General features: G+C 40.9%; 1 protein-coding gene across 1 annotated transcript; it reads right to left on the bottom strand.

Annotated features, from left to right (window-relative positions):
- Nucleotides 1-50,285: 50,285 nt before the first annotated feature.
- On the bottom strand, nucleotides 50,286-284,993 carry LOC136883511 (neprilysin-11). Its single transcript, XM_067155866.2, has 21 exons — nucleotides 284,858-284,993; nucleotides 178,462-178,535; nucleotides 166,488-166,545; nucleotides 141,996-142,102; nucleotides 137,210-137,275; nucleotides 121,640-121,801; nucleotides 113,232-113,315; nucleotides 108,590-108,833; nucleotides 104,762-104,984; nucleotides 98,624-98,728; nucleotides 93,137-93,287; nucleotides 88,767-88,884; nucleotides 88,132-88,228; nucleotides 80,391-80,567; nucleotides 75,932-76,035; nucleotides 73,315-73,376; nucleotides 68,030-68,078; nucleotides 67,865-67,932; nucleotides 65,207-65,337; nucleotides 58,620-58,784; nucleotides 50,286-55,582 (listed from the first exon to the last, which is right to left on the bottom strand). Exons 2-21 carry the CDS (start codon nucleotides 178,481-178,483, stop codon nucleotides 55,406-55,408), a joined length of 2,370 nt encoding a protein of 789 aa, XP_067011967.2. The 5' UTR covers nucleotides 178,484-178,535; nucleotides 284,858-284,993; the 3' UTR covers nucleotides 50,286-55,405.
- Between the last annotated feature and the right edge of the window lie 3,365 nt (nucleotides 284,994-288,358).

Here is a 288,358-nt window from a genome sequence, read left to right as displayed (position 1 = left end):
AATCGAAACCCCCCTCTACTCGTTTGACCTCCGGAGGCTGAGTGGACCCCGTTCCAGCCCTCGTACCACTTTTCAAATTTTGTGGCAGAGCCGGGAATCGAACCCACGCCTCCGGGGGTGGAAGCTAATCACACTAACCACTACACCACAGAGGCGGACTCTGAATCTAGTACAAGTCATAAACGCCGCATTTTAACAACCACATCGTTGTTTCAACGCCTCCATAGAAAAAAAAGTCTCCACACGAGGTATCGAACCCACGACCACTGAATTACTAGTTCCAGCTCTTACCGCTACGCCCACTATTGCTCGATGTGCGCACTTGCGTAAGTGACTTATACGGTGCGAGAGCCGCGTCATTATTTTTATTTTTATTTTCGATATGCTTGACCATCTGGAGTTCCCACTTCGGGTACTTTCCTTTCTAGCCAAGCCCTGCATGTTCAATAAATTTGAGCGAAATCGCTGGTGACGAGTAGGGAATGCCCCCTTGTCGGTTTCATAGACTAACTAGTTGTGGAGTCGTGAAGGACATTTGGCGGTGGCTCAGAGTAGCGTTCAACAGGTTGACGGTATCTAGAAACCCGAACGACGTGTATCGTGCAGTATTGACTTTGGACATTAGCATAGACATAGACATGCTCTGACTTGGCTTAATATGGGGTATCTGTTTTACACTCAAACCAACGACAAGGTATCCTTGACTTCCTTCAGAAGTTACTTCCAAGAATGTAAACGGAAAATAGCAAGATACGGTAGTCCTGCCGCCAGTCTACTCAAATAAAAAGAACTCCAAATTATACTGTGATATTTTCAAGTTTGTTGTCTCACCGTGTCTAGACTTTCCACCGATAAGTCGTGTCCCCTGTCACAAAGGTGCTGGAAAGCGATGCGAGTGTCAGCGACGCGCAGTGTTACAGTGAAGATCAAGGCTACCGACAAGTAGCATTGCATAAACTGTGTTCCTTAGTGAATTGCATGTATTATGTTGAGTAATGTATTTTAATGTAAGTGCATAGGCGTGAGAGGATAAGCACAAGACAATAAGGTGCAAGAAAACTGCTAAAGATGATAGATGACGATATAACGTTTCTTTATCAATATACCATGTCCCTTGTTAAGTGTTTATGTGAATAGTGTAAATTAATGTGTAAGCGTATAATTTAAAAAATATAAAGAACTAAAAAACTGAGAAAAGAGGGAATAATTGTCTAACTATATTTCCTCTTTGAACGATCGGTACTTCTAAGGAATAAGCCGCTTATCTCCGAACCATAATTCGAGGTACGGCTTGCGGAGACAATATTGATCCGCCGCAGCAACTTCATTGGTAAATGAATGCACTTAGTGCTGAAATAGATTACAATCTCGTTTGTACGTTGTTAGAAAATGACAGTTAATGTAAATGAAATGGGAGGCACTACAACACATTTTGCAATTAGACATTGGAGTGGATGATTATCTTAAGTATTTCAAATGCGCAGGCATTTTGGAATAGTGGATTCCATTATCTGCAATGCTATGCAACATTGGAAGTGGTAGGTAATGGGAGAGGTCAAGGACGGTCTAGTACTCCACAGTGCATAAACTCCCAGAGTTTAATGTCTATCCTAACACATGGTTTTCCGTGGTTTCCCATTTTCACACCAGGAAATGCTGGGGCTGTACCTTAATTAAGGCCACGACCGCTTCCTTCCCACTCCTAGCCCTTTTCTATCCCATCGTCGCCATAAGACCTATCTATGTCGGTGCGATGTAAAACAACTAGCAAAAAAAGATAGCTATCCTAACACTGTTGCAGACGTCCAGTAATTACCATAATGCTGAAATGATACATAAACTGCGAAAATTGTGAAAGAGAACGAGAAATATGCAATGCAGAAGTTTGATACCTTACGTTACTTGTACTGTATGCTCAGTTCCTACGTATCTATTTGAAATACTGTACATTATGTTCAGTAAAATATGAAAAAAAAAAAAAAAAAACGGCTTCGATCTCGCATTAGGGACGAATGAACCACTTTCTGAGATTTTCAAACCGTTTTACTGAGGAAGCTTTTTAAGTCATATATTTCTTCGAGTTATTCTTCTAAACGTCATCCTGCACTGGCGAAGGATCGCCAATATGCACCGCTTACGTGAGTCTTCAGATCTAAAGCCAGCGAATTTCAAGTCAGTATTTGGGGGTGTCTTTCCAGCGTTGTGGTGATCTTCAGCAAGAATGCCGATCATTGACTATGAGCTATCCGACTCGTTGGTTGAACGGTCAGCGTACTGGCCTTCGGTTCAGAGGGTCCCGGGTTCGATTCCCGGCCGGGTCGGGGAATTTAACCTTAATTGGTTAATTCCCACGGCACTGGTGCTGGGTATATGTGTTTTCTTCATCATCATTTCCTCCTCATCACGACGGGAGTCAAATGGAAGGATCTGCATCTGGCGAGCCGAACCCGTCCTGGGATATCCCGGCACTAAAAAACATACGACATTTCATTGACTATGAGGTGATGGAGGATGCTGATGGTAGTGATCTGTGTAATACGAACAACAATGGCCGAACCACTGAAGTCTTCCTTCACGCATTTTCATGCTAATAGACTCCATGCCCATCCGCCGTCGTATTGTGTCATTAGATATATGATTGACCCCTAGAAACCAGCGAGTACACGAGTATGGACTTCTAACCATATTTTGACAATTCTTGATATAGATTTCATGTCTCCCTAGAATGTCCGGTACTGTTTCCTAGAGTTTATGTGTCACATACACGAAGTGTATTAATGAAGTATTAAACAATATTTAGTTTCTTGAGAAGATGAAAATATGATGATGATTTTTTGTATGACTTCATATATGAGCAGCACTTTCTCATTTAAACCTGAAACGGCATGGAGTTCACCTTTCACTAGTATTTAATAATATAATTTCATTCCATTCTTACCTGTGGACACGCATGTCTCTGAAGAACATATCATGGAATCTTCCTGTAACTTTTTATCTGGAACAGAATGAACAGTAAATTAGATTGCGTATTAAAGTAAATTATGTTGAAATTTTACTTCTTCAGTTTCTTGCCCATTCTTATCAATTTCATGTAGGGTTATCACATAATAGATTCTTACCAACATTCATTGCATACATTATCGCAATCTAGTTTTCTCCTTTTCAATGTTTTAAAATACTTCGTCTAGTATTGACCCTTGGTGTTCATAGCTCACATGGAATGGTGTGAAATGACTGAGAGGGATTCATTCGCTTGGAAATGTTTAAAATATTTCGATCTCTGCCGACGACTGAATGTTAATGCTAGCCTGTTGAACGCCATATATTTCCATAACTAACCAGTTCGCCGACTCCAACGTTGTGAAACTGCGATCACAATTTTTTCGTGATGGAAAAATATGACTTGATGGTGGAGGGGGACACTGCACGTAAATAAAATGTATATTTGGATTATTATTCTTACATTACCTGATATGGAGATGATAGTTGATTATCCAACAATTAGGAGGAGGCCGTGTCACGTTAAGTACCGGTTTAGGTTAATGTAATATAATTTACTTCTAGAGAAAAATATGGTTGTGTTAAAGCGTAACATAATCACAACTTTTTTGAAACATTAGGTAATCTCGTCGATAAGGAGAGTTTAACACTAAAATATAAAGTGAAATTAGGGTAATATCTCACAGTTACTAGACTAGATTTACCATTAATGAGTAATATTCATAACAGTCCTTCAAATTCCAGAACTCTAGTGTACCCTACAAACTTAAGCGGGCATTAACCGGAAAGCATTTTTCAGTTTTCACATAATTTTATTTCGAAGGGTTTAATGCACCTCTGTGTGAAATTTCAGATGTATTTTTTCATTTTATTCCGAGCATTTGAATCTGCACATGGAATACATCAGCGTATCGACTGTGTTAGTGTACTTACTGTGCAAGTTAATTTTTAAAATATATTTCTCACAAAGTAGTTCCTCTCAAATACAGTGCACGTTTTCTGTGAAACCATTTGCTCTGTTAACTTCAATTTTTTTCTGAACGTACTTTGCCCTGTAAAGCAAGTTCAATATTTGAAGATGTCCAGGAGTTGTTTACTTATTGTATAAAATCGTTTTAATACCAGAATTTGATGAAAATAATAAACATAAATTCAAACATTATTGACAAGAAGTATGGTAATTTGAAAAGTAATTTATTCTGATTGTTAAAGCACCTTACAAGAAACCACAGAAGCACAGGACACTGAGTTTGTTGGTTTACTTGAAAAAGTACATTGTTTTTAGTGAAGTGATACAATATATTATATAACAAATCATTGAGAGTTATTTGCAACATATGATGTAAAGTACACTAGTTTCGCACACATTTTAAAGAAATTGATTGTTTATGTCTAAATGTTTGCGTAGATTGAATAATAAATACATTTTTCTCTTTTATATCTAGTTACCGACCCCTTGGAATATTACCCTGAATGACTATGCACACGCGAGATGTGGAAATTAGATAATTTAGATGATGACAATGCTAAATTAAAACTCAAAAATATTGGTATTTGTATTTCCATAATAATTTTAAGTGCAACCATATTATTTTGTTTTACATTCACTTATTAGTGATCCAAAACACTTTAAATATGTTTCCATTACGACAAATGGCGTGCCGGAAGGCCTAACTTTTCTGCAATTTCCAGGCACACTAGTTAGTTATATTGGCAATATTAGAAAGCCGTGTGTTTAAATATTATCTAATATCTTCGAATTTGAAAATAAATTCAACGAGTATGGTCTGCAAATTATTACTTCCAAGATTTAAATGTTACCACTTGAGGAGAGACTGAATTTACAAATTGGGACTAGATTTTTTGGCCCCAAGGACCACGACAAAGTAGGGAAATGTGTTGAAGAACCTAATCTATGCCATACCCGAAGTCATTTTCCTTTGTTTACGTTTTAATCTCCACGGACATTTCGGCATGGAATCTAAATTATTAGTTGTAACCGTGTTAGCGCATAAAGAGTGATGTAGGGATTGTTCTAACATTATGGTGCGACCATAGGTCCATGGAACGGGCGGGGTGAATGTGAGTGTACAGGAACAATCTGGGCTGCAGGTAACTCTGATAGCAGCAGTTCTACTGGTAATAATGGGGTACAGAGGTGAATCCTTTTCTAAGACAAGTGGGATCAATTGCTTAGGAAGAGATATACAACTGCAAGCAAATAGTGGGAGAGGCTTGTCAGGCTCAGCAAACTGGAGAGCTCATCCGGGAACAATACAACAAAATGAAAGAGATAAAATGAGTGTGTTACAGAGGAGCTGAAAATCATAACAGAGAATGCTGGTTAGAATGGTGATGAAATGGAAATTGAGAAGGCCGAACTGGAGGGATTGGATGAAAAGTTATGACAGCTAAAGTGGTAAGAAAAAGCGATGAACCAAGAAGCAAGAAGATAACATATGTTTACAATATAGTAGATGATCAACATGAAGATTCATATGACTTCGTGAATATGTTGGACGTGATAAAAGAGAAACTTACGAAGATACGCTACAGTGAAGCGGAAATTGATAACATGCACAGAATATTGTGATCAAAGAAGAAGCCAGTTAAAGTTAACTTGATATCAGCTCGGTTGGCAAATAAAGTTATGATGACTGTTGAGAATTTAAAAGTTGCAAAGATATGAGCCAAAATAAGCATGGACAAATAAATCATCACAGAACAGAGAATTCCGTGCATTTATTTAGGAATGGAATGAATTCTGGACTTCATGGGTACATTAGAAGGAAATGATATATAGTCGCTTCCTTGCAAATTCTGACCTTACATTCAAGTGCATAGTGTTATTAGTGAGTATTATTTCGCTGATCTGTATCTTCCTCAAACTCATGAGTAACGCCCGGATTTTCATGCCGTAACAGGGTAGATTGCAAACTAAATTTGATTAATAGGAAGTGTCGGCCACCCAGTAGCAGGAGTAACAAATTATAGTAGTTCTGATGGGTCGTACCCCTAAAGTTTATGCAAACCCCGTAGCATAGTCGTTGTGGAGGTAGCCTATACTTGCTGCTCGCTTCAGAACTTTGCATTCTAACGTATTAGGCTAATGCATAAAAATCAGAAAAAACTTCTCTTCGTATTATATGTAATATTTAACAGTATTCCATCCATTTACTTACATCGCTGTGAGACCACGGCCAGTAGAATGATAACGATGATGAGGAGGAGGATCAGAATGGCTAGGATGATGACTAGTTTCCTTTCTCGTTTCGTTCTCCTCTTGAAACTGCGGTACAGAAAGGAAGAAGCATCAATACACCAACAATATTTGAGAAATGTTAACGGATAAAAAAACAGAATATTGTATTTTTATTGCATAACAATTGTGAGCAATCCATTTAAATGTATCATTACAGGCATGAAGAACAAAAATATTATACCCTCATTTAGAAAAGCACATCCAAAAATATTCACAGCGAGTTTTCATTATTTTCTCAGCCGTATTACTTGGCATACTTCAAAGGATCTACTGCCACTCACATGACACAGCTCCGCAATTGAAGCTTTTGGGGGGAAACCAGGTGTAATCATAGCCCATAGCCGGCTGAAACGAGTACAATAATAATAATATTTAAACGGGTTCAGTCGCAGTCCATTAGAAGTGGAACCACTTAGACAGGCTTTCACACAATTTGGACACTCAGATCGTGCCACACCCTGTGGGTGAGGAACACAGATGAAGAATACATCCACGGTCGTAAGAGGCGACTAAAACGGGCGACCAAGGAATGATGAAATGAGTACCATGAGACTACTTGTGAATAGTACCATTATACGAGGAACACCATGGGTCGACGCTACTTGCGATCAGTACCACCATGGTGCTACGTTAGCTAGGAGAAGTACAATTACGTGCGGCAAACCGCGGATCTGGGTGTTGCCTGTGATTAGTACCGTTGTGTGCAATCCTCTGTGGTGGGAAAGCCGGTGCTCTGTTGCATAGACTAGCGTCTAGCGAGAGTAGGCACCGAGCACTCCGCTCAAATGCGTTGGTTCCACTGTGTTCAGAATGGGTCTTCGTTACCCATGAGTAGTACCACTATATGAGGAACACCATAGATCTACGTTGCCGGCCCCGTAGTGTAGGGGTAGTGTGCCTGCCTCTTACCAGAGGCCCCGGGTTCGATTCCCGGCCAGGTCAGGGATTTTTACCTGGACCTGAGGGCTGGTTCGAGGTCCACTCAGCCTACGTCATTAGAATTTAGGAGCTAACTGACGGTGAGATAGTGGCCCCGGTCTAGAAAGCCACGAACAACGGCCGAGAGGATTCGTCGTGCTGACCACACAACACCTCGTAATCTGTAGGCCTTCGGGCTGAGCAGCGGTCGCTTGGCAGGCTAAGGCCCTTCAAGGGCTGTAGTGCCATGGGGTTTGGTATAGGTCTACGTTGCCTGAGAGTAGTACACTTATGTGAGGAACACCATGGCTCTGTGTTACCTGTGAGTTGTCTTTGTGTTTTTTTTTTTTTTTTGCTTGGGGCTTTACGTCGCACCGACACAGTTAGGTCTTATGGCGACGATGGGATAGGAAATGCCTAGGAGTTGGAAGGAAGCGGCCGTGGCCTTAATTAAGGTACAGCCCCAGCATTTGCCTGGTGTGAAAATGGGAAACCACGGAAAGCGATCTTCAGGGCTGCCGATAGTGGGATTCGAACCTACAATCTCCCGGATGCAAGCTCACAGCCGCGCGCCTCTACGCGCACGGCCAACTCGCCCGGTGTCATTATGTGTGACACATCATGGGTCTACATTACCTGTGATTAGTAGCACCATGTGAGAAAGACCATGAGTCTACGTTACCTGTGATTAGCACAACTATAGGAGGAACACCATGGTTTTGCTTTACAAATGGTTACTACCGTAATGAGGGGTTTATTTATTTATTTATTTATTTATTTGTTTATTTGTTTATTTGTTTATTTATTTATTTATTTATTTATTTATTTATTTATTTATTTATTTATTTATTTATTTATTTATTTATTTATTATCCATGAAAAATCCCTACTTTGTCTAACATATTAGGGCTGTAGGTTATAACTAGTTACCTTAAATACTACCAACATATAATACAAAATTTTTGAAGTGAGTGATTGCACACATAAATTAACTAAACTGGGAGAAAAGGAAAACTATACTTAATTTTTTTCTAAAATAAACTGCATGAACTTTAAAAAAATCATTCAAACAACAGATCTTGTGAAATATCCTAAAAGTGGTTTGACTGACATTACTGTACAACAATTTAAATGTTGTTCCAAAATATACCTAGCTCTTCTTAAGAATGGACAACAAAAAATAAGGTGAGTTGCAGTTTCTTCGTCCCCACAAACACAACTGTTGTTACTACTAATTTTGAATTCATATAAATAAAATTTAAATTTTCCGTGACCCGAAAGTAACTGAGTGCTGGTGAAGTTTGGTTTCAATAAACTGCAGTCCAAACGGTCCTGTACCGTGGGGAAAAGTGATTGTTCTTGTAACTTCACCCTTATTACCTGTGTTCCACTGATTGTGAATTTATATAATTCACTTTTCACTTTTGATATAGGGGCTCTTTTGTATACAGTTCCATTGTCACTAAATGCTGCAAGTTTAGCAAGCTCATCTGCTCTTTCATTACCTAATAGACCTTCATGCCCTATAACTCACTTAAAACAGATATGTCTTCCATAGTGTGAGAGATCTGTTCTAATGCAACATGCCAAAGAATTTAAATTATATTTATTACTTGTAGGTTTCAGTGCTGCTTTCGAGTCACTATGTATACATGCATTAAACTTTCTTTTTTCCACTGAACTGCATATTTTATAGCAAGAAGTTCTGCTTGAAAAATGGAACACTGGGAGGGAAGTTTCATAATGAGGGGTCGGAGACCCGGAATTTGGACCCCTTTAGTTTATAAGAATCATCCCAGTAACTATGGATTTGTAAATTAGATACATTGATTGTTTACGTTTCGCGATCATTTTGTCATCATTATTCGTTTTAGATCCCAGTCATTGGATAGTTTGAAGTTTTAATATTTATTTTGTTGCACCTTGTACCATTAGGTGCCGATGACCTAGCTGTTAGGTCCCTTTAAACAACAAACATCATCATGGGATTGTGCTGGCGTCTAGCAACGAATGCAGAATGTTACGGGATTGGTCCTATGGCTCATTTAATTTACTTCTGTCACGGAGACTGAGTGTGGCAATACAACAACATGCTAACTGCCATGACACTGAATGGTAATAATTTTTACCACCTTCGGGGCTTGAACCCATGAATTGAAAAAAGAGTTGGACACACACATTTCTTATATTACAGTGCAAAACAATATTTGTGTATTTCTAGTGTTTCTTCATTCCTTATATATTAGTTTGTCAGTCGAACCAGATTTTTCATCACAATGTCCTGATGATATTGATGCAAACATTTAGATCTGTTTTATATTTCAGTCGTATCCTTAATTTTTGTGCATTGGTGTATTTTTTTAATTTTTAGATATAATGTTCTAAACATAATAAATATTTTACTTACAACGCTGCTCTTGATTTAATACCGACTAAGCCTTCATCGCTGAGTGTGCCGGATATTGTAGACGCCACTGCAACAGAAACGCCATCAAAGAGTTTATCATTCTATCATAGTATGAGAGGCAATTAAACATTCATTAGGTGTAAAAGTGCATGGTCTTAATATACACATGTTCCTGATTGATACCGATATTATCCGGGCAGAGAAATTTAAAAAAAAAAATTTATTCTTCCTCAAACGACTTAGGTTGTCAAACACAAAATATGGAACTTAAAAACTTTTTAGTCCGTCGAACACACTAGTTCAATACAAATATTATACTGTAACATACAGGTGCATTATTAAACAACGAATAAGAATACGCACCATTAAACAAAAAATGACATGTTTCCTTCTTAAAAACATCATCAGATTCTATCAAGTTACACTCAAATATTTAGAAATATGTGTCTATATTTCGGCCCAAACACCAATGAATTTGAAATTTGGAACTTTTCTTAATGAATGCCTGCAAATTCGTAGGTGTTTGCACAGAAATAATCATAAGGAGGCGCCCTAAGATGCGTGAAGATGTGGACATAGCGGTTTAAGAATTACATTTTCTGTCCCCTGACATCTGCATTTATTCATACATAGCAAAAGAATACATGTCCCGCCGAGAGGCCGCCGTTCTGCGGACTACAAGGTGATTCTACACCGTATTCGCTAAGTGATAATAATTTAACGGCTCGTTAGTGATGTACTCTCCAATTGGTAAAGATGTCTATTTCGTTAGCAATATTAAGGTTGTAAATTTTTCCGAGATTTTTATAAAATGTGAAAGCTACTTTAATTTGGAATTACTTAAACATTTTGGAACTTGTAACAATTTATTTTAGAAAATATATGAAATTTGTGTAATGTTTATTTTTGTATCTTTCCTGAGTATAATTTTATCTACATAACCCTGTTTTGTTTCGGCCTTATCCATGACTGTGAAGAGGATTCAATAAAATTTGTGACTCGTAACGGATTTAATTATTTATAAAGAATAATTTTATTAATCTTTTCAAGATCGTGTGCATTTGCTTGTGCTATTTTTTTATTACTTCAGTTTCTCTGACCCTTGTTCTTTGTTCACAAGAATATTTAATGTAATAATAAAATTATGTGTTACCGAGCTCGATAGCTGCAGTCGCTTAAGTGCGGCCAGTATCCAGTATTCGGGAGATAGTAGGTTCGAACCCCACTGTCGGCAGCCCTGAAGATGGTTTTCCGTGGTTTCCCATTTTCACACCAGGCAAATGCCACGGCCGCTTCCTTCCCACTCCTATCCCTTCCCTGTCCCTTCGTCGTGATAAGACCTATCTGTGTCGGTGCGACGTAAAGCAACTATCAAAAAAATAAGAAATTATGTGTTCTTAGTTAATAGCTTGTTGGATGATTGGAAAAGTTATTGTGTTGATGGATTGTGTAGGTCTCCGGAATATGTTAAATGACGACAAAAGGAACAAAAGGGGACAAGTCAATTTTTCCATGAGAGATAATTTAAAGTTCAAAACGAATGTATTCATGAACTCTGTGACAAATGAAAAATACTACCATACATATTTTAATTTTGACAAGGAAAAGTCTAAGATATTTCCATTCTGAATTTGACATTATCAAGTGAATTTAAGTGGCCAAGAAATGCTTCGGGAATATTAAGGTCACGATTTAAAATATTGCCGTATAATCAACATATAGAACTCGTAGTCTCACTTCTTGTGATAGACGTTTAAAAGGTATTTTCCTCGTTCAATGTTTTTTGTTTTTGCTAATGACTTTACGTCGCACCGACACAGACAGGTCTTATGGCGACGGTCGTTCAAGAAAAAAAGTCTACTAAAATATTTACGGAGGCTCTCAAATTAGCAATCCTGTACTTTTCTGATAATATTTTCCATTAATTTCCAAAATTTCTGTGTTAAATCCAGAAAAATTATAATTTCACTAACAGATTTACACGTGCTACGCTACGAAATCTACATTGTGTACAGAATTCTAGGTTAGGTAGCGTACCTACACAATGTGAGTAAAATTGTATTAAATCGCATAGCTATTAATGTTACCCGACGAACACAACGGGAAGGTCACTATACGTCTTTTTCTATGTGAAGACTGGGTTAGGGAATTTTTCTGATAATGGCAGGCACTTTTGCTCACTATCAGTCACAATCAAGATGAGGAATTTTCGTTATAATGACGGACACTCACTCTCCACCCGCCTTTTTAGATCTTCGGAAGGAGTGTCTTACTGGTTTTCCCAACTGAAATCAACATAGGTCATTACAATGACATCAGTATGAATGCCGCGATTAGAAGCAATGTTATCATATGAAATACTCGTTCAGATGAACTTACGCGACGGTTTTCTGTCCCCGTCTCCCATGTTCTGGTGCTTATTATCTCCACTGCACGATTGACGTTGAAGAAGTCATTCCCTGAAAGAAAATGATATGCGAAAAATGTTAGAATTATTAAGTGTACTGTATCGTTAGATTCATACATTACTTGGATATAAACTTGTGGCACATGAATGTAAATCTTGACCTGGTTTGGGGCACCAGTGCTCATAGAGAGTAAGTACATGGAAACGTGGCCTATATTTACTATTAAAATACTTATCAATTATACTATTATCTATTATCTATAGAAATAAAATTGTATGGGGTTCGATGTCTGCAATTTCGTTTGTTTTGCCGAATTCCTCAGATTTATCAGTATTACGTCGACTCAAGACCGTATCAGTGGTTTTTATTCTTCGTGTCTATTGTGTGTTTGTTCCACAATCAGGCCCAAACGGCTGGATAGATCTCGATCAAACTTCATATTTAAAGTATACTCATCCCGGGGAATGGTCTAATATGCACATATTTAAAAATCTCCAAATAGACGGAGTTTTATAAGAAAACCTGAACAGTTATCTTCCATTTTCTCTTATACTATTGATTTCCTGCAAAATCCGTGGCCTATATGAGAAACGTCCCTTCATTATAAACAACTTTTGTTACGTACTTTATAGATAATTTTGCTTACTCTTCAAATGGCGGAGGAAATTACTATATTCTGCGGATCTCATGGTCTGCATAGACTGCCCGGCAACAAACGTATAGGTTACTGCTGCAACGTCTCTGACTGCTTGTCAGCAGGGAATTGACGTATTGCCATTTTCGTCATCATCCTGTAAACTAGTGGTTGTTCCTTGGGCAGAATGCAAGAGAGGCGTCAACGGCCTTTCTGCGGGATATTGGCGGAATACAGTTGGAGGTTACAATCGTCTTCGAATAGCACTAAGGGGCGTTGTTAATATTTGAACAGTACCGCAGAGTGTAGCACATTATTTCAAACCGTAAGGTGTTTTCTCGCATTTGCTGTAACATTAACTGTATTTATATTCTACCTCTGTTTTCCGCTTTAATTTCTTGCCTCTGCCATGCCTCTTTAGGCTTAAGTAAAAACACCATATGTCATCTTATGTTTACCTAAAAATCCTTGCGGCTAATTTATTTTTTTTTTTTATTTTTTTTATTTTTTTGCTTTTTGCTTTACGTCGCACCGACACAGATATGTCTTATGGCGATGATGGGATGGGAAAGCCCTAGGAATGGGAAGGAAGCGGCGTGGCCTTAATTAAGGTACAGCCCCAGCATTTGCCTGGTGTGAAAATGGGAAACCACGGAAAAACATCTTCAGGACTACCGACAGTGGGGTTCGAACCCACAACCACTTAAGCAACTGCAGCTATCGAGCTCGGTGCGCCTAAATTTACCCTCTGTTACCGCCTTCTCATATCCGTAACTCATACCATCACAATTTATTGAAGGGCATTAAATTTTCCAATACGTCCACTTGGTATTTATTTGCCCTATACGGCTGTCCTCAGTTATAATCATGTTTTCTATTAATTTCAACCTCCTTGACTGTATTGCTTTCTTCCTTAATTACTCCGTATTTATACGAGTGCTAATCCCGAAACCTGGGCATTCCTTGAAGAAGTATTCCAAGCTGTTGAAATGTATAACTTTTGACCCTGGAAAGTATAGAAATATGAATGCTATTTTAATGGCGCTGCAGATCTTCGTTTCGATATGATGGGTGGCTAAACGGTAGGTCGCATCCGAAAACTGATAGCATAATCGCTTTTCAATTTGGAAAAATTCTGTAACATTGGTCCTACGACTTTCTTCCGTATTCCAATCCCTTATAGTTTAAATAGAGCTGTATTTCTTGACTTCAAGTTAATTTTGTACTTTTTACACGTACAGGGTGAATCCACTGCGCCCGAAGTTTCTCCTTTCAGACATCCCAGAAAACGTCAGTGGGGTGATGGTCGATTTTCCTTTGCTCTATACCAAGCTAAAGTCGCCTTTAAAGCATTTACTGCGTCATCACTGCACGACTTCAGGAAAGCATGTATGCGACAGGTATTTACATAATACATCAAACTGTCATACGGGTATGTAAAATGTATGTGCCACTTATAAGCTTTCGATTGGTTATGAAATTCTTGCTAAAAGCGATGGCATACTGATAGAAAAAGTGTGTGAGTTTGTGACGCAGGACGTAGTTTTAAATCAAGTACGCTTTCTGATTATGTGGATGCAGCAGTCACCGTGGTGTGGTGGACTAACCACAGACGTGTTGACGCATGTTGCGTTGGTAGGTTGGTTCGAATCCCACGAGCGTTAAATACACTGACTGACAGAGCAAATGCAACACCAAGAAGGAGTGGTCAGAACTTTATGCCAATTGCAGGGTAGACTGACGTCACTGAGGTATGCTCATGATGTGAAATGCGCCGCTGTGCTGCGCACGTAGCGAACGATAAATGGGACACGGCGTTGGCGAATGGCCCACTTCGTACCGTGATTTCTCAGCCGACAGTCATTGTAGAACGTGTTGTCGTGTGCCACAGGACACGCGTATAGCTAAGAATGCCAGGCCGCCGTCAACGGAGGCATTTCCAGCAGACAGACGACTTTACGAGGGGTATGGTGATCGGGCTGAGAAGGGCAGGTTGGTCGCTTCGTCAAATCGCAGCCGATACCCATAGGGATGTGTCCACGGTGCAGCGCCTGTGGCGAAGATGGTTGGCGCAGGGACATGTGGCACGTGCGAGGGGTCCAGGCGCAGCCCGAGTGACGTCAGCACGCGAGGATCGGTGCATCCGCCGCCAAGCGGTGGCAGCTCCGCACGCCACGTCAACCGCCATTCTTCAGCATGTGCAAGACACCCTGACTGTTCCAATATCGACCAGAACAATTTCCCGTCGATTGGTTGAAGGAGGCCTGCACTCCCGGCGTCCGCTCAGAAGACTACCATTGACTCCACAGCATAGACGTGCACGCCTGGCATGGTGCCGGGCTAGAGCGACTTGGATGAGGGAATGGCGGAACGTCGTGTTCTCCGATGAGTCACGCTTCTGTTCTGTCAGTGATAGTCACCGCAGACGAGTGTAGCGTCGGCGTGGAGAAAGGTCAAATCCGGCAGTAACTGTGGACCGCCCTACCGCTAGACAACGCGGCATCATGGTTTGGGGCGCTACTGCGTATGATTCCACGTCACCGCTAGTGCGTATTCAAGGCACGTTAAATGCCCACCGCTACGTGCAGCATGTGCTGCGGCCGGTGGCACTCCCGTACCTTCAGGGGCTGCCCGATGCTCTGTTTCAGCAGGATAATGCCCGCCCACACACTGCTCGCATCTCCCAACAGGCTCTACGAGGTGTACAGATGCTTCCGTGGCCAGCGTACTCTCCGGATCTCTCACCAATCGAACACGTGTGGGATCTCATTGGACGCCGTTTGCAAACTCTGCCCCAGCCTCGTACGGACGACCAACTGTGGCAAATGGTTGACAGAGAATGGAGAACCATCCCTCAGGACACCATCCGCACTCTTATTGACTCTGTACCTCGACGTGTTTCTGCGTGCATCGCCGCTCGCGGTGGTCCTACATCCTACTGAGTCGATGCCGTGCGCATTGTGTAACCTGCATATCGGTTTGAAATAAACATCAATTATTCGTCCGTGCCGTCTCTGTTTTTTCCCCAACTTTCATCCCTTTCGAACCACTCCTTCTTGGTGTTGCATTTGCTCTGTCAGTCAGTGTATTTTTATTCACATTTTAAATTCTGAGGATCAAATAAGAAGCCATTCATACCACATTCGACCAATAGCATACATGTTGAATGTGTAGTGGCCTGACACTTGGTGTAGCCTAGCAGTCCTGGTCATTTTTTCGCTATGTATTCAACAGATGAGTTGACATACTCCTCATCTATGATGAAGCAAGACAGAACACTCAGCAAGCACAGCGCCTGCACCAGGAAAGATATCCACACAGACAACAATCAAACGCAATTAGGTTTAGGAGTGTGGAGTGACGTTTGCGTACAACTTCGCCACTTTCCTGAACAGGTCCTGTTAGAGGGGCATCAGTTTCTTCCGCTGAAACTGCTGAGATATTTTTGGACATTTTCCGGGGGAATCCTCACACGAGTAACAGGCCAACATCAGCCATGCGTCCGTTGTAAGGGTATTGAATTCCAGTTTTTTCGTCCATGTCATCTGCAACTACGTCAAGAACTCCACGGAAGAGATTTCGAAACTGGTGTTGATTTCTGTGAGTGGATACTGACGGAAGTGGTAAATGGTCCAGCGTTCGTATCTCACATTTTATTTCTGGATGAGGCACGATTTCATAATAATGCCTCTGTGAATCGTCATAATATGCACTACTGGAGTGTTGAAAATCCCCACTGCAAAAGCAGGCTTCATTTCAGGCACGATGGGGAGTAATGTCTGGTGTGGTATACTGGGTGGTCACTTAATTGGACCATACTTCTTTGAGGACCATTTGACAGGAGCCCGCTACCTACTGTTTCTTCAAGGTCAACTACCATTGCTGCTAGAGAATGTGTCCCTGGGTGAGCCTGTAACCACGTGGTATGAACACGACGGAGCTCCCACCCACATGTCAACAGATGTTCACAACTACCATGATTGTTTCGCATCCCGGTCGATGGATAGGAAGGGGAGGTCCCGTCACCTCGCCTGCTAGATCGCCCGATTTGACGCCACTGGACTTCATCCTATGAAGCTATTTGAAGGATGTAGTGTACGTTCAGCAGCCGGAAAATCCTGAAAACCTTCGAAACCTTATTACGGAAGCCTGCGAATCCGTATCATCTACAATGCTAGAAAGATCCCGAATGGCATTTCAACGTCGTGCTGAGACGTGCATTACTGCTGAAGACCATCTATTCGAGCAATTATTGCGCTAACAAGCTGTTGTTTAGTGAAGTGGATTCAAACCCCCAACCATTCAATTCTCGTCCAGCCCTGCCTATGAAACATCCACATACGCAGCCTTTATAGCCTATAACAGTGCAAAAATAAATAAATAAGCTAATAAATACATTTAATGAATGAATTAACCCACGACGTGAGGGCATTCGGATACATTGGCTCTGTGGATGATTCTCGAAGTACAAAATGCGAATAAAATTTACAAGCTCATGTGGAATTCGAGCCCACGGACAGAACGCAGCTGTATTAACAACAAGACACTTAACCTATGACACCACGGCGACACCAGCCAGTAGGTTTCCACAAAGCCTACTAGATGGACTACCACTTCCGCTTCACAAATGCATAAACGTTTTCTATCAGAATGCCATCGCTTTTAGCAATAATTTCATAACCAATCGAAAGCTTATAATTGGCACCTACTTTTTACATAACATGACAGTTTGATGAATTTTTTAAATGCATGGTCCCATACGGTACACGTCTTTGCAAAGGTAATAGTGCATTGAGTGATTAAAGGCGATTGTTGCTTGGTAGACGGCAAAGGAGAATAGACCATAACGACACCAGTGACGTGCGGTGGGATGCCTAACAGCATAAATTGTCAGGCGTGGCTGACTCACCCGGTTATGTTATTGTTATGCACACTTATTTGAATAATAGAATCATAACATCCTGCACGCACATTGACATGACCAGTGGCCATATGTTAGCTAAATTTTATGATTCCAGCTGAGTATCCAAAGCATAAATATAGTCTTACTCACTGCCTTTACAGTAATTTAAGGACAAATCCTTATACATTGTATAACAGTAGCGAAGCACTGGTATATTTGCTAGTATTTTCTAATTTCAGATGAAGTGCAAAAGTCGTGTTCCGGGGAGTTACAATAACTTTATTAATAGAAAACTGCACAGTCCTCACTTATCACCAAAATACTTGCCTTATTAGGCTTTAAAACCGGTTTAAAAATCACATATAAGGTCGACGCCAGTAACTGGAGAGAGGTTTGTAAAGAGGAGTAAGTCCGAGCGAACTGATTTTGCGGTTAAGGTAGCATAGCTGTGAGCTTGCGTTCGGGAGATGGTGGGGTCCAATCCTACCGTCATGAGCCGTAGAGATGGTTTTCCATGGCTTCCTACTTTCATCACCAAGCAAATGCTGGGAATATACCTTAATTGAGGCCAGGGCAGCATCTTTCCTAAGCCTAGCCCTTCCTTATCCTTGCGTCGCCGGAAACCTTAAATGTGTTATTGGGACGTTAAACCACCACATAATAATAATAATAATAATAATAATAATAATAATAATAATATTCGATTTCATTAGAACCGGCATGAGCCATAGTTCGTATTAGTCACATTGCCTCAACCGTGGTGAAACATACATTTTAGGTCTTCTGCTGAGCCGTACCCCTAAGGTTTATGCAAAACTCTTAACATAGCCGTTGTGTAGGTTAGGCCATACTTGTTACCCGCTTCAATATATTTGCTTTCTAACTTATTACTGCCTTATTACTTATTACTCGTGAGAGCTGAGGGCCATTTGTTTTTACTAATTTGTGCGAATTTGCAGATCGCTATCGGTTACGGCCGTATTCAGTGTTCCCTACACACACATAGCATATATTAACTCGTCCGTTGTCCGAACAAAACATGTGATGGACAACGAAACTACAGTGTCACCTTAAACTCGGAAGTGGAGAAGAGTGCATTGCTTGAAATCCGAGTTGCCTCGTGTTTGGGACAGTGGGAGACATGTTGACGTCTGGGTTAACTCGGGCGTGCAATGAGAACGGTTACTAAAAATGCCCGCCAACTTCTCCTGCCCCTCCACCCTTACCTTTAAAAGAACTGTAACATTTACCCCTACAACACGTCCATTTTTCAGCACCGTAAGTTGCAAATTTTTGGAATCTGAATTTCAGTTACGTAGGGATATTTATCACGTTCACCCCCTGTGAGTGGGGCACGCAGACGAAGAATACATTGCTATCATCTGCATGTCGTAAGAGGTGACTAAAAGGGGCGACCAAGGGATGACAAAAAATAGAACGACGAGACTACTTGTAATTAGTACCATCACGCAGGGAACACCATGGGTCGCTTTTACTTGCGCGTAGTGCCACTATGTTAGGTACACAATAGGTTTGTAAATAGTACCTAAGAGTGTGTTGCCGGCTTTTACAGTAACTGTGATTCGTAGCCCTGTCTGAGCAACACGATGGGATAAGCGACAACATGGTTCTGCCTTGCCTTGCCTATGCTAAGTGCCCGCTATGTGAGGAATACCACGGGATAGTGCTGGTCCCTGTGGTTAGTCCACTTATGTGAGGTACGTTATAGATTTGCGTTGCCTGTAAATAGAGCCTCAGTGTGCGAAACACCCTAGGTCTGTGTTACATGTGCGAATTTCATCCCTGTGAGTAGTACCGTTAATGTGTGGAATACCGCTAGTCTGCGCTGCTTTTGATTAGTACCGCAACATGACAAATAGCATAGTTCTATTTTCCTAGCGATAAGTACCATTATGAGGGGCCGATGCCCTGGATTTTGGACCCGTTTCGACTACAAGCCGCCTCCGATTCAGTATTGTGTTTTTCTGCTAGTTGCTTTACGTCGCACCGACACAGATAGGTCTTATGGCGACGATGGGAGAGGAAAAGGCTAGGAGTGGGAAGGAAGAGGCCGTGGCCTTAATTCAGGTACAGCCCCAGCATTTGCCTGGTGTGAAAAATGGGAAACCACGGAAAAACATTTTCATGGCTGCCGGCAGTGGGGTTCGAACCTACTATCTCCCGAATACTGGATACTGGCCGCACTTAAGCGACTGCAGCTATCGAGCTCGGTGTATTGTTTCAGAAGCAGTCCCTTCGTCAGTAATACTATCGTTTAACGCTAGTTTCTGGGAATATGGGGCATTGCGGATCGGATCCAATGATTATTTCAAATTCATATCCATTCATTCATTCTTCGCCCTCACGTTTGCAAATTCTGCTCAGTGGAGGATTATGAATTTTTAAATTGCCGTAACATTTCGTCTCACTTCATACCATTAGGGGACGATGACCTAGATGTTAGGCTCCTTTAAACAACAAGCATCATCATCATCATCATCATCATCATCATCATCATCTATCACGTTCACTAAACATCACATTCTCATTCTACCACAGGGTTAATTCTTCTGTTGATACCACTCTCTCACTCAATGTGTACTGTACTGCGTCATGACTCAAGAAGGTTTTCGGGTAACAGCTGTTACGAGCGCTAGCCCAGGACGCTATCAGATAGCGCAAGTCTGGAGGGGTGTATATTACACGTGTATAACTACGATACTCCGTGCAATACAGCATCGATTAGATTCTAGCATCGATTCGATTCTTTATTTATTCTTTCTCCAGATCTACATGATATGTATATGATCCATTAATGGGGAGATCAAATAACAATTCTGACCTAAACCAGCTCACAAAAAAAGTAAAATAATGCCACCAGATAGACAGACACATGAACAAAACCATAAGTAATAATAATAATAATAATAATAATAATAATAATAATAATAATAATAATAATAATAACATGGCAATGAGGCAGGATAAACAATGTTGCCTGGCCCAAGATCAACCCTTATTGGTGGTCTGTTGGCATTGCCATAAGGCAGTATGTCAGTATGATAATAAGAAACTAAAATAATAACATATTACTGTGTAGAGTACAGTTGTGTCAGCAGATGGAGGAAGAGATGATGAAGCAGAAGGCAGAAATAGGAGACGGTAGCCAAGTACGCAGGAAGAAATGGAGTGCCGGAAGAAAAAGGAGAGGACAAAGTGCTGACAGTCTACAAAGTTGTGGAAGTCATCCAAAAAATGATGAAAATTAACTTTAGTTAAGCTGATATTGACGATGTGGAAACGATAGGTAATGCACGGGGTAATAGGCCGATAAAAGTGAAGTTGTTCTCCACCCTGACGGCGGAAATAATAATAAGAGGCACGGATAATATACGGAGAACAAAAATTTGAATTAAAAGAGACATGGGAAGAGAGGGGATTAAGAATATGAACACTCTGAAGAAACATTTGGCCAGGACTAGATTTCAAGGGTTAAGAGCCTACATTAAGGATCAGTGGTAACCAATGGTCAATGGACCAGATTTTGGACAGTGACGAAATTACGGGAAATGGAAGAGAACATGAAGAACGAAGTGGTAATGGGGAAGAGGGCGGAAGAAATGCAAGTTAGAGACAGTAAAGTTGGTGATGACGGGCATGGGTGTAAAGAAAAAAATAAAGAAAAGGGGGCATTGGAACAGAGCTTGCAGCAAGAAGAAATTAGCAGGACATAGAAGGACTCGCATGCTATCTTCGAATCAATCATAGAAGAAGCTAGGTAAGCAGGAATTGCGATGAGGAGACAGTCCAGGACAATAGTTAAGGAGATGAGGATGGAGGCGAGGGTGAGAGAAGAAAGGATGATATAGGGAGTGAATGTGGGAGGGAAGCACAAGATGTGATAAGTGCACATAAGCAAAATGAAAATACGGCTTGGAGGGAGAAAGCAGAATCAAGAGGTGCCTTGGTAAAAGGGAGAAGCTTGTGGAGTAAGACGAGTAATTTGGACGTAGGCGTAGTGACAAGAAGTAAAAAAAAAAACAAGCAGCAGCAGTAAGTAAATTGTTTAAACACATGAGAAAAGTTGATGGTTAGTAAGCAAGGAACAGAGTGATTGTAAGCATGTGTGGTGACTTAGTAAATAAGCACGTGGTTTCGTGATTAAGTTAACGTGTGGAGATGGATGGTATAAGGTAGTAGAGTGGATGTAAAATTTGCGATGAGGTAAGGCTGGCGGTTGAATAGGGGGATAGTGATGTTTGGTTTGTAATGTATGGAATGGCTAGCGAGATGGTCTTATTTAATGTGGAGAGTTGCCTAAAATTTTAAAAAGAAAATAAGTGTAGCAAGATAATGGAGTTTAACAGTGGACAGTAATAATGAAACGTAAGGAGAATAATTGCACCCCGACACGACAGTGGAGGTAACACTCCGTACAATACATATATACATTCTTTAATATCACGACATACATAATTAAAGGTATTCAAAATAGCGTTTCAATAAAATGCGCGACCGAATTCGTGTAATAATAAAAAATGGCATCTTCTGTGTTAATAGCATTGTTTTCTATTTCACATTCCAGGGTACTTCATAGTGTTTCGGGGTTGTGCTGCCTGGAACAAAACAAAATGCTGGAAAACTCTTCTTCGCGAAAGCCACACTACGTTTTCTATATTTTCATTAATTACTTTACATCTCACCGAAACATATATCTTATAGCGGTGATGGTATAAGAAATGTCTAGGAGTCTGAATGAGGTGGCCGTAGTCTTAAGGTACAGCCAGGTGTGAAAAAATGGGAAAAGACGGAAAACCATCTTCAGAGCTGCCGACACTGGGGTTCGAACCCACTATCTCCCGAATGCAAGCTCTCAGCCGCGCGCTCATAACCGCAAGGCCAACTCGCGCAGTACCTCAATTCCTTTCCTTGATAGTAAACCAGACTCTTATGGTATAGCTGAATGGTTTGAATCAAATATATTCGTTGTTCTTTTAATGGAAAGAACTCTGGTTCTGTCGGAAGGCTCCGGGTTCGATTGCTGACTTATACTTCTGAACTGAGTGCTGGAAAGTTTTATCTCGGCCTAGTGAGACGAGTTGCGGGGCTGACTGGTTGGAAAGGCAGTGAACCTAGTCGCGAAAATCAAGCGCTGTGGCTGAGGAAGTCCTTACATTGACAGTGCAACCCACCAACCTGGCTACGCAGCATTCTTCATATCCCTGCGTATGCCGGGAATCGAACCGAGGTCTCGCGGTGAAAAGCAGACACACAGACATAACAATGGGGCTGTATTCTAATTATACCTTTGTTGTCGATGATGAATATGAAGATGATGACTACTAGCAGGTGTACACATTGCAACCAGTAGTGAATTTTAGTTTCGAAATGTTTGGTTTCCGTTTCCGATTACGTCTTACACATCTACTACATTTCCCTCATTGAATAATCAATTGCTTTACCCAGAACGATTTAACAGAAGACTCTGTTCTGGAAGTGAAGGCATCCTTACCAATTCCCTTAAGACTTCCGGTCATCAATCACATTAAATTGACAGGGACTCTGACATTAACGAGTAAACAAACAGCGCTTTCATTATGTAAAAGGGCAGGTTTTCTTCCCTGCTCATTTATTATATCGCAGATTATTGGACAAACATTTCTCGGCTCTAACTGAACGCTTCCTGCTTCTCAACTGTCACATGTGACAAACTGATAACTAGAGTCTGGATTTTTCGGCAGGAATGGATTAAAATGTAGACTTACAGAAGTGAGTAATATGCATACAATAGCCTGTTCAACGGTTATGCTACAAGATTTGCATAAACATTAGGGGTACGGCCCACAAGAACTCCTAGAATTTGTCACTCTTGCTACATAATGGAAGAAAACATTAGACGACACTCCCTAATAACGAAATTAGTTTGAATTCTAACCTATTACTGCCTAAAATACCGAAGTATACTGATAACTGAAGAAGTAATGGGAGGAGTGCGATCGTGTCAATTCAGAATGTATCAAACCATTCACACCCAATTCAACGCCCTTTTGTTTTCCTCAGCCAGACATTCACACAGTGGTCCATGGTTTCAGCACATTTCACATATAACGATTAGTGGCGTGAAAGCCACCTGCGAAGAGAGGGCTAATTCTAAACAATGCACAGAGAATTACAATTTTACTTCAAAAGTACAAATCCGACCACTTAACTCGAATAGAGTAGGCTTGTATAAAGAAACCATGAAAATTTAACGGGCCGATGTGCATCTAAGATAAAATTATGACAGATTAAATGGCTTTTGGATAACTTTTATACCGGACGAGTTGACCGTGTTGTGAGCTCGCATCCGGGAGATAGTTGGTTCGAACCCCACTGTCGGCAGCCCTGAATATGGTTTTTCGTGGTTTTCCATTTTCACACCAGGCAAGTGCTGGGGCTGTACCTTAATTAAGGCCACGGCCACTTCCTTCCCATTCCCAGGCCTTCCTTGTCCCATCGTCGCCATAAGATCTATCTGTGTCGGTGCGACATAAAGCAACTAGAAAAATAGATCTTTTTGTGACGAGTTTCTAGAACGTAAAATTATCTATATCACATATGTATCTAGATAATAATTTATTCCATATAATTCTGCGTCGAATTTTATATGTTTATTTGCTGGGTAGACACAACGTCCTCCCCCCCTTCCCAACAACCACCACCGCAACTAAAGGTATGAAAAATACTAACTACGCAAACTTAGTATACACGGTAACTGTAAATATATACAATCTAAATTAAGCTTCAATTCCATGGACATCTGTTGCTGCTAGCTTTAATGTTTAAAATAACGGAATGCAACCCTTCATGCTCATAACACAAAATTGTACGCCGCGAGGTTGTGGGGGACAATCTTATCATTTGAAGCCGTGGATCGCCTCCATTGCCAGCTCCACATGACTGGCCACCTCGAAGCCCTAACCCAGGGCCTCTCAGAGTGCATGCGCCGGTGCATTGCGCGGCGCAAGTTGCAAAACCCGACTTGGTTAGGTTGACTGGGGTGCAGACCACGTACTCCTCGATTTTGAGCAATAGCGCTGTCTCTCTCTTTCCCTACGACTGTCTCACTCGCTCAGCCTATCTCCCCTTCCTCACCTGCTCTGCAGTGTTTCACCACCCCAACAGATTTGAGCCGAGCTTAGCCGAGTTGCCCCGACACAAAACGCTGAACCGTACCGAGCCGAGTCAGACCGATGCACAATGCACAGCACCTGTGCGCTCCGGCTTCCACGCGTGCGATTTTGTGCGTTTGAGAGGCCTAGCCCTAATCTAACATGTGACAATTCCCTCCGGGATAAATCAAGAGCATTCCTGCAGAGCAACATTGCTTTCGGACGGGTTAAAAAAGCAGTGTTGAGAAGAATGTTCTACACAATCTGGCGACGTGCTATTTTACTTTCTGAACGCGATGGATTGCATACAGATCATTTAGACGTTAAGTCTCATACCGAGCGAGTTGTCCGCGCAGTTCGGGGAGTAATTCGAACTGAAGAAAAAGAAGACGACATGGGAGCAGTGTGATCGCGTATTGATAAAAAACTAGATTTTTAGCTTTTATGAAAAATTATTTGCAGTTTCCTGTTTAAATGGATACATGTTTCATTGAATTCGGATGGCTGCGAGTATTAAAATTAAAATAAATTTTACTGCACACGCCATGTTTTCAGATTTCGTGAGCACTTGTTCAGTTAAGACAAGATGTCTCGTGAATTATTTGCTCCAATGCAGTAATTTATGTTGATTTACAATAAACATCCTGTTGCATAAGTTGGCCACGTTGGTTGCCATAATATCACTGCCTATCTGCTTTTCATATGCCAGGAAGTATGGTAGCATCCACGTTTCGTAAATAGCATTATGCTTTCATTTATGATTTCTGAAAAACTACTTTCTTTTGCGAATGTTTCCCATTTTTCACTCCGCGAGTGGTTTGACCTGGATGCAACACACCTGAGCAGCTTTGTGGACTAACTTTCGAACCGAATCCAGGCAGTTATCATGCCCAGAGGCGGAGTTACACGGTACTAAATGATGCTTGGAATGATTTCTCAAAGAGTGACTATTCTTATGCCAGGTGATCTTATAAACATGAATAGTGTTGTGTGTGTCCTCCGCATCGCAAGCTCTGCGCCTACAAGCTCCACAACCCGCCGCAGCACCGAATTTTCTAGCAGCTACGAGGTGTCTTCACTGCGCCTGGCACGCTCACCGATGACGTCAGCCAGCAACATATAAGGAGCTTCGTTCCGATCCTCTCCAGGACTACCCCAATGTTCGACGACCAGACCACACCGCAAGTCAGACACGTAGGCATTCCTCTTAAAAACGTGTTTTGAACAAGTGGACAAATTGCTGGCCGTGAGGTGTCACCTCTGAACATTGCCTCATTATCCTGATCCCCGTAGCCACGTCGATCCCCGAGTATAGCATTCTGCTACTCCCTTTAGTCCTCGCCAGTGCTCCGACGTCCACCTTAGCATTCTGCTATTTGAACAAATTAATGCAAGTTCCTTGCAAGTATAAACTTAGTACCAGCATTCTGCCCCTCTCTACAAGTTACGCTTGTTATTTCACAGAAGATAGTTTTCGACTATCAGGACAACTTATTAGTGAAACAGACTATCTCCTCAAGATAGAACTAAGTGTATATAGAACTCTCGTACTGTATAATTGTACATATGCAACAGACATTTAATTTAAGATTTCAACATTAACTGCGTGCATTCAAACAAGTTTCAAGAAGAATTCAGTTTTATTTCTTATATATATTGTATCAGATCATTGAAACAATAAACTTTATGTTGTGTCACTGTATACCAAGTTCCTTGTATACAACAAATAGAGTAAGTGAATTCCTAAACACACCAATTGTTCGCCACTTTTGCGTGTGTTGACACCATGAATAACATATCGTCGCTGCGGTCCCAAAACCGTGTGTGTGACAATGCTATTCCTATCTATTATTTCCTTTGAGAATTTTCACGCCTGCCAGCCACATATTTATATGCTGTCCATTAGAACAATTTTCATTAAGTTCATTTTCCTATGTATGCAGGACATATTTTCTGCTCTTAGAGTATGAGGTATTTAAGGTTCATTTTCCTTTGCACACGCACATGAGAAAATGAGATCAACGAAAATTGTTCTGATGAACTGCATATCAATATGTGGCTGGGAGATGTGCCCTTTCTTAAAGGAAATAATCTAAAGGAGGAGCATTGTCACATTCGCGGTTTTTGGACAGCAGCGACAATATCTGAGCGACAGCCTCTGCCTCCAATAATTACCAATGGTTGATTTTTTGAATAATTTGTTTTACGTCGCACATAAACAGATAGTTCGTATGACGACGAGGAAATAAGAAAGGCCTAGGTGTGGGAAGGAAGCGGGCATGGCCTTAAGCAAGTTATATCTGCAGCATTTACTTGGTTTGAAAGTAGGAAACCACGAAGAAGTATCTCCAAGGCTGTCGACTGTTGGATTCGAACCCACTATCTTCCGGATGCAACTCACAGCTGCGCACACCTGACCGCACAGCCAACTCGCCCGGTGAATATTTTCTAAAGAGTATGTTGGCTAGTGTAAACATCTTAAGAAGCAATCTCAAATTCGAACGTCACTCACTGATAAATGAGAACGAGCTAGCAGTAGACCATTCATCATATCAAGTCCAATAAACACACCGGTAATAGACAGACAGCCCTTATCGAACGCGAACGCTCTCCATCTTTCATCTGTCACTCAGGATATACCTGACCTCGATTCTCTTTGTTGAGTCCTTTCCCGCCGCTAATCGATGCCTACATTTATGTTGTCCTCCGTATTGAGTCTTGAACACCACATTATTTATGAGGCATACACATTTTTAAAAAACAAGTACAGCACTTCGATATACGGAGTGTTCTCTGCGACTTTCCAAAGGAGGGAAATTGCCATTGGCTGCAATAAATCATTATGAAAGGAGGAAAATTGCCTAATAGCGTAGCGAGGCATTTTTCTAAAAGTTGTTTTATTATTTATTTATTGCGCACCAGAATATTTCTTATTCCAGTTACGATGAAAATTGTTTACATGTGTTTATTTGTCAGTGAGTTTCAACTTAGTCTAATAACAAGGGATTAGACGTTGAATACCTATAAATTGCCTGAAAAAATCTATAAAATACCTAAAATATATAAAAAGACCTAAAATGGCGTAGAGGACATAAAAATGCGATACAAAGACATTCCAAATTTTAGTTTTATTTACGTACTTTTAAGGAATATAATGTTTAAAAACGAAAGAATGTTGTGGTATGCAACAGAGTGCAAAAATGTAACAATGAAATACTACTTCGTTCAGAAATTATATATTTCAGACTAGCAAGATACCCGTGCTTCGCTATGGTATTATACAGAAATTTATAACTGATTGCTTAACATTTTATATATAATCCGCCAAAATTCGCGATCTGACGGCAAATTTCCTCCCATTTTTTCAATATTTCTTTCCAGCAATCGATTTCGTACTTCCAGGGCTAGCCCCAGGTATTCCGTCGGATCAGTTCGGTCCCTGAATCTTTGCCATCTTTTCTTATAAGCATTTTTAATACGGATCAAATCCTTGAGGAGATCCGGCGTGGTGTCGTCTTGGGTGCCATGGCGGCACTGAAGACGCGGCCGGACTGCATTCGTAGTCATTACCCAGCCAGGACCCGTTCCCAGCGCGGTCCGCACCCGCAGCAAGAGGCAAGTCTGCTACTTGGAGGTAATTAAATCTGCTGCCATTGTCATTGCTGTCAATGTGACCAGCACCATTGTCACGCGTAGGCAAGTGCGCGAGATCTCTGGCGATACGAATGATATACTTCCGTGCATTATTGACATTATTATAGAGGTGAACAAATGCAGGGTCATTATCATTCCTATCGTTTATTTCAAGTGTGTTTAAAGTTTCACTTATATGCCAGGAGAATCTGCTGTAATCTAACTTTAAGTTCTCCAAAGAAAAGATGGCTTTTTAAAACGAACCCAGGAAAGATAAAAAACGATCGGTTTATGATCAAAATCAAGTACATTATGAACAGTAAAATCAATTTGTTTCAACTCTTTTTCACCCCACCGCCGTTAAGGTGATTCCCTCCTCGTTCCCCTCCCCCCAAAGAAAAGAAGGCGTGTTTCTTTATGTTTAAAGGTCCGAATACCAGTGTTCACGTCTGTTACCTTCGGTTTTGAGATATAAGTATCCCCATAAAAAGAACCGACATTTTTCACTTCCTTTCACACTCCCGCCCCCGCTAAGTGAATTTTCCGAAAAATTACTTGTTTCTTTATTAGTAAAGGATCTTCTAAATACCATTATCACGACTGTAACATCTTTCGTTTTTGAGATAATAGTATCTTCATATAAATAATTCAACTAATTTTTCAATTTCCCCCCCCCCCTTTCAGGTGGATTTCCGAAAAAAACTATTTTTTTATTTTTGAAGGAGATTCCAAATACCAAATTTCATGTCTGTAACATATTCAGTTTTTGAGATATCAGTATCCTAATAAAAAGAGTTCAACCACATTTTCAATCATGTTACCCCTCACGCAAGTAGTTTCTTCCGAAAACAAAAAAAATACATGTTTTTAATAAAGATAAAACATACCATTTTCACTTCTGTAACATGTTAAGTTTTTGAGATATACTGTAGACATGCTCATTTTAACATTTCAGCCCCTTGTTTTCACGTTAAGCGAAGTTTCCGAAAACAAACCACCTACGTTTCTTTACTTTTACAGGAGATTCCAAATACCAATTTTTACGTCTGTAACATTTTACGTTTCTGAGATATACTTCTAAAAATTCACCCCATTTGCCACTTGCGTTTCACCCCCATTAATTGGATTTTACCAAAATAAAAAATACTTGTTCTTTATTTAAAAGAACCAAACCAAACCCCATGGCACTACAGCCCTTGAAGGGCCTTGGCCTACGAAGCGACCGCTGCTCAGCCCGAAGGCTTGCAGATTACGAGGTGTCGTGTGGTCAGCACGACGAATCCTCTCGGCCGTTATTCTTGGCTTTCTAGACCGGGGCCTCTATCTCACCGTAAGATATCTCCTCAATTCTAATCACGTAGGCTGAGTGGACCTCGAACCAGCCCTCAGGTCCAGGTAAAAATCCCTGAACTGGCCGGGAATCGAACCCGGATCCTCCAGGTAAGAGGCAGGCAAACTACTCCTACACCACGGGGTCGGCCTTTATGTTTAAAGGATATTCCAAATACCAATTCTCAGGTCTGTAATATCTTCAGTTTCTGAGATACAATTATCCTCATTAAATGCATTCAAGCCACGAACCAACTACGCTGGCGTAGCAGGGGGAGAGGTGATACTCCCACGTGGCGCGTCCCAGGTGGCGGATAGGGGTTTCCTAACCGGCTTGCCGGCTGACTTGAGGGAAATAAAATACAGCTCGCAGACTAAACACACAACCCCATGTGGGTGGGAGACGCAGACGAAGAATTCATCCACAATATCCCCTGCCTGTCGTATGAGGCGACTAAAAGGGGCGACCAAGGGCTGATCAAATTAGAACCATGAAACTACTTGTGATTAGTACTAACATGCGGGGAACACCATGGGTCGCTTTTACATGCGCGTAGTACCACTATGTTGGATACCAAATAGGTTTGTGATTAGTAGCATCCGTGAGCGCGACGGCTTCTACAGTATCTGTGATTGGTAACACTATATGAGCGACAACATGGGAAGAGGGAACTCATGGTTCTGGCTTGCCTATGATTAGTACCCACTATACGAGGACCACCAAAGGATAGTAAGAGTCCCTGTGGTTAGTACACTTAGGTGATGAACACCCTAGGTTTGCGTCGCCTCTAAATGGCGCCGCAATGTGCGATACAGGGTAGGTCTGTAATACATGTGAGAATTACGTTACCTGTGAGTAGTACCATAATGTGTGGAATACCGCGAGTCTACGCTACCCTTGATTAATACCGCAACATAACAAATTCCATAATTCTACTTTCCTGACGGTAAGTACAATTGTGAGGGACCGCTGACTTGGATGTTGGAACCCTTTCGACTACAAGTATCATCGATTCAGTATTGTTCTATAGAAGCAGTCCCTCGTCACTAATACTATTGTTTATACGTCAGCTTCTGTGCATGCGACGCACTTTGGGTGGGTTCCACTGATCGTATTAGATTCCCATCCCATCCCATCCCATCCCATCCCATCCCATCCCATCCCATCCCATCCCATCCATCCACGTTTTGAATTGTGGTCAGTGGATGTTTTTGGGCTTTTAATTTGTCATTTCATTTCGGCTCATTTCGTACCATTAGGGGCCGATGACCTAGATGTTAGGCGCTTTAAACAACAAGCATCATCATCAGAGGCATTCAACCACTTTTCACCCTTTTTCACCCCTGCTAGTGGGATTTTCCGAAAACAAAAAATGCGTGTTTATTTATTTTTAAAGGGGGTTCTAAATACCAATTTTTACATCAGTAAACTTCTAGTTTTGAGATATAGATACACTCAATTTAAAAATTCACCCCTTTTCATCATCTTATCGACGGAATATACAAAAATCCTCTCCTAACGAGCAGCTATATTGTAATCTAAATGTATCCTCAATATTTCATTTCTTTATGCCCATTAATTTTGGCTCGGCGATGATGAATGCGTCAGTCAGTCAGTCAGGACATGTTCTTTTATATATATATTAACACAATTTAAAAAAAAGGAATTACATGTTGGCAGAATTTAGAATGAACATTTTTTCCACCTAGAATGAATTCAGCGAGCCCATAATAGGCATCATGGAGAAAGAAATTGAAATTAGCGTAAGTGGAATCGTATTTGACTTAACCACACTAGGGCTACAGAAATTGGAATTGGGGAATCTTACCTCAGTTGGCTTTGCAGGATATCATAATAGTCATGTCCAGGTTCTTAAGTGTAAAGGATCATCGTTTCTCAGAGAGTTTGTTGCATAACATCAAGAAAATTATCTCCACATCAATGGATATTAAGGGTTCATACTTGAAGCAAGGGAGATCTTCCTCTTCAAAAACACCCACATCAAAATTTTCTCCTTTCAATATTTCATTTTTATTTCACATAATCTGATACCCCTGGTGTTTCACAAGCATTAATTTAATTTTTACATTTCAGATATGCTTCAAGTATAGGTATTTACTAGGCAAAAGATGTTCAAGATGTGATGGACGAGCTAATGATGATTCGAATTGAGAATGAGTGGTAAAAATGCAATCGAAAGAAGGTAACGTTCCAGAAAAATGTTAAGACCTAAAAAATAAAAAAAAGGATTTACAAGCCAAAAACGCCGAAAAAGGCAAAAAAGGACAAATAAGACCCACCATTTTCTGGTCTACAATGAATGTTGGGCTTCGTTTTCGGTCACTTCGGAGAAAAATGTTTTTTCCTCAACTTCCGAGCCCTTCTTATAACAAGAGCTCTGTGTGGATATACAAAATAATATCCGCGCCCGCATAATCGCGGATATTGTTAATACGTATTTAACTACAGTATATTACACCCAAGGTATTGTTTAGCACGTGGCATCTGAACCCCTACAGTCACAGGTTTATGAAGAATCTTTCCTCTTGCGACGACTACCGAAGTATTGACCTTTGTTTCTTCCTTCCATTAATTTCGGGGAGAAGCCAGTTCGGCCAACGTCAGATTTACGGATTTATGGTCTCAAGGCTCTTTATACCTTGTATATATCACTATTCTCCCATACGAATGTCAAGGATCACATAATCATAAGCAAAAGCAAGAGTATACCTGAGTGAAAATCAATAAACGTCATTATTTAGAAATGATCAGCAAAATTATCCACACTGCCATAAATTTTGTATCCGCAAGGCACTAACTTCCGTATCCGTGTAAGGCTCTACTAATAACGTAATATCTGAACTATTCTAATATTATATTTACAATGAGAACAAAACAGCATTTAACATCTAATCTCATTCAGTCTTTACATTGCAATAATTAGAAATGTATATTTTATTTTAAACTCAGAATTGCGGCTTTTGGCTCAGAGTTCCGGCTTCGATTCGGTGCCAAGTCGATGTCTCAACTCACACCTCTTCATCCACACCACTCTACCTAACACCGCAGAAATTTACGATAGTGAACACATTCCTTTACAAGAGATTCACCTCAGGAAGGTGATCCGACAGTAAAATAGAGCCAAGTCCACATCTAACACGATTCATAACAGCCATCTCATCAGGGTCTTGAAAAGATGACTGAAGACGACCATTTAGCCTCGCAGCTTACCGTCGCTTTTTTTTTTTTTTTTTTTTTTTTTTTTTTTTTTTTTTTTTTTTTGCTACTGATTTAACTTCCCTCTAATACATTGCAGGATTTTAGCGGCACAATTATTGGAAAAGCCTAGGATTGGCATAGAAGCGACCATGGTCTTAATTAAGATAAAATCCCAGAATTTGCCTGGTTTGAAAATGGGAAATCGTGAGAAATCATATTCAGGGCTTTGCCACATTATTATTATTATTATTGTTATTATTATTATTATTATTTTATTATTATTATTATTATTATTATTATTATTATTATTATTATTTCTCTCCTCCACCGAATTCCATGAGGTCATCACATTGTCCAAATTTAGCCCCCGGTCCAGAGGAATCAACCACACGCAGGTAAATCCTCGTCCCGGCCGAGAATCGAACCTCAAGAACCTTCTGAACTTGCAGCAACTAAAATGACCATTTAGCCAAGGAGCCAGCCTCACAACTTAATCTCTGTTTAATAATAATAATAATAATAATAATAATAATAATAATAATAATAATAATAATAATAATAATAATAATAATAATAATAATCGGGCGAAGTGGCTGTGCGTTTAGGGGTGCGCGGCTGTTAGCTTGCATCCGGGAGGTAGTGGGTTCGAATCTAACTGTCGGCAGCCCTGAAGATGGTTTTGCGTGGTTTCCTATTTTCACACCAGGCAAATGCTGGGGATGTACCTTAATTAAGGCCACGGCCGCTTCCTTCCAACTCCTAGGCCTATGCTAACCGATCGTCGCCATAAGACCTATCTGTGCCGGTGCGACGTAAAGCGACTAGCAAATAATAATAATAATAATGTTGACTGACCATTTACGATAAAAATAAATAAATAAATAAATAAATAAATAAATAAATAAATGCTCCATTTTTACGCTTTTAAAATATCACTTGATACTTTAATTATTCTTTAATTCTACAGTTACGAGAAATAATAACAATGAAAATAATAACATATTTACGTCCCACTGACTATTTTTACGGTTTTCGGAGACGCCAAGGTGCAGGAATTTAGCCCCGCAGGAGATATTTTTACGTGGCAGTAAATCCACCGACACGAGGCTGACGTATTTGCGCACCTTCAAGTAGCACCACACTGAGCCAGGATCGAACCTGCCACGTTGGGGTCAGAAGGCCAGCACCTCAACAGTCTGAGCCACTCAGCCCGGCAGTTACGAGAGAAGCAGAATAAAGGAATATATTCAAAATTAAGAAATTCGCTTTTCTGTTATTAGAAAATAAAACAGAACAACACACATACTTACGAACAACAGAAAACTTAGCTAGAATTCAATTTTCGCGGAGTTACAAAACCGATAGCAATAGACATTTTACCCTATTGTCATGAGACTTCAATGTTTATTCCTGTCATAAGAGATGAAAATCCACAGCCTGTTTCCAGTTTTTCGACCGGGTCAGGAATGGAATGAATGAAGCCCCCATCTAGCGGCGAGGATAGGAAATGTGCCGGCTGCCGAAGCCTGTCGCACTTCTCTGGGGCAATGATTAATGAATGATTAAGGAAATGAAATTATATTGTAGAGTGTTGCTGGAATGAAAGATGACAGGGAAAACCGGAGTACCCGGAGAAAAATCTGTCCTGCCTCCGCTTTGTTCAGCACAAATTTCACATGGAGTGACCGGGATTTAAACCACGGTATCCAGCGGTGAGAGGCCGGCGCGCTGTCGCCTGAGCCACGGAGGCTTCTCATAAGAGATAATTTCTTTAAAACTCCATTTACAAAAAAAGTCTGAGTTTAAAAGTGCCAACATTAGTATAAACTACATTAGTTACTAGGGACTGTCTGGCCGAGGCGGTAAAGACGTGTTCGGTTCGCCCGGGAAGACGTGGATTCGAATCCCCATTAGGAAGTCGGAAAATTTAAGAAATGAGGTTTCCACTTTCGGAGGTGCACATGGCCCTGGGTTTCACTCAGCCTACACCAAAAATGAGTACCAGGTTAATTCCTGGGAGCAAAGGCGACCGGACGTAGAGCTAACCACCCCACTCCACCAAATGCCGACGTTACGGAGAGTGGAAGCGTGTAGCCTTCACCCCTTCAACGGCCTTCATGGCCTGTACAGCCTGTACTTAATACAGGGTGGTCGGAAACAACGTGACCCGGGTATATGAGCGTTAGAGGGTTGGTCATACTGATGAATAATTTGAAAAAATAATTCCGTATCACGCGCCATTGTCATTTTATCTGCTGCTAAAGTTAGCCAATCAGATCGCTCCGGGGTAAAATACAGACCTCCGAGCAGATAGGATCGCGCCATAGCAAGTACGCGACGGAGACACTGACCGAAGCCCAGGATATTTTTGAATTTGATGCCGATTCCTCAGCCTGGCTCGCAAAACGGACTTACGCCACTTGTAAATTTAGCAACAGCGCCTCAGGAAGTCCGTTTAAATTCGCCCGCGAAGCGATCAGATTGGTTTACTTCATCAGCTGATAATATGACAACTGTGCAAGATATCGATTTCTTTAAAAATTATTTGTCAGTATGACCAACCCTCTAATGCTCATATACCCGATTTACGCTGCTTCCGATCATACACTATATGCAATAGAGAGTTTACTTTACAGTAAATATAAATGTCATTTATTTGATATAGAGTCTTGTTTAAAATACAGTATGTAAGATTGTATACCTTCTGTTATAAGTACCACCGGGCGAGTTGGCCGTGCGCGTTGAGGCGCGCGGCTGTGAGCTTGCATCCGGGAGATAGTAGGTTCGAATCCCACTATCGGCAGCCCTGAAGATGATTTTCCGTGGTTTCCCATTTTCACACCAGGCAAATGCTGGGGCTGTACCTTAATTAAGACCACGGCCGCTTCCTTCCAACTCCTAGGCCTTTCCTATCCCATCGTCGCCATAAGACCTATCTGTGTCGGAGCGACGTAAAGCCCCTAGCAAAAAAAAAGTTATAAGTACCGCAGAGGCTGTAGTTACTTGTACCATATTCTGATGACCTTAATTGCTAATAGCGAATACTTGTACACTGTGTGTACTCGAAATCTTTTAGTATCTCGTGGCGAGAAATATTCATTTCAAGCAAGAAATCAGTACAGCCCTCAGAACACGCATTACCTGCTTACACACTCTCTAAAATTGGTCACATCCATCGGACTCGTTAACACATGCACACCTCTGAAGGGTGAGGGGAGGTGGAGGATTCGGAAGTACGGGGATAACTAGCATGAATGAAACACACACGGTACTTGCTTCCCCGCCTGCTCATACGTCCTACTGGCTCGACAATGAAGGGAGAGAGGAATGTAGTCAGGAAACACACGCCTCCTTCAAGGCAACAGACGTAATATATATGTCAACTTAGAGGGTCAAATTCTCCACTTTCTTTGTAATTCTTGTGTGCGAGGTCTGGCTGAAATGTTAGCGGTCTCGACTAATGACTTCATTATCACATGGCATCGTGCTCAACCACTGTAAGAAAGAATGACCCTCATTTTCGTCAATATCGACCCTGTTAAATACTACTACTACTAATAATAATTGTTATCCTCAAAAATCGAAGTAAACGTAACCTGGCGTTAAATAAGTAGGACCGGGCGAGTTGGCCGTGCGTGTAGAGGCGCGCGGCTGTGAGCTTGCATCCGGGAGATAGTAGGTTCGAATCCCACTATCGGCAGCCCTGAAAATGGTTTTCCGTGGTTTCCCATTTTCACACCAGGCAAATGCTGGGGCTGTACCTTAATTAAGGCCACGGCCGCTTCCTTCCAACTCCTAGACCTTTCCTATCCCATCGTCGCCAAAAGACCTATCTGTGTCGGTGCGACGTAAAGCCCGTAGCAAAAAAAAAAAATGAGTAGGAGAGACGCAAGGGCGTTTGGAAAACCGTTCCTATGAAGTTATTGTTAGCGCTGATCGAACAATTAAATGAGATATATTGGGGTGGGATTACATCGTGCACACTTCATCGCAATTAAATTACAGTTAATTATTTTCCTTGATTGTTAAAAGCTAGTATGGCCATAATGTTTAACCACAGGCACATTTTAATCTATTCCCGAAAAAATGGAGTTGGGAGTGACCTCTGAGTGGCAACGTGGCAAACCACACCTCCTGGAAGACGAACACACGTGACTTAGTCTTGGTTACTTCTCTTTTATCCTCAGGGTTGGCCAAGATCTTCGCCCAAACGTTACCCGTTTCCTTTTCTACCCGGAATTCTTGTGATCGCGATTGTACATGATCGACGATTTAATAAATCATTGCTATGACTTGTAATACCTGAGAGGAAGGTTCTTGGTAAATGAAAGCGATGACCTGGGAAATTGATTGTTGTAATAGTACGTATAAACGATTTCGATGAAATGATTAACACGCGAAAAGTGTATTAACGCAAGCAGTAAAGCACGGAGAAATACAACGGGCTTCACTGAAAGTTTCTTGGCAATTTATCTAATGTTAATTCCTCTTTTTCATTATTCCATAATGTTTCCCCAATTATCTAGGTTGGCTCTACTATGGATTAAGCCTAGCTTTACGGCTTGATGTCCTACTTTTACCTTGGTGTTGGAACCGGACATTGTCCCTCAAATAAGCCTATTAATGGTGGAAAACAAGGTAGAATTAATTTTCCAGGTATCTGAAGAAAAGGTTTCAAACAATCCAGTGTCAGATAAACTACCTTAAATAATATGCATGAGATGAGAGGTAGCGTACATTGTTTACTGAGAAATGGGAGACTCGAAACAGATGCTTTTGAAGAAAAACAAATGTTGAAGTATAGCTTTCTACGTTGAATTTGCAGATAATATTCATTTAGCTTTCTGTTTCCTCTTAGTTTGTTAAGAGGGTCAGATATCGTTTTTCCCCCCATTAAAACCACGGAAAAAAAAACACCTTCACCTCTGCCTCCATTTTTCTGAAACGCCGAACAAATTCATCTATGGCGTTTATTCGTAATTTAACCGTAATTTAACAAATACATGAATAAATAAATAAACAAATAAATAAACATTTTGATTCAAGAGTGTTTTAATGTTATTGGCTTTACGTCCCACTAACTACTTGTTTTACGGTTTTCGGCACGCCAAGGTGCCAGAATTTAGTCCCACAGGAGCTCTTTTACGTGCCTGTGAATCTACCGACACCTTCAAATACCACCGGGCTGAGCCAGGATCGAACCTGCGAAGTTAGGGTCAGAAGGCCATCGCCTCAACCGTCTGAGCCACTCTGCCCGGCGATTGAAGAATGTTGCGCCTTTTAGCGTTCGGTCTATAGTTGCTTATGAATGAACTAAACGGCTCCAAAATCCTTTATTTACAATCAGTTCTGTGGCTTTATTAAGCTCCGCATATATTAAAAACTGAGTCGTCTTAGTCTCCCTCTGATTCTCTTACGATATATGGCAGAGTCCACTATTTTCGTAGGTTACAAATCCTCTTCGTATATTTATGTATATATAATTAAATAAATAAATGTCTGACTCATTGGCTGAATGGTCAGCATTGAGGCCTTCGGTTCAGAGGGTCCCGGGCTCGATTCCCAGCCAGGTCCTAGGTTTTAATTGCCTCTGATTAATTCTTCTGTGTGTTTGTGTTTGTCCTAAAACTTTCCTCTTCCAACACACTACACTACCAACCACCACAGGAACACGCAATAGTGATTACATCCCTCCGTACGGGGTTGGTGTAGGGAAGGGAATCCGGTAGTAAAACAGGGCCAAATCCACGTGTGCGATACAGCTCGCACCCGCGACCCAAAGGTATGGGAAAAGCAGTAGAAAAAGAAGATAAATACATAAATAACTGTATATATTAAATTAATAAATATATTTGTAGACTTGTCATTTAATATTTTGTTGTGTCAAAGAAACTGTAGGAATTACTTAAGTTTTGGGGATAATTTTCTCTGCATCCTCAGAAAAGAGACACACGTCCAACCACGAATACGACTTATCTAACAATCACTGATAGAACTTGGTAATCTCATGACAGTTTTTATACTGATTAAGTGATACTATCGTTCGTTACCAGATGGTCACTATGCGCTATCGTATTGTGAATACGAAATAATGTGGCCATCTTAGCTAAGAGTTTGAGTTTTCATATTCACATTTTAACTATGAGTTTCGGATTAGGCAACAAAGTCATCAAACTAACCAAATACGGAGTTGAGGGGTGGGGGAGAATGTTACAGAAAAGTCAATTCAAGTGCAACTGCAGAAACAAAGATTAAGAGAGAGCAGGAAATGAATAAAGATGATGAAAAGTAACTCAAAAACAGTCGGGGAGATGGACGGAGTGGGAGATAGAAACAAGAAGATTAAATACATAAGAGTAAAAAGAAGGAATTCACAGGAACACATAGATTATGCGACACGTTGACTAAACCATATAGTGATAAATAGATAATGTGAAATAAATAAAATGTAAACAAATTAGAATAATAAAAATGGATTTTAATTCAGGAATCACAATTCGTAATATCTTTAGTTTGCCGAAGACATGCGGGGGGGGGGCAATATTACCTAATTTAAAATATGTCTAACTATATATAGTGTAATTTCATTTAATCTTACATTATTATAGGCTTTAGTTTAAAATAAATTCTTCCAAAATATCCTCGTATTGTTGTCAAAATATCTCAATGGATACAGTGAATTCGTTCAAGAATATTATAATGATTGTGCTCACATCAAGTGCATTATTTTTCTCGAGATGCAAAGTTATACCTCGTAGTCTATAAAATGGGAATTTTGTTGGATCGATTTTCTCACCTTTGATTTTAAAATTTTAAGTCAATCGTGACATTCATGGGAATTCAGGAGGGAAGGAAACTCAGGGTTGTCAATGTGTGCATTTTCATGGAAAATTATCTCATTTTGCTCTCTCTTAGGTCTTCTAAACTGTCTGTATTCCTGAATTCAGCAGCAACTCGTAAGAAATCGTAATATGATGAAGACATTTTGCTTTAAAATGTAAACAATTGAGGAATTTCTTTTGCACCCTTTCAAGCTGAGACACATATAGTTTGAAACTAGGACTACGCCCTACGCTCGCGTTTTCTAGTTTTGTCCTTACCAGAGTGTTGCACGAATTAATACTTCTTTTATCTCTCTAATGGCATCACACATCTAATTGAAAATGAAAACCTACAACCTGTTTTCCAGTCATTGACCGGTTCAGGGATGGAATGAATGAAGTCCCATCTAGCGGCGAGGATAGGAATTGTGCCGGCTGCCGAGGGCTATCGCACTCTTCTGGGGCAATGATTAATGACTGGCAGATGAAACGAAATGATAATGGAGAGTGTTGCTGAAATGAAAAATGACAGGGAGAACCGGAATACCCGGAGAAAAACCTGTCCACCTCCGCTTTGTCCAGCACAAATCTCATATGGAGTGGCCGGGATTTGAACCATTGAACCCAGCGGTGAGAGGTCGACGAGCTGCCGTCTGACCTACGGAGGTTACTGTTACACTTCTGATTACATATTCGAAAGTTTCGTGTGCTTCAGCGATCACCTTGTTTACGCGAAGAGTGAAATTGTGCTCTCCACCTACTAATGGTTTCTGATAGGCTATTGCCACTGTATACGTGCTAGTAAGAGTTCGACCCTTCGGTTCTGAGGGTCCCGGGTTCGATTCCCGACCGGGTTGGGGATTTTAATCGCGTCAAATAGTTCTGGCACGCGGACTGTGTATTTGTGTTTGACCAAACACTATCGTCTCCATTTTCAGACAACACACCACACTAGCAACCATCACAGAAACATGAAATGCTGATTACATCCCTTCATAAATGGTTGGCGTCAGGAAGGTCATCCGGCCGTAAAACAGGGCAAATAAAAACTAAAAACAAAACCCACACACACACACACACATACAAACATACATACATATATATATATGTGTGTGTGTGTGTGTGTGTGTGTGTGTGTGTGTGTGTGTGTGTGTGATAGAGTTCGCACCCGCGACCCAGACGTGTGTGAAAAGCGGTAGAAAAAGACGTGTGCTAGTAAGAAATTAACACCATAATGAAAATCCACATCCTGGTTCCAGTCATTCGACCAGGTCAGGAATGGAATGAATGAAACCCCCATCTAGCAGCGAGGACAGGAATAGTGCCGGCTGCCGAAGTCTGTCGCACTCCTCGGAGGCAATGATTAATGAATGAAAAATGAAATTAAATGATATCGAAGAGTGTTGCTGGGGTGAATGATGACAGCACAAATCTCACATGGAGTGACCGGGATTTGAACCACGGAACCCAGTGGTGAGAAGCCGGCGCGCTGGAGTCTGAGACACGGGGGCTTAGTAACACCATAACATATTGGAAAATTTCAGAATTTTTTTTCTGTAATATACGCGTGTGTCTAAGAATTGTTGACTTAAAGGATTTTTTATATCTGAACATAATTTCTGGGTAATACAGATGGGTGAGGAATAGTTTTGAAAATTTGACAATATCAAATCGCTCTTCGTTAATGTTTATATCCGAAACTCACGACGTCAGATATTGACACTATCAACTTTTCTTTCTGATATGTTTGCAATAAACTATGAACTTAAAAATTATGACACAACTAAAATCATGTTTTATTATTAGTAATAATGATCGGCAATGGCGTAACCAAGCATGGTGGTGGGGGTGGGTGGTTACTGAGGGTTAGAATCCCCCCATCGAATTTATACAAAAGAAAATGAACAGAAAGTGACAATAAACAAGTGAAATTCGACTCAGTTGGTTAGTTCTTTTGAACATTCTCAGAGAGATAATTGTAAATCCAACAGTTCTCTTGAACCTGTTTTCCAAGAATCCTTGAAGGTTGTAGTTTAGATTGTGATCTAAACAAACCATTCGCCATAAAACTATTCACCTTGGTCATGTTGTTCTTGTTTTGAATTTTAATGTAAATTTTTGCAGTGTACTCCAATCTGAATCGACATGATTCACTTGTGTTAGTGTCCTTATAACAACACTCATGTATGCGCGCACATACATTATCTTGTAACTATAATTACAGCCCTGCATGGAGGCCGGTATTCGCGAAGTTGGTGTCTTGGCGGATGCAAACTGTATGGCAGTGCAGATAATTTTGCTGATAATTTCTAAATAATGAAGTTTATTGGTTTTCACTCAGGTATACTCTTATTGCTGCTTCTGGTTAGGCGATACTTGACATTCGTATGGGATAATGGTGAGATATAAAGAGCCTTCAGACTATAAATGCGTAAATCTGACCTTAGCTTAACTGGCTCCTGCCCGCAATTAGTGGAAGGAAGGAACAACGGTTCCGAAAGAGAACCGCTCCAAATGAGGCAGTTACACTGCTCCTGTTGCCTTACAAGGTTCCAGAAAGTGATATTCGCTCTCAGGTGATACATTTGGTTATGTCCCATTGGCATATGGAGTGGCAGGTCACTCCACTTCCAAATAAGTTGAGAGCGATAAATGGTACCCTTCGGGCTTCTCGGAGGGAAGCAGTGGTATTGTGTCGTCTTCGGATTGGCCACGGTATAGTAACGCACTCCTATATACTGAAAGGAGAACCCCCTCCGTTGTATACTTGCGGCCATCATCTTACCGTGGAACACATCCTTACGGAGTGCGTGGACCTCGTCGATCTGCGCCGTAGTCTAAAACTTCCGAGTACCATCTCCCTCGTCCTGCGAGATGACGAGCGGTCAGCAGACCTGGTCATCTGTTTTATGAGGGATAGTGGTTTGTTTTATTGCATATAAACGTAGTGTTTCGTATTAGTCTTTGTATTATTGTTCGGTACGTTTTATTAATTTGACTCTTTTTTAAGTTCGTGTTTGTGTATTTTAATGTTCTTAATAGTAATTTGCGTGATATATTATTGCATTTTAAGGCAATGTCTTTCGCTACCATAATCTATCCTCTATCATTTTACCTCTATCATTTTTTTTTTTTTTTTTTTTTTTTTTTGCTAGTTGCTTTACGTCGCACCGACACAGATAGGTCTTATGGCGACGATGGGACAGGGAAGGGCTAGGAGTGGGAAGGAAGCGGCCGTGGTCTTAATTAATGTACAGCCCAGCTCCAGCATTTTCCTGGTGTGAAAATGGGAAACCACGGAAAATCATCTTCTGGGCTGCCGACAGTCGGGTTCGAACCTACCATCTCCCGAATACTGGATACTGGCCGCACTTAAGCCACTGTAGCTATCGAGCTCGGTACATTGTGAATTAGAGCCACTGATTATTTTAAATTCACTAAATTCTAAATTCTAGTCAGTGGATACATTTTAAAATTTTAATTATCATATCATGTAGTCCATTTCGTACCATTAGGGGCCAATGACCTTATATGTTAGGCGCATTTAAACAAGCATCATCATCATCATCATCATCAGAGAACCGCTCAATACGTCGGTTGTTGTCGCAAGAGGAAATTCCTCAAAATCCTGTGACTGTAGGGGGTCTGGTGCCAGGTGTCAGGCGTGTTGTATAATGTTAACAGATCTATCCGTTTCAATACCTTGGGTGTAATACAGTTAAATATTTATAATTTCCGCGGATAACCATACGCGGATGCAGGTTGCGGATGAAGGAAGTGCGGATGCTGAGCGGATGTGGATAATATTTTGTATATACGCACAGGGCTTCAACTATAATTCCTCCCCCCCCCCTATCGGTCGATCCTGGCTACGCTACTGCAAGTCGGTAGTCATGTTTACAATGTATCCGTATGAAACTCAGTATACCACATCCAGAGAAAACAATAGCATTTCTCGATAATATATTTGGAGTCTTTTAGAAATTACTGGTTCCAATAATTGAAAAACATGAAACATTTGTAGACGATTTAGGTAATGTCTTCTGGAAATTATTAATTTAAGAACTTGACCGAACCAAATTTATTCCTCGTTAATCCTTTCTGTACTTACGAAATTCAGGATATAATATATTGACGAATTTTCAAACATTACTCATTAATTTACGCGTATTTCTAAGAAGTTATTTATCCCCAACTTTTGTCAGAACCCGTACCATTCTCGTGATTATATTTGCGTCTGTATGGAATTACTAATATCACATAATGAAGAAAATACTATACTTATCAGTAAATGAGAGAGTTAATATCATTTCTCGGTAATATACTACTGAGCATATACCGAACGGCTATGGAAAAAATCTTTGTATTCGGAAGAAGCACGAGTTTGAACCCCACCGTCGGCTGGACTATCTGAGAATGGTTTTCCATGGTTTCCCATTTAATTCCCAGGAAAATGCATGACAGCCGATTCCTTCCACCTCCTTACCCAACTTCATTCACCATTATTAATTTCAGCAGTTCCTCGACTGCGTCTGGAAACAGAAAGAGCATCCGCCCGTAAAAATACTTGTCATATAATTTCACCTCACCTGATCCCCGACCCCGCATCAAGAAATGGGACCAAGGTAAATGGGACAACAGTAAAAACATAACTTTTTCCGCAAATAATACTCATTCAAATACTTTTTTGCTAGGGGCTTTACATCGCACCGACACAGATAGGTCTTAGGCGACGATGGGATAGAAAGGCCTAGGAGTTGGAAGGAAGCGGCCGTGGCCTTAATTAAGGTACAGCCCCAGCATTTGCCTGGTGTGAAAATGGGAAACCACGGAAAACCATTTTCAGGGCTGCCGATAGTGGGATTCGAACCTACTATCTCCCGGATGCAAGCTCACAGCCGCGCGCCTCTACACGCACGGCCAACTCGCCCGGTCATTCAAATACTAACAACACCGAAAATATTTTGTGTGTGTCTAAGAAACATTCACTGCAAAAAAATGACAGAATCGGAATTCGTATTCCGGTAATAATGTGTACCATTTTAAAATGACTGATTTTGAAATAAATGACAGAACCAACATTACTTCTCGTAAATGTTTTTATCTTTTTGAAAACCACGGAATTATAAATTGAGAAATCTATGAATATGTGTGTGACGTAGAGAAGTGAGTTATTGACTTTAAGGTAAGTACAACAGAAAACACTTCTCTGTAACGAAACGTTTAAAAAAACAGATGATTTTTTTTTTTGCTAGGGGCTTTACGTCGCACCGACACAGATAGGTCTTATGGCGACGATGGGATAGGAAAGGCCTGGGAGTTGGAAGGAAGCGGCCGTGGCCTTAATTAAGGTACAGCCCCAGCATTTGCCTGGTGTGAAAATGGGAAACCACGGAAAACCATCTTCAGGGCTGCCGATATTGGGATTCGAACCTACTATCTCCCGGATGCAAGCTCACAGCCGCGCGCCTCTACGCGCACGGCCAACTTGCCCGGTAACAGATGATTTAAAAAGTGACAGAACTAAGAATGATTTATCAGTAAATGACTTATCAGTAATGTACGTGTGTACATAGGAAATTTGTGAGTTTAGGTAAGTTACTAACAGAACTAAAATAAATTTTCGTTACAAAGAACGGAGTTCCGCTCCATTTCGATAATGTCATACACTTACCAGCGACGCTCCCATAGTCGAGGTCCTTTCCGGTCGAGACCAATGTGATGTATGAGAAGCGACAAAACGAATATGCATATCGACCAGTCTAGGTTGCGTGCTAAATATCGACCTGTGTCTGCTGTGGAGGGGAATTCAGTAGAGTGTTTGTCCCCTTGGGATATGTTGCGCAGAGAGAATGCATGCCCATCAGGCCAGTAGCTCATCATTAATTATTGTCATTCTGGGTTTTCGTTCATTGATGTTGACAAGAGCTATGCACAGTTCTCTCAGGGTCGGGTCATGTAATTCTAAAAATAATGATGTTATTTATTTAGTGTCCCTTCAGCTCTCTCGTATCTTAACATACAGTGGAGTTCTCAACATGTTTACCTTCCTTAAGACGAGTTTGAAAGGCAAAAACGTGTTGTTTTTTTTTTACATTTTACAAAATATGTCTTGACAATATTATTGTTTACTAAGTAAAACGGTTTACGTCTGTGCCATCCGAAGTAGTATTCATTTTAAGATTTATAACATTACTTCCATATCTGTCAAACTACTTATTTTTCGACATGCATTCCTTATTTTTTAAATTGTTAAAATATATCCCTAAATTTGATTGCTTAATATTCAGAAGAAAAAATTCATTTTCTATAAAATATAAAGCCATGTCCTAGATAAGAAAAAACTTCATCCAGCTCTTTACCAGGTGTTAGTGCCCAAAGAATGGATCTGACATTCCCACGCTGTAGAGCTACGCTGACGCGCTGCATAAGGAAGAAAGTTGATCGGGTATCGCCAGAAATCCGAACAATTCCTTATTCGACTTCCTTGATAGAATTGAGGAGTCATTGTCCCTAAATACGGCTGGATTCAATGGCTACTGGCAGTAAGAAGAATTTGTCAACAAATTATTGTATTATCTTAGTTTATCTACTCGTGGCTGCACCTCCAGCACTCATTGACTGGACTGGGCTAAAGTGTTAGCACAGGTAAAATCCCACAGGAGAGATCCACCCCTTTTCCATGACACAACTTTCATCACGTCTGGCCTTTTACCGTCTGAATGGCTGCAGCCAGTGGGCTCTCATATACAAGCAACTATACAGAATGAAGCGTAATTCGCGCACTCGGGCGTCGCAGCGCGACTCCTCACATCCCAGCAATAAAAAAATGTCTCTAACAAAATTTCGTCTTGCGAGTATATTCGGCAGAAAAACGACGTTGAAGAGTAACAATCTGGCAACACTGTAACCACATGTAGGGTAACTACCTCTGTCAGAAGATGTTGGCCGTACTGTACAGTTGGTGCAGTGGATACAGTTTTGGGTTAGCATGCAGGAGGTCGAGTGGTCGATCCTGGGTTAAGGCGTATGTTTTTTATTTCGTAAATGTAGTCCAGGTGGTATGGTATCTGGCATCTTAATCGTCAACAGCGATTGCAGTGGGCCCTCTAGGAACCATTTGCACTTACATACCACCATCCTAGAAATGGACGAACAATCGTTTTCATTGGTCAGCTTGAAAGGCACCCTTTCCACGTCGTGGGCGTGAATTTATTCGCACCACCTTATCTACTAGATGTGAAACCTGTTTGTTTCAGCGTTACAAAATGTTGTAAATGTAGAATACATGTGACCTCAGAAACGGTGTCTTACTGTATTACAGTATGTAATGTCAGATGGAAATTAGCAAATAAAAAATGCGCCTCAACCCAGGATCGAACCATGGACCTCCTGCATGCCAACCAAAAGCTCTACCCACTGCACCAACTGTACAGCACGACGAGAACGTGCTGACAGCTGTAGTTACCCTACATATGGTTACAGTGTTGCCAGATTGCTACTCTTCAACGTCCGTTTTCTACCGGATATACTCGCAAGACGAAAATTTGTAAGATACATTTTTTTATTGCTGGCATGTGAGGAGTCGCGCTGCGACGCCCGAGTGCGCGAATTACGCTTCACCCTGTATAAGGCTATGGTTTTCGCCTATTTATTACCTCTTGAAACAATCACCACCACCACTTTTCGCCTGTTGATACAGCAGGCTGTCATGGAAGCCACCACGCAAATCTACAGGTGCCTAGACATCCCGATCTCAGAATCGAAATGAGTCGTTCAACTATATTATCTGAATTGAAGTGCTCAAGAATGTATTTGTGGTGTTTAAAACCTTTTAAATGGGGAGTTAATAATGTTGTGTTAACATTTAATGATGGGAACATAAGGAAAATAAAAGTTTTAACGCATCTGAACATGAACCCTGGCTATCATACTGTAAAGAGACTGTAACTTTTAGACAAATCAAGAATTTCCACAGCACAGCCGGGTTAAACACTAAAGAAGCAACGTCAGCTTGAAGGCAAATGTTTTTTAAGAAGTAGGGAGACAATGAAGAGGATCTTGACTGGGCTTCTGGGTAATTATGGATCTTCATTTTAAAATATTAATGAGGTTTATCATTTGAAATGTTAAACTTGATTTTCTCAAAATGACTTTCTTTACAATTAATGTTCCTATAACTAAAAAACTATCTTTCTTACAATTTTATTTACGTTGCGCACAGAGACAGCCTTTAGCTGGTATGAAAATGGGAAACCACGGAAATCCATCTCCAGGGCTGCCGACAGTGGGACTCGAACCCACTATCTCTCGGATGCAAGCTCACAGCTGCGCGCCTCTAACCGCACGGCCAGCTCGCTCGAATAAATAAAACTTTGTGAGTTACTACATTATTTCATACTACCCCTACTGAATTATATTATAGTATGGATTTGCATAAACATGAAGGCGTTTGCGTGTACAAATAATTTGTGCAAAATATTGCACCTTTTAAAAGAAGTAAGGCATTTGGTTATTTTGTTTATTTTTTCTTAATTCTGCTTCAGTCCACATAAAAAATACGGAAAAGTTATTTGTAAAATATTCAGTCTTATCTTCATTGCGCCGGGCTGAGTGGCTCAGACGGTTAAGGCGCTGGGCTTCTAACCCCAACTTGGCAGGTTCGATCCTGGTTCAGTCCGGTGGTATTTGCAGGTGCTCAAATACGACAGCCCCGTGTCGGTAGATTTACTGGCACGTAAAAGAACTCCCGCGGGACTAAATTCCGGCACCTCGGCGTCTCCGAAGACCTTAAAATGGCAGCTAGTGGGACGTAAAGCAAATAACATTTTATTATATTCATTGCTTCCAAAGGTTCAAGTACATACACTTGGCTTATTTAACACTGGCCGGATAGGTCATTCAAACTCCCCTTAACACGAGACAATGGTTGAGTAAGTGTCTGCTGACTGCTATCACATTATCCCATCCCTTTACCAGGCAAACTTCAACCACTCCAGCTGTGAAAACAACTAACAGTACACACACAGCCGAATAAACACGATAATATCACACTTGATGCACGGCAAGGATACTGATACTTTTAGTAATACAGTCCTCAGATCACCCAAATCAAGCTGAGAATATTCCATCTCCAGCAATTATCTGTATCCACGCTATTGCGTAGTATATTTACCGCCCAGCAATAATTTCACTTCCGTATGTCATTATTAATGTAATTGAAATTACGGTATATTTGTTTCCTCTGTTGATTTTCTTCTCAAGTTTTAGGATGTGTGCCTTCTCGTGTTCAAATCAAAGACAATAACAAGAGATGAAGGAGAAATAATAATAATTTAATCTGGATAATTACTCTGATTTGGGCACAGGATATTTGCGTTGATCAAATACACACAACACACTACACTACCAACCCCCAGAGAAACACGCAATAGTGAATATACACTTCTCCATGGGGTTACCGTCAGGAAGGTTACCCGATCGTAAAATAAGGCCACCCCCTGTGGGAGGGGGACTCAAAGAATACACCCACGGTATCCCCTGCCTGTCGTAAGAGGCGACTAAGGGATGATGAAATTATAATCATGAAACCACGTGTGATTACTACTGCCATGTGAGGAACACCCTGGGTCTATGTTACCTAGGAATAGTACCCTTATGTGAAGAACACCACGGGTCTGGGCAACTCGGCTGCGTGGACTAATGGTCATGCAAGAAAGTTGCCGTATGCTGCACTGGAATGTGTCGGTTCCCCTGTGTTCAGAATTGATCTGCGTTACCAATGAGTAATACCACAATCTGAAGAACACCACGGGTCAACGTTGCCTCTGATTACTACCACTATGTGAGTAAAACCATGGGTATTTTGCCTAAGAGTAGTACTATTATCTGAGGAACACCATGGAACTGCGTTGGCTATGGGTGGTACTATAATGTGTGATACGATGTGGGTTTGCATTGCCTATGGTTAGTACCACTAGGTGACTGGTACCAAGAGTATACGTGGACCGTAATTAGTCCCACAATGTGAGGAGCACTATGGATCTGGGTTGCTTGCGAGTGGTGCCCTGATGTGTGGAACACCATGGGTCTATGTTGCCTGCGAGTGGTGCCATTATGTGTGACATACGATGGGCCTGCATTACCTGTAATAAATACCATTTTAAGAGGAACACCATCGTTCTACTTTACCAGTGACTGTTACTACCTTGAGGGTCTGGTGACCTGCATCTTGGACCCCCTTCTATTACAAGGATCATGTTAGAAAAGAAGGCATTGTGAATTGGATCCACTGAGGTTTTGGGTTCAAGGTCGTAATTTCATAACCATTCGTTTCGTATTTTAGTCAGCGAATACATTTCGAATTTTAGTTATCGTTTCATTTCGTACCACCTCGTACCATTAGCGGCAGATAACCTAGCTGTTGGACCCCTTCAAACATCACCACCACGATCACATAGGCCAAAATCTGGAGTTCGCACCTGTGATACCACCAGAGTTCAGGGGAATAGATGGAAGAAGGGGGAGAAGAAGATGAAGGGGAGGAGGAGAAGGAGGGTTGCCGAGGAAATGGTTACTGTAGTAAATAGTGCACTGGAATCAAGCAAATATATATCATATATTTCAAAAAACTATATTACAAAATAATCATACGTCATGGATGATAAAACACACATCTATCTACTTTAACAAGTCTTCTTATTTACAGTACACACAATTAAACGTCCTTAAGCACAACGCCCTTATCTCAAATGTTCATGACCTATCTCAAACTTTGTTATATTATTCACATCTATACGTTCACGGGCTGCAAGTTATAACTACTCAGATTACTATAAAAATAGAACATTCTCTTTTGAAAAAATTTTCAGTAATTACATACATTATTATTATTAATTTATTACGTAAATATTTCAGGTGTTTTCTGAGCGCCGGAAGACTATTAAATCATAATGGTACCTGACTTTCAAAGGAGCAAGATCTATTCTCGTCTAGATCACTTCATGGTGTTCAGTTATCCGCAATAAAAGTCTAAGATTTGCATCTTTCTTTCATCATCCTGTAAAAAATGGAAGTTTAATCTAGTTTTATCAAAACAGAGCATGTCGTCGTTGATAAAACATCGTATGTGACGATGACCTTCCTATCCATTATGTTCTTAAGACTTGTCACGCCTCCCATGCCACGTATGGATATACAGTCCATCAGAAAAACCTCTGCGAAAGTGTAAAGAAAAATGAACCTCTAATAGGAAGGAGTAAATTCGCCGCGCAAACATACACTCCTACAAGTATGGTACGGTAACGTTAATTTTGCCTTCGTAAGCGTACGAAAATGAACACAAAAGTATTGTTCTGTTGGACTGCATTTCGACGTGTGGCTGGGAGACGAGACCATTTCTAAGTAAAATAATCGATAGGAAGAGCTATTTTACATTCCAGGGTTAGTTTCTTCAGCGACGATATACAATAAACCTCTTCTTTATAATTAGAGCACTGTCTTGAAGGTTTAATAAACACAACAGTTTAGTCCCAGAAAGGTGTAAGAAATAGGCTGAAATATACCATTAGGCCAGGTAGAACCATTAGTTATTTCCCATTGTTTCAGGGCGATGTAAATTTTTATCCCTAACGACATCACTTCTTCCTTGCTTCGTCGTAGATGAAATTTGCGTTGATAATTTTTAGATTATGGAACCGCTGCTACAGGTCCTTTACCGTAAGTGAAATGTAGTTACATTCTATTGTTAACAACTTTTACACTTTTAACGCCAAGGGGACCTAAACGTTTTTATTGTCTACTCTTCTTTGTTTGGCGAGTATTTGAAGGCAACTTCTCGTTTGGCTACATCGCTTTCGTCCTCTCACTAAAACTTAAAAACGACATTGAGCTACATTTTTGTCAAGTAGGCCTACTATAAAAGGTCAGGTATTTTGCTAGTTACTTGTTTGGTCGGTTTTGTCGACGATTTTGTTATCCTGTTCTCCACTGTAACTCTTGAAATTGAACGAGCCACGAGAAACCAATAATGTTCCAGCTACTTGATTGTTTATGCATTGGCATAGACTGTTCTATGTAAAAGAACTTCATGTAAGAATGAGGGAATTACTATGAGTGGGACGTGCGTTACGGTGGCTCGATGGCCGAATAGCAGAAGAAGCATCTGATTGGAACCTACCAGAAAGGAAGAAGATATGCAGCCCAGGATGACACGGTAGGTGACGGTATAATAAGATGGTGATATACAGGGAAAGAGCTGAGTTGAAATCAAAGACCTAGCTTACTAAAAACCGAATAAGGTGGCGCACTATACTATCCAAAAAGAGTCGAAAGCCAGTCAGTCAAGAAGAATGTATGAATTAATGTTCCGATATACTGAATTCACTTGAGCTTGCTGTGTGTTTGGAGGAACGTGAAGTTTCTGCAGATCAGAATTAAGGAGACTCGCAGTAATATATAAATATTTTAATACTGTAAATGTCTTCCCTTTTCTGTCCTATTTGTGGTCAATTCTCTCTTTTACGAGGGATAAGGCACACGCTTGTTCACAAAAACATAGTACATATTTACAAAGTGTTGCTATTTTAGATAATGTTAAAGTTCTATTCACAATCACGCAAGGTTTAATTATTTCAAGGTATGAAGCAACAAGTTTTGGTACGAATCCTCTTAAAAGTCATGTTTCTAAACCCAGATACAGAGCACACAAAATTTTTAAATGTTGCGTGAAGCTCCCTGATAGAGAAAAGCAATCTAATGAAGGGATTTGTGTGGCCTCACATATTCTCGGAACAACTGGACGTAGTCACATCAGGATGGATATGAATGCAGCTCATCTTGCAGTAGGATGCTCTTGATGTGTCCAGAATCCTTTGAACTAGAACTGGAATATTCTCAAAAATATCCAGAGAGTTTTACACAACTTTCTTTTGAACAAAAAAAAAGAAGAAAGGAATACATTTGTTGAGTATCAACATTGTGGGTTCTTTATCACCTGTACAATACAGTGCTGTCTTCAACACAATTAATTATAGTTACATTGATGTATTGATTTATTGCTAGATTTCGGATTTTTAGACAATAATAGGTTAGAATGCAAAGTAATTTGTTTTTTTTTAGGAAATATCGAGCAACCCATCCTTCCATAATGTAGCAAGGGAAACATAAATTATAGGAGTTTTGTAGGCCGTACCCCTAGTATGTATGCAAATCTCATAGCATAACAGTTGAACAGGGTAGCGTATACTTGTTACTCGCTCAGGTAAGTTTGCATATCAACCTTTTACTGCCTATGAATTCGGACTGTGTTTATTAACTACAGGTCAGACTTGCATTTCAGGAGTCATGTGCTTTTTCAGCAAAGGGTTAATTTTTTAAATAAATAGTTACTATTGTGGGCTAATTCTGGACTTCATTATTTAGAACGAAACATGACGTTATTTTAACATTTATTTGTTTAAACTGAGCGGAGTGGAGCTAACCTCTGTATTAAGGAGACGAGTGGGTTTGAACTCCACCGTCAACTGTCCTGAGAATTGTTTTATGTGGTTTCCCATTCGACCTTCTTACACAATTTAATTTGGAATTAATGATTAATTCTTCATTAGCTCCTAAACTGAGATTGGCAACAGGAAGAGCAACCGGCCGTAGAAACGAAACATCGTATCAGAAAACGAGACAAAGAAGTTGACATACAATTTTTTGTGATTTTATTTTATTTTATGCACTTTATTAAGGGTGTTAATTAATTCTGTCGTTGGCTGCATCAAACTTCTTCATATAATTACAAAAATAGATTTATTGGCACGTAAAAAAACTTCTGTAGGAGAAAATTCCGGTATCTAAGTTTTCAAATCCCTTTAAAAATTTAGTTATTAGGGCAGAAAACGAATAACATTTGAAAAAAAAAATTCGAAGCTATAAAGTCTAGCAAAACATAACTGAATTGAAAGAAGTAAGGTAGAAGGATTCTGCTCAACTAGCTTAAAAGATCAGGTGGCACATCCGCTATTTTGTGGCGAAATTTGACCATGCGGTACAATGATTATACTTCGATACCACGTACTGTGAATTGTCGATAGTTTTGCTTAAGAGAGATCAGTCGATATCTACGTATAATAATAGATCTAAGAAAGTAGAACAGGTGAATGAAAGGTTGTGAAATAGCTGTGAAATTTAACCGGTCGGTGTGGATCACGTACCTGTCAGTTTTCATTCCAGAAATAGTGGGGTCGAACCCAACTGTCGGCACGACGACTACAGTCTCAATCCTAACTCTTCCCTATCCCATCGCTGTCGTCGTTCCTATTTGTGTCGGTGCAGCGTAAAATGAATTGTAAGGCCAATTTTAAAACAATAAGGCACAGCTAAAATTTCAAAAAACCGGGAGAGTTGGCGTTGCGGTTACGAGCGCGCGGCTGTGAGCTTGTGGGAGATAGTGGGATCGAATCCCACTGTCGGCAGTCCTGAAAATGGTTTTCAGTGGTTTCCCGTTTTCACACCAGGCAAATGCTGGGGCTGTACCTTAATTAAGGCTACGGTCGCTTCTTTCCCGCTCCTAGCCCTCTCCTATCATCGCCTATTTATGTCGGTGCGACATGAAACAAATAGCCAAAAAAAATCAAGAAACGTTACTCATAGGTAGGATAAGAAAATGTTATATGGACATGGGTCGGGAAACGCTTATTTCCATGAGTTGTAGAAAATGAGTTCTTTTGTTTTTTGCTAGGGGCTTTACGTGGCACCGACACAGATGGGTCTTATGGCGACGATGGGATAGGAAAGGCCTAGGAGTTTGAAGGAAGCGGCCGTGGCCTTAATTAAGGTACAGCCCCAGCATTTGTCTGGTGTGAAAATGGGAAACCACGGAAAACCATCTTCAGGGCTGCCGATAGTGGGATTCGAACCTACTATCTCCCGGATGCAAGCTCACAGCCGCGCGCCTCTACGCCCACGGCCAACTCGCCCGGCGAAAATGAGTTCTAACGTGGAAATAAAGCGTTTCCGGACCCATATCCATATAACACATTTTTTTCTTCTACGTGTAAGGAATGAGTCCTGAAAGTTTGGCCATAAGTTATTTAACACCATGTATAATTGAACTCGCGGAGAAAAATTGAATGACCGAGCGAGTTGGTCGTCGGTGGTTTCCCATTTTTACACCAGATAAATGTTCTGGGTTTGCACCTTAATGAAGGCCATAAGACCGATCTGTGTTGGTGCGACGTAAAACTAATTGTAAAATAAAATAATTAAATGAGAGCTTACAAGACGTGGTACAACACCCGAGTCCAGAGATACACGTGGCAGAGTGATTTTATAACCTCAAGGTGTCGTCGATATTGCACAGTCCGATACTACCAAGGTTGGACTATAGTTGTAGATCTTTCTCTTTACAGTGTGCACTATGATTTCGCGAGTTGTCTAGAAGTTATTTCGGTTTTTAAAAGGCTCATGATTCTGCAAGGTTCTCCGGCCCAGGTTCTAATCCAACATCAAAGAGATATTTTCTTCAATTTTTGTTTAGCTACTATTTGTAGTCAGTATTGCTAAAGAATAATGCTTTGGAACTCATAAGGGTTAGAAGTTAAATCGATTTAAGTGACTGTATTGTGCAGATGACTGATATGAACCACAATGTTATTTCACAACTCATAGAATCGTATTCATACCCTGAACGACTTCAAATCGACGGAAACACTGATATTAACGTCCTGACATTACCACACAACACACTGTTCTTTATGAGGGTTCATGTGAGATCCCTTAGGACAGTTCCACACTCTGGAAAACTCTGGAGAGTTGACAAGGACTCCAGAAACTCGGAGAGGATTCGGAGAATGTTCATCTAAGTAACTGTTTCTCATCGACTGCTTGGTCCATTTCTCGCACCATACCTGGAATGGAAAGTGCATGGGTTAACAAGGCAATACACAGTAAATAGAGAGTTCAAAATAGTTCATATCATCTGGATACGAATGCAAATACTCGACGTCTTGGACTGAGTGAAATAGCAGTTACCGAAAATTCCTGAATCTCCCCAAACTAGCCAAGTTGAAAGGGGACCGAAATTGAGGCTCAAAGGCAAAATGACATGTGTAAATCCGTGGGGACATTTCTTGCAAATGGATGAGCTACACTTCTTAAAGTTCCAAATTATTTTTCAACATCGAACCCTGAGAAAGTATTGAAAGGAAATTTCTTAGGTAATAAAATGGTAAGGCTACATAATATTGATCAGTAAAGGAACTTCCATTAGAGTTATCCCGTTGATTGGCGGTAGACAAGGAGAGAGGCTGATACAAACACTGCATAAACTTCATTCATCTGGATTCATTGGAGGTCACTCTAGACGGAACAAATAAATGTCAGGATTAATTGGAAGTAACTAACTTGGATGCATTGTAAAAGGAATTTGAAACCAATGAGATTAAGTATAAAACTAGCGTATTGACAGTTTAAGTAATTTAAATACAAGGTGAGTCTGTAACCTTCACTTAAAATCTCATTTATGTGATGACCCCAATGAAGTTTCTCATATAAGAGACGATAAAAAAGTTTCCGTTCGACGACCGTACAGTCCTGAATTGGGATGCCACTCCGGCAAAATCACCGTCAGCTTTGAGTCAGTCATCCCATCGACGCACCAGGTTGAAGATCCCCGTCTGATGAAACACCTGCATGAAGAAGTCTGTAACAGCCTGCTGCACATTCTCGTCCGAGAGGAAGCGTCGATACTTCAAGGTTTTTTGAGGGGATCGAAGGCGTGATTATCGCATGGCGAGAGATCAGGACTATAGGCCTCATCCACCGCCCGCTTGTTGTCCGTAATGGATGGGGCTGACCTTCCAGATCGACAGACGTCTTGTGTAGAAACGACACCCGCGCGGAACTTGGTGCACCGTTCCACATCGGTAATTTTCGGCAGACATGTTGCTCCATACACAGTCTTCATTATCCGATGGATGTCCACCGGTGTTTTTCCTTCGGCAGTAGAATAAGAGCACGTTGGTCCTGTTTGGACGCATTTGGTAATAAGATCATAAGCTCACTATAGTTCACTTGGCCGCATTTAACTCATGAACCTCGGCACGACACGGCTGCCACACTAATCCCTTTACCTACATATCCGTACTTATATACCAACCCTCGCGTTACGTTGCATGTCCGCTGTAGCAACGCTCTCAAACGGAAACATTTTGACCACGCCTTTTTTTAACACTGAGGTACTTTCACCCTATCAACACAGTAATTAAAACTAACAGGACTTTTCAGCATGGTGAAACTTACCACTCTTCTTTTCAACCCGTTTACCATCATACCATTGCCTGCTGTCCATCTCACAACAATGTCGAGGTCCTTTTGCTCTCACTCACAATTCTGTAACTTATTTGTTGCTTCATAAATTATAACATCATCCGAGAAAGTCCTTTTAAGATATGTACTGGTGTTTCATGAATTTATATCTTGCTGTCAACATTCCGATATACTTAAAGGCTGCGCTAACCGAGGTTCCATGAAAATCATTCGTAAAAATTCTTCTTCTTGTTTCGTATAGGCCAGCTAAGGACCAAGACATTCAACTGTTACATTTTGGAATGGGCTTTGATGTTTGCCCAGTAGTTGTGCATCCTCAGGCTGTGTTGCTCCTTCCTCTCCTTTGTCCAAAGGGCGCCAGTCATCTTTGTTGGTAGTCTGTCCTGGAACTTCTTATGTTTAAGTATCTTCCTATTTTACCAGTAGCTGAGAATTCGGATGGTCAACCTGGTCGGATGCATCCTATAGACGTGCCCATAGAATGCTAGGCGTCTCTTCCTTGCTACATTCGTTATTCTTTCACAGTACTTGTAGAGCTCTTGGTTAGGCCGTCTTCTATAATGGTCACCTTCTTTGACTGGCCCCAGAATCTTCCTCATTATCTTTCTTTCTCGGATTTCAAGTTTTTCCATAAGTCCCTTCCTGTTGAGTGTTAAACATTCTGAAGCATATAAGGCTTCAGGGCGGATGACTGCCCGGTAGTACTTCATCTTAGTATTACGAGAGAGAAAAATTATTGTTATTATTATTATTATTATTATTATTATTACTTATTTAACTGATGTCATTGCCCTTTTCTTCTCCCAAAATCTCTTAATCTTCTCGTTGTATACTTTCTTGCGATCTTCTGACCAGGTTTCGGTGGTGGTAAACTTCGATGGTGTGTAAAGCGGTGGTTGTCGACAAATTTTCTGAAGTTAGATCAGTGTCACACAATGTCATCCGCAATGCCTATTTCCTGAAGATCTTTTTCAACGTAGAGCAGCCAATTGCCTTTTACTTTCATTAATAGGGCAAGGTTAAACATTTTTAGCTCAATCTCTGATTACTCATTCTGAGAATATGTCAGTAAAATTTCAAACTTATTTTCCTAGAGGTGTCTGAGATGATCTCTGAGTGTTTTGTACAGGTCATGGGATTTCCTTCTCACCCAGATTCTCCCCTTACAGATGGGTCCAAAAATTTCCCTTGAGAGTATTCTTTCTTGCATTGCAGATTCATATAGTATTTCAGGCTTGATTAAAGTGTTCTAATGTTGAGCATTCCTATCTTCATTACACTTTATCCAAATCTGTTATTTAGTTTAGTTATCTTTGATTTTGTATTATAATAGTATATTTCTTTGATGTATCTATTATTCTGTAATATACATGCTTAAGTGTAACAGACGCCCATGTGCCCGAACTTCACAACTGATAAAGTAAAATTTAAAAAATAAACGTTGCATAGTAGCATAATAATTTGTTTCAGATTTCATGTTGTTTTATTTATGTATTGGCTGGTTAATTGTAGGGCAGGGACACGTATCTCTAACTTTGTCCGTTAAAGTAAACCATCTATCTACCTGGATGAAAAGTGGTACGTAACATACCACCTACGCTCTAAACCAAGACTTACATTGGCAAAGGATAAGAAGAATAGCTGCTCGTCCGTGTACTTCTCCAGTCCTGGAAGTTTTTCTTCCTGGCCGTGACGCTCTCGGAATTTCCAGTACGCCCGAAGGGCTTCTCTCAAACCACCATTGTCAGCAATATTCTCTCCCAGAGTCTGTTCACCATCAACCTGCAATCAACATGTAAATAAATAAACAAATACAAGAAGGAACAATAACTACTGCCAAGACAAGGTAAAAAGTAGTTACAACACTTCAAGGCTCCTTAGCTTACATTCTAGTGACGACAATAATCATTAAGAGTGAAAATTGACCTCTGAAATTCCCTGTTACAAACAATGGACTACATTTTTCATATTCCTTAATGTCTGTCACGTTCCTCTTCTGCACATGGGAGCCCTTATCAATCTTTCATAATAATAATAATAATAATAATAATGTAAATCCAAAACGACCGAGCGATTTTGCCGTGCGGTTAGGAGCGCGCAGCTGTGAGCTTGCATTCGGGAGATAGTGGGCTCGAACCCCACTGACATCAGCTCTGAATATGATATTCCGTGTTTTCCCATTTTCACACCAAGTAGATGCTGGAGCTGTACCTTAATTAAGGCCATGGCCGCTTCCTTCCTTCTCCTATCCGTTTCCTCTCCTCTCGTCGCCATATGACCTATCTGTATCGGTGCGACGTAAACCCAATAACTGTAAAAAAATATCCAGAACAAAAGTAGTGGAGCGCAGTGTAACGAAGCCATGTAATTACTAGATTAGGAAACGATGTCTGACAGGAAGTAGATGAATATTGTTATTTGGGTAGTAGAATAACACTAGAAAGTTAGTCTAGTCAACCTTGTTTTTATCTCCCCTTACTTCTCTTACCTTCCATGACAGAGCCCATCACTATTCTCATAGGTAACCTATCATCATCCATTATTCCCGGCAAGGTCGGAAATTTTAACCATCATTGGTTAATTTCGCTGGCACGGGGGCTGGGCGTATGTGTCGTCTTCGTCATCATTTCATCCTCATCACGACGCGCAGGTCGCCTACGGGAGTCAAATCAAGAGACCTGCATCTGGCGAGCCGAACTTGGCCTTGGACAATCCCGGCACTAAAAGCCATACTCCATTTCATTTCATCAACCATTCACCTCACGAAATAATCAAAATATAATTTACTAACACAAAACATATGACAAATATTATTGGGATATGTCTTTGAATGGTGGACAACCTTGGCCTTCTGAAGTTATTATTTGGACTTTAACTTTTATAGTCAAATATACCTCTTGATACATATACTTGCTATATATTAACTACATGGATTTCGTCTATTTTCGTCTTATTTAGAGATCTTTCCTCTTATTCCTCTGATAAAATTTTACACTCTTCCTGTTCTTCCAGGTTTCATTCATCCTGTATTTAATAACTTAGAAAGTCCAAAACCTTCAGGTAAATTTTCACTTTAACCTAGCTCTTTCCCATCTACACAGGGTGAAGCGAAATTCACGCACTCGGGCGTCGCAGCGCAACTCCTCACATGCCAGTAATAAAAAAAGTCTCTCACAAAAGTTCGCACTTCGAGTATATCCGGCAGAAAAAGGACGTTTAGAGTGGCAATCTGGCAACACTGTAACCACATGTAGGGTAACTACCTCTGTCAGCGGATATTATTCGTGCTGTACAGTTAGTGCAGTGGGTAGAGTTTTGGGTTAGTATGCAGGAAGTTGAGGGGTCGATCCTGGGTGAAAGCGTATGTTTTTTATTTCGTAAATGTAGTCCAGGTGGTACGGTATCTGTCATCTTAATCGTCAACGGCGATTGTAGCGGGTCCTCTGGAAACCATTTGCACTTAAATACTACGATCCTAGAAATGGAAGAACAATCGTTTTCATTGGTCAGCTTTGAAAGACGCCCTTTCCACGTCGTGGGCGTGAATTATTCGCACCCCCAACTATTATTCTTGCCTCGTTCAGGTCCATTACATTTCGTTAGGGCCTTACGTTACCAGTAGGCCTAGCAAAGTATTTGTTGTATTCATCGTTACAAAATGTTGTAAATGTAGGATACATGTGACCTAAGGTACGGTGTCTTACTGTATTACAGTATGTAATGTCCGATGGAAATTAGCAAATAAAAAATGCGCCTCAACCCAGGATCGAACCCTCGACCTCCTGCATGCCAACCCAAAACTCTATCCACAGCACCAACTGTGCAGCACAGGTAATATTTGCTGACAGAGGTACTTACCGTACATGTGGTTACAGTGTTGCCAGATTGCCACTCTTAAACGTCCTTTTTCTGCATGATGTACTCGCAGGACGAACTTTTGTGAGAGACATTGTTTTATTGCTGGCATATGAGGAGTCGCGCTGCGACGCCCGAGTGCGCGAATTTCGCTTCAACCTGAATATTTGATTTTTCTCGTTTCTTTACAGTCCTTTAGGAGATGTGTCGCTTCCATAAATGAATTCCGTATGGTGCATTGATTTTAGTTTCCTCTTAATTTCTTGTATCCTCCAATCAACCACTGAAGTATCCCCCTCATTTCATTTTCTGTTAACTTTTGACTCCTTATTGCCATATTTTCACATATTTAAAAAAATTCTACAAGTGTTACCTTTCTATTTACATTCTGTCCTTATTCATTGTCTTTGTCAATTAATATATTACCGTGCAGTAATAAATGAAAGCAGTGTGAACACTAAAAGTAAATAACATTTGAAAATTACACGTCAATTTTCCGGAAACCAGTAACTGTGATGGGCATGTTTAAGCCGGATTCACAAACCCTTTATTCCCTATCTCGAAATGGTCAATAGAGCATATCCCCCATTTTACGTTTTACTTACTTGCACACTTTCATTGAAACACTTTGTATTAGTGTAATTTACTAAATTTTCCATCATTTTTTATTAAATATTCTGAGTCATTGCTAAAAGCTGTCCATTCATTTTTTTATCTACCAGCCTTGTCAGTTTAGCGACACATCTGGTTAATTTATGCGTCCTGAAAGTTGATGGAGATGACCTTAATTAGCTAAATGCGTGTTGTCTACTGCACGCCTCAACAAAAGTTTGAATTGCCAGCTTAATAATACATACTCGGTATACAACCGTGAACAGTGCTCACCCAAGCACCAGCAGTTCCACGAAGCTGGAGAAAACGACAGCGACAAAAAGGGTAGACAAATTATATCGACAATTTGCTAATAATACGTTGAGGAGAACTTTTCAGGAAAAGGGAGCAATTTTGAAGATGGCTAAATTTACGAAACGAGATAGGAAAGCTGCCCGTAATATTTCTCAGAGAAATCAGTTACAATGAAATGGTCTGAGGTAGAATTTAAGAAAGGTGACGAGTCCTGCTGTGATGATATACGACAAAAGGTTTATTGGTTTTTTATACCCGTAGCATTTTGACAGGCAGGGCTGGAGGGAGCAGCATTCACGTGCCATTGCACGGTTTTTCCACATTCATGCGTTTCTCCTTCTCCTCGCTTCCAGCTCACTTGTTCGTTCAGACCGCTGCGCTGTGTTGTAAATGAAATGGCGTATGGCTTTTAGTTTCACAAGGTATTCAAGGACTTCGAGTCGCAAGGTGCAGGTCCTTTGACTTGAATCCCGTAGGCGACCTACGCCTTGTGATGAGAATGAAATGACCATGAAGACGACACATACACCTACCCAGTCCCTGTGCCAGGGGAATTAACCAATTATGATTAAAATTTCTGATCCTGTCGGAAATCCAACCCGGGACCCCTGCGACCACAGGCCAGCCTGGTAACCATTTACCCATCGATTTGGACTGTTCTGTTGTACGTAACTCAGGAGAGAGGTCTGGCAACTCCAGGCAACAGGATCCGACCAGCAGGCTTATCTCTATGGCAACCGAAGTGAGTCCACCGTTTCCGTGGCAACCGTACCCCCTACTCTCTTCTTCCCACCCAGACAGCCAGTAAAGTGGGAAACTTGTTTAGTTATTAATTATTAACTGATTTAATTTATCATTGTGCGCAGAATTTTTCAGTACTATATAGAAAATGTAAATTTCACTTATCATATTCTGAAATTAAACTGCTTTTTTTGTTTCTGAAATTCAAGTTACTTTTACCGAAATTGTTTTCCCTTGGTTAAGTACGTAGGCAAGTCTGTAAATATCTGCAATTTTGCTCTAATTGTCTTTAGGTTGGCTCTATGGAGTTGTGTGCTCACCAGTCGCTAGATGGCACCGTTGTCTAGTTCTGTGGTAGGTTTCAGCGTTATCAGATCAGTACAGCTTGCGCTGTTGCGACGTAAAAATGGTCGCGCTACTCTCTGTTTGACCAAGGACGAACAGCGTTCTGTAATCCGTTTCTTGTGGCCTGAGGATGTACCTACCAGGGGAGGAAATTCGTAGAAGACTTTCAGCACAATACAATGCCACAGCGAAGTGGATTGAACAGTTCAAAAGTGGTCACGCGAACGTGAAGGATGAGGAAGGATCCGGGCTTCCATCTGCAGCCCTAACTGATGCCAATATTCGACAACTGCGTCATATTATCCTGAATAACAGACGAGTGACTGCTGATGATGTGGCAAACCATATGCACATTAGCGATGGGTTTTTCTTATACAGGGTGAAGCGTAATTCGCGCACTCGGGCGTCGCAGCGCGACTCCTCACATGCCAGCAATAAAAAAATGTCTCTTACAAAATTTCAACTTGCGAGTATATCCGGCAGAAAAACGACGTTGAAGATTAGCAATCTGGCAACACTGTAACCACATGTAAGGTAACTACCTCTGTCAGCAGACATTGCTCGTATTGTACAGTTGGTGCAATGGATAGAGTTTTGGGTTAGCATGCAGGAGGTCGAGTGGTCGATCCTGGGTTGAGGCGTATGTTTTTTATTTCCTAAATGTAGTCGAGGTGGTATGGTATCTGGCATCTTAATCGTCAACAGCGATTGCAGTGGCTCCTCTAGAAACCATTTGCACTTACATACTACGATCCTAGAAATGGACGAACAATCGTTTTCATTGGTCAGCTTTGAAAGGCGCCCTTTCCACGTCGTGGGCGTGAATTTATTCGCACCACTTCATCTACTAGATGTGAAACCTGTTTTCTTTGTACCCTCCTCCAGTGGTCCCATGGATTAGTACCAACTATTATTCTAGCCTCGTTCAGGTCCATTACATTTCGTTAGGGCCTTACGTTACCAGTAGGCCTAGCAACGTGCTCTGCGAATAATGTCCAAACTCGGTTACAATTTGTATGTGTTATCACCATGGTCCCAATAATTCTGCCTTTCAACATTGCGTGTTGCGCCTGGTAACCGCATGCTGTTTAGTACGTATCTCAATGTATTATTATTATTATTATTATTATTATTATTATTATTATTATTATTATTATTATTATTTATTATTATGTTGTAAATGTAGGATACATGTGACCTCAGAAACGGTGTCTTACTGTATCACAGTAGGTAATGTCAGATGGAAATGAGCAAATAAAAAAATGCGCCTCAACCCAGGATCAAACCATCGACCTCCTGCATGCCAACCAAAAACTCTACCCACTGCACCAACTGTACAGTAGGACTAACTTCTGCTGACAGCGGTAGTTACCCTACATACGGTTACAGTGTTGCCAGATTGCTATTCTTCAACGTCCGTTTTCTACCGGATATAGTCGCAAGACGAAATTTTGTAAGATACATTTTTTTATTGCTGGCATGTGAGGAGTCGCGCTGCGACGCCCGAGTGCGCGAATTACGCTTCACCTTCTATATGAAATCATGCATTACAGGTTTAACTTTCATGAAGTCTGTTCGAGGTGGGTTCCAAAAGAACTCAATCAAGAGCAGAAGCGCAATCGTGTGAGAATCCGTCAGCACCTACTGGACCGTCATGCTAACGAAGGTGAGACGTTTCTGAAACGGATCATCACTGGAGATGAGACATGAGTTCACCACTTCGAACCAGAGAGCAAACGTCAGAAGCATACGCTGTGGAAAAACATTGCCCCGTATTGTTCTGAAAGTCTTCTATGAATTTGCGCTCCTGGTACACCGTCAGACCACAAAGAAAGAGAAAGAAAAAATGGTGCAAACAGAGGGCGCGGCCATCTTTCCCTCGCAACAACACAAGCTGTACTGATCTGATAACGCTGAATCCTACCACAGAAGTAGAAAACGGTACCATCTAGCGGCTGGTGAGCACACAACGCCATAGAAGCAACCTAAACACAATTAGGGCGAAATTGCAGATATTTATTGACATGGCTACGTACGTCTGGGTTCTAACCTACTAGTACAAACAAAATTCCTTAGTGATTAATCATTGCCCCAGGAGACAAACTTCGGCACAGTTGCGATCCTCGCCGATAGATGAGGGCTTCATTCCATTCCTGACCCGACTGAGACTGGAATGCGGCTGTGGATTTTTTATTTCTTTCACATTTAAGAAAACATAAGTACGTAACCATGCAGGTATTTTGACTAGTTTTAATACTTGTATAAGTATTGCAGTGTACATAATTTGAACATTTTTAGCATATTTGCATCTTAGCCCTGATATTCAGTATCATAGAACATGTTTTAAGTGTACATACCGTCAAGTTAACCTCCGGCAGTTTATAGGAGCTGTATTGTTTTATGAAACAGTCAGTTCTGTTCACGTACTCTGCGATAGTCTTGTTACTCCACCACTGACGTAGGTTCCCGTCTTTGTCGTACTTTCGTCCTGAAAGAAAACAAAATGTGTTCAAGATAACATATTTCATAGGCGAAGTGCACAGTGTTCTTTAATATTCCGAATATAATATGTATGTCGAGACATCGGCCCGAAGGCTGGTTGTGTTCTCGACAGTTCCACCATCAGATGTCATAATTGGCTTACGGGTCACAGAAGGGACGTACAAGGTAATGATGAGTGAAATAGTTTCCCCGTTAGTTTCCTCAATATTTATGATACAATAAATCCTGTGGCGGTAACGGCCCCGAGGGACTTTGAAGTACCAAATTCAGGTAGAACCCACTGTGGGTGGGGGACGCACGCGAAGAATACACCCACGGTATCCCCTGCCTGCCGTAAGAGGCGACTAAAAGGGGCGACCAATGGATGATCGAATTAGAACCATGAAACTACTTGTAATTAGTACCATCACGCGGGGAACACCGTGGGTCACATTTATTTGTGAGTAGTAGCAGCAGAGAGCGGTTCACTGTGGGTTTTCAGCACCTGTGATTAATACCACTATATGCGGAACATCACGGGCTTACGTTGTCTGTGATTTGTACCACTATATGCACGACGCTGTTGGTCTGCTTTGCCTGTGATTTGTACCCACTATGTGAGGAACACCACGGGATAGTAAGTGTCCCTGTGGTTAGTACACCTATATGAGGCGTAGCATGGCTTTGCGTTGGCTACGAATGGTGTCATTATGTGAGAAACACCATAGGTCTGCGTTACGTGTGCGACGTACAATACTTGTGAGTAGTGCCATAATGGTTGGAACACTGTGAGTTTATGCTATCTTTGATTAGTACCTATACTTGAGAAATACCATGGTTCTAATTTACTAGCGGTAAGTACCATTATTTCCGGCCCCGTGGTGTAGGGGTAGCGTGCCTGCCCCTTACCCGGAGGCCCGGGTTCGATTTCCGGCCAAGTCAGGAATTTTTACCTGGACGTGATGGCTGGTTCGAGGTCCACTCAGCCTACGTGATTAGAATTGAGGAGCTATCTGACGGTAAGATGGTGGCCCCGGTCTAGAAAGCCAAGAATAACGGCCGAGAGGAATCGTCGTGCTGACCACACGACACCTCGTAATCTGCAGGCCTTCGGGCTGAGCAGCGGTCGCTTGGTAGGCCAAGGCCCTTCAAGGGCTGTAGTTCCATGGTTTTTTTTAAAAGTACCATTATTAGGGGCCATTGACCTGGATTTTAAACCCCTTTAGGCAACAAGCGTTAACTATTCTGGATTTTGCTTTGGAAGCAGTCCCTTGGTGAGTAAGATAGTTTCTGGGAAGGTTGGGCATTTCGGGTTGGACCCACTGATTGAATGGAAGAATATGAATTTGAACCATTCTTCAACATCACGTTCTGAATTCGGATCAGTAGATGAGTTTTTGACTTTTAAATTGGCATTGCATTTCGCCTCATTTCGTACCATTAGGGGTCGATGAACTAGATGTTAGGCCTTTTTATACAACAAGCATCATCATCATCATCAATTCACGTAGGCTGAGTGAACCTCGAACCAGCCCTGAGGTTCAGGTAAAGAAAACTTACCTGATCGGGAATCGAACCCGGAGCCTTGCCTTCAGCCAAGAGACAAGCATGCTCCCCCTATACTTAATCATTGGAATGTCACCAAATGACATTGCGTTCACTATTTATTTAGTTTTACCGGGCGAATTGGTCGTGCGGTTAGAGGTGCGCGGCTATGAGCTTGCATCCGGGAGATAGTGAGCTCGAACCCCACTGTCGGCAGCCCCAAAGATGTTCTTCCGTGGTTTCCCATTTTCACACCAGGCAAATGCTGCGGCTGTACCTTAATGAAGACCACGGCCGCTTCCTTCCCACTCCTAGGCCTTTCCTACCTAATCGTCGCCATAAGAACTATCTGTGTCGGTGCAACGTAAAATAAATAGAGAAAAAATTGTTTATTTACAATTTTAGTAGAAAATGTTCACTACGAAACTACTGTTACAATTCCATGAAGAATGCATTATAATATTAGACTTTAAAAACAATGTAATATTGGGAAATATGGAATCGAACCTAGATTATCCTTACATTGTTTCATAAGTGTGACTAACTTTAAATTGGAAATGCATAAATTATCTTGCGACATATTTCCTGATTGTTGGCAACATTTAATGTTTATACAGGGTGGTTGGAAACATGAACCGGGTATGTGAACGTTAGAGGGTTGGTCATACTGATAAATAATTGGTAAAATGTGTCATTTTATCAGCCAATCAGACAGCTTCGCGGGCAACTTCAGATGGGCTTTGCGAGGCGGTGTTGCTAAGTCTGTACGTCGCTTATGACCGGCTTGAGGGCGCCAGTAGATGAATTAAACTTCTCCAGGGGAGGAACTTGAACAAAGACCTCCCTGTTGATAGCCTTGGCCCATAGCAACGGTGGAAATCCTCATCCAGTATACTACAACTCTAATTTTTTTTTTGCTACTCATAGAACTAAAAAATGTATTTTAATTTCCTAGCTTTACGATAATTCTTACATGACCGCTGTCTTACCTTGATCATCAAATCCGTGAGTGAGTTCATGTCCCAGAATGGATCCTATTGCTCCATAATTCAATGCTCTGTGTAAAGAGAAAGACATCATGTAGTTATTTCCTAAAAAACAACTCATTATAATTGAACATTAGGCTTTTTTAATATAGATAATATCAAACGTACTCCAGTCCTAGACGGTAGAACGGAAATTGAAGAATTCCGGCCTGGACCACTGAAACACAGAAGAGAAGGTTCATCAGAAACATGCCGGTAAAATACTATAAACTATTTTTACCAAACTGTGGATATAGCCTAATATGATAAATAACACAGGAGTGCAATTGTATGCGAGAGTGTGGTTTAGTTTACGACATTTTTAAAGATTCTTATAAAAGGAAGAGTTTCTTCTGTACTAAAATTTGCTGTGATTGGGTTGGTTTTTAAGTTTCGGCAATTATTTTATTTATGATACATAGCATATATACACGGTTTTAAGTTTCATAGGTCTTCGATATAGTCACCAGAGTTGCGTACAACGTGTTTTCAGCGATGTGGTAGCCGTTAGATCGCGTTGGCACTGCCCAGTCTGTCGAAGGTATTGAAGAGTGCGGTCGGTGGCTTGTGAAACATCTTCAGTTGTATGGAAACGCTTCCAGCGTAGTGGCTCCTTCATCGTAGAAATCACAGGGACTTAAATGCGGGGAGTATATGGGAGGGTGTAGTGGTTTCATAGAGCACCTCTCAGTCCCAGTGATTGAGCAATTCAGACACAACACCTGCTGTGTGTGGATTGTCATGCTGTGGGTGGATTATCCATAAAGTGTCGCCGTTTTCTTCTCACACCTGCTCGCAGATTGTTTTGCAGAAATGAACAGCAGTCCTCTGTATTAAGTGTCTGTCCTGAGAGAACGCTATGCGTATGATCACACCATTAAAATCATAGGCAAGAATCGGCATTGCCTTCTCATTGGTGGGGAACTCACGCGGACACACTCTGTACATGTTCCTCACTTACTGGCGGGTGACTAGTCGCGTCCTTGTCGGAGAGCTGCAACCCACCTTGCTACCGTTCTGTAAAGTCGGGCCTCTCAGGGTGTATGCACCAGTGCATTGCGTAGGTGCAAGGTGCATAAGATGACTTCGCTAGGTTGACCAGAGTGCAGATCCCCACTCCTGGATTTTTAAGCAATAGCGCTCTCTCTCTCTCTCTCTCTCTCTCTCTCTCTCTCTCTCTCTCTCTCTCTGTATCCCTGTCTCTCTCACTCCGCCTGTCTACCAGTTCCTCACTTGCTCGGCAGCGCCCCACCATCCGAGCAGATTTGAGCCGAGCTTAGCCGAGTCGCGCCGAGACAAAACAACGGTGATAACCGAGCCGAATCGGGACAACGCACGGTGCACAGAACCTCTGCCCCTCGGTTTGCATGCATGGGATTTTGGGTGTTTGAGATTCCCTGGTGTAAGGTAACGCAGCTGCACCGAACGCCTCTCGCAGTCCTTAGCAACACTGTCGTCCCGTGCGATCTCTCCAGCACACTGGATTTTTAATCAGCTTCTCTGATCATACTCGGAAAACCTGGCGACTGTTTGTCGCGAGTTCTTGTTCACAACTGGTCATATTCACCTCGCTTCTGTCAACGGATGTGGAGGGGGAAGGGCGAGGTCATGTCGTCTGAGGGACGGGACGCAGGTCAGAAACCTTTGATAGGAATGACAAAACCCGGCACCGTTTCACGGCTGCGCTGGAGCATGGTTGCCAAACCTTAAACACCAACCTATCTTACTACATGGTAAACATCGTTGTTAACAGAAAATTGACCTGAATCAATAATCTAAGTAGTCAAGTAAACAAGTATCTTCAATTTTGCTCTAATTGTCTTTAAGTGGGCTCTATGGCGTGGTGTGCTCACCAGCTGCTAGATGGCACCGTTGTCTATGTCTGTAGTAGGTTTCAGCGTTTCAGCTTGCGCTGTTGCGATGTAAAGATGTCCGCGCCACTCTGTATTAGCACCAAAGAAAAACAGCGTTTCTTGCGGTTTGAGGGTGCACCAGGAGCGGAAATTCATAGACTACTTTCAGCACGATACCAGGACAATATTTTAGCACAGCGAATTGTTTACTAGTGGAATGAAGAATTCAAAAGCTTGAAGGATGAGGAAAGATGCGGGCGTCCTGGGACATGCCCGGTAGGGCAGCGACAACATTAGCTGCTCCCCGCCATTCTGAACAGATACCCAAATATCAGGTGGTCTGTATTCTTTAAATAATGTGACACCATTACCCTTATGGGGCACTACTGTGCGAAAATTAATGTTCTTACAATTCAGTACGAATCTTCCTCGTATCAGAAAACTGACTAATTGAGACTGTTAATAATTAGGTCACATGGCGCAGGTAGTGAATTTAGTAAATGCCTGTTATTCTGCATGATAAGTAATTGCTCGTAGATACTCCGTGTTACTGTAAATGGAAGAGCAGGAGCCTGCTCCACGAACAAACTTTGCAACTTTTCAAATTTGCACATTTCCCTTATCAATTTTTGCAAAGTGCAAAGTGTTTCTGTTCCACCATGATCCTGGTTTTACTTTTCAATTTCTTCGCAAAGTGATAAATCTTTGCGCATGAGTGATCAGAGCAAGTTTATTCCACGGGCAAACTGTATAATACTTCATGATTTTCATGCTATACTTTTCGCGGCGAACTTCACAGTATAATTGTGGTATCGCTAGTTTTAATGTTTTGATCATGGGAAAGAAGGATGATTACAAGAAGCCGGCTGTGCTAAAAGTTGCCAAGGAGAAACGGGACATCCTTCTTGGCAACTTTAAAAATAACCTCTCAAATGATAAGCATCAATATTACCGAGAGTACCGTCAACACAACCACACACAAAGGAAATTCGCCCTTCGTTAGAAATTCCGTCGCTATATTCTGTGTATTGTGTACTATGTTAGGATATATTACATTTACTATAACATCTACGACCTACGACTTTGGTAACAGTTTTGCAAATAATTGATTTTGATGTCCCATTCGTTGCTGCCTCGCCGTGCATTTGGGCACCATTTCTTAACCAATGTAAGCATATAAGAATTTATTTTTCGGAAAGGGATCGACTCCTTTTTGTTCTATGTTTCAATAAATGACCCATCATTTCAAGAATATAGTCAGCCTGTGTTGGGGTAATACGAAATCACTCGCAAAATTGCGTAGAAGTGAGGTTATGAAAATTAGTCCTGCCTTTGTACCTTCTCTTGTTGGATTCTTCATCACTGTCCTCACTTGATGACAACAACAGCTCTCGTCATAATATGTTTATATCATTAAACCAAACCCTACGCCGAGAAACTAGTGTGCATGCTTGTTAATTGACAAGTGAAAAGGAAACCATCTCATTACAAGATTTATGAAAACGTTCCACTTTGCATTTCTCTACCAATGGAGGAGCATAACAGGCTTAAAAGTTAAAAGATTCCTAACTTTTCACATTTGAATTTGCAAGCTAAATTTGAAAAGCGATGGTGAAACAAAATCTGAACTGAAAAGTGCAAAGTGAAAAGTTACGAAATTCGTTCGTGGAGCAGGCCCCAGTACAGCAGGCAAAGCAATTTAAGTACCCTGGGACAGATTCTGACAAAAGGTCTTCGTTGCGAAATTGAAATTACAAGTCGCATAGTCACGGCGAAACGGGCCTTATATGACACAGTATCTGACATGTCGCAGAAACATTTCCCTTAGCTTAAGGGAAAAGACTGTAAAGACCTACGTATAGTCTGTTGCGATATATTGTGGAGTAACCTGGAAATTGAAAAAAGGTGACGTAAAAAGGTTAGAAATCTTTGATATGTGGTGTTGGTGACGTTGGGACAATATAACCTGGAAGGAGAAAATGACCAGTATCGATGTACTCGAATGAGTTAACGAGAAGCGGCAGATAATCAATAAATTCAACAAAAGAAAACCAACATGACTGGGAAGCAGAGTGCGACATCTCTGTTTAATCATTAAACTACTTGAGGGCAAAATTCCTGGAGAACGTCTCTCGTGGGAGGCCAAGGAACACATTTATGAAAAAAGTTCTTCAGTTTTAGTGGCCTAATAAACTATGAAGCAGCTAAAAGAATACACCAAGATAAATTCATTTGGAGAAGACTCAATGAAATGGAAAACCTACAAACTGTTTTTCAGTCAGTGACCAGGTCAGGGATGGAATGAATGAAGCCCCCATCTTACGGCGAGGGTAGGAATTGTTCCGGCTGCCGAAGCCTGTCGCACTATTCTGGGTCAATGATTGACCGACAGATGAAATGAAATTATGTTGGAGAGTGTTGCTGGAATGAAAGATGACAGGGAAAACCGAAGTACCCGGAGAAAAACCTGTACCACCTCCGCTTTGCCCAGCACAAATCTCGCATGGAGTGCCTGGAATTTGAACCACGGAACCCAGCGGTGAGTGGCCGACGCGCTACCGCCTGAGCCACGGAGGCTTCTTTGGGAAAGACTCATTGTAGGGTCAAATTGGATGCAAGACTGAGTAGATTATGATGTAATTTAAGATGGATATAAGACGCTAGCTTGAACAAACTATGAATCGTGCTAATAATTCCTCCACTAAAATTTTACATCAAGATTTCTCTAGAGAGACTTCTGTGGTATTGCTTCTCACATTCACATTTCCTCACACAGCTTTCTCGATCAAATCAAATCATCATCTCTTCCGAATGCGACAGTATTAGACTAGTGAATTCTAGGTAGTATTTCACATTATGCATGTCTTGGCCTTTCTTTTTTAGTCACGTCCTCATTTCCTGCCTTGTTTTAAATAGATCAACTCGGAAGACTGACATGGTATCGTATTCCTTCAATACATAGCGAGATGTAACTGGATATCCCACAATACGATTTGAGATTGGAAATGAACAGGATAGCAAGGTACACCTAGAAAAGTACATAGCTTATGAAGCAACAGTAAATTTCTTCAAAGATAAATAGCCCTTGGAGTGCAGTCGAGGTTTATGGTCTTCTTCCAGCAGCTGGAGGTACCATACCAAGGAATTTTGAAAATTTTAGAAAAATCGTAGAGCTTCAATTTTAGTAAAACTGCTGAAGAAATCCTCCCAAATCTTAAATTAACATCTCAATCCAAATATTTGATTAGGATTTGCTATAGCTGTTATATAAAAAATATTACTTAGTGAGTGTACCGAGTTCTATACGGCTATCTGCATTGGAAGGCATTTTTAGTAGACTAAAATAATTCTTTCTATATTATGATTAGAGTTACGAAGAGACGATTGCCTTAAAACAATAATTACAATCACCAACACCACCGTATAGATGGCCATAAGATGGGCTGGGTTTGAAGGTATGATAGTCGGAGTTTGGTATGGATAGAGCTTGTTGGTAGTACGCATTAATCTCTTGCTTAATGACTAAACATTCATAAGTTAGAACCTATTCCACTCACTCACCGACAATATTCTGGTGTGGTAGATGACCAGCATTGGGTTCCATCGGCATTTCTGCCTCCCATCTGAAAGAATACATAAACAATTATTCAAGAAGTATTTTGCATAATTTGGACAAAATGTTAATTGTCCGCAAGGAAATTTGAACTAGTGGTTGATTATGTACCAGAAACCGCCAACATCAGCTTCCTTGAATGTTAGTTTTTCGATATCCTTCCACTCTGCAAGGCCAAAGGAGTGATGCACAAGCTTATTTGAAACCCTATGAAATCTCAGTTTCATATCAAATGTTTTCAGTTACATACATTATTCCAAACCGTATAAGTATACACAAACAGGTTTAGATTACAATTCTATGCTTCTAGTTTTAAGTTTTCTATAAGTCACTCTACGGTTCTGTACGGAGTGTTGCTTGGGACCCTGAAAGGCTTTAACCCTGACAGTTATGCTTAACTGTAGTGCATACAACATTAGTGAAAAATTGATTGCCTAAATAGCAGGCGATCATAATAGGGACTTACTCCTTATATTCATAAAAACCCCGTCGCACGTAAGTCTCTATAAAGGTTTGTATGAATACAGGGGGAGGATGCCTCAAATTCGCCGTACCCTTACATTTATGGTGATGCTTTCATTCAACGGGACTGTGCACGGGGGCAATGGTTTCAACTTTCGTCATTCGCACAAACATTACTTATCTTCTACGTCATCAATCCTCTAAATCTTACGAACTTAAACGGTACTGTAATTTAAAAGAAGTGTACAAAATTTTCTTGGAGCAATAATTAAAACTGAATAATACGATAATACAAAACTTACCACAAAAATTATGATCAGATGGGCATAATAATACTGTGTGTCCACCCCTTCATCTCATTTCTTGCTACGGGGTAGGGGATTAAATCGGGTGAATTGATATGGCATGTTTTACAACCGGATGTCCTTCCTGATGACCTAGTCTCCATATTGACGTGTCTTCAGATGGCTGATCAGTACAATCCGTGCGTTATAGTACATACTCTACCACTGCGGTAAAAGTAAACTCGTGTCCTCATCCCGAGGTGGTGCAGCTCTTTTCAGGACCACTACGGTGAAAATAGATTTCGAGTAGTCTGCTGGTACTTCGTCACTTCTCCTCAGGACATCCCTATATTTTCCCCAGGCACGCTGTTTCGCTGAAATATGACGTATATATTCTTCAAAAAGCCGCTATGCCTCTCTGGACAGTGTTTCCCCAAACCGAGCTCACTCTTTCCAGTGTCCGACTCGTTGGCTGAACGGTCAGAGGGTCCCGGGTTCGATTCCCGGCCGGGTCGGGGATTTTAACCTTAATTGGTTAATTCGTACGGCACGGGGGCTGGGTGTATGTGTTGTCTTCATCATCATTTCATCCTCATCACGACGCGCAGGTCACCTACGGGTGTCAAATATAAAGACCTGCACCTGCCGAGTCGAACCCGTCCTGGGATATCCCGGCACTAAAAGTCATACGACATTTCATTTCCTGTTGTCAGTATCAGTGTTACATTTCTTCAGGGTGGCTTTGTGCGTACCCTTTCTCTGGCCTCCAACACGGTGGTGACCCTAACAAAATTCAGAGTAAAGTAATTGTTTTGGGATGCGATGATTGGACATTCGAACCCTGTGTCCAGCCCACGTAATTATGTCGAGCTAGGATCGCCTTTACGCTCGTACTTCCAGCTTCTTCCAGATCCTGCCAGGTAACTTTCAAGATACTCCTGAGACGTCTTTGGTGGAACTTCACATGTATTTTTGTGTGGCGCCTGTACGTTGTCCATGCCGCACACATCCACAAGAGGGTCAGTACTGCAACAGATTCGTACGAAAGTAGCCTGGTACAGCAACTAATATCATGACTGTTGAAATCTTTTGATGCAGCCTTCCAAAAGCTGTCACAGCACATTTAAGACTGTGATGAATTTTACACCAATATTTCCTTTTACAGAGAGATGGCTTCCAGGATACGGAACAATTTGACATTCCAAAGTGGCTGCCTGTTGAGTTACATTATGTGCTTGGGCGTAAGTTCCATGAGCTGGGTGGTGCAGTTCAGTTTGAGTCCCAATTTGTGATATACCTCAGTGAAAGAATGCCAAATGGCTTGCATTCCTTAATCTGACTGAGAAAATATAGCAGTACTTTTCCGTACTGAAGCTGAATGATGGCTGTTACTGGTGTTCTGGCCCTAGCTTTCAGCCTGTTAAAATTCCTTCGTTTTCTGAGACTGAAAAAGAAGGGCAAAGACTGTTTAAATTTACCCGTACAAAACACCATGCAAACTTGCTTTTTGACTTCCCCATATACTCAATCACCACTCCATGCGAAAAAAAAAACTAGTTAAAATGTACTACACTGAAGCACGAAGTCATTCAAAACCAAACAACCGGGGTCCAATGAATGAAGGAAACTCCTTTATAATTGCCAACTAATCAACGTCTGCTTCGAACACGCAAATGCATTTGGAACTCCAGTATTGGAAAAGGACATAAGATGTCAAGCTTTCGTATTCCGGGATTCAACGCCTGAAGGTAACCGACCCCCAAAATGAGTGAAAACTTCCCACATACATTACTTGTTTAGTTTATAACAATGCACTCACCCATCTCTGTCATTCGATTCCCTCAAGCTGCTCAATGTTCCGTTCATACTCACACCAGCGATGTTGACCAAGTTCTCCAAGAAGTTATTCTCGTCAATCACAACCTGAAATAGGGAATATTGTATTTTATCCACTTAAAACATTAAACGTCTTCATTTAACTAAACAATGAATAATGAAATAACTTTGCCAACAAACAATTGTAAATAGCATAGAATCAAACCAGATTCCAGTTCTAAAATTCAGCCAAGAATAGATTTAACTGAAGTTTTGAATATTCAGATTCTTACGGTGCTGACATAGTGGAAATTACTGTTCATAAAATAAGTTTGCTTTATGTTAATTTTTGTGGTCCATCTTCACTAAATACAGATCACGTGACAATGATGAAATTTCTCCGGAAGGCATAAGGTTCGTAATTTTTCAGTGTGGTGTTTAAATACCCATTAGACTGTAACAAGATAGTATTACATTTTCAGGTAACACTCACGGCTTCTTCGGTGCGTCGAGCGATCTGTAGGTAAATTGACTTCCTCACTGCTCAGTGACTACCAAACAGGACATCATGAAATACTCAAGGGAAGTGTAAGCAGTAAACCTCTTTGTCCCATCCTTTGTCCTGTAAGGCACTGCACTGTACTTATGCTAGTGAGGCAGAGGATTTATTTAACGCCCTCGGTGGTCGTCATTATGAAGTGCACGGTAACATTTATCCATCATCATGGTTAGATACTAGTGCCCGGATGCATACCGTAGACTGCACAACAGTTCAGTTCAGTCAAGAGATTTGCATAAATATTAGAAACTCTGGGCCAAATTAGTATGCATTCTACCCTATTACTGCTCTAAATACACAATTGAGCACCGGCATTTGTTTCAACATATATTCTAAGAAAGAAATATGTAACATGTGTGCGCGAAAGTATCACAAACAATATCCATAGACTTTTCTACCATCAAAGCCATATGTATAGTCCGCACACTTTATGTTGGTGCATTTGTGTACGGGGTTGAGGAGTAAGGAGGGAGGTGTCCCGGTATCGATAGTGCTGCCAACCGAAGGAAAATGAAATCTGAATTGGATCGAGAATATGATCGATCGATACGAAGTTTCTAAACCGTTATCATCTTAAGCCAACAACTATGTTACATACACATTATATAACATTATAAAACATTTCTCGATGCGAATCTTGTTCCTAGCATGAATTCTATACTTTGGCTTTGTTGTGTAAACAACAACAGTACTAGTACGTAAAGTGTACACCAGATGTCGCACAACGATGCTTAAGCGATTCATAGTTTGTGTTTCAAAGGTTGCCAGTATGAATCTCGAAGATCGCCGAGGTCGACCGATTCAGCACTAGGGTGTAAATGCACCAACATAAAGTGTGCGTATAATACGTGCGTTATTTGGAAAGCGAAGCGCAACTGGACTCGTCTTTACGTATCCACAAAGATGCACACGAGACGTAGTCAGTTGGTACAATTATTTTATTCACATTTATTCACAAATTAAACACACACATAACCTTGATCACTGTTGGCACAGAGAAAACACTCACATCACAAACCACCATTTAAAACAAACTACTGCCGGGCTGAGTGGCTCAGACGGTTAAGGCGCTGGCCTTCTAACCCCAACTTGGCAGGTTCGATCCTGGCTCAGTCCGGTGGTATTTGAAGGTGCTCAAATACGACAGCCTCGTGTCAGTAGATTTACTGGCACGTAAAAGAACTCCTGCGGGACTAAATTCCGGCACCTCGGCTTCTCCGAAGACCTTAAAAAAGTAGTTAGTGGGACGTAAAACAAATAATATTATTATTATTAAAACAAACTACTACCAATCTCTTCAATATGGCGACTGCGTTTACCGCATGTCACGAGATCACAAGTAAAGTCTTGCTACACCACAACTCGCTAGCCAGTAACTCTCTTCCAATAACCTCAGAACAATAACTCGTTCAACAACTAACACCGTCGAGATCGACTCCTTATACATATCCCGACCAGGCTTCCAGAAAGATACGTTACAAGAAAAATATACATACGTGAAAATTCTAGAGTGCCTAATACACAGATTACAATGTACAGAATATTCTCCATCCTTCTCGTGTCTATTACAGGTATTAATTTACAGGTATTACATTAACGGAACTGATATAAATGTCTATGTACAACACATGTTTCATGACATAACCTCACACACAACGCGATCTTATCGTAATAATAATACAAATACTAACTGGATGTAACACTTCACAGCCATACATACAAGTAATAATAATAATAATAATAATAATAATAATAATAATAATAATCACGATCGTAAAATAATAATAGTAATAATTCGAGCTCGATGTTTGCATTAGTTACTCATGGGTGAGAGAATATTGTTTCCAAATCATACCTGTTTATCGCAATTGCGTCAATCTTACACAGAAAAACAAATCATAAAATGAGGGTCTTAAATGAAGGAATGAACGTTAGACTTCAAGTTAGCTTATGCAAGCGCAAGAATATGGTATTAGCCCACCTCAGTACTGAGAGAGCTAAAGATTCAAATTATTATTCCTATAAGTTTTCCGTCGTGCACAATAGTGATGAGCGATACCGTGATTTGTGGATCACAGCGTGATTTTCTGATATCAGTGATTTTTAGTCGTGGCTTGATCACAATCACCCGACCGTCGTTCTGTATGTTATTTTCTTATTTGTACCTTGTTATCACAAGAGTGTCTTGATATTGTAGCTATCTCTGTGTGTATTTACAAGAAAATTAGCCATCTAAGGTTATGTTTGTAGTAAAAACCTGCATTTTACTTTCATTCCAGACACGACCGTTGCCAATTTACTTCTAGGCGTACAAACAATATGTTTTTTCATTTAAGTTGCTTTTGAACATGCTGAAGTCCAAACAATATGTAGAGAAAAAGTAGGACCAATATTGGCAACAGTCGTGTTCTATACCGTAACCGATTATTCGGTGCGTGCTAGAAAATGACAATATACACATTTATCTGACACAAATGAAATGTTTCTTTAGATTTGAAATACTTGTTATAAGTCAATTTCTGTTTGCACATATCACATAATGCAAAGTTTTCAACCACTTTTAAATAACTACCTCAGATCGGTACTCTTCCTCTTTCTGGAAAACGCCATTTCGGTGAACTTGCCTCCTAATACTGAGCTCAGGTGACAGTATGAGAGGTAAGAAGGGGAACTCCCCCCCCCCCTCCTCGTGGAACTTCCAAAACTAGTGGGAAAATAGATGTTTTTTAGTATTCTAGGCGAGCGCCATGAACCAGGATGCAATTTGAACGCGCGCTTAAAAATAATATCACACTACGAATCAACGTGATATTTTCCTAAAAGTGTTATTAAGAGCAATGCCGAGGATTATCAAGGTTTAATTTATTTTTATATTCGGAAGAAATGTGCTAAATTCTTATAAATAAATTATATACTTAAGACACATTGACGTCCTTAAAAAAGTGAAATCTACAAATGTCCATACGGTTGGCAATCATGGCAATGTTCCTTCCTTGCTCTCATCGCTTCGCGTGGATACCGTTGTGGCAGCAGATGTCGTGATATCACGACTGATCGCAGTCACAGTTTATGCAGTAACATCCACAAGTTCCGTATATGGGATTATGAAGGCGCACGATGATCACAGTGAAGTGAAATCTTGAAATCACGTCTGATCACAGCTATAAAGTAAAAGTAACAGTCGTTACCCGTGATTTTCTGATATCAGTGAAAAAATCACAGTTCGTGAAATATTGCCCATCACTAGTGCACATGTTAGAGGGTGATAGGTGATAAGTGTGCCCCTTTAGGCAGTAATAGGTTCGAATGCAAGCTAATATTTCGTTATTGTGAAGTGTCGACTAGCCTGCTCTTCCATAGTGTAGTGAGAGTCACATATATTCCAGGAGTTATGATGGGCCTAAGCTGTAATATTTACCCTTCTGACCTATCACTGCCTAAAAACTCGGGATTTATTAATTATGATTTTGTATGGCTATTGCTAGCCTGGAGCAGCCCCTGTAAGGCAGAATCACCGATGTGTGTTGCTTGCCTTTGCCTTATTATGGGAAACTGCGTGTTATTGTGTAGGGTATTGTGTGTGGCATATGAGTTGCAGGCATATTGGTAACGCCACAAATACCCAGTCTCCGAAATAACCATTTGAGGTCGAGGCCCCCCGACTCGGCCGGTGATCGAAACAGAGAACCTATGAACTGGAGCCTGACGTTCAATTTGTAAACTGAAGTGAGAAAATTTTACTAGAAGATTACAAAATATGAACATTTTCCTCCCGAATTGAATACTACACATCACTAAAATCCTTGATCCCATACCATTAGTTGGCAAGGTTTATAATTTCATATTTTGACTGTATCTAGTGACTGCATTTCAAATTTGTTACTGTATTGATATTTACGCTTACCCCACTGTAGTAACCTTCCAGAGATTCCTTATCAGAAATCCAGTCAGGAAATCCAACCAAAAAGTCCATTGCCTCCGCCTTTTCTCTTGTTTCTTGTTTAGTATCCTCGTCCATCCAATCTAATTTATCCACCAGAGTATAGAAGGCTGATCTGATATCTTGTAACATCTCCAGTACCTGAAAAAAAATACATAAAGCTCAGTGTCAATGGTGACTTAAGTACCAACTGCATATGCATCTTATTACGTTTCATGTATGATGGCTTCCTGTTGGTTTAAATATTTTCATACTCAAGCCAAGGTTACTATCATTAATCGCCCATAACACAGAGTTATACATTACCTGATAATTTACACGGACACCTAGCTGAAATGGGAATTTATTCGTGTCACGTTCCCAATTAGTGGACATTAATATGGGGTGGGTCTACCCTTCGCCTTTATGACGGCTGTAGCTCTGCTGGGGATATCTAGGCGTCTTACTGTCTGTGGAGGAATGGCAGCCCATTCTTCCTTAAGAGTCAAAACCAGAGAAGGTAGTGATGTTGGGCGCCTCGGTCTGGAGTGACGCAGACATTCTAACTCATCACAAAGATGTTCCATTGGGCTCAAGTCGGGACTCTGGGCAGACCAGTCCATTTCAGGAATATTATTGTCCACAAACCATTGCCTCACAGATGCAACTCTATGACAGGGTGCAATGTCATACTTTACAATCAATCATCGTCTCGGAACTGGTCCTCCACTGCACCAGTACACAATAGTTTAAAATGTGTTAATATACTAATGTATTCAGTGTATTCTTAAGCGCAATAAGGGGGCCACACTCCAACCACAAAAAGCACGCCAATACCATAATACCACCTGCTCCGTATTTCACTGTCGGCACAACATATGATTGCAGGTAATATATTCTCCAGGCATGCGCCAAACCCAAACCCTTCCATCGGATTGCCACAGGATATAGCGTGATTCATCATTCACAAATCACTTGTTTCCAGCCATCTAATGTCCGTTGGCGTCGATCTTTACACCATCTCAAACGTCGCTTAGAACTGACTACAGAAATTTTTGGCTTATGAGCATTAGCTCGACCATTCTACACCATTCTATCTCCCGACGCACAGTCATTGTGCTGGCTGGACAGTGGAACTCACGCGTGATTCCTTCCGCTGACTGTTCGAAATCTTGTACAAACACCCTCTACAGTGCTCGACGGCCTCTGTATGTCAAGGCCTCTCAGGATGCATGCACCGGTGCATTGCCCAGCACAAGGTACAAAAGACGACTTGGCTAGGTTGACAAGAGTGCAGACCCCCACTCCTCGATCATGAGCAATAGAGCTCTCCCTGTCTTTCCCTATCTTGCTTGGTCGACAGCGCTCAGCCACCCGAGCATAATTGATCCGAGATTAGCCAAGTCGCCCCCAGATATAAGGCTGGTCTTAACAGAGCCGAGTCGGACCGATGCACTGTGCACAGAACCTCTGCGCCTCGGTTTACACGCGTAATATTTTGGGCGTGTGAGAGGCCCTGCTGTATGTCGTTAAATGAGGTCTCCATTAACTTGGATTAGCTGCGGTTATTCCTTTGCGTTTACACTTGGCAATCACGTCACCAGTAGTTGAATTGAGCAGTTTTAGTGCGGTTGATATGTACCTGATGTATTTCTTACCCAGGCGACATACCTTTGATCAGGTAGTATACATCCACTGACGGTACTTTATTAAGGAAAAGGTAATTAACAGTCGAAATCATTATGGGAAAATGCCAGGCCCAATAGCTCAGAGGGTGGAGCGCTAGCCTTCTTAGTCCAACTTGGCAGGTTCGACCCTGGCTCAGTCCGGTGGTATCAAGATAGCCTCGTGTCGGTATATTTAATGGCACGTATAAGAACTCCTACGAGACAAAATTCTTCTCTCCTGAGACCTTTTCGGACCGGGTTTCCTTTACATTCTTCCTTGGAATCCTTCCATTGTTTAAACGTTCCTTTTAGAAATCTCCAGTTATAATTTTCCCTTCTCTTATTTTATTTCTCTCTAAATCTTTCTTTGTCTCTTTGATCCTGCTCGTTGTTGATTTTTTTTTCTCGCAAATGTACTTGAATATCTGTTTTATCAGTAGTTATCATCCATTCTGCCAGCCCCGTGTTGTAGGGGTAGCGTGCCTGCCTCTTACCCGGAGGTCCCGGGTTCGATTCCCGGCCAGGTCAGGGATTTTTACCTGAACCTGAGGGCTGGTTCGAGGTCCACTCAGCCTACGTGATTAGAATTGAGGAGCTATCTGACGGTGAGATAGCGGCTCCGGTCTAGAAAGCCACGAATAACGGCCGAGAGGATTCGTCGTGCTGACCACACGACATCTCGTAATCTGCATGCCTTTGGGCTGAGCAGCGGTCGCTTGGTAGGCCAAGGCCCTTCAAGTGCTGTAGTGCCATGGGGTTTGGTTTTGGTTTGGTTTGGTTTGATCATCCATTCTACAGATATGTCCAAAAATTAGCAATCCCCTTTTTCTTATCGTTTCTGTTATTTTTTGCTAGGTTCGGGTATATTTCCTTAAATTAAAATCTTTACTAAACAGCTTTGGCAAATCCGTCCGTCCATTCTACGGGCCATATTTGCTTCATTCTTGTTTTATTCCCTCCAGAATTACCTGCCGGTCAATCATGAGACATTGGTACGTCTATAGATTCAGCCAACTCTGAATAATCATAAAATTAAAACGTTAAATCATCGCTCCAATAACTGCAGGTGAAGGCTCACACTAAACCGCAATACACTCTGTACTTAGCAGGTTGCTAAGCAACTAACACTTCAACTAATATTCATGTATGTGTCATTTTCATCCTTAGTAATTCATTTGCATGCAGCCATGTTTGATTACCACCTGTCAAGCCAGAGAGTATACGCTTTCTCTGACCACGGAAGAATACTATTCCCTGCTAGATACTCTTTGATTCTCTCTAACCTTTCCCAGCTCCAAAATACAGTATATTCAACAGATGGCAGAGCGTTCCTTATAACTTAACATACAGCTGAGAGGAAAAAAAGTCTACGTACAAACAGACTCAATCATGACATACGCCTTAGCCATTACGTGTGAACACCTATCGGAGGATAACCTAGTTACACTAGGAAGAGTGAAGGCCATGCATCTTTTAAAAGTTCTCTGCCTAGCAAAAAACGCTCCTTCGAAACTAGGCTATGAGTTTAAAAGACAACCTTTCTATACAGAAGAACTGCGATCAAAAATACCATTGTCTTCTACGACACAATACCAAGCTTTACATCAAGAACTGCAGGATTAAAAAGCAGACGCCATGATGACGTCAGAATGCAGGAATTCTGACTATAAACTGCGGCATTCCATAATGTGCTTCCTATTAAATATTCATAAATCCACTGAAAGGCCAGGCAAAGCAATATGACTACAACAGGCATATCAAGACGAGTTACGTGACATATTCACAACGACTGCTGCGGAGCAACAAGGGTCTTCCTCTAGTTCTTAAATTCCACTGTTTTGTTGTTTTCATTGGACCTAGGATTTTTCTCAAGATTCTTCTTTATAATTCCTCCAGTTTACATAACCTATAGTTCTAGACAAGACTTTCGCTTGCGTTTTGTAGTGCCTTATTCCAAAAAATTTGATAACCATTTGACAATGAAAATCCACAGCCTGTTTCCAGTCATTTGACCGGGTCAGGAATGGAATGAAACCCCATCTACTGGCGAGGGCAGGAACTTTACCGGCTGACGAAGCGTGTCGCGCTCCTCTGGGGCAATGATTAATGACTGACAGATGAAATGAAATGATATTGGAGAGTGTTGCTGGAATGAAAGATAACAGGGGAAATTCGGAGTACTTGGGGAAAAGCCTACTCCGTTTCCACTTTGTCCACCACAGATATCGCTTGCAGTGACCGAGATTTGAACGGCGGAATCCAGTGGCCGGTCACGGAGGCTCTTTAGATAAGAATTTCTTGTAAAAATCCTTAGTGATGCCGTACGATCTTTCCATCTTATGTAACATTTCTTCTACAGTGGGATTTTCTAAACCATTTTCTTGCATGATTTCTGTGAGGCATTTGAATTCCTTTACTTACTCTTTTCGACCAATATTTGTCTCCAAAAATTTTAGAGGTATTTTATGCTTGTGACATTTTATATTTTGATATTCTATTCAGTGAACTATGGTCAGTTAGCATGATAGTGAGCGTATAGGAGTGTTATCGGAAGAAAATGATTCAGAAACAAACCTTGACGAATCAGACATGAAAGAGGAAGATAATGTGCCGCACCCCAGGGTCAGTGGGTAGGGCCTGACATACCCCACTCTGATGAGTCTAAGACAAAACGCTGGTTTATAGAACACACATGAAAAGCCTTACATCTAATTAATGTATCCAAGTTTATTCCAATAGTTTTATTTATTTTATTTATTTTATTATATATTTATTTATATATTTATTTAATTACTTAATTTATTTCTTAGAACCTTAGTTGCACTTAAGTATAATTCTTAAAATCTAATATAATTAATAATAATTGGTACCGAGCTCGATACTTGCAGTCGCTTAAGTGCGGCCAGTATCCAGTATTCAGGAGACAGTAGGTTCGAATCCCACTGTCGGCAGCCCTAAAAATGGTTTTCCCATTTTCACACCAGGCAAATGCTGGGGCTGTACCTTAAGGCCACGGCCGCTTCCTTCCCACTCCTAACCCCTTCACATATCTGTGTCGGTGCGACGTGAAGTAACTAGCAAAAAAAAATTGAAATTTTAATAATTAATAGGATGAATAATTAATTTAAATAAATAGCAATGTAAATTAACACTAAAAGCTGACGTAATGTAATTTAATTTTAAGATTTAAATTAAACATGACATAATTAGCATTGAATTTAAGTAATGAGTAAGTTTCGTATGTTAAGGAAAGGTCATATTTGTTTCCTTAGCTCATTTTATCCAAAATCTGAAAAATAACTATATTATGGGTCCCTGGCCCTGTTCAAAGCAATTCGTGTTTCATGTAAACGCATATTTCGGCCGAGTTTATTGTTTTGGTCATATTTTGCTAATTCTGTTTATATAAGGTGATAATTATTTGATTATACTTTTGAGCATTAATCCTCAATTTGGGGCGTCTTTTTTTTAGCAAGTTACATGTTTTCTGCGTCAAATTTCAAACACGGGATTTACGAATACTGCAGTAGATTTTTTCCGAAAGAGATAGGTATCAGAATTTAGCAGATATTATCCCAAGAAAGAGATGTAGTTTTTGACGTACGCTGACAGATACCAAAAATCATGCTAATACTTATTTTTGTCCTTCAAGAAAACCGAGTGAGAACTGCGCCTCAAGGCCATTATACTGAATGAAAGAATAAATGAATGCGTAAATGGTTAATTTAACTACTGTAGCTCCGTCAGTTTGTGTGATTAAATGTGTCTGCTCTATTATCACTAACTACTTTTTGGCACTTCACACGTCTAATGTTAGTAATACTCTAATACTTGCCACCAATCCCTAAAATGCTTAATTTTAATAGCTTTTAGGTCATATTTTGTACTTTTATAGGTCACAAACTTCCGAACCCTAGTGATGAGAAATACTGAAACCTTAAATGAAAGAAAATTAGAATACTCTTTGTACGCAATGCTACAATTAAATACTTAATAAATGAAAGTTTTCAGTGCACGATTTTGAAATTTCTAGGAATGAAACAAAAATCAAAACGTGTAAAAATACTACATACTTACATACATAACCTAAGTATTCTCTTACAACAGTAATTAATCATAAGCTGCCTTGCTCGAATATATACCAAAGGAGGGAAATACAAAGATTACTCTAAATGATAAAACCTCTGTTTTCTCATAGTTTTTTTTTTCATTGACTATATATGTATCATATTTCACGTCGTTGATATTCATACTTAACAAAAGTGAATATTTGGAAAATTGCTTTACATATTCTTTCCCTTCAAGTATTAAATATTTATATACAATACTAGCAGTTAGCTGCGACTTCGCTCCCGTGGATTTCGTAATTTGATAAAAATAATCGTTTCTCGGTACTGTACGAAGACATCAGATGAGAATCCTTAAAATATAAAAACTCACCGAAAAGTTGAGTTTCATTTTCCCCAGGAACATTTTGTAAACCACGTTTGTAGTACTTCCTTTTGGGGCTAGTCGAGAAAAAATACATACTTCTTTATATTTAAAGAAGATCCCAAATGGCTATTTAAACGTCTGTAATATCTTCAGTTTAGAGATATAAGTATCCTCATGAAAAGAATTCAGCTTCTTCTTCAATTCTTTCCACCCCTTTTCCCCCTTAAGTGGAACTTTCCGAAAACAAAAATAATACGTGCTTCTTGATTTTTAAAGAAGATTCGAAATACCAATTTTCACGTCTGTAACATCTTCAATTTTTGAAATATACGGTAAGTATCCTTACAAAGAATTCAACTAATTGATTAATTCATTCATCACCCTTAAGTGAATTTTCAGAAAACAAAAGAATAAGTTAGGTATTTCTTTACCTTGAAAGAAGATTCCAATTTCAAATTGTCATGTGTGTAACATCTTCAATTTCAGAGATATAAGTATTCCCATAAGATAATTTCAACTCCTTTACACACACACACACACACACACACACACACACACACACACACACACACACACGCGCGCGCGCACGCACGTACGCACATACACACACAAGCGTGCGCGCTTAAGTTATTCCCCCTCCCTCTCAAACAATTCGCGTTTTTATTTTTATAATTAATAATAAAAATAATAATAATGTTATTTGCTTTTACGTCCCACTAACTACTTTTACGGCCTTGGGTGACATCGAGGTGCCGGAATTTAGTCCCGCAGGAGTTCTTTTACGTGCCAGTAAATCTACCGACACGGGGCTGTCGTATTTGAGCACCTTCAAATACCAGCGGACTAAGCCAGGATCGAACCTGCCAAGTTGGGGTTAGAAGGCCAGCGCCTTAACCGTCTGAACCACTCAGCCCGGCAAAGGAGATTCAAATACCAATCTTTCACATCCGTAAAGCCTTTAGTCTTTCTCAGATATAAGTATCCCCATACATATAATTGAACTAATTTTTCAATTCTTTCACCCCCCCCCCCCGCTAAGTGGATGTTCCGAAAACAATGGAATACGTGTATCTTTATTTTTAAAGGAGACTCCAAATAATAATTTTCACGTCTGTAACCTCACCAGCTTTTGAGATATCAGTATCCTAATAAAACGAATTCAACCGGCTTAAGTGTTTTATCATAAACAAAAAATACATGTTTCTTTATATTAAAAGAAATTAAAAATACCAATCTTCATGCCTGTAACATGTTACGTTTCTGAGATGTACTGTAGATATTGTATTTTTATACATTCATCCCATTTGTCACTCCTGTTCCAAATCCCCCCCCCCCCCGATTGATAATTAAACAAGGAAAAAAGGTGTTTTTTTCATTTTTGAAGGAGATTCCAAATACCAATTTTTACGTCTGTAGAATTTTTTTGTGATATATACTAATTTAAACAATACACCCCCTTTTTACCCCCTTAGCGACGAAATATCCAAAAACTCTCCGTTAGTGAGCACCTACACTCTAATATAAAGGTATCCCCAACATTTCCTTATATCCAGTATTTTTTGCTCGGTGTTGATTAATCAGTCAGTCAGGACATGTTATTTTATATATTATATAGATTACTTTACCTTATGCCTCGTGGAATTTAGAGTATTCGTATCCAAGAAGAATGTAGCAACAGCCATTCCCATCAACTCGTTCACTGCCTGAGCGCAGAAGTGAGGCCTGTGTGCATTAGAAAAAAATGGCAATGTAGGGTTTTTTATAACTGTTATGTTCTTCAATCTATCGGAATCAATTTTGAGTAATAATTTTATGACTACCTGCAAGACAACATATAACAGTAGTATAGATGAAAATGAAGAAAAACTTAACTTACAATAGATTAACACGTTTCGTTCTTAAAAGAACGGGATCAGATTCTATCAAATTACACTCAAATGTTTAGAAATGTATGTATAAACAATCATGTTTATTTCTGTTTATAAATTTCGTTTATGTATCATCGTTGTGTCTAGGAAAAATGCTATGTGATAATGTTTCGGCTTAGAACTGGGACCGAGGTCTATTTCTTTGCACTCTTAGTCCATTCCTATTGTTAAAAAGAAAGAACATTAAAAGATTGAAATTAAAAGTCATGTTCCTATATTTGCCTTCCTTGTATATGTTTGCCCCATGCCTATGATTACGACGTTAACAAACTGCAAGGGTAACTTACAGAGAGAGATTACATGTGACCATCACACACATGTTGTGTACATACCTAGACTGCGGCGAGAAGCCCTCAGTAGCATCCTCCAGATAGCGCTCTTTCAGTAACCTCAACTCACTGTCAGTGTAAGGAGCCAGTGTTGCGGCTACTTTCCACCAGATGTAGTTCTCTGAAACATTCAAAAAACGGTCATCAATGCAGGATATTTCTGAAGTGTTGACCCTATTACATCAGTAAACTATTATTAAAGCCCGGATTTTTATGCAGTAATAGGTTAGATTGCAAACTATTTTGGTTAGTAGGAAGTGTCCGCCACCCGCTCTGCCATAGCGTGGTAAGAGTAACATAAATTACAGGGGTTTTGATGGATCTTACCCCTAATGTCTATGCAATCCCCATAGCAAAACGGTTGTGAAGGTAGACTATACTTGCAACTCGCTTCAGTAAGTTTGCATTCTAACCTATTAATGCATAAAAATCCGGTCTCTAACTATTATACGATATATGGCAAAACAAATCACACAAAGTTTTGTTCACTGCCGTCCACGTTTTCCTTGCAACTAAGTATTTATTGTACAGTATGTAATAGCTTGATATATAAGGGGCGATCAAACAGTTTCCGTTCGACGGAATCAGGATCGTGAGCACTGAGGCACTCAGTAAACGGACGCACCAGGTTGGAGATACCAGTATGATAAAACACAGCGTCCTGCTGTGTGAAGAAGTCCGTAACCACCTGCTGCACATCCTCGTCCGACAGGAAGCTTCGGCCCCTCAGGGCTTTTTTGAGGGGACCGAAGGCGTGATAATCGCATGGGAAGAGATCAGGATCCACCGCCCGCTTATTGTTATCCGTAATGTATGAGGCTGGCCTCCCAGAGATGGACCAGCGTCGTGTGTCGAAACGTGACCCGCACGGAACTTGGTGCACAATTCCACAACGGTTGCTTTTGACAGACATACTGCCCCATACACAGTGTTCATTCCCCGATGGATGTCCACCGGTGTTTGTCCTTCAGCAGTCAAGAACAGAATAACAGCACGTTGGTCCTGTTTGGACGCATTGGATAATAACGTCATCATAATTCACCTGGCCGCATTTAACGCACGCACTTTGGCACGCGGCAGCAACATCCTCAAACGCAAACTTTAATCACGCCTTATATAAGGAATTCAGTGTTGTGTTGATTTCTGCAATTATAGTTCTCACAACATGAAATAATCTCTTTATCATAGAACATTACTTCCTGTCGTATGGAGTACTGCGTTCAAATGTGCCGAGTTAAATATGAACAGTTACAGGAGCGATTAAATAAGTAGGCACCAAGTAACAGAACGGTATTATACTATGGGACCAAAGATGACGCCCTCAGTTTATGAACGCCAGCAGTCAATCACACCCTGCTTAGTTAACGAGTTGTCCTTGTTTGGTGTGGAGAGGTTGCCAAACCATTTTCTTCCACACTCTCTTCAGCCTTTATTCTTTCTCCGTGCCGAATTCACTCGATGGTTTGGCAACTCCGGCTAAAGTAGACGTATTAAATCCTACAGACTGTTAATAGACACTGGGCTGCCGCCGGAGAGTAGTGGTGTGAGACGAGGTCTTCATGTTTTTCCCAAAGTACAGCCGTCGCTGGCAAGGCATCAGCCCTTGGTCGACGAAAGTGTGCCCAAATTGTATCGCCATAAAAACGAGGAACATGGACGACTTTTCCAATCGATGTTACAATTCCCCAAAGCGTAGTCAAAGCGAACATAGATATGAGGGATGTTTAAAGGATTGGGTAGTTTTGCACACCGCATTCAAGTGGATCAGGTAGTCTACGGAAACCTCTTTACCGTGCCATTAGTGCTCTATTTGTGCTGTATTTGTCAGCCCAGAATCTTACCCACCAACGACAATGAATACAGTGAAATGGAGCTGCAGCCCATCCCGCACTTGCCCTTTCGTAACGACACTTTCGAGATCGCCCATGCCCTTCCTGCTTCTCGCATCTTACGGCTCCACAGGCCTACATTTTGAAAATATTCAAAGAATCACTTTTCAAGGTATATGACCTACCTACAAATATTCCAGAATTGCGCAAAAAATTGACGTCATTTGTTTATCAACATGATTAATAACACTGGTCAACAAAGACATAAGTGTCCTTTTCCTTATGCGGAGGCTGTAAGCTGCATCCCCGCCATGTTAAATTTGTGATGTTCATGTTCCTTTATCTCAGTAAGTATTTGACATATTGAAACAAAATAATTTCCTGGCTTTTCGGTCTGCACTTTCTCTTTAAATTATACGATTTTTTTAAAACTGTATTTTTGTAAATAATGTTTTACTTTTTTCCAAAATATAAATTCACCTGTTTTCCCTTTGAAAACATAAAGTATTAATTTTACTATGTATGGTAAATTTACAAGAAAACCTTCAATCCTTTATTTCTACTACTTGAATTGCCGAAAAGACTTCAAATCCATACTCTTAATACCACCTGAGAAAAACTGAAAACTAGCCTAAGAAAATACGAAATCGAGAAAAATGCTCCTGAACTATATTACATCAATGGGAACTAGTCCCAAATTCTGGATCGTCTTCATCTTCTCTGTCCCTCTTCTGGTTTTTTTATAAATTCCCAGCTTCCTTTGAACAGGCTTCATATTTTATATCTGACAATCTCAAACGGTAATTGTCCACTTCATAGCACGCACCAATCATGTTAACAAGTGGTTCTACAACCAGTTTCCTCAAAACCTTTATTCCTACCATTCTTCCCCGTTTTGAATGACAGTGCAGCGTCATATACACATATTAACAAAGTCCTTTCCCTACAAATACTGTTTTTGGTACCCTAGTCCATATCACCTTCCATGCAAGCACTTTCTAGGCTCATGTGATTGCAAACAGACGAATTAATGCCGCACAGCATCTATCATGCTGGCCAACACGCAAACCTTCTCTATAATCCACAAACCTCCGAAATAGAACATAACTATACCAAGAGACTGAACATTTTTCAGTTCTCGAGACAGAAGGAACAGATCTGGAAAGGAGGTGTGGCTCGTTTATATGTCACGTAACATTTATATAACTGTTAAATAGCTTTCAGGGTACTATTTCAGCAAAAATCACATGAACATTATAAAATGTTACCAAACAAAATCATTAAAAATCCTAACATGGTATTTTCAACCAAAAATGGATTACAGCCTACCCTTAACAAAAATAATAGAGAGTGATTTGGCCGTACGGTTAGAGGCGCGCAGATGTAAGCTTGCATTGAGGTCATAGAAGATCAAACCCCGTTGTCGGCAGTTCTGAAGACTGTTCTCCGTGGTTTCCCATTTTTACCCTAGACAAGACCTGCCTTTGTCGGTATGATGTAAAGCAAGTTGTAAGAAATATTCACTTCCATGTGAAAAGAGGTCAAGGAACAGGATATGACATCATAACACTTTTAATAACTCTCAAATTTAATATATGTGTATGTATATTTGCATATATTGGTCAAACGGCAAGAAGTAGAAGAAGGTTTTAACCACAACGAATAACACAACCGCCTTAACCAAACGAGTCGATTGGATGGTATCGACAGCGTTCCAATCGGATGATTATAGGTTCGAAGCCCATCATCCGAAGCCCTTAAGATCGCTTTCAGTGATTTCTCATTTTCTTATAGGCAAATTCACCAACCACTGCAAATTCCTTCGCTATAATATCGTCACCAAATCATGTATGAGTTGGTACGATGTTGAACCACTAGCAAATAGAGAATGTTCAAACATTTCGAAAACGTGTAAATCAAGCCAGTTTTTTAGTTTGGTGATTACCGGCCACAACCCAGAGCAAAGTTTATTCTTTTTATTGCTTTCCTTGCAAGAAAATAGTAAGGAAGAATGTAGCTACTTTTTCTTCAAAATTGGTGATGTTGATGATTATTGCTTTATTTTGAAGTTTAATCACGAAATTATCATCTTATTCAGAATACAGAGTACTGTATTCTTTCCCCTTCACTTCAAATGATATTGTACAGTGTTCAGACTCTCCTTGCGTGTATTATGAATTCACATGGTGTATATCACGGAACTTGTTTACAATTTGCACTGTAGCTCAATGCCTGAGACATAGAGCGAAGCTAAATCCTGGACAGTTCCCACGTATGTCGTGTTTTTTCAGTTTATTACCACCACATGTAATTTAGGTGGTATATGTACGGTCAGTGTAGAACTGAGCGATTTAATAATGCAAAGAGTTCTTAGATTAATTTTCGAATATAAAAAATGCACTATCTTGTTAAATTCAAATAAACCTGCCTGGAAATTAGAACTCGTTGAGTTCATAATATCTTTAAACTGATATTCCTAACTTCCTGTGTTCTAATCATTCATATCCATGGAATACGGACATGTCTGTATCCAGTAAAACTTACGGAGTGTATTGTTGTCTACTTTGGCCAGTATCGCCGAGAGGGCGCGCAGGTACTCGATGTCGTACACCAAGATGGTGTCAGAGTTATCCAGATCCAAGGTGGTGTTCTCCACACCTTCGAACAGGACCTCGAGGTATTGCTTCCAGTTTATCTGTAAGACAGAAAAATAAATCAATTCAGAAAAAAGACAATTTTTTATAGATCCTTGTCGTGGTTACTTTATTTTGCAGAGTAGAAGCATGGCAATAATAATATGACGTCAGATACCCAGTATTTAAGTAATTACACAATCCCAGACAGTACCATTGTTCAGTGAACGTCCAAATGCTTTCAGCAAGAATTTTTCGGGAGGCTTGATTCATTTGTTACCCAAGGCAACACCCACCAGCAGGTGGAAGACACAGAAAAATTGGGTTCCGCAGAGATATGCTTTAGCACCTACAATGTACAGTATTTTCACCAGCGACCAGCAAATCTTGCAGTTCGGTGGCCCTTCCGTTGATACTGCTCTAGCACTGACTTAGAAGAGTTACGAATAATTCTAAAAGGAACTTAAAAATATTCTGAAAGTGGTCACGCTATACTACGTCAGAAACCACCTGTAACCAAATCAAGACACAATTATGTACCATTCATCTGCGTACAAGGTAAGCTAATATAAAACTATACCGAGAAAGTGACTGCACGGTTTTGGTCACGTAGCAATCAGCTTGCATTCGGAAGATAGTGGGTTCGAACCCCACTGTCGGCAGTCCTGAAAATGGTTCCCCGTTGTTTTCCATTGTTACTAGAGGCAAATGCTGGCTTAATTAAGGCCACGGTCGCTTCTTTCCACTCCTAGCCCTATCCTACCACATCTTCACCATGAGATATATCTCCGTCGGTGCGACGTAAAGCAAACTGATTTTTTAAATGAACGTGATATGGTGCAAACATAAGTTTCTGTTTAGTTCAGCGCTTACCGTGGTGTGGCGTTAGATCCTTCAAAAGTCACGATTTGAATGTTTCTGCTAATGGCTTTACGTCGCACCGACACGGATAGCTCTTATGGTGACGATGGAATAGGAAAGGCCTAGGAGTTGGAATGAAGCGGCCGTGGCCTTAATTAAAGTACATCCCCAGCATCTGCCTGGTGTGAAAATGGGAAACCACAGAAAGCCATCTTCAAGGCTGCCGACAGTGGGATTCGAACCAACTATCCGCAGGATGCAAGCTCACAGCCGCGCGCCTGTTTGAATGTACAGTAAAAGGTGTTCGCAAGTAACATATTTCATAAGCTGACAGGTATTAGACGTGATGCTCAGCCAAATAAGCTCGGGATGTTTCCTCTGGGACTCTGATTTTCAGTGAGAGAATATGCAGCAGCAGCACCTGTGTGGAATGCATCTTATCATAACTAAATAGATACTGCCCTCAACGAAAGAGCCAGAATAGTAACTGAATGTATTCGACCATCTCCTGTAAGAAAACTCTATCTTCTGTTAGGCATAGCTCCACCTTGCATTCGTAGGAATGTGATTGCCGATATAGAAGGAACAAAACAGCAGGCCGACGTTCCACTGAGGGGGATTTGGCATATCTTATTTCGCGTTTCTAGTGTTTTCTAAAGGGTTTGGCTTCGGAAATGTAGGCCTACGCCTGGCTGTGTAAAATAAAGTTGTTTTACTGCACACTTCGTGCCCTGCAGTACTACATCACTGGCTTCACAGTACACCTACGGTACATCTCAAAATTAGCGATTATTTTCTGCTCAAATTTAAAAGAATATGTTACATTATCTAGTGAATTTGTATTTCTGTAACTTAAAGGGACATATTTAAACTACTTCGGTATGTACTGAGCACAACTCCATTCAGTTCATTTTAAAGAGGGATTTGTATTTTATAAAAAAATTGTGTGTAACTTTCCCTTTGGGAAAATTAAGAGGTCATAGATGTGTTTTTCAATAATGAAACTCAAATTGATAATGATTGACTTATTTTCGTCTAACGAATCGTGTTCAAGAGACATCGGTTTGGAATTTGGAGTAAAGTGTAGTATTTAGTTGCTCGAAAGAGGGATATTGACTCAGAACCTAAGAATCTACCATGATTGAAACTGGAGATGATGAAATGAGGCCACTTAAATTTATTGTATTACAATTGGCTTCACGTCGCACCGAAGCAAAAAAATTAAATGGCGTATGGTTTTTAGTGTCGGGTGTGTCCGAGGACATGTTCAGCTTGCCAGGTGGTTTCCCATTTTCACACCAGGCAAATGTTGGGAGTGTACCTTAAGGCCACGGCCATATCCTTCCCTCTGCTAGGCCTTTGCTATCCCATCAACGTCGGATTAATGCCCATTTGTATCCGTGTGTCCGCCCGTAGTCGACCTGCGCGTCTTGATGAGGATGAAATGATGATGGACACAAACACCCAGCCCCCGAGCCAGCGGAACTAACTAAAGATAGTTTTACCGAGCTCGATAGCTGCAGTCGTTTTCCGTGGTTTCCCATTTTCACTCTAGGCAAATGCCGGGGCTGTACCTTAATTAAGGCCATGGCCACTTCATTCAAATTCGTAGTCCTTTCCTATCCCATCGTCGCCATAACACATATCTGTGTCGGTGCGACGTAAAGGAAATAGCAAAAAAAAAAAAAAAAAAGATATGTTTACCGACACTGCCGGGAATCTAAACCTGGACACCTGTGAACAAATACCAGTATGCTAACCATTTAGCCATTCTCGACTGCGTCGTGGATTTTACCAACTTCAATGGCCTCATGACTGGGCGTGTGTGTCGTTTTCAGCATTCGAATATACCACAGGTAGGGTAATAATAATAATGATAATAATAATAATAATAATAATAATAATCGTATGGCCTCAGCTGCCGTGTGCAGACATTTCAATTTGACGCCATCTGGCTGTCTGCTCGTCAATTTCCACGTTCTGTTTTACTCTGGGCCACCACTAGATGGCAGACAGAGTAAACCGAAACTCTCTTGGGCGTCTATGGCTGAGATTTAATGAATTTTGTCGGGTAAACACCAAATGTGTCACCAGAGATCTTTTACATGCCGACATCGTACGACATGGAGTGTCGAATGGACTTTTTTCCGCCCTTCAAAAATCCGACTACCTCTGCCGGGTTTGAACCCTCTATCTTGGGATCCGGAGGCCGACACTCTACCGCTGATCCACAGAGGCAGCTACAGGTAGGGTGCCATACTCGCAGACCTGCAGGTCGCCTTTACGGCGTCTACTCGATGGAGCTGCACCATGCATCTTCGCCACACGCTATTTTTTTTTTTTGCTAGGGGCTTTACGTCGCACCGACACAGATAGGTCTTATGGCGACGATAGGATAGGAAAGGCCTATGAGTTGGAAGGAAGCGGCCGTGGCCTTAATTAAGGTACAGCCCCAGCATTTGCCTGGTGTGAAAATGGGAAACCACGGAAAACCATCTTCAGGGCTGCCGATAGTGGGATTCGAACCTACTATCTCCCGGATGCATTTATTATTATTATTCACCTCACAGCCTGTACGGTTGCTAGGTAACATCACGTTACAATGTTTTGTCGTTAATTTAAGATTACCGACAGCCATAGACATATTTGTCAAAATGAACAATTCGATGTAATGAAAACAAATATTTCTCCTCCATTTCACATCATCACCGTATGCATGAGCTTCAAAAGACACACAGTTATGATGCAAAATACCCAAGAGTATACACGTCTCACTAAACATCGTTTACGAAGAAATCCTAAAATATTTGAATCATGTTTGCAGAATCTTCGTTCTTTTGAACATGTTTCTTTTTCACAGAATTCGTGCAATCATTCTTCTGTGCCATTCTTAGTGCCAGAGTATCTGGTCGTCGAAACTTGAACAATCAGCTACTAGATAAGAAAAACGTTTGCCCATTATCTACTCACACGAAAGTAACGGACTTTAGATTCCTATGTAACGCTGTTAACGGTTTATTTCGTTCTCCTGAACCTGCGTCCTTCTCTTCTCTACATGTCCCAACTCGCAAAACCAGGATAAATCCACCCCTTCATATTTCGTATTCCCGCCTCTCTCTTCTTCGAAGAACTTTACTTATCCGCATATTTTTGTTAGTGGCTTTACGTCGCACCGACACAGATAGGTCTCATGGCGACGATGGAATAGAAAAGGCCTAGGAATTGAAAGGAAGCGGCCGTGGCCTTAATTAAGGTACAGCCCCAGCATTTGCCTGGTGTGAAAATGGGAAACCACGAAATAATATCCGCATTCCAACCCTCCTTAACTCTATCTAACCGGGCGAGTTGCCGTGTGGTTACGGTCGTGCAGCTGTGGGCTTCCATCCGTGAGACAGTGGCTTCGAACCCCAATGTCGGCAGCCCAGAATATGTTTTCCCTGGTTTCCTATGTTTACACCCGGCAAATGCTGGGGCTGTACCTTAATTAAGACCACGGCTGCATCCTTCCCATTCCTAGGCCTTTCCTATCCGATCATCGTCGTAAGACCTATCTGCGTTGTGCAACGTAAAGCTAGTTGTAAAAAAAATCTCGTAACAGAAACCTGGACGTTTTTCCTTCGTATGCCTCCTTTAATCGATTCTTCCTTAACTTAACCTAGCTCATTTCCTTCATATCCCTTGAATTCTTCTCATCGCTGTACCCTCTACTGTACATACTGTAATACTGATTTATTTTTAATGTACTATACCGTTACGCATGGTTTTTTTTTTTGCTAGGGGCTTTGCGTCGCACCGACACAGATAGGTCTTATGGCGACGATGGGATAGGGCAGGCCTAGGAGTTGGAAGGAAGCGGCCGTGGCCTTAATTAAGGTACAGCCCCAGCATTTGCCTGGTGTGAAAATGGGAAACCACGGAAAATCATTTTCAGGGCTGCCGATAGTGGGATTCGAACCTACTATCTCCCGGATGCAAGCACACAGCCGCGCGCCTCTACGCGCACGGCCAACTCGCCCGGTACGCATGTTTTAATCTCTATTTATCCTACTGTGCCTAGCAGAAGTTCTTCTCTTCGTCTTACTTTCTATCTTTAATTTTCCTCGTTATTTTCGTTTCTATTTATGTTTTACATTTAATTGTTGTGTCTGTGCAGTTATTTTGTTTGTTCTTAATTTTCTTCCGCTACTTTTGCCATTAGATGACTTTTCCTCATTGTTTTTTTTATTTTTCATGTTTGCATTCTACTACTCCATTGTAAATACATTTTTCGTTGCGGAACTCTGTAATTCGGCTTCTCACTGTTTTGGTTTCCCAAATAAATAAATAAATAAATAAATAAATAAATAAATAAATAAATAAATAAATAAATAAATAAATGTTTATTGTAGTAGTAAGATTATGTATCCAACTTGTGTTTATGCGCTCGTCTAAATTTCCTCCCATGCTAAAAAAAAAAAAAAGCGAGGTCGATTTTAATTTTCATAATGCTTTTTCTGTATACCTCCCCGTAGACTGTAATATATACAATGTGTCTTACCCGTGAAGTACCGTTTGCTGCCATGTCCATCATACTCTGTAACTCATTCACGGTCATGTGTTCAGGCTCGACTCCTGGACGTAGTGATGAGCTCTTGTTTTGTATCTGTAACAAAAGAACTTTTTAATAATAACAGCATTGTACGTTGTATACATTTTGTAAAATTACAGGATTTAAATTGAGTAACCAGTTAAAATGTAAACTAGCTCAACGAGTATCATATATATTCTAGCCCTCATGACATTCCTCCTATGATAGTTGCATAAACGTTTGGGGTATGAACTTATTCGTGAAACTCTTACCGTATATGCAACTCGCCGAACACATCGGTAATGCGAGCTAGACTACGTTAGGAAACAGAAATATGCATGTAATACGGCTGTACTTTGTAAATTACGTAATAGTAACAATTTTTAACAGACATTTGTAGGGATCAGAGATTAGAAAAGAAAAGCATGTTACATTGGAACAAAAAGACAAAGCAAATGTCTCAATCCTTGACGTCTTCATCCATTCCGGATTATAAATGTGTTCATGGCCCCGAACTTTGAACACACACAAATGTATTCCTTGGTTAAGCAAAATTTTAACTTACACCAACACCAACACCAACACCAACACCAACACCAACACCAACACCAACACCAACACCAACACCAACACCAACACCAACACCAACACCAACACCAACACCAACACCAACACCAACACCAACACCAACACCAACACCAACACCAACACCAACACCAACACCAACACCAACACCAACACCAACACCAACACCAACACCAACACCAACACCAACACCAACACCAACACCAACACCAACACCAACACCAACACCAACACCAACACCAACACCAACACCAACACCAACACCAACACCAACACCAACACCAACACCAACACCAACACCAACACCAACACCAACACCAACACCAACACCAACACCAACACCAACACCAACACCAACACCAACACCAACACCAACACCAACACCAACACCAACACCAACACCAACACCAACACCAACACCAACACCAACACCAACACCAACACCAACACCAACACCAACACCAACACCAACACCAACACCAACACCAACACCAACACCAACACCAACACCAACACCAACACCAACACCAACACCAACACCAACACCAACACCAACACCAACACCAACACCAACACCAACACCAACACCAACACCAACACCAACACCAACACCAACACCAACACCAACACCAACACCAACACCAACACCAACACCAACACCAACACCAACACCAACACCAACACCAACACCAACACCAACACCAACACCAACACCAACACCAACACCAACACCAACACCAACACCAACACCAACACCAACACCAACACCAACACCAACACCAACACCAACACCAACACCAACACCAACACCAACACCAACACCAACACCAACACCAACACCAACACCAACACCAACACCAACACCAACACCAACACCAACACCAACACCAACACCAACACCAACACCAACACCAACACCAACACCAACACCAACACCAACACCAACACCAACACCAACACCAACACCAACACCAACACCAACACCAACACCAACACCAACACCAACACCAACACCAACACCAACACCAACACCAACACCAACACCAACACCAACACCAACACCAACACCAACACCAACACCAACACCAACACCAACACCAACACCAACACCAACACCAACACCAACACCAACACCAACACCAACACCAACACCAACACCAACACCAACACCAACACCAACACCAACACCAACACCAACACCAACACCAACACCAACACCAACACCAACACCAACACCAACACCAACACCAACACCAACACCAACACCAACACCAACACCAACACCAACACCAACACCAACACCAACACCAACACCAACACCAACACCAACACCAACACCAACACCAACACCAACACCAACACCAACACCAACACCAACACCAACACCAACACCAACACCAACACCAACACCAACACCAACACCAACACCAACACCAACACCAACACCAACACCAACACCAACACCAACACCAACACCAACACCAACACCAACACCAACACCAACACCAACACCAACACCAACACCAACACCAACACCAACACCAACACCAACACCAACACCAACACCAACACCAACACCAACACCAACACCAACACCAACACCAACACCAACACCAACACCAACACCAACACCAACACCAACACCAACACCAACACCAACACCAACACCAACACCAACACCAACACCAACACCAACACCAACACCAACACCAACACCAACACCAACACCAACACCAACACCAACACCAACACCAACACCAACACCAACACCAACACCAACACCAACACCAACACCAACACCAACACCAACACCAACACCAACACCAACACCAACACCAACACCAACACCAACACCAACACCAACACCAACACCAACACCAACACCAACACCAACACCAACACCAACACCAACACCAACACCAACACCAACACCAACACCAACACCAACACCAACACCAACACCAACACCAACACCAACACCAACACCAACACCAACACCAACACCAACACCAACACCAACACCAACACCAACACCAACACCAACACCAACACCAACACCAACACCAACACCAACACCAACACCAACACCAACACCAACACCAACACCAACACCAACACCAACACCAACACCAACACCAACACCAACACCAACACCAACACCAACACCAACACCAACACCAACACCAACACCAACACCAACACCAACACCAACACCAACACCAACACCAACACCAACACCAACACCAACACCAACACCAACACCAACACCAACACCAACACCAACACCAACACCAACACCAACACCAACACCAACACCAACACCAACACCAACACCAACACCAACACCAACACCAACACCAACACCAACACCAACACCAACACCAACACCAACACCAACACCAACACCAACACCAACACCAACACCAACACCAACACCAACACCAACACCAACACCAACACCAACACCAACACCAACACCAACACCAACACCAACACCAACACCAACACCAACACCAACACCAACACCAACACCAACACCAACACCAACACCAACACCAACACCAACACCAACACCAACACCAACACCAACACCAACACCAACACCAACACCAACACCAACACCAACACCAACACCAACACCAACACCAACACCAACACCAACACCAACACCAACACCAACACCAACACCAACACCAACACCAACACCAACACCAACACCAACACCAACACCAACACCAACACCAACACCAACACCAACACCAACACCAACACCAACACCAACACCAACACCAACACCAACACCAACACCAACACCAACACCAACACCAACACCAACACCAACACCAACACCAACACCAACACCAACACCAACACCAACACCAACACCAACACCAACACCAACACCAACACCAACACCAACACCAACACCAACACCAACACCAACACCAACACCAACACCAACACCAACACCAACACCAACACCAACACCAACACCAACACCAACACCAACACCAACACCAACACCAACACCAACACCAACACCAACACCAACACCAACACCAACACCAACACCAACACCAACACCAACACCAACACCAACACCAACACCAACACCAACACCAACACCAACACCAACACCAACACCAACACCAACACCAACACCAACACCAACACCAACACCAACACCAACACCAACACCAACACCAACACCAACACCAACACCAACACCAACACCAACACCAACACCAACACCAACACCAACACCAACACCAACACCAACACCAACACCAACACCAACACCAACACCAACACCAACACCAACACCAACACCAACACCAACACCAACACCAACACCAACACCAACACCAACACCAACACCAACACCAACACCAACACCAACACCAACACCAACACCAACACCAACACCAACACCAACACCAACACCAACACCAACACCAACACCAACACCAACACCAACACCAACACCAACACCAACACCAACACCAACACCAACACCAACACCAACACCAACACCAACACCAACACCAACACCAACACCAACACCAACACCAACACCAACACCAACACCAACACCAACACCAACACCAACACCAACACCAACACCAACACCAACACCAACACCAACACCAACACCAACACCAACACCAACACCAACACCAACACCAACACCAACACCAACACCAACACCAACACCAACACCAACACTTCAATTGCTACATATTATAGACTCCAGTAGACACCAAGATCTCAATTTTGCCCTACAGGAGTTTTGTAATGTGCCAGAAGTAAACAAGACAAAATCACCATATCTCAACTTCAAAACAGGATGGTTGCCTAGTTGTACTTTCTCTTAAAACAGCAACCACGACCACCACCATCACCACCACCACCACCAGCACTTCATTACCCTTTCCAGATATCTAACAGATTCCCCCCCCCCCCTCTACGAACTCTCAACATTTTATTCTTTATTTCATTATTACTCCCCATAACATACCAAGATCTTCAGCCTGGACTGAATCCGCTGTCTTGGAAACAGAAGCACGGAGACAAACCAACTGCCCTGCTGACATCACTCCACAACAAATTCGACATTTTTAATTTCTCAACGAAAAATCTGGGAGCATTAATCATTACGTAATAGTAATTTACGTTATAAATGTGTATAATATCATTGCTGCTGTGCCAAAACTACGAATGTGACAATGATCGTCCTATCCATTATTTCCCTTAAGGCTGGTCACGCCTCCCAGCCACATGTTGATATGCAGTCTATCAGAACAATTTTTGTTGAGTTCATTTTCCTATACCGATCTATAAAAGGAAATGAACCTTAAGTACATCATATTATTGTGTTTTTTTTATTTGCTTTACGTCGCACAGGCACAGATAGGTCTTATGGTGACGATGGACAGACGGGATAAAGAAGCGACCGTGGCCTTAATTAAGGTACAGCCCGAGCATTTGCCTGGTGTGAAACTGGAAAGCACGGAAAACCATCTTCAGGGCTGCCGACAGTGGGATTCGAACCCACTATCTCCCAAATGCGAGCTCACAGCTGTGCGTCCCTAACCGCACGGCCAACTCGCCAGGTTATCATATTCTAGGAGTGGGTAAATATGTTCTGCAAACATACATGTCTACAGCACGATACATTAAGATTCTTTTTCAAACGCGCATAGGAAAACGAACTCAACAAAAATTGTTTTGATGGACTGCATATCAACATGTGGCTGGGAGGCGTGATCAGTCTTAAGGGAAATAATGGATAGCAAGAGAATTGTCACATGCACGGTTTTTGCACAGCAGCCACGATATGAAATTATAAGAGAAAATTGCAAGATGAAATAGAGAGAAGAAAGAGAGAGAGTGTATGTCGGTGGGACGTAAAGCCAATTGTAGAAATAAAAGAAAAAGTTAACAAGATCAGGTACGGTAGAAATGACTCATTTTAATAATGGTGGAAAGAAGTTGAAGAACAAAACAAACTATCTTACTTACATAACAGTAGGTTTGAACATATGTTAACCTTGAAGGGGCTGACTTCCCAATGCCTAGAATTCTCTTGAGTTTTGTCTACCAAACACCAAGCCCTACGAGAATGCACGCCAAACTTTAAACGAGAAACGAAATGCTATTTGATCCGACTTCTACTCCACGGACGCCATAATGATGGAAGAGTAGAAGCAAGCAAATTACGAGCTACGGCACGTAATTACACGTTACACCAGTCATGGATTTCACCACAGATTCTGCCAAATAAAAATTTCCACCAGCCGAACGAAGACTGTATATGTAACCTGTCTTGAAAGATTCCATGCACAAAACTGCAAAATGAGGACAACCTCAATAATAAGAATGGCATTAGCATAGTTGACCATCTGTACAAAAACTGTTTTTGCAAACTGTGCCCTTTTCATTTAATAATAATAATAATAATAATAATAATAATAATAATAATAATAATAATAATAATAATAACAGTAGGTTTTATTCTCTAACCTTATCAAGAGAATCTTCAAACTTGTCGACTCTCTCAGCAGCATCGAAGTATCGAGGGTCCTTGCCAACGATAGAAGAATCTTCTGAGCGGTTGAAACGGTACGATAACTCCATGACGTGGGCTATATATTGAGCTTCTGCCATCTCCGCTCTGTTAGAAGCACCCAGTGATCGCCGCCTCCGTCGTGGGGCTAGATTGTTGTGCAAGAGAACCTCCGGATATCTGCCACAAACAAACCAAGACACAAGTGTTTTATGTTTTGTATGTACTTATTTTATTAATGTATTTACTTATTTATTAAATCGGCGTCTCCGAAAATCGTACAAGAGTAGTTAGTAGTTAGTGGGACGTAAAACAAATAACGTTATTATTATTATTATTATTATTATTATTAGCGTATTCTCCCAATAATGGAAGACGTTAAGCAAACAACTCATTCAAGCTTTCTTTGGGTTCTTCTTGTTCTTCCAATAGGCTTTCATTCTCTCTGAGAAGGCCTGTTTACGTTCTTCCGACCATTTCGGTCTGCACTGTTTTTGCTTTTGTTGCTCTGATGTAACTTCCCACTTGTTGACTTTGTGTCTGAAGGTGTCTCTTTCTAAAATGTCTGTTGCACATATGTTTGCGTTATAACATTATTATTATTATTATTGTTATTATTATTATTATTATTATTATTATTATTATTATTATTATTATTATTATTATTATTATTTAAATCGTTTCGGGCAATCAGAGACTAAATTAAGTAGCCTAAATCGAACACTCGACCATGATAAGCAATAGTGATCCAAGCTCCATAATACAGTACTGAGATATTGACCAAAGTGTAAACATTATTATTATCAAATCTGTGTAACAGGTATCTTCTCCAAAGCAAGGGAAAATTAATTATGAATGTTTTGGTAAGATTTTTACTTCCTAAAAATATTGTAGCCTTATTCCGTGTTAAATTGAGAATGCCTCTTGGATCATTTACGTTTACATAATAAAAAACTAGTATTCTGGATTACGTAAAAATGAATCAGCCACCACAGTTTGAACATTATAATATTGGTTACAAAATGTAACGTACATTTTTCAGGAGTATTATTTTCATTTTACAAAAACAGCTGTAGACAGGTAATATGAAAAATTTATTCAGTACAGTGTCCTGTTTTTCACAATATTCAGCATTTTTAATACATATTTTCATCTTCTTAAAAATCGACGACATCATTAAAGACTTCAGTGTCGCCGACGACTTAATTACCTGCAGTAAGACAGTGATGAAAGGGCCTGGCATCACAAGGAATCAAATGTAACATAAATTTAATATCCTGAAGTTTCGGTATAGATATGTCTCTCCTCTGAGGCCACAGTAGTTTAAAGAGTGTATAAAAGTTGGTGTTAGAAGACCCTCCTCGCGGTTTCCTCTGAAGGTCCACAGTGACATAGGCATCATCATTATGGTCTGTTTTTACGTACATCTTGAATGGATCTTCCTTTTTCAACATTAACTGGATGGAAATTCGCGAAATAATTTTGTTTCCTGCGGTGTCAAACTTATGATTAACGATGCGTTTCTCCATTTGCGAACATCCAATGGAAGATGGAAGGACCTTGCAGCTGTCGCTTAGATTATTTTTGCTAAACAATAGATGCCTCTGGAAGCACTGAAGTGGTAATCTGAAATTTTCATTTTCGGCGCTTGGATCACTATTGCTTATCATGTTCCAATTAGAAGACCTTCTTGATGCTCAATATCACTGCATTACCGGGCGAGTTGGCCGTGCGGTTAGGGGCGGTTGTGAGCTTGCATCCGGGAGATAGTGGGTTCGAACCCCACTGTCGGCAGCCCTCAAGATGGTTTTCCGTGGTTTCCCATTTTCACACAAGGCAAATGCTGGGGCTGTACCTTAACACCATGGGCACTTCCTTCCCACTCATAACCATTTCCTATCACATCGTCGCCGTAAGACCTATCTGTGTCGGTGCGACGTAAAGCAAATAATAATGTTAAGAAAGAATAATAATAAAATCACTGTATTCGTTCTCTAGCTGGCTATTTTTCTCCCGTCCAGCCTAATGATCTGTTTATGTGATCTACGTTACTTTGACAATGTTACACCTGCCTACGATGAACTCAGTTGGCTAAAACTCAAACAGCGCCGTAATCTTCAAGCTTTATGCCTTCTTCATCGAATATCCTCCTCTTGCTCACCTCCCTACTTGTACAGTCAATTTCACCACCTCTCATCCAATCACAGTTTCGGAACACGTTCAAAATCTGATACACTCGTATCTATTCCACTTAACCGCACCACACGATACACTAACTCATTTGTTATTTCTTCGACACGACAATGGAATGCATTTCCCGTTTCTGTCAGAGGAGCCCTGCTAGTTTTAGGCAAATTTGTCACCGCTACTTACTAAGTTATTTATTTATTTATTTATTTATTTATTTATTTATTTATTTATTTATTTATTTATTTATTTATTTATTTATTTATTTATTTATTTATTTATTTATTTATTTATTTATTTATTTATTTATTTATTTATTTATTTATTTATTTATTTATTTATTTATTTATTTATTTATTTATTTATTTATTTATTTATTTATTTATTTATTTATTTGGCGGGACTCAGGCTATGAAGCCTGCTATTCTGTCCGACCATACATACACCTACATGAAGAGTTAAATATACACTAGATTATCTACAGTTTGATATCTTAAGGCATCAATTAAATGTTTTAATTAACGTAATAACTTAGCTATGATCTAATCCTACTATGTTATAAGAAATTATTATTATCTATTAACCAGGTTTGACAGAGTTTCTTAAAGCGGAGGTGGTTTGACACGCTCCTAATTTCAGCAGGTAGGGAATTCCAAATTCGGCTGGCGGCGACTACAAATGATCTACTGTAGCCAGTTGAGCAGTGAATGGGAATGCTTAGTACTGAGGTGGATGATTATCTGGTAGGAATACTAGAAGGTGATGGTAGGGAATGAAATTATCTGGCGAGATTTTCAGTGTGTTAAGGTTCAGTATGCGATGTAACAGGGAAAGAGTGTGTAAATGTCGTCGCTCTCTTAAGCGTAGCCATGAAAACCTACCAAATGTGGGAGAAATATGGCTAAACCTTGGTATATCTGAAATAAATCGAACGCATGCGTTATGTGCCTTTTGGAGCTTGACGGAAAGTGAGGCGTTCAGGTTACTATATATTACATCACATGATACGTAGATGAAGTCCTAAATTGTTATTCGTATGTTATGGGAAATATTGTAGATTTAGCCTTCCTTAAACTATACACCTTATATAATCTCACTATTATTACCAAGTGTAATAGAAATTAGCTAATCATGTCCTAATTGTGTAAATAATCATCATCGCCATCATCATTATTCTCCTATGTTTTCCTATTTTTATTTTTTATTCTTATCATAATATTGTATTGTTTAGCAGTTGCAAGATGTTACAATTGTAAGTGGATTTATTCTAATTTTGCACATGTAGATACTGTATTTTCTGGTTAGATGGAAGAGAGGACCTAATGGCCTTAATCTTGCCAGACAAAAAAATCCATCGTACTGGTATTGTATTGCATTGCATTGTATTGTATTGTATTGTATTGTATTGTATTGTATTGTATTGTATTGTATTGTATTGTATTGTATTGTATTCATAGAAGCCCTTGAAATTTTTCGTACACAACTTGACTAGAGTACAGTCGTGTCTTAAGGAATGAGCAGTTTCAGTACTCTGAATACATAATAGAAGAAAACCCTTCATGTATGTTTTATTAAATTACACAAGTAATGATACTCACCCTGGAAATATAGGCTCCTTGCTCGGAGACGAGACACTTAGCCTATTGATGGTCCTATTGGTGGGTTGCGGCGCTACACTGAAGCCTATGAGGACATCCAGCCCCATCGTCCTCTGTATCCGTGCTAAGACCCACATCAAACTGAAGTTCGCCCATTGCTCCTTGGCACTCGGCAAGGGCAGGGGGATCTCCAGTTGTTTCATTATCTTCATCATCGGTTCAAGAGACATATCGTCCAGCCTTTCTGTTCAGAGAAAATATAACAGGGATGAAATGTAATCGGGGAGAAAATTACATCACATCACAATTTATACGTCACATTAGACGCTTCGGTGTAGTAATTTAACATACGTATATCTACAGGGAAATATTACTATTAAAATTGTGAACGTAATTGAGAATATATCATTTGTTAGATGAACTCAACACGGAAGTAGAATAATATGGAGTGATAATTAATAGGACCAAAATATGATAATTGTAGAAAGAGGTAGAAAATATCATATTAGTCTATGGGGTGAAGAAATACACCAAGTAAATAATTGTAAATATAGGGAAGATATGTACTGCACACATAAATTAAGAAAAGAATTGCCATGGCACACGAAGGTTTCAACAGAAAATTGAAATTACTTTGTGGGCCACTACGCAAAGATTTAAGGAAAAGACTTGACAAGTGTTATATCTGCAGCATTGTGCTGTATGGTGCAGATACTTAGACAGTACGTAAGAAAAACGAAAAATATTGGAGGCACTAGAGATGTACATGTGGAGGAGAATAGGAAAAAGTGATATGGGAAGACGGGGTAAGGAATGGAGAGTAGGAGAAAAACGACTATGTTGCAAATAATTAGGAGAAAAATGAATTCGATTGTTACGGAGGGACTGTTCACTGAAAGAAGGATTGGTAAAAGGCAAAAGAAGAGGAGGACAACATAAAAGGGAAGAAATATTGGGAAAAGAGAAACTTGGCTATGGACAGACAAAAGGGAAAGAAATTCATCCCATGAAAAAAACCTGACATAAACCAGAATGAAAATCCACAGCCTGTTTCCAGTCATTCGAGCGGGTTAGGAGTGGAATGAATGAAGCCCCATCTAGCGGCGAGGATAGGAATTGTGTCGGCTGCCGAAGCCTGTCACACTCCTCCGGGGCAATAATTAATTAATGACAAATGAAATGAAATGATATTGGAGAGGGTTGCTGGATTTAAATATGACAGGGAAAACCGGAGTACCCGGAGGAAAACCTGTCCCACCTTCGCTTTGTCCAGCACAAACCTCACATGGAGTGGCCGGGATTTGAACCACGCAACCCAGCGGTGAGAGGCCGGCGCGCTGCCGCCTGAGCCACGGTGGCTATACCATAAAACAGAATACCTTAATGAAATGATAGTCTACTCTTATAAATGTGTATAAACTTAGAAATGCAATGAACTAAGTTTGATGAAACTGTGTATAAGAAACAGCTCTTGTGGTGGAGTAGTGTGAGCTGATTCGACCCCTACCGAGAAGAAGAACAGACTCGATCATGGAGGTAAGGTGGACACAGATTGGATTCAGTTGTAAGGTTTCAGAATTCTTTATTTTCAGAACCAGTCAAGAGACTGCATGTTCACAATTCCCCAATTTCCTACACCACACGTTAACGTCCTTCTTTTAAATGCAACTATTCCACTCAATATCTTCTATAATCTGTTTGTCATATTCATGTGTTTGTCTTCTATCATTCTTTGTATTTAAATTTCCCTCAGAATCCATTTGAAAGAGCTTTGAATGTTTCATGATGTGCCCTACCAATATATCACGTCTTTTGGTGCCGTCACACCAAATCGATCTCTTCTCACCAATCTTATTCATTATCCCTCTTCTGTTACCCAATTAACCCACTTCCTTCAGCATTCTTCAGTCCTCCTCGAATATTCACCAGGAAGTGTTCTACAATTATGAAGGTTGAATTTAAGAATGCTTTACGGTCGGAGCTGTAGTGGTACGCACCTTCGTCACCAGGTGGCTCGTTGTATGCTGGCACAGCGTTCCAAGCGGGAGCTGACGACAACATTAAGCTCCTATGACGGCCGACTTGATGCGTCGCTCTAGCTAGCTCCAAGAAGCGCAGTGAGGGATCCAGTCGGCCGTGATCCTATCAAGATGTTCATCACACCGTGTGTGCATGAGATGTACCGGAGAGGACAACAGACGAGTCGTGAACAATCGAGATTTTCTTCTGAAGACGTGGAGCAAAACGTAAAGAGTTTTACCTAGTTATCTTTACACGACATAAGCCCAAACGCTTATATCATGTGTAAAAGTCACATCTACACGTCTCCATTGAGCAATACCAAAATTTCCACAAAGTTTCATGAGGCTGTCGGGCGGGTCATGGCGGTAGTTAAAGTATCGTCAAAGATTTAATAAAATGAAATTGGTCATAATATGAGTTATACAAGTAGAAGGTTTTGTGTGTTGACGCCATTTTTATACCAGAGCTCTTAACGGATAGACCGAGCAAACCTATACCATGGAACCTAAGATGGCTATGATACAATCTAGCCATTTATTGTATGGAAAATTCACCTCAATTCAATAAATGAGTACCAAGCAATTGTTTACAGGTAACGGATTTTGCTCTATGTTACAACATAGTAATTTGTCTTGAATGAGTAGTGAATGATTGCTTACATACGTATTTTCTCGACTCGTCTTTTCTTAATTCTGAAAAGATACCTCTTCATTACGTATTTTCTTGACTAACTGCTCGCGCGTTTGCAAATGTAAATTGGGCGTGAATTAAATGGTTTTACACAGTTTTATATTGGAGTACGAAAACGTCATTCTAACAAGAACTTATAACACGAAAACAAAAATGTGTAAGAAGTTACTTACATGGAATTTTCAGGAAAGACCCTCAATTTATCTTGAAATTCTTACGTCCAAATAACTACTTTTACGCCTTTCAGAGATGCTGAGGAGTCTAACGTGCCTCTGAGGAATTCTTTTACGTGCCAGTAAATGTGCAGATACAAGGCTGGTGTAATAGAGCCCTTTCAATTAAGGACTGAGGCATAATTGACACCGCCTATTTGGCAGGAAAGCTCTGCCTTGGGAATGTAATGTACTTCGGTGATTATATTCGAAATGATTCAGCATACGATGGTAATTACGAACTTGTGAGATATATTACGTCGTCGTCAAATGTGACTTGCCCCTTGTATGTATGCTACTCTTCAGTCACTTGCGCAAAGCATGCTGTATCCAGTTGCAGGAATAGTGAAAATGAAAACCTACATCCTGTTTTCCAGTCATTGACCGGGTCAGGGATGGAATGAATGAAGCAGATGTAGGCTATAAGTACGATGGGGTCGTCACTCCCAAAGTGATTTATTAATGGCTGATAGATGCTATGAAATGAGAATGAAGAGTGTTGCTGGAATGAAATATGACAGGGAAAACCGGAGTACCCGGAGAAAAACCTGTCCCGCCTCCGCTTTGTCCAGCACAAATCTCACATGGAGTGACCGAGATTTGAACCACGGTATCCAGCGGTGAGAGGCCGACGCGCTTGCAGGAATAGTGCAGTAATGAAATGTCGTACGGCTTTTAGTGCCGGGATATCCCAGGACGGGTTCGGCTCTCCTGGTGCACGTCTTCCTATTTGACTCCCGTAGGCGACCTGCGCGTAGTGATGAGGATGAAATGATGATGAAGGCAAAACATACACTCATCCCCCGTGCCACTGGAATTAACCAATTAAGGTTAAAATCTCCGATCCGGCCGGGAATCGAACCCGGGATCCGCTGAACCGAAGGCCAGTACGCTGACCGTTCAGCCAACGAGTCGGACAATAGTGCAATAACTTTCATAAGCAATGATTCATCCAAACATACATTACATTGTAAGTTTGAAACAGGTATTCTATTCATCGCCTGTGAGGCCAAAGTTCTCAGAATACTCGCATGTATGATAACACCTATTAATTTTTTACGCAACCTTATACTGTCAATCAAACCCATCTTTACAGGTTCATATGACGTACCCACCACAGCCTGTAACTGTTCTGCTACAAAACCACACCTGCTATTTTTAACACTCGTTCATACAACCAATAATTCCTGCTACTTCAATGTCTGTTACCTCCACTTTATGTATAAGAAGTCCTTCTGTTTTTCATCTAAAATTATAAACCTATACCTTAATTTGTTCCATACTATTTACAAAATACTTCTAACGCAAATCGAAATTATTAGATTTTCTATATCATGGACACTCTCTCTTTCCCCCCTGGTATGCTAATACCAGCTCTTATTAATGTGTCAATCTTTACTTCATGTTTACGACAGCATTGGTACTTAAAACGAGTCATCAGCCTTGGTTAAACTGCTAGAACATTCCACTCAATCTCACCCTCGCATTTTAAGATTTTCAGTAACTAATCCACGTAGACTATGAATAACAAAGGTGCCAATTCTCAGCCTTGTAGGGCCCCTATGTGTTCTTTTAATCTAGACCCCACTTTTGTTCATTTTGAAACTAGTGGAAGAAGGTGGGATAGGATAGGATAGGATAATTTACAGTTTTTCAGTCTTTCTTTCTTTTTCTTGCCATACCACTTCATTATGGTTCGTTATTATAATTGTACTAACCTGTGTCCATACATGATCGGTACAGTTGTCGAGCTTGGTTGACTGGAAGAGGATCCGTGTCTGAATCATTTGTCTCCAAATAATCTGAAACATAGACAGGAGTAATGAATCATCACGAGATTCGTGTTGTTAAATACAAGTTAAATACAGGACAGTGATCAAGATATTTAGCAAGAAGAAAAGGTAGTTTATTTGCTATTGGTTTCTTTACTGCTAATGGAAGTACAATTACGTCACATCTAGCTCCATGAGCATTACCTTCACCAACATACACTGGTGAAATGTGTGTATATTACCCCTCTATCTACATTACTCCGTGAAGTATTGCCTCGTCAAATGTTTACGGACTTTTGGGTCACTCTGTATATAAGGCGAATACAAAATTATTTTCCATTCGTACAGCCCGGTTATTTGAATATCACAATTTATATATCTTTTGATGATGTGACCAAGCACTAGTAAGAGAATTATGTTTAATAACATTTGACGCCAGTCTATGATACGAAGTTGTCTCAGTACGGGCATCCCACGTAAGCAAATCCGTTATCCATTCAATAACCCTAGGTGGACCCAGCTTTTTTTGTAACACGCTGGACCAAAGGAGGGCTAAATAATGTCCACCATTATATTTTACCCATATGGTTGTATTTACTATTTTGCGTGAGTATTAGTTCGTTATTAAATAAATTAAGTAAGAAATATTGTATAATAAGAAACAAATACGTAATTTAAATACATATTTTAAATTAATTTATGAAGGTTAATACTTGAACAAATTCTTACACCGGGCGAGTTGGCCGTGCTCGTAGAGGCGCGCGGCTGTGAGCTTGCATCCGGGAGATAGAAGGTTCGAATCCCACTATCGGCAGCCCTGAAGATGGTTTTCCGTGGTTTCCCATTTTCACACCAGGCAAATGCTGGGGCTGTACCTTAATTAAGGTCACGGCCGCTTCCTTCCAACTCCTAGGCCTTTCCTATCCCATCGTCGCCATAAGACCTATCTGTGTCGGTGCGACGTAAAGCCCCTAGAAAAAAATTCTTACACACATTCAGACCTTCATTCAATTTATTCCTCCTCACCCACGCACTCAGCATATGTTTGTCTTTTGACTGTGTTTTCCACAAAAAATGATCGTTTTTGCTAATTTGTTGAGTTTTTCACTCTTGGTGCAACACTCTTTGCTACATGTATGGCACCTCCCTTTCCCTGATGGCTGCTGCTGATTCTGCGTTGTTTAGGTGATTTTCTTCTTGGGGATGGCTTCCATTGACATGATGATATTGTTCTGCAATCCAATTATGTTTGCTGCACGTTTTTACACATTTGGTTGTAACACACGTTTATAACTTTATATAAAAATTGTAACACGTTGGACCAAGGGAGGGCTATTTTTTGACCACTTCGAAATTTAGTCCATACAATTAGGAATTCAACCAAGAAAACGTCATTGTCTTAATTGAACCGTTAACTTTATACTATTTCTGACACAAAATGAGAACACCATGGTCTGAACATGTTCTGTACTGTAATAGTTACGAAAAGTGTGGACATAAACTGACCCTCCCTTTGTCCATGTAGGGTTAATCTGTTCTCAAGATACGTGATTTGATCTTAGCTATGACTAGTAGCATTCAACCCATTAATGACCCGTGCATACATTTGTGAGCCTAACAATTAACGTGTAATCCTACCCTTATATTGATACTAGATATGATTAAGCAGCCAATATTATATACATTGAACAATACCAAGTGAAAAGGTCTTTATAAAAATGAAAATAATATGAAATGTTAGATAGGTATCATGGGACTTGACTTCTTGTTAACGTAATATATTCTGAGATAGAAAGAAGTATAGTAATATAATCAACACCAAAATGGATAGCCTAGAGGAGCTTACACTGGGCGAGTTGGCCGCGCGCGTAGAGGCGTGCGGCTGTGAGCTTGCATCCGGGAGATAGTAGGTTCGAATCCCACTATCGGCAGCCCTGAAGATGGTTTTCCGTGGTTTCCCATTTTCACACCAGGCAAATGCTGGGGCCGTACCGTAATTAAGGCCACGGCCGCTTCCTTCCATCTCCTAGGCCTTTCCTATCCCATCGTCGCCATAAGACCTATCTGTGTCGGTGCGACGTAAAGCCACTAGCAAAAAAAAAAAGAGGAGCTTACAGAAATAGAAAAACCAAACCAAACCGAATCCCATGGAACTACAGCCTTTGAAGGGCCTTGACCTACCAAGCGACCGCTGCTCAGCCCGAAGGCCTGCAGATTACGAGGTGTCGTGCGGTCAGCACGGCGAATCCTCTCGGCCGTTATTCTTGGCTTTCTAGACCGGAACCGCTACCTCACCGTCAGATAGCTCCTCAATTCTAATCACGTAGGCTGAGTGGACCTCGAACCAGCCCTAAGGTCCAGGTAAAAATCCCTGACCTGGTCGGGAATCGAACCCGGGGCCTCCGTGTAAGAGGCAGGTACGCTACCCCTAAACCACGGGGCCGGCTACAGGGATATATATTCCATATTCCATAGATGTATTAAAATGTTCTGCGAAATATGTTTAATTCAGCTCCGTTCCACTAACTTCCTCATACATTTTAATATTACATCAAATTCTGCAGGACACAAGAACAAAAATTGCTTTTCTACGTAACCTATCGAAAGGCAAAAAATACACGCATTAATATGATGTTCAAAATGCTAAAGTTATTGTAAGACACCAACATAATCCAGTAATTAAAACAATTCATGTCAAATAATGGTTTCAGGATGTATCAACAACAACTCTGAATCGTTTACTTCCGGCACATAATAGAACTCCTGCAAGATAAAATCATGACTTCCTGGGGTTCCTGAGATATTCTAAGGATGCCTCTTTACACTCAAAAGATCAGTTATGATTATTGTCGTAATGTTACATTATTTTCTTCAGAGTCCACATTTCAAATATATACAACGTAATGGGAAATATTCTGCCCTTCAGTATTACTTCGGTTCTCTTGTAATTTTCATATACATTTATAGCTGTACGTCTTCCCATTCTCAGCTTTGTCTGATCTCGTCTGTACACTCGCTAGTATATTTAACAAGTAACCTCTAAGGATAAAGACTCGTTCCTTACTTCGTAATCTCTGATCTTTCTGTATTAGAGGAGTAATTACATTAAAGTTTAGAGAAAGCGATAATGAATTAAAGGATTATTACACGCTTTGTGGAATTCAATGAACTTTAACACCGTGACTTCTCATGGCTTCAAAAATAACATCGCACGAGGCTAGTCTGACTTGTCACGTTATCACGTCAAAATTGGTAGGGGATTCGCTTCACACCTTACTGTACACGACGTGGTATATCTCGCAGGGTGTATTTTATGTTACATATTTGTGTTCTGATTCTGTTTCGTGATAACTGTTTTAAAAAACAAAGACAACATAAAGCTACCCCAAGGTATAGTACCCAACACAGTGATATTCTCAGTCTATCACTTTGAAGTTATGACCGTATCCACTCCCTCTCTTATCTTCCAACCCATCAGTTGGTCTTATGAAGGTGAGTGAACCCCACTCTACCAATAAATCTAGGGATAAAATCTTTCGATGAGCCAGGATTTGAACCTGGGCTTCGATATAAGAGACAGGCACGGTACCCCTACATCATGGGATGGGCACCTCTGGGTTACATATAACTTAAATCAGAAAGCATCATCTTCCGAGTAAGTTTAAATATCCCTCATCCACTCGTGGTTGAACAATGCAGTGGCATAAGGGTTCTCCCGTGCCCTTTATTTCTTCCTTTCTTTCTTTCTTTCTTTCTTTCTTTCTTTCTTTCTTTCTTTCTTTTTTTTCACAACTGTTTTTGTGGAGGTTTATACATTTCCGTGTCACAAATATGTAACATTTCCTATAGACGATATATTTCCGTAAATACCGTATCTGTTGCTTTGTGAACTTTTACATGAGTGGGGAGGAAGCTTTTATTTAACATGGGTAGTGATAATTTAAAAGGAAAATAAAACTATATAACCATTCCCTCCTAATTCTAATTTGAAAGGAAGAGGGACGTACTCCGACCCCCTGGCTGAATGGTCAGCGCACTGCCCTTCGGTTTTGATTCCCGGCTGGATCGGCGATTTTAATCGCATCTGATCAGTTCTTCTGGCCCGGGCAATGGTTACTTGTTGATCCCAATACTCTCGTCTTCATATTCAGACAACACACCACAAAAGCAAGCAATGAAGAATACATCAGGAAGCGCATCCGGGCATAAAACAGGGCCAAATCCACATGTGCGATGCAGTTCCCATCCGCTATCCTACAGGCGTAGGAAAAACGTAAGAAAAGAAGGATAAGAATGGAAAGGTTAAAAAGGGCTGGTAAGCGAAAGACCCCCTGAGCATTGCAAAGCCAACAAATTCTGTCGGGGTCGAAAGAACGCAACAGTTGACCAAGAGATAAGAATACTGACAGGGAGGAGTCTGGCGCAAGTGGAAACAACGTCCGATTCAGCTAGGGAACCCTTGGTCATCAGCCAATGCTTCTGAATTGAAAGCCCCATGGGTCTCCAGTTACGACAGTCAAAGACTTTGGTTGAATTGTACAACTTCCACCTACAGAGGATTTTCGCTTATTCACACGTTTTAATTATTAATCACCATTGATCTGCATTTAGGGTTGTCGTCCACGAGACAGGTTCTCGAGCAGTTGTTTATCTAGCATTTTCCTAAAGGATTTCAGATTATTTGTAAATTGTCACAATTATTTCGCCGTTAATCGAAAACTGTTAAATGTATAATTAGAACAAATTCGAAACTGTTAATATCGAGATGCTCGGAGAGGAGAACATTTCTCTATGTACACCAAGGACTAAGCCAATGAGATAACAGAAGAAAACCTACTACAAGCATATGGCAAATCAGTTTCTGCAGAATTGCCCCCTCTTAATATTATAGGTTTCGCCGATGACACAGTTATTGTTGGCAAAAATAAGGAAGCGGCTCTTGAGTTGACACGCATCGCTATCACGTTGTTCCAGGAAATCGGTCTACAGATAAATGCCAACAAATGTGTGGGAATATGTATTGAAAAGGGGAAACTCGTGGACGGAGTGCTCGATATTCATGACAATTTCAAGGTCAGTACTGTCAAAGAAAGAGAAGAAATTCGATATCTTGGTGTCACTTTTAACGAAACACTCACCTTTGATGCAAACACTTCTTTAAAAACCTTGCACAAGAAGTTAGATGCTCTTACAGCCTCACCTTTGTTAAAGGCAGATCAAAAGTTCACTGTTTTGAACAAAGCAGTCAGTCCCACTCTCGTGTATGCTTTTCAGACCGCTGAAATTATACAAGTACCGCTTAGCTTCCTGAAAACCGCCGACAAAATGGTAAAGAGCTCCCTAAAGGAAATTTTGCAATTACCCACGGATACACCCGATAGTTCTCTGTATTCTGATTTAAGATTCAAAGGCCTCGGACTTTTCAAAGCAACCTGGGAAGTACACCTGCAACAAATAAGCGCATGCAACGCTCTTCGCCGAGCCAGCAATAGCTACGTTTTAAAGATGCGTGATCTGACATCCGAAACGACGCATTGTCTACAGGCCCTCAACATCACAGATATTAACCGATTCTCCAATAAAGGCAGTGACCTTCCAAATCCAAGAAAAATCCGCCAAGAACTAAGAAGTCGTGAAATGGCAACTTGGTGCTCTTTGCCTCAGAAGGGGATCGGTGTAGAGTTGTATAAAGAGTACACACCGGCCAATAATTGGATTAGGCATCACCAGGGACTTTCTTGTAGCGAATGGCGAGAGGCAATCAAGATGACATCGAATGTTTCTGCAGTACGAACTATCCCGGGCAGAACTCAGGACGGAAACCTCTGTCGCAGATGCGTCAGAGAGAAAGAAACACTGGCTCACGTCCTGGGTTCTTGCCCCTACGGCGAAGTACTGAGAAACTCACGTCACCACAAGATAAGATCACTGATTGCAGAAGAACTCCGTAGTAAAAACTTCCGTGTATATGAAGAAGTCCACGGTTTGTCTACGACAGGGAGCACAAGACGAATTGACATAATTGCCTTTAAAGATAACGACACGAAAGGCTTCATTATCGATCCGACTATCCGATTCGAGCACCATGTCGGCCAGTCTACTGAAGTTCATCTTGAAAAACAGAACATCTACGCGCCCACCATTCCGTTCTACAAAAATAAATACCAGCTGAATGAAGTAGAGATTATCGGCCTAATGATTGGTGCTCGTGGCACAATACCTGCCTTGTTCGTAGAATTCTGGAAAAAGTTCGACCTGCCCATCAACAGCATTGAAAGAATAGTTACCACCACCATACGTGGATCAGTACAAATCCTGAAATCTCACCTGTTCGGACCTCCATAATCTAAGAAATCCTTATTATCACTATATTTCTATATGATAAAAACTTTCTCTATCCTGATATGCTTTACTTTGTCCATTGTGGCAACCCGTAATTGCGGGAAGTCGTTGATTCGTTCAATAAATATATATATATTATATTTCAAGCAACATTTTTTACTATTTGTTTTACGTCGAACCGACGCAGATAGCTATTCTTGCGATGATGGAATAGGAAAAGGCTAGGAGTTAGAAGTGGCCGTGGCCTCAATTAAGATACAGGTCCAGTATTTCTCTGATGTGAAAATAGGTAACCACGGAAAACCATCTCCAGTGCTGTCGACAGTGGGGTTCAAACCCACTATCTTCCGAATGCAAGCTGAAAACTGCGCTCTCTTAACCGCATGGCATACCGCGATTTAGTATCTCCACCTCCTAGAATATTGTGTGGTAAGCCGCATACTCGTGGAATATTCGCAGAAACGCCCGCCAGGAAGGAAAATTTACAGATGAAGGGAAGTCAGATGGCATTAAATCATAGATTTATATATAGCTTGGTAGAATATCCCATAGTGTTTACGGGATGAGGCTTGTGTCCTTCCCCGTTCAACATAATCTTTGAAACAACTGGACATTAGATGACTTTAGATCTAACGTTCTTGCATTATACTTTGAGACTCTCTTTATTCAAATCATGTTCGTAGTAACTGTTTTGTAGTACTTACCCTTAAAACACAAATTGTTCTAATTTACTTCATACACTTATATGGTAATCTATTCCACATGAACTGAAGACATGAAATCGTGCAGTGTTGTTGTTCTTGGCGTAAGAACGTCGTGAGGGATATCCTCTTCAGCAGCTGCATCTGCACTATTTTATTTTACGATTGGATGAATATTTCACCACTCAAGTAGGGCAGATATACGCGAAACCTACCTTCCCTCCTCCTCTTGTAATCCCACTGCCGGCAGCCCTGAAGATGGTTTTCCGTGGTTTCCCATTTTCAAACCACGCAAATGCTGGGGCTGTATCTTATATAAGGCCACGGCCGCTTCCTTCCCATTCCTAGACCTTTCCTATCCCATCGTCGTCATAAGACCTATCTGTGTCGGTGCGACGTACAAAAAATAGCCTTCCCTTGTAGATGGTTATGATAGAATACCGCCACGGTAACTCCCGTCCGGCGGTAATCAATCAATATTCTAAAGGCTAATACCTTGTCTCCCTTCTTTCGTTGGATGTTCGTTTCAGTTCCATTTAATTGTCACAACCTAATCTCTTCGTGATGTGGTTCCAATACTTCGTCCTTCCTTTCATTCTCAGCACTTTCCCTTCAAGAATCTTAGTGATGAAAGTGCTGTGTCTGATGACATATCCAATAAATTTTAATTCCCTGTTTTCAATTTTCTTTAATAATCTTCCCTCTACTTTAACTTCCCTCAAGACTTCCAGATTGGCTTTTCTTTCCGTCCAGCACGTTCTGGTCATTTCCGCCATATCCACATTACATCAGCTTCAAGTAGATTCGTTTCTAATTCAACCAGAGTCCAACTCTCACTTCGTTACTGCAGTTTATTCAATGCAAATGATTTTTCAAAGGATTTTTTGACATCGATATTCATGTTTGTGCTGGTTAAATTGGTTTTCTTAGTCATAAATGCCTTTTTTCCAACAGTAGTATTCTCCTTAATTCCAGAAAGCATCTATTGTCCTCTCTTATCACACTACCGAGATAACAGAATTGTTTCACCTGATCAATTCTGAAGTAATAGATGAAAATCTGAGGAATCTCCAGGGGGGAGTTCTAAGGCTTGAGAGTATGGACAGAATACCACGAGTCCCTAGCTTGGGAATAGAACAACAAAGATTAAACCCGAGTCTGCAACCAGCATTTATTAAAAGTAGGAAATAATGCATAGATTTCGTATTATCTGGTGATTGCTGAGATGAGAGGTGAAAAAAGTGCCTTAATTTAAATGCCACTTAACCTAATCATTTGAGCAGGTTTGTAACCTTGAGACCAACTTCTTACCTTGGATCTGCTGGTTGATGAGCGTGCTAGTCTCTGAAAACCAATCATTACTATAACTGGCATCTGGCAGCGGATGATCTTCGCTCCAGCGGCCACAAGCGAACCTGTAGAAGTCCTGGCAGGGTGGAACAGCAGGATCCATAGACTGGATGAGGTTGTCCGCTGAAAAACAAACAATTATCCACATTAGCTTTTTCGCTTTTAATTTACCGTCGCACAAATTCTAACGGATATTTAGCGACAAGGGGTAAGGAGTAGTCTAGAACTTGGGATTGGTGCAAACAATCCTAGCATTTTACTGGTGTAAAAATTAGAAACCACGAAAAACCATCTTCAGGGCTGCCTTTATAGCAGGTACAAACTCACCAGCTTCCGAATACAAACTAATAGCTACATGGCCCGAACCTTGCAGCCAAATCTCTCTGAATTTCCACATTTGGGAAAAAAGGATTACAGAATCGAAAAATATCTGCACATGACAGTGTTTTACATGCTAATGCAGCTTAGAATAATACAAGAGATTTTCCTGTCTCTTGTGAGAATTACATGAGCAAAAGCATGTTTCAACTTCGCTGCTTGATGTACTATACGTGCAATATATTTAAATCTAATCTCCAGTACGTACTACAGGAAAGTAAATCAATAATTCGTGTTAGTGAGATAATAATAATAATAATAATAATAATAATAATAATAATAATATAATAATAAATCCCTGTTGTAATAGATTAGAACGCAAACCAATTTTCTCTGGTCTACCCGCTCTTCCACAGTGTAGCGAGAGTAACATAACCATAAGGGGCTAATAGGCCGAGCCCATAATGTTTATGCAAAACACATAACAGAAACGTTGTCCGGGTAGAATATACTTATTTGCTTTAGTGTGTTTGCATTCTAACCTTTTACAGCCTAAATATTTGGGCTCTAATAAGAATATAAATTCCCTTTGTCCAAATAGAATTGTCAAAGCCTGGAAGAACTAAGGAGCTACAAGTTGGCGATGCCCTTACCTGGCAAGATTGTAGGACCACCTGGTGGCAGAGATACCCTAAGGGAGGTCAAAAATGTAGTAGTTTACCGAAATAATGTGAAATTTTCGAAACGCAGTCTCTCCCATTATCGTCAAACTTTGAATTCATTGACTCCCTTTAAAGATAACCTACCTGGGAAGATTCGAACCAAGAGATTAATAGAAGATATGGTGCTTCAGAAAGATAAATAAATAATCAGGGACTAGAAGATTTTGTAGTCTGAACACGCATACGTAAGAAGGGTATATAAATAACTGGCGGGGCTGTTGACCTAGGTGTTAAGCCCCTTGAATAGCAATTATTCATTATCATAAAATAATTGGTGATCTAAAATTCGTACAAGAATCCCATCAATGGGGGTTTCTGAAAAATATGTGAAGTTGCAAAAGTTAATTCCATTGGTAATACTGTAAAGATGACAGTTCCGCTATCGTCGAAGCCTTTGTTATTACCGTCAATAAAGCACAAGAGAAATCTTTCAACAACGTAAGTCCTGTTACTCAGAGAGCTGATATTTCTCAGTAAACAGCTGTACGTTACCATAACGAACTTCAAAGAAAATTTCCGTTCACGAGCGTGACGACCAAGTCCCTGAACGAGGAATTAAAACAGTATTTACAAAAAGTGTTGCTTATACTGAAGTACAGTACTGAAGTCCATATTCCTCCTTACAGTCAAGTTAACATTTCCCGTGAATGTATATCGAATAAAAATACTATTTTTGATATAAACGGAAATTGAAACTGTTCCTTAAATGTGTAGAAGTATGCAGTATTTTTTGGATATTTTCTACATATCATTAATTTGTCCACGTATATCGACATGAAGTCCAGAAATGGTACACAGACTCGTGGAATATTTTTAATTACAAATTTAACTCGTAGAAACACAAACTAGTACGACAGATGGTTACAGTGACAAAATACTGGAACTCCAGGAAGCGATCTCATTTTTCTTTCTCTACAAACATGTGCTTCGAGTCTAAAGAGGATACAAGGGAAAATTATTGTTGATGAAGAAATAAGGACAAATGCTTTGAGGATGGGCATTGAAGTCACCCAAGCAGAAATATTACGTGGTAGGGAAAAGTACATAATGTTCTCGGTTACAATGTACCGCAGAGCTGGCAAGTAGCGGAACGAAAAATACCAAGGTCGTGAAATCTGACAGGAAATAGTTGCGAAACTATCTCTATGGTCACAGGATATATAAAAAAATAAAAATAACTACGTTCGAAATGTATCTGGGTTAACTGTAACTTGTCAGGCCAATTCTGGAATGTGTATATTGGTCGCCCTGTTCTCCCCATTCTTTGACATGACTGAACGGCAATGCATCGATATTTATTCCGCTTTATAAGAGCGGTTTCTTCTGCTGCTGACCCTGCTTCTTCACAAGTGGTAGATAAGTGTGTAGCTGCAACAGTATCAACGCAAGTTGCATCCGACATGCAAGATTTTCCGTTCTTCTAAGGCGAGATTGAATGTCTGGAACGCCTGCGGATGTGACGAATCTTTTGATTTTAATTCAAGGAGAATTGTCTAGAAAACCTTCTAGAGCTTCTAGGGCAAATTAAGCCATGGTGTCCTAGTGATCGATAATGACACCGCAGATACAGATAGGCTGCTGACATATTTTGAAACCCAAGCGTAAAACTATAGAAATCTAGAAAGATGTGCTGTCCATAAAAGTTACTTTATTGGTCGATGGAATGATGAAATCTTGTTTGTTGTTCAGCCGTATCTTGAACTGAAACCAATAATTCGTGGATTCGTGCAGTGTTGACCATAACCCAGTTTGTTCTGAACATACAGACGTCATGAAGGAAACCGAGATTTTTTCAGAAGTGATCATTCCTGAAGAGCCTCTGAAAAGTGGCACACGCCGTGACAATAAACGTGTGAATTGAGATCTCCATAAGCCGAATAAATAAATGCAGATGAGCATACGTCCATTGTTTTACTAACACCAAGCTCACCAAATCTTAAAGGTAAATTTGGCAAGGTCCAGTTGTGGTCCTGTAATGAAATTTTTAAAATAGATTCAAGACAATTTATCAGCAGACCGTCTGATTTCATGAGAAGTTCGGGAAACAAACCTCACGGGGCTAGTCCGCAAGAAGAAATTAATTTTGGAATTGCCAAACAATTTTTAGGAGAATATGTGGAATGTGGGAATTCGGTGCAAGTGAATTCTAGGCAGATATTTGTATGCTATCAATGAATATTCGTGAACCGAGGACAGTTAGTTCGTATTTAGATACCATTTGTATCTTCTTTTCCTTCTGTGAATCTGTCTCGCAACTGGATATCCTCCATGATTTTCTGTCCTACCATCTTGTTTCAGTTGTTCATACCTTCTACCTTGCTTGACATCTGTTAACATTACAAGCCTTCTTCTTCCATTTATTTTTCCCTCCATTGCCCTCTGTTGAAGACAATTTCTCCGTAATACGTTACCCAACCAGGATACTTTCTTCCTTCTTATCGTTTTCATCAGGTGTCTATCTTCTCCTACTCTTCTTAGTACTTCTTCTGTCTACTTCACTTTTTCCATTCTTCTCCACAACCATATTTCTAAACTTTCCTAATATTTTGTATCTTTCTTTCTTGATTTCCATGTTTCAGCTCTGTATGACACCACACTCCACACAAAATACTTTGCGAACCTCTTTAATACCAAGGGCGATTTTTTGAAAAGCAGATACTACTCTGTAAATCATACCAGAGCAAAGGAATAATTCTCATTTTTGGGGGTTAATATCTTAACTTCTAATTTTTTACATTCTATCATGAGTTTGTTATAGTCTGCAAGGACTCAGTCAAGACAATGTCTTAAAGTGAATTAATGCATTCCTTCAATTCTACAAGATAATTTAGCACCAGTGATTGAAAATTCTTGCAAGTGGCGATGGGATGGATTCACTCCTTGTTAGTGCTATTGGTGAAAAACCATACACAATAGAGCAAAGCGTATCATTTAAATTATCACCTATACAAATGTTACATATTCGTGATATGGCCTGGAGAAGATGTTTACCAGAATTACCTGCCGATTTAGAGATCAAATCTTCAGTATGCTGGGCCCTAGTCAAATAATATCAGAAGACGAACCATTGAGGGAAAACTTCTAACTGCTTGAAGAATAGACTGTTCACAGATAAATTCGAGGGGTTCTCTGGATAGAAAGAACCCGAGTTGGTGTATGATATTGTCCACCAAACAGGAGAAGTACAATGTGTTTGATTCGCTAATCCATAAGCAGATGGAAGTATGCGTACAGCCCCTTGAATATCTTCACCGAAACTTTATTTAGCCTCAGGAGCTGTGATCTGGGAAAGGAACATTTTTTTCACCGTGAGAGATGACAACTTAAATTCTTTTTAGTTATATTTCGTACTAGAATGAATAAATTGAGCTTTCGTTTTGGAGATTCTTCAGGGACCTGAAGAGTAACGTAAGAGAAAAGCAGGAGACCATTCGCGTGTACAAAATTTATTTTGCAAATCTAACTTCGCACTAACACGTTGAATGTTCTCGGCGATACAAGGATGTGCAAGGTTTAGGAGTGGAATGGTATCGACCGTAGTTTTTATTAACGTACAGCCCCAGCATTTGCGTGATCTTAAAATGGGGAACCACAATCAATCAAGCAATCAGTACTGATGTGCATTTAGGACAGTCGCCCAGGTGGTAGATCATCTCATATCTGTTGTTTCCCCAGCTTTTTCATAAATGATTACAAGGAAATTGGAAATTTGTTGAACATCTCCCTCGTTAAGTTATTTCAATCCCCAACTCCCCTTCCTATGAAGGAATGTTTGCCCCAATTTGTCCTCTTGAATTCCAACTTCATCTTCATAGTGTGATCTTTCCTACTTTTAAACACAACACTTAAACTTATTCGTCTACTGATATCATTTCACGCCATCTCTCCTGACAACTCGGAACTTACCACTTAGTTGAACAACTCGTCTCCTTTTACCCAAGTATACCTAGGCAAACTTCGCAACATTTTTGTAACGCTACCCTTTTGTAGGGAATCCCCCAGAACAAATCGAGCTGCTTTTCTTTGGATTGTTTCCAATGATTGAATCAAGTTATCCTGGAGAGGGTCACATACCCTATTTGGGATCTTACCAGACTATTACATGCCTCCTCCTTTACATCGTTACTACAACACCTAAATAACCTCATAACCATGTGCAGAGATCTGTACCCTTATTTTACGATCATATTTATGCGATTACCCCAATGAAGATCTTTCCTTGTATTAACACCTACGTACTTACAATGATGTCCAAAAGGAACTTTTATCCCATGAATGCAGTAATTAAAATTAAGAGGACTTTTCCTGTTTGTGAAACTCACAACCTGACCATTAACCCTGTTTAACACCATACCATTGCCTAATGTCCACCTCACAACATTATCTAGGTCATTTTGCAGTTGCTCACAATCTTGTAACTTATTTATTACTCTGTATAGAATAACATCATCTGCAAAAATCCCTATCTCTGATTCCACTCCTTTACTCAAATCATTTATTTATATATATATATATATATATATATATATATATATATAAGAAAACATAAAGGTCGAAATGTCGAAAGGCCTTGAGGAATTCCAATCTTAATTTTTACGGGGTCAGATAAAGCTTCGTGTACCCTAATTCTACGAGTTCTGTTTTCTAGAAATACCTCCACCTATTCAGTCACTCTTTTGTCTAGTCCAATTGCACTCATTTTTGCCAGTAGTAGTCTCCCATGATCCACCCTATCAAATGTTTTAGACAGGTCGATGGCGGTACAGTCCATTTTACCTCCTGATTCCAGGATATCTGATATATCTTGCTGGAATCCTACAAGTTGAGCTTCAGTGGAATAGCCTTTCCTAAACCCGAACTGCTTTCTATCGAACCAGTTATTAATTTCGCAAACATGGTTAATATGAAAAACTATCTTCAAGGTGGCCGACGACGGGATACGAACCCTCTCTCTCTCAAATCCAAGCTCACATCTAGGCGACCATAACCAACTCGATCGGTTTCGTTTGTATACTGATACTAATGAATTCTACATTAGCTATACAGATCATACAGAACCTTTGAAGGCGCATACAGGCATTATATTAATCAATGTTAAACCAGTCGTTTGTTGAAACTTAGAGTATTGTTCCCCTATCATTAGTAGTTGAACCTATGATTTCAATAGGTATTAACTGATATTTTTCTCGTTAGTATAAGAGTAGTGTAATAGATTTCACACTGATAATCCATTATTTCAGCGAGGTGCTGTTTACTACTGTAACGGTTCAAATCCCGTTACAAGATGATATCTGTATTTTTATTATTTTATCTGTATTATTATTATTATTATTATTATTATTATTATTATTATTATTATTATTATTATTATGTCCGTATTATTATGTTATCTGTGATATTGTTACTATTATTGTAATTATCCGTTTTATTCAATTCGATTTTGCAATTGCCTGTTGCTTGCAAGATTGTACTTAGATGTATGCATATATACGTATGTGTAGAATAACACTCAATACCTGTACAGTGAGAATTGTTGTATATATCAGAGATTGGAAGTGACGTTGTTATATTGCTATACCACTGGCGATTCTGCCAAGTCATCGCCACTTCATGGCTACGGCATCGTATTTATTTAGATATGCGCTCAGAGAGTCGGCCGCTCCGGGCTATTTCACCACTGTGTGTAATATCTGCCGCGTTGTGGGAGTATGTCATTGTTATTTCTGGAGATTACGTAGCTGTGTCAACCAACGTCTATAAAAGGTGGGTGCATATTGTAGCGTCAGTCATTACTTATACAGATGCAGTACAGTGAAGAAGTCTACTAGATCAAGAGGCCTTAGTTGGTCAGTCGACGAGTGTGAACGAGAGATGGTGAAGACTTATTGAGCCATTAATTATTGGTCATTGAGAGAGTGAGGCCAAAAGTTAGTTGGTCACTTAGTTGAAGACACGGACGCAAGGCTTACCATGGAGTCAGAGAGGGCAAACCTGGACCTGCCAAGAGGTCATACCATATTGACTTACAAAGAAGTCAGTTGATATGGAGAAGAAGCAGTCACAAGGATGTATCACCAAGTTAGGCGTGACACATCTACAGTAAACACCAGATCAAAGGAATACGTCGTAATTACACTAAAAGTGTTGAAGGTACAGTCAAGTGAATCAGTGAGGGAAATATTTCGTACAAATTGTTAAATGTCCGGTCAAGAAGAATTCAAATTCATGCCTAGTTTCTTTCAGTTGCAATGTCATAATTTCATATTCTCATCTGTTTTATCGCAACAAGACTCACTATTTTTTGATATATTATTTAAAGAATATATATTGTTCTATCAAACGAATTCATAGTTTCATTTCATTGACAGTAAAATATCCTAACCTCAAAATTAATGGGGAAACCGAACGCCAATCTCCTTTTCCCAGAACTTATATGGTATGTTGTCAAAAGTAAGCTTATTACCCCACACCCTAGAGATAGTCAAGAGTCTCATTCTATTATTGCTGCACTAGTGGCAGCTGGCGCCCTTCAAATAACGTATGTGTAAGTAAGCAGGTAACAAGTAAGTGTGAGTACAAGGTCCGACGTGTGTGTATTTTATTTAATGAATGTTAATTTTTATAATTTCCATTGTAAATGCAGATATTTCATATTTTTCAAGTAAAATGCAGATTTACATATGTTGTAAAGTTAGTCAAAGAGTTAGGAAACTTACACTACAAGATGACGAAGAAATCTGAACTATATTGGGCAATATATCTCAGTCTCACTGTGTAAACACCTAGTGTGTACAAAAAAAAAAAAAAAGTCATCTTCTTAGAGGCCTCATGGTCTTCAAGGGGTGGAAGGTAAAGGCTCCCACTATCCATAATTTCGGCACTTGGCGCCCGGCTGCGTTTACCCCCTGGAATCAACCTGGTACTCATTTTTGGTGTAGGGTAAGTGACCCTCAGGACCATGTGCACCTCCGGAAGTGGAAATATTGTTTCTTAAATTCTACGACTTTCTAACGGGGAATGGAACCGATGTCCTTCCGGGTAAACCGAACACGCATTTACCACCTCTGCAAGGCAGCCCCTACCAAATGTGCCACCAGAATAGTTTTATGTGCCAACTTTGTACAGCATGAAGTTCCGAATAGACTTATCTCCCTCCCTTCGCATGTGCAGCTAATTCGAACTAGTAATCCTGGAATACTGATTCGCCAATCTCCGACTGATCCACACATCTGGAGCCATAATGCAAGTTAGCCGAGAGACCTCACATGGATGTTTACTAGACTGCTGACAATTATATCCATGTACCAGCAATAGCATCAGTCTTGCTGCTGACTCAGTCTGTCGACGACGAACACATAAAATAGAAATGTTTGCTTTGTTCAGGACTATTAATAGTTTTAAAGTTTGGTCTCTTCGTGGAAAACCTGGCTCGAATCTGTCTCATCAAACAAGCAGGCACTTCCGTTGTACTGTATGTAAAAATATATCGATTCAGAGAAGGTGAAAGAACTCAACAACCGTCGAATCGATACATTCCTTTAAGCTTAATTCTCGTTGTTTTCATCTGGAATACAGTACTAATATCACCGAATCAAACGAGGAGATTTATTTAGAAATCTTCTTCTTCTACCCGCTGTGAGTGGGGGGCTCAGACAAAAAATACATCCACGGTATCCCCTGTCTCTCTTAAGAGCAGATTAAAAGGAGCAACCAACGAATGATTGAATTAGAACAATGAAACTACTTGTGATTAGTACCATCACGCGGGGAACACCATGGGTTGCCTTTACTTGCGAGTAGTACCACTATATGAGAAACACCAGGGATCTGGGCGTTGCCTCTGATGTTAGTACCACTATATGAGCGACACCATGGATCTGCGTTGCGTATGATCAGTAACCACTATGTGAAGAACACCACGGGAATACCGGCGCCCGTGATTAGTACACCTATGTCAGCAATACCATGGGTTTGCGTTGCCTATGTGTGACGCCATTATGTGAGAAATAACATATGTCTGCGTTATCTGTGCAGCATACAATACTTGTGAGTAGTACCATAATGAGTGGAACATTGTGAGTCTACGCTACTTTCGATTAGTATCGCAACATGAGATATACCATAGTTTTACTTTACCAGCGGTAAGTACTATCATGAGGGGCCGATGACTTGGATTTATCACCCCTTTTGATAACGGGCATCATCGAGTAAGGATTGTCCTTTGTAAGCAGTCCCTTGGTCAGTAATACTATTGTTTTAAGATCGTTTCTGAGAAGGTGGGGCATTGCGGGTCGAATCCGCTCCTTGATTTAAATTCATATTCATCCATTCGTTCTTCATCATCACGGTTTGAATTCTGGTAAGTGGATGAATTTTGGACTTTTAATTGTCATTGCATTTCGTTTCATTTCGTACCATTAGACGCAGGTGACCTAGATGTTAGGCCTTTGTAAACAACAATATTCTTCTTCTTCTTCTTTCACCCCTCAGTGGGCCGAACACCCGCTGGGTTGAAAAATTTATCGGGAGAAGCCTGACGTGTTTAGAAGGAGACTATAATTTTGTACTTTGTCATAAATAATGGCTGGGAACGTTTTATTACTGTTCTTCAAGTCTGCCGAACTAATTTTGAGTAATAAATTTGTAAACTACATGCAAGGGAACACGATAGCAACAGTATTATACCTGAAAAAGTACCTGAATCGTTTCTTGAGTAACGTAAAATGGTACTTTTTAACCAATAAACCGCAGTAAACGCCACAAAATTCAGCTTCCTTCGTTTTAAATATAATTTACTCATTACGCAACATTGCCACCATTGCGTTAGGCTCAAGATAACAGCGTCTCTTTTAAAAAATAATTTACATTTTTCAGGAAGTCCACTGCACTGGAGGATGGGAGCACAAGAAGAGTACACATCATTGCAATGGACAAGGAAAAACAAGTCTGGTTTAATAATAGATCCAACCATATGGTTTGAAACAGCTTCTCAACAGTCACAAGATGTTGTCCGTACGAAAGAAAAAGATACCTGAACAGATATCAGAGTATTTCAAAAAGAAATGCAAATTGGAGAAAGTTCGTGTCTTAGGCTTAATGATCGGCAGCTGTGGAATTATTCCAAGACATTTCTAAATTTTTGCAAGTGATTTTTGATTTCCAAGCAATGAGGGGGATTCGTGCACGAAACTTAATTGATTATCAAAATTCTCTAACTCGGACAATATTGGAGTCAGAACCATGATTTAAAATGCTTTTTTTCTTAGCTATAAATATTAATCAGTTAATTTTGATCAAAATTTTACGAAAAATTTGGTATTTTGGCAATATTGATGTACCTTTTCCTCAGTAATGGTGAGGTCCTGGACATTGTAATTTACTTTAATGGTTTTTAATACGTTGATGATTGAACGCCTGCAGGCTTTTTTTAATTTTTTATTTCAATTTTTTTAAACAAAGCAATTTTTCAGTTTGAAAATACGAAAATACATATATATGAAACTCTCAAGTCCATAAAATTAAATACATCGTAATTCCCTTGCAGGCAAATGTGTGACAGTGTTCATTCTGCCTGTTTATCAAGTTTCATATTGATATATTCAGTAGTTCAAGAGAAAAAGGTACATTTGCCATGGAAAAAGGAAGTCCAGGAAATGAACAGTTGAATTTCTCAACACGCATGTTCACACTGTATCTCTGAAATCAAAACAAACTTTTCTCATTAATCGTCATGCTTGACCAACCGGAAAATTTAATTCACAGCCTTCGTCAATACCCCTAGGTGTGATACCGTCAACTGCCTGACAAAACGGACGTAAAAAGTTCAGCGATGACGAAAAATAGTAATGCATGAAAATGAGGGCTTGGCACCTGTCGCGCATGTGTTAGGAATTTAGTGCACTTAAGTACTGAATTCAACCAAATCCTTTTAGGACTAGATTCCCAATATATTTTCCATAGTTTTGAAGGATTTTGTGCACATCTCTTCTTAAGAGGCCTTTCTCGCGCTGAAAAGTTCACTACAAATTCTGCGAAGTCACTGATATTGTTAATGGTTAACTAGTATTGGATTAGAAAACTTTATAACTTATCGAACAGTTTTTATTGGAAAATTGTATTCTTTACCCTATGCCAATCTGCAGTGCTAGAAAGAAATTTAAATTACATGCAGCCAGATTTTATGGCTTATTTACCGTAGGAAATACAGAGAATGGCCCAATTCTTCACTTTCATGAAATTCGATTGCTCTGCCTTCGCCACACTTTGCGCCGTCGCCTCACTGAAGTTCGATGACTTCACGGAGTTATTTCTTCTGTTTTATTTTCGCAATGTCAGAGTTTCTGTATTGTGTATATCAAACCACTGTCCGATGTTTCGCGCCCAGGATAAACTTCTCCCCCTCTAGGTCTCGCCTGTCTTGCCTCCTATCAGGCTGTATTTATCACATCGTAGGATGTGACTCAAAAAGGTTGTTCTCATCTGTTTTGCAAGAATCAAGATCTCCCATGATTTTCTGGCTTGGTTAAGCCTGCAATCTAATATCTTGGTACTTGAAAATACCTGCAATGATTACAATATGAAAATTAACCTTTCCAAGATTAAAATTATATCTTTTAGACTAACCCAGGGCATCTGTCTTGACACGCAGCCAAAGTGAGTCGGCCTGCGCAGCTCGAATTGTCAGGTTCGATCACGGATCAGTCTAGTGATATTTGAAGAATTCCTGTGGGACAAAATACCGGCACCTCGATATCTCTAAAATCCGTCAAAGTAGTTACTGGGACATAAAACCAGTGACATTATTACCTATTAAAAACATCTGAAGCAGAGTATTTGAAGCAATACGATATTATTATTATTATTATTATTATTATTATTATTATTATTATTATTATTATTATTATTATTATTATTATTAAAATGAGTGTCTTGTCAAGTAGATGACAGAACTAATAAGGGCTGAGTGCTCAGGCAGTTTAGGCGCTTGCCTTCTGACCTCGACTTGGCAGGTTCTATCCTGGGTCAGTCCGGTGGTATTTGAAGGTGCTGAAATACGTCAGCCTCGTGTTGGTAGATTTACTGGCACCTAAAATAATTCCCGCAAAACTAAATTACGGCACCTCGGCGTCTCCGAAAAACCGTCAAAATTAGATAGTGGAGCATAAATCCTATAACATTATTACTATTACAACTATTGTTGTTATTTTTAATTATTATTGTATTCTACAATTTGTATTCAGTTAATGTTTAGAAGGTAGTGTAATTATTAATTGTACTGTATATTGTGAACATTATAAATGGGCGAATGCCTGTTATGTTAATCATTAAATAAATAATAAATAAATAAATAAATATTAAGTGTTTGTTCCGAGACAATGGGAAAAATCGCAACAAAAAGTTATGGATAATCATCTGCTGAAGTTTAAAAATTACTAGTCTGATTTTCTTGGCACGGAAATTCCTAAAGAGCTTAGCAAGAGTGCTTCCGCATATAATGAAAAAAAAAACAAAGTAGATAATATCAATGGTGGGGAAAACCTTGGAATAGCCTGCTGCAGAAAGTTACTAATGTTTTTTTATATTGTAAAGTCGCTTGTTGTTGGAAAGTTTTCTGTCGACAACAGCTCTGAGTGTTAATATTCAGGTTGTGCGTGTCTTGTCCATATTGTATGTAGCCTTGACAGTACGTGGACAGATCGCTCCACGCTCGATAGCGGTAGACCATGGCCTCAGGAACGCTTGTGTCACAAAGGTCTTCATTCTCTTCCCTCCTCCTTGGTTGTATCTGTGTCTTTCAATTAGGTACTCCCAGAATTTAGGAAGATAATGCTTTCAAGTGTGGTAAAGTTAGGGATGAAGGCACTTGAAATATAAATTTAATTACAATTTAAGGGAAAGCAACAGCAATAATAATAATAATAATAAAATCCTTCATTAAAATATACTAGTATACTAGGTTCTTCTCATTTTATTAATTAATTTATTTATTTATTTATTTATTTATTTATTTATTTATTTATTTATTTATTTATTTATCTGCTTACCACCCAGGGTTGGTTTTCCCCTCGGACTCAGCGAGGGATCCCACCTCTGCCCAAGGGCAGTGTCCTGGAGCGTCAGACATTGGGTCGGGGGATACAACTGAGGAGGTTGACCAGTACCTCGCCCAGGGGCCTCACCTGCTATGCAAAACAGGGGCCTTGCGAGGGGGGGGGAAGATTTGAAGGATTAGACAAGGAGGAGGGAAGGAAGCAGCCGTGGCCTTAAGTTAGAGTAGGTACCATCCCGGCATTTGCCTGGAGAAGAAGTGAGAAACCACTGAAAACCACTTGCAGGATGGCTGAGGTGGGAATAGAACCCACCTCTACTCAGTTGACCTCTCGAGGCTGAGTGGACCGCGTTCCAGCTCTCGTACCACTTTTCAAATTTCGTGGTAGAACCGGGAATCGAACCCGGGGGCCCGGAGGTGGCAGCTAATCACACTAACCACTACACCACAGAGGCGGACAGTTTAATTATTTGTTGTTTGTTTTCTTTCTTTCTTTCTTTCTTTCTTTCTTTCTTTCTTTCTTTCTTTCTTTCTTTCTTTATTTTTCTATGTATTTACCCTACACTTCCTAGATTCATGGTATGCCCATCCAATCACAGTACACTTAAATTTTTAGTTGGTTAAAATTTGGTGTATTCACCATGGTTAATTTTTTCTGCTGCCGTTGTTTGGGACTAGCAGTGACTCCTGAAGATAGTGATCGATCCCTTCAGGACCACTACGATCTTATTTAAGATGTCAGTCTGTAGAAAAATAGTTTGCCTGAAGCATGCGAGGAGTTCAGGCCGATGACTGAAATTTCTTCTAGGTTATACTTCCTCTGGTAGTGCGTTATAACTTAGTACCGTACATTAAATTCATCATCATCATCTGTTTACCCTCCAGGTTCGGTTTTTCCCTCGGACTCGGCGAGGGATCCCACCTCAACCGCCTCAAGGACTGTGTCCTGGAGCTTCAGACTCTTGGTCGTGGGATACAACTGGGAGAATGACCAGTACCTCGCCCAGGCGGCCTCACCTGCAATGCTGAACAGGGGCCTTGTGGAGGGATGGGAAGATCGGATGGGATAGGCAAGGAAGAGGGAAGGAAGCGGCCGTGGCCTTAAGTTAGGTACCATCCCGGCATTCGCCTGGAGGAGAAGTGGGAAACCACGGAAAACCACTTCCAGGATGGCTGAGGTGGGAATCGAACCCACCTCTACTCAGTTGACCTCCCGAGGCTGAGTGGACCGCGTTCCAGCCCTCGTACCACTTTTCAAATTTCGTGGCAGAGCCGGGAATCGAACCCGGACCTCCGGGGGTGGCAGCTAATCACGCTAACCACTATACCACAGAGGCGGACCCGTACATTAAATTATTTAATAATATTATTTATACTGTCATTGCTTTTTTATGTGCCACGAACTACTTCTACGGTTTTTCTGAGAAGCTGAGAGGCCGGAATTTTGTGCCGCAGGAGTTCTTTAACGTGCCAGTAAATCTACTGACACGAGGCTGACGTATTTGAATACCTTTAATACCACCAGACTGAGCTGGGATCGAACCCATGAACTGGAACTAAAAGCCAACACTGTATCCCATGAGCTACCCAGATCGGCCATTTATTTATTAATTTATTTAATTATTCTCATTTACCTAGTTCTCTCGCAAGACGCTGGTGGGATTGTGGTTGCAATCTGACAAGGGGGCATTCCCTTCCCGGCAACACCGATTTCAATCAAATTTATAGAACATGCAGGGCTTGGCTAGAAAGGAAAGTACCCGAAGTGGGAACTCCAGATGGCCAAGCGCATAGAAAATAAAAATTAAAATAAAAATGTTGACACGGCTCTCGCATCGTATAAGCCACTTACGTTAGCGCGCACGCCGAGCAGTTGTTGGCGTAGCGGTAAGAGCATGGGCTAATAATTCGATGGTCGTGGGTTCGACTCCCCGTGTGGAGACTGTTGTTCTTCTGTCAACTTTTATATTATTAATTTTCAAATTACGCAAAGAGGTGAATAATTAAATTTATTTATTTATATGCAAAAGGCATAGACTTTTTCCTACCTGCGCCAAGAATCTATTGTTTGTGTACAGCCGCCAGGAGCAAACCTCACTTGTCAGGTGAAAACGAATCTTGTTGTTTGGGTAATCAGTCCACAGACTGGTTTGATGGAGCTCTCCATTTCACCCTATCGTGTGCTAACCTTGTTCATTTTTAGGTAACTGTTACGTCCAACATCCACTCTGATCTGTTTGTCATATTGTTACCTGGACCTACTTCTACCAGTGTAAAACATTGAGTTATATACATTTTAACATTGAGGAGATAGGACAATTCAGTTCCCCTTAAGTTTTTAATTAGGCCGATGAGACCTTAGATGTTGGGCTCCTTTAAACAACAAGCATCAAGTCTTTAATTTTCTTACCTTCTTTAAAAACAGGTGTATTATATTCTTACCTGATCTGATGCATTCTTCTGTTTCACAGATCCTTTCGACGACCTCGTTGGCCTCGTTGTATTCATCTGCAACAAACAGGTCAGTATATTAATTATAAAATATACAATTTACATTAATTATTTTCTGAGTGTTTTGTTTATCTCATTTAATAAATAATTACGTTTAAACTTAATAAGTATGGAGCATAAATGTGTAAGAAGGCCGCTATACAGTTTAGAAATGAGTACTTGTGACGGCTAAATATTAAATATTATGTTCGTGGGAAAGGAAAAAGCAAGAATTTGAAGATAAGTTTAGGGATTGCATAAAATGAATTTCATTCCAAAGCTCGTATTGTCTATAGCAGGGCCTCTCAGGGTGCATCCGCTTGGTGCATGCACTGTGCACGGTGCATATGGCGACTTCGCTTGGTTGACCAGAGTGCAGACCCCCACTCCTCGATTTGGAGCAATAGCGCTTACTCTCTCTATCCTCACGCCTGTCTTGCTCGCTCCCCTTGTCTCCCTCTTCCACACTTGCCCCGTAGCGCTCCAAATCCGAGCTGAGTTGCGCCGAGTAGAGCCGAGCTTAGCCGAGTAGCCCAGAGACGAAGCGTTGGTCCGAGACAAGCCGAGCGCGACCGATGCACAGTGCACGAAGCTCTTGCGCCTCGATTTGCACGCGTGAGATTTTGGGCGTTTGAGAGGCCCTGGTCTATAGTATACCTTTTAAGGGTATAATCAAAGGTTCCAACTTTAAAATACAATACAAAAAGTATGTTTAATTACGGTGACATTAACAAGTGTCGGGGCGTGTTTCATCCTTCTTTTAGCACATCACCAGCCGAAAATACTTATACGATAAATACAATAGACAAGTTCACAAATACACATTAAAATACGATTCGGGTTACCGAAGACGTCAAGTTAAAATTAATGATAAAATTCTAATAATGTTCTTAAAACCTTCGAGCTCAATTGCTAGGTTTCATAGTTTCATTTAAAGTCCAATGACCGAGTTGTTCTTATGTTGGCGTGATCTTTTGTTAATAATTCTTACTTGAGAGGGTATGAGGCAGGCGGAATATTTGTAAGCGCCCAAAAGGAGAAAGGTTGGGCCATAGTTGAATATTCGTCCTCATCAACCCCCAGACGATGCGCGTGTTGCAGCTGACTAAATGTGGACTATGGAGGCCATGTGGGATGAAAAATACAGGAAGGTTAACATAAACCGATAAGAGGAGAATTGGCACGCCCGAAAATTTCCCGTTTAGCTGCAGTAGTTATTTCGCGATCGCGGGTATTGTAATCTCTGTGGAAGATGATTTCCAGCATTATCAACAGATGGCAGAAGGGTTTACAGCTGCATAGATGAAATCTTCGTCCTAAAATATCTCGTATGTTCTCTCCTATACATACACTCTTTGAACAGCTAACGAGGTAAACAGAAATGACGAGCGCCACGAAAGAGATGATAGTTTGAAAATAAAATAAGGAATTACATCGAAGATGAATATCTAAGTGATATTAATATTTCTACTAGTGTCCGACTCGTTGGCTGAATGGTCAGCGTACTGGCCTCCGGTTCAGAGGGTCCCGGGTTCGATTCCCGGCGGTTTCGGGGATTTTAACCTTCATTGGTTAATTCCAATGGCCCGGGGTTGGGGGTTTGTGCTGTCCCCAACATTCCTGCAACTCACACACCACACATAACACTATCCTCCACTACAACAACACGCAGTTACCTACACATGGCAGATGCCGCCCACCCTCATCGGAGGGTCTGCCTTACAAGGGCTGCACTCGGCTAGAAATAGCCACACGAAATTTAAAAAAAAAATCTACTAGTAGTGATAATGATTCGAATGTTGTTCGGATGGTGACCTTTTATGTATTTCCAGTGAAGTTGAAGAAGATACTACGCTGGAAGCGATGGTGATGGTAAAAGATATAGCGCATAACTTCGCGTGGAAAACAATTTGTCCTGGAAATACGGCAACGGTGTAAAATAGATCCCCCCTTATAGTGTAGAACAATAAACTAAGTATCATTAAAGGTAAATATACCACAAGAAGTGAAAAGCAAATAAGTAAAGCGATAGTGTTGCATGCAGTATTTTTAGAGGTGTCCATCAATTGGTATCTAGACAGTATTATTTTTGTTAGTTGTTTTACGTCGCACCGACACAGATAGGTCTTATGGCGAGGATGGGACAGGAAAGGGCTAGGAGTGGGAAGGAAGCGGCCGTGCCCTTAATTAAGGTACAGCCCCAGCATTTGCCTGGTGTGAATGTTGTATACAAGGAACTTGGTATACAGTAACACAACATAAAGTGTATTGCTTCAACAGTTTTATACAGTATTTACAAGAAATATAATGAAAATTGTCTTGAAGCTTGATTGATTGCACGCAGTTAATGCTGTTATTAAATGATAGACTGAAAGTCTGTGGCACAAATATATATTTACATTTAATATACACATTCAAACCTATCTTGAGGAGATAGTCTATTCCACTGAGAAATGTCTTTGGATAGTCGAAAACTATCTGCTGTGGGATGACAAGCTAACTTGTACAGAGAGTCGCGTTAGTATAATGCTAGTATTGGACATAGACTTGCAAGGAACTTACATCAATATCTTAATTCGCAGAATGCTAAGATAGTCGTCGGAGCACTGGTGAGGACTTGGGAGTGTTGCAGAATGCTTGACTCGGGGCTCGACGTGGCTACGGGAATAAGGGAAGATGAGGCAATGTCCGGAGGTGGAGACCTCACGACCAGCAATCAGTCCACCTGTTCAAGACACGTTTTTAAGAGGAATGCCTCCGTGTTTGACTTGCGGTGTGGTCTGGTCGTTGGACACTGGGGTAGTCCTCGGTAAGGCGAGGAACGTCGCTCCTTATATAGCACTGGCTGACGTCACAGACGAGCATGCCAGGCGCAGTGCAGTCCTCTCGTAGGCTCTGGAAACATTGGTGATGCGGCGGGTTGCGGAGCTTGTAGGCGCGGAACGTGAGCGCGGAGGACGCACACAACAGTGAAAATGGGAAACCACGGAAAACCATCTTCAGGGCTGCCGATAGTTGGGTTCGAACCTACTATCTCCCGAATACTGGATACTGGCCGCACTTAAGCGACTGTAGCTATCGATCCCGGTCTAGACAGTGTTATTGTTCCAATTTAGGATACGCAACCGGCTACTAATTCTTAAGTGAATATATTTTGACCCTACATGTTTTAAATTACGTTAAAGATTTTTTCACTATTACGTCTCAATTTAGATTTTTCGTGAATAAAAGCCTGCGTGTTCTGTTCTATTTACATTGAGTACTTCTATATACGATACCTACACCTCAATGTTATCAGTTAACGGAATCTATTTGCATGTTTCCGCAATGGTGGTGTTTGTGTTGTACTGAACATTTGAAATAATTTCATGTATCACGACAAGGTTAAAATATGTATAAATATTACTTTATCCACAATTTCAGGTCATTCAGAAATAGGAAAAGGAGATATTATATTCTAATCAGTTTCAAAAAGAGAATAATCTATGATCAAACCCCCACTGTTCGTAGCGCTGAGATCGTTTTCGGTGTTTTCCGTGTTTTCCCATTTTCACATCAGGAAAATTCTGGGTCTGTATTTCAACAAAGTACACGGTCCCTTTCTTTCTATTTCATCCGTCGTCTCAAGACCTGTCTGTATCGGTTTGACTTAAAATGAACAGCAACATATATCGTTACCATCATCCGTTTTATAATGGATAGTGGCCTGTTCTGTCGTGTATGAAAGTAATCTGTTTTTATTTCATTTTGTGTTTAAATACGTTTTATTTTGATGATTGTCTTTTAGTTTGTTTGTGTACTTTAATAAGTTTATTAACCTTATATCTTGAATGATATATATTATTGCACTTCAAGGCAATGCCTTATGCTACCTTAATTTGTGGCCTTTCTATCAGTTTATAACAAAATGAGGCGCTGAAAATTACATCCACTGATTATTTTAAATTCATAATCATTTTTCATCATGATTTGTTTTAAATTCTACTCGGTGGATATATTTTAAAATTTTAATTAACATTTAATTTCGTTTCATCTCATACCATTCAAAGGCCTATGACCTAAACGTTAATACCCTTTAAATAACAAGCATCATAATTATGATTATCTTCTCAACACGACGGTTCCTGGGTAAAATGGAAGTTTTTCTTGTTTTTTTGTAATGCTGTCCTAGTCTAATGCCATTAAGAAATGCTGTTCTAGATCTTCCTCTGGATATTTGGCCTTGAATGCGAACATCCTTCCATTAGCACTGAGCATCAATTGTAATGTAAAATCAGGTGGCCAAAAAGTTCAGATTTTCTTTACTAAATGACATCAACTAAGCTGAGCCTTTCATGTGTTAGAAGGAGCACTTTCCTATAGCTTTTCCACTTAATGAAAGATATTCGCGGCTTCAATAATAACCGCCAGGAACTGAAGTCTTTTCAATCCTTCAATTTAATGTAACATCTATAGACAAAAGCCAATTCAGATGTATTTTTTTAAGATTACAATTTACTTTCTTGTATAAAGATGACTCAAGAAAATACTAACAATTTTTAATTTTCTCTCGAAATATCTATTATAAATAACAATTACCACTATGGTTCTCGTACATACAAAAGAGTGTTAGTGCCCTTTTGAAATATATCTCTGAGGAGACAACCGTAGCACTTACGGTAAAGTATACCTAAGTAAATAATGTGTCAGTAATTCTACGTACTACCTTAAATATATTACCTTTATTTCGCATACTTACAGCGCATGACGAGCACGATGAGGGTAATGACGAGAGCGATAACCAAGATTACTAGAAGTACCAGCGCGATCAGCTGACGGCGCTGCGCCGGTGTTTTCGTTTGATGTCTGCGGAGACAAGGAGAAAAATTACTATTATAAAATGTCAGGAATTACGTTATCAATGGATTTTAAGGCATTTCTATATTAGAATGAAAACTTACTGAAGCAAATTACAATTATATTCTATCCCGAACAACAGTTTTGCTATGAGATTTGCATAAATAATACGGACCGGGCTATTAGAACCCCTAGAAAATATGTTACACTTGCTACATAATGGAACAGCGGGCTAGAAGACACTTCCTACTAGCTAAATTAGTTTTTATTCTTAACTATCACTGTCTAAATATCTGGGTTCTAGTTAACAAGTAACAATTATATTTTCATTCATAATATTGTCTTTGTAGAAGCGATGGGGGATGATATGACATAGGTTGGAAAAATAATAATTGTAACTCCAACATTATTTGTACCTCACTTTATCATCAGAGGGAACATAATTTACATTGCTCCAGTGCCTATCACCTTCTGTCACACTCCAGCAAGGTGTCATGCACCGTCATCGGGCCTATGTCTGTTGATGTTACGCAGTGACAGTCTTATGGCTTGGTTTATGGCTTCTCTTATGGCGTAATACTTCCTGTAAAAAGGGTGCTTTCACTCTTACGATAATCGCATGGGGACATATCAGGTGAACAAGGCGGATGTTTCAGTACCACCCATCACTATTCATGTAGGACCACGGTCACAGCATTACATGTTTGTCACCGCGCATTATCATGAAGGATGAATGGAGTCCTTGACAGCAAGTATCGTCTCTTTCTCCTCAGTATCGGACGAAAGTGGTATTGCAAAACGTGGGAGTAGGGAGTTGCACAGACAATGTCTGTCTGTCTGTAGGTACTGCACTCTCGCTTCCTCAGTCGCTTCTCCAGACTGTTATAACGTCGACCTCTATTACTAAGAACATAGTAACGCACATTTTTGTGATTTTGAGATTATTCACTTATGTACTAAAACTGAGCTCTATCAATTGGAAACTTATCCCACGCTACTGCGCAATATATTACTTGTTAACTCAGTATTTGAGAACATCTTAACTGTTGTTATTGAATTTGTTCAAATTAAGGACATCGTAACTTAAGATATGATGCTCTTAAGTAGAGTATTATCTGTAAAAGTTCCCGGGTTCGATGCCAGCCGGGTCGGGGATTTTAACCTTAATCCCAATGGTCCGGGGGCTGGGTGTTTGTACTGTCCCCAACATCCCTGCTACTCACACACCACACATAACACTATCCTTCACCACAATAACACGCAGTTACCTACAAATCGCAGATGCTGCTCACCCTCATCGGAGGGTCTGCCTTACAAGGGCTGCACTCGGCTAGAAATAGCCACACAAAATTATTATTATCTGTAAAAGTGAAGTTACGAGCATCTTATTGGAAGCATTCAACGCACTCACTTAACACTGCCTGTTGAATACAGCGCTGAATTCGAGGTTCTGTCCCCATTGACGCCACAAGGTTTCAAGTTTCCATTCTCACTGCTTTGTGACTTGAGGGATCATCAGTTGATGATAATACTACTCACTTTAGCAGCCCGAAAGTTTTATTTCCTGTAACTGAAGTCGAGAGACAGGACAGGCGTGTATGTTACCAGTGGAATGTAAAATGCCGACTAAATTGTTATGGTCGTTATTATACACAGTCTTTATCCATTCCAAAATGTATTCAAGAGGCAAATTGACGGCTCATTTAGTTAGGTACATGTATATTCGTCCGCCTCTGTGGTGTAGTGGTTAGCGTGATTAGCTGCCACCCCCGCAGGCCCGGGTTCGATTCCCGGCTCTGCCACGAAATTTGAAAAGTGCTATGAGGGCTGGAACGGGGTCCACTCAGCCTCGGGAGGTCAACTGAGTAGAGGTGGGTTCGATTCCCACCTCAGCCATCCTGGAAGTGGTTTTCCGTGGTTTCCCACTTCTCCTCCAGGCGAATGCCGGGATGGTACCTGACATAAGGCCACGGCCGCTTCCTTCCCTCTTCCTTGCCCATCCCTTCCAATCTTCCCCATCCCTCCACAAGGCCCCTGTTCAGCATAGCAGGTGAGGCCGCCTGGGCTAGGTACTGGTCATTCTCCCCAGTTGTATCCCCGACCAAGAGTCTGAAGCTCCGGGACACTGCCCTTGAGGAGGTAGAGGTGGGATCCCTCGCTGTGTCCGAGGGAAAAGCCGACCCTGGAGGGTAAACAGATGATGATTATGATGATGACATGTATATTCATTTGTTCAGCAGGGCCAGTCACGTTTGTGTGTCAGAGAGTTAGTTTTCACGAGCTAAAACCTCCGATTAGAGGAGAAGTGTGGAAGTTTAGCCAGAAACGACGAGGAAGACGGGGGTCGATTTGCACTTTGGAATTTGGTAATGCTTATGAGGGACAGTTGCCAGTAGCTCCGGAAAAGGAGGATCTGCTGTTTTTATAGGCCAATAATAATAATAATAATAATAATAATAATAATAATAATAATAATAATTGTACCGGCTGGTACACCTTTACGCCGCACATTTGAATTTCCGCCTTAAAGTACTCCTCTACAGGAGAAACTCTGAACTTTAACTACTGTATCAACTCATAAGTTTTCTCAAAAGATGTCACTACCGTAGATTTTTGTGATTACGAAGTTGTCGGTACTGTGTGGAGTTCAACTTGTTTTGTTTTCTATTGATCAAGAAGTGTGGACATTCTCTGAGAGATGTCTCTACAAAAAGTATGACCATGCACCCTGGTGCTAAGTGGAAGAACTTTATTTGAAGAAATTTTGTATTCGTAACTTTGTTCCTTACTAAATTTTGTTTTTTCATTTGTGGGTTGGCAATATAAATCTTTTCTTTCCGCCAGTTTTGAACTTAGCCAATCCAGAATTTCTGTAATTAATTTTTGACCAATCGTGTCTTTCTTCTTCGATTTGGATGTGTAACTGTAAGCTACACAATAAACGCCTGTGGATGTGTCTTAATTATTCATGAAATGTCTCGAATCTTCCCCGAGAGTATAAAAACTGCTGATTTTCCTGTCTCTCGGCCACTCGAACAACATCTAGCCTAGTGTATGGAAGTGTAGCAGGAGGCGGAAAGCGCCTCTTTCATCCGGCAGCAGCTCTTCAACAAGGTAATGGCTACTTAACCATCTTTATTTCGTGCTAGCTCAGCAGTTTAACCCGCGTGGAATGTCTGAAACCTGAAACCTTTATTATGTAACCTATCTTCAAAACATGTAAATTGCCGTCACTTTTTGTAAAACTTCATACATCTTTAACTGTAAATCGGGGATAGAGAGTGCTTTACCCTCTCGAGCTCCCCTTCATTTTTGCCTTGAGGTGACTACGTTTTGATAACTGTTTCTTCCTTAATGTATTAAATTTTCTTATACGAGTCACCTCCATAGTTTGGGAATAGCCCCTGGTTCATCGGCCTAGAGCCTCTTAGGTTTTAAAAGATTTCATGTAGGAGTGCAAGTACTCGCCTCCATTCTACTTGGTTTGGCGGGCCATTAACTCAACCTATTATTTTTCTACTAAGGTCCATTAGTTTGGGTACAAGGTACCCCTGTTTCTTTGTAAGTGTGCCCTGAGGGCAGTTAATAGTAAAGTCCATTGTGGCCTTTGATAGGCTTGAAATATTGAGAGCGGGTCAGCTCTTTCTTGTATTTGGATATGTGCCTCTAGGAGGCCTGACAGTGCTAGGTGGGAGCAAGTGCTCCACGTAATGAGGGGATTTCTGCCCTTTGGTAATATGTGGTTGTGAGCTGAGTGCTCAGAAATTGTAAAAATTAGGGCTTGTGGCCCAGATTGTTAAAATATCTCTAAATCTTGGCTTTCCTGGTATTGTACCTGATTTGACTTGTTGCTACTTGTTAAAATCTGAACTTTTATGTGAAAATTGTATTGCTATTTTGAAAATATAACCTTTAATGCAATTTTAAATCAATATCTCAGCTTTGTAGTTAGACCCATTCCAGCCCGCACCTTCTTTCATCTCTGCATTCCACGGGTAACCCCGTAACAATAATAATAATATTTGCTTTACGTCCTAACTACTTTTCAGGTTTTCGGAAAAAAACATTTTCAGGGCTGCCGAATCCCACTGTCGGGAGACCCGAAAATGGTTTTCCGTGGTTTCCCATTTTCACACCAGGCAAATGCTGGGGCTGTACCTTAATTAAGGCCACGGCCGCTTCCTTCCCACTCCTAGCCCTTTCCTGTCCCATCGTCGCCATAAGACCTATCCGTGTCGGTGCGACGTAAAGCAACTAGCAAAAAAAGTTTTCGGAGATGCCGGGGTGCAGGAATTTACTCCCGCAGGAATTATTTTGCCAGTAAATCTACCGACACGAGGCTGACGTATTTGAGCACCTTGAAATACCACCGGACTGAGCCAGGATCGAACCTGCCAAGTTGGGGTCAGAAGGCCAGCGCCTCAACCGTCTGAGTCACTCAGCCCGACTATGTGCACATACTGCAATCTAATTCGAGATATGTATGAATATTTCTACAAAAACCTGAAAACTGCTGTAGCCAAACCAAGTGAATCGGGCACAATTAGTGACTAACAAAGACTTAAAAAAGTGGCCTCACAGGTCAGTTGCGTAGGCTTTTGTATTTGTATTTTTCAAACAAACAATTGAAAAATTAAAAATAACTACTGGTAATAATTTTTGAAAATACCCTTATCCCTCCAAACCGTCTAAAATGCAATTGGATTAAGGCCACGACCGCTTCCTTCCAACTCCTAGGCCTATCCTATCCCATCGTCGCTATATGACCTATCTGTGTCGTCGGTGCGACGTAAAGCAACTAGCAAAAAAATACGCAATTGGTAATTTATTTTCAAAAACATGTCTAACTCCATGGTCTTTAACGATGTATTGTTCACAGGCAACAATCTCAGCAGTATACAGTTCAGCTAAATCTCCTTTTAACTCATTTCAAGGAGAAAAAATTGAACTTAAAAGAAAACATAACTTGAATTTTATGCTTATTATTGGATTAAAATGTCCAAACTATAACATCGTAACCTGAATTATGCAGTCAGTTGCTCATACATCTCAGTTCAGTTCAGTAATATCGTATCTACACTAGGCCTATATACAGGTTGTTAGGTGTATACCTGCAGATATTTCTTCTAGCAATAGAGAACGATGTGACGAACCACTATATATCAAACTTTTAGTAATTCTCGGAAGTTATTTTCGAGAGCAAAGAGATACGATGTTTTTAGAATAGGTAGTATGCCTTGTTCTTGTGAATGAATAGCTTCCCTTTGAGAACAGGCGAGTCACGCGCCATGCGTGCCAAACTAGTTTCTGTTTATGTTTACGAGCAACAGCTGAACGCTACCTATGCAATGCACGAGATGTTACGTAACATACTTGTCAAACTGGTTTTATGTTTAAGAGCAACTGAGCTACGATAACAGCTGAAGGTGGCTACTACAGTAGCGTATGCCTTGTTACGTTACATTCTCGCCAGACTGGTTTCGTAGTTGTCAGTATTCAGTTTCTATCTTAGGTGCTTCAGACAACCCTGGTCATCGGTTTCGGACCCTGGAGATGTACCGAATTCTCAGCGTTAATACTGGTTCATTTGCTGTTATGTCCTTTAAGGGATTGAGATATGTGTGGTCATCAGCCCCGTGGTCTAGTGAGTATGGAAATGACCTGAAAACCTGAATCGGTGCGGGACCTGTACGAGCGTATGATATAATTATTGGTTGGGATAGGCGCGCCGGGACGTGAAATACAGTAGATCCCCGTTGTGCATTGCGTAAAGGTAGAAGAAAAATGGCAGGTCCTTACGCCAACGAAAGCAGTCATGGGATGCCCAAATGAGTAGCATCGGAATTGAATTATCGAAACACATCGAACGTTTAGTTTCAAAGGAATATTGGACATGTTATACAACTAAATAAATTAAACGTACCTACATTTCGTGCCTCCTTCCGGGCTGAGTTGCTCAGACGGTTGAGGTGCAGGCCTTTTGACTCCAACTTTACAGGTTCGAACCTGGCCCAGTCCGGTGGTATTTGAAGGTGCTCAAATACTGTAGGTCAGCCTCGTGTCGGCAGATTTTCTGGTACATAAAAAGAACTCGTGCGGGACTAAATTCGGGCACCTCAGCGTCTCAGAAACCGTAGAAGTAGTTAGTGGGACGTAAAGCACTTAACGTTATTATTATTATTATTATTATTATTATTATTATTATTATTATTATTATTATTATTATTATTATTATTATTATTAGGTCATTAAAAGCTGAAATACGTGGAAGAAAATAGTAAAATATGTGTGGTTTAAGAGGAAACAAGTTGAAATGTATGTCACGTGAGTTAGCATCGGTCGCAGTAGTTACCTACAGATGACTATGCGTAAAACGAGAACCAGGTCAAGCTCGTGGGGATGAGTCAGCTGTAATCTCGTATTGTGTATAAACATCAAACATACACATCAACAAATATAAGAAACATAAACAAGATTACACGTTAGAGACATGTAGCTATTAACCTGAACGCCAGGCCGAGGGTCGCTTTCATGAGTACAGATGAGTTATCAAATTATACACAATCCACAGATGTCGAATATATCTAAGAAGATTCCGCCACAACTATATTACATTTTACTATGATGGTGCTAATAACAAATCGTAGCAGCTATTGGCTTTACGTCGCACCTACACAGATAGGCCTTATGGCGACGATGGGACTGGAACGGGCTAGGACAGGGAAGGAAGCGGCCGTGGCCTTAATTAAGGTACAGCACCAGCATTTGCCTGATGTGAGAATGGGAAACCACGGAAAACCATCTTCTGGGCTGCCGAGAGTGGGGTTCGAACCCATTATCTCCCGAATAATGGATACTGGCCACACTGAAATGAAATGTCGTATGGCTTTTAGTGCCGGGAGTGTCCGAGGACAAGTTCGGCTCGCCAGATGCAGGTCTTTTGATTTGACTCCTGTAGGCGACCTGCGCGTCGTGATGAGGATGAAATGATGATGAAGATGGCACATACACCCAGTTCCCGTGCCAGCAAATTTAACCAATTAAGGTTAAATTTCCTACCCTCCCGGGAATCGAACACGGTACCCCTGTGACCAAAGGCCAGCACGCTAACCATTTAGCCATGGAGCCGGACTTAAGCGACTGCAGCTATCGAGCTCGGTATATCGCAGCAGATTACGCTACTGCGTGTTGAGATGATGTCGGTAGAATACAGTATACCTGTTAAGACATAAGGCTGCAGTAGAAGAAGAGGAAGAAGAAGGTAACGAGAGCCACATAGTCAAGCAGCACACGGCTGAACAACGTGCACATTAGCGACACAGACATAAGAGTGGCGTGGTCGCGGGAACTACAGTCGCATTCGTAACACTCTGTTGTAGAAAAATAATGAACTAACATACAGTACGGGCTCCGTAATTCCAGGTGGACGGTAACAAGACTAACTCGAATAGAAAAGTACGGATTTACGAACGTACACGAAAACGCCTGTGAACAACATAATGTACCTATGTTAAACATTACAGTACAACAGTTTAGAAAACAAAAACATACAGATTGCATTAAAAGGAATGTTAAACATTCTTTTGTAAATTAACAAAACACTCTAGGCAATCTTCTTAAGTTAAATGTTAACTTATAGTTCCTATTTCAGTAATGATGAATATAAACGATTATTTTATTGAATATCTATACGTGACGACGACGACGACGACGATGATGATGATGATGATTGCTGTCTTAATGTCATCGGCCCTTAAAAACGCAAAGTGTCCTCTGTTTTAACTCGTAGGGAATAAGAAACAAAATATAAATTGCTGGAAGCCTTTCCCGATAGATTCATGAAGGGCGACGCGTGTTCTGTTCTGCCACACGATACACTAGAAGCATATAATGGTATTCGTGGTATTCATACACTGGCATTATTCAAATACTACTACTGATGCTACTACTACGAAGTAACTCGCGTACTAGTACGGACGATAATTCGCATCTCTGACAGCTGTTATTCAGGTCAAGGTCAGACAGACCGGTTTCATGTAGGGGTGGGGAACCCGTCCAGCCATATCCCCCTCGCTAGGAACAGCAGACAAGCGGCATGTGACAGGTCTAATGCTTTTGTCGAACTGCTTACGTGGAATATTCTCCCACAGTGCGATTTCAATATCATGGTCTTTTGGGAGTCCAACTCGCCGTATGCAGAAACAACCCGTGTTGACGTGTACGTAAATAAAGTATATTACGTCAACGAAAGAATGCATGGGATAGAATTTCAAAGTGAGTAGTATCGGAATTGAAATGTCAAAACACATCGAACGTTTTACTTCATACCAGTAAGGGACATGTTATAAACATAAATTAATTAAACGTACCTTCCTTTCGTGCTTCCAACCGAAGAGAACATGTTTAAATGTAAATGAGAACATTCTAGCTTACTGCTGATTTTGCAGTGCCTATTCAACGTATCAAAATAAACGTTGCCAGGCTGAGTGGCTCAGACGGTTCAAGCACTGGTTTCATGAACTTAGCAGGCTCGATCCTGGCTCAGTCCGCTGGTATTGAAGGTGCTCAAATACGACCGCTTCTGATCGGTAGATTTACGGGCACGTTAAAGAATACCTGTGGGCAAAATTCCGACACCGCGCGTCTCCATTGGCACGTGAAGATTTATTATTATTATTATTATTATTATTATTATTATTATTATTATTATTATTATTATTGGGCGAGTTGGCCGTGCGATTAGCTTGCATCCGTCGAAAAGCCACTAACAATATTATTATAAAAATTGTGTTAGTCTATTATTACTGACTATTATGAAAATAAAAGTTAATCGCCCCACTCAAACTTCGTAGCTCGTAATCTGTCAGAAAACACTAAAGAAAATAGTGAACATTTAACAGGTCCGAATTATTATTAATATTATAAATGCAGACATGTCTCCGAAATTACCGAAGCATGTACTTACAAATTGTTTTACGTCGCACCGACACAAATAGGTCTTACGGCGACGATGGGAGAGAAAAGGGATACAAGTGGGTAGGAAGCGTTCGAAGTCTAATAAAGGTACAATTCCAGCATTTCCCTGATGTGAAAATGGGAAACTACGGAAAACCATCTTCCCGGCTACCGACAGTGGAGTTCGAACCCACTATCACCAGAATACAACCTCACAGCTGCGCGCCCCTAACCGCACGATCAACTTACTCTAAGCTCCAATGCCAGTCTGCGTAGCTCGGACGATAGAGCGCCTGTCTTCTGATCCCACCTTGGCAGGTTCGATGGCGGCTCAGTTCGGTGGTATTTGAAGGTGCTGAAATACGCCAGTCTCGTGTCTGTGGATTTACTTGCATTTAAAAAAGTACTGCTTTACAAAATTCTGGCACTTCAGTGTCTTCGAAAACCGTGAAAATTAGTTAGTGGAACGTAAAGATAGTAGTAGTAGTAGTAGTAGTAACATTATTATTACGGACGTTTTAATTAAACGGGTCCGTTACATTACCTATCGGCACTTACTGTCCAGTAATTAGCCTTCTGTCCACCTCTGTGGTATAGTGGTTAGTGTGATTACCTGCCAACCCCCGGAGGCCCGTTTTCCATTCCCAGCTCCGCCACGAAATTTGAAAAGTGGTACGAGGGCTGGAACGGGGTCCACTAAGCCTCGGGAGGTCAAATGGGTAGAGGTGGTTCGATTCCCACCTCAGCCATCCTGAAAGTGGTTTCCCGTAGTTTCGCACTTCTCCAGGCAAATGCCGGGATGGTACCTAACTTAAGGCCACGGCCGCTTCCTTCCCTCTTCCTTGTCTATCCCTTCCAATCTCCCCATTCCCCCGCAAGGCCTACACAAGACCCCTGTTCAGCATAGAAGGTGAGGCCGCCTGGGTGAGGTACTGGTCATTCTCCCCAGTTGTATCCCCCGACCCAATGTCTCACGCTCCAGGACACTGCCCTTCAGGCGGTAGAGGTGGGATCCCGCGCTGAGTCCGAGGGAAAACCAACCCTGGAAGGTAAACAGATTAGGAAAAAGAAAAGTAAGCCTTCTATTAGAAATGCCCGGCGGCAATTGCACAGTAGACCGAGCTCGATAGCTGCAGTCGCTTAACTGCGGCCAGTATCCAGTATTCGGGAGATAGCAGTTTCGAACCCCACTGTCGGCGGCCCTGAAGATGATTTTCCGTGGTTTCCCATTTTCACACCAGGCAAATGCTTGGACTGTACCTTAATTAAGGCCACGGCCGCTTCTTTCCCACTCCTAGCCCTTTCCTGTCCCATCGTCGCCATAAGACCTATTTGTGTCGGTGCGACGTAAAGCATCTAGCAAAAGAAATCCACAGTAGCTATTTTTCCTTCGAGCAGTGTTCACGCATGGTTGCAACTACGGTTTTTGAAATCTGTCTCATTAATAACAATATGACTGAATACTTACAGCCTTTTCTTTCAGTGTCCACCGTCCTTTCATTGACCTGAAAAGTTTATGAATAAGCATAGACAACTCGCATTGTCTATTGTCAGAAATTCATCGTAGACTGTCGCAATAACAGCACAGAAATGTTGCGCTCATTTTTCATTTACTTATTAACTATTTCCTTTCATTTTGTCAGCTTGGATCACTGAGTAATGCCATTGACGTCTTATAAATCACACACAACTACACAATACTTTATTCGCACGTATGTGCTGGTGCGTATCTTCGAGGTCACTGTAAGGATCCTGTGTACATTTCACACAGAGTACCCTAGACCGGTTTTCGAGTACAGCAAGTGGCCTGGCACGTGAGTCATCCTCTCCTATTGCCAAGCCTTTAGGGGAAGTGCACAACAACATGTGTTGGCCTGCGATAAGAAACAGGTTCAACAAGCCCTAGACTCTGCTACTGTACTTCCACTACGCGTGGACAGAATGACGTAACCGGCATATCCTGCTACGGCCGTTCAAAACACATTGGGTCCTGAAATGTTTGGCTCAGTTATGGGCAAACTAATAGGACAAGATAAAAAGTACATAGCATATATTGTGAGATGTCTTTTTCTTTGCCGACTAGCTTAATATCTGCACGTATACACCTAACACCCTGTATAAGTGGGTTATTTAATAACTAAAAACACCCTTCTTGAGGCAAGATAAATGAGGCGCTAAATGAATTCCACAGAACCCATAATCGTTAATATTTTAAAAAAATGTCGGATTTGTTTGAAATTTTCAAATCTTTTTTTTTTTGCAAGTTGCTTTACGTCGCACCGACACAGATAGGTCTTATGGCGACGATGCGATAGGAAGGGGCTAGGAGTGGGAAGGAAGCGGCCGTGGCCTTAATTAAGGTACAGCCCCAGCATTTGCCTGGTGTGAAAATGGGAAGCCACGGAAAACCATCTTCAGGGCTGCCGACAGTGGGGTTCGAACCTACTATCTCCCGAATACTGGATACTGACCGCACTTAAGCGACTGCAGCTATCGAGCTCGGTTTTCGAATCTTTAAACTGCTTTCGTAATAAATTGACTTCATGCAGATACGATGTTCTTAGTTGGAGGGGTCGAAGTATTAACCTAAAGAGATGAATGTGTATATGCGAAACAAAGTAACTCCGAATATGTGTAAATGTTGAATTTAATCTGAAATAGTACATCCGTTGTTTTATTCATGGCACTGGCTATCGATATTAAATTACTTTCATTGCATTAAATGGTTATGGGTACCTGCCTCTATACCTATCTGATATACAAACAAGACAACAATTACCGCTGTGCTAACTAGAAGGAAAACTCAAGGATGTTGTTCATGAAGACCTCACCCATGGAGGTAGTGAATGGAATAAGAATGTTGTAAGAGGAAGTGAAAACATGTCGCCTACACTTTGGGGTGGTGTTGGTTAACAGACTCATGACGCAGTCCAGCTGAAATGATCTCTATATTAGCATGTGTTTGTCAACACGGGCCTCGCGTGTTCACAGAAAGTTGTGAATGAAAGTAGCAGACCTCTGTTAACATTGGTCTCATTGCGAGGACAGAATGTCTCGCTTAGCACAAATACATTGTTGGTAGTGGTTGATTGTACCTACGGTTGTTTCAAGGAAAACAATCTTATTAATACACTCAACTGTTGACATCGTGTTCGTAGTTACAGGACCTCATATTTTATGAGGGATTTGAATTATAGGGACGTGAATTTCATTTTTTTAAAGTCCCCGTTATGAACCACGTCCTTCTTGGTGAGAAGGCAAGAGTCTATGCCACACAGCTATCACACACCAGTACGGTTGTTTCACATCGAATATAAAACCAAATGAAAGGTAAGATAAAAAGGATCTGGGACTGTGAAATATCAGTAAACGGTGAACCACGTTTGTTCTAATAGGCGGAGTGACAGTGGTCTTAAACCAAACTCATCTCGAGATTACCTCATAGGCCCTACTACCACCAGGTTTGCAGGACCATGACAGCCAATCTGAATAATATGATGCAGAGCACCAGCAAAAATGTTTTGAATGGAAATACCATCTGAAAACCATCACAGTTTTTGGTTTGATGACTTGTGCCAGAGGGACATTCCACGTTGCTTTGGGACCTTTGGCTAACAGTTTCTGTTACCGTATTCACCGCTGCAACCACTTTACTAAGGGACTCTATCGGAAAATTCAGACATCACTCCTCCATGCTAGTATTCTTAATAGCTGTCCAGATCACAAAAAATTGCCCAAAACTTCAGTTTTAACCTATGACTGTGCTATGACAGTCTCTTGTCACGGTATTAATTGTGTCCATAGCAGCCTGCATTTAACGTACAAAGAATTCGTCATCGTCATCATGTATTCAGTCTTACAATTGCTTTGTCCCTACGATGAGTCTTCTCCCAATTATCTTAGGCTGTCGTTTTAGCTCCTTCACAATATATTAGACCGGTACAACTGAAGAACGTATTCATGAATGTGTTTCTTAGCCATCCGCGAGGTCATTTTTCAACTATTTTGCCCTCAGGCATTTCAATAATTAGACCGCCAAGTCGCAATCTGTTCTCTAGCCATGTTAAACTTCTGTTTATTTTATTGATTAGGTAAGGGACTCTATCGGAAAATTCATACACCACTCCTGTAGTCTATGCTTGTTTCCGTAATAGCTGCCCAGAGTATTTAAAAAAGCCCGAAACTTCCGTTTTAACTTACGACTGTGCTCAATAAATCGCTCGAGTACATCCACACTGGCCATATTCTCCATCCAGCTTATTTTTTCCAAGCGTCTCCAGCACCACATCTCAAAGGCTTATGGTCTCTTTAACCTTTCTTCAATTTTTCTCTGGAACATAGGCTACACAGTATATCGCAGCTGAAGATATGTATGTCTTCACAAGCGTTATCCTTATACCGGGGTACATGTTGCGCCGATATAGCAGACTGTCACAAAATGTCCGTTTTATCATAGCTTTGCGGCTTTTAATTTCAGTTTTCGTAATGAATATCTTCTGGTCAGAATTTGTCCAAGGAATGTAAGTAGTTTTACTAGTACTAATCCTTTATTCATGGTAACATGCAGTATCTGTGAGTGTTTACTAATCAACAGAACTTTTGTCTTCTTGGGGTTGATTCTTATACTAAAGTGCATAATGTTGTCATTCAAGCACTGTAACATTCGTTTAGAGCCTTGGGGCTTCCTGTAATCAATTCCGGATTACCAAAAAATTTAATATTTTTAATAAGCAACCTAAAGCTATTCAGAAGAATGTGCTGGACATTTTACCTACACTCAGATTGATTTACTCTTAGAAGTACCCTTAAATCTTAGATTATTAAGTTAAATGAATAAAATGTCAATGTAAGGTTAGAAACATTATAGTTTATATTTTTCGAGATATAGCTTTAATAATAGTAAATATTATAAATTAATTTTAAAATGTTAAAATGATTCTTATGATGCTTTATATTTCATACAAATTACATTTCACATTAACTTTAAATTATAATTAACTTATTTTTTAAGTAGTTATAATGTTCAGTATATTATGTATATGCAGGTGCATAATTATATGGTTTGGCATAATAGCAGGCTTCATAGCCTGAGCCCCGCCATGTACAGAAAGACATTAATAAAATAAAATAAGTTACTCCCTTATTGGAATCCTTTAAGAACAGATTCAATACAAGCTCCGCAAAAGCACTAAACAGTCCTGGAGAAAGCAAACCGCCTTATCTCATACCTTTACAGATCTTTGCACAATCTAACTTCACTTCCGAGACGTATGTCAGTTGTATGATATTGATACAGATCTAAAATAATATTAATTATTCAAGTACCAAACATCGATTTTCAGTAGCACCACACAAATATTAAATGTTGTCTGTCTTTGGTCAAAACCCCTTCAGAGACTTCGACAGTGCTAACGGCAGCATGCATTGACCGTATCCATTGAGTTCTTATTCCCGAGGGCAAACCAATAAACAAGGACATGTATGCAGATCTTTTATGAGGTGTGCGGCACTCCATCCACCCGACAGTAAAACTGTTTGTATTGGACTAGAACGATCGGAATGGAACTTCGTGGTACATTCAATAGGATCGGATATTTACCGTAGACAGTTACAGGTTAGAATGCAAATTTACTGAAACGAATAACAAGCATAATAGTTATGCTACGAGATTTGCATAAGGACTAGGGGTACGGTCTATCAGAACCCCTAGATTTTATGTTACTCTTGTTACATAACTGAAGAACGGGCTAGACGACACTTTCTAATAACCAAATTAGTTTGCATTCTAGCCAATTACTGCCTAAAAATCTAGAGTCTATTGTTCAAACAAGACATCAGAACATCGCTGCACGCCTACCCTTGTTACAAAGGACGACCACAGCATGATGGAATGAGTTATTTTTTGAGATTTGTTATAATGGAACGCTTTACTTTTCAGTTTCGACTTACAGTGGTTAAGCTGTTTTTTGTGAATGTTTTAATATATATATGCGTTAGGCCCTCTAAGGAGCACGTAGAACCATTAGTTAGCATTCTTCTTCTTGTTTCTCTTATCCTCCCAAAACTTCTTCATCCTCGCACTGTGAGTCTGTCGTCTTTCTTGAGTCCATGCCTCCTGGAGTTTTAAATTTCTTGTACATTGTCTGGCTGCAAAGCTGTGCAAGTTAATTTTGTGTCTAAATGTAGCCCGTGTAGTTGTCAGTGGGTCAACGCCGACTTCTGCGAGATCTTTTTGGGTGTCAGCAAGCCACCGTACTTTATTTTGTCGGGTTCCGCTGATAATGAGGAAGATTTTCTTGGTCAGTCGCGAGTCGTCCATTCGTGCTAGATGTCCGTAGAATTGCATACGTCTTTTCCGGGCGATTGAAGTGAATCTTTTGGTCAGCGAGTAGAGTTCTTCCGAGCTTTTTCGCATCCATCTTCCAGCTTGGAACTTTGGTCCAAATATTTTCCTAAGTATTTGCCGTTCCATTTTCTCGATGCCATTGGTATTGATGGTCAGTGTTGATGTTTCAATCGCGTAGAGTGCTTCAGGAAGAACTACTGTATGGTAGTGACGCAGCTTGGCTTGGATGGAAACGGATTTTTTATTGTAGATATTCCAGGTGACTGTGTAGGCTTTACGTAATTTTTCGGCACGGGTTTTGTTGGCTATCCTGTCGTTACCAGTGCTTCCGATAATTTCACCTAAGTACTTGAAATGTTTAACTCGTGTGATATTGCAATATTTGTTCCCAAGTGATTCCACACTGGTGTTCTTGGAGTCCATGTATTGTGTTTTCTCATATGATATTTGGAGGCCAGTCTTAATAGCAATCTCATGCAGATTCTCAAGAGCGGTTCTGGCTTCATCGGGAGTGCGGGTGATTATTGCTAGGTCGTCAGCAAAGGCAAGACACTTAATATTGATTCGCTTATCTCTCGTTCCCATATTTATCTCGTGTACTTCTTTCTCCCATGTTCTAACGATATTATCTAGTACAAGATTAGAATATTCTTCAGAAAGAAAATCCTGCAATAAGATATTATACCTAATTTTGCTTGAAAGGTATAATTTAATTTAAACAGAAATAATTAAATATGTAATTCTGTTTTAATTGAATGTTTACTTTTTCAGGCATAATAAATTTTATTTTAAATAATTTTAATTGTTTTAATTGTAAAAATCCTGCGTTAGTTTCGGAAGACTGAAAATCTTCACGAAAAGAGAAGATTCTGGAGGGTAATCCCTATTTCCTCGTTTTAAAATATAATAATATAATGCACATTTTATACCGGGTGAATCAGCGCCGCCTATTGTTTGTTAAGTATGCGCCATCTGCTAGAAATTAAATCTCTCTCTTAACTCGTAACTCACGCGGTATCCTACAGAAATTTTATGTACTAATTATTCAGTTTTTTCCGGGCTGAGTGGCTCAGACGGTTAAGGCGCTGGCCTTCTGGCCCCAACTTGGCAGGTTCGATCCTGGCTCAGTCTGGTGGTATTTGAAGGTGCTCAGATACGACAGCCTCGTGTCGGTAGATTTACTGGCACGTAAAAGAACTCCTTCGGGACTAAATTCCGGCACCTCGGCGTCTCCGAAAACCTTAAAGAGTAGTTAGTGGGACGTAAAACAAATAACATTAAAAATCATTATTAATTATTCAGTTATAGTAGAGAAGGATGGATTTACTTTTAGCGTTTTAAGCATTCGCCAAATTGAAGTGCAAAACTATACTTTTTGATGCATTTTAGGCGTCACTACTGTGCTTGATGGATTGTTGTCTATAATCTTCCCAATTTTGTACTAACCAGAGAGGCTTCCTTTAAATGCCGACGATGAAGAACTTTTCACTTCTTTGGGCGTGATTTATGTAATAGTGGTTGTTTTGTTTCGTTTAGTTCCAAGTGAGTTAAATTCGTCGATCAAGACAAGACCGACGAGCGCCGGAAGCAGATGGTTAGATAACAGAATTACGACTGTTCGTCACGTCATTAGAACGCACCTCGCAGTGTCTCCACTCACGCGACTTAATAGTTCGCTATTGATTTACTACATTGTCGGTCACTGACCGCAGAATAAACAGCCGACACATAAATTATTACAGATAACATGAAGCAGTAAAAGGCAGTTAATTATGGTCTGACAGTAAATGGTTTGAAAATGTCCGAACACGAACACACAAACGGGACTGATCAGTAGGAGCGGTGTTTAAGTAGTATGTCTACCCCCTTAGCACAGTTTTTTTGACACGGGGACGGAGATGAAGTGAGATGAATTTATACTTCATGTTTTATGGCCGGATGCCCTTTCTGACGCCAACCTCAGTTGTGGAGCTAATGAAGATGAAATGAAATGGCGTATGGCTTTTAGTATCGGGACTGTCGGATTACATGTTCGGCTCGCTAGATCCAGGTCTTTTGATTTGAGGGCCGTAGGCGACTTGCGCGTCGTGATGAGAATGAAATAATGATGAAGACGACACATAAACCCGTCCCCCGTGCCAGGGAAGTAAACCAATGATGGTTAAAATTCCCAACCCTGCCGGGAATCGAACCCGGGACCCCTGTGACCAAAGGCCACCACGCTAACCATTTAGCCATGGAGCCCGGAATGATGGCGAATGAAACTAGGTAAGTAGGTACATGGAATTAGCTGCGGCCTATGAATATTAACTGTCACGGAATTTTCCTGAGAGTTTTTTTTTTAAATTTCGTGTGGCTATTTCTAGCCGAGTGCAGCCCTTGTAAGGCAGACCCTCCGATGAGGGTGGGCGGCATCTGCCATGTGTAGGTAACTGCGTGTAGTTGTGGTGGAGGATAGTGTTATATGTGGTGTGCGAGTTGCAGGAATGTTGGGGACAGCACAAACACCCAGCCCCCAGGCCACTGGAATTAACCAATGAAGGATAAAATCCCCGACCCGGCCGGGAATCGACCCGGGACCCTCTGAACCGAACGCCAGTACACCGACCATTCAGCCAACGAGTTGAACTTCCTGGAAGTGAAAATAGGAAACCACAGAAAATCATTGTCAGGCTAACCAACGGTGGGGATTGAACCCGCACGTCTCCCAAATCAATCAACAATCAATCATCCATGATCTGCATTTGGCTTGGCCAGCCAGGTGGCAGATTCCCTATCAATTGTTTTCCTCATATTTACCTAGCTTTTCTGTTTTCAAAGAACTTACAAATTTATCGAAAATTTTCTATGATAATTTATTTCAATCCCTTGCTCCTCGTCCTATAAATGAATGTTTGCCCCAATTTGTCCTCTTGAATTTCATATTATGATCTTTCCTACTCTTATAAGCTCCACTCAAGCTTATTCTTCTACTTACGTCATTCCACGCCAATTCACTACTGACAGCTCGAAAGATACCACACAGTCGAGCATCTCGTCTCCTTACTCCCAAGTCTTCCCAGTCCAGAGTTTGTAACATTTTAGAAATTCTACTTCTTTGTCGGAAATTACCCAGAACAAATCGTGCTACTTTGCTTTGAATTTTTTTCCAGTTCCCATATCAAGCAGCCTTGGTGTGGGTCCCATACACTGGAGCTATGTCCGGCTCCATGGCTAAATGGTTAGCGTGCTGGCCTTTGGTCACAGGAGTCCCGGATTCGATTCCCGGCAGGGTCGGGAATTTTAACCATCATTGGTTAATGTGGCTGACACGGGGGCTGGTTCTATGTGTCGCCTTCATCATTTCATCCCCATCACGACGCGCAGGTCACCCACGGCTGTCAAATCAGAAGACCTGCACCTGGCGAGCCGAACATGTCCTCGGACACTCCCGGCACTAAAAGCCATACGCCATTTCATTTTCACTGGAGCTATACTCTAAATGCGGTCTTACCAGAGACTTATACCCCCTAAATACTCGCATTAACCATGTGAAGAGGTATCTAACCTTTCTTAACAACATCGTTAATATGATTTCCCCAATGTAGATCATTCCTTATACTAACCCCTAGGTACTTACATTGTTCCCCACGAGGTACTATCACCCCATCCACACAATAATTAACACTGAGAAGACTTTTCCTCTTGGTAAAACTTACAACTTGACTTTTCATTCCATTGACATTCATACCATTGTCTGCTGTCCGTCTCACTACATTGTTTTAATTCCCCCTGCAGTCGCTCACAATCCTGCAACTCATTTACTACTCTATACAACATAACATCATCCTGTGATTCCAGATCTTTATTCATATCATATATATATGTAGTGCGTTTTGGTAAGTTTTTAAAATAATTCATTTAACCCTAGAAGTGCTAAACGTCGTGCTTGCGACGTAATATCACTAGAGTGGGACGCATACTTCAGGCATTCACTAAATTATTTGTAACATCATTCATCTTTCACTGGCGCATTCATTTTTTTTTGCTAGGGGCTTTACGTCGCACCGACACAGATAGGTCTTATGGCGACGATGGGATAGGAAAGGCCTAGGAGTTGGAAGGAAGCGGCCGTGGCCTTAATTAAGGTATAGCCCCAGCATTTGCCTGGTGTGAAAATGGGAAACCACGGAAAACCATCTTCAGGGCTGCCGATAGTGGGATTCGAACCTACTATCTCCCGGATGCAAGCTCACAGCCTCTACGCGCACGGCCAACTCCTGGCGCATTCAAATCTAGTTGAAATTGAAGGGAAAAATTCAAGGTTTTCATAACTCGTTCCTCACTAACCGCAAATGACTTATTCAAGCACAGGGCAAACAGAAAGTCTGCTGCCCCACCCCCCACACCCCACCTTACCCTGCAGTCTTTTGCTGTGAAACACTTAGGGATGCCGAAGTTAAAAACCCGAAACTTACTCTTACAGCCGTTATCTTGTGTGATTGAATATTTATGTCCGACTCGTTGGATGAACGGTCAGCGTACTGGCCTTCGGTTCAGAGGGTCCAGGGTTCGATTCCCGGCCGGTTCGGGGATTTTAACCTTAATTGGTTAATTCCAATGGCACGGGGGGCTGGGTGTATGTGTTGTTTTCATCATCATTTCATCCTCATCACGACGCACAGGTTGCCCACGGGTGTCAAATATAAAGACCTGCACCTGGCGAGCCGAACCCGTCCTGGGATATCCCGGCACTAAAAGCCATACGACATTTCATTTTCATTGAATATTTTGTAATGATATTATGCTACTGAAGAAAAGTATATTGTTATTTCATATATGACTTAATATCACACGAAGTTTCGTAGGAGATATTATATTTTAAAATTGATATTTGACTTCGTTTAATGTAAAACTATATGTATATTTGTTTCACATCATTAAATAAATAAATATCCGTAATAATACACTTGATACAGAGCTAGTAATGAAAAATATAACTATAATACTTTATAACGTATCCTGCCAAATGATAAACTAAACATCTCATTGTATTATCAAGCCGAGCACTGAGAATTTCTGATTTGGGTATCTGATTTTTCCCCATTTTGACACTGCGAGTTCGAATCCTGGATTTCGATTTTTCACTAACATAATTTGCAGCATTTCTGGATCCCTATGGTGCCTAGCAGGAAGAGGAAACTCTCCGAGGATGACTCCAAGTAGTTACGAGCGGCCAACGGAATTGTGTCCAGCACTTCCGCTTTTCCTTGTGTATTTGCACTGAGTGAACTACAATTTTTGAAACCTGAAAAAATTCGACGTGTTTTGACTGTAGTATTTTTTAAATAGAGATTTTTCATTGGTGTTTAACATGAAAATCTGAATAGTAAAAATGCAGTTCGCTCTTAAACTTTTGATCGTCTGATACTGGAGATATGTGAACTACCTGGTACTTGCATAAGCAGGCAAAATACTGTTTCTTGTTTAAAGTGGTCTACTGCATATCATTATTATTATTATTATTATTATTATTATTATTAACAAATGCATCGCAATGTATGGCAATGATCACATACAGTGGTGTGATAATGAAGTAATGTTAAAACATAATTACCAACAGCAGCAACAACAAATACTACTACTGCTACAACAACAGTTCCATGGAAACAAAACATACTACACTGACTGAGCAAATGTCATGGGATAGCGGAGCACTGATGCGCAGGTGTGTTGTCTGCGCACCACACACCCGCTGTGCCAGCGGCAGTTGTATAGGAGACCTTCTGAGCAGTGGCTGTGCATATGACAAGTGTAACATGGAACGTCGTCGTGAGCTGACACCGTTCGAACGGGGTATGGTGGTCGGTGCCCGACGGATGGGAAGTGCGATTTCGGAAGTGGTGCGGGAAGTCGGCTTCACACGATCAATCGTGTCCAGGGTGTATCGTGAATGGTTGAATGCGGGAGTCACCGTCCACAACAGACGAACGACCGGCCGTCCAACCACCCTCGATGACCGTGACCGGCGACATCTGAGACGGATTGTCAATAGTGACAGACGGGCAACCGTGCAACAATTCACGGAAAAATTCAACACAGGCCGTGCTAGACACTTCTCCCATTGGACAATCCGTAGGAACATGGGTTCTATGGGCTATGGGAGCCGGCGCCGCACACGGGTGCCACTGTTAACCCAATGTCATCGGGCACAATGACGCGCATTTGTCGCCAGTCACCAGGGATGGACACTGGCTTGTTGTTTTAAGGGGTCCAACATCGAAGGTCATCGGCCCCTAATGAAAAAACCCTATTGAATAAGTCTTCGGCAACACGGCAAAAAAGGCAAAAACAAACAAAAAAAGCCAACTATAGCAGTCCCTACAATGGACGTGTGTCCAAGCGACGAGCCCTTGGTGGGCTGACGGAGTCTTCCAACAGATTCAGGCAGCCGAGCCCTGCAAAACGCCGCCGATCGTGCACACCCATTATCTCCCACCACTGTGCTATCCAGCAGTGTATGGATCTTAATTCTCTACTGCTTATCTCGTCACTCCCTGCTGACCTATCTTCTCAGCAACACACTCTCTACGACAGGAAGAACAATATATATACATCTGCCACACTACACTCTACTAACTTCAGTTTCCTTTAACTTCTTAATGCAGCGTTTTTTGATATCCTCTAAAAACTTGTTTCGGTTTCTAGGTTCTTTCCAAGGGTGGCAAGTGCACTAAGAAATCCCATACGTTTCCTCGGATGGATCTACTAGAAGAGTTGATATTATTGCATAATTTAACACTTGTAGGCATGGAAATTCTAAATTCCCATGGAGGGAATGAGATATTCTTCCACCAATAGACCAAGTCAAAAATCAGATCAAAAATCAGATGTAAGGCTTTTGAGGCGTTTGCTCTATTAACCAGCGTTTCGTCTTAGGTCTGACACTAGACTCCTCAGAGTGGGATGTGTCAGACCCTACCCACTGACGCTGGGGTGTATGCAGGTGAACTTACCAGAAGCCCATTATAAGAGGCACAGTCTGATAACTGCATACGGGAGATAAAACTCCACAATGGAATTATTGCACAAACCTCAGCGTCAGTGGGTAGGGTCTGACACATCCCACTCTGATGAGACTAGTGTCAGACCTAAGACGAAACGCTGGTTAATAGAGCAAACGCCTGAAAAGGCTTAGATCTGATTTTTGATCTTACTTGTAGGCATGGCATAATTATTGGCGCTTTTATCGATTCGATGCTTGTCTTCAACAAGCTGAGAAGGTGCATAAAGGAAAGAAAGCTGTCTATGAACCCACCGTTAATTATTTCATAGACAGGTATAAGCTCAAATGCGTTGATGTAATAGGTTTACTGATAGGAGCACGAGGTGTTATACCTCGTTTTTTAGGAATTTCCAAAAATAATATCACATTCCAACTTCCGTACGAGATGAGGTAGTCACCGTAGTACTAAAGAGTTGTCAAATTCTCAATCACAGACTCTATCCACACCTCTAGGTGTTGCTTGAAATGTATATCATATTACTATATTTTCATACTGTAATTATCATTTAAATGTTCATTATAATTACATTGCCTTGAAGATGGTTTTCCGTGGTTTTCCATTTTCACACCAGGCAAATGCTGGGGCTGTACCTTAATTAAGGCCACGGCCACTTCCTTCACACTCCTAGCCCCTTCCTGCCTCATCGTCGCCGTAAGACCTATCTGTGTAGGTGCGACGTAAAGCAAATAACAAAAAAATTACACTGGGTATACTGAATCTTTTGGAGCTATCTCCATTGGGAGGCAGTTTTATAAATAAATATAAAAATGTCCTCATCCCTAGGGCTCTCCCTTCAGGCACACCCACCGTTGATGTGAGCTGCTTGTATCATTTCGACCACATACAGCCCTCATGCCATTATTAAATATCCGGCAATACCGGGAATCAAACCTTGGCCCTAAGCTGCGAAGGCTATTCTTACCAAACATGTCCCCTTCTAAGAGTAATTTCTCTTATTTTTTTAATATGTAAGTAATACCTCAATAAACGGTCTGGAATTTAGAGAAAAACACTCGGCACTTCGAGGGTCAACGAGTGGTAAGTATCTTTCAACCAGCACTGAAGTGATGTAACTAAATTTGTATAAGGATCAGAGGTTCGGTGTAAGAACTCCTACCATTTATGCAACTCCATCAACACAACAACAGTGCGAGCACAAGCTCCATGTGGAGGATGTATTTAGCATTACGTGTGTTGTGTATGTCGAAAGATGTGCTGCATGTATTAAGGCGTACACAAGCACCCAGTCTTAGAGTCTGAGAAATAAACCAGACGCAACTAAAATCCCTTACCCTACGGGGAATCGAACCTGAGACCCTCTAACCATTCAGCCAAAAAGCTCGACAATGTGCGCTAGAGGATCTTGAATATAAATGAGAACAGTACATTCTCCATGTAAAAATATGATATTTCATAGAAATCAGTCCATTGCATTAAATATCAAGCACCAGGTGAGTTGGTCGTGCGGATAGATCGTGCAGCTGGGAACTTGCATTCGAGAGATGGTGGCTTCGAACCCCACTGTCGATAACCCTGAAGATGATTTTCCGTCGTTTCCCATTTTCACAGCAGGCAAATGCTGGCGCGGTACCTTAATTAAGGCTACGACCACTTCTTCGCACTCCTAGCCCGTTCCTGTCCCATCGTCGCCATAAGACCTGTCTCTGTCGGTGCAATGTAAAGTAAATTAGTAAAACAAAAAATGTACTCGTCATGAAATACCATCGTGCCAGTGACTGGGCCAGACAGATGGTACCTATTTAAACGGAATAGAATCATTGTGAGCCGGGCTGAGTGGATCAGACGGTTGAGGTGCTGGTCTTCTGACCCCAGCTTAGCAGATTCGTTCCTAGCTCAGTCCGGTGATATTTGAAGGTGCTCAAATATGTCAGCCTCGTGTCTGTAGTCTACATTTATTGGCACATGAAATAACTCCTACGTGACTAAATTCTCGCACCTCGGCGTCTCCGAAAACCGTTAATATGTAGTTAGTGGGCAGTAAAGGCAGTAACATTATTATAAGAAATATTGTAGATAATAAACTTACCTTGCATCGTCTAGGACAAGTGGTCTAACTGGTCCTCCAATATCCATGGGGAAGGCACCTGTAAACATAAGAAGACCTTATGAAGTAACTCCAAATTGTGGATTGTGGGAGGTATTCAGTAAATTCACAAAGGCTTGCAGGCTGAATGCTGAAAGGCATAAGTCTAAAGATGTACTATGCTTTCACGGCCCGAACTTGTAGACAATGTATAGGCCTTTGGGTTTATGCCGTGTCATCACCAGTTGGTCTCTCTCTCTCTCTCTCTCTCTCTCTCTCTCTCTCTCTCTCTCTCTCTCTCTCTCTCTCGAAAATTTCAAATATCGAGGTCCTTAATCGGCGGTCATACTTTCGTAATGTGTGTACACCGGTTATACCTCCCTCCCCCTTTCACAACGTCTCGTATCATCTTCTGGTAATCTCCACATAAATTCCTTTCATTATTCAGCTCTGTGCTGTTCTATCCTAGTATCGTTCTTGTATTTTATTTTATTACTTTCTATTTATTTCTTCTCGCACATTCGTTCCTGATTCGTCTGATGTCCTCCCTGTTAAACCTCACGTACACACGGTGTGATGAACATCTTTACTGGAGCACGGCCGACTGGATCCCTTGCTGCACTCCTGGACTACTCCATCTCTCCACAGTTTCATTTCACGACATTATTTTCTTAAATATCAACGAAAATAACCATGAGGATTAATCAATTTAACAGTATTAACCTATGTAACATTCTCCATAACTCTAAATTACGATAAATAGGCAATCAAAGTCAATATCTTTTCCATAAAGGAGTATGCATTTCTACCGGAAATAGTTAGGCCGCCAGCGCCACGTGTCGAACTGGGTAACTACTCCGAGTACAGTGCGTGGACCCGATTGTCAAGGCCGGTAAGGAGCTAGCTAGAGCGACGCATGAAGTCGGCCGTGACTAGAGCTTAATGTTGTTGTCAACTCCCGCTTGGAGCGCTGTGCTAGCACACAGCCAGCCACCTAGTGACAAACGAGAGTACCACAACAGATCCAACAGTGAAATATTCTTAAATACAAACCCTCGTTATTGTAGAAGACTTCCTTCTTCTGAAGACACAGAACAAAGTTCTCTCAGAAACGTAAAGAGATTCACCTTGCTTTATTGACACAGCATAAGCCCAAAAGTGCACATCATTACCACAAGATTATTATTTTTATTATTATTATTATTATTATTATTATTATTAGTATTAGTATTATTATTATTATTATTATTATTATTATTATTATTCCCACGTAAAATATCGTAAAGTGAAAGAGGAATACCTCCGGACCCTCACAATGTTACACCACCATGAAAAGTGCGAAATCAAATATCATCGGGTCAGAATTAAATATGAGTTGAGTATGACTTTACTGAAGGATGGCAGTGAGAGCATGGTACAAGTAATTGCCTGAAGGGGGGTACAACTGGGCAGCTATATCTCCCTTAAAATAATTCTGGAAGAAAAACGAAAAATCTCTAAAGAATAGAGATATCTGAAAACGAAAGTAAAGAATAAAAAAGAATGTGAAAATTGAAAATTACCTTGACCTCGCAAACATTATATTACTAGGGTCGACCCTCTGAGGGTGGGGGATGCGGATGAAGAATACACCCACGGTATCGCCTGCGTGTCATAAAAGGAGACAAAAGTGGGTGCTCAAAGTGTGGTGCACCATGAGACATCTTGCTGTTAGTACCATTACGTGAGTAACACCATGGGTCGACGTTACTTGCGATTAGTACCACCATGTCAGGAACACCATGGGTGTGAGCGCTGCCTGTGATTACCACCATCGTGTGCATCCCACCGTGGCGGGGAGCCAGCGCTCGGCTGCACAGACTAGCAGGAATAGATTACGAGCGTTGCGTTCGAATGGGTTTGTTCTACTGTGTTTAGAACAGGTCTGCGTTACCTATGAGTAGCACCATTCTATATGAGGAACACCATGGGTCTACGTTACATGTAATTAGCCCCACAATGTTGGGAACACCATGGGTCTACGTTGCATATAATTAGCCCCACAATGTTGGGAACACCATGGGTCTACGTTGCATATAATTAGCCCCACAAGGTGAGGAACACCATGGGTCTACGTTGCATATAATTATCCCCACAATGTTGGGAACACCATGGGTCTACGTTGCATATAATTAGCCCCACAATGTGAGAAACAACATGGGTCTACGTTGCATATAATTAGCCCCACAATGTTGGGAACAACATGGGTCTACGTTGCATATAATTAGCCCCACAATGTGAGGAACAACATGGGTCTACGTTGCATATAATTAGCCCCACAATGTGAGGAACAACATGGGTCTACGTTGCATATAATTAGCCCCACAAGGTGAGGAACACCATGGGTCTACGTTGCATATAATTAGCCCCACAAGGTGAGGAACACCATGGGTCTACGTTGCATATAATTAGCCCCACAATGTTGGGAACAACATGGGTCTACGTTGCATATAATTAGCCCCACAATGTGAGGAACAACATGGGTCTACGTTGCATATAATTAGCCCCACAATGTGAGGAACAACATGGGTCTACGTTGCATATAATTAGCCCCACAAGGTGAGGAACACCATGGGTCTACGTTGCATATAATTAGCCCCACAAGGTGAGGAACACCATGGGTCTACGTTGCATATAATTAGCCCCACAATGTTGGGAACAACATGGGTCTACGTTGCATATAATTAGCCCCACAATGTGAGGAACAACATGGGTCTACGTTGCATATAATTAGCCCCACAATGTGAGGAACAACATGGGTCTACGTTGCATATAATTAGCCCCACAAGGTGAGGAACACCATGGGTCTACGTTGCATATAATTAGCCCCACAAGGTGAGGAACAACATGGGTCTACGTTGCATATAATTATCCCCACAATGTTGGGAACACCATGGGTCTACGTTGCATATAATTAGCCCCACAAGGTGAGGAACACCATGGGTCTACGTTGCATATAATTAGCCCTACAATGTTGGGAACAACATGGGTCTACGTTGCATATAATTAGCCCCACAAGGTGAGGAACACCATGGGTCTACGTTGCATATAATTAGCCCCACAATGTGAGAAACAACATGGGTCTACGTTGCATATAATTAGCCCCACAATGTTGGGAACAACATGGGTCTACGTTGCATATAATTAGCCCCACAATGTGAGGAACAACATGGGTCTACGTTGCATATAATTAGCCCCACAATGTGAGGAACAACATGGGTCTACGTTGCATATAATTAGCCCCACAAGGTGAGGAACACCATGGGTCTACGTTGCATATAATTAGCCCCACAAGGTGAGGAACACCATGGGTCTACGTTGCATATAATTAGCCCCACAATGTTGGGAACAACATGGGTCTACGTTGCATATAATTAGCCCCACAATGTGAGGAACAACATGGGTCTACGTTGCATATAATTAGCCCCACAATGTGAGGAACAACATGGGTCTACGTTGCATATAATTAGCCCCACAAGGTGAGGAACACCATGGGTCTACGTTGCATATAATTAGCCCCACAAGGTGAGGAACACCATGGGTCTACGTTGCATATAATTAGCCCTACAAGGTGAGGAACACCATGGGTCTACGTTGTATGTAATTAGCCCCACAATGTGAGGAACACCATGGGTCTACGTTGCATATAATTAGCCCCACAATGTGAGGAACAACATGGGTCTGTATTACGTGTGAGTAGTGCCATTATGTGTGACATACTATGGGACTACGTTACCTGTGATTATTACCACTATAAGGGGCGGTAACCTGGACTTTGGACCTCTTTAGACAAGCATCTTCTCAGGAAATAAGGCATTGTCAATTGGATCCTCTAATTGTTTTGTTTTCACGATCATTTTTTCCCTCACCATTCGTAAAATATTCTAGTCTGAGGATACATTTTGAAGTTTTTATCGTTTCATTCCGTTGCACCTCGTACCATTAGGGTTCGATGACCTAGCTGTTGGGTCGCTTTAAACAGTCATCATCATCATCATCATTATTATTCAATAGGGTCGCAATAGAACAATAGTTGAATAAGGCAGCCCGATGAAAAAAAGACCAAAGCGAGAAGTGGAAATAATGCCAGACTCAGCTAGGTCCCGAGTAATCATCAACGCACACTATCAACCTCTAACAGCAGCGGCGTATTTGAAGGATCGTTTTGAAGCTCTTCATATTAATTTTTATATATTTTTAAAAATATTCCATAGCGCTTCGAAAGAGGACACTCATAATGACACACAGTGGAAAGGATGTGAATAACATATCGGAAACAAACATACACCAATCACCTTAATCAAAAAATAAGCTAAATCTGTGGAAAAAACACAAAAAGGAAAATATAAACTAAGTGGACGAAATAGCTGATAGGACAAGACTTTTGAAGGAAAGGAAGATTTTCTAGTGAATACATTTCTAGTTGTTATAGAAAGATTGATCTCTGAATTGGAGAAAACATTGTGCAAAGACGAATATATCCTAAGTACATTGTAAAGAGTGGTCCTTCCCCATCCGGGAGATAGTGGGTTCGAAACCTAGTCAAATGCTGGGGCTGTACCTCAATTAAGGCCACGGCCGCTTCCTTCCAACTCCTAGGCCTTTCCTATCCCATCGTCGCCATAAGACCTATCTGTGTCGGTGCGACGTAAAACCACTAGTAAAAAAATCATATTGTTACAGAAGAACGTTCAAGGTGAGATAGGTAGTTCATATCACGAATGAAAGGATACTGAATCAAATTGGTGATAGGAGATAGATTTGGATACATTTGACGAGAAGTAGAGAGAGAATGATAAGACACCTCTTAGGACACCTAAGTCTTGTTCAGTTGGTTTTCGAGGGAAGTGTAGGCAGAAAGAAAGTTAGGAGTAGATCAAGGTATGAATATGGCAAGCAGATAGGAGCAGATGTAGAATGTACTAGTTACGGAGAAATGAAAAGGTTAGCACAGGACAGGATGAGATAGAGAGCTGCATCAAACCAGTGTATGAACTGATGACTCAAATAAAATTATTACTATTATCATCATTAATTTTTTATTCAGTTATTAAAAGGACGAGGAAATTAGACAGAAGTTCATGGATATGATTAGTGAGAAGTTTCGAACAGTAGACAGTAAGCAGGTTCAGGATATAGAAAGTGAATGGGTGGCATACAGGGATGCTGTAATAGAAACAGCAAGGGAATGCCTAGGAACAACTGTGTGTAAAGATGGGAAAAGGCGAACATCTTGGTGGAATGATGAAGTGAGAGCAGCCTGTAAACGTAAAAAGGAGGCTTATCAGAAATGGCTCCAAACAAGGGCCGAGGCAGACAGGGATTGGTACGTAGATGAAAGAAACAGAGCGAAACAAATAGTTGTTGAATTACAAAGAAGTCATGGGAAGATTTTGGTAATAACCTGGAAAGGCTAGGTCAAGCAGCAGGGAAACCTTTCTGGACAGTAATAAAAAATCTTAGGAAGGGTGGGAAAAAGGAAATGAACAGTGTTTTGAGTAATTCAGGTCAACTCATAATAGACCCCAGGGAATCACTGGAGAGGTGGAGGGAATATTTTGAACATCTTCTCAATGTAAAAGGAAATCATCATGGTGGTGTTGCAAACAGCCAAGCTCATGGGGAGGAGGAAAATGATGTTGGTGAAATTATGCTTGAGGAAGTGGAAAGGATAATAAATAATCTCCATTGTCATAAGGCAGCAGGAATAGATGAAATTAGACCTGAAATGGTGAAGTATAGTGGGAAGGCAGGGATGAAATGGCTTCATAGAGTAGTAAAATTAGCGTGTGGAGTGTTGGTAAGGTACCTTCAGATTGGACAAAAGCAGTAATTGCACCTATCTACAAGCAAGGAAACAGGAAGGATTGCAACAACTATCGAGGTATCTCATTGATTAGTATACCAGGCAAAGTATTCACTGGCATCTTGGAAGGGAGGGTGCGATCAGTCGTTGAGAGGAAGTTGGATGAAAACCAGTGTGGTTTCAGACCACAGAGAGGCTGTCAGGATCAGATTTTCAGTATGCGCCAGGTAATTGAAAAATGCTACGAGAGGAATAGGCAGTTGTGTTCATGTTTCGTAGATCTAGAAAAAGCATATGACAGGGTACCGAGGGAAAAGATGTTCGCCATACTGGGGGACTATGGAATTAAATGTAGATTATTAAAATCAATCAAAGGCATTTATGTTGACAATTGGGCTTCAGTGAGAATTGATGGTACAATGAGTTCTTGGTTCAGGGTACTTACAGGAGTTAGACAAGGCTGTAATCTTTCACCTTTGCTGTTCGTAGTTTACATGGATCATCTGCTGAAAGGTATAAAATAGCAGGGAGGGATTCAGTTAGGTGGAAATGTAGTAAGCAGTTTGGCCTATGCTGACGACTTGGTCTTAATGGCAGACTGTGCCGAAAGCCTGCAGTCTAATATCTTGGAACTTGAAAATAGGTGCAATGAGTATGGTATGAAAATTAGCCTCTCGAAGACTAAATTGATGTCAGTAGGTAAGAAATTCAATAGAATTGAATGTCAGATTGGTGATACAAAGCTAGAACAGGTCGATAATTTCAAGTATTTAGGTTGTGTGTTCTCCCAGGATGGTAATATAGTAAGTTAGATTGAATCAAGGTGTAGTAAAGCTAATGCAGTGAGCTCGCAGTTGCGATCAGCAGTATTCTGTAAGAAGGAAGTCAGCTCCCAGACGAAACTATCTTTATATCGGTCTGTTTTCAGACCAACTTTGCTTGACGGGAGCGAAAGCTGGGTGGACTCAGGAAATCTTATTCATAAGTTAGAAGTAACAGACATGAAAGTATCAAGAATGATTGCTGGTACAAACAGGTGGGAACAATGGCAGGAGGGTACTCGAAATGAGGATATAAAGGCTAATTTAGGAATGAACTCGATGGATGAAGCTGTACGCAGAAAATGGCTTCGGTGGTGGGGTCATGTGAGACGAATGGAGGAGGATAGGTTACCTAGGAGAAAAATGGACTGTGTTATGGAGGGTAAGAGAAGTAGAGGGAGACCAAGACGACGATGGTTAGACTCGGTTTGTAACGATTTAAAGATAAGAGGTATAGAACTAAATGAAGCCACAACACTAGTTGCAAATCGAGGATTGTGGCGACGTTTAGTAAATTCTCAGAGGCTTGCAGACTGAACGCTGAAAGGCATAACAGTCTATAATGATAATGTACGTATGTATGTAATTATTTTTAATATAGTGTGCTTGACGGTGCATTCATATCAAAAGAAGGCGCTGTAATATCCTTCTCTGCCTAGGCGCACCCAATAGCTAAATTCTCGCACAAGTGCGTAGAACTGACGTCAGAAACATTATGATTCCATAAATGTAACATGACTAGGGGATAATATTTAAAAGAGTACTTAAACATTTGAGTGCCTAATAAATGAAATCATTCCGCATCATCAAATTCCACCAGTAATATGAAATCCGAAACTGTATTGAATGTTACGCTAATATTAACAACATGATGCCATAACGATTAGTACAGAAGATAAGAATCAGATATATAGCATTTCATTTGTTAAGGAATGTGGAATTATAGATCATGTAATACGCACTACTCCCCCATGTCATCGAACTGCCTGAGTCATCAGTAGCGAGTTCGATTCCAGCTGACACAGGGAGGCTGCATCTATGGGGTCATCAATTTCGTTCAGACCTCCTGAGGTTGGCCTACGTTTAAAATCCACGGGCCGGGCTGAATGACTCAGACGGTTCAAGCGCTGGCCTTCTGACCCCAACTTGGCAGGTTCGATCCTAGCTCAGCCTGGTGGTATTTGAAGGTGCTCAAATATGTCAGCCTCGTGTCGCGTAGATTTACTGGCATTTAAAAGAACTCATGTTGGGGCTAAATTCCGGGACCTCGGCGTCTCCATAACCGGAAAAATAGCGTCACGTAAAGCCAATAAAATTATTATTATTAAAAATCTACAGACTCGTATCTTTTATCCACTACAGGGAAGAGCATAGATTCGTGGCTATGTTTTGGGGCTTAAAAGGTGAGTGAACGAGTACAGATTACAACCACAGGGGAGGTAAATAGTTCCGATAAATCGAAAGAGAATAGATACATAAAAATGAGAACGGCAAGGCTCATGAACGTGAGAAAATGAAAGGCATTCCAGACCTGGTAAATATAATACTAATGTAATTATTATCCAGCGCTTTGGTGTAGATGTAGCCTGCCTGTATTTTTTCCCAGGCGCTGGGTTTGGTTTGCGGCCAGTTCAAGGATTTTACATTTTTTAATATAATTTGCTTTATGTCGCACTGGCACAGACACGTCTCATTGCGACGATGGGATGGAAAAGGGCTATGAGTTGAAAGGAAGTGGCCGCAGCCTTAATTAATGCACAGCCGCTGCTCAAGGATTTTAATTCTGGACTGAGGAGCAGAACGGGATTCACTAGATACCAGATTTTCTCAAGCTCCTATTTACAGGAAGGAATCGCACAGTGAGAAGTTGACGCAACTGATAACTCTAATTCCATATATAACCCCAGCCCTGAAACATATCCATGTTAAATAGATAGGTTTTATTTTAGATCCTGAAGAAAGTGCGTGGGTTTCAGGAAAAGGCACTGGAGTAGAAGTGTACCCTCTGGTCGCAGGAAAGTACAGTAGCTGCACCAGGAGCACATGCAACAGTACTGTGCAAAGATGAAATCCGGGTACGACTACACGTGTCCAAATGGTGTGATCAACACGGAAGATTTTACGGCGAATCCAAATACGTTTAACCATCGGCAGCAGCCCCGTAGGACAATGGCTGCTCAGCCCGTAGGCCTCCAGATTATGAGGTGTCGTGTGGTCAGCACGACGAATCCTCTCGGCCTCAGTTATAACCATGTAGACTGAGTGGACCTCGAAGAAGTTTTCAGATCCAGGTAAAACTCCTTGACCTGGCCGAGGAACGAACCCGGGTCCTCCGCGTAAGAGCCAGGCACACTATCATTACACCGCGGGTGTGCCAAAGAAAGTACAGGGTGCGTTGGGAAGCGAGCACGGATACCGTGCAACCGACTACCTCTCTTACGGTCAATCGACCCGAATCGATTATAGATATCGATAATGTGGATACACACAGAGGGTAGCCATTTTACACAAATCCCAGAGTTTGTTTTGAGTGAAGGATAATTTGTTATTAGTATGTAATTCTACATCGTATTTAATGTGACATACAGTTCCTCTCTAACACCAATAACTGTGAAACAGTCGTGTATCTTGGATAGCCAGTTGTTTAACATGATCAAGCCAAGAAAGTTCGCAGCTCAGTTAACCACTCGACGCCAAAAGGCACACAGTACCTTTCAAGAAATAATAATAATACAGTAATAATAATAATAATAATCATAATCATAATACCGGAAGGTACACCCGCCCCGATCATTCAAAAGAAGAGTCTTGAAAATGCCATCTTAAAGCTAAAACGCGCAGCAACTAATACAAGAAGTTTGGACATTTCCCTACAGATGTCTCTACTCTAAACTTATGTTATGCCCTCTGGTGTGAAGAATGACTATTTACATTGTAAAGTAAATTGATATTTTAAGGTTTAATAAACTGAATTGATTATTCTTTGTTTTTTTGGCGTGTTAAAGTTTGCAACATTTCTATCTCTTCCCGCCAACTAAAGATCTTGGCCAATAGAAAATTTTGTATATTTATTTTTCAGCCAATCAACTGTGTGTTTTGTTTATTTAATTACCCAATCAAATTTGGTTGTGTGTGGGGCCTTAGCCCAGAGTATTCTGGGACTTTACTCTCAGGTATAAAAGCTGGAACATTTTCCGACCAGGTTGTCTTATTGATCGTTGCAGTCTACAGAGTGTGTGTTAATAGAGGAGGCGGGGCGCCTCGTCCATCGTCGAGAAATCAATCAGCTCAAGGTAGTGGCAGTCCTGGTTTAACTAAGTGATAGTCCTTGAATGCTAGCTCGAGGGGAAGGTTTCCAATCTTTAATAATATAAATTTCAACTTTAAATGTAAATTTCAAACATCTAATGTAAATTTCAAACCAGCCAAAGGAACTTAACCGAAATCAGAGAATAGAGAGTGAACTACCCCCTCGTGCTCCCTATCTACTTGATTTTGAGGTGACTACGATTTCGTAACCTTTTTCAGTTTGTAATCTTCGTTACTTAAATATTTTCTCTGTGTAGTCACCTCTGAAACTTCGGGCCATAACCCCAAATAGGGTTTAAAACTTTTCATTTCAATTTTCAAGGAGCGCAAGTGCCCGCCTCCTCACCATTTTTGTTTTTCGGCCAGTAACTTAACCTGATATTTTTTCACAAAGGCATGGTGGAATGGGTACTCGATACCCCCTGTTTATCTATATTTCATTACATTTATGTAAGACATGAATACTGCTTTGATTTTCGTAAAATGTTGGTTGTGCCTTTGATAGGCCTGAACTTTTCTGGAAATAGGTTCCTAAGTGTAAATTTTATGGAGCAAAGACTCTCTTTCAATTAATGTAATGGTTGAATGGTGCCTTTGGAAGGCTGTAATGTCATAAGGTTCGGTCAGTAGTCTCCTAGGTAAACTTGTAGAGCAAAGATGCTCTTACTATTGTGTAAAAGAAATTGGAAGATCCATCATCCCCTTGACTGTTGATTGAATGGAACAGTAGTGCCCAAGTAGCATGTGTAAATTGGGAGCTTTAAGCTCAGATTGTTAGTTGGCAATTTGTTGATTATTCAGATTTTTTTCTACATTGTACCTAAATTAACGAGCTAGTCCTGTACCTGGAATCTTGTTTTCACTTAGCGAATTGTTTGTTAAAATTTAACATCTGAAAAGAAACCAAGAAAAAGTGCATAGAAAGAAATATAGCTTTAATTTTAAAGTTTTAAATAAATCTTCTGATTGCCTTATATCGAGCCATTCATGCCCGCACCTTCCTACACCTCTGTCCACTACGGAATCACGGTAACAATAATAATAAATGGGTAGAAAAAGAATGTCATTAGTAAAGCCTGGATTTTTATGCAGCAACAGGTTAGATTGCAAATTAATTTGGTTAATAGGAAGTGTCGGCCACCCGCTCTTCCATGATGTAGCAAGAGTAACATAAATTATAGGGGTTCTGATGGGCAGTACCCCTAACGTTTATGCAGACCCCATAGCATAGGCGTTGTGAAGGTAGACTATACTTGCTACTCGCTTCAGCAAGTTTGCATTCTAAGCTATTAATGCATAAAAATCCGGGCTCTAGTCATTAGGGAGCGGGCGAGAAGAATGGAAGTGACGCCTCAACTGACGAGGAACACCTACAACGAGAAGGTTCTACCTTATGGGGCTAAACTGAGGCATCTAGACAATGTTGGTAAACCTGAGTGGATGTATACAGCAGGAACATTGTATATAATTGGCGAAGGTGTGTTTGAAGATACAAGGAAGGTAGAAAAAATGTTAAGAAAAATTCTAGGTCCAAATGAAAAAAAAAGAGGATGAGGAGACTTAAACATAACAAAGAATTGTATCAGAGAACAGAAGAAGTGGTTCAATCGATAAGGAAGAGAAGGTTACAGTTCTATGGACAATTCTTGAGGATGGAGGGTAACAAATTAATTCTTCAGGAAGCGGAAGACAGAGCTAAAATGGATTAGAGAAGTGAGGTTGGACTTGAGGAAGATGGGAGTTCTGGAAGATTACTTTATGGAGAGAGATCGACTTAGACAACTCTCAAAATGTTCCGTGGTTTTCAGGAGACTGGGGAAACACTAATGAGAAAAGGGTGATCCTATACGCAAATATACAGAAGAAAGAAGTAGGAGAAATAATAAAAAGATACCTTCAGAGTAGACAAAAAATACCACTAACATTGTCAAACATGGTCCATAGACGTCCGAAACGAAGGATATTTGTATTTAAATGAGACAATAAACAGAAAATTACTCACCTGAATATTTGCTATCATCCATTCTAATCCGTTAAATTTATCCAGCCAGTGTTGAATATGAGAAATTATATCGTCTGTAACAAAAGAAAATGATATACTGATTAGCAAAATTCATGTCTCTTGACTCCTCCTACAGTACATAAATTAGGCTTTAAGTAACTGAGACGTTAGTCCGAAATATGACACAAAAATTAATGTCTGTGTTATTTTATTTATTTATTTATTTATTTATTTATTTATTTATTTATTTATTTATTTATTTATTTATTTATTTATTTATTTATTTGGCGTGACTCAGGCTATGAAGCCTGCTGTTAAGCCAAACCATCTTATATGTCCTACGTTGTATAAATTAGAGAGTCTTAAGTTCCCTAATTATCATAATTAATTATTGAAAATGAACGAATGAATGAATGAATGCTCTTCCCAGTCACGGATGATCACCAACTGAGGAGGGAGTAATCAAAACTATTACCTGGAATTCGTTTTTGATACTCGTAGCACAACATCATACCAGAGATATTCCAATTAGAAATGTTACAAGAATTTTTAAAATATATTATACATACCCAATAAATATTAGGCAACCTTTGTCGTGCAAGGTATTTCCTAGACCATAACCACGTTATAGAGCCCAGGATACCTCCTCCTGTATAGTCTTACAGCATATGAATGGACGAAGAGAATGAACAGAATCCCCCCTCCCACAGTCACGGATGACTACCAAGTGTGGGAGAGAGCATCCGTCAATCGCAATCACATGCAACCAAACTTATTTGCATAACAAATGATTAAACTATAATTTACTGCTTCAGTACACATTCGATGAACGCTATTTAGACATATCTTTGGAACTTAAACGAACTGAGGCTTCTGAGGTATTTCCTGGATTCCTGGTTTCTTCCATTCTCTGTTTAATAACTTAGCAAATGTGTGAAGTTTAGCTTCAATTTTACATATCTCTTCGACATACATACATTTCTCGTTTTTACTACCGAGCGAGTTGGCGGTGCGGTTAGGGGCGCGCAATGTGAGCTTGCATTCGGGAGATTAGTGGGTTTGAACAACACTGTCGGCAGCCCTGAAGATGGTTTTCCATGGTTTCCCATTTTTACACCAGTTAAATGCTAGGGTTCTACCTTAATGAAGGCCTCGGCTGCTTCCTTCCCACTTCTAGCCCTTTCTTAACCCATCGTCGCAATAAAGCAACTTATAAAAGAAAAAGCTCGTTTCTTTACCACCTTAAAGCAGATGTGCCGTTTCCATATGCGTATTACTTAAAATACATTCATTTGCGTTATTTTTTATCTAATAGCTTTATTTTTGTAAACTCTCATCAACCACCAAATTATTCCTCTCATTCCCCTTTCAATTAACGTTTGCGTCCTTAATGCCATATTTTTACTTATTTTGCAAAATTCTACAAGTGTTCTCTTGCTGTTACATCCTATTCTTATTATTTTTCTTTCTATGTATTTCACTCTTTGTAATAACTTCTACAAAATCTCCTGATGAGTTCCTTTCCCAATAGCAGCTCATTGCTATTCCTTCTAGTAGCTTCTTCACCCCCATTCACCTGCAACCTTCATTTTGATGTTTCATTTGGTTCTGATATATTACGCCTAGAATTTCACACCGAACGAGTTTGCCATGCAGTTAGGGGCGCGCAGATGAGAGCTTTCAATCGGGAGCTAGTGGGTTCAAACCCCACTGTCAGCAGTCCTGAAGATGGCATTCCGTGGTTTCCCTTTTCACAGAAGGCAAATGTTGGGGCTGTACCTTAATTACAGCCACGACCGCATCCTTTATATTCCTAGCCATTTCCTGCACCATCGTCTCCATAAGACCTATCTGTGTCGATGCGACGTAAAGCCAATTGCATAAATTTAAAAACCTAGATTTTCACCACCTCTACCCCTTTGTAATCTCTTCTATTCATTTCAAATTATTAAATGTCATTGTTTCAATATCTTGCTTATACAGATAACAGGTAGATGAAAGAAAATATGATCCTGGCTGTGGAACAGTAAATGTTACAGTGTCGATAGTTACAGAAAGGCAGTTCAATCATTCATATCTTATTGTTTGTCACTGTGTACTCTCAGGTTTAGTGATACGGAAATAATATGGAAGGAAAAGTCGGAATGCGGCTCTTTTGAGACCACTGCCGCAAGTCTTGACATACAATAAGTATCACACGAGAGTTATTTTCGAAATTATATATCTAGGAAATAAAAGCAAAGTCATCATCGTAGAGGATATGAATGTCCTGGGAGGGATGGAAGGTAGAGGCTTCCACTGTCTGTAACCTCGGCACTTGTTGGGGTGAGTGGTTAGCTCTACGCCCGGCCATCTTAGCCCCCAGGAATTAAAAATATACGAGTATTTTATGAAGACGGTAAATCAAGCCATTGCTGTTAATTTTCAAATCAATATCCGGCTCAGTAGCTAAATGTTTAGGGTGCCGCCCTTTAGTCACAGAGGTCCCGGGTTCGATTCCCGGCAGGGTCGGGAATTTTATCCATCATTGGTTGATTCCGCTGGCACGGGGGCTGGGTGTACGTGTCGTCTTCATCATCATTTTATCCTCATCATGAGGCGCAGGTCGTCTGCGGGCGTCAGATCAAAATACCTGCACTTAGCGAGCCGAACATATCCTCAGATACTCCCGGCACTAAAATCCATACGCATTTCATTTCATCGGAACACTGGACATTGGCGCGGAGCCGAACTTCCGCTGTGGGCGAGACATACAGAGCCATAGCACACTGAAAGAATCGTAAGCTATAACGGACTCACCCTCTCAGCTCTTTTGAAAATAATACCCGTGATATTCACCCTTATCTTCGTACAAGGAGATTTAAAACAATTGTTGGATTTATTTTCAGTGTCCAAAGATTCAAAACATAATTCCAAAGTAGGTAGTAAGTAGGTAGGCTATTAGGTTATTATATTTATTAGTTTAATGAATCTTAGCATTATAACTACTTGACACTCGACAATTAATTCAACTCAGTTCTCTAGCCTACCGCCTGACTATGAGTCATGCTCATGACCACTCAAAATTATCTTTGTATATTGGGGAAAAACCGCGTCTCTCTGTTCGCATGTCGCATCATCCCACAATCATCGAATCACGAGATTATCGGAGTACGTGGACAGAGAGTAAGTGAGCCGATAGATGAAATAACTTAACTGAAACAGACGTTGAATCAGAAAACAGAGAATACAGTGGAATTTCCGAAAGACTACGCACCTGGGCGACAATCCTATACGCAGATCATTGGGGAATGTGTATACAGATATTTTTTCATCTAATTCTATTTAATGGAACTGTCACTGTGGAGGGAAGGCTTTGGAACATCAAAACTTGATTCGAAGAGGTGACTGCAGGAGAAACCTTAATCTGCAAGCAGTTCGTAGAAATAACACCAGATGGCAGCAGCGAGTATTGAATGCTGTTGCTGCTGTCTATCACTACACACTACTGTACATAGATATAATAGGACCAGTGACTTTAATGTACAATGAATTGCATCACTGTATCGATTCCGTAACTGAACGAAATCAAATGAATCGGTTCAGTAAAATGAATTGAATATCACGTTACTACGTTGGTGGGCTAGAGGGATTAGTCGTAGGCGCAGCCATCACAACTCCCAGGAATCGTGAGGTTGAAAAAACTTTGGTTACTATGTAAACAAAAAGACGTGAGCCTGAGAAAGAGAAGGAGGTAGCTTGAGTAACCGTAGTCCACAGTTGGCTGTTTCGATATAAATAAATAAATAAATAAATAAATAAATAAATAAATAAATAAATAAATAAATAAATAAATAAATAAATAAATAAATAAATAAATAAATAAATAAATAAATAAAATGTGTACTGTATGCTGGGTATTCACCTTGAAGGCTGGTTTGATCCTCATAGCTCTGCTAACAGCTGTAATGATAGCCTAGCCGTCACCGCAGTGGCATACTAGGGAAATGAGGAGTGAGGTAGTTGCCCGTTGCTTTCCCCGCCGAGCCAGAAGTTCCTATTAAATATCAGTCTGCCGATGCCACTGAAATGCATGCACCAACTGACCCCATGAGCGATATTTTCACACCATTCATAACAGGGTCTGGCTGGATAAGAAATGGCATTACTAGCATCGCTCGTGCCTTGGTCACTTTCATACTGTCAAAGCCATGGATGAGACTGAGGCAAATCAATGAAAGTAACAAATTTATTCGAGCCCATACCAGAAGACATAGTGGACTGCGAACACTACATCTGGCCAGCAAAGACATAAAGAAAGAAAGAAAGAAAGAAAGAAAGAAAGAAAGAAAGAAAGATCCTGTTTTAAGAAGACAGGAGATTAAAATATTGTCGTAAATTTTTCAAATTACTTAACCGTGAATTCTTTAACTTCTTCAAGATTCTGATAATCTATTTAATCTACTTCTAGTTAATATTTATGCGTTTTTAAGTCACGATGACAAATGAGATCATACGCCTGTAGTCTTTCAAGTGTGCCATCTCTAAGGTCAAGCCGTGATAGTTCCCACATCAGTGACTGACCTACACCTTGACAGCTAGACGAAGGTTACTCCCGCACTCAGTTACGTAACACTTACATCACAATAATAGTGTCTTAATCTGACAACCAGAATCTGGAAATAAAATTAAAAATGGAGGCATGCAACAAGTAATTATCCTTATTACAGTACAGTGAGCACGTCAGCTTCTGTTTCCTCCGTCAGTGCCGTCAAAGTACAGACCACGCCAGAGTAAAATCGGTGTATAAACTTTGGTGTTAGCAAGAATGATATTTTTTTTTGTTTCGTTATGCGCAATAAAGGGGCGCGTTTAAACTTATTAGCACTTTTTTTTTTCTTCTCGCCCAGTACATCTTCATCCTCCTGCTGTGTTCCTTTTTACGTTCAGTCCATCCCGTATTTAGTCGGACAGGTTTTACAGAAAATTTGTATTTGTGAATTAAAGTTCTGAATTTTATTCTATTGTGAATGGTTTCTTGATTAGTGCCAATTTGATTTAGATTTTCACTGATTTATTTTAGGCAATTACTGTTATTTTTCATTGATAAGGCTAAGGTTGAAATATTCTTAGTCTTTTTTACCCATTGTGTATACGTGACCATAAAATTGTAATTGCCGTTTCCTGATTGTATTTGTGATTTTTTTTCTGTAACCTGATCTCGTCCCTTAACAATGATTTATTTATCTATTTATTTATTTACTTTTATTTTTTATTTATTTTTATATTTTTATTTATTTATTTATATTTATTTATTTATTTATTTATTTATTTATTTATTTATTTATTTATTTATTTAACAGCCAACTGTGGACTACGGTTACATAAACTTCCTGCCTCTCCTCCTTAGGCGTACACCTTCTTGTTTACATTGTACCCGAAGTTTTTTCAATCGAACCTTCCTTTTCAGTCGTTCTTCCGCTGAGATATTCCACGGCTTAGCAGGTTTTTCTGTGGATCATCCCTCAAGCCCGCAACTTTCCTCCTAAAGATGGTTCTCATCATTATGTCCTATGGTTTCGTATCATTTAGCCGCATATGTTTTTGCACCTCTTTCAGCGACGGGGGTGAGATACCATATTTCCTGTAAAGAGAGCAATGTGTGTGTGCCAATCTCTCCGGGTTCATTCTCTTCACGTGACCATAAAAAGTTAACCTTCGCTTCTTCATAACGAATGTGATCTTTTAGACTGTGGCATACAGTTCCTTGTGTTAGACGTAAGATGGACCCTCAGATATTTTCTGAGGACCCAAAACCTTTCTGAAGAACTTCCTTTCCTTTTTCTCAATTGAGATATCTTCCATTTTTCCCAGTGTTTCTGCAGCGTAAAGGAACGCCGGTCTGACCATTACGCAGTAGTGTCTCAGTATAGCCTCGTAGGAGATTAGTTTGGGTCTTTAAGTAACATGGTACATTTTAAATGCCAATTCAATCTTCCTTGCTCTCTCCCCCAGTGCTTCCTTTTCACTGTCATTCGGTGTAATAATCTCACCGTGGTACTTAAATTTGATGGTCCTCCAGAAAATTTCTTAAAGCGTCTCAAATTTGTATTCGAAACTGTCTTTTACGATTCCATATACTCGGTCTTTTCAAAGGAGATCCATAAGCCTGTTATTGCAGCTATTTTCGAAGAATTTCCACCTGTTTCACTGCTGTCTGTAAACCGTCTGGTAGGAGCACAACATCACTGAAAGCCAAACTATCAAGAATTATTATTATTATTATTATTATTATTATTATTATTATTATTATTAAATATACTCTCTGCAGGCTCCACTACATGCGTAGTACTACATGCAAATTAACTAATCTTATATATTTGTATGAAAATCATTGATTACATTTTAGCATACATATTTGGTCATGGCTATTGTTCGTGACTCTTTCTCAGTGCTAGAAAGTTTAAAAAAAGAATTCACAAATTTTTCAAATGGTTTTGAATAGTTTTTGATTATGACAGACTTTTGTATTGGCCAGTTGCCTACCATACTAACATTGTTTATTAACATTTCTCTCTCACACTCCACTACACTCGAATATTAAGTGGTCTACTGTTTGGGGTCCTCTGTTGCAGGAACACTTGGGACTGCGTACAATTCTAAGCCTGTACAGATGCGATGATGTGTTTCCAAGGCCAGTTACTATTGTTGTCCTATTTGGCGTTAGGTTGATTTTGGTTGTAAGTCTACCTTCAACTGTTGGAAAGAATTCTTTTGTGATTGTACCCTTTGAATTTCCAGTATGGAGTCAATTGTTATTCTACTGTCCGTATGTATAGTTGCTCTGAGCCCATTAGGACTACGCAAAGTACTTAGAGACAGGCATTTGCCTTTCTTTGTGCCCACACTTCCTTCATTCGTTTGCTGTGTGCTTCTTTTCTCTCTTGAGACCATGTTGTTCCGGTCTTCTTCCTTGGTTCCTCCTCTCGGTCAACTTGCCACTTATGAACTTTGGCTCTGAAGATAACCTGGCTTTGGATGTCTTCAGGTGTAATTCCTGCCAGTTTGAGGTCTGTTTTAATTTCGCCAATCCATTTTATTGTGTCCGTTTTGGCTTTACTTCGGTTTTCATAAAATTCAACTATTTGCTTGGTAAGTCTATCTGGCTTCATCCTTTTTATATCTCCAAAGAATCTTAATCTGCGTTTTCTGATGTGGCTGTGAATGTTAGAAAATTGTTTGATTTCCTGTTTCCCTCTAAGGCGGTACTGTTCATCTACGAGTTTTGGGCCTAAAATTTTTCTAATGATCTTACGTTCCTTTTTCTGAATATTTTCTAGATCAGTTTTCCTGTTCAAAATTATTGTCTCTGATCCATAGAGGCATTCTGGTTTTATTACTGTATTATAGTGTCTTAGTTTTGCATGCTTGGAGAGACACTTTTTGTTATAGATATTTTGGGTGAGTCTATTTGCAGTTTCCATTTTTTTGGCATCTAACTTCGTTGGCTTTTGTTTCTATTCCATTCTCCTGAATTATTTCACCGAGATATTTGAATTGCTGGACCCGATTTATTTTGCCATATTTTGTCTCCATGAATTTAGGGGCTTCTTTGCTGCAGGTCATGTATTCAGTTTTTCAAACGATATTTGGAGGCCTACTTTTTCCGCTGTTTCTTTCAGGAGTTCGATCTGGTTTATGGCTGTTGAAATGTCACGAGTTAAGATTGCCAGATCGTCCGCAATTCAGCGATGGAGAATGGACATAATCTCAAGTACACGAAGGTATCTCCATCCGCACTTAAAATTATACTAGTCCCTATTAAATAATTAATAATTTTATTTTGCTTTACTGTAAGTCTCAGTAACCACTTGTACGGTTTTCGGAGATACCGAGGTGCCGGATTTTGTCCCGCAGGAGTTCTTTTAACGTGCCAGCAAATCTACCGACACGGGGCTGACTTATTTTAACAACTTCAAATATCACCGGACTGAGCCAGAATCGAACCTGCCAAGTTGGGGTCAGAAGGCCAGTGCCTCATACATCTGAGCCACTCAGCCCGGCGATTAAAAAATTACAATTGTAGGCTACATTGTGTACTTACATACAATTACCGTATTTACATATACTTATTATTTCCATAATATTTACAGGATCTGTTGTACATTATCTAGTAATTTTACTTACACTCTCCTGAATTCTCATATACACAGTGTGGTTGAAAAAAGTGAACCGCATAGACCTATATGAGCGTTAGAGAGTTGGTCATACTGATAAATAATTTGAAAAAATAATTGTCTGATGAATTTAGCGATTCAGTTCGCTTCGCAGGTGAATTCAAATCCGCAATGTGCGGCGAAGTTGCTAAATTTCCACTAGACACTATTGCTGGTTTATGAGATTGCTCTGCATCAGCGTAACAAAGCTTTCGCGATGACTTGAGATTTGTATAAAGAACAGGGGCACGGCCCATCAGCACCCCTAGCATTTATGTTACTCCCACAATATTACGGAATGGCGGGCTAGACGACACTTCCTATTAACGAAATTACGTTTCATTCTAACATATTACTGCCTAAAAATCTATGACCGTAAACGAGGCTCTAGGCCAATCGCTCAAAGTAGCAGGAATTAATTTGATAACTCCGTATTTCTCGGATGGTCAATTTTATGTCCCTTGTTCCACGCTTGCAATTCAGGAATTTATTCATTTACACTCCTAATAGTGAGATAGGTATTATTATTTACCCTAAGCCACTAGATTCATTATTTCGCAGTTAGAAATAATGTAAATAATTAACGAATCCATACTTATAATGCGCGATAAATTCAAAAAGTTAGTATACTCCTGGGAAAACATGTACCGGTATTTCAATTTCCATTTGTGATGTATTATCTAGTGTTTGTTGAAATGTTACATTCTTTTACAACAACAAAATTATGCGTATTACTTCATTACCTGTAAACTTCGTAAATACATCGTTGGGGACATTAAGGAATAACTTAAAAATTAAATAAATAAATAAATAAATAAATATTAGGCATAACAAAGAGCTTCGCCGGCATTTAGAAAGCATAACATCAGCCATGAGAAAGAGGAGAGTTATCTTCTACGATCACACAGTCACAAAGGACGACAAGAGACTGACCTCAATAAACTTCAACGCCTTTTCTAGAGAAAAGGGGACAAATGCGCTAAATGGACGAAACTGGTTCGAAAAGACCTAGAATTTTTTTAAAATACATCCCTAAGATATATTCAACGGGGATAAATTTAGAATGCTGATCAGAACATCGGACACTCTCCACTCTCCAGTGTGTAAATATTAATCACGAACAAATTAGCTGAATAATATAGATTTTGTTCCGAAACGTGAATATATACCTTATACTAATCAGAGACTTATTTTAACAACGTCAGAAGAAAGGAGCAGAAATCCTGGCCTTTCGAAGAGTGAAGGTTAATAAATGGACGGGCAACGAAGGCTTGTAAATTGATGACCCTTCCAAGGTCTCTCTCTCGTCATCCCTTCAGTCGAGTGAAACTCGCAGTCCTCCTAGATCATGTCTCCCCATTCAATTCTATTGCGATCAGCTTCTTTCTGTTCAGAGTTGGTCATGTCACTTTGACGCCATCTACACTTCGTTGTATTAGAATTCCAGTCCTCTTTTATCACTCACTATTCCGAGCATGACATCTCGATATGTAGTCCGAGAAGGATAGCTTTCAGTCTTATCCTCCCATTCGAGGAGATCTCTGGCTTGACCTGGTCCAAGATTTTCTTCTTACTAAATCTGACTGCCCATCGTATTCCCAGCAGACGTCACCAACACCAAAGCTCAAATGCATCAGGACCCAAGTTATACTCTGCATTTGGTACTCTCGCTGATATATCTACTTTTACAGATATATTTAAGCTTACCAGTACATTCCTTTCAAAAGCCTTCCACCGCTGGACTTGAGGGGAGCAGTCAACTTCAGGAATATGTTAGAACCAAAGAAGACGTAAACCTAAAAATATGTTGGCTTCAGCAGAGAAATTAATTGAGTTTGTGAAGGAAAGTCTGATAGGTGACTAAAATGAGCTGGCTGCAATAGAAAATTGAATCTAATCTTTTTTTTTTTGGTATCACTGTTATTCCAACCCACCTTTTGGTTAACAAACAAAATAAAGGCAATTACTACTCTGAGAGGAACTACAACTGAGCAACCCAGTCCTAAAACTGTGGGGAGGGAGCGAGTGGCTGTGTGGTTTGGGCAGCGTGACTGTTAACTTGCACTAGGGAGATCATGGGTTGACCCCTTCTGTCGGCATCCCTGGAGATTGTTTTCGATGGTTTCCCATTTTTACTCCAAGAAAATGCCGGGGCTATACCGTAGTTAAGGCCAAGGCCACTTCCTTCCCACTCCTAGCCCTTTCCTATCCCATCGTCGTCATAAGAATTATCTGTGTCGGTGCATCATGAAGCAAATAGAAAGAAATAAAAGTACAACATGGGCCCATGCTCACTGTACAAACTACATAAACTCAAATTACATACTTCATACTCTTTCCTAAAAGAACGAAAAATGACGGAACTTTCCCGTGAAATACGAGAAATAAGAGAGAGTGCTGACTCCCTGTGCTATTATCTCATTCGCTCACGATCATTGCATCATCACTTTCGTAAATACATTTATGTGTTTTCTCCTCAAAATTAGCGTTAACCATGAGATGAGTTTCGCTTCCGCATCATAACTTAAATATTTCCTTTCTACCGCTTAACGTCCGAATATTTAACGGCAAATTGTCCTCTCAGGGCCACTATCGCCGAGGTCCGACGTATAATCTTACACTTGGACCTAAAAACCTTGGTTTACGAGCGCGAAATTAATTTGGAATTTAGTGAACATGTATGAGAAATAATGAGAATGCCTTAAGTTTATTTTATCGCTAGATTCCGAATTTTAGACTGTAATAAGTTAGAATTCAAATACATTTGGTTATTAGGAAGTGTTGACCAGCCCGCTCTTCTATCATGTAGTAAAAGTAACATAAATTCTAGGGGTTCTGATACAAAGTGCCCCGTATGTTTATACAAATCTCATAACATAAACGTTGTCGAGACTAGATTATATGCCTACTTGTTACTCAGTAGCCTGCAGTCTAATGTCTTGGATCTTGAAAAGAGGTGCAACGAGTATGGTATGAAAATGAGCTTCTCGAAGACTAAGTTGATGTCAGTAGGTACGAAATTCAACAGAATTGAATGTCAGATTGGTGATACAAAGCTAGAACAGGTCGATAATTTCAAGTATTTAGGTTGTGTGTTCTCCCAGGATGGTACTATAGTAAGTGAGATTGAATCAAGGTGTAGTAAAGCTAATGCAGTGAGCTCGCAGTTGCGGTCAACAGTATTCTGTAAGAAGGAAGTCAGCTCCCAGACGAAACGATCTTTACATCGGTCTGTTTTCAGATCAACTTTGCTTTACGGGAGCGAAAGCTGGGTGGACTCAGGATATCTTATTCATAAGTTAGAAGTAACAGACATGAAAGTAGCAAGAATGATTGCTGGTACAAACAGGTGGCAACAATGGCAGGAGGGTACTCGGAATGAGGAGATAAAGGCTAAGTTAGGAATGAACTCGATGGATGAAGCTGTACGCATAAACCGACTTCGGTGGTGGGGTCATGTGAGGCGAATGGAGGAGGATAGGTTACCTAGGAGAATAGTGGACTCTGTTATGGAGGGTAAGAGAAGAGAGGTAGACCAAGACGACGATGGTTAAGCTCGGATTCTAACGATTTAAAGATAAGAGGTATAGAACTAAACGAGGCCACAACACCAGTTGCAAATCGAGGATTGTGGCGACGTTTAGTAAATTCACAGAGGCTTGCAGACTGAACGCTGAAAGGCATAACAGTCTATAATTATAATGAATGTATGTATGCAGGTAATGTATATATCTAATGCATGTATCTAATGTATGTATATGTATGTATGTATGTATGTATGTATGTATGTATGTATGTATGTATGTATGTATGTATGTATGTATGTATGTATGTATGTATGTATGTATGTATGTATGTATGTATGTATGTATGTTGGTACTCGCTTCAGAAAGTTTGCACTCTAACCTATTACTGCCTAAAAATTCAGGCTGTACTTGTCACCCGTATTCAAATTACCTGCTTTATAAGGATTCAGCAACGGTTTGGAATTTGGGACACCTGTAAAAATCACTGTCTGAGACAAAATGTAGATGACTTAAGTTGTAATTAGTCAGTCATTCTCTCTCTAGAACCAAAAGTAAATCGTGACCTGACTGATAGGCAACCCCACTTGCTATGGTCTTCTATTTCAAATTATTTGGGTCTCTTTCCTTCCGTGTTCCATCGTTAATTTCAGACGCTTGGCCCCTGCTTCCTCTTGGCCCATCCACTTTTCATTTGGGTCACTGCGTACGATTTTCCAAACAGGCGTACTACAGCGATCCAATAGTTGTTTTGGAAGTTGGGTTACCTCCACCCTGCAAATGTGTCCAAACCTGCGAATCCGCGACTGTCTAGTAGTATCCTTTTTGACCGGTTGACAAGAAAATGCCTTTCTAATCTGAGAGTTCTGATAGCGAGGTACCAAGAACTCTTAATGGAAACACCGCATTGGAAGAACCTCCAGCTTACGCAGATCTGCAGTTAACAGTGCGCAGGTTTCGGAAGCATACAGAAGAACTGCAAGAAAATCACCATTGAAAACTCTCATTTTCGTCTTCAGGCCGATTTTTTCTCTCTCCCACGAGCACCACTTTAAGTTGGTAAGTGCTTACTGGGCTCTTACCATTCCGGACAGTGATATAATTTCAGGTTGAAATCAGGGAACCCAGATACTGAAACCATCCATTTGTTCAACAGGTTCACAATTTAGAGTCGGTTGTACTTTACTTCCATCTGCACAGATACGCTCGGTTTCCTTTATGTTTATTATCAGGCCCAGATGTCATGCCCTATTGCTAATACCCTCCACCATTGTCTGAAATGATGCTTCTGCTTCTTTCATTACAATCACATCGGCGGCATAATTCGCATCATTGAACGATAACCCATTTGCGCCACATGCAACTCTTATTCTATGTCTACACTACTTCTTATAAACCAATTTATCACGATGTTTAAAAGCATGGTACCAAGAACACATCCTTGTTGCACTCGTGTATGGACTGAAAATGATGTGTGATGCTTCTGTAAACTCACTCACAATGGACATTCGGCACTTTACTTCCTCTCAAAAATTCAAATCTGTCTGCCGAAATTTTTTTTCCTGGGATCATATAACTTCAGTTGTGAGAGTCATTGTGTGTATTATTATTATTATTGTTATTGTTATTGTTATTATTATTATTATGATTATTATTATTATTGTTATTGTTATTGTTATTATTATTATTATTATTATTGTTGTTATTATTATTATTATTGTTATTATTATTGTTGTTATTATTATTATTGTTATTATTATTATTATTATTTGTTATTATTATTGTTATTATTACTATTTCCGACGTAGAGGAGGCTGTAAGACGTGAATTAGAAAATCTTAATCAAGAATTGAAGGTCTCCATCACAAATCCGAACAGCAGGGGACAAAAACTCGCCATCGTGGAGATAGAAGATAGCGAGGCACGAAAGCTGTTAGACATAGGCAAAATTAAACTAGGCTGGCTATACTGCAGAGTAAGACGGTGGGCCGTAGTTCCTCGGTGCTTTAGATGTCTGTCATATGGGCATCAAGCACGAAACTGTAAAGGATTGGACAGAAGTAAGCTCTGCTTTAAGTGCGGAGAAGCTGGTCACAAGGCAGTAGGATGCAAAACGAATCCACGATGCATAATTTGCACAGATATGGGCGTTGAAGAGCCAAAACGACATCATGCTCTTGGCTCAGGCAAGTGTATTGTGTTTCGTGAAGCACTAGAAAAGGCCAAAAAGCAGTGGTGAATGGTACAGATCCTTCAAGCCAATATACACAGGAGTCTAACTGCCAATGATCTATTGACGCAGATAATCTATGAGATAGGAGCAGACATCTTGATTCTCAGCGAACAATATCAAGACAGAGAACAACCAGGCTGGTTTTCAGACAATCTAGGGACAGCTGCGATATGGGTACCAGACCTTGGAAAATACTCAGTTACAAATCAAGGATGCGGAGATGGGTTCGTCTGGGTCCAAGTTGAGAAGGTAATTTTTGTCAGCTGTTATTTTACCCCGAACGAGGCTATTTCTGACTTCCAGACAAAACTAGATGGGCTTGAAGATACTCTGCAAGGAATGAACACTAACCTAGTTGTTGCTGGTGATTTTAATGCTCAAGCAGTTGAATGGAACATGCCTCAAACAGATTCTAGAGGGCGGCGTACAATGGAGATGGTCGCGAGATTGGGATTAATGGTTATCAACGTTGGTAACGTGACAACCTTTCGGCGACCAGGGTGTCAGGGAACCATACCAGATGTAACCTTTGCTTCTGAAGACATTGCGTCTAGGATAACTGAATGGCGAGTAATTGAAGAATATACTGGAAGCGATCATCAGTATATCACTTTTCGTGTACTTCAAGAGACTCCGAATCTAAGGATTACCACGCCCAAGTCAGAAAGATGGAACATAGCCACTATGGACAGAGAAAAATTTCATGAAGTAATACAGAATGGAATGGATTGTATGACGGATACATGTCACGGAGGCAAGAGAAGCATTATTGCTAATAAATGCGTGGAACACACCATGAGACTCCTTCAGCAAGCATGCGACGCATCAATGACCAGAATCAAACAACGGAGAGGCAAGCGTCCAGCATATTGGTGGAATGAAGAAATTGCTGAGTTGAGGAAACAATGCCTGCGACTCAGACGAAGAACACAAAGAGCACGACATAACGACGCAGCTCTCTCAGTAGAGTATAAGACTATGAAGAAAAGACTGCGAAATACAATTAAAAAGAGTAAAGCCGACAAGTGGTGGGAAATGTCCAAGGAAGTGGATGAAAATCCATGGGGATTAGGGTATAAAATTGTCATGAAGAAATTCGGGATGCTACCAAGCCCTATCATGGATCCACGCACCATGGAAGAAATAGTACACACACTATTCCCTGATCATGCAGAGAGGATTGATGATGAGGCCGAGAAAGAACTAGACAATGTACCACCTTTTACAATTGAAGAATTGATAACAGCAATTAATTCCCTTAGAAATAAGAAAGCCCCTGGTCCAGATGGTATTCCAGCAGAAGTACTAAAGGTGGCAGCCGAATTATGTCCTCAACTGCTGTTGAGAATGTATAATCATTGTTTGAAAGCGGGAATTTTTAGCTTTCGTTGGAATATAGCTAGATTGGTTCTGATCAGTAAAGGGAAAACTGGGGGTTACAGACCTCTATGTATGCTGGACACTGCCGGGAAAGGTTTAGAGAAGCTTCTACAACCGAGAATACTAGCAGCAGTCCGATTAGCTGGCGACCTATCCGACCAACAACATGGATTTCGCAGAGGTCACTCAACGCTAGATGCTGTGAAGGAAGTGGTGAAGACAGCAGAACGAGCTCAAACGGGTAATCATTATTCTAGGAAACTGACGCTTCTTGTGACTCTAGATGTTAAAAATGCCTTCAACTCGGCAAGATAGAGTGATATTTTGGAAGCTCTAGAAGAAACTTTCAAGCTACCAGAATATCTCATGTATATACTGCGAGACTATTTGAAAGACCGTACATAGTTATACGACACGGAAGATGGTCAGAGAAGAAAACGGCTCACAGCTGGTGCAGCGCAAAGCTCAATTCTCGGACCACACCTTTGGAACATCATGTATGATGATTTGTTACGGCTGGAGATGCCAGAAGATGTAAAACTTGTGGGTTATGCTGATGATGTAGCTGCTGTGATAGTAACCCGTAACCTAGAGCTGGCTCAATTTAAATTGAATCAGGTGATGCGACGTGTCAAAGAATGGATGATAAATCACAAGTTAGAACTCGCAGAACACAAAACGGAAATTGTCCTCCTGTCGAGGAAAAGGATTAATACTGTTGTACCGATGCAGATCGGACAGATAGCCATCGAAACAACTAGGAACACAAAATATCTTGGTGTAACGCTTGATACTAAGCTTACATATTGGGACCACATCCAACGGGTAACAGATAAGGCAGCGAAAACCATGACTGCACTGAGCAGACTCATGGGAAATATCAAGGGACCGATATCTAGTAAAAGGCGGCTTCTCATGTCAATTGTTCAATCGATACTGCTATACGGTTCGGAAATTTGGGCTGAATCGTTAAAAATTGTGAAATATCGGAGAAGAATTGCGGCTGTACAACGGAGAGCAGCTTTACGAATTGCTTGCGCATATCGCACAGTATCAGAACCCGCGATTCTAGTAGTAGCAGCAGTAGCTCCCATTGACTTGTTGGCCTTCGAAAGACAAGAAATTTGGCTCACACAAGAAGAGCTAGGAAGGAAAAGGGCAAAAGCTTTGGCTCACAGTCGCAGAATGCAACGATGGCAAACAAGATGGGAAGATGATTCTAGAGGGAAATGGACGAAAAGACTGATACCTTCTCTGGGCGTATGGGTTGCCCGAAATCATGGTGAAGTGAACTACTATCTCACACAGTTCCTGACAGGTCATGGATACTTCCGAAAATTTCTTCATAGGCTAGGGCTAGCAACTAGTCCGGTGTGCATATACTGCGGCGATATCGATGACGTATCACATACTTTCTTTGTGTGTGTTCATTGGCTGCCACAAAGAAGATGCTTAGAAGTTATGCACGGAGAATTGACGCCAGAAGGGATCGTGTCAGTAATGCTACGAAGTCGAGAATCTTGGGACCAGGTGGCAGTCTACGTAGAAAATATTCTGCGTCAGAAGAAGAAGGACCTGGACGATTACGACAGATAGTAAAGCAGAAGAAGGAAGATGAAGCACAAGATGCATTAAGCACGACATCCGCCCTGAAGTAATGCGAGAGCGGTTCCGGGGCGGAGATAAACGTCGTGGGAAAAGGGAGTGTGGTTTTTAGTGGGTAAGAATCTCCACACACTTGTTGAGTGCGGACCCTCACAAGCGTCTTATGAAAGATTTTCCACACTCCCTCGCAAAAAAAAAAAATTATTGTTATTATTATTATTATTATTATTATTGTTATTATTATTATTATTGTTGTTATTATTATTGTTATTAGTATTCCCTCTTAATGTTACAGTTGTCACACCAATTGCCGTACTGATTTGTAACTTAATCTGTTTATCTGTCCGTTGTGTTATTTCTTTGTAGAATTACTGTATCTTACATGTTTTTACATTTTCAAATTTCATTGTTTAAAGTGGTTAAGTGTAAGGAAGGGCCGTGAGTCCTAACTTCGCCGCAAATGTAAGTCAAGAATAAATAAATAAATAAATAAATAAATAAATAAATAAATAAATAAATAAATAAATAAATAAATAAACTGTTACTCTGCATAGATTACAAGTAAATATATGTGCAAGTAAATCCATATGAAGTTATAATAATAATAATAATAATAATAATAATAATAATAATAATAATAATAATAATAATAATAATAATATGAGTCCGATTATAACATACATATGTACTTTTGTTGAGTTCTCATCCCGAAGGCTGGTTGGCTTCTCCACAGCTGAAAGTGTCTGAGATATGTGTAATGCTGCATGCATTGTCAAAGCCAAGAATGAGATAAGTCCTTCTCCTTCTTCTTTTTCTACCGCTTTTCCCACACCCGTGGGGTCGCGGGTGCGAACTGTGTTGCACACGTGGATTTGACCCTTTTTATGGCCGGATGCCCTTCCTGAGGCCAAACTTATATGGAAGGATGTGATCACTATTGCGTGTTTTGTTGTGGTTGGTAATGTAGTGTGTTGTCTGAATGTGAAGAGGAAATTGCTGAAACAAACACAAACACCCAGTCCCAGAGCCAGAAGGATCAAACAGGATTATGATCCCCGGCCCGGTCGGGAATCGAACCCGGGTCCCTCTAAACCGAAGGTTTCACAGCTGACCATTCAACCAATAAGACGGAGGAGACAGACAAGTCAATGTAAGTAATAAATTTGTTCTGCCCATTACGAGAAGATAGAGCACACGTAAACACTAGGAAAGGCAGCCACGTTCGGATTGCGGGAAATGAACCTCGGAGTTCACCGTACGGTTAGGGGCGCGCAGCCCTGAGCTTGCATTCGGGAGATAGTGGGTTCGAACCTCACTGTCGTTAACTCTGACAACAGGCAAATGCTGGGTCTTTACCTTAATTACGGCCACGGCCACTTACTTTTCACTTCTAGCCCTGTTTTAGATCTTAATTCTGAAATTTAGAGGTTGCGAAGCATCAAAATTTCAATACGACGGGTGTGCGTGCATTTCGTTACAGTTGTCTGATGTGTTTCGTAGTCCAATAGAACTTTCAAGCGAAACGTGGCGCCACATCTACATATTTTAGTTTCTTTCTTCTTATTAATTTCCTTCTTTATTTTTATTTCTCCCCTGAACGCTGCTCGCATAACCCACTAAAAGGCTCAGACGTACCCCTAGGGGGTACGCGCACTACAGTTTGAGAACCACTGATCTATAAAACACCAATCAGAGAGACACGTTGAAAAATGAAGGTACAGGCCAAAATAAAAAAAGAAGGGCCACGAAGGGCGTGAAAATGAAAGACTTCCTAGCCCTCAAATGCCCTAATAGCGTCGAAGTCGGAAAGGATCAAGAGTTGAGACCAAGGGAGGTCGAATAGAATAGATAAAAGTGGGGAGACCGACACAAGTAAATGGAAGCAATGCCAGGACTCAGCTAAAGGTCCTGTGGTCGCCATACCACGCTCCAAAGTTCAGAGCCCCTGGGGCGCCTTTTAGTCGCATTTTACGACAGAAGATCGAAAATGTTTCATCCTTAATTATTAATTTGATACTGAGGGTAAAATCTAGCGTTTTGTGAAACTTCCATGCATTATACTTCAAACAGTCACAAAATCTTAAGATTCTTGTGATTTATTATAAACATTTATTAAATTTCACAGTCTCGTCTTATTTGCGACGTGTATTTTAAACATTTTTTATAATCAATTTCAAATTCCTTAATAATTACCCAGGTACTCAACCTATTTTTAAAACTAGCATTTAGGGATTTTTTCGTGTGGTGGTGGTGGTGGTGGTGGTGGTGGTGGTGGTGGTGGTGGTGGTGGCGATTATTGTTTTAAGAGGAAGTACAATTAGGCAACCATCCTCTTTTTCGTGTGGGTACATTGTACCCCTCACTCATGACTAAAAGTTCAATCTCTTAATAGTTTGAGAACCTCTTAAACACAGGATAATTGCTTAGTTGTACCTCCTCTCAAAACAATCGCCGGAATATTTCCAACCGGGCGAGTTGGCCGTGCGGTTAGGGTCGCGCAGCTTTGAGCTTGCATCCGGGAGACAGTGGGTTCGAAGCCCACTGTCGGCAGCCCTGAAGATGGTTTTCCGTCGTTTCCCTTTTTCACACCAAGCAAATGCTGGGGCTGTACCTTAATTAAGGCCACGGCCGCTTCCTTCCCACTCCTAAACCTTTCCTGTCCCATCGTCGCCGTAAGACCTATCTGTGTCGGTGCGACGTAAAGCAAATAGCAAAAAATAGCAAATATTTCCCATTTGCGATGTATTTGTTAATAATAATCACCACCACCAACACTAACCTGGGATCTCCGTTGGCCTCACACAAACGTGGGAAGGTCGCATAGGGGATAAATATACAGGTGACGTAATGGGCTGCACTCCACCACACTCCCAACGGATGCAAACAAAAGACTAACGGTCTGTTACAGTATTTCGTGACAGTGATATGGGTATTAGATAGAAATTTGTGGCTCATTGCTACAAAATAAGCGGATATATAACTCATATCTTGGCACAGAAGCGTCAGAGCGCGGATGACCAACAACATCACATGATGTCCCTGACATGCTTGTTTCACGGCAGGCGAACGCGACGAATTGGTCACTGAACTGTCCGTCCATGAGCCTCCAGCGTATTGCCTGTGTTAGACCTTGTTCTCTTTCACAGGCTAGAGTTCGTTATGTAAAACACCAGCCATCGCAGTTGAAAAACAAACCTTCTAGGCTGCGTTGTTAGACCACGCCAAGCTTTTTATGTTAATTGATGTTTACCCAGAAACTGGAGCTGGAAGTTATCAGGTCACTCTGAATGAGGAGTAAGAGAGAAGAGCGTTCACCTTCTGACCTCAGGTTCGCGGGTTCGATAGACGATAGACATACAATGATGATGATAATGATAATCTGGTAATTCTATCTAACAATAGGAGAGAAGCAATTCAGTACCTGAGAAAACTTCATGCAATTGCATCTAAAACTGGACTCCATATCTCATACGAGAGAATCCTACACATGGAAGGATCTCCTCGATACTTAAATACCTCAGGTAAATAATTTCAAATACTAGAATGAGTTCCTGGTTGAGAGTACTTACAGGAGTTAGACAAGGTTGTAATCTTTCACCATTGCTGTTTGTAGTTTACATGGATCTTCTGCTGAAAGGTATAAAATGGCAGGGAGGGATTCAGTTAGGTGGAAATGTAGTAAGCAGTCTGGCCTATGCTGACGACTTGGTCTTAATGGCAGACTGTGCCGAAAGCCTACAGTCTAATATCGTGGAACTTGAAAATAGGTGCAATGAGTTTGGTATGAAAATTAGCCTCTCGAAGACTAAATTGATGTCAGTAGGTAAGAAATTCAACAGAATTGAATGTCAGATTGGTGATACAAAGCTAGAACAGGTCGATAATTTCAAGTATTTAGGTTGTGTGTTCTCCCAGGATGGTAATATAGTAAGTGAGATTGAATCAAGGTGTAGTAAAGCTAATGCAGTGAGCTCGCAGTTGCGATCAACAGTATTCTGTAAGAAGGAAGTCAGCTCGCAGACGAAACTATCTTTACATCGGTCTGTTTTCAGACCAAATTTGCTTTACGGGAGCGAAAGCTGGGTGGACTCAGGATATCTTATTCATAAGTTAGAAGTAACAGACATGAAAGTAGCAAGAATGATTGCTGGTACAAACAGGTGGGAACAATGGCAGGAGGGTACTCGGAATGAGGAGATAAAGGCTAATTTAGGAATGAACTCGATGGATGAAGCTGTACGCATAAACCGGCTTCAGTGGTGGGGTCATGTGAGGCGAATGGAGGAGGATAGGTTACCTAGGAGAATAATGGACTCTGCTATGGAGGCTAAGAGAAGTAGAGGTAGACCAAGACGACGATGGTTAGACTCGGTTTCTAACGATTTAAAGATAAGATGTATAGAACTAAATGAGGCCACAACACTAGCTGCAAATCGAGGATTGTGGTGACGTTTAGTAAATTCACAGAGGCTTGCAGACTGAACGCTGAAAGGCATAACAGTCTATAATGACAATGTATGTATGTACTACGGGGAAATCATCCAACTATCCGGAAGCAAACAGACAGAGAATTTCTAAATTACAAAAAGCCTATAGGACCACATGGAACAGGTACAACAAGAAATCAATATCTCGGGACATTAAATTAAAACACTATAATACTGTAATTAAGCCTGAAGCATTTTTCGCGTCAGAAACCTTGATCACTGAAGGCAGATCATTAACTAAAACTTTAAAAGCATTCTTTGGTCCAGTACGCATAGGAGTAGTGTGAATGAAAAGGTGAATTATACCACACATCTGAGAAAATAACAGACTTCTAGGAAAGGCAACTGAAATGTTATGGCCATAATCAAAGTATGGACAATCAAAGACTTACTAAAAATATATTTAATTATGCCTCGTCACTAAAGGTCAAGAATAATCGAATAATCGAAAAAGAAAGGGACCGTCATGAAATCAGCATAACATGTGAAATTACAGTGGACAGGCTTATCCATAGAACGTTGGTGAACAAAAATCATTTTGTTGGAAAACCTCAGATTAAAACCACCACTACATGAACGGAAGGACGGAAGAAAAAAAACCAGTGAAAGCAAATTAATCTTCCTAAATAAGTTCGATCATGCTCCTTAGTTGGGCACAGCGATGTGAAATAATAATATATAATATATTATTATTATTATTATTATTATTATTATTATTATTATTATTATTATTATTATTATTATTATTATTATTATTATTATTATAGTGGCTAAGACGGTTAAGGCGCTGGCCTTCTGACCCCAACTTGGCAGGTTCGACCCTGGCTCAGTCCGGTGGTATTTGAAGGTGCTCAAATACGTCAGCTTCGTGTCGGTAGATTTACTGGCACGTAAAAGAACTCCTGCGGGACTAAATACCGGCACCTCGGCGTCTCCGAAAACCTAAAAAGAGTATTTAATGGGACGTAAAACAAATAACATTAAATTATTATTAATAATAATAGGTCCTCAAAATTCACCAACCAATCACTTTAGGCAGAGGAAAAACTGGCAGAAGATTGCCTAACATTTTCGGACGACCGAGACATTTCAACAGCCCAAAATCAGATTGAACTCCTGAAAGACATTGCGGGAAAAGTCGGCCTTCAGATATCTTTTGAAAAGACAGAATACATGACCTGCAAAAAACAAACACTAAAATTGATGGAGAAAAAAATATAAGCAAGTATTACAATTTATGTATTCTGGTGAAACAATTCAAGAAAATTGATTCGAAACAAAAGCCAATAAAATTAGATGCTAAAAGATGTAAACTGCATATTTATCGACTAACCCAAAATATCTATAACAAAAATTCTATCCCTAAGCACACAAAACTAAGACATTACAATACAATCATTAAACCAGAATGTCTTTATGGATCAGAAACGCTCATTTTGAACAGGAAAGGAGACATTGAAAACACTGAGAAAAAGGAATGCAAGATCATTACCCCTAACACAATGTCTGTAAGAGGCAAGGACAGAAACTTGTTCATACGCGCGGAGCATTAACTTCCATCTCCATCTTACACACTACTCCCCCCACCCCACTCCATTTCTCTTCTCTGTAGCAGGGCTGCCGCTTGTACTCTTATATAGCAAAATACGCTTAGTTCGTCAGTTTAAACCGAGTGCCAGGAAGTATCCGGCCCCGGGTTCGATTCCCGGCTGGGTCAGGGGATTTCAATTGTAAATGATTAATATCCCTCACCTTAACATTCCTTAACGTTTCTTTCCTCACATTCAACACTCTACAATTACACAATTCCAATTACACGCAGGTTCATATCCCATGGTGCACGGGAATACCGGCGCCCGTGTTTAGTACACCTAGGTGGGGAACCTTCTCGGTTTGCGTTGACTCTGAGTTCGGTCATTGTGTGAGACACACCATAGGTCTGCGTTACTTGTACGTATTGCAATACTTGTGAGTAGTACCATCTTTTGTGGAACACCGTGAGTCTTCGCTACTTCTGATTAATACCCCAACATGACACATACCATGGTTCTATTTTACTCGCGACATGTACCATTCTGTGGGGCCATAGACGTGGATTTTGCACCCCCTTTAGACACCAAGCATCATTGTGCTTTATAAGTGGTTCCTTGGTCGGTAGTAATGTTATTTTCGATCTGTATTGAGTCCGATCCACTGGTTTTTGTTTGTTTGTTTTGTGTTTTGTTGAGTTCCTGTCCATCCATTCATTCTTCATGCCATATTTTATTTTTATTTTGGTCAGTGGATGCCTTTGCAATTTTTGTTCTTTCATTTCGTACCATTAGGGGCCGATGACCTTCGATGTTAGGCCCCTTAAAACAACAAGCATCATCATCATCATATCCCATGGTGCAAGTAGGGGCAAAAGATCTCTATAGGTCGACGCACCGAACATATAGCGTTTTTTTTTAAACACCACCTCCACAACACGACGATTACCCCTGATTTGTATCGGTGTAGTTATGATACACATTTATATCAGTACAGACAAATAACATCACTTCGTTGCTAGGGAAACGTGGACAGCCGTTGAGTAATAAATTCAGTACAGTTTTGTTTTGCTGATTACCGCAGATGAAGCAACATGACCACAGTCTCCGATAACTGTTCATTATATTGCGCCAAGCAAACAATACATCGCTCGTCCGGAGTCTGTCTCTTGTATCACAACTAACGTCATCGATTGTTCAATGCATCAAGCAACACACACACACACAGGATGAATCAGATGCGGTCTTGCACAATTCCTACGTAGTGACACGTGGACTAAAACAAAATATACACCATTTCTGCAACCTACTTTGCTCACTAGACAAAGAAGCTTTCTTCATCGAATGATGAATCAGTGACCTGATAACTACCTCTATTTAGCGAGCTCGCTGTTCTGTTAGGGTCGCCTAGCTGTGGGCTTGCCTTCGGGAGATTGTAGATTCGAATCCCACAGTCGGCTCCCCACGGTATCCCCTGCCTGTCGTAAGAGGCGACTAAAAGGGTTCTCAGGGGCTCTGAACTTTCGAGCGTGTGTTGGCAACCACGGGGCCTTTAGCTGAGTCCCTGCATTGCATCAACTTACTTAAGCCAGGCTCCTCACTTTCATCTATCCCATCCGACCTCTCTTGGTCAACTCTTGTTATTTTCCGACCCCGACGGTATTAGGTTCCCGAGGCCTAGGGAGTTTTCATTTTTACGCCCTTCGTGGCCCTTGGCCGATATCTTCATTTTTCGAAGTGTCGGATCCCTTCAATTTTTCCCGTCAGATTAGTGTTATATAGAGTATGGTTGCCTAGTTGTACTTCCTCTTAAAACAATCACCACCACCATCCCACAGTCGGCAGCCCTGAAGATGGTTTTCCGTGGTTTCCCATTTTCACACCAGGTCGCTTGCTTCCCATCCTTGCGTCGCCGAATACCTTTAATGTGTTAGAAAGACATTAAAATGTAGCAAAAATCCACAGTTCTAGCCATTCATGCAAGCTACTCAATCTAGGAAACATCCTAGGGATATGAGCTACGAATTTTAGATCAATAAAGTATAATAAAGTATGAGAATATGTCCTTTATTTATTCGTGAAAAATTACAATCCTTTTCTTAATCATCGTTACCCGGTCAGTTAGATTAGCAATTTGCCTTTCGTTACCACACGAGCGCTAATGTGAGTCAATGTATTGTTTCCCTTAAGCACCACTACGAGAGCTAATGTGAGTCAATCCATTGTTCCACTTAAGTACCACTACGAGCACTAATGTGAGTCAATGCAGAGTTTCACTTAAGCACCACTACGAGCACTAATGTGAGTCAATGTAGAGTTTCACTTAAGCACCACTACGAGCACTAATGTGAGTCAATGCAGAGTTTCACTTAAGCACCACTACGAGCACTAATGTGAGTCAATGCAGAGTTTCACTTATGCACCACTACGAGCACTAATGTGAGTCAATGCAGAGTTTCACTTATGCACCACTACAAGCACTATTGTGACTCAATGCATTGTTCCACTTAAGCACCACTACGAGAGCTAATGTGAGTCAATCCATTGTTCCACTTAAGCACCACTACGAGCACTAATGTGAGTTGTTGTTTCACTTAAGCACCACTACGAGCGCTCATGTGAGTCAATGCATTGTTTCACTTAAGCACCACTACGACCGCTAATGTGAGTCAATGTAGAGTTTCACTTAAGCACCACTACGACCGCTAATGAGAGTCAATGCATTGTTTCACTTAAGCACCACTACGAGCGCTAATGTGAGTCAATGTAGAGTTTCACTTAAGCACCACTACGAGCGCTAATGTGAGTCAATGCAGAGTTTCACTTACGCACCACTACGAGCACTAATGTGAGTCAATGCAGAGTTTCACTTATGCACCACTACGAGCGCTAATGTGAGTCAATGCAGAGTTTCACTTAAGCACCACTACGAGCGCTAATGTGAGTCAATGCAGAGTTTCACTTATGCACCACTACGAGCGCTAATGTGAGTCAATGCAGAGTTTCACTTAAGCACCACTACGAGCGCCAATGTGAGTCAATGCATTGTTTCACTTAAGTACCACTACGAGCGCCAATGTGAGTCAATGCATTGTTTCACTTAAGTACCACTACGAGCGCTGATGTGTGTCAATGCACAGTTTCACTTAAAACCTTATAACCACATTCGGTGTGGAAATTTTTCAAAAAATCAAGGAACTACTGAAGGTATTGAATACAGGAACACATTACAGAAAGAATTATGCGAATAAGTTAATTTAGCTAGGATTTGAATCAAAAAGAAGACGAGTAATGAAACAAGCGATTTTAGGCTGTTTTTCCTGAACTGCATTTAGGCCGGAAGTGATTTTTTCGAAATCTGTTTATTTAATTTGATACAGCTATCGAAGATTCGCAATTTGAAATCTTTCCGGGCTCTTAACCACAGCAATTCCGTCAGAATTGAGAAAATTGCTTAATTTTACGTTTTTGGTAATATGGGTACCCCTGCTAAGGAATGTTTTCAATATTAAAAAGAATCTTCAGCGGCTATTCCGAAAACCTGGGTGGGGGGGGGAGACGATGGTTGTTAACTGTTTCATATACATCTGAACGTAGCCCTTTTTACGGCCTACCTGACATCAACCCCATGTGGAGGCAGGCATTCTCATTTGAGTGTGTCTGTGATAGTTCGTAGCATCTTGTGTTCTTTTTACTGAGCGAGATGGCTAAGCGGTTCGTGTCCTGTAGCTATGAGTTTGCATTCTGGAAAAGTGGAGACCATGAAGAGGTTTTTTCCGTGGTATCCCATTTTCACCCCAGGAAAATGCTGGGGCTGTATCTTAAGACGACGGTCGCTTCCTTCACAGTTTAACTGATAATGAAAGAAATGATTTCGCCTCATCCTACTCGTCCCATATCAAGACTGAAGTTTAGTCAGGTTGGCTACACAGTGAGTGTTAAGTCCACCCTTCTGATAAAGCAGGAAGCAAAAACGAGCTCATTAAGAAGTAGAAATGGATCTAGAAGAACAGGGATTAATGAAGAGAGAGTCAAACTACAGTATTTCAGGGCCTCTCAAACGCCCAAAATCTCACGCATGCAAACTGAGGCGCAGAGTTTCTGTGCACAGTGCATCGGTCCCACTCGGCTCGGCTTGGACCAGCGCTTCGTCTCTGAGCTACCCCGCCTAAGCTCGGCTCAACTCGGCTCGGATTTGGAGCGCTACGGAGCAAGTGAGGAAGAGGGAGACGGGCGGAGCGAGCGAGACAGGCGTGGAGAAAGAGAGAGACAGCGCTATTGCTCCAAATCGAGGAGTGATAAAAAGGGGATTCCGGGCCAGGGGCTAATGCGCAAGATGGCCGCTATACATGGGCTCTTATGGGACTAACTCCTGGGACCTGCGCTAGGGGCTACTGCGCAAGATGGCGGCTATACATAGGCTCTTATGGAGAAAGCTAGCCATGGGGAGACATAGGGCTTAAGAAGACGGCCTATGGCGATTGCACAATATGGCGGCTATACCCGGGCTCTTATGGAGAAAGCTAGCTCAGGGGCTACTGCGCAAGATGGCGACTATACATAGGCTCTTATGGAGAAAGCTAGCACAGGGGCACGTGCGCAAGATAGCGGATATATATATGCTCTTATGGAGAAAGCTGGCACAGGGGAGACATAGGATTTAAGGAGACGGCATAGGGGCGGTTGCGCGAGATGGCGGCCGCGTGCAACTTCCTAGTGCTAGGACACCCGAGGCAAGATGGTTGCTGAACATTGGTTATATGAGGCTAAATTTTAGGAGTTGGACCAGAATCTAATGGTGATACATTGTTCTTATAGACCTAACTCTACAGAGCTGCCTTAGGAGCTCACATTGTTAACTTATGACCTATTGGTTTGATCAGCCTGACATTCGAGAACTGAGGTAAGGGCTACTATGCAAGACGACTGCTATACTCTATTCGTATAGACCTTAACTAGAGGGCTGCCTCAGGCAGGGGCACACAACATGTAGTCTTGTTGCACGACAATGACCTATTAGTTTTACCAGTTTAGCTTTCTGGAACTACTATGCAAGATGGCTGCTATACTGTGTTCACATGGACTGAACTCTAGAAAGCTGCCTTATGGACTTACAACTTGTAACTTATGGTCTATCAGTTTTATCACCTAACATTTGGGAACTGAGGCAGGGGCTACTAGGCAAAATAACTGCTGTACATTGTTTTCATTAGACTAACTTTAAGGAGCTGGGCTATCGCTCATCCTTCTCACCAGCTGTCCTTCATAACTTTAGTTTAGCACAGGAGCTGGTGGTGGTACATGAGCTTTATGGCACTAACTTGGGGAGAGCTGTGCTAGGGCTTTTCAAGTATTGGGCTAATGCGGGGTCGGTGTTTCATCCTTCTAATAGGATACCCTTCCAAACATCAGTCTAGAGCAGGGGCTACTTTATTGCTCCACCCCGTATAGGGAGACGTGAAAGTCTTTGTCCTTAGCCGGGCTGACTGGCTTGGACTGTTGAGGCGCTGGCCTTCTGACTCCAACTTGGCAGGTTCAATCCTGTCCGGTGGTATTTGAAGGTGCTCAAATACGTTAGCCTTGTGTGGGTTAGTTTACTGGCACGTCAAAGAACACATGCGGGATAAAATTCCGGTTCCTCCGCGTCTCCTAAATTCCAAAACCCAAAAGTTTACATATATTATATGAATTATATGAATTCTACCTAGAGTAATTATTGAATTTATTTTTCTAATTTTAGGATGTAATCTTTTAGTTTTAGTCCATATTAAGTTATATTATTATTATATTATATACAGTGTGTTAAGTTTGAATATTAAGTTTGATTCAGTATTAAGCCGCATAATGTGGTTAAGTGTAAGAGAGGGCCAAGAGCCCTAACTTCGCCACAAATAAATAAATAAATAAATAAATAAATAAATAAATAAATAAATAAATAAATAAATAAATAAATAAAAAGTAGTCAGTGTGATGTAAAACCAATAACGTCGTTATTATCATTACTATTATTGTGATGCCTTTGCTGACGGGACCTGGTGTCTAGAGTGCATTATGTCTTCTGGTATAGGCTGGAGCATATTTGTTACTTTCATTGACCTGTCTCAGTCTTATACGTGGATTTGACAATATGAAAGTGACTGAGGTATGAGCGATGCTAGTAACGCCATTCCTTATGCAACCAGTTCCTGCTATGAATGGTGTGAAAATTTTGCTTATAGGGTCTAATGATGCATGCATTTCAGTAGACTTGGGAGACTGATGTGTAATATCAACTTCTGCTCGGTGAGGAAAGCAACGGGAAACTACCTCACTCCTCATTTCCCTAGTAGGCCTCTTCAGTAATGCCTACGCCATCTATGACATCTGATGGCGGAGCTGTTGAGGATCCAACAAGCCTTAGGGCTGAGTACCGAACATACATATATTAGTAGTAGTAGTAGTAGTAGTAGTATCTTCGACTTTGGCCTACTTTGGACCACGGTAAACAATTGACTTGCTGGTTAGTCCTGAGTTTTTATCCCAGGACTTCATTATTTCGCTATGGTTCCTCTTCCTTTCCTTTGACCATAATATGTTCGTGGAATTTTCATTTTGCTTTTCCTGGAACCCCTTGAATCCATCAATTTTAGCTCGAAATATATCTGTATTAAAATTTATTTTGTACTGATGCCAACTTCCTCCATGTCCTTTCTTGTTTCTTCTACCCATTTAGTAGCTGCTTTTAACTTGATGTTTTCTTTTTTCGACTGTAGTTCATTCTTGTGAGGTGTCCATAGAACTTCAGTCTCCTCTTACGTATGGTGTCTGTCTGTCTGTCTGTCTGTCTGTCTGTCTGTCTGTCTGTCTGTCTGTCTGTCTGTCTGTCTGTCTGTCTGTCTGTCTGTCTGTCTGTCTGTCTGTCTGTCTTCTGGATCTTCATTTCCCCTGTTCCTCCATGTACCACTCTTTGTTTTCTCGGGTCCTAAGATCTTTCTCAAGATTTTTCTCTCTTTTTTCTCTACCTCATCCATTTCCCCTTTCTTATTCAGTATCAGACATTCTAAACTGTAACACACACACCCCCCCCTTCCCCGGCTTGTTAACCGTAGTATTGTACCTGATCTTTGCCCTGTAAAATATCGTTCTTTTGTTGTATCTATTCTGTATTAACTCCATCTAACTCCATCTTGCTTTGCTTCTTTATCAAGCCCATTGTGCTGCACCCATTCACCAAACCATTTAAATTTATGTGACCTCCTGACTTTCCCATGCTTTGTTTCCAAATGCTTTTCTTTATTAGGTTTACTTGTATACTCTGTCCTTTCATATGAGATCTTGTCCTGCTTTCTCTGCGATTTCATGCAATTTTTAAAGCATTATTTTTTCTTCTGCTAGCAATGTCATATCATCAGCGAATGCTAAGCAATCCACCTTAACACTCTGCTTCTTTGTACTTAGATTCCTTCTATCCCTTCTGGTTTTGTGGTTTTCCTCCATGATCTCATTACTTTTTCAAGACAAAGTTAAACAAAAGCGGTGATAATCCGTCGCCTTGCCTGACCCCTGTCTTAATCTCAAAGGGATTTTCTGCATTAAATGTAACTTTGGAGGTGGTTTCCGTCAGTGCTTGTGTTGTAATTGCCCTTATATTAACATCATTTCCATATTATTCTAAAATATTGAAGAGTGTCTGCCGGTCGATGGAATCATAAGCTTTTTTGAAGTCTACAAGCTCAACTAGCGTGTTTTTCCACTCCCCGTATAACTCTACCAGGATCATTTTTGGACTAAAGATCTGTTCCACACAGGATATTCTCTTTCTAAAGCCCCCTTGATAATCTCGAATTTGATGATCTACCTGTTTTTTTACTATGTTTGGTAGCACCTTAGGAAATACTTGTAAAAAACAGGTTAGAACGAAATTCTCGGTAGCTGTTTGGGGGCGGTGCGGTCTCCATTCTTATGGAGTGGGTGTATAAGGTAATTTCCAATTCCTAGTCTTGGAGAAAGTAATGAAAACTTGGGAAGAAGCTCTGAAATCGGAAGAGATAAGAGCAATACACCTTGAAAGAGAAGGCCAGAACTTGGAAATTAAATGTCTAGCTTTTGCCGATGACCTCGCCGTCTTAGCTAAAAATCGAGAAGACGCTATAAAGATGATAGAGAAACTGCACGAAATCGCCGGAAAAGCAGGTCCTAAAGTTTCTTACGGAAAGAAGGAGTATATGGAGTATAGGCACCGAAATGAGAAGTACATGGAGATAAAGTATGGGAAGATTAAAAGGGTAGAGAAGTTCGGATACCTGGGAGAATGGATCCAACCCAATGGGCTAGACAAAGAGGCTATCAAAGGAAGAATCAGAAAATTAGAATTGGCCTAAAAACTAACCCAGAGTTACAAACGGGCAATACCCTACATGGCCAAAATCCGACACTATCATTCAGTAATCAAACCAGAAGGATTGTATGCCTCAGAGTGTCTTATTTTGAATTTAAAAGGGGAGCTACAAGAACTGGAAAAGAAAGAAAGAAAGGAAGATCCTAAGGAAGATTCTGGGACCCCAGAAAACTACTGATGGAACCTGGAAAAAAAGGAAAAACAAGGATCTTTATAAACATACGGAAAAGATCTCAGACACAATGAGGAAGCGAAGGTTGAACTTCTACGGGCATCTAGTAAGAATGGATGAAAGCAGACTGACCAAAAAGATCTTCAAGTACATTGTGTGATTGAAGGCCACCACTAAGTGGGTAGAAGAGGTCAAAAGAGATGCATAAGAAGTTGGAATTACACTACAGGTGATCAATAAAAGGAAAGAGTTTAGAAACATAATCAACAAAATAAAAATTTTTGAGGACAAACCACCTAAAAAGAAGCCCAACCGGATAATCTCTGAGGAGGAGAGAAAAATACGAAGCGAGAGAATGAAAAGGTTCTGAGAAGAGAAGAGAAGAGAAGAGAAGAGAAGAGAAGAGAAGAGAAGAAAGGCCAACAAGCCTTAAGTTCTATGCGGTCGACACTTAGCCAAATTCGGAAGAATATTATTATTATTATTATTATTATTATTATTATTATTATTATTATTATTATTATTATTATTATTATACGTTTTCATATTGGTCCTTATCTCTCCTTTCTGTTGCTCCCTCTTTTTACACTCGTTGACCAGTCATTGTATTTATTGTGTGTTCCTCTTATTTCTATTATACTGAATGAATTGATTTGTCACTTATCTGTTCGTTTCCGTTATCTTTATTGATTTTTAATAATGTAATGTAGCAGCCCAGTCCATTTGTTCTGTCCTATCCATTTATCGTACCATTAGTTAGCTGATTATCTACGATCTGCATGTAAATGACTTCGGAAATGTTTAGGGAAAAAGATAACAGGCATAAATCAAATAATTTGTAATACCTAATGTACTAAACGGTGGATTATAGATACTCATATGTCAGCCAAGTGTCGGTAGATTAAATGGCATGTAAAGGAACTCCTGTGAGACAAAATTCCGGCACTTCGGTGTTTCAGAAAACTTTTAATGTCATTGGGATGTAGATTCAATAATATTAATTTCAGCTCATTACAAAAATCACATAAGTGGTCGCAAGCCATGTAATTAAAAAAGCAAGCTTATCGTTTTACCTGACTGGTCATAGTCATGGGACCTACAGTTTTGTGTGGAATCCCAACTACAGGCGCGTGATGTTTCATTTCAAAAGTCCTATACTCTTTGGCCGGGGACTGAAAAGCAGGCGAAAGCAGGAACGAAGCCACTCCCCGAAATGTTATTGTGATCAGTTAGTTAACATGGTATTTTCATATAAACGTTTCGACCCCAGTGGATGGAGGTGGTAAGATACAGCCGTAAAAGATGACAAAAGAGAGCATCAGAGGCTCTCAAATAATGAGCGTGTGATGGCGACTACGGTTCCCGTAGCTGAGTCTGTCATTCTTTCCACTTTTTTAATTTAAAATGCTATTTGTTCGGGGCGTTGGCCTATAGAGATCTTTTGCCCCTACTTGCACCATGTGATATGAACCTGCGTGCAATTAGCATGGAGGAAGTGTAGAGTGTTGGATGTGAGGAAAGGAACGTTAAGGACGACACAACCACCCGGTCCCCAGGCCAGGGATATTAATCATTTACAATCAAAAAACCCTGACCCAGCAGGGAATCGAACCCGGGGCCGCCGGGTGACAGGCGGACGCGTTGCCCCTTACACCGCGGGGTCGTACTTCCTTCCACTTACTTGTTGTGTTTTTTGAATTTTAGTTTACTTCGCACCGACAAAGGTAGGTGTTACGGCGACGCCGGGATACGAAGGGCCTGGGAGTGGTAAGTAAGGAATCTGCCGTGGCCTTAAGATACAGCTCTATGTTAGGCCCCTTAAAACAACAAGCAAGATACAGACCCAGATTTGCATGGTGTGTAAACTGGAAAACAACGGAAAACCATCTTCAGGGCTGCCGGAAATCAAATCGAACCCGAGGCAAGCGCGCTATCCCTAGACCCTAGATATAAAAATTGGAATGAAAAATAAAACATTAGGGATCTGAGATTATTAATTCCATTGAATTCCCCTACACAAACTTTTCGCACTGTCTGTCGTATACACCGAATTCATTGAATTCGACGAAACATTATGTATTTTCATTAGTCGTATTTTGCATCATCACATCTTGTTTTGACGAACACACACACACACACACACACACCACTACACCGAGCAAGTGGCCGTGTGGTTTGGGTCACTTAGCTATCAGCTTGGATTTGGGAGATAGTGGGTTCGAACTCCACTGTCAACAGCCCTGAATATGGTTTTCCGTTGTTTCCCATTTTCACACCAGGCAAATGCTGGGGTTGTACCTTAATTAAGGCCACGGCCGCTTCCTTCCTACTCCTACCCCTTTCCTATCCCATCGTCGCCGGAAGACCTATCTGTGTCAGTGCGACGTCAGGTGTGCTTCCCGATGCCAAGCGATCTTTACAGATGACACTCCCAACCCGGGATCGAAACAATTTAGACCTTGCCTGTGGAAGGTGGGGTAAGTCACCCAAACAGTCTCTGCGCTAGTGATGCACTGATCATGGCACTTTGCCATCCTTAACTTCACATTATATTTTAATGTATCTACGAAGAGTTGAAGACCGTACTCTAGACTTCACGGAACATAGTATTGCAAGCTATCCTTGAATATCATGCAATAATTGGGAATAGGCGAATACCCAGTGAGATAACACTTTCAAGGGAATGAAAGTACAAGTTGAATGAAGAACCGGTATTTCCAGTTCTCAAAACATGGAGAGAGATTCACTCATCTCGACCCCTTACCTGCTATGGTCAAGGTCTAGGAACTTAATTGAGCACTGCTGACCTAATCGTCCTCCTTTCTGGCAACTACGATGCTATACACGTGAAGGTCAGGTACTGAGCAGATGCACGATTCTCAGTACAATTAAATCGCATGATTGATGAGTTTAAGAAGAGCTCAATTACAAAACAACACGGCCTATTTCATACATTCTCATAAACGTTTACACTGAAGCCTAGGATTTGGAAAGAAGCGACCGTGGCCTTAATTAAGGTACAGCCCCATCATTTGCCTGGTGTGAAAATGGGAAAGCACGGAAAACCATCTTCAGGGGTGCCGACAGTGGGGTTCGAACCCACTATCCCGAATGCTAGATACTGGCCGCACTTAAGCAACTGCCGTTATTGAGCTCGGTGTTGAAGATATTACCAAGGAAAGGAATGTAAACGTTATAATATAGACTTTGTATCATCGTTTATATTTTGTAATATATGGTTCTTGTGTTTCTCATTGTAGCTGAAGATGGTCTAAACATTTGACCGAAACCAGTTCTATGAGATATAATGAAATGGAATGGCTTATGGCTTTTAGTGCCGGGAGTGTCCGAGGACAAGTTCGGCCCGCCAGATGCAGGTCTTCTGATTTGACTCCCGTAGGCGACCTGCGCGTCGTGATGAGGATGAAATGATGATGAAGACGACACATACACCCAGCCCCCTTGTCAGCGAAATTAACCAATTATGGTTAAAATTCCCAGCCCTGCCGGGAATCGAACCCGGGACCCCTGTGGGCAAAAGCCAGCACGCTAACCATTTAGCCATGGAGCCGGACATGAGATAGTATAAAGTTGTATAACACAATTTGTGAGTTTTGATTAGGTGGAATTGCTCAAAACAAAGTTAAAGCTACTGAAACACTAGTGAGGAGTGATGGGTACGGTACTTTAAGCCTACGGATGTAGAAAAAATAGCTTAATCTGAATAACATTAAAGTAGCGTTCTTGCACCTCGAATGGGGACTGACTGGTCGAGGCGGTAGAAAGCGTCTGGGTCACTGACGCTAAGAGGCATCTCCACAGGCGCAAGGTACTGGACATCCCTCACTGCCCAGAAGACCCTGGAGAAATAGCCGACTTGAACCACATCATACTGTCATGTAAGAAGTACTCCTAACAACAGAACCATCAGTACTCTTCTTTAGAGAAGTTAAAAAAAAACAATGCAACCCCAATTGTCATCCTCTTACCAAACCTAACTCCACAACCACGAACATATATAAATATATGCTCTCTCATTGTGTAAATACTGGCTGCGTGGTCTTTTTTTCTATTGGTTTTACGTCGCACCGACTCAGATAGGTCTTGTGGCGACGATAGGATAGGATAGGAAATGGCGAGGAGTTGAAAGGAAGCGGCCGTGGCTTTAATTAAGGTACAGCCCCGGCATTTGCCTAGTGTGAAAATGGGAAACCACGGAAAACCATCTTCAGGATCTCCCTGATGCAAGCTCACAGCCGCGTGCCTCTAACCGCACGGCCAACTCGCCCGGTCCGCATGGTCTTCTGACGCAGAATGCCATTAGTGGAAATAAAGAGAAACCTATCTAATATTATAAGAGTCATGTGGGAAAGGAATTTAAAGAGGATGAAAATAGAGAACAGGGGTGTAGCTAGTAGCAAATGTATGCATGTGGAGGGTACCTGGATTCTATGACGAAGTTAAAGTCTAGGAAGTCTCAAATGTTTTTTGTTTTTTTTCAGTCTGCTTTACGTCGCACGACACAGATAGATCTTATGACGACGATGGGAGAGGAAAAGGCTAGGAGTGCGAATAAAGCGGCCGTGGCCTTAAGTAATTAAAGATACGTTCAAGTACAAATTTGGGGAAATACTGTATATTAGTGAGTTTACATAAATAATGTTAATGTTAAAAACATTTCTTAGTAGACAAAATAGAGGTCCTCAGTTGTGCCGAGATTTGAAAGGCTAAAGGCCCGGGAAAGTTTTCAAATTGTGAGTCATGGATAGCTCTATGAAAGTAGAGAAATACATTTTATTTATTTATTTGTTTATTTGTTTGTTTGTTTGTTTGTTTGTTTGTTTGTTTGTTGCTACTTGCTTTACGTCGCACAGACACAGATATGGCTTATGGCGACGATGGTACAAGGAAGGGCTAGGAGTGGGACGGAAGCGGCCGTGGCCTTAATTAAGGTACAGCCCCAGCATTTGCCTGGTGTGAAAATGGGAAACCACGGAAAACCATTTTCAGGGCTGCCGACAGTGGGGTTCGAACCTACTATCTCCCGAATACTGGATACTGGCCTCACTTAAGCGACTGCAGCTATCGAGCTCGGTAAATACATTTTTAAAAAAGCACTTCCGGCCTAATTGCAGTTCCGGAAAAAACCAACCTAAAATCGCGTGTTGCTTTTCTCGTTTTATTCTTTTTACTCAAATCCCAGCCAAATTAACTTATTCACATAATTATTTCTGTTATGTGCTCCTTGGCTGCATACTCTCAAGCGGTTTTTTTCCTATATTTTTGAAAAATGTCCACTTCGAATGTAGTTATAAAGGCTTAAGTGAAACTCTGTATTAAATCACATTAGCGCTCATGGTGGTAAAAAAAAAAAGCAAGCTGCTAATCTAATCGACCGGATAACGGTGATTAAGAAAAGGATTACCGAGCTCGATAGCTGCAGTCGCTTAAGTGCGGGCAGTATCCAGTATTCGGGAGATAGTAGGTTCGAACCCCACTGTCGGCAGCCCTGAAAATGGTTTTCCGTGGTTTCCCATTTTCACACCAGGCAAATGCTGGGGCTGTACCTTAATTAAGGCCACGGCCGCTTCCTTCCCACTCCTAGCCCTTCCTTGCCCCATCCCCGCCGTAAGACCTATCTGCGTCGGTGCGACGTAAAGCAACTAGCAGGAAAAAAAAAAAAGATTGTAATTTTTAAGAAAAAATAAAGAAAATATTCTCATACTTTATTATATTTTATTTACCTAAAATTCGTAGTTCATATCTCTAGTATGTTTCCAACATTGAGTTGCTTGCCTGAAGGTCTAGAAGTGTGGGTTCTTTATTAGAATGTAACGTCCATGTTGTAGGGATTCCACATAAAACTCGAGGTCTGGGCTTTTTACAACCACAACGTTAAGTCACAAAAGAGCCGGTCCCATGGTGTAGGGGTAGCGTGCCTGGCCTCTTACCCCGAGGCCCCGGGTTCGATTCCCGGCCAGGTCAGGTATTCTTAGTGGATCTGAGGGCTTTTCGAAGTCCATTCAGCCTACGTGATTACAATTATCTTCCGGTGTGATGGCAGACCCGGTCTAGAAAGCCAAGAATACCGGCCTAGAGAATTCGTCGTGCTGACCACAAGACACCTCGTAATATACAGGCCTCCGGGCTGAGCAGCGGTCGCTTGGTTTGATTTGATTTGATTTGTTTGATTTGTTTATTTATCACCAACAGAGTTATTGATTCTCCAATTACAGATGATATAATACATTCAAATAATAACAATATTAACAGAACTTACTATTACCACTAATTATAAATAAGCAATATATAATATATACATATTTACAAAACACATTAGGAAGGAAAAAAGACATGTTTTGAAATGACCGAAGGAAGGAAGTATAACTTTCAGTTACTAAATGGGCAGAACAAGATACAAGGAACACTCTGTCTATGAAGCGTCCATAAGATGTCTGCGAATTTCACTAGCTGACGAGTGAAATATATCCACTATCCCGCTAATTTCGTTCAGGGATCTTAGGGCCTGCATAAACCAAGAGTTCCTGTGTGATTCCGTTCTGCACCTGGGTAAGTGAAAGGTGACAGCCTGTCGAGTATTGCGGGAAGGAACATGAATTGGTAGCAACTGGAGTAAATTGGGACAGTCAAGGAAATTACCGATACATTTGTGTATGAGACGTGCGTTGACATACCTGCGCCTAGTCCTAAGCGACTCAATACACATATTTGTACAAAACAAATCATAATCTGTCGATGACAGCTTGGTCCTTCAGGACTGTTGTGCCATGGGTTTTTCTTTTTAAGTCACAAAGACATTATCACTCTTGTTGAATTCCTCAATTTGCCAGTAATTTAACTGACACGGATCTCACAATGCTGGAGGCCAACAGACAGCGTCGCATTTCGAGGTCCGCACACTCAGAATCAAGACAGATATGCGCAAGCAATCGATCATTCACGGAGGAAGAAGATGAAGGGCACGTAGTTCGTAAAAAGAGAGCTTACGACCGTCGTGTCCTCCAGCTTTTATGCGAACATTTGTATGCATGAGAACGGAGTATATTACACTCACTGATACGGAGAGCAATGGTTGTCTGACTCAGAGGACGTCCAATAAACGTGCTCCTAAAATGACTGGCTTGAATGCAGAGAGAATTCAAAGTGTGTGTGTGTGTGTGTACGAAGAAAGCGCGAAGAAATTCACACTGAAAGTTAATAGGTCTACTTTACCGGCTTTATATTGTCCGCCCCTTGCTATTTCTTGATGGATACAGTGATTTTAATATGAATATGTTCTGGGCTGGGAGGTCAATGTGGAATTATGCCATAGATTTCCAGGCACCATAGTAACCATGGCAACTTGTGTTCTACTATGTATACCAGGTCAGTAGCGTCATCTTCTCACTGTGCGCTGTCTTCTGTTACTACGAATTTCGAGAAAATCTCGTATCAAGTGAACTCCGTTCTATTCCTCAGTTCAGAACTAAAATCTTTGAATTGGCCGCAAAACGAACCCAGGTCGTTGGAATAAGAGACAGGAACGCTCCTTCACCACAAAGCTGGCTAAGAAGAAGAAGAAGAAGAAGAAGAAGAAGAAGAAGAAGAAGAAGATTAGTGTTATATTTACGAGGTCCAGAATGTCTTCCATTTTCTCACAATTCACGAGCCTTACCTTTCTTTTATGGATATATTTATTTTTCTTTCGCTTTATCGGAACCAATTATCTCCCATGTGTATGGAGTGAAAATATAAAGTTTCTCTACCACATCAGGGTGTAAGAGGCTTCTAAAAGGGGAAAAACCAAAGAATCTGTACTCTCTCCCTCTCTCTCGTTTTCATCTTCATCTTCTTGGATTAGAACCCCACTGTCGGCAGTCCTGAATATGGTTTTCCGTGGTTTCCGATTTTCACACCAGGCAAAAGCTGGGGCTTACCTTAATTAAGGCCACGGCCGCTTCTTTCCCACTGCTATCCTATCGTCACCAGGAGACCTGGTGGTGCGACGTAAAGCAACTTGTAAAAATAATAAAATCTTGCGGGACTAAATTCAGGCACCTCGGCGTCTCAGAGAAGCCACAAAATTACTTAATTGGACGTAAAAGAGGAATAAGTAGTAGTAGTAGTGATTAATGACATTTAGGGCTCGACCAGTGCACCTGGTTGTTATGAAAGGATATACTTGTATTTTTGTCCGTGCTGCAATAGCATTTTCTGATCCAGTGTGGAAAGTAATGGCAAACTACATCACTTTGATTATACTGTTTAACGATGCACCCAGCCTACTGGTTGACGACTTGGCACACTTTAACATAGACATTACTAAGACATAGTTCTGCCGATGGTAAGTAACATACCGCGCATGAGATTTCCCCAGTAATTCCTGCCCGCCACCACGTTTTCTGTCTCATCCCAGCGGACACTCATCTGTGAAAGATCCTTCGTAAACGTTCGACACCACTCTTCGTAGTTTTCCTCTATGTCCAGTTTCAACCTGAAGGTATCCCCATCAACACAGTGTTCGGGATCTCTTCCATTATCCATCCGCAGAACATTCCTCGCACATTGCAGACTCTTGTTCCGGTTACGATTTCGTGTAACCCACGCAGTCCACTTCTGCTCATGGTTATGTAGTCACGGTAGGTGAGTTTTACAATTCGTCTGAGATACCGGTAAAAAAAAAAAAAAAAACTACGTTGAACTTAACTTCGCTGACATCGTCCAAGTCTCACATATATACAGGCAGGGTGTTTCAAAAATAGGGGGCATAATTTCAGGTGTGTATTGGTTAGAAGTAGACAATCAAAATAGTGCATTACAACATGTGTCCGGAAATGTTTCATTTCCGAGTTATGGTGTTCACAACACTGAACTTCACCGGAACGTTTTCTTCCGCAGGTCACTGTCATTACAGAAGCAGTTCGAAATATCCACCTCCTGCTTGAATACAGACCTCACATCGATGTCTCATTGACCTACGAACACGATCCCAAACGCCAGGAGTATTGCGTATGTCCTCACACGGTGCCACAATTCGATTCCGAAGGGTTTCCACATCAGGCAGCAGAGACGAATACACCAATGATTTTAAATGGCCCCACAAGTAGAAAATGAGAGGCTTCAGGTCAGGTGAGCGTGGAGACAAAGCAATCGGGTCACCTCTACCTATCCATCGATGAGGAAACATTCGATCCAAGTCAATGAAACATCTATGTGAGGTCTGTATTCAAGCAGGAGGTGGACGTTTTGAAAATATTCTGTAAATGACAATGACCTGTGGAAAGAAAACGTTCCGGTGAAGTTCAGTGTTGTGAAGAAACGAAGCATTTCCGGACACATGTTGTAATGAACTATTTTGATTGTCTACATATAACAAATACATACCTGAAATTATGCCCCCCATTTTTGAAACATCCTGCCTGTACTGAGTGATAGATATCATAATAAGGGTAACTTTAAAAAAGTTAAATATTATATTATAACATACCTGCAAAAGAACACACAATCAAATAAGGCATAAAAATACATTTAATTGAGTCAACACTCGAAAGTATGGCTTCCATCTTAACAAATCATAATATTATACCTGCCTCTGTGGTTCCGTGGTAGAGTGTCGGCCTCCGAATCCCAAGATAGCGGGTTCAAACCCGGCAGAGGTAGTCGGATTTTTGAAGGGCGGAAAAAAGTCCATTCGACACTCCATGTCGTACGATGTCGGCATGTAAAAGATCTCTGGTGATACATTTGGTATTTACCCGACAAAATTAATTAAATCTCAGCCATAGACGCCCAAGAGAGATCCGGTTTACTCTGTCTGCCATCTAGCGGACCTAGAGTAAAACGGAACGTCGAAATTGACGAGCAGACAGCCAGATGGCGTCAAATCAAAATGTCTGCACACGGTAGCTGAGGCCATACGATTATTATTATTATTATTATTATTATTATTATTATTATTATTATTATTATTATTATTATTATTATTGTACCGGGCGGTACACCTCTACACCGTTTATTTAAAAGTTGCGCCAGTTGAAACTCCTCTTCTGGAGGAAGGTTGAACTTTATCTATTCTATTAATTCTCTACTTTCTCAGAAGATGTCACCACGTGGAAAATTTTGAGTTTTTGAACTGTGTCACTTTTGATGTGTTTTTGTTTCGCTTGAAGTAAGAAGTGTGAACTTTCTCTTCTAGAGGACACTACTGAAGATCAACAATAGTGCGACCTAGTGCGGAGTCAAAGAACTATTTTGTTGGAGAAATTTTTATTTCAAAAGTTTGTTTCTTGTTAAATTTCTTTCTGTTATTGTTTAAGTTGGCTGTATACCCCTCTTGTTCCCCTTGTTTTGGATCTAGCCAACCCCGAATTTCCTTAATTAATTTTCCACCAATAATGTGTTTCTTCTTCATCTGGGTAGGGGTTTCTTTTCCCGAACCAATAAAGATTTTGTGGGAGGGTGTTTTCTTTCCCCTAACGCCTAGAAACTTCCGCGAGAGTATATAAACTGCTGATTTTGGGGTCTCCGGGCCACTTCTGTTCCATCTTTCAGTGTATTAAGTACATAGCAGGAGGCGGGAAGCGCCTCTTTCTTCTTCTGCCGTTCAACACCAGGTAATGGCCTATTAATAACTTCTTTTCTTGCTAGGTCGGCAGTTTAACACTCGCGGCGGGTTCGAAGCATTTCCATCATGTAACTTTTTCCTAAAATGTAATTACTCTTTTCATCTTTTTCTTGTAAAGCTACATATTGGGATAGAGAGTGCTAACCCTCTCGAGCTCCCACTCACATTTGTTTTGAGGTGAACTTATTTTCTCAAACTATTCTTCGTTTATGTAATGTAAAGTGTTCTTCTCTAAGTCACCTCTGTAGTATGGGATTAGCCCTTGCGTTAGTGGCCCCAGAGCCAGATTAGGTTTTAAAAACAAAGTGTATTAGGAGTGCAAGTTCGCCTCCTCTCAAATTGTTATTTTAGAGGTCATGTAATCAACCTTCTTTTCATGTAATAGACCTCCGTAGTTTGGGTATTTTACCCCTGTAAATACGTCCTTAGAGGACAGCTTGAAGGTAGAGTTTGGTGTGGCCTTGTGATAGGCTTACAATTTTGAGAGCGGATCGCTCTTTGAAATTTGTTTCTGTATGCCTCGTGCAGGCTTTATGTGTAATGTTTGGAGCCAGTGCTCCTGGGCATGAATGGGGTTTTCTGCCCCTTGGCTAAAATTTTCTTTGGGAGTAAGGCGGGGCTGATTGCCCAAGAGTTATGAAGTAAGGGCACTGAGCCCGAACCCAGTAATATTGTACCTACATTTTTGCTACTCTGTACCTGTTATGATTGTTATCTCTTGTCTTTGAAAAGAAAATATAACCTAGTTAAATTTTAAATTAATTTTACATTGCACGTTAATTTCGTAGCTTGAAACCCATTCACACCCGCACCTTCTTTCACCTCTACCTACCACGGATATCTCCGTAACAAGTGGTAGCAGAGCGTGGTTGAATGGGTCTCAATTTAGCCCCTTTTGACGGCTAAACATTGCTTTGATTCGAACTCTAACAATTTTCTCAGTTGCTGGAATTTTTTGAGTTTTTCAAAATTGTTCTGTCATCATGCCCGGCCCTCGCGATGTTCTCCTCCTTAACGACTTGCGCAAAGAGGAGTTGATATATGAGTTAACTATCAGAAACGTTCAATCTGGAGGCACGGTTGCAATAGACACTAACAAGCTTAGAGAGTCCCTTGATTTGCCCATTTCCATCCCCAATTTGGGAGAGAAAGAAATTGATGACTCTCTTTCCACGATTGTCGAGAATATTACTGGGCTAGCATCGGTAGTCAGCTTTTTTGATGAAAACGATCCATCTCCTAATCAAATTAAGCGTGTGCAAGGCAGGCTGTATCACTTTGCAAATAGAGTTAATGATCTGTTGTCTCTAAAGGTGAATGACGTTCAGAGGAAGCAAGCTAATACGCTCCTTGAAACTATTTCTGAATTGTCTAATAAGGTCACTCAATTGCTAACCGGCGAAGCTCCTCCCAAAACTGATCAACCCGCCACGGTGAATGTAGGTAACGAGGAAGAGCCTCCTCAGGGAGAAGTCAATAGGATAACCGTTGCTGCTCAAACTATCTCTGCCCCATCGAACAACGAATCTGAACGCCGTGCGTCATTGAGTAACATCCGCTCTGAATTAACTTCTTTGCCATTGAAACCTTTAACGACTATGTCACCTGGGTTCAGCAGCTTGCCTCATCCTTTGGCAATGTTGCTTAGAGGTATCTCTAAGTTTTCCGTCAACACCACCAGTGACGTAATTTCATTTTTAAGATTTCTAGTGGAATTTCAGGATCATGCCCTTGTGTTTTCTCTTTCCCCATGTCAAATTTTGCAAATTATCTATCCTTATGCTATTGGTGTTCTATCTGACAAAATAGTTAGAGCCATCGCTGAGCAATCTTCTATTGAGGATTTCCATGCCCATTTGCTAGCTAACTTCATCCCGGCTAGGGCCAGGTCCTCCCTTATTCAGAAATACTATTATCGGGTACAGCGCTTGGATGAAAACCTGGCAGACTTCATCCAAGATATTAAGTTTTATACTAGGGTGTTTGCTCTTCACTTCCCTGAGGATCAAATTGTACAAGCTATTGTGGAAGGTATTTCACCACCCTATAGGTCATATTTGTGTTTCGCGGCGTGCCCGCAAACGTTCTCGGAACTTGAAGCATTGGCAGTCTCAGCGGAAGGAGTTAGATACGCCGATTCTTTGCGTGTCGCGAAAGAACCCCCGCCTTCCTTTAGTAACACTCGGCCTCCACCTCGCCGACCAGTCAATCCCCGTAAATGTTATGCTTGCGGGTCGCCTGACCATCTGCGGAATAAGTGTCCTCTGATCAAGTCAAGTGGGACAAGGAATGGAGCAGGGTCATCACAAGGCTGTTTTAAGTGTGGGGCCTTCTCACATATCGCCAAGAATTGCCCAAACTCAAATAGCACCCCCTCCTGCTCAACTTCTGGTGCAAATTCCAGCTATGCCAATAATAAAAAGTGACTAGTGGCGTCGGCTGAGCCGACTAATCCATCTTCCCGAGACTCAGCCCCTAGTAAACAGGTTGTAAATGCAGAGAACGACCAGCCTTCAAATTCATCTTTTGAATGCCCTAAAGAGTGTCTTAGGATTGCGGCGGATACCCCCGCACCTGTTCCTTTTCTTAAGATTGAGTTAAATAACGAGCCTATAACAGCTCTCTTAGATTCAGGCAGTGTTTGTTCCATTATTTCGGCTGATTGGTATTCTAAATTGAAATCTGTTTGTAAACTCCCTGACTATGTCTCTTCTCCTGTTCAATACGTTTCGGCTAATTCATCTCCATTAGAAATTCTAGGTTCCTTACTGGTCAAAATTCGTGTTTTTAAGTTTACATGGAAAGTTAAATTGTTTGTGGCCAAGCAATTGTCTTGCCCCATTATATTGGGAGCTGACTTTATTTCTCACACTGGTCTTGTGCTCGATCTCCGGTCTAGGTCGTGCACATTCAAATTTGCTTCTAGTTATAAAATCCCACTATTAAAGTGTAATTCTGTATCATGTTCATCTATTTCGCCTACCCAGGATGAGATGTTGTTAGACCTTAGACATCTACCTGAGGAGCAGGCTGATAGTATTCGCAAACTGTGTCAGTCGTTTCCCGAGGTGTTCTCTGATACTCTTGGTGTTACTGACCTTATTGAATACAAAATTGAGGTTACGGATTCGATTCCTGTCCGTTTTCCACCGTATAGGCTATCTCCACCTAAAATGAAGGCTCTGAAAGAAATCATCGATCAGATGTTGAAGGATGGTATTATTAGGCCCTCTAAGTCAGCGTATTCTTCGCCTATTTTTCTAGTCCCGAAACCCCAAGGAGGCTTCAGGCCTGTCATTGATTACAGGGCTCTCAATCGGAAGGTGGTGTTGCAATCTGTGCCCCTTCCCGACCTTCATTCTTGCTTTTCATGGTTTCGTAAGGCCAAGTTCTTCACCATCTTGGACTTGAATCAGGCCTATAATCAAATTCCCCTTGCCGAAGAGTCTAAACATCTTACAGCGTTTGCCACGGACTGGAATTTATACGAATACAACCGCGTGCCTTTCGGGCTCCCCACGGGGGCAGCTGTGCTCACTAGGCTACTAGATAGGGTCTTCTCCGACATCAAATTTGAGTACTTATATCACTACTTGGATGATGTCGTCGTATTTTCCGAGACTTTTGAAGAACATCTAGATCATCTGCGAGAAGTTCTCGATCGCCTTCGTAAGGCTGGGTTAACTGTTAAGTTGTCCAAGGTTGCCTTTGCTAAGCCCTCAATGTCATTCCTGGGGCATATTGTGTCACCCGATGGGGTAGCTGTCGATCATTCTAGAACACAGGCCATCCGTGATTTTAAACCTCCTAAGGACATCAAAGGTATCGCTAGATTCATTGGTATGGTGAATTTCTTCAGGAAGTTTATTCCTAACTTCGCTAATAGAGCGGCGCCCTTAAACCTTCTTCGTAGGAAAGGCATCAAATTCGAGTGGGGACCTTCTCAACAAGCCGCTTTCGAAGATCTTAAATTAGCTCTCTGTAATGCCCCTGTACTTGCTATGCCTGATTTCTCGAAGAAATTCATCGTCCAAACGGACGCGTCGTCGTCAGCTGTAGCTGCAGTCCTTCTTCAAGAGACTGAACTAGGGAGGCGTCCCATCGCCTATGCATCTAGGACTCTATCGGCTCAAGAAGCCAAGTATTCCATCTATGAGCTCGAAGGGTTGGCAGTCTTATTCGCCTTAGAAAAGTTCCGTCTCTATCTGGAACATGTCAAATTCGACCTGGAGACAGATAATCAAGCCTTAAGCTGGGTCTTAGGTAGGCCGCGTCGTACTGGTCGTATAGCCCGTTGGGCCATCCGTATTTCTGCCTTCCAATTTGATGTACGACATATCAGAGGTACCGAAAATGTTGTTGCTGATGGACTCAGCCGTATGTTTCATAACGACGTCGAAACCCACGAACCGGTCGACAGTTCATCACCTTCCGAGTCCATACTATCCGAGGTTAATGCCATCCTAACAGATGCTCCCATGCTTTTTAGGGATATTGAGAAATACCAACGTGAAGATCCGACGCTGGCTCCTATAATGGAAACCCTTTCTTCTGGGGAACATGCTGTCCCTTATGTTCTGAGGAATGGTGTTCTATGTTGCCCTTCGAGGCATGATAAGTTGATGAAAGTTGTTGTTCCAGCGGTTCTTGTACCTATGATCTTCAAGTATTATCATGAGACCCCATTAGGAGGGCATCTGGGTATCTTTAAAACTCGTGAAAAGATTCGTGAAATGTTCATCTGGAAAGGTATGGACGGTGAAATCCGTGAACTTGTAAAAGCTTGTAAATCTTGTTTGCTCAGTAAACCAACCATGTCCACCAAGGTAGGCCTCTTGTCTTCGCATCAAGCATCGCGCCCCATGGAACGCCTGTATATTGATTATGTAGGACCCTTCCCCCAGTCAAAGGGGAATGCCAACAAATTCATCTTTGTATGTGTAGATGGTTTTACAAGATTTTCGTGGTTATTCCCGACTAAGCTGGCTACCGCTCAGTCTACAATTACTTGCTTAAATTCTATTTTTGCTTCTTTTGGTCCGTGTCAATATATTGTATCTGATAATGCTAAGGCTTTTACATCTAATTTATTTCGTAAATTCTGTTTTGACTTGTCCATCTCTCATGTAACTACATCTGCTTATTATCCTCAACCATCTCTGGCTGAACGGGTTAACCGTAATCTCAGGTCCGCACTCATTGCCTATCATCATGAAGATCCTTCCAGGTGGGACACGTCCCTGCATTGGATAGCTTTTGCTTTGAATTCGGCGGTTCATGAATCTCACAAGTTTACTCCAGCTTCCTTGATGTTCAAGTTTGTTCCCAACTCGCCGCTCTCTAACCTCTGGTCTTTGAATGACATTCTACCCGAGACAATAGATCCGGATAACATTAAAGATCTTTGGAAGAAGGCTAAAGCCAATCTTAAAGTGTCTCATGAAAAGGTTAGGGAAAGGTATGATCGTGGACGGAGACCCACCACTTTGAAGGTAGGTGACCAGGTTATGGTCAAAAATTTTGTTCCCGCGGGCAAGCTTGCCCCCAGATTTCATGGACCTTGTATCATTCTCGATTTTCTTACGCCGGTTACCTTATTGCTAAGTAATCCAGCCACCGAGAGGATATTTAGAGTTCACCTGTCCCAGGTGAAACCGGTGTAATTTCTGTGTTAACTTGCTTCATATTATTTTGAAAGGATATGAAGGTTATATTTTTTTTGAGTTTCACTTTTAAGGCATTCTGCCCCTTCTGTAATATTTTGGTTTTAGATGTAAGCCTTGTGTAAAACCTGCCCCGAAACGTTAAACTGCCATCCTGTTCTTGCCACGGCCATTACCACGCTCCCGTCTCCTGCTCCACCTTACACTGTGGCTTCATAATAGTAAATGCCATGGATATCTACACGCCGCTGGCCCCTCAACCTCTCCACAAGCCTGTACCCTCAAAGAAGATGATAGTCCAACACAATTCTGCCGCCTAGCTTTAATGTTTCAGCGCCCCCGCAGCCGCGCAGCACCGTGCAGCGACTGGGGAGGGGGATGGGCCCCCTCCTCTCCAGCGAGGACGACATGTGCACGGCGAGCCGGAGCTCTCCTCCCGGCCAAGGCTGATGTGCGGCGCACGACCTACTACATGCCCGCAGCCTGTATCTGTTCACCGCGGGCGCGGCGTACTTCAACACCTCTGCTCCCCTCATAGTGCGGGCGAGCGGTATCTCAGGGTACTTGAGGGGTCCGAGCGGCCTCCGTTGGACGCAAGCTGCAACGGCCGGTCTGGCCATCCGACTCAATCTACATCAACTACATGGACAGTCACCATAAGCAATAATTACACTTGGGAATTCAACAACAATATTTGGTGGACATTGCAAAACTTTTCTTCACTTTTAAGCATTAAAGGTTTATCTTCAGAAATTCAACTACTACAACAGAAAAACCTTACTGCACCTGCAACAACAAAATTTTGAAATTGAAACCAACCAAATTACTAAAATCTTATAAATGCTTCCGCAATTAATCTTAATATCAACATCAAAACTTGGACCTTATTTTGGAAACAAGTTTATGTTCTTCTGTGTTACCCCTTGGAGGAACTTTTGGGGGGGGGAGGTCTGTACCGGGCGGTACACCTCTACACCGTTTATTTAAAAGTTGCGCCAGTTGAAACTCCTCTTCTGGAGGAAGGTTGAACTTTATCTATTCTATTAATTCTCTACTTTCTCAGAAGATGTCACCACGTGGAAAATTTTGAGTTTTTGAACTGTGTCACTTTTGATGTGTTTTTGTTTCGCTTGAAGTAAGAAGTGTGAACTTTCTCTTCTAGAGGACACTACTGAAGATCAACAATAGTGCGACCTAGTGCGGAGTCAAAGAACTATTTTGTTGGAGAAATTTTTATTTCAAAAGTTTGTTTCTTGTTAAATTTCTTTCTGTTATTGTTTAAGTTGGCTGTATACCCCTCTTGTTCCCCTTGTTTTGGATCTAGCCAACCCCGAATTTCCTTAATTAATTTTCCACCAATAATGTGTTTCTTCTTCATCTGGGTAGGGGTTTCTTTTCCCGAACCAATAAAGATTTTGTGGGAGGGTGTTTTCTTTCCCCTAACGCCTAGAAACTTCCGCGAGAGTATATAAACTGCTGATTTTGGGGTCTCCGGGCCACTTCTGTTCCATCTTTCAGTGTATTAAGTACATAGCAGGAGGCGGGAAGCGCCTCTTTCTTCTTCTGCCGTTCAACACCAGGTAATGGCCTATTAATAACTTCTTTTCTTGCTAGGTCGGCAGTTTAACACTCGCGGCGGGTTCGAAGCATTTCCATCATGTAACTTTTTCCTAAAATGTAATTACTCTTTTCATCTTTTTCTTGTAAAGCTACATATTGGGATAGAGAGTGCTAACCCTCTCGAGCTCCCACTCACATTTGTTTTGAGGTGAACTTATTTTCTCAAACTATTCTTCGTTTATGTAATGTAAAGTGTTCTTCTCTAAGTCACCTCTGTAGTATGGGATTAGCCCTTGCGTTAGTGGCCCCAGAGCCAGATTAGGTTTTAAAAACAAAGTGTATTAGGAGTGCAAGTTCGCCTCCTCTCAAATTGTTATTTTAGAGGTCATGTAATCAACCTTCTTTTCATGTAATAGACCTCCGTAGTTTGGGTATTTTACCCCTGTAAATACGTCCTTAGAGGACAGCTTGAAGGTAGAGTTTGGTGTGGCCTTGTGATAGGCTTACAATTTTGAGAGCGGATCGCTCTTTGAAATTTGTTTCTGTATGCCTCGTGCAGGCTTTATGTGTAATGTTTGGAGCCAGTGCTCCTGGGCAGGAATGGGGTTTTCTGCCCCTTGGCTAAAATTTTCTTTGGGAGTAAGGCGGGGCTGATTGCCCAAGAGTTATGAAGTAAGGGCACTGAGCCCGAACCCAGTAATATTGTACCTACATTTTTGCTACTCTGTACCTGTTATGATTGTTATCTCTTGTCTTTGAAAAGAAAATATAACCTAGTTAAATTTTAAATTAATTTTACATTGCACGTTAATTTCGTAGCTTGAAACCCATTCACACCCGCACCTTCTTTCACCTCTACCTACCACGGATATCTCCGTAACAATTATTATTATTATTATTATTATTATTATTATTTGATTTGAAAATTATTCTATTTTTAAACATTTTACTAAATGACATAGTAAGTATAAGTGAACCGTTCAGACACAAAAGAGATATATTAACGATTTCATGGTACTGTATATGTATAATTTGTTTTGTTGATGGCTGTATTGTACAAATGTATCAAGTCCAGGGATTTTTGTTTGATGTTTTGCACCGTTGCCTTTCCTGGCGGGACCTAGTGTTTACAGTGCACTATGTCATCTGGTATAGGCTAGAGCAATTTTGTTACTTTCATTGATCTGTCTCTGTCTTATCCTTGGCTTTGACAATATGAAAATGACTAAGGTATGAGCGATGCTAGTAATGCCATTTCTTAAGCAGCCAGTCCCTGCTATGAATGGTGTGAAACTGTTGCTCATAGGGTCGGTTGGTGCATGCATTTTAGTGGGCTTCGCAGACCGATATGTAATAGCAACTTCTGGCTCGGTGAGGAAAGCAACAGAAACTACCTCACTCCTCATTTCCCCAGTACGGCCCTTCAGTGATGCCTAGGCCATCTATGACCGCTCATGGCGGAACTGTTGAGGACCCAACCAGCGTTCGAGCTGATGACTAAACATACATACACGTTTTGCACTTCTGAGGAAGAGAGCAGTTGAGCTCTCGAAACATGTACGAGAGGTAATTGCAATAAAATGTGAAGTATTGACAGGGCGGAAAAGTGTTTCATAGAAATTGAATGTAAGTCAATACTGACAAGATTGAACCATCGTGGCTAAAATAATCAAGGAACTTTTGTCATCAGATCCTGATAGACAACACGTGCAAGCCATTTCGAAATTTGTAAAGCTGTCAATAATTTCTAAGAAAATAACACAGAAACTAATGTATTTCGTAAAGGACGCTCCCTCTGAATATATTGAATTTAACACCCTTCAGGTCATGTAGATGTTAGCTTGCATTCGAGATATGATAGCTTCAAACTCCGCTATCGACAGCCCTGAGGAAAATTTTTCCGTGGTTTCCTATTTTCACGCCAGGCCTGTTCATGAAGGTCACAGTTGCTTCCTTCCCCGTCCCTTCCTAACCCATCGTCACTATAACGTCTGTCAGTCGGTGTGACAAAAAACAGATTGCAAAAGTATTGTTTCCTTGATCGCTTACTTTATTTGAAAGCATGAGGGATAAATTTCATCGTCTGCAGGAATCGTTAATCGTAACGTTAGACCCTCTTGGTGCATCAGTTATTGTTCCCACCATCTTTCTCTGCGAATCGAGCCAGATAAACAGAAATTTGAGAAATTGTACAAAAGGGAGATTTCGCATGACAATTCGACTCTAATAACACGCACACGACCACATAATTTGTAAAATATGCCTATTTACATGTAAAGTTTTTTCCAACTGGATAATGTGCCCTGCCATAGATTTTATTTGATAAGCATGAGAATGGTTGGAATTGCAGCGGTGGCCTCCAAATTCCCTTGGTCTTAATCGCATTCGGCACCAAGGGTGATCTGCTGTAGCAACTTATCTTTGAGTAATTCACGGCCAAGCATAATAACCATTAGGAACATTATCAGAACCTTACGGAATTATTGAGCATCGTGACATTGTGACATTTTTATTTTATCTTTTTAAAAGTTGCTTTACATCGCACCGACACAGATGTCTTTTGGCGACGATGGGATAGCAAAGGGCTAGGACTGGGAAGGAAGCAGCTGTGGTCTTAATTAAGGTGCAGCCCCAATATTTGCCTGGTGTGAAAATGGGAAACCACGGAAAACCATCTGCAGGTCTGCCGACAGTGGAGTTCGAACCACGATCTCCTGAATGCAAGCACATAGCTGCGCGTCCTTAACCGCACGGCCAACTCGCTCACTTTGTGACATAAGATGTAGGAGAAGTTACTGTATATTACACTTGATATAAGATCACATGAAATGAACTCTGTTTAGGTTAATGCTACGTTAAGACATAATCACCACTTCCACTATTTAAATGCTTTCAGTTGAAACGGAGTCATTCTTAATGAAACACAAAGTATAAACAGACAGTGCCAAACTGGCTCTTTCCCAACAATCTGATTCATTTAGAATGGAATGTGTTTGGGTCTACTCTCGTTTGTTGTGTCTGCTCGAGGACATACAATTGCTACATTTGTTCAAATTTACCCTTCGTTAACAACTAGCAACGGGCGTAACATTATTTTTAATACCATCACATTGCACTGTACCATAGATTTAAATGTTACAATAATCTGCAGTACTCAAGGACATAGGAAGGAATCCCAGTATAGCATACCACAATTAAATACAGGAAAAGGGACTAAAAGAACAATGGTAGCAGCACGGATGGGCTTTCCGTCGTTTCTCATTTTCACACCAAACAAATGCTAGGGCTGTACCTCAATAAAGGCCACGGCCGCTTCCTCCCCAGTCCTAGCCCTTTCCTGTCCCAGCGACACCATAAGACCTATCTCTGTCGGTGCGACGTAAAGCCAATAGCAAAATAGCATCAGCATGATAAATCTTAATATGATTTAATGTGGAATAATTGAGGCGTCTAGTATCAAAACCGGCCAAGTCACAAAATTTACGAAAATGAGTTAAGGTTATCAATTTAAAGTAGAAGAATAGCACTATCAGGTGAAATAAGAATATGCTTTAAAATCGTCCATGTCTTCATGTTATAGACCACTGAATTCTCGGTCGTGCAACAGAATCGGCCAAGTCATGCAGCCAGTTAATTCAAAACCGGCCAAGTCAAGGAACGAGCGACAATCTTTATGATGCAGCATTATTGTCTGGAATCTTGTGTTGTTACATTAAGCAACAATGTGATAATACCAGTAGGTAAAATCGTTCCTCGTAATGTATATTCTTTGAAGTCAATATATTTTTTTTGTTCGTTTGCAACACTGATTTACGTATTCGCGGGCTTCTTACCGTCATTGGCGCCAAAGCAATCCTATTTCCGGTGTGCTCGTATTTTGTCATTATTGTGTGCTCTAACGTGGATATTGTTCCGAGTGGAGAACTGAAAGATTTACTTTCATACCTTGTGAAATTGTACAAAATTGCAACAAAAACTGCCAAGTCAAAATTTAAATTAACAAAAAAGATGGGTTAATTATGAGTTAGATTTCTCAAAACAGCGGAACTTAAATATTAAACCATTAACGATATAACTGTGAAAAAAACTCTTTTCTGACCATCATTGCTTTGTCTCTACAGGTTTTTCGTCCATATTGAAAAATATGCCTTGAGTGACTTGGCCGGTTTTGATACTAGACGCCTCAATTATTCTCTTCCATCGCTAATCAGTTACGTAAACAGGGTGTAATATTAAGGTACGGCCAAACTTCCAGGACATATTTCACAAAAGTTTATTTGTCCAACCTTTGTCCCGTTTCTCTACGTATATGAGGTGAGATGAACCTATCGTGGCAGGTTTTATGACCGGATGCCCTTCCTGACGTCACCTCACCACAGAGTTAATGATATGAAATGAATGACGTGATATATGATAGTAGGGAGATGGAGAAACCCGGTGCCGGCGCATAGCCTACTCCTCTCTAATAAAACCACGAGGTCTGCTCCAAGCTTAACGTCCCCATCGGACGGACGAATCACCATGAAAATCGTCCTATGCTCTCACTCCATATGAGCGCTGCGGTGAGATTTGGAATTTAATTCAAGCTTTTGGCACGCAATCTATAGTAGTGATTAGAAGTTGTATACCACCACCTCCCCTACCATGCCGGTCAACATTCTGACGGTGAAAAAGTTTTCGACCTACGGAATTTGAAGTGGCTAACCACGATGGCATGGCCACCGGGCACGTTATACATTTCACACACGTAGAAGAAGAAAATTTTATATGGATATCGGTCCGCAAAAGCTTTATTTCCACGTTAGAAGTCATTTTCTACAACTCTGTATAGTATATTAATCATGGGAAACTCGCAGGGGCATAACGTACCAGCTTAACACAATGCCGTTCATTAGCCTTGATACACACATCAGAGGGAGCCTCCGTGGCTCAGGCGGCAGCGCATCTGCCTCTCACCGCTGGGTTCCGTGGTTCAAATCCCATTCACTCCATGTGAGATTTGTGCTGGAGAAAGCGGAGGTGGGACAGATTTTTCTCCGGGTACTCCGGTTTTCCCTGTCATCTTTCATTCCAGAAACACTCTCCACTACCATTTCATTTCATCTGTCAGTCAATCATTGCCCCAGAGGAATACGACAGGCTTCGGCAGCCGCCACAATTCCTATCCTCGCCGCAAGATGGGGGCATCATTCATTGCATTCCTGACCCGGTCGAATGACTGGACACAGGCTGTGGATTTTCATTTTCATATACATCAGACTGCCGTCACATTGAATCCTGTCTACAAGATGCAAAGTCTGTGTCGAATTTTTCCTGAGAGTTTTTCCGTACCTTATTTTTACACCCTGTAAAATATACACCATCCTGTCGTATATCAGAATTCAGGGAATATGCTACCTTGTAAGAAGAGTAATATGTAACTAGCTATTTTTACGTGTTATGTTAATACACCCGTTATTATCCGCCTCAGAGCAAACCGATCAGCTGATGTTAATTGCCATTTGCGCCAAAATAGTATTGATCGTCACTTCTTTTAAACTTGGCAACATTCACGGAAGTGTCAAGTACAACCTTAAGGCATATAACGTTTAACTGTAATTTACTGTAAATGAAGTGTTCGCGGCGTCTCAGGAAAGCCACATGACCTTTACTGTCACAGTGAAAGTTACTTTCTTGTAATACGTTATTGTAATCAGTGATTAGACAATTACACAACGCTTGATGTGTTGAACTGTGACGAAAGGTGTCTACCGATGATTGTGGCTGCAGCTTTCCAAGGCAGGCAGTTCAATATATTATTGAAGAATGCAGACATAAAAACACGTTCCAGTGTTTTGCTTGTAGGGGGTCACGGTACGTTTCCAGACACGGGTTCTTATTCAAAATGTTATCCACGAGCTTCTCCCTACAAGCCCGTAAAGTGTGTAATAGTAATTGAGATACACGCCGTAGGGATGTGTAATGAACTTGGGCCCGAATATTTGTGTAATTACATATCCATTCATTTTCTTGTAGACAACTGAAGGTCGAAAATGTCGGCGAAATGTGGTTCTGATATGGTTATACCTGTATTTAGTTTAACATATTTTTTACATATTCTTAATAATATTATACATTTTTATATATCATGTTTCTTTCTTTCTTAATCTGCATACCCTCCAGGGTTGGTTTTTCCCTCGGACTCGGTGAGGGATCCCATCTCTTCCTCCTCAAGGACAATGTCCTGGAGCGTCAGACATCGGGTCGGGGGATACAACTGGGGAGAATGAGCAGTACCTCGCCTAGGCGGCCTCACCTACTATGCTGAACAGGGGTCTTGTGGGGGATGGCGAAAAATGAAATGGCGTATGGCTTTTAGTGCCGGGAGTGTCCGAGGACACTCGCCTGATGCAGGTCTTTTGATTTAACTCCCGTAGGTGACCTGCGCGTCGTGATGAGGATGAAATAATGATGATAAAGACGACACATACACCCAGCCCCCGTGTCAGCGAAATTAACCATTGATGGTTAAAATTCCCGACCCTGCCGGGAATCGAACCCGGGACCCCTGTGACCAAAGGCCAGCACGCTAACCATTTAGCCATGGAGCCGGACGGGGGATGGGAAGAATGGAAGGGATAGACAAGGAAGAGGAAAGGAAGCGGCCGTGGCATTAAGTTAGGTACCATCCTGGCATTTGCCTGGAGGAGAAGTGGTAGACCATGGAAAACCACTTCCAGGATGTCTGAGGTGGGAATCGAACCCACCTCTACTCATTTGAGCTCCCGAGGCTGAGCGGACACAGTTCCAGCCCTCGTACCACTTTTCAAATTTCATGGCAGAGCCGGGAATCGAACTCGGGCCTCCGGGGTGGCAATATATCACGTTATGAATGTAAAAAAATTAATATCTAGGTAATTATTTAAAAAATTAAAAACTGTCAGCTCGTTTAATTTTCAGAATATGGTAAAATAATTGTCTTTTTTTTTTTTTGCTAGCGGCTTTACGTCGCACCGATACAGATAGGTCTTATGGCGACGATGGGATAGGAAAGACCTAGGAGTTGGAAGGAAGCGGCCGTAGCCTTAATTAAGGTACAGCCCCAGCATTTACCTGGTGTGAAAATGGGAAACCACGGAAAACCATCTTCAGGGCTGCCAATAGTGGGATTCGAACCCACTATCTCCCGGATGCAAGCTCACAGCCGCGCGCCTCTACGCGCACGGCCAACTCGCCCGGTAATTGTCAAATTTCATCTCGTATAGAATATATTTCAGTTGCTAAAGTTGGCTTTAAATTCCTTTAAAATTTGAATTTCTAACACTTCGTCTCTGAAGTACAGTAGGCCCGAGTGCCTCTACTGAATACAACAGCACTATTTTTTTCAAAATCTGGGATGGCTATGTGACTTTCATTGGTCCGAGTTTCTAAATACAGTCATAACGAATGCAGGTTATTCAAGCTCTATATCTGTTTGCAAGATCATTGGTGATGAACAAGAAGAGCTCCCGGGAGATATTTCATCCAGCTAATTTTTATCTTTTTAAATATGCACCGGTGGCTTCCTGCGGTGTTGCACGGCTCTTCTCAGTCTACAAGAGAATTTTTTCGGATCAGCGCCAAAAATTCACAATGGAATAAATATGGAAATACTCGATGACCCACTGCGAATCACAATAAAGAAAGCGTATTATTTATGTCACTACATTGGGGTTTAAAGACAGATTCTATATTAACTTAATTTAGTAATTAGTGATTTTGTTTCATTTTCAGGCCATGAGGTCAACAGGAAATTGTCTGATATATTCCTCAATTTACAATGCATAATATTATTTTTAAATATTGGACGTATTTTGATTACGGCTTCAATTTGATAATCAATACCGTTAAAATTAGAAAACAGTAGACTACCGAATATAAATGATCTAAAGCAACAACGATGATTTGGGCATAAAATATGGAGGTTAAAACAATTGTACTGTCCCTTACCGTAACTATAAGTCATAATAAAAGGAATATACGAAAACTGCTGTAAATTTAGTGCATTAACGCTATTCAATATTGTATTAATATTACATATTGAATTACATATTTCACTGATACAACATTTTTATGTACATATTTCGTACTTCGATATTCCACACAAATCTGGGAGCCTAGTAATGACATTCACTTAGTAATCCAATTACTGAGACTTTTGCTTAATGGGTGCATTTTGTGTTACATGCTAATAAAGAGGAGAGAATATAAAGATCAGGATGATGCTCACTATTTCAGAATTGTGTAGACTTAATTGAAGGATTTTGAATATGAACCCTTATAACTGTCATCCGGAGTATGATGAGGAAAAAGATATAACAGGGAAAGAAGAGTGTATAGATACGTGCTTACAAGGAACCAAGCAGTGAGATTGGCGTTGACAGTGACGGATATTTCCTGGCGATAAAAATATTTAAGAAAATCTTACTCCTAACAATAGCACACGGTGACAAAGTATAGTCGCACGTTTACCAGGTGTGCAAGAATTTGCTAGACATGCTACACTCCAAAATGATTCTGGAGATGAGATTATTACGAACAAATCTTTTTTTACGAAAGAACACACATAGAAAAATACAGGAGATTCAAATAAATTACGGTAAAGAGGAGAAAACACGACCGACCGACAGAATGCCTCGATAATCTATTTTTTGCACTGTATAATAAAGAAAATGAAACGTTTTTAGCTGTACTGGGGGATTAAGAGGAGGTTATGACAGGCAATCACAAGCATGTACTGTATGTTGATGATTGGGGTGCACTGATATTTGATGGTAGACTAAGTTCTTGGTTCAAAGTCATCACAAGGGTTAGATAAGACATTAATCATTCAACTTTGTTCATAGTATGTATGGATCATTTGTTGAAAAGTAGAGTGCAGGCAAAATAAAACAGACTCAAAATAATATTTATAAGGCAGACGCGGAATTGACACTTGTTAATGAACAGGAGAACTACCCATCACAGGAAATGCTGCAAACCGTGATTTCTATGCACCATTTTGTTGTTCTCACATTTCCGCAGGTGCGCACCTCCTTATTACGTCGCTGTGCCAGTGCGTGTGATTGAGAATGAGGAGGAGACGTGTTTAGTGAGATAATGGGTTCGAATACCACCGTCAGCAGCCATGAATATTATTCATGGCTTCTCATTTTCACACCAAGCAAGTGCTGGGGCACTTCCTTCCTACTCCTAGCCCTTCCTCTATCCCGTCGTCGTCGTAAGACCTATCTGTGTAGTTCCGACGTAAAGCAGCTTTTTCAAATAATAAATAATAGAACATACCATATTTGAGTCATACACATATAGGCCACACTATATGAAGACCATAAAAATAATCTGACGCCCGGATGTATAGGCAAACGGCCAAACGTCTCTGTGAAGTCACATTGTATACCCAACTGTTTTGTTTGTTTATAAACTCTGTGTTTTCTTTTGAAAGCTTAGTCTATGTCAGTGGAATGTCTTTAACCTGAATAAATATTGGAGACTTTGTACACAGCTTATTCTACTTGAAATGTTTGTTAGACCTATATCCAGTGCAAATTAGTTGCACTGCTGTGTAGTATTCAATTAATGCACATTTTCACATTCTATGTTCTGATTTGTGAGTGTGCAAGAGTTTTTTATTGAAAAGTATAGTACCCAAATTTGCGTCATTAAGGCATGCTGACAGCCATGGGGATGTATTGTTCCCACATATGTTTTTCATGCTTCCATCATTTGCAAAATTACGAAGAGAAATGTTTCCCATTCCTTGACCCACGAACCTGTTACGCAGGCGTAGCAGGGGGAGAGGTGACACTCCCAGGTGGCGCATCCCAGGTGGCGGATAGGGGGGTTCTAACCGGCTTGCCGGCGGACTTGAGGGAAATAAAATACCTCTCGCGGATCAAACACACATCCCCTGTGAGTGGGGGAGGCAGACGAAGAATTCACCCACGGTATCCCCTGCCTGTCGTGAGAGGCTAACATCCCTCTGTAAACAAATAGATATTGCTTTCCTGAGAAAATCCCTCGCAGGTAACATTCATATAAACCCTTTCAACCGCTTACAGCTGAACTATCGTTCCGCTCAGAGAGGTCGAGGTGTGTCCCTTTTCCCTCCATTTGCAAGAACAGCATCATATCAAAGTGGCTTCTTTAGTCGTTCTGCTCGGTTGTGGAATGAACTCCCACCGCAGATAAAAGAACTACCTGCAGAAAAATTTTGTAAAGACGTAAAAAGGATGTATATATAACGAAACCCTCTGTACAAAACATAATTTATTTTTTTTTGCTAGGGGCTTTACGTCGCACCGACACAGATAGGTCTTATGGCGACGATGGGATAGGATAGGGCTAGGAGTTGGAAGGAAGCGGCCGTGACCTTAATTAAGGTACAGCCCCAGCATTTGCCTGGTGTGAAAATGGGAAACCACGGAAAACCATCTTCAGGGCTGCCGATAGTGGGATTCGAACCTACTATCTCCCGGATGCAAGCTCACAGCCGCGCGCCTCTACGCGCACGGCCAACTCGCCCGGTAAAACATAATTTATCTACTGTGTGAATGTTCAGTATGAGTGGGAGGATGGATGAAAGTTACGGGGTCCCGAGTGATTGAGACGGTAAATGGGAATGAGTGAGCCGGCCTAGCTAAAATATATGTGAGGTTTCTAGAGAGAGAGAGAGAGAGAGAGAGAGAGAGAGACTCTGTGTGTGTGTGTGTGTGTGGGGGGGGGGTGTCGAATGACTTGAATGTTGATCAGATATTGTGAGTATTATGTAAATATGCCTATGTGAATACGGTAACTGTATATAAGAACACCATGTAGAATGTAATTGTATACTTGTATATTATAATTTTAAGTGGTGATGGAGGCAGTTTTGTGTATGTGGGGCTATGCCCTTTCTCCATTCACCATCCCTAAATTGTAACTACAATTAGTGGAAAATAAATAATAATAAAATGACCAAGCAATGATTGAATTAGAACCGTGAAACTACTTTTGATTCGAACCATCATGCGGGGAACAACATGGGTTGCCTGTACTTGCGAGTAGTACCACTAAATTAGGTACGAAATAGATTTGTGATTAGTACCTGTAAAGAGGCTGGCCTGGGGGTTTCCAGTACCCGTGCGTCGTACCCATGTGAGCAACACCGCCGGTCTGGGCGTAGCCTGTGAGTTGTACCGATATATGAGCGACATCGTCGGTCGGCGTTGCCTGTGATTGGTACCCACTATGTGAGGAACACCACGGGAATACCGGCGCCCGTGATTAGTACACCTAGATGAGGAGCCTCATCGGTTTGCGTTGGCTGTTGGTGGCGCCATTGTGTGAGGAACACCAGAGGTCTGCGTTCCCTGTACGAAGTATAATACTTGTGAGCACTACCATCTTGTGTGGAACACCGTGAGTCTTCGCTACTTTTGATTAGTACCCCAACATGACAAATGCCATGGTTCTACTTTACTCGCGACATGTACCATTCTGTGGGGCCTTAGACATGGATTTTGCACCCCTTTATATACCAAGCATCATTGGGCTTTATAAGTGGTCCCTTGGTCAGTAATACTATTATTTACGATTTTTTGAGTCTGATCCGCTGTTTTTTGTTTGTTTTTTGTTTTTTGTTGGGTTCATGTCCATCCATCCATTCATTCTTCATGACATTTTTATTTTATTTTGGTCAGTGGATGAATTTGAATTTTTTGTTATTTCATTTCGTACCATTAGGGGCCGATGACATCGATGTTAGGCCCCTTTAAACAACAAGCATAAGCATCATCAGCATCATCATCATCATCATCATCACCATTCCTTGACGTCCCTTCACTACAGTATTAATTTATAAACATTTATTTCTTAAATCATTTCACAAGGAAAGGGATAAACAAAAACAAAAATGTTATTTATGTCGGAATTTGACTACATTAGTGATTGAACCATTAAATTTGTCTGTATTTTATTAGTTACGCAGTGTTGTTGCTTAACTCTGTAATGGAAACATGGGGTATACAGGATGTTACAAACTTTCGGCGATGATGGAGGACGGCAAATGGATGACTTTTATATAAGGAACCGTAGTCTGGAAACGTTAGAGTCAAAAGTTATTAATAATCTAAATTGTTTAATGCCCGTCCATTCTTAACATATCCGGGGTGTCAGAATTTCGTCACGCAGTACTTCTTTAACGTGCCGTAAGCCAACGACATGGGGCAGTGTATGAGACACCTGTCGAGACTGAAGAGGATCTCTTGGCAAGAATATTCTTACTGTTCAAACGACACCGGGGATATTCGAACGGGTACGACAGAACTTTGTACATTGACTAAAGAGACGTCATTTCGAACATTTGTTGTAAATGGAGCAGCTTCTAAAACTTGCGAAGGTAAACGGACTTAAATGAGTAGAATTTTGTTGAACCGTCCGGCTCCATGGCTAAATGGTTAGCGTGCTGGCCTTTCGTCACAGGGGTCCCGGGTTCGATTCCCGGCAGCTTAATCGGTTAATTTCGCTGGCACGGGGGATGGGGGTGTGTGTCGTCTTCCTCATCATTTCATCCTCATCATGACGCGCAGGTCGCCTTCGGGAATCAAATCGAAAGACCTGCACCTGACGAGCCGAACTTGTCCTTGGACACTCCCAGCACTAAAAGCCATACGCCATTTCCATTTCATTTTGTTGAACCTTTGACTCGATTCTTTCCGGAATATGTTTCCTCATCTCAAATTGATCCATTTGCCGTTCTCCATCATTCCTGAAAGTTTGTAACTCCATTACGGATATACGATGTATGATGGTCCAGAAAAAAAACTTTTCGCTATCATGTCATGTTGGTATTATCTATGATCACCATATGATGTGACTTTTATTCGGAGGGAGTCAGCATTCGAATCTAACGACGTGATAGCTTTGGGGCATATTGTTCCAAGCATTTTATTATTTGTAGAAATGCCATTCTTTCTCCGACAAGGCACATAATGGATTTGTTTCCTATGAATCTTTCTGTATCTATACGTTAATAATAGGGGCAAAAAAGGTTTTATTGCTGGCAATAATTATGACTAGATTTGGGACGAACTAACAGACAGATCAAAAGGAGAGTGCAGATGGAACGTTATTCATTTCAGATGACGAAGAGGAAGACAGTGTGATAGAGCACTACGAGGAAGAGGACTTGGATACATATGATGAATAAAAGCCAGGTGGGGTCGAAAGTGATGATTCATGCTAGGATAATGATGCAGGTGTACTTTGTGCAAGGGAATCAATACAAATAATGTAGGGACTTATTCCAATGACTGAAATTCCGTCGATGATGGAGGTCGAGGACGGCAAATGGATGAATTTGATATAAGGTACCGAAGTCCGGAAACCTTCGAGCCAAAAGTTATTAATAATCTAAATTGTTTAATGTCCGTTCATTCTTAACATATCCAGGGTGTCAGCATTTCGTCACGCAGTAGTTCTTTAACGTGTCGTAAGCCAACAACATGGGGCTGTGTATGAGACACCTGTCGAGGCTGAAAAGGATCTCTTGGCAAGAATATTCTTACTGTTCAAACGACACCGGGGATATTTGAACGGGTACGACAGAACATTGAGCATTGACGAAAGAGACGTTACCTCTGTGAACTCAAAATAATGCCTTACCTGGCTGTATGCAGAGTGGCAGAGTGAAGCCGAAATCGACCGAAAAACGTTCGGAGGTAGTTCAGAGATACCTTCTGAGTATATTGATGCAAGCGAACGGGGCGTGTTGGCCGTGCGGTTTGGGGCGCGCAGCTGTGGGCTAGCTTCCGGGAGATATTGGCTTCGAACCCCACTGTCAACAGCCCTGAATATGGTTTTCTGTGGTTTCCCATTTTTACACCAGGCAAATGCTGGGGCTGTTCCTTAATTAAGGCCTCGGCCGCGTCCGTCCCACTCCTAGCCCTTTCCTATCCCAACGTCGCCATAAGACCTATCTGTGTCGGTGCGACGTAAGGCAACTAGCAAAAAAAAAAAATAATAATAATAATAATCCTGGAGCTGACGTTGTCATGGTTACGGCAGTTCATTTCTTTGTCCAATTCCTAGAGGAGGGGTAGTGTGGTGCCAATATCTCCATAACGGTTGGTTTTAGGGCCTTAAAACTTGGTTTTTTGGGCCCGTAGGTCTTACCGAGTTTTGTTCTAAGCGCCAAAGGGTTTGAAATTAGCTTTTCCCCGTCCTTATATGAAAAAATTGGATATTTCGCCTATATTAGCCTATTATTTTTATATCTGCTCCGTCGCCTCCCTAGTTTAAGAAATTAAAATACAGCCCATGTTCCTCAGGGTTAATCCATATTTACATTGGTAAAAGAATTTTTAGAATCGGTCCAGTGGTTCCTGAGATTAGCCATTACATACCAACAAAGTTTACCCCTTCATACATTAATATAGATGATGATGATGATTATTATTATCATTATTATTATTATATAAAACCAACATCTTATATATTTTCACACACAACTTCATATCAGTGAAAAAAAGCCTGCAATATGCAATAACTAAGACTTATAACACAAAGCACAGAATAATGCAACAACCCTCTGACGAAACACGTAACAAATGCAGAGGTGTTCTCTTACAGGCATTGTTCAAATGATCACGGCATTGTTGGCTTCCGGCACGTAAAAGAACTCCTGCGGGACAAAATTCACACTCTCCGATGTTTGTGAAGAACTAGCGTTTATTATTTTCAGCGCAATACAGGTACAAAACTAACTGGAACAACAAACAAAACGGTGTGGTTGTTGTTGCTATTTTGCTTTACGTCGCACCGACACAGATATGTCTTATGGCGACGATGGGATAGGAAAGGCCTAGTAATTGGAAGAAAACGGCCGTGGCCTTAATTAAGGTACAGCGCCGGCATTTGCCTGGTGTGAAAATGGAAACTCACGGAAAACCATATTCAGGGCTGCCGACAGTGGGGCTCGAACCCACTATCTTCCGATTACTGGATACTGGCCGCACTTAACGCGACTGCATCTATCGAGCTGTCATTATTCTGTAACAAGCCACCGGGGACGACGTAGCCCTTATACCAATATACTCAGAAGGTATCCCTGAACAACCTTCGATAGTTTATTGGTGGAATTCGGCTTCACCCTGCTATGTTCTAAGGATATGTTCAATGAAACGAAAAAAGCGATCAGTAATGGTCGTCCAAGTCTCGTATGAAAGCCGGAATAACACCGGAATAACATTAGACCCGGTCCTCAAGGCCATGCTAAACTCGTGAAAACAACATCCTATGCTTCGGGATTGTTTATCGATGCCTTTATGTAGGACAGTATAGCTCATTTCACTAACAAAGAAATCATCTCATAGCGAGCTAAACGTGAAGCTGGCCAATTACATGAAGATACCTATGCAACTTTAGTTGCATTATTGCTGAAAAAATGAATTTTGAAAATATTTCGTGAATGTTCGTAATTAATACTTCCGTAAGCGTTGTGTGTTTCGCTTGTTATACAGCAAAATACTTTGCGCAAACTGTCATTTATGTTTGGGATACTCCGTGCTCCATTTTTCAATTTATTTCCTATAAAACTCCATGTATGCTCAGGGGTCAGACCGGTCAACTATCAAATTTTTGACCCAGTACAGCTGTCGCATCCGATTCTAAACCCGTTTATGCAGGCCTATTATATATCAGATACCAATGAGCATGAGAAAGTCTACTTACTATTGTCGTCGACAAAGCATGTACCTGCCTACGCGCTGGACGGAGGGGAGGTGTGGTGAGTCTGCAGGGAATTGTAACCTTGACTGTAGGATTCCCTTTCTGCATAACGTGCAGAGTCACCCGAGATAGATTTATGCAACCTGTTGCCGCGTAAGCGCCTGTCTTGCTGTCAGACCACAGGCCAGCACGCTGGGGCACGGATCTTAAAAACAGCCTCGTCCCTGTATCATTGCGGGATGCTGCCTCGAGGAGGAAATTTATTGTACGAGTAAAGGCCCGCTCACACCTAGGTCGATGACCTAGATGTTAAATAACACGTATCAACAACACCTAGAGGAAGAGAGACGCGGCGCGAAGGCAGGAAAATATTCTTTCGCTGTGTAATAAATGTGGTGGCTAACACTTAACACCTGCTGGGAGCGGGAGGACGCGCCGCGCTTAAGAAGAGGAAGTTGCTTGGCGAGAATATTTCTTCCGCTTCTCCCACTGAAATTTTATTTCGGTAACATTCGTATAGTATTCGGGTGTTTCGCAATCACGTTGAGTCCATACCGTACATGGTGTTAGCTTCATCTGGGCTGTGTTGAAAATGAACTGTGAAAAAGTTATTCATTTATTTGAAAAGTACAATTTTCCATATGATAAACGCCATAAGTTATGTAGTGATACCATTGAATTAGCAGTTGATATTCCACAAGGCTCATTCGAAAACAAACTTTAAATTTATATTGAGGGCGTAACAACGGATGAAACAACTTAGACATTTCACCATTTAAATTTCTAGATAAATTAATGCCGTCCTTTCAGCATCTTCAACCAATAGAGTGTCCGGCTGCATGGCTAAATGGTTAGTGTGCTGGCCTTTGGTCACAGGGTCCCCGGGTTCGATTCCCGGCTGGGTCGGGAATTTAAACCATCACTGGTTAATTTGCTGGCACAGGGGTAATGTGTATGTGTTGTCTTCATCATCATTTCATCCTCATCACGACGAGCAAGTCGCCTACGGACGTCAGATCAAAATACCTGCTCTTTTTTTGCTATTTTGTTTTACGTCGCACCGACACAGATACGTCTTATGGCGACGATGGAAGAGGAAAGGCCTAGGAAGTGGAAGGAAGCGGCCGTGGCCTTAATTAAGGTACAGCCCCGGCATTTGCCTGGTGTGAAAATGGGAAACCACGGAAAACTATCTTCAGGGCTGCCGACAGTGGGGTTCGAACCCACTATCTCCCGATTACTGGATACTGGCCGCACTTAAGCGACTGCAGCTATCGAGCTCGGTAATATATATATATATATATATATATATATATATATATATATACCTGCTCTTGGCGAGCTGAAGTTCTCGGACACATCCTGGCACTAAAAGCCATACGCCATTTCATTACCACGAGAGAGCTAAGAGCTAACACGTGATCCTTTAGTTGCGTTCGGCTGGACCAACGCTTCACACACAACTGCAAGACTAGTATTGACGATCAGCTGTCCAAGTGACGAGACACGATTCCGATAGGTATGAGCGCACACAGGAGAAATTCTTCTCGGAAGTTCTTCTCTCTGCGTCTCCCTTCCGGTAAGTGTAAGCGGGCCTTAAGTTGCTTGACGAGAATATTCCTTCCGCTTCTCCCGCCGGAATTTAATTTCGGTAACGTTTGTTAAGTATTCAGATGTTTCGCAATCGCGTTGAGTCTATGCCGTACATAGTGTTTCCTTCCTCTCCGGATATTTACACTGGATTGTGTTAAAAATGGATTCAAAAACTTATTAAATTAGTTGAAAACCACACTTGTATACATGACAAATGCCATCAGTTATACAGCAATAACATTTAAATAACAGTTGAAATTCCACAACATTCATGCAAAAATACCCTTTGAATTTATCTTCAGGGCGCAACAACGATTGAGACAATGTAGAAAATTCACCATTTAAATGTCTAGACAAATTAATGCCGTGAACTCAAAATTTCAGATTTTGCCTTTTTTTCTTCCCTTTAAGCCAACGCCCGTAGCCGTGTTGAAACACCGGATCCCGTGAGATCTCCGAAATTAAGCAACATTGGGCGTGGTCAGGAGTTGGATGGGTTGCCACGCGCTGTTGGTGGGGTGTAAAGGAATGGAGGAGCGGAAAGGAACTGGCCACCCTACCGCACGTAAACTCCGGCTTAGGAGCACCTCTGCGGAGGTTCGGACGTGCCTTTGGGCAATATGACCCTTACCTTACCTCTTCCCTTTAAGCATTTTCAACCAACAGTATCATTATTATTCTCCGTTAAGTTCAATTACTTCCGTTAGTATCCGTTAATGAGTTATTTTACGATAATTTCCGTTAATATCAGTCATATCAGTTAATAGCCGTTAACATCCGTTAATATCGGTTATTTACTTTAGTATCCATTAGTTGTGTTCTTCTGGACCAACGCTTCACGCTCAACTGACATGCAGGTTTTGACAAAAGGCTATTCAAATGGCAAGGCGCGCTTCCGATAGGTATGAACGCGTAGAATTTCTTTGAATTTTCTCTCTCTGCGACTCCATTTCGATAAGTGTGAGTGGGCCTTAAGGCTGGGAATGAAGATGTGATGCCCAGGCCGACAAGTGTAGACCTCAGCTATGGGTTCACCGTTTTTGCTCAAACTACGTGTCGTTGGTACTCGTTATACCAGCTGCTGACAGTTTGTATTCGAGTATATCTATCGTAGCAGCTACAGAGGTCAGTAGACCTTCGATTTTAAGGCAGTAATAGGTTTTTCTAAATGCTGTTTTTTCGGGGTGTGGACCATGTGATTTGAACCTGTGTGTAATTGGAATGGAGGAAGCGTAGAGTGTTGAATGTGAGGAAAGGAACATTAAGGACGACACAAACATCCAGTATCCAGGCCAGGGAAATTAATGATTTACAATTAAAAACCCCTGAACCGGCCGGTAATCGAACCCGGGGCCGCCGGGTGACAGGCGGACGCGTTGCCCCCTACACCGCTGGGCCGGACCAGTAATAGGTTAAAATTCAAATGAATTTGGTTATTAGGAAGTGTGATCCAGCCCTCTCTTCTACAATGTAGCGAGAGTAACATACATTCTAAGGGTTCCGACAGACCGTACCTCTAATGTTTATGCAAGTCTCATAACACAACCATTGTGCAGGCATTCTAACCTACTACTGCCTAAAACTCTCGACTCTAGTGGTCAGCATCCTTATTTCAGCGCCAGTTCGCGACGCCCCGGTGCCTATTTTTTATTTTTCTAATTTTCTTCTACCTTTTTCTTTGCCCTTTTATCTGTTCTCTTTTGTCGTTGGCAATGCGGACTAGGCAATGCACAGATTAGTTATGAACTGTATCATAATCTCGTTTATTATCGTCCCATCTGGCCATTGACAGCTTGAAAAATCTTTATTTTCTCTGTTATTTTCATAACGACCAGTTCAGTTACAAGGGATGGGGAGTGACAGTGAAACTTTTGTTTCACAAAAAAAAACTCACGCTATAAAAAGTTTGAGAAAGTTTTATTTGCAATGTTAATTGTATAGTTGGGACGGACAACCGATCCTCAGCCTGCTGCAAAGGAAACGGCATTCGTATGATCTCCTGGCCACTTGCTTGCCTGGCATGATTGATTCATGATTGTAGTGGGCTTTAAAAGGAAAGTTCTTATTTCACAACATAAATCATTGCAGTTCTACCAATACACCTCTTAGGAATAAATTAAATGCTAACATATTTAAATAATCGACGCAAAATATGACAACCATGCTCCTGACAACGCTCATTTGCCTTTAAAACGACACGCGCCCCTTGTGTCCAGAGGAAGGAAACCAACTGACAACCCTCATTATCAATAGGACGGGCCACGTTTTGGGATCAGAAGCTGCCGCCTGAGGGCACGTTCGCCGTCCCAACCTTCCCAGTAATTTCGTAAATCACTTCAATTTACCGTAGAATAAATCAGTACGCGTTAACGTTGTAAGACCTAGTTCCATTACATATTGCTGTATTAAGACATTTATTAGAACGTGAACAGAAGTTTGTTTACCGACTGAGATGACTACGTGTTTTGGTACATTTAACAGTTAGCTTGCACTCTGGAAATCGCGAGTTCGAACCTTAAAGTCAGCAGCAACGAATAGGGTTTTCTGTTTTTCTCATACCTGGCAAATTCTGGGGATGCACCGTAATTATGACCGCAGTTGCTTAATTTACGTTCTTAGAGCTTTTATATTACATCACCTTTTTCGACCTGTCTGTGTCGGTGCGACGTAGAGCAAAACTCAAACAAAACAAAGTTAAGTTATATAGCCCTAACATCAGCCTAGTGCGAAAATGGGAAACCACGGAAACGTTTATCATGACTGCCGATAATAGAATTAGAACCGACCTTCTCCTGAAAATAAGCTAACTGCTACACGGTCCGAACGGTGTAGTGGTGTAGGAATATCCGATGACTGAAAATTCCCACGGAGTTTTCAATAATAGGGGGGGGGGTCCGAAATAAATCTGAAACTGATACACTGACCTGCCTTCCCCACACACAGGAAGACAGTTGCCAGTAATCCTAATGTTTGTTGTTACCGTCAATATTGACTAAGGACAGTCTTACAACAACTTACCTCAGAGAGCCGGTATGTTCCAACGAACAGAACAGATACGTGTTGTCCACACCAAGTGACAGTAAAAAAGAAAAAAACACGGATTTCCACACTATATAGTTGTGAATAATGCTAAATACTAGAAAATTGGAAATTAAGTACAAAAGTAGTATTTGCACGGAAATATTTCATTATAGAATAATTTTCTCCTCACAGTCGAATAAATATTTCATGTAACGATATAAATCACTATTGATATGCATTTTCGGCTATCGCCCAGGTCGCAAATTACCTATCAGTTGCTTATCTAATCTTTCCTTAAATGATATCAGACACGTTGGAGATTATCGAACATCTTCCTTGGAATTTTTCCTCCAGTCCGTACTTCCCCGTCCTATAAACGAATATTTCCCCAGATTTGTCACCTTGAATTCCAACTTTATCTTCATATTATGGTATTTCCTATTTTAAGAACTACACTCAAGCTGATTCGTCTACTAATATCATTTCACATTATCTCTCCAATAATAATAATAATAATAATAATAATGATAATCGTATGGCCTCAGCTAACGTGTGCAGACATTATAATCTGACGCCATCTGGCTGTCTGCTCGTCAATTTCGACGTTCCGTTTTACTCTAGGCCCTCTACATGGCAGACCGGATAAACCGAAACTCTCTTGGGCGTCTATGGCTGAGATTTAATGAATTTTGTCGGGTAAACACCAAATGTGTCACCGGAGATGTTTTACATACCGACATCGTACGACATGGAATGTCGAATGTACTTTTTTCCGCCCTTCAAAACTCTGACTACCTCTGCCAGGTTTGAACCCACTAACCTGGGATCCGGAGGCCGACACTCTACCACTGATCCACAGAGGCAGTCATCTGTCCAATGACAGCTCGGAACATATTGCTTAGTTGAGCAGCTCGTTGCTGTACTCAGAAGTCTTACCAACCCAAAGTTTGCAATATTTTCGTAACACTACTCTTTTCCTGAAAATTAAGCTGAACAAGTCGTGTTGCTTTCCAATGAACCTTTTCCCAGTTCTCGGATCAAGTAATTCTGGTGAGAGTCCCGTACGTTGTAACCATACAAAAATTGGTAGTTTACCAGTGTCATACAAGCCCTCTCCTTTACATCCTTGCAACAACCCCATATATATGAAGAGATCTGTAACTTTTATTTACAACCTCATTAATGAGTGATCAGTTATGTTCGGGTTTTTAGGCTGTAATACGTTACAATGCAAACTTATTGACGCGGGTAAAAAGTATACACTACAACCTGTACAACGTTTATGCTATGAGGTTTGCATAAACATTTGGGGTACGGCCCATCAGAACCCCTAGAATGTATATTACTGCCGCTACATACCGGAATAATGGCCTAGACAACACTTTCTAATAACCAAATTAGTTTGCGAAAAGGAGAATGTCATAAGCCAGTAAATATTTTATAAGAAAAGATCATTGCTGACATTAAATGCGACTAGAAGAGACGTTCGCAAGAAATACATAAAACCATGTGGATGGAGTGTTGGTGTGCATAGGTCAGAAAGCTGGTCTTTAGACAAGGATAAAGATAAAATCCAGGCATTTGAAATGTGGTACTGGCTCCGCATGCTAACAAATACCCCAGACCAGTAGAGTGAGCAATGAAAGTGCTGAAAAGTTTGATTGAAAAATACGTGTTAGTGAAAAGATTAGAAAGTATCAGGAATACATTCATCGGTCACCTGTTAAAACTTTCAAAATGGTGCACCAATCTGATGGACGGAAGAATGGAGGCCAAAAAGAGAAGAAAGGAACGTATCTGATGAGTGAATAACTGTAATTAACTGGAGAAAATGCCTCGAATGTGAGGATCAGTGCTGCTCACGAACCATGTAAGGTTGAGAAGAAGTTACGAATTTCACAGTTGGTTCCTTACTGATATTAACAATATGCAAAATTTAACCTGTAACAAGAATTTATTATAAACGTTCCACCTATTCAATACTCAAAATCTACCTTTAACAATTAAAAAGTCATACCTAAAACTAGAACATAGTTCGGCCTTCTTGTGACCATCCTCAGTTAGATTCTATTAAATACTAGCAAGATACCCGTGCTTCGTAACGGTATTATACTGAAATTTATAATTTAATGCTTAACATTTTATATATAATCCGCCAAAATTCGCGATCTGACGGCAAAGTTCCTTTCATTTTTCAATATTTATTTCCAGCAATCGATTGCGTACTTCCTGGGCTGGCTCCAGGTATTCCGTCCGGTCAGTTGGGTCACTAAATCTTTGCCATATTTTCCTATAAGCATTTTAATATGGGTCAAATTCTTGAGGAGGTCCGGCGTGGTATCGTCTTGGATACCCGTTTCCAGCGCGGTCCACACATTTTGACGACGGTCCAGAACATTATTGATGCTGATACTGCTACTCCTGTAGTTAAGAAACTATGGGCATGGTCAGTACCCGGATAGGTAACCACCAGATCTACCACCTGCCGCTCAAACACACACAATTATTAAAAAACGAACACAATAGCCATGGTCAAGCACACCGCGAAGCTAGACTTCCAAATACCTTCACATTTACAGTTTTACTCCTACGAATGCCATATTTTAGCTTATTTTATTATTATTATTATTATTATTATTATTATTATTATTATTATTACTGAAGACCGCTACTTGGCGGTAAATTGCATCTGCTGCCATTGTCACTGCTGACAATGTGACCAGCACGATTGTCGCGCGCAGGAAAGTGCGCGGGATTTCTGGCGATACGAGGTGAACAATTGCAATATAATTCCTATCGTTTATTTCAAATGTGTTTAAATTTTTATTTATATGCCAGGAGAATCTGCTGTAATCTAACTTTATGTTCTCCAAAGAAAAAGATGGCTCTTGAAAACGAACCCAGGAAAGATTAAAAATGATCGGTTTATGATCAGATTCAAGTACATTATGAACAGTAAAATCAATTGGTCTTAACTCCTTTGTCACCCCACCGCCGTTAAGTTGATTCCCCCCCCCCCCGAAAAAAGGCGTGTTTCTTCATGTTTAAAGGAGATTTCAAATACCAATGTTCACGTCTGTTACCTTCAATTTAGAGATATAATTATGCCCATAAAAGGATTCACTTTTTTCACTTCCTTTCACCCCCCCCCCCCCAAAGTGAATTTTCCGGAAAAATACAGGTTTCTTCATTAGTAATGGATCTTCTAAATACCAATCATCACGACTGTAACATCTTCAGTTTTTGAGATATGTGTCTTCATAAAAGGAATTCAGCTCCTTTTCACCACCAACTCCCAAGATGATTTTCTCCCAAAAATGCGTTTTTCTTTGTTTTTAAAGGAGATCCAAATACCAATTTTCACGTCTGTAACACGTTAAGTTTTTGAGATATACTGTAGAAGTGCTCATTTTGAAACTTCACCTCCTTTGTAGTTCCCCTTAAGTGGAGTTTCCGAAAACAAATCACCTATATTTCTTTACCTTTACAGGAAATTCCAAATACCAATTTTTACGTCTGTAACATTTTACGTTTCTGAGATGTACTGTAGATATACGCTTTCTAAAAGTTCACCCCATTTGTCACTCCTCTTTAACCCCCATTAATTGGATTTTCCAAAAACAAAAAAATTTGTTTATTTTTAAAGGAGTTTCCAAATACCAATTTTCAGGTCTGCAATATCTTCAGTTTCTGAGATATAAATACCCTCATTAAAGGCATTCCTTTTTCACCCCTCCTAGTGGGAATTTCCAAAAAGAAGTGATACTTTAAAGGAGATTCTAGATACCAATTTTTACATCTGTAAACTTTTTATGTTTTGAGATATAGATGCACTCGTTTCAAAAATTCACCCTTCTTTTCACCCCCTTCGCGACGGAATATCCAAAAATACTCCCTTAGCGAGCACCTACATTGCAATATAAATGCATCCTCAAAATTTCATTTCTTTTGTCCAGTAATTTTGGCCCAGCGATGATGAATCAGACAGTCAGGACATGTTATTTTATATATATATATATATAGATGGATTTTAATCTCTTTACTAGAGAGAGGATCCTCATGCACTAAGAACGGCAAAATATGCATCTATACACTAAAACAGGAATAAATACACTCATATATGCACTATTTCATACTCTGCAAGATATTTGTTTTACCTCTATGTATAAAGTTGTTTATCCAAATATTCTCAGTTGAACTAGAAGACATGCATCTACTTTTTGCTTTCGTTATGATTTCTAGTGGTTTCCGGTCTTCATAGAATAAATAAATTAATGTAATAGTTATAAATCCAACATAGTGGCTCCGACGAGCTCGCAATGAACTGAACAGGCTTGCCAAAGTCGGTGCATTATCCACAGTCACTGACTAACACGAAAGATGAACGGTAAAAACGAAAGGTTGGTTAGAGCTACAAACTATTGGTCTAGACTGGTTAGGGCCTGGTATGACAAGATCATAGGGACAAAGTAAGTGGTGACATTATTTAGTTTCAGACTGTCTTTGTTTTAATTCTATATACGTAAGAATACTTTTTGGGGGCGGGCAGATTAGTCCCTGCCAAGCATCGAGGAAAGATCTCTCCTCTCAACCACTTCAGGTATCGTAAAACATTATTGTTTCTATGATTCCAATATCCGAACCGAATACCAAAACGCCACAGAAAAAATTTACCTATTGTCAAGTTCTTGTTAATATTGTCGATTGTCAACAAGAATGCGTTGTAAATTCTTTGTGTGGCGAATTGATTTTTTCTACATATTCATATCTGTATTTGCTGTACCGATTTGAATATCAATTTAATGTTGTTTTATACAAAATTATGCGTCAAAATGCACGTATGTCAAAAATATGCGCATATTCCGTGTATATGCATTTATATTTTCTATAAACACAATTCGATTTCGAATGGTGTGAATCGCATTTATTTATTATAGGCATATTCTATCTTGAAACAAACTAAATATACAAGTATGCCAAAATCCGCTCTGTCCACATTAGTGACTCATTGCAAAAGGTATGTACATTGTTATATTTTTTGGAAAATTAAAATAATTAGGCTCATTCTATTTTCCACAAGAGCCATTTCAGTAAAAATCAAACATCAGATTCCGGACCAACATCAGAGATAAATCTTCCAAGAACATTTAATGTAAGCAAAGACGAATCGCACATTTTTATATAATGAGTCTAATTATTTTAATTTGCACAAAAAAATTTCAATATATATTTCACTTTTTAACACGTCACTGTAATGTGATAAAAATATTTAATAGACTGTTATTGAGAATGGCCACAAGAAGACCGAAACATGTTCTAGTTAAAGGTGTGACTTGCCAATTATTAAGGTCGATTTTGAGTATTTGACTTATAAATAAATTCTTGTTTAGAATTCATTTTTGCATACAGTGTATAAAGTGTATGAAGTTATAAATTGTTTTATTGCAGAGGGTATTTTAGGGCGACCTGCAGTGTTATAAACAAATTTGAATTAAATACACATTCTCTTTTCCATTTTCAGACTTTGGACTGACATGAACACCGACAGGTTTTGTATGGTTACAGAGAATAATGCGAAACGATACGCATCAATTTTTAGTTGTTCTCATTGCATGAGGAAATTCAGCCAGTGTATGTGGCGGAAACTCTGGATCATTCGTTTCTAAAATATAATCCGGAAGGATATTCACCATAAATCCGGCAGTGGGAGGGACGTCTACATCTCCGGGATGGTAGAATAGAAGCCCAAAAACAATTTAGATTTGACATAATGTCGTATGGTTCAGGGTCATCTGAAAATGTGTCTAACGTGACGGGACAAAATGTGTGACGGAAGTGTAACCATAGCAACCGTGCAGGCAGTGACGTACGGTATGGGCGGATGGTCAGACAGTGTTACCTAGCAATCGTGCAGGCAGTGATGTAAGGTATGGAGGATGGTCAGACTGTGTTACCTAGCAATCGTGCAGGCAGTGATGTAAGGTATGGAGGATGGTCAGACTGTGTTGCCTAGCAACCGTGCAGGCAGTGATGTGATGTAAGGTATGGAGGATGGTCAGACTGTGTTACCTAGCAACCGTGCAGGCAGTGACGTACGGTATGGGCGGATGGTCGGACAGTGTAACCTAGCAACCGTGCAGGCAGTGATGTAAGGTATGGGTGGTCAGACAATGTTACCTAGCAACCGTGCAGGCAGTGATGTAAGGTATGGATGGTCAGACAATGTCATCTAAGCAACCGTGCAGGATATGTCTTATGGCTGGTTGTCATCTGAAATTACCAGCTGATGATGGATGGCTATAAACATGAGACATATTTATGATCACTTTATTTTAGTAGAGGGAAAAGTGGTATATTTTTTTCATTTGTTTACCTTGGATTGTACTCAGCCCATTATCATTTCGAGTTCTGCGTAGCGTCGGGTTTCCGCTTCATCGCCCTCCATTCTTCTCTGACTTCCGCCTTTCTCTTCATTCGCAAATACCCTCCTTTCATTCTGCTTACATCAACTAACATCTGATATTTTCTTCTTCCTCTCTGACTCTCTTTACCGTTATCAATTCTTCGATTACCTCCACTAGCAACCAACCCTCTCTTAAATTGTGTTCTATCCAGTTCGTTTCAATCTCTGTATCATGCTTGTTTTCTCTCCGGTTACAGTTGATGTATTAAACATTGTTGGGAATAATTTGCTGGGGTTTTTTTTCACAAGCTGCTTTAGGTCGCACCGAGACAGATAGGTCTTATGACGATAATGGGATAGGAAAGGAATAGGAGCGGCAGCTGTGGCCTAAATTAAGGTACAGCCACAGCATTTGCTTGGTGTGAACATGAAAAATCACGGAAGACCATCTTCTGGGCTGCCAACAGCGGGGTTCGAACCTACTATTTCCCGATACTGTCTACATTTAAGCGACTGCAGCTATCGAGTTGGGTAATTTTCTGTTAAGCTGGTATAGTGCAACATGCTACATATGAAGGATGAAATTCAGAATAGTTCATATTTAGTCAGCTTGTTAAATGAAACTTGGCGCCTATTGGAACACAATTTACGTGCCTCAAAACTTCTTCCTCAAAATTGTAAACAACCGAAGAAAATCTAACACAGGACGCCAGCATACCTGGTCCCAGCAATTAAAAACACTTCAAGTCATTAATATTGTTATATCACCAAGTGAGAAGTAAAAAAAAATCGAATGGAGCTGTTTAAAGATCACGGCTGCATGTTTTTCTGTACAGGGTGACTCAAAATTCTGATAACATTTAACGAGACAATACGTCACGGAATATCGGAGGTAGAGAAATAATAATTTATACACATGATTGGCATGACATGGGTTTTTATTCACACCAAAATAAAGAACATATAATAGAGTCGTTGGTGGGTTCATATGAGGCGAATCGAGGAGGATAAGTTACCTAGAAGTATAATGGACTCTATCATCGAGGGTATGAGAAGTAGACGACGATGGTTAGACTGAGTTTCTAATAATTTAAAGATAAGAGGTATAGAACTACACAAGATCACAGAACTACTTACAAATAGAGGATTGTGGCGGTGAATAGTATATTCACATAGGCTTGCAAACTGAACGCTGAAAGGTATAATAGTTTATAATGAAGATGTACGTTAGGATGTCTAAAGGACTTGAAGATAGTAAAGGAATTTGTGTACCATGGGTCAGTCATCAACGACACGGGAAGCTGTGAAATAGAGATCAAAAGACGCATTGTTCTACGTCGCGTTGCAATGATTAAACTCATTAAAATCTGGCAGAACCGGACAATATCAAAAGCTACGAAGATGCGATTGGTGGAATCACTAGTGTTCTCCATCTTTTTGTACGGCTGTGAGACCTGGACCGTGAATGCTAGAGACAAAAGTCGAATTGATACCTTTGAGATGTGGTGTTGGCGGAGAATGCTGCGTGTACTCTAGACGGAAAGAACCACCAAGAACTGAGTATCAAGAAACGTGTTACCTCCAGTTCCTTGGCCACGTTTTTAGAAGATAACTTGGAAAAGAAAACCGTTTTGCAAGGCAAATTTGAAGACAGTAGACCACGAGGAAGAACAGCAAGTAGATGGTTAGATCAGGCGAAGAAGATCACTGGCCTACGTCTTCAGATCATGTTAAGGAAAGCTGAAAACCGCTCTGGATGAAGGCATTTCGTCTAAGCTACAACGCAGAAATGAGAGAGTTATGAGATCTCGACTCTCAGCAATGAGCAAAACGACTAATAATTATGATGATGATGATGCGAGGTCTAGAATGTCTTTCATTTTATCTCAATATACGAGCCTTGCCATTTTATTTTGTGAATACACTCATTTTTACTTCGATTTATTATAACTCTTTTCTTTTTCCCCCGTGGGTGGTGTCAAAGGACGCATTATCTGTACCCATCCATGTAGTAAGAGGCTACTAAGAGGGAACAACCAAAGAACTTGTACTCGCTATCTCGTCTTCTAAGCTTGTTTGTTTGTTTGTTTGTTTGTTTGTTTGTTTGTTTGCTGACGGGCTGAGTGGCTCAGATGGACGAGGCGCCGGCCTTCTGACCCCAACTTGTCAGGTTCGATCCTGGCTCAGTCCGGTGCTATTTGAAGGTGCTCAAATACGTCAGCCTCGTGTCGCTAGATTTACTGGCATGTAAAAGAACTCATGCATGGCAAAATTCCGGCACCTCGGCGTCTCCGAAAACCGTAAAAGTGTAGTTAGTGGGACGTAAAAGAAATATTATTGTTTGTTTTTTGTTTGTTTGTTTGTTTGCAACGTTCACCGGTCCAACAAGTAAGGTTCAGATGTATTCTGCGAGAAAAGAAGGTATATAGGACTGGGTTAGTGTCCAGATAGAGCATAAAACAACAGCACGTCAGAATTGTCTTCATACTCAGTTGAGCAGGCAAGGACAGGTAATTCAAGGACGCGTTGTATTCACCGTTTAGAAAGAAGAAAAATGAGACAAGTTACTCACTAAATAAAACGCAATTATATTTTCTCCTTGAGGTGTACCAGCAGCAGCCTCTAGAGTTGATTAGTTATACTCATCAGTTGACAAGCATGACTTACGTGCAAAACTGTGTTACTACATGAAAGGAAAGCAACACCATCAATTATTTTTGACTCACCTATCCACCAAACAATATTTTACGCGTTTAAAATTCTTTGAAGGTTATGGATATGATCAAACGTGCCTTTCATCAACGTACTAATGTTTCAAAAATACATGGGTGATAGTGGCTTCGAACCCCACTATAAGCAGCACTGAATATGGTTTTCCGTGGATTCCCATTTTCCCATCGAGCAAACGCTCGGGCTATACCTTGCTTAAGGCCACGGCTACTTTCTTCAGAATCATAGCCCGTCCCCATCCTTGCGCTGAAAACCTTCGGTGTGTTAGTGCAATGCTTCTCAAAATTTGTGGGCCCGCCCCCTTTGCATGCGTAAATTACTTAACGGCCCCCTAATTAATTATTTATTTACACAAGTTCTACTCCTATGTTAGGGTTAATATCTCAAAAAATATGTTATATTGATTTTATTATTAATTATGAGTGCTTAATACATTATATTGCATGTTTCGAAGTAATAACTATAATGCAGTCACTTCACGAAGAAAATCATGAATAACACAATAAGTAATAAATTTTATGGAGCATTCTACGCTCATTACAATTAACATCTCAAATTACTGTTTTCTTTCACAATTTCTTCAATGTTTGGTTCCAACTGTGATTGTGCACACCTCAGATCACTTTCAACATCTAGCCGTGCTCGGCATTTTTATTTGAAACCTATATTCACATAGATATGTTGATGATAGAAATTGCACCAACAAGCTTAAAGCTTTCATAGCAACTTGTGGGTATTATGAAAAACAGTTTAACTAAAATTCTTCAACTTGGCTTTTACTTCGGAATCACGTTTTAGGTAGATTGATTGCTAAAGAAATTAAGGAACCAAAACCAGCTCTATTTTGAACGGATTTCGTGTTAACTCAAAGAAGAAATGTCTGGAAGGAAGCGTCCAACTTCGGTTCTCAAGGATAACAACTGTTCTGAAATAAAGCTTTTCAATTCGCTTTTCAAATTTTCAAATTTATGTCATCAAGAAGCTCGATAAGTTGAATATTTTTTGTAAAAGCTTTTCTCTACGTGTACGATTTAGCGGTGATGAATATAAACATTTTGCAGTAGATAATTATTTTATTTGTAAAAATTGTTACTGTTTAGCAAATTCGGAGTGTTTTTCGTTGCTCACCACACTTCCCTTGAATTGCCCCAGGGAGGGGGGGGGGCGGGGGGCCTCCAAGGTTGAGGACCGTTGCGTTAGTGTGATGTTAATCCGCTAGAAATAATAATTGTTACGGGGACACCGTGGAACGCAGAGGTGTAAGAAGGTGCTGGGGCGAATGCGTGGACAGAGAAAGGATCGAAAGGAATTTAAAACACTGAAATTGGAAATGTTACTTCCTACCTTTTTTTGGGGGGGGGGGCTTCAAACTTTGGTAAACAACAAGAAGAAATCAGAAGCTCGTCAGCTCAAATAACAAGAAAGATCAAAGTTCAGGTACACAGTAAGTTGTAGAAATAGCTTGTAGCTCTCAAGTTACATTATTCAAAAGAGCACCATTGCTCCATTCAATTATTACTCTAGGGGACTGCCCTCCAAATCCTACAAATTTCCGGCGTTTCCAAGGCACAATTTTCTAATCCAAATTTTACATTAGGTCATTACAAAACAGTTTTAATGCCTTACCCGCTCGACAGTCTGATTCACACTTTACTATGAACAGTTAGAAATCAAACAGCGGCAATGTCTGCCCATACTAAATGGCCTTAGAGTCAAAGGAAAAGGTTTTAGATATCGGCCGTAAACCAAATGCTCGGAGACGAACACTTACACTTCCTTGGAAATACACTTTCAAACACTTAAAATCCTATCTGGGCTTACGGCCCTAAGTTACAGAGGGTAAGCCTATACTACAGAGGGTGACTAGAGGGAGAAAAATATTTAGTTCCAAAAGAAGAGATGGTTTTTAAGTTTTACAAAATCGTAGTCACCCTAATACCAAGCTGAATGGGAATTAAGAGGGTGAACACTCACTACTCCCTAATTTACATTTGGCCTATCAGGGAGTTGAATCAAGCCCTAAGACTTGATTGAGAATTTACATTTAAAATATGATATTAAACTTTAGAAATTTACATTAAGAAATCATTTTGGAACCTTCCCCCCAAGTCAACTTTCTGAAACTATCACATAATGAAAAGATGTCTGCCATTACCTTGAGCTGGTGGGCCTTCCGACGACGGACAAAGCTTTCCCCCTGCCTCCACTACGTACGCACTCTAAAACTCCTGACTAGAGTGGTGGAAAAGACAACATGGCCCAAAAGCTCCCAGCTTTTATAACAGTGGGGAAGGTTCTAGAACACCCTAGGCCGAAGGCCTGTACACACCCTCAATTTTGATTGGCTAATTGTATTAATATCCATAATTTCTAATTGGCTGCTAATTTCACAAGAAGGAAGAGATAGAAGGGCTAGTGAGATTAGAACACAAAAACAATCTGCAAACAGTTCAGGTTATTAAACTTACAAACTACAAAATTCTTTTAAAAAAATAATTGTCCATCCTCTCACCAGAGGGGCACATAATTCAATAGTAGAGACATCTGAAGGTTAAAGTTCAAACTACTTCCAATACATAGTTCAAGGTTCACATTACAGATGGAATTCTAAAAGGCGCTCAGTTTAAATGTACAAAGTAGGTGTACCTCCGGTATAATTAATAATAATAATAATAATAATAATAATAATAATAATAATAATAATAATAATAATGGCCTGCGACCTCCGGAAAGGCCTTCCAGGTTTGATCCTGGCTCAGTCCTGTGGTATTTGTAGATTCTGAAATACGTCAGCTTCGTGTCGGTATGTTTAATAGCACGTAAAAGAACTCCTTCAGGACTAAATTCCGGCAGCTCGGCGTGTCCGAAAACTGCACAGTTAGTTACTGGTACATAAAAAATAATAACATTAATTTTCGAGTTGTCATCATATAGGCAAACTTCGCGTCTTTGAGAATATGGTCCTAGTTAGAATGAGGTGGTGGTGGTGGTGGTGGTGGTGGTGATGGTGATTCTTGTTTTAAGAGGAAGTACACCTAGGTAACCATCCTCTACAACACACTGAGCAGAGAAAACAGAAGAGATCCTACACTTCGAAAAATGAAGGTATCGGCCAAAGGAAGACAAGGGCCACCAAGGGCGTGAGTATTAGACTCCCTAGGATTTGCAAACTAATACCGTTGGGATCGAAAAGAACAAGGGTTTACCAAGTAAGGTCGGATAGGACAGACAGAAGTTTGGATTTCGGAAGAAGTCGAAGTAATGCCAGGACTCAGCCAAGGGCCCCGTTGTCGCCAACCCACGCTCCCTAGTTAAGAGCCCTTCAGGCCCCTCTTAGTCGCCTCTTACTACAGGGAGGGGATACAGTGAGTGTTATCTTACCGCCCTCACCCACAGGCAACTACCTAGATAGGTTTCTGCCGGGCGAGCTGCCCGCGTGGTTAGGGACGCGCAGGTGTGAGCTTGCATCCGAAAGATAGTTGGTTTGAACCCTACTGTCGGCAGCCCTGAACATGGTTTTTCATGTTTTCCTATTCTCACACCAGGCAAATGCTGGAGATGTACCTTAAGGCCACGGCCGTTTCCTTTCCACTCCTAAGCCTTTCCTATCCCATCGTCGTCATAAGCCTTACCTTTGTCGGTGCGACGTAAAGCAAAAAATTGTAGAAAGGATTATATTGCTTAAGACAACACACACACACACACACACACACACACACACCTAGTCCCTATCCTTCGGAAGTAACCAGTTAAGGTTAAAGTCCCCGACACTGCCGGGAATCGAACCCCGAACCCTTTAGACCAAAGACCAGCATGCTAACCACTTAGCATAATTAGCATGGGAAACCACGGAAAACCATCTTCAGGACTGTCGACAGTGGGGTTTGAACCCTTAATCTCCCGAATTCATTACCTTTACTTGATGGATATTATATTTCCTTCATCTATATCTTGGCAAGGGTCAGAGAAAATTCTAGCTTTCAACGAAGGTCCCATTTATGACTGTGACAGTATGGCGTTCGGAATAAGACTAGTGTGTAAGAGAGTTATGGAAATTTCTTCTCTTAAGATCACTGTTGCTGCAACCCACTTTCTGATCCCCCGAGGAAAACAACGGGAAACTACCGTACTCCTTATCTTGTCTATTACGCCTCATTCTAACAACACATCGGTATTTTTATTGCGTTTTTTCTATAACTGCATAAACTTTGGAAGTGCTATTTGAGGATAGAAGCATTCTCCCGGGCTGATGAGCCTAACAGATAGAATCACCAAATGTGTCACCAGAGATATTTGATACGCCGACATCGGATGGCATCGAATGCCGAATGTATTTTTACACCCCTCATTTATTTTATCAATAATAATAATAATAATAATAATAATAACCTCCGAGTTCAAAAATGCGATCCAGAGAACGACTGTCTACCACAGACCACAGAGAAATTTCCCTCAAAATAGAAATCAGAAAATAAAAAATATTTCCAGCCGGGTGTAGCCCTTGTAAGGCAGACCCTCCTATGAGGGTGGGCAGTACCTGCCATGTATAAGTAACTGTTTGTTATTGTGGTGGCGGATAGTATTATGTGTGAGTTCTAGGGATGTTGGGGACAGCACAGCACAAATACCCGGTCCCCGAGCCATTGGAATTAACCAATAAAGGTTAAAATTCCCGATCCGGCCGGGAATCGAACCCGAGACCCTCTGAAGCGAAAGCCCGTAGGCTGACCATTCAGCCAACGAGTCGCACAGTGATCAGATGACCGGACGAGTTGGCCATGCGGTTAAGGGCGCGTGGCTGTGAGCTTGCACCGGGAGATAGTGGGTTCGAACCCCACTGTCGGCAGCTCTGAACATGACATTCCGTGGTTCCCCATTTTCACACCAGGCAAGTGCTGGGGCTGAACCTTAATTAAGGCCACGGCCGCTTCCTTCCCATTCCTAGGCCTTTCCTATCCCATCGCAGCCATAAGAACAATCTGTGTCGGTGCGACGTAAAGCAAGTAGAAAGAAAAAGTAATCGGATGCTTCATCATTTAAATATGAATGTGGCTTTACATTACATGCCACTGATAGGTATGGGTTAGTTCCGCATATTTCTAAACAATCATTCATTGTCCGTTTATGAGAGAGGTATTTGAAAACTAATTACTTACTCAAATTCTGTTATGTGTGTCATTATCGAATATCATAATCCTATATACAATGAAACATACGAGGATTATGATATTCGATAATGACACACATAACAGAATTTGAGGTAACTGTTTAGTTTTCAAATACCTCTCTCATAAACGGACAATGAATGATTGTTTAAAAATATGCGGAACTCGTAGTAAACCGAAACCTGCCGTAGGAATCGTGTGTAATCCAGGAAGTTCACAGTGCCCGGGACAGAAGTACTGAAGTTCAGATACAAGACGAACAGAAAACAAATGAAGGGGCATAGAGAAGGTGGCTTTGGAACGCACGGCTGTGGTGGATAATTGTTTGCTAGGGGCTTTACGTCGCACCGACACAGATAGGTCTTATGGCGACGATGGGATAGGAAATGCCTAGGAGTTGGAAGGAAGCGGCCGTGGCCTTAATTAAGGTACAGCCCCAGCATTTGCCTGGTGTGAAAATGGGAAACCACGGAAAACCATTTTCAGGGCTGCCGATAGTGGGATTCGAACCTACTATCTCCCGGATGCAAGCTCACAGCCGCGCGCCTCTACGCGCTCGGCCAACTCGCCCGGTTGTGGTGGATAAGCAGGCATGAGCTCATAGATAGAGCCCTGCACAAATCCGCGGATATCCGCGTCGTTAGTGTCTTGGCGAATGCAAACTTTATGGCAGAGCGGATAATTTTTCTGATAATTTATAAATAATAAACTTTATTGTATTTCACTCAGGTATATTTTTATTTTTGCTTGTGGTTAGACGACCCTTGGCAGTGGTATGGGAGAATGGTGATAATTATATAGAGAGCCTTGAGACTATAAAGCCGTAAATCTGAGGTAAGCCTAACCTGTTCCTGCCCTTTGTTAATGGAAGGAACAAAGGTCAAAACGTCGGTAGTTGTCGCAAGAGAAATTCCCTCATAAGCCTGCGACTGTAGGGGTTCTGATGCTAGGTATCAGGCCTATTGTGTTATGTTAACAATCTATGCGTTTCAATGCCTTGCGCGTACTTGCGCGTAATATACTCTAGTTAAATATCTCCAATATCCCCGGATATTCATTCGCGGATGCGGAGCGGATGCGGATAACCATTCACGGATGCGGATAACCATTCGCAGATGCGGAGCGGATGCGGATAATATTTTGTATATCCGCGCAGGGCTCTTACTCATAGATGCAAGTCCGTTCAAGGACGAACTGCACCGAAAATAGATCACCGACTGTTACCTGTACATGACGCAAATTCGTGTCCTTATCCCGACGTGGTTCGGCTCTTTCCAATCATACCACCTAAAGAGGTAAGCATATTAACCACTTCCTGACAATCGCCTTCGGCTACCTTTGACTGGACTTGCAGCTTTACATTCGAGAGGTTCCCACCGTCGACTCTCCTAATAATAGTTACCCGTTGTTTTCCATTCACCTGCACTAAGCCGATTGCCGAGAGAGTTCCTAGTATAGGCCACGGCTGCATCCACCTCACCCTCTCTGAAAATTCACACCACTGCCACAAATCTTCTTGGCCTAAGAGACTGTATTACCGTCTTGGAAGTCGGTCGTATCCTGTCTGGGTACGGAAAAACACTTCACACCCACCACGAAATTTCTGGTACTACCAGGAATCAAGCCCGGCCCTTGAGGATGGCAGCTAATAGCACTAACCGTTTCACAGTGGCGGCAGACCATCTATATACAAGTTCGACATATTATTTTACGAATAGCACACTGACAGTTTCATTGGGCTAATTTCGTCTAGGGTGACCCAATCAGTATACACCATACACACACAATTAAATAACAACATCATTTCACTAATTACTGGCTATTTATAGAAGAATTTTGTATTCACAGCGGGTCTCCGACTGGAATCATTAATGTACAAGGGGTATGTGTGTGTGACGATCTTCGAAAGGCAGAAGTATTCAGTCAGCAATATGTAAAGATTGTTGGTTTCAAGGATAATGTCCAGATAGAAGTGGTGACTAATGCTAAAGAAGTATTAAAATTTGCATATGATGACATTCGAAATAATATACAATAGTTGAAAACTAGAAAAGCGGCTGGAATTGATAACATTTCTGGAGAACTAAAGACAGTGGGTTGGGCATAATAATACCATATTTGAAGTCCTTACTTGATTATTGTTTGCATGAAGGAGCTCTACCAAATGAATGGAGAGTTGCTGTAGTAGCCCCTGTGAATAAAGGAAAGGGTGATGGACATAAAGCTGTTAATTACAGGCCAGTAAGCTTGACACGTGTTGCATGTAAGTTTTGGGAAAGCATTCTTTATGATTATATTAGACATGTTTGCGAAATTCATAACTGGTTCGATCGAGGGCAGTTCGGGTTTAGGAAGGGTTAATCCACTGAAGCTCAACTTGTAGGATTCCAGCAATACATAGCAGATATCGGGAATTCAGGAGGTCAAATGGACTTTATTGCGATTGACTTGTCGAAGGCATTTTATAGGGTAAATCATGGGAGCCTACTGGCAAAAATTAGTGCAGTTGGACTAGACAAAAGAGTGATCGAATGTGTTGCTATATTTCTAAAAAATAGATCTCTGAGAATTAGAGTAGGCGAAGATTTATCTGACCCTGTAATAATTGAGAGGGGAATTCCTGTAGGCAGTATTATTGGACCTTTACGTTTTCTTATATATATAAGTGATATGTGTAAGGAAGTGGAATCAGAGATAAGGCTTTTCGCAGATGATGTTATTCTGTACAGAGTAATTAATAAGTTACAAGATTTTGAGCAACAACAAAATGACCTCGATAATGTTGTGAGATGGCCAGCAGGCAATTGTAAACGGGGTTAAATGTCAGGTTGTGAGTTTAACAAATAGGAAAAGTCTTCTCCGTTTAAATTACTGCTTTAATGCGGTGAAAATTCCTTATGGGGATCATTGTAAGTATCTAGGTGTTAATATAAGGAAAGATCTTCATTGAGGTAATCACATAAATGGGACTGTAAATAAAGGGTACAGATCTCTGCACATGGTTATGAGGGTGTTTAGGGGTTGTAGTAAGGATGTAAATGGGAGGGCATATAAGTCTCCGGTAAGACCCCAACTAGAGTATGGTTCCAGTGTATGGGACCCTCACCAGGATTACTTGATTCAAGAACTGGGAAAAATCCAAAGAAAAGCAGCTCGATTTGTTCTGGGTAATTTCCGACAAAAGAGTAGCGTTACAAAAATGTTGCAATGTTTGGGTTGGGAAGAACTGAGAGAAAGAAGAAGAGCTGCTCGACTAAGTGGTATGTTTCGAGCTGTCAGCGGAGAGATGGCGTGGAATGACATTAGTAGACGAATAAGTTTGATTGGCGTTTATAAAAGTAGGAAAGATCACAATATGAAGATAAAGTTGGAATTCAAGAGGACAAATTGGTGCAAACATTCATTTATAGGAAGGGGAGTTAGGGACTGGAATAACTTACCAAGGGAGATGTTCAATAAATTTCCAATTTCTTTGAAATCATTTAAGAAAAAGGCTAGCAAAACAACAGAGAGGGAATCTGCCACCTGAGCTACTACCCCAAATGCAGGGATTGATTGATTGATTGATTGATTGATTGATTGATTGATTGATTGATTGATTGATTGATTGATTGATTGATTGATTGATTGATTGATTGATTGATTGATTGATTGATTGATTGAAGGAGACAATTCGTAGAACAAATCTTTGTCAGAGGAGGGGTTTAAATAGAATATTCCAAGCTGACAGGATCGTGCCAAAGCAATAACGCAACGGTGACACTAGCTGAAATAGAGATGGCTGAAAAATAACGTAGCAGTTATTTTGTCACAGTTACATGCCTGTAACTGTTACAAATATAACGAGGAAAAAATAACAGGTTACCGAGTAACGACAACAGAATAACGTGTTAGTGAAAACAGTAACTGAGAAGTGGGAACTGTCACTGGTAACAGCTTACAGGCACAGAATGTGACCTTCAGAGTTCAGATAGTGCGCATGTCTTACACTGTATCTTATAGTGTATTTCCTTAAGTTGCTGCTGTCATCTGGTAACTAAGGTGTAAACTATTATGACATATTCAACTGCTCGGGGGTATTCGTTGACTCAAACATCGCGCAGGGCTACCTACATTATAGTATTATAATTATAAGTTTCACCCGTATAATTTTTCTTGTACCATAAATAAATTAGTGTACTAACTTTCCATATTGATATTATAGATAACATTACTTAATTTTACTTAATCCATCCTCTTGTACCGATTTGTGTCGAGGTTTGGCAAACAGATCATCATATTTTCTTGCCTTATATCCTTGATCGAGGCATTGTCAAACTCACTCCGCTAGATTTGAGAAAAGACGCTATGTTGTCCGTTGTCTGCCTCTCGTTAACTTTATAGCAAATAGGAATGCGCGTTTTGCTGCACCGACTTTCAACAGGGTAGTGATGCGTGCGCGCATGTGCGAGTGAAAGAATGGGACTTCGCAACACAGCTGTCAGGAGACAAGCTTGAAGCCATTAACAGCCTGTGATCAATAAAAGCTGAGTAACGTTGGACGTTATTTTTAACTGCTACTTTTCACAGTTACTTTATTGTAGCAGTGACAGATATAGCAGTTACAAAAAATAACCGTTTGTCAAACCTCTAGTCTGAAACCAAGGTTGTGTTTCAATCAATTTTTCAACGTGGTGCTCAAGCCGTTCTTTAGTCACGTGCAGTTTTAGGAACAGTGCCGCGCAAAGCCCATTTGAATTCTCCCGCGAAGCGACTTCATTGGCTAAATTCGGCTGGTGGTAAAATAACAACGGCGAGAGATATTGAATTATTTCTTTCAAATTATTTATCAGCATAATCAGGAATACACAGGTCAGTACAATATTAGACAGTCTTACTTACCACTTAATGTAATCTTTGATTTTTTTAAAACATTTATTACCGAGCTCGACAGCTGCAGTCGCTTAAGTGCGGCCAGTATCCAGTATTCGGGAGATAGTAGGTTCGAACCCCACTGTCGGCAGCCCTGAAAATGGTTTTCCGTGGTTTCCCATTTTCACACCAGGCAAATGCTGGGGCTGTACCTTAATTAAGGACACGGCCGCTTCCTTCCCCCTCCTAGCCCTTCCCTGTTCCATCGTCACCATAAGACCTATCTGTGTCGGTGCGACGTAAAGCAACTAGCAAAAAATTAACATTTATTGCATCCACTTGAACGCAAGCAAGTGCAAGTGCATTATTACACTGACGAATGTTCCGAAAGAAATTTCTCTTCTTAACTGATAATTACAGCATATTATAATGACATAAAACAGCGTCCAAGCGACCAAAATGTGAAGTCGACATCAAATGTGGCGCGTATTTTCCTACAGCAAGAGTATTTGCAAATCGCACACTTCGTACAACTTTTATTTGCAAATCGCACACTTCGTGCAATTTTTAAACTCATTTTTTAAGGAATTATAGTTATTTATGAAGTGAGAGTGCAGTTCGTCACTGCTTATGTCTATTCTTTCTCTTTTGAATGACCATTTCTCACGGTCGGTTACATGTGAGCGCCGCAAAAGCGATCTATACTACTTTTAAATAATATATATGATTTTCCCACATATGCTACATTTTTGGCACAGTCGGTGGTTCGAGGGTTGTTCCAGTGTTAACATGGTGGAGGATAGTGCTGCGTGAAGTATGAGAGTTGCTGGGTAGTTGGTGACTGCAGAAACACACGCCAAGAGAATTAAGCATTGAAGATTAAAATCCGTCGACAGGGTTGGGAATCGAAGCCGAGGCCCCAAGGAACGAAAGCTAAGACGTTAACCACTTAGCGATGCAGCCGGATGGAATGGTTATGCAAGCCATAACTGTCAGTCATCCAGTTATATCGTCTCCCAGCACATACAATAGCATATCGTCAAAGATTGTGTAACTCTCTCTCACCGTATATCGCACTGTCTTGTCTCCATTTGCAATGCTCATTTTGTCGTCTTGAAACATAAAGTTCATTCTGAGCAATCTGGAAAATTAGCTCTGTTATTACAGCCTCTGCAATGTTCAGTTAATTGGGAGCAGTGTATGAATCCCGTGGTTGTAAACGCGTCGACAGCCAACTTATGTACCATAAACGATGATAAACTCGCTCTTAACACTTCAGCATCATTTGCTACGGCCACATAATAATCCAGAAAATATACCTCTAGGATTCCTTTTCTAATTAAAAATCAGCCCCACCCCGCACTCAACTCGATCTCGGATATTTCAAAAGATCACACCAATAGATACTCTCAAAAATTAGATTGACTTTTGAGGCGTTTGCTCCATAAAACCAGAGTTTCGTCTTAGGTTTGACATTTTAATAGTATTATAGCAGTGCTTTTCAATCATTATTCAAAGGCGCACATACCGGCTTGGGTAGGGTAACCAGACGTCCTATTATATCCGGACATGTCCTTCTTTTTCGAAAATTGTGCGGGATCCGGGTGGATTATTTAAAAATTCCGAAATGTCCTTTTTTCAGTGAATCTGCTAAATTTTGGGTAGTATCTCCTACTACTTCCTTTTTACAAGTCTTTTTCATTACGCGACGGTATCACCGATATCGTATCGATATATATATAGAAATGTGATTAATGGATATACAGTACAGCGATTCTTCTGCGCATGCCTTTTATTGTGATAATAGACGCTATTTACCACTCTGTGCATTGCATGCTTCTCTCTCAGCAACACCCAGTCAGGACACTGATCTGTTGAATGTGCGACATCTAACAACGTGACAAGCGACAGGCGATCACCTGAATTTGAAGGAAGACTGTTTTAAATGGATGGCGCTCAAAGAAATATTCATTATTGTGGCGTTGAGAAATGTACTCTGTATTAGTCTTTCAAATTGATGATATGAAATATTTTGATCTGTTCTACAATTTCAAAACCTTCCTGAATTTAGACTAGTGATGATCCTAAATATACCAAGCTAACTTGGATTCGAAAATGGGAAAAATTGATTGTAGTTCAGAGTTATTAAAACTTGCAGAATATTTTTTCTATACCAGGGCACAATGCAAATGTAGAAAGAGATTTTTCATTGATCTCGGCACAATGGACTGGTAATAGAAACCGTTTCAAAGTATAATCTGTGAAAATCCTCTAACGGTTCAACTAGCAAGGGCAACTAAACCTGCAGAAAAGTACCAGCAAGGGGTGTAAATTAGTTTAATTATTTCAATTTTGTAATAATTTACTGTAAAACATGGAAATTGATAAATTATGTTTGTGTATGTGGAAATTCGAATATATAATTCCAAATCCAGACTCTCAATGGAGGATTTTTGTGTCATCTTTTTTCTTCGTTCTTTGTCCTATTTTTTAAAACGTGTTATCTTCTTATATTCTTTGCATCTGGTCATTCTAGGGTGGAGAAACCACGCTCTCTCTGCATTAACCAGGAAACGTTTTCCATCCAGTGATGATTGTGCAACATTCACAAGAAGATTGCGTTCTGTTCTTTAAATTTAATTTTGTTTTTATGCAAATGTTTATAGTTATCTGTGCATATTACGTGAGGACCAACATGGGTGTACGTTACGTAGGAGTAGCACCATTCTGTGAGGAACACCATCGGTCTGCGTTGTCTTTGTGTAGTAAAATTATGTGAGGAACACCATGGGTCTGTGTTTTCTAGGAGTGGTGCCATTGTGTGTGACCTGCCATGGGTATATATTACCTGTGATTAATACCACCATGGGAGGAACACCATGGTTTTGCTTTGTCAGTGATTAGTACTATTATGAGGGGCTCGATTTTCGACCCATTTGAATAACAAGCATCATCTCAGAAAATATCATTAGTTTGAGACTTTAGTCAGTGGATAGGTTTTGAAGTTTTAATTATCGTTCCATTTCGTTGCACCTCTACCATCAGGGGCCGATGACCGAGCTGTTAGGCCACTTTAAACAACAAACATTATCATGATCAAACCGTGACCTAATTAAGCATCAGAAAACACTCTAGATTTTCATGACTCATGAGGCACCATTTCAGGCCATCGAATTAGTCCTATATTTGCACGAGAATCAATATCAAATTTGGGGCCTGCAAGAAAACGGATTTCTAAGCAAGATGTCAAACAAACCAAGTGGAAAAAAGTTAGTTTTGTATTTGAAAACAAATACTTCTTTTGCATACTTCTCAACGTTTGAATATCATCAGTTTTCATCACCTTCCCGCCAGTGAATACGACAAGTTATTTTGTACTGCTACGGATATTAATCACCTCATTTTAATGCAGTAATAAAGTCTTTAGTGACGGTTTTTTCGTAGCGAAAGAACTGGCGGTAAGTCATGTGACTGGAAATTAACTTGCTGTCGAGACTGTTCATTATCTCCTGAAAGCTCTTTTTCTGCGTCACCTTGAAGAAGTTCTCAACAGTAACAGAACGGTGGAAAGATAATCTCAACTACTAATGCATTTACGAGGTAGCACTTACGCTGAATAAAATACGCTCGAGCTAACATACACTGAGGTGATGATAAAATGTGTTGAAATACAAAAAAATATAAATATATTTGAATGACGGATCACGTAGACTTGAATATAGTGCACACTCTATAATATTCCTTCTACGTATCTTTTCGTAGGTATTATCAGACAGGTAGAATGGTTGAGAAGGCTTGATATTTAAAAGATAAGGGTGTCGGATAAAGAAATAGACCATAAATTACGTAAAAACCCCTGTGGGTGGGGGACACAGACCAGAAATACACCCACGCCATAATCTGCGTGTCGTAAGAGGAAACTAAAAGGGGCGACCAAGGGACGATTGAATTGGAACTATGAGTTTACTTGTAATATTAGTACTTGACGCGAGAAACACCATCGGTCGCCTTTACTTGCGAGTAGTACCAGTGTGTTAGGTACACAATAGGGTTGTGATTAGTAGCAACAGAGGGTGAATCAGTATGGTTTTCACAGCGCCCGTGATTAGTACCGCTATATGAGCGACACCGTGGGTCTGCGTTGCCTGTGATTAGTACACCAATGTGAGGAACACCACGGGATAGTACGGGTCCCTGTGATTAGTACACCAATGTGAGGAACACCATGGGTTTGCATTGCCTGTGTGTATTACATTACCTGTCAGTAGCACCACAATGTGTGGAACACTGTAAGATTAGTTATGATTAGTGCCACGATGTCCGACTCGTTGGCTGAACGATTAGCGTACTGGCCTTCGGTTCAGAGGGTCGCGGGTTCGATTCCCAGCCGGGTCGGGGATTTTAACCTTAATTGGTTAATTCCGATGGCACGGGGGCTGGGTTTATGTGTTGTCTTCATCATCATTTCATCCTCATCACGACGCGCAGGTCGCCTACGGGAGTTAACTAGAAAGACCTGCACATGGCGAGCCGAACCCGTTCTGAGATATCCCGGCACTAGAAGCCATACGACATTTCATTTCGTAGTGCCACGATATGAGAAATGGTACGAAATGTAATGATGGCTTTCCTTGGTTTCCCATTTTCACACCAAGCAAATGCTGGGGCTGTACCTTAATATCGGCCACGGCCGCTTCCTTCCAACTCCTGGCCCTTTCCAATTCCATCGTCGCCATAAGACCTATCTGTGTCGGTGCTACGTAAAGCCCCGAGCAAAAACATGTAATGGCAACTTAAAAGTCCGAAAATCATCCATTGACGAGAATTCAAAACGTGATTATGAAGAATGAGTTTAAAATAATCAGTGGATCCAGCTCGCAATATTTAAAGTTAAAAGTAATTGCAAAATTAATCCACGGACTATAATTAAAAAAAGAGACGATGAACAATAATTATGAACTTAAAACCATAAGAATTACCATCATCAAAAGGGTTCTTATTTCGCTTGTGCCCCTTTTTTAACTGAAGATGTTCCGCATTAGGAACGAAAAATGTACTTGTTTAAATAATGTAACTGTACTTTAAGATGGAATGTGTTTTATTATTACATAGACTAGCAGTAAAAAAATATTAAGTATTGGAAGGTGGGGTTCCTCCTTCAACCTAACCTTAGTTGACAATTTTTTTTACAAAAGATCTTGGAAAAATGTATCTCGTTAGTGTAATACCAACTTAACGGAGGACATTTTGAACACTTCATGCCAGGAAGAGTTTCATGTGGGATGCTAGTACGTGTTGTTCCAGTGTGCATGTTCCCCATGATTAGTGTACTTTGTAGAGTTGTAGAAAATGAGTTCTAACCTTGAAATAGAGCATTTCCGGACCCATGTCCATATAACATTTTTTTCCTCTTCTACCTGTGAGGAATGCGTCCTAACATTTGTTGATATCTTATCGTTACATCCTGTGTAGGCTATCAACTGTGAAAATTTTAAATTTATAATTCCACCTTTACAATACTGTAATCGTCTTTAATAATAAGACTACATTAAACTATATTGGTGATACATGTTTCGTCCTCTTATGGGACATCCGGTGTTTTAACATGGCTACGGCCGTTGGCAGTCACAATAAAATCATTGGAAATATTGTAAGGACACATCAAAATTAGTCTGTGAGTCTTGTGACGCGGCGTATTAGCGTCTTGTCAATCTTGAATCTTGTGTTATGTAATTGTAAATAATCTGAAATCTATTCTTGTACTTCAGCAACTCTTATGTAAATGAAAATACTCCATAATCCATTCTTGTACCTTTGCAACTTTCATGTTACGTAAATGTAAATACAGTCAGAAATAATTCTCTGTAATCCTCATATTGATGATGTACATATTTTATATATTGTATGTGTTTATATGTTCAACCATTTACTAATTATCTTATATACACAAACTATATTTTGATGTGTAAGTGCTAGCCAGTATGTAATGTCCTGTACAATTCCTATGTATGAGCCTGCAGGCTCGTTGGAATTAATTGAAATAAATGAATGAATGAATTAATGAATGAATGAAAATAGCACAAAATGAACATGATGTGAATCATGAAGTCCAGTTGTTGCACAGGTTAAAACGCCCTTATATGCGTGGAATTACACAAAAATAATACCATATGAGTGGCTGTGCGAATTGAATTAACATATAATTGTACATAAAATAGTGTAATATTGATGCCACGTTGCTGACCTTGCCCGATCTGTGTCGTCCACCTCACATCAAACTTTTTATCAAACTTGATGTGAGGTGGACGGCACAGGACGGGCAAGGAGGCCCATATGGTCAACAACACAACCAAGTTCAATTTGCGTCATTCAACATAAGTACACCTTTCTTCAATTCATCACAAAAAAGAATGCGAAACCACAAAAACCATCTTCAGGGCTGCCGACAGTGGGGTTCGAACCCACTAACCGCACGGCTAACTAGGTCGGTGTAATTTAATTTATATCAATGTAGGATGAAATAGCTACATAGTGATGAGAGAGATTAGTATAAAATCGGGCTGCATTGAGAACTGAATTCAGCCAGTTTTGACCGATGATCCAAAGAACAACAGTAAGGAATTTTCTAACGTGATGCTGAATGACCTACCAGAGACTTTAAACGTGCCACTACCTCAGCTGCTATCGTATCTATAATCTTGGAATTATGAGGCTGTTATTCACTGAGACATTTAAATATGTTGCTGATGGAAGCCTTCGATGTTCGGTGATGAGCTATTAGTAGATATTTTACACCATTAAGAAGAAATCTACTGTTTTTAACATAGAATATTCACTGGAAACTTCCTGTTCGGAACAACAACAGACGGTTAAGTGTGTATTCATGTGTCAAGGTGATACAAATCTTTAACCTGCTCCCAATGTTAAGGAGAGTTCAAAGGCCTATCCTGGTAATGGTAAATCGATCAAATTTACATCCTAGTTTCTTTGGGACTACCCAAGATAAGAGAACGAAATTTTGATAGGATACAGAATCATATCTAATACATTTACTGATCTACTTTCAACCATCTACCTTATTATAAATCAAGATATGGATTTTTCTAAATCATGTTCGTAATTCTTAAAGTAATTTAGATTTTAAAATATTTATGATCAAACTATGTGTGATATCTCTACCATTGTAGACGTGTATAAAATCAACAATACTGTTAATGAGACGTAAAAATTTCAGAGATCTACCTTAAGTCGTTTCTGAGAAAATAGAGAACATTCGCAAAAATATTTTCTTTTAAAAAGCACATTTGAAACAATATAAATACCATATAAGTAGCAGTATCATAGCAACCAACGCAACCAACTTGCGCACGAGGAATTTTACTATATATCAACATAAATTACCGTCTTCTAGCGCAAATAGTTCCCGAGATATCTTGTCCTAACTGAACAAGTGTTAACGAAATCTGGAGAAATGGCTTGTGCAGTAACAAATTTCTTTTAAAATTTATAAATACTTGCAGTCATCCAAAATCAATGAAACGTACATCAAATTAAAAAAAAGACTCAAAAGAATAGTTTCCCTTAAAAAATTAAAAATCAACATTTTTTATCAATACTTTTTGCACTCCCTTTAATGAAAAGATAATTCTGTTTTTGTCTTCCATTGGAAATGCCGAGTTCAAACCACTTACAATGCATTATGGGATAGAAAATCCACGTGGGTTCTTTCTCCCTTCATTAACATTGTCACAATCATTTCAATCTCTCGTTCCTAGTTCATACCGACAAACTAGGCTTCATCGAAGGCATACCAGTACACTACAGTTTTGGTTCAAGTACGGTAACCAGTTTCTTTTTATTTATTTGAGTTATTATTTCTAGGGTTACTGGAGTCTCTAATGTTCATTTCGTGCTTGATAGTATTCAAACGTCAGACGGTTAAGGCGCTGGCCTTCTGAGCCCAACTTGGCAGGTTCGATCCTGGCTCAGTCCGGTGGTATTTGAAGATGCTCAAATACGTCAGCTTCGTGTCGCTAGATTTACTAGCACGTGAAAGAACTGATGGGACAAAATTCCGGCACCCCGGCGTCTCCGAAAGCTGAAAAGTAACTAGTGGGACGCAAAGCCAATAACAAGATTGTATTAGTAGTAGTAGTAGTAGTAGTAGTAGTAGTAGTAGTAGTAGTAGTAGTAGTATTTTTACGCCACATTAATACAAACGGATTTCTGGCGACACAATCTTTGTGTCATGTCACTTTTCAGATGTCTGACTCCTTGCTGAATGGTTATCATTTGGGATTTCCGTACAAAGGGTCACGGTTTCGATTCCGGGACTGGTTACCTATTTTATTCACGCTTGATTAATTCCTCTGACTCAGGAACTGGGTGTTTGTCCAACCCTCTCTTCGTTATATTCAGGCAAGACACCACAGAAACACGCCATAATGATTGCATCATTCTACATAGGGTTGCCCGCAGGAAGGGCATTGGTCCATAAAACATTGCCAACTTAACATGAGCGACATGCTTCGCTTCCGTCACCCCACCAGGGTGTGGGAAAAGTGGCAGAAGAAGAAGACAAACTTTTTGCAGCTGGAGTAAGGGATATGATCACAGCACGCCACTGGTGAGACATTTGTGGCGGCAATGGCGACCCAGATGATTGTGACAGGTTTTACAGTTACCATCTTTCTTATCCGACCGTTTCATGTCAATTACTACTACTACTACTACTACTACTACTACTAACATGTTTTCATTCCTTCCCTGAAGGGGGAGGCGGGCCTCTTAGACGGTGAAGCCGTCTCTCAGGCCGGGAGATTTGTTACGGTGAAGGAGATGCTCGGGGAAGGTGAGGTGGTTGGCGGCCGTGGCCTGTAGTCGGAACTGTCCCGGCATTCCCCTTAATGCAGGAGAATGGAAAACCACAGAAAACCATTATCAGGATAGCCGACGGTTGGGGCCAGCCGTGAGATCCAGCCCTATCCCGTCTCCCGAATGCAGAGGCGTAGAGCCACGGTAGAGCTGTGGCCACCCCTCCTCTGCTCGGCTGGTCAGTCGGAGTGGAGAGCTGTTGGACCCTGGACCAGCCTAGGCCACTTGTGGGCCAAGACCCACTCTGCATCTACCGACCCAGATCAACTGCGTGGTCTCACCGTGTTAGCAAATAGGGATTGCTAACCTGGTAAAGGAGAAGTGAATTCTTCATTTTCAAAAATATGTGCTCCCTATGAAGGTGCAATGCCAAAAATAGCTTTCATGCCGCAGATCATAAAGCTAGTTCTACTCCCGAGATTTTAAGATCTGCCCGCTGTGAAAGCAATTTTCGGAATTCCTTTAGTTATTTATATCGTCAGTCATTTACTATTGCTCTAATTGTATTTTTTTTCTAGTGGCTTTACGTCGCACCTACACAGTTAAGTCTTACGGCGACGATGGGATAGGAAAGACCTAGAACTCAGAAGGAAGCAGCCGTGGCCTTAATTAAGGTACAGTCCCAGCATTTGCCTAGTGTGAAAATGGGAAACCACGTAAAACCATCTTCAGGGCTGCCAACAGTGGGATTCGAACCCACTATCTCCCGGATGCAAGCTCACAGCCGCGCGCTCCTGACCGCACCGCCAACTCGCACAGTTTTTGACATAGAGGTGAAGCTGTTGGATTTCCACCTAAATAGCCGAGGTTCGAATGTCAATGGATCTCAGATTGGAATTTTCATCTGGTAAACTACGTTGCGTCAAGAAAAGCTTACATTTCTAGCCAAAACTCAAAAATAAGCCAGCTTGTCTCCAATGACGCCAGAAATAGTTCAATATCGGTTTAGGTGCCAACACAGTGAAAACAATTGAAGGATCTACTGTTAAACAACGTCTAAGTATGGCTGCCGCATTGCAACGACGTTATTTATCACTTAGACACTGTCTAAAACAGATGTTCAACCGGCCATGTTCAAACATTGCCGAGAAGACTGTTTAAGCTCAAATTTTATGAGTGAATCACAATTAGAGGTTATGTAGCATGAAACATATGACACAAGGGACAGTCCGGTAACTGTCAACTTGACTACAATTCTCGGCAACTGATATATTTTATTATATTTGCAATAATTTCCATTGAATTATAGGTCACTTCAACTACATCCACATCAGAATAACTTGACCCGATCGTCAGAGGGCTGTCACATATAGTAGGTAGGTATTTAGTGTTTACATTTATTGCCAAGCAATCACACATAATAGTAACACTAAAAAGTAGATTGTATGTGTGTGTGTGTCTTTTGCGGATAATCGCCATGCTAATTCAGGTAAATTTTCGTGAACTATGAGATGCAACGACTGAGAAGGAAGATCTCTGGCCATAACAACAGCCCCGCTATTTGCCTGATGTAAAAATGGGAAAACTACGGAAAACAATTTTCCAGAATGCAAGCTACATCTATATGGCCTGTACAACTCATGCGGTTACACAGAAATATTGTTTCATTTTCCCTTCCCAGAAGCTATTTCGATTATACTCCCCGCAACAACACTTAATTAAAGCTGCACTTCCTCGTGCGGTGGCGTGCCGCTTTAGTGTCGATACTATTACGAGATTTTATTTTCACCGAAAGCGATATCAGACTTGTAGGCAAGTCATGCTCATGCTTAGCCATACTTGAGCAATGTGCAGGAAGACGACAGCTGACTAACGTTTGACGCACGCTCTGACGAATTTCATAGGTTGCGACAAGCAAAGAGTTGCATGGAAGATACTTCTATTTCCCTTTTCGAACCCCACGAATCTGCTACGCAAGCGTAGCAGGGGGAGAGGTGATACTCCCACGTGGTGCGTCCCAGGTGGCGGATAGGGGGGTCCTAACTGGCTTGCCGGCAGACTTGAGGGAAATAAAATACCTCTCGCGGACCAAACACACTACCCCCTGCGGGTGGGGGACGCACATGTAGAATACACCCGCGGTATCCCCTGCCTGTCGTAAGAGGCGACTACAAGGGGCGACCAAGGGATGATTGAATTAGAACCATGAAACTACTCCTGATTCGTACCATCATGAGGGGAACACCATGGGTTGAATGTACTTGCGAGTAGTATCACTAAATTGGTACGAAATATCTTTGTGATTAGTTGCAGTAAAAAGCCTGGCCTGGTGAATTCCAGTACCCGTGCGTTGTGCCCATATGGGCAACACCGCAGGTCTGGGCGTAGGCTGTGAGTTGTACCGCTATATGAGCGGCACCGTGGGTCAGCGTTGCCTGTGATTGGTACCAACTATGTGAGGAACACCACGGGAATACCGGCGCCCGTGACTAGTACACCTAGGTGAGGAGCCTTTCCGGTTTGCGTTGGCTATGAGTGGCGCCATTGTGTGAGAAACACCATAGGTCTGCGTTCCCTGTACGAATTGCAGTACTTGTGAGTAGTACCATCTTGTGTGGACCACCGTGAGTCTTCGCTACTTTCGATCAGTACCCCAAAATGACACATACCATGGTTCTACTTTACTTGCGACATGTACCATTCTGTGGGGCCTTAGACGTGAATTTAGCACCCCTTCAGACATCAAGCATAATTGTGCTTTATAAATGGTCCCTTGGTCAGTAATACTCTAATTAACTACTTTTTGAGTCTGGTCCACTGTTTCTGTTTGTTTTTGTTCTTTTGTAGGGTTCATGTCCATCCATTCATTCTTCATGACATTTTTTTTTATTTTGGTCAGTGGATGAATTTGAATTTTTGTTATTTCATTTCGTACCATTCGAGGCCGATGACCTCGATGTTAGGCCCCTTTAAACAAACAAGCATCATCAACCTTTTCGAACCAATATCGAAACTTTAAACGACGTCTAGCTGAACACCGGCTGAACATTGTTTATGCTATGGAAGATCGTAATCGTCTTAAATGTTGTTTAGGTAGACGTTGTCTAAGGCTTAAAACTAGTCATCGTTTCTGCATGTGGCCTAATATCCGTAGTATATCTATAACACATGTGTAATAGAAAGAAACTTACCATATCGATTTCATATCTCCAAGTACGTGAATATATCCGCACACTATGCTATGAAACTTCTCTTTTAGTGAAGTTTTCTCACTTCCTTGTGGGATCTTGCTTCCAGTTACTGCGCTCTTCTGCCCATAGTTCATCCTGTTTCACTCACGCTTGTTTCCTTTCTTCCTTGACTTATAACTGGTGACAGGATTTTAAGACAGAGCACCTTTTTAAAAATATGGCTATTTTCATACAGATAAGTCTATATATGTATCTGGGGACGTGAATTGAAGCGAAATAAACATAATTTGTTGCACATTTACACCTTTTTAAAAGGGTAGTCTATTTTGCCACCTTTTCCTTACTCTATCATGTTTCAGCATCTTTTCACCCAATATGTATCTGTGTTTTTTTTAATTAGACCTTTTTCCTTTCTTTAACACACTTTCTTAACATTTTGTTTGATGAGAACTCAACACTAGTCAATAAATATTAAAATATAATTTATGGAAACCACCAGTAATTCATTACCCAGCAAGAATGGCCAACCTCAGCAAGAATGGCCAATCTGCAGCTGTGAAATGAAATCAAAATTTAAACAATGATGTTTCCACAGTTTAAACTAAGTTCATTTAGTACTGGCATGAATTTAATGGTTCCACCCATCCAGTGTGTACTCTCCTGTTGGCTGTGTTAGTGTTTAACCAGTCCGCACCAGAGCGTATTTTTCACAGTACAAAATCGTCTCGAAGGTTAAGAAGGAGGTATGGAGGAGGAACAGTGGGGGAAGTTAGAGACAACCCCGATAGATTTTCTAAAGACAAATTCGAATTAAATTTGAAGAACAATCTACATGTGGAAACCTCTGCAACTTCCACTGAACTCCCTTTACGAGGGCTGACAAGATATGCTCCATTGGTTTCTGTAGATGTCGAGAGGTGTTTCTCGCTATACAAGGATCTACTGGGCTCAAAGCGCCAGCGACTTACTCTCAAAAAAATGAACGGATTATATGTAATCCAATATAACATGTCAATTTAATTTTTGGAACCGAGTAAATATGATAAATAAAACTCATGTAACAGGTTTAAACCTTAATGAAAGGATGTCATCAACACCTTTCTCACACCTTCTTGTATGTATTTTTTGAACCTCCCCCTCCCCCTCCCACCTTTTCTGACCATACTTTCCAAGTTAAAAGCCTTTCCGTACTTATAACTGATAATGTTTAACCGCAGTATTGTCAAAACGATAACCAAACTGACAAGATGGGCATAAAGACATACCAGAACCCGGTCAGCGTCCTTACGGCACAGGAAAGGGCTAGGAGTGGGAAGGAAGCGGCCGTGGCTTTAATTAAAGTACAGCCCCAGCATTTGCCTGGTGTGAAAATGAGAAACCACGGAAAACTATCTCCCGAATGCAAACACACAGTTGTGCGTCCTTAGTCGCACGGTCAACTCTCTCGGTCGTAACAGTATACAACTACTGTTAGCGAGTCCATATACCTTATCTACAATCAACTGTACTTTTACAAATTTGATCGATTACCTACGTTTTTGTATGTTTCCACCAAATATGGGTTATTTCGAAAACACCTAGAGGCAGAGTGACCGTATTTTAAGAAGCTAAAAGCAGGACACCAGCCACTGTCATATTATTTTCAAACAAGAACCATAATATGAACCTTGAGTTTTATGTTGTTTACAAATGGGCCTAATATCCGTAGTATATCTATAACACATGTGTAATAGAAAGAGACCTACCGAGCTCGATAGCTGCAGTCGCTTAAGTGCGGCCAGTATCCAGTAATCGGGAGATAGTGGGTTCGAGCCCCACTCTCGGTAGCCCTGAAGATGCCTCCCCGTGGTTTCTCATTTTCATCCCAGGCAAATGCTGGAGTTTTACCTTAATTTCAAGGCCATGGTCACTACCTTCCTAATCCTAGCCATTTCCTATCCTTGTCGCCGAAAAACCTTCGATGTGTTAGTGCTACGTTAGACCACTAGCAACACCACTTATTCTTTTCCTTATTGTTTAGGAACTCGAGGCCCTTCGCGACTGCGATTTGCGTGGCCGCATCAATCTGCCTGTGCTATCAGCCGAAGTAAAACAGAACTACATCTATACGATAGTTCTTGTTTCAGTTCTTTCGTGTGATGTTCTCTTAAAAATACCGTACGAACTGTTGCGTGACTTATCAAATCCTAACTCCTTTACAAAGCGTTTATATCGTTCGCTGAAGTTGTTGGGAGTTCGGAGGAGCACAGCTGGTCTAATTTTACAGAAAAGGTGATGCTGGAACTACACAGTAAAAATCTAAAAAATGCTTGTTCGTGTGATTTTTTCTTTTAAACAAAAGCTAAAAATAAAACCTTACGAACTTACTTACAATCGATTTATTTGTGTATGTGTTTTGTATGTGTGTATGCAGAATAAATATATGTGAAGAAAGGTTAATAAATGTTATAAAATCTCGATATCTGATTCTGTAATGATTAATTAGAGGGGTACCACAAGGCAGTATCATTGGTCCTTCATATTTTCTTATTTATATAAATGATAATATGACTAAAGAAATGGAATCACAGATAAGGCTATTTGCAGATGATGTTATACTGTATAGAGTAGTAAATGAGTTGCATGATTGTGAGCGATTGCAGGGGGACTTAAACAGTGTTATGTGATGGCCACACCGAGGTAGGTGGACAGCAGACAATGGTATGAATGTAAATGGGATAAAAAGTCAAGTTGTAAGTACCGGTACCTCCAACAGAAAAGGTCCTCTCAGTTTCAATGATTGTGTTGATGGGGTGATAGTACTTCATTGGGAACACTTTAAGTACCCAGGTGTTAAAATAAGGAATCATCTCCATTGGGGTAATCATATTAACCAGGTTGTTAAGCAAGCTCCAGTGTACGAGACCCTCACCAGGTCTACTTGATACGAGAACTGGGAAAAAATTCAAATGAAAGCAGCACGGTTTGTTCTAGGCGATTTCCGACAAGGAAGTAATGTTACAAAAATGTTGCAAACTTCGGGCTGGGAAGACTTGAGAGTAAGGAGACGAGCTGCTCGACTAGGTAGTATGTTTAGAGCTGTCAGTGGAGATATGGCGTGGAATCATATAAGTAGACGAATAATTTTGAGCGGAGCTTTCAAGCGTAGGAAAGATTATAATATGAACATAAAGTTGGAATTCAAGAGGGCAGATTGGGGCAAATATTCATTTACAGAACGGGGAGGAAGCGATTGGAATAAATTATCAAGAGAAATGTTCGATAAATTTTTAAGCTCTTTGAAAGCGAGGTGAACAACAGATAGGGAATTTGCCTCCTTGGCGACATCCCTAGGCGCAGATCATTGATAACTGAACATATTTACTTCTTCTACGTTTAACGAATGTATCCTGAAAGTTTCACCGTAACTTATTGCCAATTCATGTGGGATTTAGAAAAAATAATAATAAGACACGTTCCCATGGTTCGGATTCCAAGAACAACTGTAGGTCTCACAGCTATGCTAGTGGTTTGATGTCGCAATAACAGACCAAAGGTTTTCGGGGCGAGGCAAAGATTGGGGAGGTAACACCCGCAGCATTTGCCTGCTGTGAAAATGGGAAACCACGGGAAATTATCTTCAGAACTACGACGAACCCACCATCTCCCGAATGCAAACCGTGCTCACGAGATCAATGGCCAAGTAATACTACAAGCTTGCTTGTTTTTGTTTAATTGAAAACAATCTTGTTGGTATCATAACTAGCGTCCTTGTTTGTGTTCACAAAACCTCCCAGCTATCTGTTTCAGCAGTCGAAGCGTTCGTGACCCAAAATAAAAGTTATGGGGTGACAAAAGTGAAATTGTCACCAGCTCCTTATAAAGGAGACCGCAGTTCGAATTTCGACCATTACACGTAGGATCTTTAATATTGCCGAGCTGAGTGGCTTAGACGGCTGAGGCGCTGGCCTTCTGACCTCAACTTGCCAGGTTTGATCCTGGCTCACTCTGGTGGTATTTGTTAGGTATTTAGCCCGAAGGCTGGTTTGATCCTTCAAAGCTCTACCAACAACTGTCATAGATAACCTAGTTGTCACTGAAGATGCATACTAGGGAAATGAAGAGTGAGGTAGTTTCCCGTTGAGTTGAGGCGCTCAAATACGTCATCCTCGTGTCGGTAAATTTACTGGCACGTAAAAGAACTCCTGCGGGACTAAATTCCGGCAGCTCGGCGTCTCCGAAAACCGTTAGTGGGACGTAAAGAATTATTTGATCTTTAATAATAATGTTATTACTTCTACCAAACCAAACAAACGAAACCCCATGCTAATACAGCACTGATGGGCCATGGCTTACCAAGCAACCGCTCTTCAGCTACAAGGCCTGCAGATTACGAGGAGCGCGTGAGCGCGTGGTTAGCGCGACGAATCCTCTTAGCTTTATAGACCGGGGCCGCTATCTCTGTCAGATAGCTCCTCACCTATTCCCGCATAAGCTGAGTGGACCTCGAACCAGGCCTCAGATCCAGGTAAAAATCCTCGATCTGACGGGGAATCGAATAAAAATTGGCTAGTCCTAGGACGTGCGGCCAGCTGTTCTACATCCCTGTTGCTAACTTAACGGTTCTCCGGAACACCGATGTGTCAGAAAGAAAAAAAATAATGTGTTTTACTTGCCAGTATCCAGAGGGAAACCTGTCCCAATACCCGCTTAGTCCAGCACAAATCTCACATGACGTGACCTGGATTTGAACCACGGAACCCAGCTGTGAGAGGCCGACGCGCTTCCGCCTGAGCCACGGAGGCTCTCATTTTTTTTAATAATTGTAAAAATAATAAAATTATTTCCACACATCACTCCAGTTAGCCAAATGATTTTGTATATTATATATAAAATTTTGGGCAATCGGGTCGGGCCGGTCCAGCCTATGAATTTCGTTGGAATCGAACCCGTCATCCTGGACTTACAAGGCCAGCACTCTACCATCTGAACTACGCAACTCGACCGTAATATTTTTGGAACTAAAAATCATGTGCTTTTTAAAAAAATAAATCTGCTTTACGTCGCACCAACACAGACAGGTCTTATGGCGACGATGGTATGTGAAAGTGCTAGGGGTGAGAAGGAATTGGCCGTGGTCTTAAAATGCCTGGTGTAAAAATTTGAAACCACGGAAAACCATTTTCAGGGCTGCTATGCAAGCTCAGAGCTGCGCGTCCCTAACCACACGGCCAACTCGCTTGGTAATCACGTCCTTGAGGTTTGGATATCATGTAAACGTTATAAAAGTCCAATGACTATAATCACGATATCAAATTTCACGTGAAACTATTCACTTCCCTCGTAATACGAACTGTATACGAGAACCTAGTTGAATTTAAAATTCGGCTGTTTATCAGAAATATCCTCTTTCGACTGTTTTGGAATAAGAAATTACTTCACCATGATAGATTACTGTCAAGTGACATGAACGCAGGCACAATGGAAATTAAAAGTGATGTTCCTCCAAGCATATGTAAGATACAATGAGTTGGCCAAGTATCATTTTAAGCCATGTAATTATTGTTGTTAGCTTACCTTGTTAGCAAGTCCAGGTGGATCCAGCCGGGTCCGGCTTACCTATTCACTCACAGAACGAATACAACTGACCGTGAAGCCAGCAAGCGGCAGTGTCTGACAGTCAAGTGAAGTGAAGTTGCCAACAACTGCCTAGGTGAGGGACAGTGTGGGTGACATCACGGCTCTAGTGTTTACGTCGTGGTGATGACGTAGTTAACACGCCCCCCTATCTTCCCCAACCTACAACAGTCTTTGGCAGATGGCATTTCACTCACAAATTCCCCCCATTCATTTCCTTCTAACTAGGCTAGAGTGGGTAGGTTCCTTTGTTAAAGCAAGGCGCACTTCTTTCTTACGCCCAGGATCCAAAGCCTATTATCCAAGAAATCATCCTTAATTTTGCGTAACGTGTGAGGTCACTGACACTTATGTTTCCTTGCGCGGTAACTCCACTAACTTTCCCTTTCGGTTATTCCTCTTAAGCTAGGCTGAGTGGCACAGACGGTTGATGCGCTATCGTTCTGACCCCAACTTGGCAGGTTCCATCCGGGCTCAGTCCGGTGGTACTTGAAGGTACTGAAATATGTCAGCCTCGTGTCGGCAGATTTACTGGCACGTAAAAAATGCGTGAGGGACAAAATTCCGACACCCCGGCGTCTCCGAAAACCTTAAAACTAGTTAGCGATACGTAAAGTCACTATTAATATTATTATTATTATTATTATTAGTTTCAAAGTTGTTTCCCATTTCGCGTAAGCTCGTATGTAAGGGAGGCAATTTGAAACGTTTTGAAATCAGACGTGTATAATTTAGATTTGTATATTTAATTAGCGTCCGCCTCTGTGTGGAGTAGTTAGTGTGATTAGCTGCCACCCCCCGGAAGCCCGAGTTCGATACCCGGCTCTGCCACGAAATTTGAAAAGTGGTATGAAGGATGGAACGGGCTCCATTCAGCCTCAGGAGGTCAACTGAGTAGAGGTGGGTTCGATTCCCGCCTCAGCCATTCTGGAAGTGGTTTTCCGTGGTTTCCCACTTCTCCTCCAGGTGAATGCCAGGATGCTACCTAACTTAAGGCCACGGCCGCTTCCTTCCCTCTTCCTTGTCTATCCTTTCCAATATCCCCATCCCCCACCAAGGCCCCTGTTCAGCATAGCAGGTGAGGCAGGTAATGGTCATACTCCCCAGTTGTATCCCCCGACCCAATGTCTCAGCCTCCAGGACACTGCCCTTGAGGCGGTAGAGGTGGGATCCCTCGCAGAGTCCGAGGAAGAAACCAACCTTGGAGGGTAAGCAGATTAAGAAAGAAAGAAAGAAAGACAGAAAGAAAGATATTTAATTAGCGCATTGGCTTGGCTGTCAGTTTGAATCCTGGACGAACCTGTGTTGACATATTCAGGTCAAAAAATCACGTGGGGTTGGGAAGGGCATCCGGCCCGAGCTAAAACGAGCCTTGGGTGAGGGGGGGGGGCTGTCATAATGACCCTAGGAATAACTAGGATAAGCTGAAGAAAGTGTTTATTCTGCCTACAGCATTCGGCAGCGTTTGCTGTTGATGATGATCATGATGATGATGATGATGATGTTTTTGTTGGGTCATCAGTTCCACAGACTGGTTTGATGCAGCTCTCCATGCTACCCTATCCTGTGCCAACCCTTTAATTTTTACGTAACTACTACATTCTACATTTTTTTTTTTTTTTTTTTTTTTTTGCTAGTTGCTTTACGTCGCACCAACACAGATGTCTTATGGCGACGATGGGACAGGGAAGGGCTGGGAGTGGGAAGGAAGCGGCCGTGGCCTTAATTAAGGTACAGCCCCAGCATTTGCCTGGTGTGAAAATGGGAAACCACGGAAAACCATTTTCAGGGCTGCCGACAGTGGGGTTCGAACCTACTATCTACCGAATACTGGATACTGGCCGCACTTAAGCGACTGCAGCTATCGAGCTCGGTTACATTTTTCTAATCTGTTCGTCATATTCATACCTTTGTCTACCCCCACCATTCTTACCACTTAGACTTCCCTCAAAAAACAACCGAAAAAGTCCTATGTGTCCTAACATGTGACCGAGCGTGTTGGCCGTGCAGTTAGGAGCGCGTAGTTGTGAGCTTGCATTCAGGAGATAGTGGGTTCGAACTCCACTGTCGGCAGCCCGGAATACAGTTTTTCGTGGTTTCCCATTTTCACACCAGATAATTCCTGAGGCTGTGCCTTAATTAAAATCATGGCCGCTTCCTTACCACTCCTAGCCCTTTCCTATCCCATCGCCATCATAAGACCTATCTGTGTCACTGTAACTTAAAGCAAATTATATTAAAACTATATCCTAACATGTGTCCTATCATTCTCTCCCTTTATATGGTCAAATGTCTCCATAATGATTCCGTATCTCTTCATTCGTGATTCGATCTATCCGTCTCAATTTCAGCATCCTTCTGTAACACCACATTTCAAACAGTTCTATTCTCTTTCTTTCTGAGCTAGTTTATTGTCCGACTTCCACTTCCATGCAAAGCCACGCTCCAGACGAAAGTCTTCAAAAACGTCTTTCAAATTCCTATATCAATGTTGGAAGTGAGCAGTTACCTTCTCTTAAGAAAGGCGTTCCTTGCTAGTTCTAGTCTGCTGACATCCGCCATCACTAGTTATTCCACCACCCAAGTAACAATATTCATCTAAAACATTAGGCTGTCTAAGTATTTAGGCTTTTTCCAATCGAGAAATTACCAGCGTTTCGCCCCAGTGTAGCATTCCATCTGATGAGCGCACTGTTACAACATTTTCAGTCGTTGAAATTGAATTATGGTTTCTTTCTAGGAACCTTGTTTTTTAATATTCATCTACATCCTTAAATAATTCATTTCCTAATTTAATATTTCCTACATCACCTGACTTTGTTCCACTGCACTCAATTACCTTCGTTTTGAATTTATTTAGTTTCATCTTGTACTCTTTCTACAAGTTAGTGTCCATACCATTCAGCAATTTTTCCCGATCTTCTGCAAATTCCGCTAAAATAACAATATTTGCAAATCTCAGAGTTTTGATTTCACCCAGCAAGTGACTACACGGTTTGAGTGACGTAGCTGTTAATTTTCATTCGGGAAATAGTGGTTTCGAACCCTACTGTGGGCAACCTTGAAGATGGTTTTACGTGGTTTCCCAGTTCACACCAGTCAAATGCTAGGGCTGTACCTTAATTAAGGCAACGGCCATTTCCTTCCCAATTCTAGCCCTTTCATATCCCGTCGTCTTATATTTTCTTCTTTCTTTCTTTCTTTCTCTTTCTTTCTTTCTTTCTTTCTTTCTTTTGCCCATTCAAAGAGCGGGTGTGAACTTGTTCGTTGGCCTGATGGCTTACGCCTTCATATTCTCCCAAAATCTCTTCATGAATGCACGGTGTTGCATTTTGCGTTCTGTGGACCACTTCCTACAAGTTTTCCTGTTTTTTCTCCTCGAATTTGTCCTTGCCTACTATTGTACTAAAGACTCCACGATCTTCTATGATGTCATCCGTG

The sequence above is a fragment of the Anabrus simplex genome, chromosome 11 (genome assembly GCF_040414725.1).
Source record: "Anabrus simplex isolate iqAnaSimp1 chromosome 11, ASM4041472v1, whole genome shotgun sequence".
In the NCBI taxonomy this organism is placed as follows: domain Eukaryota; kingdom Metazoa; phylum Arthropoda; class Insecta; order Orthoptera; family Tettigoniidae; genus Anabrus; species Anabrus simplex.
Note: the sequence above shows the minus strand (reverse complement) of the source record. Positions and strands in the feature narration are given on the sequence as shown.

Excerpts from the sequence above, each read along its gene's own strand:
- LOC136883511 (XM_067155866.2), bottom strand. The coding sequence starts at position 178,483 with ATGGATGATAGCAAATATTCAG. Across the intron at positions 137,276-141,995 it reads CATCGTGCTCGTCATGCGCT|ATGAATACAACGAGGCCAAC; the intron begins GTAAGTATGCGA and ends TGTTTGTTGCAG. Across the intron at positions 113,316-121,639 it reads CATCAACCAGCAGATCCAAG|ATTATTTGGAGACAAATGAT; the intron begins GTAAGAAGTTGG and ends TCTATGTTTCAG.